A 236,708-nucleotide genomic window follows, 5' to 3' on the forward strand; every position below is an offset into this window, starting at 1 on the left:
ATCCCATTGTTACATTGCTATTTATTTATCTGGAATTGAACCCAAGACACCAGCATTATATGAACGGATTGTTCAAACGAAATTCAGACAGAAGCATAATCTTTTAAAAAACAAAAAATAACAGTTTTATAATCCTACCTCTAAACTACTTTGCTGAATGTTATGCGATTTGTTGTGAACTATGTATATAACAAGTGTGTGTGTGTGTGTGTGTGTGTGTGTGTGTGTGTGTGTGTGTGTGTGTGAACTAAATTAAAGCATTTTAGATTTAGTTCATTAAAAATATTTAATAATAAAAAAGGTTTTGCTAAATTCTAAGACTAAAAAATAAGGGCCCCAGATCCAAACCAAAAATTACTTTTATAAATAAATGAGCTTTATACTCTTATAAATTTCCTGTTTAAGGCCATACATACACTAGGAAATTCCTTGACAACTATGACGTACCGCAATCGATGTGTAAACGTGAAAATCGAAAGAAAATGCGACATCTATGAACGATAGCGTGCACTTCAGCGAAAAATTACGATCTTTTATTACTGGTATACAAATTTAGTTCTTGCCCTACAAAAAGCGTTTCTGCTTTCATAATAATAAGAATACGTCGAGCGAGCCGGTCGGTTCGCTCGCTCGATACGTACGGACGCGGCGCGGTGTGCATGTGAGCGTTGGATGTGGATGTGTGCGCGGCCGTCCGGCGTAGCTTTCTGTTCACTTATATAACGACATATATAAGCACGGTAAATAATATACACTGTGAATACCGAGCTATGTGCTGCCACCTAGCGGGCTTAGCTCTCAACGCGCCACAGACTACAGACTTTTCGGGTTCTTTGCTTCTATGAACAGTTATTTTGAATTTAGAATCGGAGTTGAAAGAAAACGTCAAAAACGTTTAGTTTTAATTTTAAAATATTTATAATGGGAATTGTTATTCTCGATTTATGCAAAATTTCTAATGTTAAAGCCTTGATCTAAAGCGCCGAATTGTATGTCAAGGCCTATATTCCCATAATACGGTGTCATATAATAAATTAAAAACCTAATAATTAAAAGAAATGAAAGCCCTAAAATTATAGTTTGATTAGACTTTCTTCACTGCGGAATAAAATTTAACTCCCAATGCTAGTGTAAAGTTTGCCAGCGAATGTTTAGAATTACTTTTTTCTAAGCAAATTGGTTTTAACCTAAATTAAACAAGTCGAAGTCTTTATTCTATGGCAGTACACGCAATGTCAAAAGTTGCGATCAAGGCAAGGTATTATTTAACGAGTCGCCAACACGAGCTTTCGACTCAAGACTTGCGGGAAAATTTCACAAGCAGCCATCCATGACACTTGCTCTACGCTCTCTGCGTCTTTCCCATCGTTTTTGAACGGAGCAACGCGGCCATTTTGAAATGTTTCCCGCCTCAGACATAACCTCATTATTTATTTAAACTGTTCGCCATTATTTTTAGCACGAATTTAGGTGTTTTTGGATATATTTTTTTAGTGTGACGTTCGTGTAGATATGTATTTTAAGACTTAGACATTTAAGAATAGGAATAATTTATTTAAAACCTTATTAATTAGTATATCACACGTAGATATTATAAATATGTATCTTTAAGTTACTCATAGCAAGCAACTTTTTATATTTTCGAATCATTTCAGAGTGAAGGAAGTTTAAAAAATCACACATATGTTACGAGTTTCTTGGTTACACCATGTGTTAAGTGTTGTTATAGGATGATAGTCATTAATTAAACGGAATAAGGTTTAAATTAGCGTGAAGAACGTTTAAATAGTTTTTAGATGTTGAGAACGGCTCGCGCGTCGCATGTCAATGACTCAACGTTGAAACTGCGCAATGAACACGAAAGAGAAAAAGCAAGGATTTCACGTGCCTGTTTAGTGGTTATAGTCACAAGCTCGAGTCCGCGGAAAGAAATTAAATAAAACTATCAGATATAAACGCGAATGTAAGGTATTTGGAATACTTTACATCAGTTGTAAAGATTTATTTAAATAACGTTTAAATTACGTAACAAATCCAATCAATTTTCTCGTAAATAATCGATTCATAGTGAATGCAAAATAAGCGTTGTTTATAGTACAGTTTTTCGATTGTATTTTCTTTACACGCGTGGCAAGGTAAAATGTGAATTCTAATAAATGTATTAATACTGAATGAGTAATATTTTACCTTTAATATAAAAAAAATGTTTTACTGACGTAAATAAATGCTATTTATAGACATCGTTCTATCAAAATGTTTGATTTTAAATTTAAAAAATGACAGTAGTTCATGTTTAATATAGGTAAAACTTGAAACAAGGGCATCGCAGGGGCTGGGGGGTGAAAGGGGAAGCGCTCCTAGAGAATCGATTAAAAATAAATAAATAATTAAGTTGTCAATAATTATGTTTATTGTATAATATGTTATAATAAATACTGTCATACTATATAATAAATAATACTTTTACAATTCTCTGTACCGTCTACTGTTTTATCGATTTTATAAAATAAGGATAATCGTGAGTTCTTCCTTTCGGGCAAAAAACAATTATGGCTGATAAGATATTTGTAGAAATTATAAGTAATTTAAAAAGTAGGCAAAACATTGTCCATTTATTAATGTATTGAAAATTTTAATTACAAATCAATTTGTAATTTTATTTATGTTTAATGATTTCATATGAGTCGGTTCCCATTTTGTATTTATTGTTATAATTTTAACTACTTAGAAATATTTTTATTCTCTCTTGTTAAAAAGAGAATAAAACCCATAAAAAACAATCAAACTTAAAATAAAATCCGTATAGCCTTGTGGATAAGCGTACAACAACCCAGAGGTCACGCGTTCGAATCCCGGCTGTTTAACAATACATAGATTGATTCTATGTGCGCAACTAACATTTGCTAAGGAAGTGAAGAATCTTGCCTAATAATTTAGTTTGCTTGCTTAATGCATAAATAAATACAGAAGCAGAACTGACATCATAGAGATACACATAACTGGACTTCATATATTAAAAACTAAAACGATTCCATTTTTTTGATACACAATAAATATGTATGTATATATGTATATACAATTATAGATACAAACAGGTCGTGGTAAAACAATATACTGTGACTGAATTATTACTTAAAATAATACTCACTGTATACGTATCAAAAAACCCCAAATAGTAAAAGATTGTATTAATTTATTTTCAACTCGAAACCGATAAGCACACATTCAATATCTATTTGAGACAAAACAACTACAGACTATTAAACCAAAGACAATTAATAGAACACGCTGAGATGAGTTCTAGATTCAAATATGGCGCCAAATTCGTTCATAGTTCACGAACACGTGCGTAGCATGCCTCCAGGCAATTAGGTCTAGTTTTAGCTCAATGGAACTTTTAATTTAAGTCGCCTTACCCAGTCAGTATACCGAAATAAAAGGCTGCTAAATATTCTTAATAATTGAATCTTCAAACGCCGTCTACACTATAAGCTACTATGATTTTTATAGACATTACTTACTTTCTTACACATTATAGGTAACATTATTTTTTCATTGTTATTCAATTATTGTATGTATAGGAAACATGTTTTTTATAGCGAAAAATATTCGTTAGTGGTACAAGATGACATTGCTCCATGACCAACTGGAATTACGTCACTAATTTACTAGTCTTGCCAGTGACTAAGAATTGAGTCTAACGAACACTTTGAAACCCCACGAAATAATATTAGTCGTGACACGAAGCTGGCTGAAAAAATCCTAAATAGTTATGTTACTACGAGTATAATGTGTATTGCTATAAGATAATAATGAATTATAATTCTTATTCGAGAAGAAATAAAGTTGAGAAGGAAAGTGTTATCATCCCTGCCATATTGTTATTCTTTTCCAACTCGCGAATAGCGCAAAGCAATATCTCAAACATACAAAAATACACTCTCAGTCCACGCCGCACAGTGACATTTCAGTGGTTATCAGTTACTGATAACAGCGAGTCGCGACAGCCATCTATCGAGGAACAACAAACGCGCTAGAGTCAAACGAAAACCTTAACTACCTAGATTAATGACAATTAATGCAGAATTGGCACAGGCCTCATGGCGAATAGGTCGAAAAAGAGGCGTTATTTCAAAATACTTATTTCGGAATTTCAGGAGCGAAATCAACTTCATAACAATTAACGATACGACCCCCGCCTCTAAATTCCTCGCCCCGAGCGTACCCGCTATACGTGGCAATACGACGCCTTCGCATAGATAGAATAGAGAGCGGTTTCGGAACGCACCGTACACGGGAGGGTGTGTGCGTGCCGCGCGATCGTGTGCGCCTGTACGTGAACACGCACACAGCCGCGTCGCCGGTGAGCGCTGTTCACCGCACTCTGTGAGCGCAAACAACCATCTATAAGGCCACGCTATAGCTGACAGAGGGACGGCCCGCGCCACAGGCCGTTACCTTTTACTTGGAATTAGTTTGTATGAAAATAACATTATTGTTATTTTTGCAGGTAATCAATTTGTGAAGACGTCATTTCAGTGTTAATTAATGTAGCGGCTATTTATGAAGTTGCTGGGTTTCTGTGATTTGCAATTAGGTAAAAAAAGTATTAACAAAAGTTTTCAGTTCAAAATCGATCGCGAACGTATGGTAAAAGATATATGTATTGAAAATATGTTTCTGAAATAGCATAGATTCTTTGTTTTTCATAATTTATTTGATTCATCAACATTACTTTGACATTACTTGTTAAACTCCCGTGCTACACAGATTAACAAAACAATAATTCAAATAATTAGAAGGGCAGTATGCACCTATATAAAAAAGGTGTATTTTTTAAATTGTACAGTTTTTACCAAATTATATGTTTAAAATATGGTTTTTAGGAGTTCAGTATTGAAATATTAGGTATTATCTGTTTTAATGCTTTGATTTTTATTTAGTATTAGTGATGATTTTACTATCGTTTTAATAACTTAACATGAAATATTTAATATATTAGACTTTTAATTGTAAAATGACCTTTACAAAACGCTGTATTTCATTAAATGAAAATAATGGATTACAATTTAACAAAAATATGCGATGTTTTAATTTTTAAGGTTTTTCTCTAATTCATTTTTCAATAACTATTCAATATCATTGCAAGGACTGCCTATCCCAAGGTTTATATTTTAAGTATAAATATATTTTAATAACTGTCCCCATTTCCTTAAAAAATGAAAAATAAAGTTCCCATATAAACTAAATGGCAAAACGGTGTAACGGCTCGAGGCGCGGAGCGGCCGGTATATTTCCGACATAATACCGCTGCGTCGAGCGATTACTACTATATATTCTATATACATTTAATAGCTATACAGGCGCGCATAGAACTGGCCGTACTTATGTGAGCGCTACGAAACAAACGTTTGCGTCGCTTGAGCGCTTGAAAATGCAGGACCGTCTAGCAGTACATTGGTTTGCAGCGCTTAAGCGCTAGAGAATGTTGGAGCCCGGCTTATTATTATCGTAGATTGGCGTCGGCGCAACTACACGGCGTTAGAAGGACGTTCCGTTTTAAATATCAGGTTTTATTATTATGAAGAGCGGCACAGCGGAGTGTGGACGAGGAGCGGCGGTTGCGTGCGATAACATTTGACATTCGTTATGAGCGGACGCGGGCTTTACGCACTGCTCAATGCCCATTGCGAGGCCGCGAACACTTAGGCTAAGAAGGGTTTATCGTTTTACTATGAAATCACATTCTTTACACAACAAAGCCGTCTCTTCTTCAGTTAAACTAGATTAAGACTTAAAAAATTGAATTACTCGTACCCTAATACGTGCGACACTACCAACCTAAATCTAAGCCTAAATACTATATTTATAGGACCAAGAAGTTCCATTTGCATTAACGAGCATAATTTTAACAATTGGTCCGACTAAGGAATTTTTTTGAATTTCGAACACACGACGAACGCAATTGTTTTCGTTTGACGTAAACAGCGGGACGATATTTTGGCGCAACGGGAAAGGAGTTTTGACCGCGGGATTTTGACAGTCGTATGATGGCAACACTGGACATTCCGCTAGCCGGGCAAAGAGGTCGCGTTGCGTCAGCGGCAATCGAAAGCCTCTAGCGTACCACACGCCCGTATTTATGACACCTAAATACAGGCTATACGAAATATTGTGTATGTAAAAATTATTGTAGAATATGCTGAGTATAAAAGACCGTGCACTGGTGATACGTAGTCAATCTTGGTTTGATTCTCGATAAAACAATTGCCACATGCCTATGACAAAGATGGTAATGTGTTTGTCCCCATTTGTCCCCATGCCCCACTATGGAGTTACGGATCTATGGAGTCTAGCTTGACAATGACAAAAATAGCTCCATTTAACAAATTACTTCATAGGCAGTTAATTAACAAGTTAGCGTTATCTAGTGTACTGTTTTTAAATAATTGAAAAACCCTCATATCCAAACTGTTTCAATCCGGTAACGAGTATTTTCTATTAATTGTAGAGATCTGTATACTTATTAGACACATTTTATAGTTAAGAAATACTCTTCACGCAAACAATTATTATCTAAGTAACAATTATTATAGTATTGATTGTACGTATTATGCAGTATTTATTAGTTCCCTGAAAAAAAAGGGTTATATAACATACCGTTGATTAACTAATTAATTACGAATATAAGTGAAATAAAAAAATCAACGCAGTTTCTGTCATTGCTACAATCATCAATACAAAACTGAAAATTCGAATTTCGAATGCCCGCCTAATGAGTCCAAAATTCAAGAAACTTAATACAATTGAAAAACGACTTTAATTATATAGATTCAAAGCTCAATTTAAAGTATCGAACATGTTGTACGCTAGCCGGAGTCAAAGAGCAGAGATACTGATAAACGAGGAAAACCGATACAGAGAATAGAAGTAATATGTGTATGCGATTATAGAGCTTAAAGCAAAACGATAAGAATCATAGTCGCATGCATATATTCTGGTGTATAACAAAAGAGTTCTGCACACCTGCAGACTCGTATTTTAAACTAATCGTAATTTTCGAAATTTTCTTTCTACAAGAACATATTAAAAATTAACTCTAAAAACAATCATAGGTTTTAGTCTTTAGAAGGTGGGGTAAGGGGCTTACTTCTTTATTAATGTCCAAGCCTTTAAAAAGCGATTTATGTTTGTTGTCCCAAAATCGAACCTAGGACTTATATGCATCCAAAACTCCGATAGCTATTGTTACAGTTTCCAAATTAATATTGTATTAACAATAATATAATCTTAATGAACGTTATCCCTTGATAAAAACTATATGTTTGTCAATATATTTTTTTTAATATAAACAGACAGGTATATAATTAAAGGCCGGCAACGCATCCACTAAAATGGGTGTCCATGGACTGCGACTGCGACTGCCCTTTTTGGGATTCCCATAGGCTCGTTTTGGTATAAAAAAAGGGTGCGTGTACTTATGTACGCGCGTAAGAAGTTTATAGTTCTTTGGCATTATTAAAAATAGTTTTTGATTGCAAATAATTAATTACAATTAAATGATAAAAGACTGGAAAAGGAGTCAATAAAGTTCAGTTTACATTTGAAAAATTAAATAAATAAATATTTATTATTATTCTCTTACATTAAGTGTAACATAAATTATATTATTATTCGAATGTTGTTTTTAAATTATGTCCAATGCCGTAGCATCTTCCGTGGGCAACTTCATTCTGTTAATTTTGTGTCACGGTGCGCGCGCATCGTAAAATTTCACTCTCATCAATTTTTCATAACGCGCCTAAAGAAGTATAACTTCAAAAATATACGCATAACTTACTAATTAAATTGTCTATATTTTAATGCTAGTTATTATACCAGACTAGTTAGCAAATAGATACATATTTACTGGTAGATTTAACATTGTATGTCTAAAGAATGTTACTTATAGCCCGATTATTTAACGACTGATTTCGGGAGGTAAAATACCTAGATTTGATATTGAGATTTGACTGCAGTATTTTATTATGAATTTAAAAGATTGTTAGGTATTTAAAAAATTACGAATTTTTCAGTTTTATGTATATAAATTTATCTAAATAACAATGTGTTATTAAAATTATATGTAGTAAATAACAGATACTAAATAATTAAAAACAACTTAAAATGATATTAATACTGATCAATCTGTATTTTTTTACAATAACAATCTTTGTTTATTATTTTTAATATTTCATACATTTTAAGCGCAATCGCTAACTATGGAAGAACATTGTGTTCACTGACTTCTCTTGTTTTTGGACCACCCAAGTATCGACACCAGCGTTGAATATTGAAAATACAGCGAAACACTCGCTCGTACGGTGAAGGAGAACATCGTAAGGAAGCTTGATCACCTAATATATTAGAAAAAACAAATGAATACTGGTCATACAGAAATCTGAGGCCCAGGCTCATTGGCTTATATCGAAATTGATATTCGGCATAATTGTCGCTATTGCAAGCTTACAAGGGCTGGACCGATAGGTAGACCAGGTAGTCCGTAAAAGTTGTAGAAAGGTTTAACAATAGTAGTTGCATTCGTCCAAATTTTAGAAGTGTAGTGTGTGTACACTTATACTATAAAAACTTTTCAATTTTGTGGCTTATATGAATTAATTATTTGTTATAAAAATTGTTTTTTTTACCCAAATAACAAGATGAGCCAAGATTATCATAAAAAAAAAATAGTTTAAAGTTTCATGTAAAATTAGTATGTATAAGATGTACCACATTTTATGTATTTTAATGTCATAAATAAAAACAATTCTTCTGGTAATTAATAAAAATATATGTATATGACAGTACACTGCGTGATTTCCACCGAATGGCGAAGCTCGCTTTGCGCATGATCGAGGCTGAATTTATAATGACGTTATTTTTATGTACAGTTTTAACTTTTAATATATTTAAATAAATGCTTAATGTGTTCTTCAACTAATTAGTATTGTTATTCTATGTCCAAAAAGGTTTTCAAGAAATTTAAAAAACAAATTTAAATCTATTGATGACAGAATAATATCGATTTTTTTATCTTCTGTGTTTTAAATATATCGCGTCATATAAAAGCCAATTCTCCGTTTTCCCGCGCAAACTTGTAGTACTGTGAACGAAAGGTGACCAAGTAGGTCCTATAACCAAAGAGGTTGTGTATCTCACACTACAATACTTAAATTATCATTGTTTTGGTAAAAAAATATCCGTTTTATTTAATATAAACTGAATTCTAAATTTAAAATATTTTGATGATGATGATATTAATTTATCCCTAATGGGAAAGGCTAAAATCTATTGAAGTATGAATGAAACTTTTAAAAAAATTTGAACACGTAGAAGTGCCCTGGATAGATCTAGATCTTTCGCAATTACAATTCTTACGGTGTTAAGCATTGTGAGGATATTCACATGTTTTAGGATAAAATTCAGAGTTGAGAATTAAGCTAAGTGTCGACTTTGACTCCCTTATACCCAAAAATTGGCAAAAAGTATCTATGCTTATAATTTTTTTTAATCAGAATACCCTTACATTTTGCAGTATTATTTATTTATTTATTTAGTTTACTAATTCTATAGAAAGTCAGAAAGCGCTATTATCCAAATAATATACTAATACCACACCTATCAATACAATATAAAAACAACTGCATCAATGATATTTACTGAATTAAATTGTTATAAGCTGGCAGCACTGCAATTTCACTTTCGCGATCTGCAGTAAAGAATGTAGCATGTTGCATCTTTAAAATTCATGCGTGTATAGTTTTGGTTGTTATGAACTAGAGGGCACTCTTTAGCTTAATATTCCTTTTTTAATATGCAATAACGTCAAGAAATATCTTATAGCCTTTATAAAAATTAAGTTTATTAAATTAATGTGTATTGAATTATTATGGCGTTTTAATGAAATGTTTGTGTCTAAATTGTATATGTTTATCATAAGGCTTCTGAAGGAGTAATTTATGCAAATGTAAGTTCAACTGTGGCGGCTTGAGTAAGCAAATAATTATAGTTCTAATTAGATATACCGAATTTTAATATGTTTTACGATATTAATATGTCTCTCAAATGAGTGACAGTCGATTCGGGGTAAATAACCTCCTTTGTTTTAAGTCAGAAAAAGTTTTTATATATAAACTTTTTAGACGAGAAACAATTTTTTAGACCATAGAGTTTAAGTACACAATTGTCAAACTTCCAGATCCTGCAATGCATACATTTTTAAGCAGTTAACACCATAACGATATTATTACAAGAATCATTTATAAGTATTTCTCTATTAAAAGTCCTATGTAGATGATATAATAATTGATATAGAAAAGAGAAAAAATATTTTCGCAGAACATAAGTGCTTCATTATAACGAGCATTTCATCGTCCGGCAAGTCAAAGGCGGTTGTAATTATCACCTTTTTTAAATCGATATCTGCTTAATAAACTAAATTCTATGGATTTAGAGGCGTCATTTTTTTATAGAACGGGGCAAAAGGCTCACATTGGAACTGCCAGAAACCACGTAAGTGCCGGCCTAATTTTTAAGGTACGCACTTGAAGAACCTTTAGACTCATCGGAAATACATACTTCAGTAGGCGGCTGGTTCTACATAGTCAAATCAGTAAAGACAAATCGCATGCATTAAAACCTATTACTTACTAACAAAGCATTGGTGGCCTAGTGGTGTTTACGTGCGGGGTCGTAGGTTCGATCCCCGGCACCAATGGACATTCTGCCTATGTGCGCACACTCGCTTGACCCAAAACAGTCGACGGTTTGTCAGAGAAGGTTGATCACCAACTTCAGATTAAAAATGATCATGGAACAGCTAGAGAAATTTAAGGACCAGATCTAAAAGATTGTAATTTGTAGCGCCATTGGTATAAATACTAACATAACGAATACACAATAATAAAAATATCGTCACTAAATAATAAACTTATCAACATACTATTTGCCTCAAATGACTATCTAATGTCTCTATCAGTCACATAATGAATAAATGAGAAAAAACATTCTTATATATATATATGACCCAATCTAGAAAAACGCTTAGACGGACGAAAAAGTTTATTCGTCGTAATTATTAGAAATTTTGTATTTTAATTCAGTTTTGGCGCATTTATATACACCAAAGAACTCCTGTGACTGTATGAATGTCATTACTAAGCCCTATGCAAGTCTCACTTTATGTTCTCTTCTTATAGACAATTCGTCGAAAGAATAATGAAGTTATAATAAGAACAGATTAGAAACAGTGATGAGAAAACTGTTCCATTTTTTTTAACATAACTAAAACTATAGGTTTACAACAAAAAAATATGATTTTTTAAACATAAATTATATATTAAACAAAAAATAATTATACTAAAGATATAGCCAAAGACGGAATACGTAGTATATACAAAAAGGTTCAAACGTAACGGAAAAATCAATAAAAATTATTAAATACATTTAAATAGTAAAACCCAATTCGGCTGTATTATGGGATAGTGTGAAGGTAAGGGTTTGTACGTGTGTATGTGAGGTGTGCTGATGCAGGTTATTTAGCGCAATGGATATTCTTAATACTCCTTTTCTACTCCTCATTTAAGACTGTATAGTCAATACCATACTGGTACTTCTCGAGTCGTTGCTATGCGTCAATCTATTTCCTAATATATGATCTGTGAGTTGTGACGTATTTATTTTCTATGTGATAAACGTTTTAGAGAATGAACAAAATACAACTATATACAGCATAGCTCGAACATGATATCCATGCCCTGCTTTCACACTGATTGTGTAAAACGACACTATGAAGAGTCAGCTTTTCAGCATCGACAGCCGCATCAGAAAATGTTCCGTATTCACAACGTTAGAAGGCGAAATTCCCTTGCACAATTATATACCTATGTTGCTATTCCACAGTGCTGATCACGCGAAATGGAGCCCCGTAGTGCGCACGCGCATGGCAACCTGCAAGCGCACCTTGCGCATAAAATAGCCACTCAATGATGCCGGCTGATTCCATGTTTTTGTGGCATTTCTACGCAGTTATAAACCACATATTAAAGATAGACTTGTTAATTTTGAATTGTGTTGGGTGATATAGATTTTAGATTTTCTATATGGTGACTAAGACTTTGCATCTGGTGATGTTTGTTTCCTTCTTTTTCTTTCTCTTTAGCGCTTAAAACTATCTATGTATCTCTTATTCTTTCCTTCTCAACATAAACACGAAGAATAAATGTTACGAAGCGTGTGTTTCACAGACAAACTAGAGGAGGCATTTTTAATCACTTAAAAGTATATTTAAAGAAAGTATCTGTGGCCAGTGCTATAACTAGTGGTACATAGGCCAGACATTTATTATCACTTGTATAGGCCGGTATAGGTTTTTAATTACGGTAGAATATTGTGTCGAAGCTGTTTTTTTTCGAAACTATTCCGGCTTGTATCATACAGTATACAAGCCGGAATATTATCCTCTTCTCCTCTTCTCTCTCTTTCTCTCTCTCTCACACTGTATGTATACACACACAATGCAGATTATAAATGGACAATACCTTTAGAACAAAGAATAGAATAATGAATAATTTTAATTTATTGCCTACCAATCAGTTTTTTGTTGTTGACAGTAAATTAGATATGTGTTACGTTCTGAGACACATTAACACAGATATGGACAACCACAGGAACATATTATGACATGAAACATGCATTTGTATACATTATAAAAACCAAAAAATATTTAACTTAAAATAATGAAATTTTTTTTTCACTAACGAAATAAAATATTATTAAAATCAGTAATTTAGAGTCCCTAGTATAAAACTAGTTTTTATATGGTACCGTGTGTGATGAATGATCGAGATTCTAGGACCCCAAAGTTCATACATGGTCATTGTTCAGTCACCTTCAGAAAAATGCACAGTCATGGGCGCAGAGGTAAATTTTCAACTTCAGATTCAATTACTTTATGACCTTAATTCTAGAGAAAGAAAGATATCTGTTTTTTTTAAATTTCGAACGTACACGCATAGTTCCTCTTACAGTAAAACCTTCTGGGAAGCGTTTTCTATGTGCATTGGAATTGTCTATGTTCAAAATTGTCCATGGTAGATTTCCATGACATAGGCTAAAATCAATATTGTCGTGTTGATTCCAAAGACTTTGCGCAATGCGGTGCAGTGGTCACACCGCACCATACTTATAGTAGGATGTGGGGTTGGTCTGGGATTCGAGTTCTATAAAATGATATTAGTATATTAAAAAAATCGAGAAAAAATATTTGTGTTTAAACTTTGACCTATGTTGATACTTTATTATAACAGGAGGTTTTTTATTCGTTAAAAACTATTTTTTTTAATGATAAAATTAATGTTTTATTTTTGATTTTTTATATCTCCAATTCCTATATTTTTGTGTGTTCTAATATGTAAAACTACTAACCCCTAAATTTAAGTTATTAAGTTGTAATTGCTAACATAGTTATGAAACATTGTTTTCCGAAATAAACAATTTTTATTATTTATTTAAGTACCAACTCTTTGACAGATATTATATATTTAATATTGCGAAGCCTTTGTTTATTTAGTTCAGTCTAGTTCTAATGCACTAATCGAAAGCGCTTGGTCATGGCGATAAGCACTGCATGTGTAAACGAAAGTAATTCATTTCGCGCCAAACCAGGCGTTTAATTTCCAATACATTATTTTATAATTTTCATTGTACTGACTTCACGACAGTTGCAAGTTTCCGCAATTTCCCTTTCATACAAATTCATAGCAAAAGTTACATTGCGCTGTAATCGAACAATCGTTTATCGCGCGAAATGCCGAGCGTGTAATGGATAGCACCGTCCAACCAATATTTCTTTGTTACGTTGTGGTTTGAGAAATTCTTTATCAGCTTAGTAAGGGGCGTCGGCAGGTATCCTAGTGGCGCGCTCTATTGAGAGGCAGGAGAACAGATAAATCTATGGACAAGGTGGTTCTGTCGATTACAATTATTGTTCAGTGTACATTGATGACTCTCTGTGTAGAATCGAGACGGTGGCATACGTGCCACGCAATGTATACAATGTTATAAATTTCTGTTGTTTATTTTTGTAACGGGGAATATCTAGCGCGGCCTAGCGGCCTTCTCCACCGCAACGCAAATCGTTGAAATCAAAACTTTCACGCTACGGGCCAGGGTGCTACGAGTTTGCTACAAACTTCCTGCTACGCGCCCTGCACTCGAAACTTTGTTTCAAAACGTTTGTTGTCATCTTATCTGACCTACGAAAAACTTTTTATCTACGCAATCGCTACGCGTATCGTAGCTTATTGCTTAAAATAAATGCATGTTCATTTCGACTAATGAACACAAAGTCAGATTTATAAGAGTAAAATTCTGTCTGTGGATAGTAGGGGAAAGTATAATATAATTTGTGAGTAAATTGCAATTGCATTACGCTTAACCTATAGATAAAAATACTCTCTCTAAAAAAAAATATTTCAAAAATAAGCGTGAAAACTTTCTTAAACATTTAATAGTCTCAATTTTATCGCTGCTAGAAGATTAATAAGTCAAGAAAGAACGAGTGATTTATACTAAAGAACGGAGTAAGTTTAATTTTGTTTTTCGTAGAAGCAAACTGCTGAGCGCAGGTGGGCCGCGCTGAGAACGAATCCAAATACTGTACGAAAGGCGAACTGGCGAAGCAGGTCGGGCTTCATCGGATACGAAACGTCGTAAACGCCACGCTATTCGCCGCGACCCTTCTAGCCTCAGTCTGCGCTCGGCCTCCGCACAGTTGATACGTGTTAGTGACGCCGTGCTGTGACATATTTGACAGTTGTTATCGTGTTCGTGTTATGTTTTCGTATCGGAACTATGGTCTATCCCCATGAAGATGTGGAGTGATTTCCAGGTAAGAATGTAGTTTAGACTCCTTTAGTAGTTATAGTGAAATTTCTATATTTTCGACAAGTTTTCACCAATTTTGTGTTGAAGTTATTTTGTGAAATATCAGACGTTGTCAATTTTTTATAAAGAATATACTGGTTCGAATCAGGAAAAATAACTATTTACTTTATCTGCAATTTTCCTGGCATTGCACAATTTCAAGTATGCAACACTGATATTTTTCATTAGCTTCTGTAATAAAACTAGTTAAAGATTCAATATTAATTGATTATAAAACTATCCAAATCTTCCTTTTAAAACGTGTTTAAAGTTGGAAAAAAAGCAAGTAGGTAGTCGGTAGTCATTATTTTAAGAATAAATTTAGCGTACCTTTCATTGTTAAGCGTTTAAAATCAAAATTTTCCATTGTCTTTCGTTTTGAAACTTTCTGATTTTTTATTTTATTTTGTTTGAAAAGTATCTTTCTTTGTCCCGCTACTAATATTATCACTATAACAGTTATACACAGTAACTGTGTTTGTGATAGCTTTAATGCTTAGTAAGTTATTAGAATACGAACGTTGAATGTATGACCAAGCGGATAAACACATTGTTCTAAATTCTTTGTTTCTCGTATAATTAAATTATATATAAACTATTTACATTTTACGTGCGATACGCGCCTTTTTTCGAATCTGACATCTTGCCGCGTTTCCGGCGACCTGTCAAACGTCATGTGATAAATAGAAGGGCGCATTCTGTAGTTTTAAATCAAAAGCGTTCGAATCTTGATAACTGCGCGACGCTCGAGGCGAGCGAGTAGTCATCAAGAAATATGTAAATGTTGCCGTTTCGCTCTAGCACGTAGCGCTGTCCCTGTCTGACGGGTGTTTTTGTGTCGGGGCGGGTTTTTTGTGTGCGCGGCCGAGGCTGCCGGCGCCCGACTCGACTCGACTCCACATTAATTATCGCAGAGTTGACTTGCCAGCGTGAACACTTTACTTTCTATATTGCTCCTTCGTTTTATAACGAAGAGTTTGAATTTATTTTTCGCAGTAGATTTGCGTCTTTGTTTTATTTATCAATTTATATCAACGATAATGGCATATTATCAAAGCAGATAGCGCGTACCTAACAAAGAAAAGTATATCATTTTGCATATATTAATAATTTTAAGCAAATTAAACGCAAATCATTTTAATTAATGAAACAAGAAATGATTAGAAATTTAAAATGTATAGGTTCGGTTTTCCCATGAGCACTGCGAGGGCGCGTTACCATGGCAACGTACTGGGACGCCCCGCCTACATTATGCTCTCTTCTCCAAGAAGAGAAACTGAAACACTATTAAGAAAAACTTTGCGTATTTCTTATCTACGCGATAACGTTATCAAGCTATCAGTTCCATGAACATTTCCACGGAGGTGAATTGCGTAACATAAATAAATTGTAATTTATTTTATAACATTTTTAAATCTATTTTATTATTGTTTCTCAATTGTCGTATTTATATTCTCTAAAACCGATATTGTAGAAATCAGTATTAAGGACCAATTGAACTAATATTGTTTATCTCTTAAGCCGCCGATTATAATTAATTTTACTATAAAGTATTGGACAGTAATATTGTGATAGTGAGATTCAGAAATCGAGTCTTACCTAAGTCTGACACCTGTATTTCAAAATCCAATACATTTTTGACGCACGCAGTTTATTGTTTTAGTACTATTTCATATTACAATTATGAAATAATGATTTAAAAATTTTAATTTAAGCTTTACCGTATCCAGTAAGAATGATACAACATTACTTTAAGCATTATAAGCACCAACACGTCATAACATTTCACAATTATTCAATGTAACAATCTTGCGTATAATACAGACTGACCAAATGCAGATTTTTAATCTGTGCAGTCCCAATACTTTACCTATAATATATCTGTGGCTCGTCACGGCGTATGTAGACTTTGAGGGGTGAAAGGGGGAAACTAGGAATGCAACTTGTTGCAGTTGTGACCTCACTGTGTCATTCATGTCACTTAACACATATTCGATACTTCAAGAGGATTTGGAGTGGAATTTATACCACACCTAAATCCTAAATGAAAACAGTTTAAAATTCGACAAAATAATCTTTTTATGGGAATATTAAGATAAACTACCACAAAGAAGTGTTGTAATATAAAAACTTGTAAATCGTTACATTTTTACAATTTTTATGTAATGTTGACGAAAAATAATTTTCGAATATATACAGCGATGTTACACGTGATTTTATTCTGGATGGAATTGAGCTTAGATGTGAACGGTAAAGATGCCAATTTAGATACTGAGATCAGTGCCATCTACCGCAAATGCTGGAACTAAATATCGTTAATTGCTGCCAGTCACATTTCTTTCAAAATATAAAGACTAAGCTATATAAATATTTTACTTAATAGTATATTAATAACCATATAACTAAAAAACGGCAAGTCAACTTCTAAAATTTTACGAATAGTTTCAGCTTTTGCTTCTGGATCTGAACTAAATCGCTGTGATTTAGCTCTAACATTACTTTTAGGAATATAAACCTCTTGTGGAATATTAATACTAAGCGCTAAGAATGTCAAAAAGATTCTGACATAAACGAGTCCAGTACGCGACAACTCTCGACTTAATCCATCTATCTAATGTTCGTACTTTACAGTTTAGAATCCCGCGCTTAACGAATAAATCACTTTTACTACATACAAATAATCATATCTCATTGAAACGTAATTGACACACGCACGTGTCGTAGTAAATAAACGATTGAATGAGTTTTCTTACCGGACATGCACACATTATGCAAACATGCTAATTATTCTGTCATATGGAATCGCTATTGTCCCAATTAAATGGGGCATTGACATGTGAATTATGACCGCACACCTGTTGAGAAACATCAGGTGTATAAGTATTTGTGTTGTATTGAATTACGCGAGCGTCTTTTGTTAGGCACGCGCCGAACCTGTCTGATGATAACCTAATTCATTGCGATTTTTTTTACGAAATAAAGTATAGTAATATTTATTTAATAAAGTAGGTACCACATCGTATATAATGTATTTTAAACAGTATAAATGGCAATATATCTATTTTAAAATACATGAAATTTACGGTTACTACTAAATAAAATTACTACAAATTTTAGTTTTTACTAGTTATTTAAAAATTATTTTTCTCAATAATGCGGATTAGGTATATTGATCAGCCCACTACCGTATATACCTATCAAGTTGAATAAGTAATGTTTATTCTGTTGTATTCACGAAAAATTAGAATCAGGTGCCTGAACTCCTAGGTTGGTTATTCGGACGGGATTTTGAAGATTCTGCTGAGTTTTTATTTAAAGTTCAGTAACTAATTTTACTCATGAAGTAGTTTAAAGGTAGTTTATATTATATGAACGCTGTCAAAAGACTTGTGAATCGTTGTGTATATGTAAATCAACACCAGCCCTGCGATTCTGTAACTCACTTTTCGAACTCACACAGCGGTTTTTGCATCGGCGGTCGCTCTCAAATCAGTCGTGAAGCAGTCATTTTATGATTTGGCATTCTGAAAAGGTGGGAGCTTGTAGTTTATTGTTTATCAGAATGCCGATGCAAAAACCGCTGTGTGAGTTCGAAAAGTGAGTTACAGAATCGCAGTGCTGCAACTTTGCCAAGTGCCAAGCTAAGCGGTTTATTTCGCACGCACCGCGACCCAATTACAAGTCTATAAAACAATATGATGTCGTTGAACTTCACTTTCGTGTGCCCATGTAAACATTGCAACTGTGTAAACACTCCCGTCCCAGACGCTCCGACGCCAATAATTTATGTAAATTCACGTCATGCTATAACAGTGACGTTTTTATTACATTTTTCTTATTTTGACGGTCAAGTTCAGAGCGGGGTGAAAGTTTAATAACCGTCATTAATTTGAACGCTCATTTATTTCTTTCCCGTATTTGGTTAACAGACTTCAGCGATCGAAAATACGCTACATGACCCCAACTCTATTTATAGTTAACGCCTTGTTTTAAAATAGATCTATTATTTATAACTCATTGTTTATAGTTCGTCTAATATTTGGTTTTGTTAGTGCAAATTTAAATTACCCCGTAATGGGCGTGACGTAAGAATGTGAATAAAACATTTCTATGTTGTCAATTACGTTTTACTACTAGCGTAAAATCATGTTTAGGTATAATTGTTGATAGCTTTATTAATGCCATTTCGTAACTATTAATCATTTATGAATGAATTGATGTTATACCGGTCAACGATATCGGCTATAAACGTCACTTTATAAGCACATAAATAATCATAATGACGTGTCGGAAGTTACCGGAACCACGTGCACAGATGTTATTATTATGTAACATTGTTTTGACATTCGACGACACATTTAGCGGACATTAAGTAGATCAATGAACTTGAGCCGTTTGTTACGCAACGATCGGCGTTTGAGTGTGATTTATGCACGGATTATCACGCGATACATTTCAATTTACGTTTCATTCATTGAGATAATGACCGTGTACCACTCATTTATATGCACCTCGTCACATCGATCTCATCTTAGACGTGCGGGCGTTAAGCCCATATCGAGAGTGAACCTGCATTACGTTTTGAAGTCACATACGTGCTGTCTTGTCGAATAACTTAGTATTAACTGGAAGTTTGCGTTCAAGACGAAGGGGTGAAGGGAGTACGTCTTCACCCATTGACGGTTGAAGCGAGCCGCGACACTTTCACTGCTCCGTTATTGCAGTTACTACGCGCCTACTGCACTGGGGCTGCGCCACCCCATGCTCTCCCCTAGCCACCCCGTGCAGGGCACGATAAATACAAGGGTGCCTTTGAAAATTTAGAAACTAACGTTATTCTATCTTCAATGGATTCCGTTGCCCGTCAAAAGAATGAAATTTTAACTGCTCTTTAGAATTCCTAACTGCCTTTAAAGGCCGATTTACATTATCTTAGTGTTTAGGAGAGTGCTTTAGGATAGTACTTTAGTTGAAACATGTAAACGCTACTTGCTTTAGTAAACGCTACGCTAAAGAACTTGCCTTTCAAGTTGTACTAAAGCACTCTCCTAAACACTAAGATAATGTAAATCGGCCATAACAGTTGTACTTGTACTGCATATACTCGTACCACTATAGTAACGTAGATGTTAGAGTTAAGATAACGCGAATGGTACGCAAAGACAATAGATAAATGATTGTAATGCTGTAATCAGTCTTGCGACGGACGCGTTTTAAGTCTAGACGGTCGGTCGTTAAGTGGGACAATGTCAATGGTGAGGGCTCGCCATTATTTGCGTAGACGTGTGGAGGAACGTAGTGACAAGTGTTCGGAAGTTTGTAAACATTGCCGGCCTTGTTCCCGGCCCGTTAGTCACGCACCGGTAATACTTCCACGATAATTACCATACACCGATTGTTTACTCATCTGTGCGAGATAATCGAACGCAAGTTACGTCAAATCTGTAACGCGTTCTATTATTTTTCGCGCGTATGTGTTGATTATGATGTAAAAAAATAACTTAAATTCCCAATTAAGCGTAAACTGTGTCTAGATAAAAATATATTTAGCAAAGAATACAGCGAGGAAATGCTGCCGGCAATAAAGGTACACTGCCACACACAAACTTTTAAATTTGTTTTAATGTACTATTAATTAATTTTTAATTATTATTATTAGTACTATGCAGGTTAAGAATATTATAAATATTGTATACGTATTTTTGCAAAGTGTTACTGATAGTACGGTATCGTAGTGAGCGTGAATTGGAAATATGGAGAAGGCATTTGTTTGCGAGGAAGTCCCTCGTCTATCGGCAGTGATTGATGGCCAATAGATAGTTCGACATTGAACCTGCACGGCCACTGTAAATATGTATAGCTCCAGTGACGTCACGCGCTCTGACGTAATCCTACGTCACGTACTTTTTGTTACATTGCATTCGCCTTATCTTTTATTGGCTTGCGCTACCTGTTGTATGAATTGTTTATTTGTGATCGGCGAAACGCGACTTTATCTTTGATATTGAAATAGATTTCATTATATTTAACGGTATTACACTATTGTGTATGTTATGAATGAAAACGTCGGTCCCAATCCCCGATGTGGGACCTGAATTTAATATAAAGCTTACCTTATTATAAGCGATTGATGTTACTTGAGTTGCTCTCGGGACTAATCTTCTAAGTGCGTAGCGTTTAGGTGGGTAGTTGTAGGAGCCGCCCACTTTGCTATTAAAAATTCATTCTTGTTCCAACGCTTGCTGTAATCAGTCGCGATTGATGTTGGATGTATGATATTCTACATTTAATTGTCAAGAAAGAAACCTAGGTATCAAGTATTTTTTTACGTAATTTCTACGTAATTAAAATTCTTATAGCAGATATAAATTGAAATATATTTATTCTATATAAATAAAAATTCTCGCAAAATATGTTGCAAGCGCTAGGCAAGGCAGACCAGTTCGAGTATATTTTTCTGGGGAATGTTTTTGTGGAGATAATAATTGGAAAAATTTAAAAAACAGTTTTTTTCTGTAATTTTAAACGCGAACAGTATATGGGAGAAAATGTTCCATATGTTGGTATGTAGCTACTAAATGTAGGCTAAAAAAAAAACAATAAGGCGAAACGAAGTTCACCGGGGCTGGTAGTTAACAAAATATTCTTTTCTCATAATGATACAAGTATGAAATAATTTTGTATACAGTGTTATTTGCAGTATACCAAAACGAAACCATTTGTAATCACCTACGGAGCACGAATAGATAGAATAAGAAAACATTTTTAATTGTAAATTACTATAATGCAGTGTGAGAGGGGGGGGGGGGTTCTCCTAGGGAGACCTGGCGCTCCACCCCGGCCCTTGATCTCGATACGGGCGTTACTATGGTAACTCGAATTTATCTCGAATGAAATTTATAATTAACAGTCGTACCTAATACAGTAACCCGTAATGTAACGTAGTGGTAACACAAGAACATAATGTCTTTCGTTAATAGAGACTGTAATAATTTCTTCTTTTATTACATATAGGTGTTTTACACTGCAGTATTTCCGAACCAATTTGACTTAGGGTCCTTCAAGAAAAGAGCGTACCAATTCTTAAAAGGACGGCAGCGCGCTTGCGAGCCTTCTGGCAGTGTGTGTCCATGGGCGGTGGTATAACTTAGCATCAAGTGAGAATCCTGACCGTTTGCCTCCTGTAACATAAAAAAAAATTACTTTCATCAAATACGTTTAAACTTCTTTATTTTTATTTTACTTTTGATGAATAAATTCAAAGACACATAAGAGATAGTAGCTCCTTAAGATAGTATGTTCCTTTTGACATATTGTGATGATTAAATAAATGATGACATTGACAGTTATTAAGTACACAAATAATGGCTTATAATATCTATTAACGTCACCTTTTCTATGCTATCACTATGTCATCTGTACCTAGGTACTCTTAAATCAAACATTTATTCATTTTCCTAAATGTTTTAATGACGAAACAAAACTAGCGAGGGCATTAAATCAAATTCGAGAAACAAGCAGTAGGGGTTGGTTGGCGTCAGCCCGCCTCCGCTCACGATCTTCCCCCCATCTAATCTCCTTTACCCCACCGGGGTCGTGACGTCACGTCGCATTGCTTTTTTGGCAATGAAAAAATAAAGCTTCTAGTCCCTCCCACACTTTGCAAATTAGAAAACCTTTGTAGTTGCACTAACATTGACAAGCTCTCTTTAAGTGCTAACGTCTAATCTAGGTCTCTGGCTGGTTAGTCTTAGAATTAGGACTCAGTCTTGTTCCACCTATTTTTTAGGTCTGGGCCTCAGATATCTGTAGATTTATGAGCCTCCTGTGCCTGACACACGCCGTCGACTTTTTGGGTCTAAGGCAAGCCGGTTTCCTCACGATGTTTTCCTTCACCGTTCGAGCGAATGTTAAATAGACAAAAAGTCCATTGGTGCATTGCGACCTCAGGGTTGAAGGCACTAGGCCAACACTGATGTTGTTAGGAAAATATAACAAGATAAAAAAACACAAAGCAATATACGAGTGGTTCAGTAATAAGTGTTAGATAATATGATTAATCTGCCCGAGGCAGAGATCAGCTGATCGCAGCGTGTCTTTCGTAACTGTTATTAATCTGTGGGCGGTCCTAACAGCTGGATTTGCCCTTTACATTCACGACCCATTAGATTAACTTAATTATTTGAGACACTTTAGTATTATCTAGACCGCGGCCATGAAAAGACGTGTTCTATATATTAGTTTTGATTATCACTGCGTTCCACCCGCATAACAATAAACCCGTATAACACATGATTAGGGGAATATGCTTCGTAATAGTAGAGTCAAGTAAAACCTGTGCGCGTGTTGGGTAAGAGAACGTGTCGAGAGAGGCCACTGTGTATCAGGCTAGTATTTCTTATGTTGCAATGTCGTTTGGTAAGACTCGGCCGCGAGTGAGCGGCGCGGGCGCGTACGCGTGTGTGACGTCATTAACTTTCACCATACTTTCGTCGGTGCGCGCTAAAAAACAGACGACTCCTATTAATACATGCGATGCGTTCGCTCTGTTGCGTTATTGTTTTCTAAATGAAAATGCTTTGATTGTTTCGAGTCGAATGAGCGATTATGATTTTTGATATTACGTGGGTATTGCCAAATGTTAGTAGCGGGTCAATGCTAACATTTTAAGCAAACTAAGTTGTTTCTGCAGCAGTAATAGAGCCATATTCTTGAATGCTTATTTGCGCGACAAGTAAAATCCATTTGTCGCTATCGCCTGTCTAATTAAGCTCTGTCATACTGTTCGAAGCCTCTATTATAGCTCCAAACTTAGGTGAAACATTTGGTAGAGATAATGCAAAGGATAATGTGTTTTATATTAAAGTTATAAGGTTGATATTAAAGGAATACAGTAATTTCAGTGTGACAATTACGGCCCGCCCTCGCGCCGCCGCAATCGATAGGCCTAGCGGGGGAGGGCGAGGGGCGAGCGCGCGGGGCGGGCGGTATCGGTGGTCATTACTTATGCAAAACAGTAACGGTACCACATCAGCACTATCGTCTATGGCTCAATGGGTTAAGACAAAGACAATAATGAGAATTAATAAAAAAAACAATTTTTAAATTTCGATGATGGTTTAAGTTCCAATACAATAAAATAGAAAATTTAAATGTTCTATTTTTGAATCCTGATTAAATTTTCAGCTAATACAAAGCTGTTTAAACGAACTGGCTATAAGTTTAAGCGGGAAAATGCGAGCGTATTTTCTCGTAGGAGGGGCAAATATATAACGCCAGCCCCTTCTCTACATAATGTATACTGGAAACTTGGAGTATTATCACAGACTTCAGTTCAACGGGCTCAGTTATCAGGGCCCACGTCTTTCGAAATTAATATTTTACTTTACGATACGAAAATTTTCTTTACCTTAAATTATATTTGTACGTATTTGTAAGGTTAAAAATTATAAATAAATTTTCTGATTAAACAAAAAAATAGACCAAAAATGATCTCCATCCCCAAGATAGGGTGTTTAGTTTAAATGAAAAGTTCTGATTATAGGCAAAACAATAATTTCGTTTAGCTATTTTATTTTCTGAAACTGACTTGGATTTGGAGCGTTCAAAATAAAAAAAATGTAATTCAATATTTTCTACTGAGTTACAACATATCTAGCGTAATACATAGTTAAAAATATTTAGGTTCAGTATATAATGTAACATTAAAGATATATTCATAATTAAATAAACAAAGCTGTAATACGAATGTCGCAAGCGTTATCAAGCTGTTATCAGACTTCAAGGTGACGGTCCGATGTAACTGATTGCTCGTCGCACCTATCACATTACTAAAAATCTGTATTAAAAATCTTAATATATATATTTCTTGTGTGCGTGTGTATGTGACTGAACTCCTCCTAAACGACTCGACCAATTTTGATGGAATTTTTTGTGTGTCTTCAAGGGGATCTGGGAATGGTTTAGATTCACAAATCAGCCCGCCAGATGTTAAGGGTAGTTCACTCCTAAATTTTTATTTTTTAGACAAAATTTTTAATTTCTATTTTTTTATGATACAGCATTAAAAAATACATACAACCCCTAACTTTCACCCCTCTACGATCAACCCCTATTTTTTTATTATAAATGATATACATGGCGAAACGACGTTTGCTGGATCAGCTAGTATTATTATAAATGTTTAATACACGTTGGAACAATATTGTTGACATTGATAGTAAAAAGTCGATAATGTTGTTGCGCGGGAATCGGTAATTATGTATATGGCCACGTGCTCGGTTGATGTTACCAAAGTTTCCCGATGCGGAGAAAAGTTTGACATGTGAGCTATACCTATAGTATGAAGTCCGTTCGTCCCAGCGTGACTCAACGGCGCCCTCGCGTCGCCCCGTCTACCCCCATGGACAATTTATACCCACCCTCAAGAACATTACCCTCGCTCCCAAACTCCACCTTGAGACGGTGAAATACGATCGAATTTGCAACACTCCGAATCACAAAGCGAAGGAGCAATTTTGCCGAAAACAAACCCTAACTCCAAAGGGATATAGTTTGTTATTTATGAGGCCATGTGACTCACGTGGTTCAAAGCACTGTCTTTGCGAACTAAGTGAGACTAAAAAATTGTGAATAACCTAGGTTAATTTTATATAGAATATCCCCAATTTCTATTTCTGATATCCAAAAGGTTTTTGCTAATTACTATTTCATTTCATAAACTTCAGAAAACGAATTGAGCAGCGCTTATTCAGGCTTTTCTATAATTCCCCAGTTGGCACGATGTTTCGTCTCGAGAGCGTGTGCTCTCTCATCTCCTTAATTCGTCCTTCGCCGCAGCCCCCTTAATTCTCCCTTCCAGCGAAGCCGCGAGGGAGGGTGCTCATTCTCTTGTTAACCGGAGTTGTCCCCCTTATTTATGCCGAGGGTGGCGGGCGCGGGGCGGCGTGGGAGCGGGGTGGCTCTATCGACGTACGCCGTATCTATGTGCTGGTGAATTAAGAGCGAAGTCTGCTTTCATTTTACTTTAAAGCTTCTACGCTCGTGTGCTCGCCTTTCAGCTGGGAGACTTTCGTGTGCTACCTTCGAGCCACTCTGAGCTTTAACAATGCGAAATAAGGTCGAGAACTCGGTGATTAAAACTACCTTCAGTCTTTTATAACTTCGGAGAGGGCGTGGAGGTAGGGTTTTTGTGAGTAGGACTTTTTTGACGTACGTTTTTATGTTTTATTCGGTTGGAATTCGCTAAGATAACGATGTCACACAGGCAAAAACTAAACTAATTTTGCAGGTGTTCTTAGAAAAAATTTGATGCATTTGAATTAATATTAAAAATGCAATTTCAATACAGTTTCCAGCTAATGGCATAAATAAGGCGAGTTAATAGTCCGGGCGGCGAAATTGCTTCAGTAAATTTTAGAGTCGGATAAAACTATTTTCTAAAGTTTGTTAGCGAAGTAGGGAGTGGAGGGGTGGTTAACTTTACGCATAACATCTTCAGAGAAAGTGAAATTTTGCGCAAGTTCGGAGTAATACAACTCAGCCGCACCCCACCGCCCTTTGAGGAGTCGTCGTCTTGTGGGGGCTGTGCGGTCTTAAAACAATTATATGTACTCGAATTTTTGTTTTTAATGTTTCTTATATTGCACTGTGTATCATAAGTGGGGCATATCTTGTTGTATGCTGAAATATTGTCTAAAAATGTTCGACTGGCGGTCTAATCCTTCGGAAAGGGGTTTGAATTAAAAGTTGTATGAAAAATCAGAAGAGCAAAGTACCCTGTGACGGTTGAACGACCTTTGTTAAGGTGTCGCTTTCGGGCAGGTTATTTAGTGCGGGCGGGCGGCAGGGCGGGCGGGGAGCTCGCCCGGGGACAGCCGGGTCGCCGGGCGACGCAACTGGGTCACTCCGGGCCCACCCACCAATTATGTACACGCTCGTTACCGGACACGCGTTTTTCAATCACATCCATATTTAATTGGGCATCACTGCCTGAAAATATCATGTAGCAGTGTATTTTACGAGAATATATAATCTGTGTTTTTTTTTATAGAACAGGGTGATACCGCCGTCCATGGACACTCTCAATGCCAGAGGGCTCGCGAGTGCGTCGCCGGCCTTTTAAGAATTAATACGCTCTTTTCTTGAAGGACCCTAAATCGAATTGGTAGTGTAGGTATAATATACAACATTGCAAATGTCGATTAGAACAACATCTATTTAATAAATAAGTTAGTCTTAACAATATTAAAAAACATGTCGAAACTTAAAGCCTACTTAGAAGTGTCTAGGAGGAAAAAGCTGCAAATTTGTGTTAAGCCTTTAGGCTAGAAGAGCGAAAGTAGGTGAGAAACAAGTACTTAAGCGCTTAGGGAGTTTGGCCGAGCTTTGCGATACACGGAAGTTCTTATATAACTTGTTGCATGGATGCATCGCAAACTTACGGCCCAGGAGTGTGGGGTATTCTTCAGAGTGAATGGGTGTTGTGACCGTTTACATATGGAGATAACACTATCCGCGCTATCACCCTGACCTTTTCAGACCCCTGTCAAATCGGCGGTCTGGATTTGTAAGTCGTTTTATGGCCAGACACAATTCTTGTCTTGACTTGTAAACAAATATTACTGTTTATAGTTTCAATGTTCTTGCTTCATTATTTAAATGGCTTTGATAGTTTATTCTGTAAGTATAACATACGGGTACTGGATCTACTGGTATTTAGTATTGATGAAAAACGTTTCCATGTGAGAACCACATAGTATTCAAGATATTGTACGGTCAAAACTAGACTAAAAATGTTTGGAAATTACCACAAAATAAAATCGTACGCCTAATCGTAAATAAAATAAAAAGCCAAACAAAAAACATAAACAAACCGAGAATCTAGTTATCTGTTTTAGGAAATAATCGATTGTGACGTAATTTTGTATGTAAAGCAGATGGACTGATAAGGATATGTGCGTGACGTCACGTGTAAATGGCGGGTGAGCATATCAAGTGCAACCTTGACATTGGGCATCGCCCTAAGCATCGATTGAACAAAACCATCTCCGTGAGCAAGCAATAATAGTCGGGCGATGAATGAACACATTAGCGAGCGGCGCGGGCGTCATTACGCGCCCCCATTAATCACTGCAACAATCGGCCGATATCTCGCTATTTACAAACGCGGGAGCACGTGTTCGCTCGTACTACGCAGAGTGTATTGACCCATTTAGATAGACTCGACCTTCGCGCGGCCATTGTGAGCGAAAAACATAAAAATAAGTTTTATTGCGGCGTCGTTATGCGTATCGCGGTCCCTCCCGTCACGCCCGACAGCTGATCGCTACGTGACATTTTTATTTTATTCTCTTCCGGGGATTCTCCGAGATGTGACGTCATTATCGGTCCGCTCACGCCCGCTTCCTGATTTATTATCTTAAATGAGCGTGAACCACTTCGCCCTGTGGCTTGCGGTGATTTATGTACTACGTACGCGACTCTAACAATGTCAGTGTCAACTGAAACCGCATTCAAGAGGTCCCATTCATGGAAATGTTTTGTTACACATGCTCAAGATTCATGAGGTTTAAATAGCTTGCGTACTCCCTTGGAACGGTGCAGCTACACACATGTAATTTATTTTAAAGTGCTGCGATTAATTCCAAAATATGTGATGGTTTAAATTCTTTTGAAATAACATTGCGGTCGTTTGATTCTCGTAGCATTTTTTTACCACTTTCAGGAGAATTAGTAACTATAAAACTTAGGTTAGTGAATAATATTTATGATACCAGAGACCTGGGTTTTTTATATAGATATTTTCACGTTGAACAGAACCTATTTGTTATAAATTAATGGAAGGATGTCGCTGTCAGCATCAAAATATCTATTTATTTTATAAAGATCGTGAAATACAACCGTAACTTCATGTCCGATATCCGAACATTTAATAGCTAATATCTCACACACCGAGCTACAGTAAGACGAAAGACAGTCAAGTATAAACGCCGATTTACATTATCTTAGTGTTTAGGAGAGTGCTTTAGGATAGTACTTTAGTTTAAAAATGTAAACGCTACTGGCTTTAGTAAACGCTACGCCAAAGAACTTGCCTTTCAAGTTGTACTAAAGCACTCTTCTAAACACTAATGATAATGTAAATCGGCCTTAAGGTAGGTAGAATACCGTGCCACAAGCGGTCCGACATTCCGAGCAAACAGCGGTTCGGAGAAGCGAATGCGTCATAATTACAAAAAACAAATTTTCCCTTTCATTGCATCAAGTGGCAAGTCGCTCATCATAATAAACGCATAACGCCACGTCTCGCACGCGCCTGTACTGTAAACAATGCATTTCGGGAATACCCCTGCTTTTTATGCCACATTCCTCTGGAATTCCTTTTGTTTGTTTCTTAACGGTTTGAAACTTTTTGTATCCGTCACATTGAAAATGTTTAACCTCGCCGCGAACTTTCGTAACGGTAATACAGCCCATTTCTCCGTACGGTTTTAATTTCAATACTCGAGTAACGTACAATTTCCATGGAATAAACTACTTACATCGTTTTCGAATTCAAGATGTCAAGATTTTTTTAAGAGCTATAATAGCAGTTTTATGTACAATTATTGCAGTTAAATGTCTGAACTAGATAACAAAAAATTATTATCAACAAAGCAAAGAAAATGATGGCTAAAGATAGCATTTTTCGAAACAAGAGTTATAAAATTCTAAACGGAGCAGCAGTGAAATAAAAAGCTCGAAGTAGAAGCTGCGCAAGCGACGGGCCACCAAACAGGATGTAAGACTGGTTGTGCGCACACAGGTCGAGCGCGTTCACATACGTGCACGCATACATACGTACGCGGCCTCGCTCGCTCACGGAAATGTGCGTGCCAGCGACTGGGCGAACTGCCTTGGTTTGCCAGTTTTGCGAATGCTATACCGTGCGACCCGAAAACACTTACTAAATCATGCGTTATATTTTATATATTAAGGCTATTTACGGTCAGTAAAATATTTTGAAATAAATTTTGATAAAAGTTCTGATTTATTAAAATCGTATTGATGATTCCTATGAGTAAAAATCAGCCTTAAAATATGATCCTAAGACGTTAAATAATCAATTATGTATTAAACAAATGAACACCAAAATAACAGAGGCGAGGTAATTTGTCAAAACTGAGAATTGCGATTGCAAGTCATCGTGATCGCGATATTAATCGGAAGCTCGGAAACAATCGAGTTCGAGTTAAGCACGTTTGACTCTATCCTATCTTGATCTAATCTTCAGCCACCTGTAAGCAAGGCGAGCAGCCCTTCAATGAATGGATAATAATCACGTACTCCATAGCTATTCTACAAAAGGAACGGGTCTCGTTAATCGGTCGTTCAATACAATTCGATATTGCGGATTAACACCTTCACGCTATGAATTTATGAATGGAGCAACAAAAAATACTATGTAGATCACTTGTAGTAAATCTTTGCGTTTTATTATCGTGTTTGTAGATTTATAATGGCGCGCAATAAAAACAAAAAACCATAAACTCTTTGTTTACATCTCTCGCTTAGTCTATTCACGATAGTTCACTTCAATGACTAATTAAACTAAAAGCTTTAATTAATTTCGGTATTCAAAAGGACAGTGACTACAAAAAATAGCGTTTGAATAATGTCAAATAAGTAGAAATGTTCTTGTATAGCCCCGCAGCTCGCTTTATACAGAGGCACCCCACGCTATCTACCCCATTTTATAGTCGTCTATAATACAGCGTTCGCTGGAGCGTAGGTAGCTAGCTATAGCGCTAGATATAAGCGGACGGCCGCTACGATGTTATTATGTTGCTTCTGTGTGCGTGCGTGCAGCGACGAGCGCACACAGCAACGGCTGTGCTCCCTCCGCCGCACTCCCCGCCCCTACATCGACCCTCGTCTGCTCGACGACATGGTTAAGCGAGCTCTGAGGCAATGCTGTGCCAGTATCTACTCCTCACAATGCCATAGAAAGTTCGTTTGACTCGCCCTGGTTGCTTGAATTTTCTGTACTCTTTAATTAAACCCAGATATGTAATATTTCGAACACCTATTGATGTACCAGGTATATTTCTTAGTTTTTAATACAAGAAAATATTCTTATTCTTAATTGGTATCTAGAATAAAATCCGCACAGCGCACGGCTAGGTTATAAAATGCAGTATGTGACATAAGCGATAAAATAAACGTCAGACGTTTTCAAGTTTCGAATGGATAGAGCAAGCGACGCGCTGAGCATCAGAAAAAGAACTTTACGACAAGATTAGAAAGAGCGTTCGGTGCGGCAACGTCGCGCGGCCACGTTCCATGCGAGCAGCGACCGGGCGCGGCGCGGCAACGTTTACTCGACGTCATTATACTAAATTTATTTTCATGAGCGCCAGCCAGCGCTGGCGACACCGCTATTTTACTCGTTCTCATACTAGTTGATTCGCTATTATGATGATACTAATGAAAATGTTTTTGTTTAGAGTACATGGATGCTTTTAATTTGAACTCTACATTAGTGAGTAGTGAGTATTCAAAGCGGGCATTGTAAAATGTATTTCAAAGCGATAAATAGTGTTGATAATATAATATAATTTCTTTGTACGTAGTTGACGTTTCTCGGTATTTCGGTATTGCCAAGTTGATGGGATATCGATAAACTAACGCGTCCTTTAGTATTTTGAGTTCCAGCTATATTTTGAAGTCGCTTTTATATCTGAGAGACCCTTGTTTAATTCGAACATCAGTTTTTGGGACCTTTAGTTATAATTATAAATAGTTATTAACATTATCTTATTTATTTATTATTTTGGAATGTCATCTTTTCTGACCCTTTTGTTTCAACAATTTTAAAAATGTCGGTTTTCTTTCAAATGAAATAGTTCAAATAATTACTTAAATATAATGAAAAATGGATTAGGTGTTCATAGAACACACAATGTGCAGTTATTAAAGAGTTATTTCGCATACTACGCGTTAGTCTAATTGAGACAGGTGCGAACGCATCTGCCGCTGGACGTTCGGTTTATTTTTTTCTACCCGAAGACTGCAATACGAAATAAATAATACAAATACTATTCTTGCGAATTATTAATTATGATTAAGTTAATTTAGGTCAAAAACGTATAGAATATAGATTTTTTTATATAAATTCATGATTATTACTATCTACAGTACAATCCCAGTTTTCTTACTTAGTTATAGATAGTTTCTTAGTACATATAATACACAGGGTAGGTAGGATGTAGTTAACTTTTACCAGTTAACGTTTAATGTCGCTGTTAAGAATAGTTTAAATTCGAACAACCCTTACTATTGAAATCGCGATAGAAATAACGTAACTAAGGGTGCTTGTTCGTCTTCGTAATGCTCGTTAAAATCTTTTGTAAAGAAACAATTTACGTTGGAGAATGCGAACGGCAGTTGTCTCGAACAAATCCCACAGTTGTATTCCTAAACACGAATATACCTGGGCTGATCCCTTCTGGGGTGCGCCCCGAGAGCATATTGCGCCCAAAAAAAGGGAAGGGTCGTCGTACAATAGAACGTAACTTCAGGTACCCAGAGTCCGTCACTAAGCTGCGTAGAAATATACTTTTAAATTATATTCTCAATTTGTTATTGTTTCCAAACATAAAGGAATTACTGTGCGATTTATCTACCGACTGCATACTTAATTATAGTCAATAATATTATTTCAACAATTAGGAAAATTTTATTGAGTGTTAACATGTGGATTTTGGTGCGTTACAGGGCTCGGGCGGCGGGTGCGGCGCCAAACGGCGAGCCGGATCCCCGTGCGAGGGCGGCGGCAAGGTCGCGCGCTGGGAAGACTCGATAGCGCGGCTGGAGGCCGTGGCCGCGGGTGCCGGCGGCGGAGAGTGCTGGCGCGGCGAAGACGAGGAGCGGCGCGCATGCCGCCGGCGCTGGTGCGGCGGCTGGTGTGGCGCGCACGACACTATCCGCGCCGAGAACGGCAAGTCCTACCTCGAGTTGGGCGGTGCGGCCGCGCGGGCTTGCTGCGACGGCCGGGCCGCAGGCCGATGCGCCTCGCGCCGTTGCTATCGCGAAAGACGCCTAAAGATGATGAACCTTTGCGCGCTGAAATTGGCGCGATTCCGTCAGACGGCGGATCCCTCTTTACGGCGCTCGGTGCTCGTGTGCAATACTTTGCGCGGCATCGAGCGGGAGATGGAACGCGAGAGCGCCGAGGAGGCGCCTTTCGAACCCGCGGGCGTTGCTGGTGGCGTGACACGCTGCGAGCTGCTGGGTGCGCGAGACCCGGCCGCCGGGCGCGCCACTCCCTTCCCTGCGTCGGCGCCGCCCGACCGAGACTCGGGCTACGGCGACGAGGAACAGCGCAGCATCGACTGGGGCTCCGTGCTGAGCCTGTCCTCCCGCTCTGCGCTCGACCCCCCCGAGGAGACGTGGCCCGACGACTGGGGCTGGAGCGAGGACAGTTTCGTGCGGCTACTGGTGCCGACGAGTTAGTGCAGTGCGCGCGGGCCCGACGCGCCCGCGCCCCCTTGAGCGCCTGTGATAGGGCGGCGGCCGTGCGGTGGCGAGCCGCGCCGAGCTGACCGCCAGCGCGGCGGCGCCCGCCCCGCGACATCTAGTCGGCGCCGCGCCGCCGCCCGGCGACGCGACGCAACGCAGTCAGTAGTTAGTATTATGTAATTCACTATGGGAAGGTGCTAGCTTCGGACGAGACGCGGGACTGTAGCGCGAGCCGTTATTTTTGATAAGTTTATTTCTTTAAGTGAATTCAGAACTGCGACCGAGTGACTTAGCCGAGGACATTTTGTGCTTTAGATCCGGACTCGTGTTAGAAATTTTGTTGAAATTATTGCGTACGATTAGATAAATGCTATATTTATTATGTTAGAAGAGATGATACGATTATTTGAGATTATTTCTGTCTTGATATTTTCTGTAACGTTGAGTCGACCGGCGTGACTATGGGTTGCGTTCTTTGGTCCCCCGTCTGTTGAATTGTGGACTTACTGAGTTCAATTACAGCTATTTATAGTTTCTTACCATACTACTAGTCCACACTTCATCGGAACGGGGTTCGGAGGGGGATGTCAGAATGTGTATGGACATGTGCCGCCATTCGGTATGAGCGTCATGACGCCAAGTGCTCTGCATCAGCTGACTGCAGATGTGAACAATTCAGAACAAACTGTAATTTATTAATCGATAAGTACTTAAGGAATCGATGGACTTTCATTATTTCCGCAACTGATATTTACGTGGCTAGTCGTCAATTATAAAGCCTTAATATAATGAAAGTATCACGACCACACTCGATTGGAATTTGTAAAATACTGTCATGGTTGTACTTAAATCCAGGAATTGCCAAAACTCTGTCCCAACTTACGGCCTTCTAATAGGTTTTACAAAACATTAACTTTTAAGTACATATTATTTTTATTGTGAATATAATTTTCACAACCCTAACTACAGTGACGTACAGTTCCTAATACTTATCGACTATTAGTGAAATTAATTTTCAATCCACAAGTTTCGTAGATTAGAGGGCCGTGCACAGGTCATGGGTTTTACTTGATTATAGACTACTTAATTAACATATTGAAGACACCGAATTATACCAGAGCCATTAGGGACGCTTTGTCGCACCTTATAATTTCACTTATATCTAGAAAAATAATATATCAAACCTATTTAGTATGGAAGGGGCATATAGCAGCTAACATTTTGACGTGTTCGTATAAAGATAAATCCTCCTTCAAGGCTCTGGTATAAGAAACAGCGACAACCCGTCGTTCCTACGAGAGATCTAGTCAAAATGGTGCTATACCATTAGAAGCCAAGTCTTCTATGGCGTGGTGATGAGGCATTCTCTTAGGAGCTTCGGGTTGGAAGCTCGCGTCAAATGGGCATTAGCAGTGGGCAGCAAAGCATTTTCCACATATCAAAGCTAAATTTAGATTGCCACAGGAATTTGTTCATCAGATACATTACTATTAAGTTCAAAAACGTTTTTCTAAGTAACCAATGCTGAGGAAATCCGCTTTCAGACTATCGATTTAATGAAAAATGTATAAATTAGGTAATTTTTGTATCAGATGCGAAATGATTTTGTGGCCCACGCGTTAATCTGTGTGTCATCAGGATTTGCGGTCGGATTTGCTGCGGGAACATCCAATTTAGTTCAGTCGATAATTATTTTTGTATTAGTTATCACTATGAACTGTTTTCTAACCATTCCTGCTGTCAAATGTGAGAGACACCATTGTGTTATGATATAGAGAAGTAATAACTAGATAGAGAATCATACAAACGCTATCGTTAACTCTTGGTGTCTGTCAACTGTCGGGAATGATTAGTCTTCAGAGAAATTTCATCCAAGTTTGTGGTCTTGACGGACCTCTGATGGCACACGCCCATCGCATACACGGAATTGCGACTACATGGACCAAACATACATAGCACGAAGTAATAGAACAAAGTACAAATTCAATAAAATAAGATGCATTAGTGCTCCGGCGCATGTTTGTCCACCGTTGTCAATTAATCTAATATTTGAATTGTGATTCGGTAGCTAATGAGAGAAAACTATCTTAAAATTAGTGTAAATATAAAATTTATGGAGATGGGCATTATACCGCGGTGATACGCGGTTGTAAATAAATTATGTAAATTAGTAATTATATCATTTATCAAATAACAGCTCCTGGTCCTTCGAATTCCGTTTTGTTTAAATTCAAACTTCAATCAACTATAAGAGCTAGCTCTTACAATTGATTGCATGCATTTGAACATATATTCCCTATGTCACAAATATTGCCAGTACTCAAATATATAGTTAGAATTCAAATGAGTTGTGAACTCGAGATGCACATATGTTTAACTGGTTTCCCTTACCTTCCTTAGATTTTCGTTCATATGTCCGTATGATTGGTTGTGATGGTTTACTTAAGTAAGTTAGAGAAATAATCTTTATCACCCTGTACTGATGAAGTGTCGCACACTCATTGATATTAAAACTGTAAGTACTTAATACGTAATTTTTTAATAAGGTGACACAAAATTCTAAACTGTATAAATCCGTATCGATGAATGTGCGATACGAATTACCCAATCTGAATGCTTGCAATCGTGTACAAATTCATTGACTGTCCTGTCATAGTGTACAGTGTGTAAAATATGCATCGAAATTTTGTGAACCCTTCTAGTAATTGTTGATTTAACTTCGGACGTCTAAGAATTTAATTCAATTTCATACTGGCATGAAGCAATTGTGTTGTGAAGACAGCAATAATTATTGTGCGAGTCATCCGTCTAGTCGAGGACATTTCAAAGAAACGTCCCCGGCGACATCATACGTAAACTTTGTAAAAATCGTGTAATTTTCTTAGTGTTTTCATTGCCATTCGTTACCAAATATGACAGGATTTATAACTTGTATAGAAAAATTCGTTAGGCGATAGCGAACTCGATTTCGGACACTCAGGCGCACATCGAATTGTTAACGTTCCTTAATAGAGTTCCGAAATTGTTTCTCTATAATCTAACGTAAAGATAATGTAATATATTGTTTAAGCTGTTGTGTCGGAAATAACAAGAACAGGAATAATTTTGTGAAACAATGGCACAAAGAATGAACATAAATATTATATATATTATAGAAACAGAAATGTGACTATAAGAGCAATTTTTATAATAAATATTTACTGTTGATGAATCACAGCCTTTTATTAACAATCCCAAACTCATTTTTTATTAATTTAGTTAGCCAAATCTGTCGGTTGAATACCATGAAGAGTGCGTTTGTGCTTCCACATATCTCCGGAACGCCTGAAAAGTTAAACAACTTCACATAACTAAAAGAGATAGAGGATCTATCTCTTAAAGAATATGAATAAAAGTGTTTGAACAAATTGTTCAAGATATAGTTGTTTTATGAGTTACATATTTAACAAGGATAATTTTATAAGATTCTATCTATAGGTGTGGTTATACAACAAATAGATGCACTGCTTTTAATAATATGTAATTCAGATTTTGACCTTTCAACATAAAGTAAAGCACATTTAATTTACCAGTCAGTACTTCAGTTCTGTTCAAAACAGTTCTTACCACCACTGCGAGGTTCTAGGTTCAATCCCGTAGGAATTGAGCAGAAGAAGTAATGCCGTGCACAAGAATCAAAGCTAAGTATAACATGAACATATTTTTTATTTGAAAAAAAAAAAAACAAAACTCGTAACTCTAACGGGATGACATTTCTGTTTCATTGTGATATACTATAGGCAGATTGTCTTTTGCCGGCAACGCACTTGCGAGCCTTCTGGCCATGTGAATGTCCATGGGCGGCGACTTAACATCAGATGAGCCTCCTACCCGTTTGCCTCCTATTACATAAAAAAACAAAAGGCAATTAGTAAGATCAGTATGCTTAACGAACCGAAACAATTATAGTTTCGCCGGGAATCAAACCAGGTTTTTGTGTAGTCATGTGCGTCATCCACTAAGAAAATAATTGTATTTAGAAACTAATTGATAAAGTTTTCATTATAATTATTATCTATAATACAACATTTTTTAATAAATAACTACATTACAAATAATCCTAATCGGAAATAATTTTTATCGCATTTAACGAACTTTCATTTAAATTATACATTGAAAAATCGTTTCTTGATTGTGTTGCTCTGCAGCCAAGCAAATACTGTGCAAACAAAACCTCTAGATAAAATAATACTTCGATATATCTACATACCAACCTAGAAGCTAATAGAATTTAGGTATTTACCTGAAAGCCGTCCCGCAGACATCGCATTCGTGAGGCTTCTGACCGGTGTGAATAAGTGTGTGCACGGTCCGAGCATAGGGTCGACGGAACGCCGCGCCGCATATGTCGCAAATGTATGGCCTAAAAATGGTTCCACAAGTCCATAAGATTCGGAAACTTATTGCTAAGTCTAATCCTGGTAAATTAGAAATAAATCAGTGGCGCTACAACCTCTTTAGGTCTTGGCCTCAGATTTCTAAATCTGTTTCATGATCATTTTTAAATCTAATAGGCAAGTAGGTGATCAGCCTCCAGTGCCTGATACATGCCGTCGACTTTTTGGGTCTAAGACATGTCGGTTTTCTCACGATGTTTTCCTTCACTATTCGAGCAAAGAAAGTCCTTTTGTGCACAGCCGGGGATCGAACTTACGACCTTAGGTATGAGAGTCGCACGCTGTAGCCACTAGGCCAACACTGCTCTGATCCCAGTCCACTGAATGTCAGTGTTGCTGGTGATAGCAACTTAAAGCTGAGTTGGCCCCATTTTTGATTAAAGTGATTGTGTTTGAATTTATTTTATATTAATTGTGTTCTATGATTAAATAAAGTTTTTTGTTTCTTTTTTCTTCTTTCATTTTGGAGTTTTAGGCTGCTTAGCCTAAGCGTAATGTTCTGGTCTCCAATCTGCGACTTTTACCTGACAGTGTCCTTTCTAAAGCTGGAAAAAATGGATTAGTGATACCACGGCATCGAAAAGTGGAATCAAATCGGGCCTCGTAACCCACCAGAGGAAAAATTACCTATTGAAGTCCAATGGGGAATCGAACGCGATACTTTATGAAACCGCTCAGCCTATATATATATTATATCACATTTGCGGAGTATATATTAGGTTGCCATGAATTTTTTTGAGATTTAATTCATTTATTAAAGGTTTAATTTCACTATATTCGCAAGCGATGACAGTTATTATTATCCCAGTCCGTATTCTTAAATGCGATTTACTTTAAGATAAGATTAACTTTTAGAATGCTGGCCTGAAAATTTTGTAGTTAAATTGAATTAATTAGATCGTAATACATCTGTAGTGTTTTTGAAGCTTCTAAAGACGCATCTTTCGCACAACTATGAGAGAAACTGAGTAGTTAAACTTATTACGTAACGTAAAAGTCGGTTTGGAATGAACTTTGGTATAGATTAGAGTTATTTTAACTAACTTCATGAAACACGAAGGGGAGGTTTACGTGTAATTTTTAAAAATGCTGACATCCAAATCAATTCAGCGATTTAGGCGTAAAAGCGTTACAAACTTTCTCATTTGGTAAGTGAAATTGCCTCCAGCGCTTATTTGGAGCAATGCGGTAAGCAGTTTTGGGGTTTGAGTCCCAGAGATGAAAAAGTTTTACACATAAATGAACTATCCTTGAAATATTATTTCGTAATAATATTTCAAGGATAGTTCATACTTTATTTTTGACTCGTGTCAAAAATAAAGTAAATTACTAGATTAGTTATTATTCAGAATTATTTTTATTGTGGTTAAATTATAATGAATAAACTCAAAATTCTCAATTATAATGAATAAATTCACCACTCAGAATAAATATCGCAATACAGCGAGGAAAATATACTGCCAGTGTACATTGCCACACGGATAAAACTTTTTAAATTTATTTTAATTTTCTTTTTATACATTATTTTTTTTATTTTTAGATTAATGAAATTGTAAATACTGTATATTTCATTGTTATGTTTAGGTTTTAATAAACATTTATTAAAATTATCTCTAAGTATCATATATTATATCTAATCCCAAAATATTAAAATTTAATGAAATCGCATATAATTATTTATGTAGGTAATTAAAACTACTATTATTTATTACGTACGATACAAAACAAAATTATGTTCCACATTCAAAAACTTTGTTTCGCGGTCTTCAAGTTGATGTACAGGTGGCGCCATCTCTGTCGTATTATAAGAACTAACTTAGGAATTTCCTTTGGTTTTACCGTAAGCATTCGGTAGAGGTACTTTTACAGGGACAGCGAGCGAACGAAGATAGAAAACGGGTTTTATATATTTTTAAAAATAAGTTTTTATGTTATAGGAGGAAATAAAAAAGTATGGGAAACATACTATACTAGAACATAATATTAGGAACTAGAGAACAAGATTTTTACTGGTTAGTTCTGGGTTTGATTACTGGAAAAACAATAATTTAGCTTTGTAGCTTTCTCTACTTTTCTTGTGTTTATGGGGTATCAACGCGGACAAGATATTGTTACGTAATAGTTGAATGGTAGTGAGTTAAAAAAAAGTTAAAAATAAGGAAAGGTTACTAAAATTGAAACCGGGCCGATTTAGATTAATTTTTTGTCTTGTATGGATTCAGTCTGCGATCCACCAGAACCTAGGTAATCTTATTTTTTTTAATAGAACAAGCGGCAAACGGGCAGGAGTTAACTGCTACTGCCGCCTATGGACACTCTCAATGCCAGGCTCGCGAGAGCGTTGCCGGTTTTTAAGAATTGGTACGCGGGTTTCTCGAAAGAACCTTAAGTCGTGTGGCCTTAAACTGACGCCAGTAGAAGGTGTTTCTTTAGTTAACACAGATGATAACATAACTTTGAATTATTTTTTGATAGTTTCACGATTAAGCGATCCAATTTAGGCTCAGTTACGCCTAAGGTGAAAACGTACTGGCTAGTTAATTCAATGCATATCTACCATTGACGAATCACGAAGCAGTTCAGTTTAGGTCATGGTAGGCCCTATGAAAAACTGTTTAGGGCAAATCTTTATAGCAATCGCTTTAAGCAGGTTTTATCCAGTTTAAAGAATTGCCAATTCAAAATGTATATTACGAGGGATATTTCCTGTAACTCACAGATAATATGCCACCTCACCGGTCACAGCTCTATATAAAACTGTCTGGTTCATGAACGCAGTCTAAATGAGGATTTCTATAAATTCGACCTGTAAATACCAGCTAGATACACAAAAGTGCATTGCTAGATTATTTTACGATATTTGTAGACAATAATTTAGTAATTCTAGCCTTTATAAAAGTTGAAATGGCTGGGGTCACGAGGTTCAAGATCGAGAGGCCGGCCTTGAGCTGGATGGGCAGATGATATTGGGATGATGGCTGGAAAGTTATGGAATTCCTCGGCGGCTTTTACCCGTGGACTACTACGTTTATTAGATATTTGTAGTGTAACTTCTTGCGTATGAGGGTAAAATTTTTATGGATGAAACGTCACGAAGATGTGCAGCGTTTTTGTCGAAGAAAAGGGAGAGAGTGATTGAGAGAGAGTGAGAAGGGCGAATTACCTTATAGAAATTCTATTTTTAAAATTTAAATTTCGTAAAGACAATTTATGAAATATTAGTAATACATATATATGTAATATTTTATGCAAAATAATTTATTAACATCCGAAATGACGAATTGTAAATTAAAATGCCACGTGTTTTTATTATCGAAGAAATATATTTAAAAAAAATCTATAATTTGTATTAATTTTCGACACTTTTAATATTTTAATGACAATTAAATTCATTAAATTCCTAACATATCTTCCTTTTTTCCTCCGTCTAAGTCTCGGAAATCTAAAATTTTAGATTTGTATAAATATGAACAAGACTTCAAAATTAGTTTGCCTAAGAAGTTTCACTTCTGACATGTGTACTTTGTACGCACGCACTTTTTTTTTTACTTAACATATGTACTGTTAATGTCTAGTGTTTTATGGATTTAAATAAAGGTTTATCATTAAAAGAAGTTTTATTTAACCTAATTTAATTTTAAAATTAACATCGATTCTACTAACAAAAAAATTACTATTTCCATTATGTAGACAAATTAAATGTCACACAGTTATAAACAAAACTAAGATGGCTTGTCTTAGTTGGCGGAATCTATGCACCTGTAATTAGCTTACCTCTGGTCAGTATGAATCCTGGCGTGTTCACGCAGGCGTGCAGCTGCAGTGAAGGTCTTAGGGCAGGCGTTGCAGGCGAATGGCCGCTCGCCCGTGTGCGTGCGTCGGTGGTCGTCGCGCTCCACCTGCGACCACCCTTACACTTAATATAATATAAACGTTATGACAAAAAGTCTAAACGAGTACACCTTATAACAAATAAATAATGTGTTTTAAGAAAAGTACTCTTTCTCATATGGTGTTTACGCTATGATGAAATGATCATTAATTAATTTATTAACTAGCTGATCCGGCAAACATCGTTTTGCCATGTATACCATTTATAATAAAAAATAGGGGTTGATCGTAGAGGGGTGAAAAATTAGGGGTTGTATGTTTTTTTAATGCTGTATCATAAAAAAATACAAATAAAATTTGTATCTAAAAATTAATAAAAAAATTAGGGGTGGACTACCCTTAACATTTAGGGGGATGAAAAGTAGATGTTGTCTGAATCTCAGTTATACATTGTTACACAGTGCATATTGCACCAAAATTTCATGAGAATCGGTCAAGCCGTTTCGGAGGAGTTTAACCACAGACACCGCGACACGAGAATTTTATGTATTAGATAAATCAAGACCAATTTATTTTATATGAATAAGGTATATGGTTTATATGAAACTTATTTGACGCGAATTTATTTTGTCGTCGTCGGCGAGAAAAAATTAATTCTTTAAAATTAATTAGTTATTAATTCATCTATCGCTTCCAATCCAAAAATTCGTAAGATTAATTAGATTAATTGCTATAGGTTATACCGCAATCAAACATAAACTTATGTTTACGGTTTTACCTTGCCAAAAAACTTGAAACAAAAAAAATATAAAAATGTATTTTATATATTTTTTTATTTCAATATCTGGGGCTGACACTGTACAAGGCCTGGGTGCTTTCTGGCATTCTGGCCGAGGCTGTTAAAGCTGAAGGTTTGGTTGCAGAGATTTGGTCGGTGCCGGGGTTCGCAGACTTAATATGGCGTAAGTGTAAGCTGTGTCATCATATAATTGGGTCTGCCTATATCTTATAGTGCAAAATATGTTTAAACAGCAAGTTAAAATGCAATCCTGTTGGCCTATATGAAATAAATAAATGTTTAAAGAACTATATTTCTCTTTAAAAAAATGTATTTCTTGTCACATGAGAAACTTAATATATACGAACGAGATACACGTCGCCATCAGACAGCCTAATTTTAAGGTAAAATAGGGTCATAAATAAGCAAAAATAAATAAAAATAAAAAAAATAGTCAAATAAGTATATTCATACTTTCACTGTGTGACTGACACAGTCACACAGTGAAAGTACTACTAGTACCCCTTATACTAATTCTAGAACTTTAGTCCTCATACTTAACAGGTAAAAGGAAGATTTGTGCTTTTGAGAAAACTGAGTTCCCCGCGCTAACTGCATGGGATAAACCAACGTGCATTGATAACAGTATAAATAACTCCTTTACAATGCATTTGCAAGAATTAAGGTTTTATGTTTCATTGTTTTATTCGTCATACAATTATCAAAATCACAGGCAAAAATCGGAAGTATATTCACTACCATACTATTAAATCGTAAATTTTTTTGTTTTTCACGATGTTTGATGGCTGCAACCATATTCACTGATTTAAGAAGGATAGGGATTTTATTATTACCAATATTATTATGTTGGGTAACTGTTTTCTTTGTGAGCAGTGTTGGCCTAGTGGCTTCAGCGTGCGACTCTCATCCCTGAGGTCGTAGGTTCGGTCCCCGGCTGTGCACCAATGGTCAGTGGACCTTCTTTCTATGTGCTCAACATTCGCTCGAAGGGTGAAGGCTCGCCTTAGACCCAAAAAGTTGACTGCGTGTGTCAGGCACAGGAGGCTGATCACCAACTTATTAGATTAACAAATGATCATGAAACAGATACAGGGCTGTGGCCCAGACGTAAAAAGGTTATAGGGCTACTGATTTTTTTTTTACCTGTTCACTTTAGCCCACGATCGATTCATGATCCTGGTACACTTTTGCCACTATCACGGATCATTAAGCCAAGTCTTATCTTGTAGAAAACTGCGGGTTATTCTTGCCGTATATATTACTTCTTTTGATGATATAAATATATTATCACTATTATTATTATAATTATTAGTGATCCTTTTAAGGTTCCAAACATGGTGAACATTATATATACTAAATAGTACTGTGTATGTGTATACTAACCTTAACTTTGAAAGCCTTAGGACATAGATCACATGGATAGGGCCGTTCTCCAGTGTGCATTCGCATATGGATCGCGAGGTGCCCTGACTGGTTGAAGCGACGCCCGCATATTTTGCAGGGGAAACCCTGGAAAAGGTATTTCTGATGTATGGAGTAAGTAAGACTTTTGTTAGTAATAATAATTAATATTTTAACTAAATCATTTAAATAAAATATAGTATTGGTTCCGCGTTGTTATTGTAGATTGTAGATTCTAAAGACAGTTGAGTAGTATTAGTAGTAGTACGATTTTTTAGATTATAAACAATACCAGCATAGTGTCTTCAGCGTGCGACTCTCATCCCTGAGGGCGTTGGTTCAAACCCCGCTTGTTCAATGGACTTTCTGACTAATCGCATTTAACATTCACGTACGGTGAAGGAAACGATCATGAGGAAACATACATTAGACCCAAAAAGTCGACGTTGTGACTTGTGTGAAGGCCCTACACACCTACTTGCTTATAAGAAAAAAACAAATGATCATGAAACAGATCGTAAATGAGAAGCAGACAAAAAAGGGTGTTGTGCCGTTGTTATCTTTCCTTTTTATGTTATAAGTATAGATAATTATTTATTTTAATAATTTCAAATATGGACCAGCAACGTGTGTTTAAGTGTTGTGTCCCTTTTTTTATCAGGCGTTATGTTTTTCATATATATTTGTACTTTTACTTACCAAGAAACACGATTGTGTGTATTATTTATATACCTGAATAAAAAAATCACCCAATAACTCGTGTATATACTGGTGTGACTGTAATTTATTTGAATTAAAATGTATCAAACGTCGACATTTACGCGGGGTGTTCAATATATAGTGATCATTCGATTCTCTTTGGAAAGAAAAAAAATACTGGCAGACATAGCCCAGACATTTAATAAAAAAATAATAATAAAAGCAATCTATTCACTTTTGTTATTTAAAAATAGAAGTCATTTGTTTGCGTGTCGGAACGTGGTCTTAAAAATGGATAAAATTTGTGGAGAGTGCTCGCTGAGAGAAAATTGAATTGCTCGGAAGTTAAGATTAGGATAATTAGTTATTTAACAAAATTGCTTTCTTAAAATAATAGTAATTCTAAAGCACCGCGAAGACAATAATGATATCGATGACAGGTTACTTTAGTTATTGCACGTGCAGCGGATTAGGCGGCTCGGGTTTTATTGGTAGCTGATTCTAGGTACGCGGTACCTGCTACTACAAACGGCTGCTTGAAAGAGCATGATAAGGGGTTCATGCTTCTTCATATTCTTCGGTTGTGCGATGATGTGCTGAGTTCAAGCAAGAAAGAAGTATATTATTCCACTAACGACGTATAAACAAAATAGCATTAATAAAAGTTACTTGCGCCATGCTCATGATCACTTTTTATTGAATACACCTAGTATGGACCTAGCAAGCAGTTGCATGGTAAACTGTTAATGTTTGGTGTATATCTATTATTTTAGATTTTTTTACTAATGTATAATGTGTTATAAGTATAGGAAAACTGAGGCGTAATAGAAGTTCACGCATGCATTCTAGTAGCAAGACCTCAAAAATGACAGCGCATCAACGACACATGCCACGAGCATAGAGTATTTATTGTGGAAGAAAAAATAACAATGGAAACTCCTTACAACATTTGATATTCTGTGTATAAAATATGTCATTGTAAAGTCGTTCGTAATTCAAATTTGATATCGACATAGGGAATTAACTCACGGGTTTGATAACTTTATGCATTTTCTTGTGGGTATGAAGAGCGCACATGCTGCCCAAAACTTTATCGCATTCTTCACAAACGTAAGCCATTAATGGAGTCCCTGGGGGTCGGTCTTCTCCCCTTTTGTGACGGTATAGCTCCCTGCAACCCATATTCTTGTAGGCTTAATAATCATTTTTATAATGCGGTAGGTATGGGTCACAAATAACCAAATTGTATGCGTGTTTATTTATTATGAAAATAGGTAGGTACAGATTATTACATTGGGTGGTCTACTTGAGGTTTAGTCTCATTATTATTGAAGCTAAAAATAAAAGATAAAAAATAGTTAAGTATTATTACCATTCAAAGTTATAAGGCGATTAATAATTTAAACGAATCTTAATAAATGGCGTTTATACGCACTCTTTTTCACAGTATAGATAGACGGAACTATAGATAGTTCTAAATTTTTTAATTTCTAGGCGAAGCTAGAACTGTACGGCACCTGGTAAGATGTACACAAGCAATATGTAAAGCAAAGCAATTTTCTTAATTTAGCCCAGACATATTTTTTAACCTAATGCATGCTTCAGTATTATTTATTTTATTTTACGATATAAAATATAGGGCCTAACGCTAATAAGCGATCTGTTCCAGTCAACCTTTATAATAGAAAACAAACATATAAAAATGATTTAAATGAATATTATGATTAATACGCAGTTGTGATAGATGTTTCAATGAAAGTACATATTCTAATTAAGCTACATACCTATTACCAAAGACTTTACTTTAATTGTTTGTGCTATTACAATTTTCTACAATTTCGTTTAGACGCATTTTTTTGCTTGCGATCCTTTTATCAAAATTCTTATATTCGGGAGTCATTAATTTTGGTTATTATTACCAGTAGAGAAGATTATAATACCTTGCAGTAGCAAAAAGTTGATTACAAGACCCACAATTCCACATTTTACTGTCCGAGCTGCGTTTATACGTGCGATGAGGACGTGTTTCTCGATGGCTGTCTTCGTGGTTCCTCAATTCGATTTCAGTGGGAAACTCCTGTCCGCAATATGTACAGGACAAGTCCAACGATTCGGGGGGTGTTTGTTCATTCTTAAAAAGAAATTATGTGAGTGCTATTATAAGTTAGGGCTGAAAAATCCGTTGACTAAAAATCCTTGAAAAGAAGTCCGTTACTCCCGAATAAACTTTTGTTAATCTCATAAAGAGATAATATATTTTAAACTTTATTTTCCAATAAAAACTTACCAATTCATTTTTGCGTGTACAAGTAAGTTTATGTCGATCGAGTGCTTCACCGTCAGCGAACAAATAGTTACACACATCGCACACGAACATGGCGTCAAGTTTTCGTGATCCCACGCACCCTTTGCCAAAAGCGTCAAGACAGCACAATTGTTCTAAAAGTTAAAATCTGTGTATAAGAAAATTTCCGAAAACGACTTCCATTACCATTTTAGAGTGATACCTTAGTTACTTTTTTGCTGTGAGAATAGAAAATGAATCACGTAACGATGGCGAGTTTCGTTTGATTGTGATTGGTCAACAGAATCTAGTACAATCACAGACGCTCGACTTAATCCGTTTGTCCAATTGCAATTAAACGAAACATATTCATAATCATTCCATATGAATATCAAACACATAGGTTCTACGTGTTATACGTATGACTCGTTTTGTAATTTTTCCGCAATTCTTACCATTGGGTTCGATTTCTAATGCCATCGATAATACTCGTTCACAAATGCAACAAACTAGCCACTCTGCGTCAAAATTCGTGATGCTGCTGGTATCTAACGAAACAAAATTAAATATGGGAATTTGTTTTTAATCAAAATTTAAATAGATTATTATTCCCGCCAAATCCCGCCATTAATAAGAATTTAGACAATCATATGTCAAATGACAATGACGTAAAATGAAGTCGATTCGTTATCTGTTACATATTAAGTAAATCTATAAACTACAGTCTTAAAGTTATTAACCCCGATACCGATAATAATACGAAAAGCGAGTCGAAAATATATAAAATTGGTAATCTAAGTTTTTTTGTATGTATGGAAATAAAAGTGGTACCTTGTAGTTCAGAATTTGTACAAGTAGTACCGGTTTCAGAAGCGGATAAATTAATTGAAGCATGCATTAGAATAGTATGATCTAAAAGATCGGCGTCAGTCGTAAATATGTCATGACAGATTACACATGAAAAAAGCGCTAAAATATCTGGGCCGTTATTCTTGTCATCCTAAAAGCATATTGCATAATATATGAATATGATTCAATAAATGGGTTTTTGTTTTATTGGAATTAATAGTTACCTCATTAGAATTTGAAGATGTTGGTGTAGGTATTAGAAACTGGTCTACTATATTTTCGTCCAATAATGTTGATTCATCATAAAATGAATTATGAATTGGTACGATACTAGCAATATTGATGTCATTTTGGCAATTCTGAGTATTAAGTTCAGTTATGGATTCAGTTCCAATAGAAAAATGCTGCCCTGAATCGTTACAACTTAAAAGTAAATTGTTTTTAACAGGGGATATTATCCCTTCAGTTACAGGTATAGAATTTTTTTCAATACTTTCGGTTCCATTTTCTATTATTTCATGAGTAAATAGAAGAGTATCAAATCGATCTTCTAAATCCAAAGTTTCCGTAAAGTCCCTGTACGAGAATTCTGAAGACTCGTACATTTTTGTTAGCTCTGAAAATTAAAAATAAAGTAATACATTTTTAAGACATAGTTTCGCCCTAGATTTTATAGCAGCATCATATAATATTATTTACTGCGCTTACTATATACACTTATCATAGAAACGGTTCTTCTATGATAAGTCATAGACTATTCCCCTTATTCATAAAAAATACAATCATCCTCGAATAATTACTGAATATTTCGAACTTGTCGCTCTAGTATCGTTTTGCTAATAAATAAATGCGACGAAATATTATAAGACCGTTATAAAGTTAAATATTAGAATGATACACTTTATACTGTGGTGTTTAGTTATCATGATGACTTTGATCTACTAACGTTTTGACGTTGACTTCTTACAAACAGATAATCATTCACCAACGACCAATCACCATTCCCTCATTCATGCATTTATATTTGTAAGGGTGTTTGTTTATGTTGCGGTGTTTTTGCAAAAGGCTGTTTTGATTAAATTCAGTGCTTTTTTATTGACATAACTTGCAAGATAATATCAAAATGAAAGTTGATGTGCCAGCTCCAAATGATAAATCAAAGATCCCTTTGCCGACCCTTTCTCAGATAAATGCTGATAGAATAACACTTGTACGTAGAGGTTATATTTTCATAAAATTTTTATTAATAAACACTGCACTAGATTATAAAGAATTATTTTAAATTTCCTACAAGTCAACTTTAAAAAACATACATATTGCATAACATCACGAAATTTTTCTGGAATTTTTCAACAGTATAATGGGAAAGACCAAATAAACATTTCTTTATTATAAAGTAACTGTATCATTTTAAAACTAAATAAATTGTAATTTAACACTCACAGACATTATGTTAAGATTTCGGAACTCCTAATTAATATACAATAGCCTCGAGTCGATAGCTTGAGTAGCATTTGTAATTCAAAAACTCTGGGATTTAAAAGAAATTGTTCTTAATCACATCCAAAAAATCTCTCACTCTCTGTATTTAAAAATATATTTGTTTTTTTATTATTAAGCTATTTTTAGTATAACGGGTAAAATGGGAAAAATCTCTTAATAATGAAGATAGCATTTTACTAACAAGAACTTTATTTTTAATGGGGAAGAAAGCTGTGTCTGTTTTTTCTTTACTTATTACTTAGGCCTCTACTCCTAAATAATTCAATTGTATGTTTACTGTATCTAAAGTCTAAACATATTCAATCTAATACTATGAATATAATAATCAACTAAAATCACTTCCCTTTTATACAATTGTAAAGCCAACTGGTATTTAATAATCCAAATCTATGTTACTCACCTAATTGATTTAAATCACTATGGTTGATATTTCAGCTTGCAACCCAATATTGGTCACCTCAACCTAAAGATAATCACTTGCCCTATGATGCTGCTATTGTGGAGTCCATATATCAAGCAGAGATCCTTGGATCAAAGTAAGTATCTTATAATTTTAAAATACATAAAAAAAATTTATCTTAATGTCTTAGCCCTCTTGAAATGGACAAAAGACTGTATTGGGTTCAGTGGCCTTATAGATTGAGTTCAATGACCCCATTTGTTTCAAAATACATTTATGACATGCTATTATTTTGATAAAAAAATAAAAATTATGAGCTTATAACTTTTTACTAATTAATAGTTTTATTTTTTACATCATATTAAAAATATAAATAACAATAGATTAAGATTATAAGTAATTGTATTGATTTTTTATAAGTTTATTTCTACCATCTTAGTCTATATTTATATATATTTTAAACTGTGTTTTCTCAGTTCTAACTATACTCTAGCTATTAGTATTAAACCATACCAATTAAAAGTTGGTGGTAATTGCCAAAGCTTTTGATTTATATAAGAGAAAAAACGTAATTAATAAAATCACGACACTTGAGTATTTTGTTTCGAGAGTTGCAATAATATTTTTTTAATTTAAGAACCTATTTTAATGTGTTATAATTGATGATTTTCAGTTTTTCTGTACGGCGTATAATGATGTTGGAATTTTCGCAATACCTCGAAAATTATTTTTGGCCACATTATGAGACGGGGAAGGCATCTCACGCTCATATGATGTCAATAATCGTAATGAATAATGAGAAGTTCCGTGAGAGGGTCCCAGCATGGCAGGTAAGTCATCTTTAGCTCTATTTAGAACAGATAGGCAAACTCTATCATGTTTCAAACTCAAACTCAAAATAACTTTATTCATATAGGTAAACAAGTACAATTATGAAGGTCAGAAAAGAAGTTAAATTAATTCTAAATTTACATATACTACCAGTTCGCAAGTCAAGGGTGTAGAGTGGGCAAGAAGAACTAGCAAGAAACTTTCCTCCACTCTTTTTAATTGCTGTAAAGTTTTGAAATTTTGTTAAAACATGTTGATTTAAACCCTCATTAAAATTTTATTTGTAATGCAATACTGAGTTTTTAATTTTTTTAGTCTTTCTCAGTTTTATGTTTATAACATATAAACTCAAGACTACTTGTACTGAGATATTATAGTAAATATCAATAAACGATTCTAGTGAAGCTAGAAACATAATGTATAGTTATTGAAGTCTTCATATGATTCTTATGGTCATGGTTTTGGTATTATTTTCATATTTATAGAATTATATTCTTTTACAGGCATTACTAAAGAAACCAGATGACTTTCCTGGCTTCTTTGAGCAAGTTCTTCATGCTAGTGTAGCGGAAGACCATTTAAGTAACAATATGAGGGAGCAGACAAATCTCCTACTCTTTTTGAACCATTGCTTTGGGAGTATGGAGGTGCAATTATGCAGAGATCAAGTGAAACGATTGGTGTCTCTTAGCATGTGGATTAGTTTGCAAGAAGGTGAGAATCAATAAGGCTAAAGCATAACATTTGTCCATCTGACACAAAAAAGCGGCACGGCCGTACTATTCTTTTCTTGAAGCAGCTCTGTCATTTTCGACCTCCTATAACTTTGTTGTGGATAAAATTAAAAGCCTGAATTTTCGATTGCCAAGGAAATAATATAAAAAGGAATGCTGTATAAACACCATACATTTTAAATTTCATTCAATTAGAACCAGTACATTAAGAATTATAACTAGTCAAATTTCTTAACTTTGTCACTCATTGACTCACCAATCATTAAAACTCTAAGGCACTTCTAGCAGACATAGAATCATTAAATTTAGAATACAATTAGTGTTTAGTGTATAAATCAAGGAAAACTAAAATATTTTGCTAATAGCTAATTACGTAGTAACTTAATACAGGAGATCCTTTAAGTAGGGACTGAATAAATTAACCAACTTAGTATAACATGGATCTCACAACTTTTTACGGTAGAAGAACTACGTTGCGAGACTTGGATTTTTACAAGTTATGTTTTTTGACGGCATTGACACAGAAGTATATGGACATTTTCAAAGTACAAAAGTTCTTTTTCAAGTACACTACATAAGTAGATTCATATTAATTAAATTTCTATTTTTTTAAGTAAATCAACATGTGTATGTATTAATGAGATTCATTATTCATTAACAAAGTATAGTAAACAACAAACCATTTTATTAAATATTAGAGGACCCGACAGACTGCATGATATTTTAGATTAGGATATTAAACCAAGTATGAAATGAAAGACAAATAATATAATAATTTCATTATTCTATACTTTGATATAACAATTCTTCTAAAAACAATTCGTTAAAATTGATAATGTTTGTTTCATTAAAGACAATATTTTTAGTTATTTTTGAAGTAAAACTTCTATAGGCGCATAGCATTTTTACGGATGAAACGCAATAATAATAATATTAGCGTCACGAAGATGTGCAGTGTTTTTGTCGAAGAAAAGGGAGAGAGCGATTGAGACCGATTGAGAGACAGTGAGAAAGGCGAATATACGAAATTCTATTTTTAAAATTATTATTTTGTAAAGCCGAATTTACATTACGAAACTAGTGTTATGCATGTTGGAATGAGTTTCATGAAAATAGTTGCAGCACGTGTGAAACTACTTTAACAAAAAATAATAGTGTCGTGAAATCAACAGTATCACCAACGACATGGCTCTGTCAACATCAAAGCTTCATTTTGCGATGCAGAACGTCGTGGTACAGATGTTAATATATAAAATTCGAATTTTATATTTTTATCAACTGACCAACGTTGGTTTGCCATTTTGGCGGTCATTTAGCTGCACGATGCACTCAAACACACACGTCTGCCCTGTGCAAATGCTTTCGCGACACTAGTTTCGTGTCGCGTTTTCATCGTGAAAGTAGTTGCGTGACATTCGTTTTACAAAAAATATGCGAATGGCACGAAATTTATCCAGTGTCGCGAAACCGATGCATGCATTATGAAACTGTAAATTTACACGTGAAATTGTTGATGAAATTTATGTCATAAAACTAATTCCGAGCCACTAGTTTCGTAATGTAAATTCGGCTTAAAGAGAATTTATGAAATACATATTAGTATTTTATATTTTATTCGTCGTTCAATAAATTATTTTGCAACAATTAAATATAGGTACTTATACAAAAACGTGATCTATTGGGGCAAACTTACCGTTTTACTGAAAATCGCGACGAACTCATTTTTTTGACCTTTGACATTGAATAAAAAAAAATCCATACTCGGGTATGATGGGGAACTTTTAAATTTTATTTATAACTAGCTGACCCGGCTAACTTCGTTCCGCCTTAGTCTAATAATATCATTGTTACTTTAGTTAAACTTATTTTAGGATTTCATTAAGGTAACAACATTAATACAACTTTTTTTGCAAATACAGAAATGTTTCATTGCTTGCCATTGCGAAAGAAGAATGGCAGTTTTACACACCTCTTCTCTCTAGCCCCAATATTGCGATACTGCATGTTAAAGCACCTCAAGATCGGAATTTGACGTAAAATGATGCGTAGTTTTGTCAACGGATGGCACCACATGCTGTTTGTATTCGTAAAATTAATTAATTAATTAATTGTTATTCGATAACTTATCCGATATTTTATTACTTATTCTGCTAATCGGAGCGGAGAAGAATCCACCAAAACGGAGATAAATAACATCGGTCCAGCCGATCCTGAGTTATAAGTGTTGTAACAAACACGACTTTCTTTTATATATATAGATTATGTTTTGAACAATTTTACTGGCTTTAGCTTGTTGGGACTTTATGTACCATTGAATGTCTAAATTGACCGGGCTATGAATTGTGTACTTTGTACGCACGCACTTTATCAGAATTTTTTTTTATCACATCTATTCCAAAATTACAGGCCGTCACCGTAGTTTTTTTTGGCCTAGTAATTCACAGTAATTTGAATTTAGAATGTGGATAATGATAATAAATGTTTCAATAACCAAAGAGTCTATATTCTAGTTTCCATATTCTATGAAAACTTTACTGGCTGTCAACAATAATTAGCGCGCAGACCGAATTTAAAAAAAGAAGTCTGCAAAAATAAAATCGCGCGAAACCCTTTCGTATATCACTAATCACATAAAACTTAAAAATTACTCTGTCTCAAGTAGCGATAAAGTATTTTATTGAATGTTAAAATATTGTTCCTGTTTGTATGATGATTCAGATTATTTAATTAACATTATAAGAAAAATGATTTATTAAATATTCCACAGGTCGATGAAATCAAGAGTTCAAAAACGTGCCAAAATGGCGGAAGTATTGGAGGGCCACACAGAAGAAGGACAAACCTGAACTTTTAGATAAGTTGAACTGGGAGAGGCGATACTTGCAGAAACTCATGATTAAATTTATGAGGACATTGGAAAGCATTCCTGAGGAGGGTGATGTTAACCCAGATAAAATAAGGTAATACAGTTATATTTTATATACATACAGAATTCATGTGTGATATTTACTAACAAGAATAAAACATTCAGTGGGCATATATGGATCATAAATTAACCTTCTGCTAGCTTTGTTTGGCGAGGTGATAATCATTGTTTATTCATTTTAGGCATTATTAGGCGTAAACGGCGGCGTAAATACTTTACCGTTATTACTATATTACCTTTAGTAATTTTTTAAGATCATTATAATAGATTTTTGTTTCTATTAACTCGAGACTAGAAATGTTTTTCCGGGAATTGAACCTGGAACCTCTATGAAGAAGAGAAGACCAAACTTTAACGACTAAGCTACGGAAGTAGTAATTTAAAACTTATATGCATGTAATGTTTATCAGATACTGCGAGCGATTCCTGGAGCTGATGATCGACCTTGAAGCATTATTACCAACACGGCGCTTCTTCAACACCGTCATGGACGATTGGGGTTGGGTGTGAGTCAAACGCACCTGAATTTGATGATACTGATTGTGCAGGAGTCTCGGGGACCCTTGATTGGAACACCTCCAAGTGATTTTAGCTTTAGGATAAGCGTCAAAGTATTTTAAATTTTTTTTTTAACTTATGTGAATTGTATTGAAATTTATAAACAATCCGCCATTATCTAACTACTTTTCTATTGGTTATAAGAGATGTGACATTCTCGATTTCTATTGGTTATAAGTGATGTGTCATTGTCGTTTTCTATTGGTTATAAGTGATGTGACATTTTCGGTAAATTAATCGGATCGATTATTTTCTCATTTGTTATTTTTAAAGTTGAACCTAATCGAATCGATTATTTCCTCATTTGTTAATTTTATAGTGGAACCTAATTTAAGCATTACTTGTCAAATGTACATACATTACATTAACTTCATGTTTTAATTAATGTATGGTTCCGAAAATTATTAAATTATTCAAAAAGTACCCAAAACCGAATCAGAGCACCCCACTATCCACGTGGTCTTGTCTGCCTTACCCCTAGAGTGTATATAAATAATCGGAGGCGCGGAGGAAGAGCAGCCCCCACTCGCTGTAACAAAGCACAGGCATTATGAAAGCTGTAGCGGCTGAGGCTGGTCGCCAGGGGCGAGGTTGAGCCGAGGTTGCGGAGGCTTGAATAAAATGCCTGTGCTTTGGTACGCAAGGGTGGAGGGGCTGCATTTCCCGTAGCGCCGGAGCTGTCCAAAAAAAAAAATATTATTTAGATTGGTTAGGTTAGAGTTGTTAGTATATGAATATTTGGTCGCCGAAGGCGACCAGGACGCCGAGAAGCCGAGGCTTGAATAAACAATTACTATTTAGATCGGAGCTGTCCATAAAAACAAATATTATTTAGATTGGTTAGGTTATATAAATATTAATATACTAACCGTATATTAATATTTTTTTTTAAATAACTGTTCAACTGAAACTCGAAATCGAATACAAAATCGGATTCAAAATCGAATACTAAAATCGATTTTCACTTTCACAGAATAGATTATTTTTCACATCCCTATTCATTTTATAAACGCAATCGGCCATTTCGAATGTGGATTTTGCCAGAACAGTGTGTGTTCACAGTGATCCAGTGCAAAATATCAGTTAAAAACCCGTAACTTTTTAGGTTTTTTTATTTTTGCGTGAATGTGCGTTATTTTATTAGCATTTTTATAAAACTTGGCTTTACATACATACTAGACACTGATTTCTTGCGATCATTTTCAGATTTCGTGTAAAATAGGTGAGAATTAAAAAAAAAAATTTTTTGGATTCCTAAGCGCAAAATTTGTGGGGGGTGATTACTACACCCCTCCCCCCACCTCAACCCCCGCAACCCCAAATTTGGGTACGTCTGTTTCACATCGTTACCTCTTTATTCAAGTGGGTAACCAAGTACACTTTTGAATTGTCAACTTAAATTAATTGTAAATTTACATTTACTACCAGTTCGCAAGTCAAGGGCGTAGAGCGGGTAAGAAGAACTGGCAAGAAACTTTCCGCCACTCTTTTTAATCGCCAAGTATTGTCATACAAATTGTTTGAACTGGAGCAAATCAATCCCAAGGATTAGGATCATTTAAGTATTCCTCAAATTTATAAAACGCTTTATTGATTAATTTCCGTTTAACGAGGGCTTTGAATTTATTTAGTGATAATACTCTAATTTCGCTTGGGAGTTTGTTGTAAAAACGAATACAATTTCCATATAAGGAGTGGTTTATCTTTTGGAGCCTGGTTGGTCGTACACTCAAATTAGTTCTATTTCGCGTATTATACTGGTGAAAGTCACTATTTGTTTTAAAATCGTTTATATTATTTTGGACATACAACAAGGCTTCAAGAATATATTGACCAGATAGTGTCAAAATATTTAATTCCTTAAACTTATTCCGTAGCGACTCCCTCGGAGAAACACAACAAATACCCCGAACAGCCCGCTTCTGCAGCACAAATATGGATTGGACCTCTGCAGCAGCACCCCACAGTAGAATACCGTACGACATAACGCTGTGAAAGTAGCTATGATCCACAATAGATTTATTAACTGTCATTGAAGTGTTTAACTGAGCGATGAAAGTCAATAAACACTTTAGTGGGGGTTATTTTACTAGAAGACAAATATCAGGAAACAAGTTTTGTCTCCTGTTTGATGTCAGCCATAACCTGAACAATGAATGCCTACGTATAACCCGCGGCACGTAAGTCTAGCGCTGGCCGATACGCGGAGGGGATTGCTGCGCATGTGTACTGTCGCGCGGGGGACAAAATGCGACTGGAGAGCCAATCGACACTCTTCATTCCGCTAGCCCCCCTCAGGTACCTTATTTTTTACTTCTGCGCAATAACGGTCAGCGCTAGACTTACGTGCCGCGGGTTATAGGTTAGGAAAAATCATATGTATGCAAATTTTCTGTAGAGGTATCATAATATATTCATTGAATTTGTAGAAAGTTTGTGTTTGAAAGACTTCTTACATTAATTAACTAGCAACTTAACACCATCATTTTAGAAGCAGATATAAAAGAAAACAAATTATTCAATATCATTTAATGTTTATTTTATTGTAGAGTATGTAACTCATTAACTACATTAGTAATAAAAATTATAACAAGACCATTATTAATGTGTTTGTATATAATGCATACATGTAGGTGTTTTGTATTTAGAGAGCAAAATGTTTCCAAAATTGTGATTTTTGGATGGATATTTTTACAAAATTCAGTCCGGCTGTCAAAACACGCACACGTAATAGTAGTCGCTCCAGACGAAAACTCAACAAAAATACAGAAAAACTAGGAAAAACGTAGTGTACTATCACAAAATAGGTTAAAAGTAATAGTGGCATTTCTTATAAATATAAAACATTGAGTGAAGTGACGCATTAAACATTAAGATCCTGTGTTAAACTCGTGAAACTTTGAAGGTTATTTGAGCCGACATAATACTTTGACAATCAATATTAGTTAAAGTGACACTATTGATATATACCAAATTGTTGCCATAATTAAAAAGTACAAGCTACCAACGACTAAGTTCCGATTCGTGATCGTAAAGAATGGATCATAATCTTATAGCACTTTTTGATGACATGAAGAGAGAAATGCAAAAACAATCGAATTTAATTATGCAAAAAATGGAGGAGAAACTAAACCCCTTAGTAAAAGCAATAACAGACTTGAAATCCGAAAACAAGAACCTACGCGAGAAAATTGATAATTTAGAGCGCGAAAACCGTAAAAATAATATTATAGCCTTTGGATTTAAAGAGGAAGAGATTTCAAAACAAAATCTAATAGAAATAGTCACTGAAACGATTCGATCAAAAATAAATATAGATATCGGCCATAACGACATCAATAATATATACCGCCTAGGAAAAAAGGGGGTAGATAACGAAAAACCAAGACCTGTTATCATCTCTCTTTTACATGCTTGGAAAAAAGAACAAATCATGAGAAATAAGAAAAAGCTGCCCGGAATCTATTTAAATGAAGACTATCCTAAAAATGTACTAACTAAAAGAAGGGAACTCCAACAACAGTTGATAGAAGAAAGACAGAAGGGAAAGTATGCAGTATTGAAATATGACAAACTCATCATACGGGATAGCATACAAACAAAAGAGAAACGCAAACGCGAGCGTTCTATGTCAATTTCACCACCAAAATACGCCCAAAAGAGCAATTTGCAACCCACAGCAACAACAAAAGCAAGCAGGTCAAACGCCTTTGACATGATGCGAGGAAGAAGTAACTCTCTCACCACCCCTACCCTCACATCAAAACAAACATAGGAACTCGACAGCCGGATAAACAAAGAACATAAAAATATAAGTAAAACATTTAGAAAAACATTCCCCAATCCGGCTGGTCCCCGTGGGGAATCAGACCAAAACCCTCTAGCAACAAACAAGAAACATACAAGAGTGTTGAAAATTGGAACTTACAACGTGAGAACTTTAGCATCAACAGAAAAATTGATAGAACTTGTGCACTCATTGAAAAGTATTCAAATAGATGTATTAGGATTAGCAGAAGTCAGAAAAATGGGATCTAATATAGAAGAACATCATGAACACATCCTCTGTTACATGGGAAACACACCTGGATTATATGGAGTTGGGTTTCTTATCAGTCGAAAACACAAAGCCAATATTATCGAGTTCACTGGTATATCTGAACGGGTAGCCCTGTTGCGCATGAAATTTGGAGAACACTGCATATCACTCATCCAAGTCTACGCACCAACCGAAGAAGCAGATGAAATTGAAATCAATAAATTCTATGAAGAACTTGAAAAAGCCCATGAAACACCTGACAAAAATGTATTGATTTTAGGAGATTTCAATGCTAAGATTGGTCAACCCAAACATAAAGAAAAACTTATACTAGGCAATTATGGTTATGGCAAGCGTAACCAGAGCGGTGAAAGACTAATCCAATATGCCTTTGAACACAAGCTCTGTATAATGAACACTTACTTTAAGAAAAAACTTAGTCGTAGATGGACCTGGATTTCGCCTAATGGACAAACAAAAAATGAAATAGATTTTATAATGAGTAATCACCCCAAGTGCATAATAAACATGGAAATTATAAATAAAATAGATTTTCCATCTGACCATCGATTAGTCAGAGCCTCTGTAATACTGACAACACCAACTTTATCAAGAAAGAAATTTGTAATGTTACCAAAATCTCCTGAAACCGACAATGAAAAATCAGAGTATTTGAAGAACCTAAGTGATAATATTAATTCCCGCCTTAAAGAGATATATAGTAATAATGATGTTCAAACTTACTATGACGCCCTAGAATTAATAATTAAACAAAGCCTAAAAATAGATAAAGACCACAAAACAAATAAAATAATTAGCAAATCTACTCAAAAACTAATAAATGAACGCTCAATTTTAATCAAACAAAAAATTAAAAACAAGGAAGATAAGATCAAACTTAAGAATTTATTCAAAGCAACAAATAAAGCCATAAGAAAAGATTATAAAAACCACAGAAAACATATTTTGGAAAAAAACCTAAAGCAATATCGAAGTACGAAGAGGGGGCTTAAGGAGCTAAACACACACAAAAATTGGATAACAAAACTAGAAAATGGACACAGAGAAATGAAAACTAGAAAAGGAATCATGGAGTGTGCTACTGAATTCTATAGAAACCTCTACGAACATCAGGATGACAGAGCAGTTGGCCCAACCACCAAGAATTCGGAGGAAATACTACAAGCCATTGATGAACAAGACGTACATAAATATATTTGCAAACTAAAACCTGACAAAAGTCCAGGACCTGACTATATAACTAATGAGGCCATAAAAATCGGAGCACCAATACTAACTAGTATCATAAAATTATTTAACATAGTGCTGGAACAAGGCTATGTCCCTACACAGTGGTGCCACTCAGACATTGTGTTACTATACAAAAAAGGAAACCCGTTGGATATTGCTAACTATAGACCAATTAGTTTGATACCCACCATCTATAAGCTATTCTCATCAGTCCTACTTAGTCGAATAACAACAACAATTGATAACAACCAACCAATGGAGCAGGCAGGATTTCGTTCAGGTTTCTCAACTGTGGACCACATCCATGCTTTAGAACAACTTATAGAGAAATATAAGGAATTCAATAGACCACTCTATATAGCTTTTGTGGACTATTCCAAAGCGTTCGACAGCATAACACACACATCTATATGGCAGACATTGGAAAAAAATAAAGTGGAAGATAGATATATACAAATCATTAAAGACCTATATTCTAAAAGCACAAGTAGAATAAAACTAGAAACGAAAGGTGCAGAGTTTCCCATTAGACGGGGCGTAAGACAGGGTGATCCTCTGTCCCCAAAACTATTTATAGCAGTCCTAGAAAGTGTCTTTCAAAATATTGATTGGGGAAGCAGGGGCATACCGTTAATAAATCAGCACCTAACACATCTCAGATTCGCAGATGACATAGCTGTTTTTAGTGACACTGCATCAGCGCTGGAAAAAATGCTGCAAATCCTGGATGTGGAAAGTATAAAAGTAGGTCTGAATATGAACCCCAACAAAACTAAAATCATGTCAAATAGCCTGCACAAACCTATAAAAGTAAATGACAAAATAATAGAGTATGTAGAGTCATATATCTATCTAGGGAAGCAGGTATCGTTTGACACCACCAACAATGACAAGGAAATTTGCAGGAGAATAAACATTACCTGGAACAGGTACTGGTCACATAAGGAGATTCTGAAAGGAAATTACAGTTCAGAATACAAAAAGATTGTAATGGACACTTGCCTACTACCATGCCTAACATATGCATGCCAAACATGGGTATTTGATAACAAAACCAAAAGTAAAGTAAGGACATGTCAGAGAGCAATGGAGCGCAGTATGCTAAAATTAAAAAGGATACACAAAATCAGACACGAAACAATAAGAGAAAGAACTAGAGTTACAGATGCCTTAAAGCATGCACTGAAGCTAAAATGGAAATGGGCAGGACATATATCTCGCTTGAAAGATGATAGATGGACACTTACAGCTACTAAATGGCTAGGTCCAAGGGGAAAAAGGAGAGTTGGCAGACCTCAGAAACGCTGGGTCGATGACATTGTCCATGTTGCCGGAAAAGAATGGATGATCAGAGGTCAGGACAGAGAGGACTGGAAGCGGCTAGAGGAGGCCTATACCCAAGATAGGGATCCATACCTAGGAAAATAAAACATGGTACTAATAATACTAACATTTATTTCAATATTAAATTACTAAATAATATTACATATACTGTATTACTAACCACATTAACACAAAATTTTTTAGTTTAGTTGTATTAGCATGTAATGAAAATGGTATGGAACGAAATAAAGGCTTTATTATTATTATTATTATTATTTTTACAAAATTCAAGATATTGTTTACAACACGATAATAATAAAAATATTTACTTAAATACAGTTAGTGATTTGTGCATTGTCCTGTGATCCTGTCATAATGATTGAAAAAAATACTAATAGAAATTAAGAAGCTTTTTCTTAATTTCTATTAGTATATGTCTTTAAACCCTAGATATGTTAGTATGGTGCTATTTTCATAGTGAGATTAACCAATAAAATAATTAAGTATCCATAATGAGCACTTTAAATTATCAACATTTTTGATATAAATGCTATTTGTCAATTTAAAATGATAATGACATGTAAATTTTTATTCTACTTTGTATATTTTTAATTCTACCATAGCTGCCAGGAATCACTCAAAAATAATACAATAAGGCATAAATTTTGAAGGAACAGCTCACACATCACAAAGTAACTACAACTTCTACTAACTTCTACTAACTTCTACTTTGTGTTAAACTTTATCTTAAACTAGTGAAGATTCAAAATTTCCTTTGACTTAAAACTATGAGAATCTGTTTTTTATGATTAGTGTGATTTAAAGTTAGCGATTTGAATATAAAGAATAGGCATTTATAAAAATGCTATGTTAATCACTAGGTCACAAAATTATACTTAAGTCTATAAACATAACTGATTCAGTAAAATGATCTTGTGTTAGTAGTCTATTGATACACATAAACTGTATGCACCATGAAACTATGGATCCTTAATAATATAATATAGATTTTGGTATTGGGCTAGGGAAGCAAAATAAACCTAATAATTTCCACCATTCATATGAGTAATTTCATCACCCCACTCCCCGGTAGGTACAGGCTGAGCATAAGAACAAATTTTCCTAAGTAAAAATGTTACATGAGACTGTCTTACCACACAAATGTAGAATATGAAGATGGCTTCCAATAAATTCACTACTATTTGTGAATACAGCAGCGCAGGGTTAAACCATGATAATAGTAGAATCAACCATGATACTGTCATTATTACAAACATATCCAAGAATAAATCGAAACTAAAAAAAAAATTAAATGAGTATTAAGCACTTACTAAATGTTATATTTGTGATTGATTATATGAAGATAAGAGCTGGGGTTACTCTAAACTTAGCCCATAACAGACAGAATTACACATTTAAGAAATCATTTTTTTTAAACATTTTGTTAGGCTATGTGAGTAAAATGTCACTTACCATCCTTTTAACTTGTAATGTATCCTTCCATAAATATTTATTCTCTTAATTACCTTCAATGTTGTGATATAGAAGAATAAATTGAATATTATGGTAAATGCAATTGGGGTAAAAAATATAGCTATACCAAGCCAGCCTAGAAACATGTTATATATTATTGTTTGTTTTGATTTTATAAATAAAACTTTAATTTTGCATTGCATTTCTGAACTTTACTTACCTATAGTTTCTTGTTCCACATCATCAAAAAGTATTGAAGATGAAAACTGTTTTATCATTTTTCTATATGGATTAGTTCCTGTATCCAAAAGAAAATGTGCACATATTGCCATCCCTGCAATTAGTGCTACACTTGACCAGATCACACTTGAATAGTAACAATATTTGCGCACATCTGTTACTCTTAGAAACACATTTCTTGATCTAAAGAATTTACAAAATATTTTAATGTGTGTAATAATTTATAGTCTTAACAAAAGTACATATACTTTTATTTTCATATTAAAAATACTTACTTGAATGTTTTCCATATATAAAAGCCAAAACTATTTAACCAGAAAAACGCTCCTAATAAGCTTATATATAAAATTATATCTGTAAGTAAAATGTAATATTTATAGGTGTGAAACTTTTAAACTTTTTTTATAAAAGTAATAGTTATACAATAGCTCACCTGTCACCATAAAACTGACATGATTACTTGATTCTGTAAATATTCTTACAAAATCTGCCGCTTGGCTCACAATAAGACAAACATTTATTGTAGATATGATATTCCCAGCCAAATCTCTTAGAGTTGGTAATACAAAATAAATTATAGCAACTGTCAAATACAAAATCATTGCTATAGCATGAAATATAGGGTTAAGTATCTTTTTCATTAAGAAATCAGAGTCCTTCCAATTTATTTTCACTACTGGAACACAAACAAGTGCATATTGACCTGTTGTATTGGAATTGGTTACTAAAATCTGTAACCCAAAATTAATGTTATTAAATATAGATATTTAATTTAAATGATAACTTACAATACTGTTGACAGCACACTTACCTTATCCATACAATATTTATTTTGATTATGAATGTATGACGATGGTTCTTTTGAATCAGGCATTGTATTGATGTCATGCAAGTTAAATATACTTATAACTAAAGGGTCATTTTTAATTAATTCTGAATTTACTTCATGATGTATTAAGTGCTTTAATTGTCCATCTGACAGGAGATTCAATCTGGAAATAATTATAATGAAAATCCAAAACATTTTATGATTGAATTTACAATAACTTTTTCTTTAAAAGTAAACATACTTGTCTTCAGATTTTCCTACGTAAAATATTGGTCTCAGTTCAGTTGTTTCACAATTTGGTACCCCATGTACAAATCTAAAATACTTAAGTTTAACGTCCTCTCCATTTTCAGTATTAAATATTGGATTCCAAAGAGTCCAAAGAAGTACTATACAGATACACAATACAAAAGGAACGTTTATACTAACTTTCATCGTATTTTTCCGCTAAACGACACACTGAGTCAACAGCAATTTCGTTTTCTTCAAAAAATTTGTTGATTTGTACAAAATTTTGTTGCTCAGACAAATCGTTTAGGTCTGTATCGCTAACTTCAGCATATGTGTATAGTACAATTGTAAACAGTACAAGGAATACCACGTTATAATGCATCATGTTTATTCATGCAACTTTAAAAAGTATAGTTTTATTCCACATCTGCATGCACTTTTATATCACAACTTTAAAGTTTATAGCAGACATCTTTAAGCATTATCACTATATTCCAGAAATGAATAAGTATTGATAATTAATTTATATTTTGTGCTCATGAGCTAAATATCGGAGTAAAAAGTTGCAATGCGTATGCGGTATGGCTTGATATTGATTCACTAATTCCGTTCAGATATTACTACACAGTACACACTCTCTCTAGAGGGGTGTGTTTAAGCCCGTTCGGGGCTTTGCCCCCTTCGGGTGGAGTGTTGTCTCGCGCCCTGCTAATACAGCGCGGTACGGGGTCGAGATTATATCTCTTGGTGGGGGCTGCAGCGCGCAAGCAGTGTTGCCAACTTAATTTTAACGAACCCACCAATTTTGCCGTCGCAACCCACCAGAAAACCACTAAAATCCACACTAACTAATAAAATAAATGTAAGTGTGTTTGTTTATTTATCCTTTTTTCACGCCGAAAGGAAATATAGGATCGATGTGATTTTTATGTCCGCAGATAGGAGGGGGTTAGGCAAGCAGCCGGGAAACACATGTTTTACTGAAGTAAACAGTAGTCTATGGACTATGTCACTCTTTACTTTAGATGGATAGCATACAGCTAGGATATATTTTTTGACAATAAAAGAACAATATTGTAAATTGAATTATAAAATTCGTTTATTTTCATTACAAAAAAACTTATAGAAGACATACAAAATCGTTAAAAATCATCTTCAGCAGAGTCGGATTCCTCTGCACCTTATGATTTTAAGTACATTTCTTTCGTTCCTATTTTCTGGACTACATAATTTGGCAAGATGTAATTATTGCAACACTTTCCTTCGCGTTTTAAACCTGCGCGGATTGTCATAATAGATGACAGTAGGTCTAGCTTCATTCGGTTTCTGTGATTTGTCTTCACGATATTCATAATGCTGAATAATCGCTCTACGCATTACAGTGCGGTAAAACTAATAAAGATATAGCAAACGTGGCTAAATCTTCAAATCGGTTTTCTCCTGCAATGTCTTCGAAATCCAGCACCTCGTACCAAAATTCCAGCCGCCACCAGCTGTACTTTCCACCACTTCCAGCCAGTCCTTTAATTGGGAGTCCCGTAACCAACAATCCCGGAACTTTTGCGTATATTGCGGTTTTGGCATTTTGTTTTAAAAATAAACTAAACATTTGCAAACAAACAAGGTCGCTCCGATGCATAGCATAACCAAAACTACTAAGTATCTGTGTTGTGTATTTCTATTTTTGTGCATGCATACGAAACGAACACATACAAATCTCATTAATTCAAATCAAATTTGACCCATTAGTCATACGAATAAAGCCCATAATCAAAATAATTTAAGAAATTGATAAACTTGTTTCGGGAAATTCCCGAAAATAACGAACGTAATTTTACAGAGTTGCCTACATAATGACAAAATATTCCTTTATAAGGTAAACGTTTTCGTCTTTTCCTGTAAAGTATCACTCGTGCTAGTGGTTAAATGTCGTAGCATACCACTGAATGAAACAAACTAAACCACTAGAAAAATCCACTAGCCACTAAAACCAAAATTCGCCCGCTAAAACGTATATCTAAACCACCAGATCTAGTGGAATATCCACTAAGTTGGCAACACTGCGCGCAAGGAGACGTTGGCCTCAACTCGCTGCGCGCGGCCGACGCGATGGGGTGATTCACTAATCACTTCACTTCACTTTATTTATAATGGCGACTTCTGTGATTTTTTTTTTTTAATAATTTTATGGCCTGGTAACGAGACCTTTAAGCCAAGTCTTATTTTCGGTCACAAAATTTCACTTATTTTCCTTCATTTAATTTCACATGTTATTCTTATTCCAACATTCCACTTGTTTTCTTAAATCTTAACTACGGTAGTTTTAACGTATTTATATAATGCACTAAAACACTTTTTGTTTTTGAGCAAATCACACAACTGGCGGCGGGAGGGATCACTAACTTCCATTATTTCACTTGCTAATAGTAGTCTATTAAGAATGAAAATTTGGTTTTTGGCATTTAAAAAAAATATGATTCATATCTGAGATCTCGTTAGTGCAGAAAGAGCAAACATTGTTATCTATAATATTAAGTTTAGCGAGGTGTGCGGGTGTAGTGTTATGACAAAAACGCAATCTGTTGATTGTGGTAACGAACTCACGACTAGCTGTATCCAACTCATAAACTTCATACCAGGGTCTTCTCAGTAAATTTTCTTGTATACTTCCATACCATTTTCCTTTAAGTTTTTGATCTTCTTTCCATAAATTTGCCCATATATCTTTTATTGAATTATTTATATTATAATAATAATCGGTCATAGGAACATGTACTTACCACATTTCTGACATTAAGAGTGTTATCCCTTCATATGCAGCTTTGTCTGCTATTTCATTACCAGTAATACCTTTATGTGAGGGTACCCACATAAAGGCAATAGTTACATCTTTCTTATACAACCGCAAGACAGTATCTTTAATTAAATAGAGAATATAATTGGTTTTAAAATTATTAAGAGTAGCATGCTTAAGACTATTTAAAAGACTCAAAGAGTCTGTCAAAATTAGAAAATATTTACAATTGTTTATAGAAGTAATTGATTTTAAAGCTGCAAAAACTGCATATGCCTCAGCTGTAAATATGGAGCAGTTTTTATCTAGAACAAAGCTTTGAGCAACATCTTTTTGGGAATCATATACCGCACTTCTCACAAAATCATTGCCTTTACTGCCGTCAGTATAGATAGTATAGTACTTGTTATTTTCTAAATCCAGTAAAGAAAGCCAGTAAGTCTGAATTATTTTCAATTGAATTTGATAAAATCGTAATAGGATGTGTGATACAACTGTATGAATGAGTGTAACACGACCAGTGAGAATGATTTTTGATGTTTGAATAATGAGATTGTATTTCTGTAAAGATCTGGCACAAAGTTGGAGATGTCCCTGTTAGAAGATCATTCGGTGAAGTGACAGGACCATCTATATTGATTGGGTGCGGTATTATCCTGTTTATAATTTGTAAATTATTTGATGATAATAGTTTCAGACAGTATCTTTCTGTAAGCATAAGTCGTCTCAATATCCTCAACCTTCTACTTAATGCAAAAAAGACAAAATGCCTTAAATTTTCTGCAAAAAATGCAAGGGTTATGGATACTAGACCAATTATAAACGACGAGGAATTGAATCTGGATGATACAACTGTATTTCTCGGAATCACCATGGATTCAAAACTTCAGTGGTCCCCTCATATTAACGGATTAGCGAAGAGACTTAGTTCTGCAGCCTACGCTGTTAAAAAAATTCGCTCACTAACTGATGTCGATACAGCTAGACTTGTTTATTTTAGTTACTTTCATAGCTTAATGACTTATGGCTTATTATTATGGGGTCATGCTGCTGATGTCGAAACTATTTTCATCCTGCAGAAGAGGGCTATTCGTGCAATCTATAATTTAAAATGTAGGGAATCTCTTAGAGATAAATTCAAGGAAATTAATATACTTACCTTTCCCTCGCAATATATTTATGAAAATATTATGTATGTATACAAAAATAGTGATAAGTTTACTAGAATAGAACATACGCACAATGTTAATACACGGAACAAACGCAGGCTGCAATTTCTCCGTACTAGACTATCTAAAGTTAGTAATTCTTTTTTGGGGAAAGGGATACTCTTCTTTAATAAAATCCCAGAGGCTCTTTTATCTCTGTCTTTCAATAAATTTAAGAAATGTATTGTATAGTACCCTTTGATGCAGTTCTAGGTCCATACAAGATATTGTTATGCCTAACATATAGTATTCTGTTATTAAGGAAATCATAAATCCATTTAGATAATTGTTCAGGTATACCAGAATTACTGAGTACTTTCACCAGTATGCCAGGATCCACACTGTCAAATGCACCTTGCACATCTAAAAATACACAAACTGTGTGTAACTTATTGTTTTTGGCATTTTTCAGGTCAGATATCAGAGAAATGAAGCTATCGGCACAGCTTCTTCCTTTACGGAAGCCATATTGTATGGAAATAAGAAAAGTGGTACCTTCAGAATTTGTACAAGTAGTACCGATTTCAGAAGCGGACAAATTAATTGAAGCATGCATTAGAATAGTATGATCTAAAAGATCGGCGTCAGTCGTAAATATATTGTCATGACAGATTACACATGAAAAAAGCGCTAAAATATCTGGGCCGTTATTCTTGTCATCCTAAAAGCATATTGCATAATATATGAATGTGATTCAATAAATGGGTTTTTGTTTTAATGGAATTAATAGTTACCTCATTAGAATTTGAAGATGTTGGTGTAGGTATCAGAAACTGGTCTACTATATTTTCGTCCAATAATGTTGATTCATCATAAAATGAATTATGAATTGGTACGATACTAGCAATATTGATGTCATTTTGGCAACTCTGAGTATTAAGTTCAGTTATGGATTCAGTTCCAATAGAAAAATGCTGCCCTGAATCGTTACAACTTAAAAGTAAATAGTTTTTAACAGGGGATATTATCCCTTCAGTTACAGGTATAGAATTTTTTTCAATACTTTCAGTTTCATTTTCTATTATTTCATGAGTAAATAGAAGGGTATCAGTATCAAATCGATCTTCTAAATCCAAAGTTTCCGTAAAGTCCCTGTACGAGAATTCTGGAGACTCATACATTTTTGTTAGCTCTGAAAATTAAAAATAAAGTAATACATTTTTACGACATAGTTTCGCCCTAGATTTCATAGCAGCATCATATAATATTATTTACTGCGCTTACACTTATACTTATCATAGAAACGGTTCTTCTATGATAAGTCGTAGACTGTTCCCCTTATTCATAAAAAATACAATCACCTCGAATAATTACTGAATATTTCGAACTTGTCGCTCTAGTATCGTTTTGCTAATTAATAAATGTGACGAAATATTATAAGACCGTTATAAAGTTCAATATTAGAATGATACACTTTATACTGTGGTGTTTAGTAATCATGATGACTTTGATCTACTAACGTTTTGACGTTGACTTCTTACAAACAGATAATCATTCACCAACGACCAATCAGCATTCCTTAAATCATGCATTTATATTTGTAAGGGTGTTTGTTTATGTCGCGGTGTTTTTGCAAAAGGCTGTTTTGATTAAATTCAGTGCTTTTTTATTGACATAACTTGCAAGATAATATCAAAATGAAAGTTGATGTGCCAGCTCCAAATGATAAATCAAAGATCCCTTTGCCGACCCTTTCTCAGATAAATGCTGATAGAATAACACTTGTAAGTAGAGGTTATATTTTCATAAAATTTTTATTAATAAACACTGCACTAGATTATAAAGAATTATTTTAAATTTCCTACAAGTCAACTTTAAAAAACAAACATATTGCATAAAATCACGTAATTTTTCTGGAATTTTTCAACAGTATAATGGAAAAGACCAAATAAACATTTCTTTATTATAAAGTAACTGTATCATTTTAAAACTAAATAAATTGTTATTTAACACTCACAGACACATCTGTTATGTTAAGATTTCGGAACTCCTAATTTATATACAATAGCCTCGAGTCGATAGCTCGAATAGCTTTTGTAATTCAAAATCTCTTGGATTTAAAAGAAATTGTTCTTAATCATATCCGAAAAATCTCTCACTCTCTGTATTTAAAAATATATTTGTTTTTATATTATTAAGCTATTTTTAGCATAACGGGTAAAATGGGAAAATCTCTTAATAATGAAGATAGCATTTTACTTTATTTTTAAAGGGGAAGAGAGCTGTGTCTGCTGTTTCTTTACTTATTACTTAGGCCTCTACTCCTAAATAATTCAATCTTATGTTTACTGTATCTAAAGTCTAAACATACTTATACTTGATGCATTCAATCTAAAACCATGAATATAATAATCAACTAAAATCACTTCCCTTTTATACAATTGTAAAGCCAACTGGTATTTAATAATCCAAATCTATGTTACTCACCTAATTGATTTAAATCACTATGGTTGATATTTCAGCTTGCAACCCAATATTGGTCACCTCAAACTAAAGATAATCACTTGCCCTATGATTCTGCTATTGTGGAGTCCATATATCAAGCAGAGATCCTTGGATCAAAGTAAGTATCTTATAATTTTAAAATACATATAATTTTTTTTATCTTAATGTCTTAGCCCTCTTGAAATGGACAAAAGACTGTATTGGGTTCAGTGGCCTTATAGATTGAGTTCAATGACCCCATTTGTTTCAAAATACATTTATGGCATGCTATTATTTTGATAAAAAAATAAAAAAATTATGAGCTTATAACTTTTTATTAATTAATAGTTAATATTAGTTTTATTTTTTACATCATATACCAAATATAAATAACAATAGAATAAGATATTAATAAGTAATTGTATTGATTTTTTTATAATTTTATTTCTACCATCTTAGTCTATATTTATATATATTTTAAACTGTGTTTTCTCAGTTCTAACTATACTCTAGCTATTAGTATTAAACCATACCAATTTAAAGTTGGTGGTAATTGCCAAAACTTTTGATTTATATAAGAGAAAAAACGTAATTAATAAAATCACGACACTTGAGTATTTTGTTTCGAGAGTTGCAATAATATTTTTTTAATTTAAGAACCTATTTTAATGTGTTATAATTGATGATTTTCAGTTTTTCTGTACGGCGTATAATGATGTTGGAATTTTCGCAATACCTCGAAAATTATTTGTGGCCACATTATGAGACGGGGAAGGCATCTCACGCTCATATGATGTCAATAATCGTAATGATTAATGAGAAGTTCCGTGAGAGGGTCCTAGCATGGCAGGTAAGTCATCTTTAGCTCTATTTAGAACAGATAGGCAAACTCTATCATGTTTCAAACTCAAACTCAAAATAACTTTATTCATATAGGTAAACAAGTACAATTATGAAGGTCAGAAAAGAAGTTAAATTAATTCTAAATTTACATATATGTACTACCAGTTCGCAAGTCAAGGGTGTAGAGTGGGCAAGAAGAACTGGCAAGAAACTTTCCTCCACTCTTTTTAATTGCTGTAAAGTTTTGAAATTTTGTTAAAACATGTTGATTTAAGGCTGATTCACGCTACACCGTGTCTCAACCGGGCCGTGCCCCGGCCGGGGCACGGCCGGGGCACGGCCTAACATTAATGATATACTTTTGTATGAAGTAATTCATGCCTGACCGTGGCTCGGCCGTGCCCGGCCGTGCCCCGGCCGGGGCACGGCGTTGTAATGTCGGTGGGTATTGTTTCCCGGCTCCGGCACGGTCCGGCCCCGGCACGTCGTAACATGAACGTAGGCGCCCGGGCACCCGCCGAGCAGTCAACGTCAAATCTTAGTGAGGTTAAAAATTTTTTTTTTTTTTTTTGACATAAACAGATATAGTCGTGCAAACACGTACGTGCGTACACCCAAACAGCCCGGTGTAACATGAACCACTGTCCCGGCCGGCGCACGGTGGACGTGTCCCGGCCGAGGCCCGGCCCGGTCGCGACACGGTGTACCGTGAATCATCCTTTAAACCCTCATTAAAATTTTATTTGTAATACAATACTGAGTTTTTAATTTTTTTAGTCTTTCTCAGTTTTATGTTTATAACATATAAACTCAAGACTACTTGTACTGAGATATTATAGTAAATATCAATAAACAATTCTAATGAAGCTAAAAACATAATGTATAGTTATTGAAGTCTTCATATGATTCTTATGGTCATGGTTTTGGTATATTTTTCATATTTATAGAATTATATTATTTTTAGGCATTACTAAAGAAACCAGATGACTTTCCTGGCTTCTTTGAGCAAGTTCTTCATGCTAGTGTAGCGGAAGACCATTTAAGTAACAATATGAGGGAGCAGACAAATCTCCCACTCTTTTTGAACCATTGCTTTGGGAGTATGGAGGTGCAATTATGCAGAGATCAAGTGAAACGATTGGTGTCTCTTAGCATGTGGATTAGTTTGCAAGAAGGTGAGAATCAATAAGGCTAAAGCATAACATTTGTCCATCTGACACAAAAAAGCGGCACGGCCGTACTATTCTTTTCTCGAAGCAGCTCTGTCATTTTCGACCTCCTATAAATTTGATGTGGATAAAATTAAAAGCCTGAATTTTCGATTGCCAAGGAAATAATATAAAAAGGAATGCTGTATAAACACCATATATTTTAAATTTCATTCAATTAGAATCAGTACATTAAGAATTATATCTAGTTAAATTCTTAACTTTGTCACTCATTGACTCACCAATCATTAAAACTCTAAGGCACTTCTAGCAGACATAGAATCTTCATATTTATTATCTTCACTTTTGTATGACATTCACTAGGAAAAGTAATAAAATCAATGCAACTTACAAGCTTAAAAATTCTGCCTTACAGGCTGTCGATGTTATTAGGGATCTTGGTGTTTTGCATGATAATAAGCTAATGTTTGATTTACATATAGATAGTATCGTACGGAAAGCAACCAAAATGCTTGGATTTATTTTAAGAACATCATCTAGTTTTACCCTAGTCAAGACATTGAAAATTCTATATTGTTCGTATGTTAGAAGCAACTTAGAGTATGCATCGCAAATTTGGAACCCTCAGTATGCTATTTACAATAATCGAATAGAAAATATTCAAAATAAATTTCTTAAACACTTGCAATTTCGCTGCCTGACTACAGAGCTCGGTGTAAACATTTTCACATGTTGCCATTATCTATACGACGGGATATTGCGGACACTATATACCTCATGAAAATTGCTACTGGTTCGGTCGATTGTACCGAGCTAGTATGCAAAATAAACCTTCGAACACATAGTAAGCCACTTAAAATCATGAACCTATTACATGTACCCAAAGTAAGTACAAATTATAGAGGGAACAACTTTATGGTTAGAGCGGCGAACAAATTTAATAACTTAAAGATTGACATCGATATGTTCGCTGAGAGTGTGGTGACAGCCAGGAAAGCTTTAACACAAAATTACTTCAACCAGGATATTTGAAATGCATTGAGATTTAGATTCTGTTTTTTTCTTTTTTGTTTAAACTAAAAAATATTTGGCATGTATAGTGTATACCTTCTTGTTGTTAAAAAAAAAAAAAAAACCATATGTGAAGATTTTTAATTGGCCCATAATGTTATATATATATATATATATCTATATCTATTTCTGTATTGTGCTGTGAATCTTCTGAATAAATAAATAAATATTTAGAATACAATTAGTGTTTAGTGTATAAATCAAGGAAACCCATTTATTTAAGTAGGGTCTGACAAACAGGTCATTAAGGTAGGGACTGAATAAATTAACCATCTTAATATTACATGGGTCTCACAACTTTTTACGGTAGAAGAACTACGTTGCAAGACTTGGATTTTTACAAGTTATATTTTTTGATGGCATTGTATTGACACAGAAGTATACGGACATTTTCAAAGTACAAAAGTTCTTTTTCAAGTACACTACATAAGTAGATTCATATTAATTAAATTTCTATTTTTTTAAGTAAATCAACATGTGTATGTATTAATGAGATTCATTATTCATTAACAAAGTATAGTAAACAACAAACCATTTTATTAAATATTAGAGGACCCGACAGACTGCATGATATTTTAGATTAGGATATTAAACCAAGTATGAAATGAAAGACAAATAATATAATAATTTCATTATTCTATACTTTGATATAACAATTCTTCTAAAAACAATTCGTTAAAATTGATAATGTTTGTTTCATTAAAAACAATATTTTTAGTTATTTTTGAAGTAAAACTTCTATAGGCGCATGAGGATAGCATTTTTACGGATGAAACGCAATAATAATAATATTAGCGTCACGAAGATGTGCAGTGTTTTTGTCGAAGAAAAGGGAGAGAGCGATTGAGACCGATTGAGAGACAGTGAGAAAGGCGAATATACGAAATTCTATTTTTAAAATTATTATTTTGTAAAGCCGAATTTACATTACGAAACTAGTGTTATGCATGTTGGAATGAGTTTCATGAAAATAGTTGCAGCACGTGTGAAACTACTTTAACAAAAAATAATAGTGTCGTGAAATCAACAGTATCACCAACGACATGGCTCTGTCAACATCAAAGCTTCATTTTGCGATGCAGAACGTCGTGGTACAGATGTTAATATATAAAATTCGAATTTTATATTTTTATCAACTGACCAACGTTGGTTTGCCATTTTGGCGGTCATTTAGCTGCACGATGCACTCAAACACACACGTCTGCCCTGTGCAAATGCTTTCGCGACACTAGTTTCGTGTCGCGTTTTCATCGTGAAAGTAGTTGCGTGACATTCGTTTTACAAAAAATATGCGAATGGCACGAAATTTATCCAGTGTCGCGAAACCGATGCATGCATTATGAAACTGTAAATTTACACGTGAAATTGTTGATGAAATTTATGTCATAAAACTAATTCCGAGCCACTAGTTTCGTAATGTAAATTCGGCTTAAAGAGAATTTATGAAATACATATTAGCATTTTATATTTTATTCGTCGTTCAATAAATTATTTTGCAACAATTAAATATAGGTACTTATACAAAAACGTGATCTATTGGGGCAAACTTACCGTTTTACTGAAAATCGCGACGAACTCATTTTTTTGACCTTTGACATTGAATAAAAAAAAATCCATACTCGGGTATGATGGGGAACTTTTAAATTTTATTTATAACTAGCTGACCCGGCTAACTTCGTTCCGCCTTAGTCTAATAATATCATTGTTACTTTAGTTAAACTTATTTTAGGATTTCATTAAGGTAACAACATTAATACAACTTTTTTTGCAAATACAGAAATGTTTCATTGCTTGCCATTGCGAAAGAAGAATGGCAGTTTTACACACCTCTTCTCTCTAGCCCCAATATTGCGATACTGCATGTTAAAGCACCTCAAGATCGGAATTTGACGTAAAATGATGCGTAGTTTTGTCAACGGATGGCACCACATGCTGTTTGTATTCGTAAAATTAATTAATTAATTAATTGTTATTCGATAACTTATCCGATATTTTATTACTTATTCTGCTAATCGGAGCGGAGAAGAATCCACCAAAACGGAGATAAATAACATCGGTCCAGCCGATCCTGAGTTATAAGTGTTGTAACAAACACGACTTTCTTTTATATATATAGATTATGTTTTGAACAATTTTACTGGCTTTAGCTTGTTGGGACTTTATGTACCATTGAATGTCTAAATTGACCGGGCTATGAATTGTGTACTTTGTACGCACGCACTTTATCAGAATTTTTTTTTTATCACATCTATTCCACAATTACAGGCCGTCACCGTAGTTTTTTTAGGCCTAGTTATTCACAGTAATTTGAATTTAGAATGTGGATAATGATAATAAATGTTTCAATAACCAAAGAGTCTATATTCTAGTTTCCATATTCTATGAAAACTTTACTGGCTGTCAACAATAATTAGCGCGCAGACCGAATTTAAAAAAAGAAGTCTGCAAAAATAAAATCGCGCGAAACCCTTTCGTATATCACTAATCACATAAAACTTAAAAATTACTCTGTCTCAAGTAGCGATAAAGTATTTTATTGAATGTTAAAATATTGTTCCTGTTTGTATGATGATTCAGATTATTTAATTAACATTATAAGAAAAATGATTTATTAAATATTCCACAGGTCGATGAAATCAAGAGTTCAAAAACGTGCCAAAATGGCGGAAGTATTGGAGGGCCACACAGAAGAAGGACAAACCTGAACTTTTAGATAAGTTGAACTGGGAGAGGCGATACTTGCAGAAACTCATGATTAAATTTATGAGGACATTGGAAAGCATTCCTGAGGAGGGTGATGTTAACCCAGATAAAATAAGGTAATACAGTTATATTTTATATACATACAGAATTCATGTGTGATATTTACTAACAAGAATAAAACATTCAGTGGGCATATATGGATCATAAATTAACCTTCTGCTAGCTTTGTTTGGCGAGTTGATAATCATTGTTTATTCATTTTAGGCATTATTAGGCGTAAACGGCGGCGTAAATACTTTACCGTTATTACTATATTACCTTTAGTAATTTTTTAAGATCATTATAATAGATTTTTGTTTCTATTAACTCGAGACTAGAAATGTTTTTCCGGGAATTGAACCTGGAACCTCTATGAAGAAGAGAAGACCAAACTTTAACGACTAAGCTACGGAAGTAGTAATTTAAAACTTATATGCATGTAATGTTTATCAGATACTGCGAGCGATTCCTGGAGCTGATGATCGACCTTGAAGCATTATTACCAACACGGCGCTTCTTCAACACCGTCATGGACGATTGGGGTTGGGTGTGAGTCAAACGCACCTGAATTTGATGATACTGATTGTGCAGGAGTCTCGGGGACCCTTGATTGGAACACCTCCAAGTGATTTTAGCTTTAGGATAAGCGTCAAAGTATTTTAAAAATTTTTTTTTAACTTATGTGAATTGTATTGAAATTTATAAACAATCCGCCATTATCTAACTACTTTTCTATTGGTTATAAGAGATGTGACATTCTCGATTTCTATTGGTTATAAGTGATGTGTCATTGTCGTTTTCTATTGGTTATGAGTGATGTGACATTTTCGGTAAATTAATCGGATCGATTATTTTCTCATTTGTTATTTTTAAAGTTGAACCTAATCGAATCGATTATTTCCTCATTTGTTAATTTTATAGTGGAACCTAATTTAAGCATTACTTGTCAAATGTACATACATTACATTAACTTCATGTTTTAATTAATGTATGGTTCCGAAAATTATTAAATTATTCAAAAAGTACCCAAAACCGAATCAGAGCATCCCACTATCCACGTGGTCTTGTCTGCCTTACCCCTAGAGTGTATATAAATAATCGGAGGCGCGGAGGAAGAGCAGCCCCCACCCGCTGTAACAAAGCACTGTAAAATGCCTGTGCTTTGGTACGCAAGGGTGGAGGGGCTGCATTTCCCGTAGCGCTGAGGCTTGAATAAACAATTACTATTTAGATCGGAGCTGTCCATAAAAACAAATATTATTTAGATTGGTTAGGTTATATAAATATTAATATACTAACCGTATATTAATATTTTTTTAAATAACTGTTCAACTGAAACTCGAAATCGAATACAAAATCGGATTTAAAATCGGATTCAAAATCGAATACTAAAATCGATTTTCACTTTCACAGAATAGATTATTTTTCACATCCCTATTCATTAATCATTTTATAAACGCAATCGGCCTGCGGCCATTTCGAATGTGGATTTTGCCAGAACAGTGTGTGTTCACAGTGATCCAGTGCAAAATATCAGTTAAAAAGCCGTAACTTTTTAGGTTTTTTTATTTTTGCGTGAATGTGCGTTATTTTATTAGCATTTTTATAAAACTTGGCTTTACATACATACTAGACACTGTTTTCTTGCGATCATTTTCAGATTTCGTGTAAAATAGGTGAGAATTAAAAAAAATTTTTTTTTGGATTCCTAAGCGCAAAATTTGTGGGGGGGGGTGATTACTACACCCCTCCTCACGCCCCGCAACTCCAAATTTGGGTACGTCTGTTTCACATCGTTACCTATAAAACGCTTTATTGATTAATTTCCGTTTAACGAGGGCTTTGAATTTATTTAGTGATAATACTCTAATTTCGCTTGGGAGTTTGTTGTAAAAACGAATACAATTTCCATATAAGGAGTGGTTTATCTTTTGGAGCCTGGTTGGTCGTACACTCAAATTAGTTCTATTTCGCGTATTATACTGGTGAAAGTCACCATTTGTTTTAAAATCGTTTATATTATTTTGGACATACAACAAGGCTTCAAGAATATATTGACCAGATAGTGTCAAAATATTTAATTCCTTAAACTTATTCCGTAGCGACTCCCTCGGAGAAACACAACAAATACCCCGAACAGCCCGCTTCTGCAGCACAAATATGGATTGGACCTCTGCAGCAGCACCCCACAGTAGAATACCGTACGACATAACGCTGTGAAAGTAGCTATGTAAGTCTGAAAGTCAATAAACACTTTAGTGGGGGTTATTTTACTAGAAGACAAATATCAGGAACCAAGTTTTGTCTCCTGTTTGATGTCAGCCATAACCTGAACAATACGTAGGTTAGGAAAAATCATATGTATGCAAATTTTCTGTAGAGGTATCATAATATTATATTCATTGAATTTGTAGAAAGTTTGTGTTTGAAAGACTTCTTACATTAATTAACTTGCTACTTAACACCATCATTTTATAGACCACAAGTCCATGAACAAAAAATACATGTGAAATGACCCAACCTGAATTACGCTCTGGAGTAAAATGTACGGCATCTTGTTTTTTTGTTTATTTATATTTGTTACATATAAAATAACAATAATCTTTGAAAATATTACTCCCCATATTACTCTAGGAGCATTTGAAAAGTCATCTAAATTTCGGAAATTTCATATATTTTTTATCATAATATTTTTATTTGTTACCATTTATAATGAACGGCTATAATGTACAACGGTAATATTTAGTAACATTATGTAAAAAAACAAGTTGCCGTACATTATTCTCTGATCTTACAGCAGTAAGAACTTGATAAATCCTGAAATTTCGATAAATATTTAATTACACAAATATTAACTATAATATTTGGACGGCATAATTATAAAACATGGACAATAATGTTAAACAACGACGTGTTAAATAATATTTTGAACATGTTGCCGTACATTTTACAATGACCTTAGGGTATATGGGTGTAGGGGTAGGGTTCCGACCCTTGGCTTTCAACCGCTCCGCTGGGAATATGTACGGCGTTTACGGGTTAAGTATCTGTATATGTGTCCAAAAGGAATCACACAAATGCCGTACAGTAATAAATGACCTATATTGCTTCTGCAACTGTCGTCGAATTAAAAATTTGCACCGACTTCCGGCACCATCACTTTTGTACGGCACTAGGTTTTTCGACATTTATTTTTAATCATCTATACACTTATAACAAAGCCGTACATTAATAATTAGTCGAAATTCCCCCATTGTACTTGAGAAAGTCCATTCACTCACGTACTCACATGTACCGCTCAGAAATGACGGCATAGTGCTCAGAGCTATTTTCAGATATAGTAACAGCCTTCTAAGCGTAATTCAGGTTGGGTCATTTCACAGGTATTTTTTGTTCATGGGCTTGTGGTTTATTAGAAGCAGATATAAAAGAAAACAAATTATTCAATATCATTTAATGTTTATTTTATTGTATACATACTCATTAACTACATTAGTAATAAAAATTATAACAAGACCATTATTAATGTGTTTGTATATAATGCATACATGTAGGTGTTTTGTATTTAGAGAGCAAAATGTTTCCAAAATTGTGATTTTTGGATGGATTTTTTAAAAAAATTCAAGATATTGTTTACAACACGATAATAATAAAAATATTTACTTAAATACAGTTAGTGATTTGTGCATTGTCCTGTGATCCTGTCATAATGATTGAAAAAAATACTAATAGAAATTAAGAAGCTTTTTCTTAATTTCTATTAGTATATGTCTTTAAACCCTAGATATGTTAGTATGGGGCTATTTTCATAGTGAGATTAACCAATAAAATAATTAAGTATCCATAATGAGCACTTTAAATTATCAACATTTTTGATATAAATGCTATTTGTCAATTTAAAATGACAATGACATGTAAATTTTTATTCTACTTTGTATATTCTTAATTCTACCATAGCTGCCATTGTATTATTATTTTTGAGTGATTCCACTCAAAAATAATACAATAAGGCATAAATTTTGAAGGAACAGCTCACACATCACAAAGTAACTAAAACTTCTACTAACTTCTACTTTGTGTTAAACTTTATCTTAAACTAGTGAAGATTCAAAATTTCCTTTGACTTAAAACTATGAGAATCTGTTTTTTATGATAAGTGTGATTTAAAGTTAGCGATTTGAATATAAAGAATAGGCATTTATAAAAATGCTATCTTAATCACTAGGTCACAAAATTATACTTAAGTCTATAAACATAACTGATCCAGTAAAATGATCTTGTGTTAGTAGTCTATTGATACACATAAACTGTATGCACCATGAAACTATGGATCCTTAATAATATAATATAGATTTTGGTATCGGGCTAGTAAAAGCAAAATAAACCTAATAATTTCCACCATTCATATGAGTCATTTCATCACCCCACTCCCCGGTAGGTACAGGCTGAGCATAAGAACAAATATTCCTAAGTAAAAATGTTACATGAGACTGTCTTACCACACAAATGTAGAATATGAAGATGGCTTCCAATAAATTCACTACTATTTGTGAATACAGCAGCGCAGGGTTAAACCATGATAATAGTAGAATCAACCATGATACTGTCATTATTACAAACATATCCAAGAATAAATCGAAACTAAAAAAAAAATTAAATGAGTATTAAGCACTTACTAAATGTTATATTTGTGATTGATTATATGTAGATAAGAGCTGGGGTTACTCTAAACTTAGCCCATAACAGACAGAATTACACATTTAAGAAATCATTTTTTTTAAACATTTTGTTAGGCTATGTGAGTAAAATGTCACTTACCATCCTTTTAACTTGTAATGTATCCTTCCATAAATATTTATTCTCTTAATTACCTTCAATGTTGTGATATAGAAGAATAAATTGAATATTATGGTAAATGCAACTGGGGTTAAAAATATAGCTATGCCAAGCCAGCCTAGAAACATGTTATATATTATTGTTTGTTTTGATTTTATAAATAAAACTTTAATTTTGCATTGCATTTCTGAACTTTACTTACCTATAGTTTCTTGTTCCACATCATCAACAAGTATTGAAGATGAAAACTGTTTTATCATTTTTCTATATGGATTAGTTCCTGTATCCAAAAGAAAATGTGCACATAATGCCATCCCTGCTATTAGTGCTACACTTGACCAGACCACACTTGAATAGTAACAATATTTGCGCACATCTGTTACTCTTAGAAAGACATTTCTTGATCTAAAGAATTTACAAAATATTTTAATGTGTGTAATAATTTATAGTCTTAACAAAAGTAGGTACATATACTTTTATTTTCATATTAAAAATACTTACTTGAATGTTTTCCATATATAAAAGCCAAAACTATTTAACCAGAAAAACGCTCCTAATAAGCTTATATATAAAATTATATCTGTAAGTAAAATGTAATATTTATAGGTGTGAAACTTTTAAACTTTTTTTATAAAAGTAATAGTTATACAATAGCTCACCTGTCACCATAAAACTGACATGATTACTTGATTCTGTAAATATTCTTACAAAATCTGCCGCTTGGCTCACAATAAGACAAACATTTATTGTAGATATGATATTCCCAGCCAAATCTCTTAGAGTTGGTAATACAAAATAAATTATAGCAACTGTCAAATACAAAATCATTGCTATAGCATGAAATATAGGGTTAAGTATCTTTTTCATTAAGAAATCAGAGTCCTTCCAATTTATTTTCACTACTGGAACACAAACAAGTGCATATTGACCTGTTGTATTGGAATTGGTTACTAAAATCTGTAACCCAAAATTAATGTTATTAAATATAGATATTTAATTTAAATGATAACTTACAATACTGTTGACAGCACACTTACCTTATCCATACAATATTTATTTTGATTATGAATGTATGACGATGGTTCTTTTGAATCAGGCATTGTATTGATGTCATGCAAGTTAAATATACTTATAACTAAAGGGTCATTTTTAATTAATTCTGAATTTACTTCATGATGTATTAAGTGCTTTAATTGTCCATCTGACAGGAGATTCAATCTGGAAATAATTATAATGAAAATCCAAAACATTTTATGATTGAATTTACAATAACTTTTTCTTTAAAAGTAAACATACTTGTCTTCAGATTTTCCTAAGTAAAATATTGGTCTCAGTTCAGTTGTTTCACAATTTGGTACCCCATGTACAAATCTAAAATACTTAAGTTTAACGTCCTCTCCATTTTCAGTATTAAATATTGGATTCCAAAGAGCTGCAAATCAAAAGCTTAGTAAACCTATTGGTATGTCCAAAGAAGTACTATACAGATACACAATACAATTGAAGGAACGTTTATACTAACTTTCATCGTATTTTTCCGCTAAACGACACACTGAGTCAACAGCAATTTCGTTTTCTTCAAAAAATTTGTTGATTTGTACAGAATTTTGTTGCTTAGACAAATCATTTAGGTCTGTATCGCTAACTTCAGCATATGTGTATAGTACAATTGTAAACAGTACAAGGAATACCACGTTATAATGCATCATGTTTATTCATGCAACTTTAAAAAGTATAGTTTTATTCCACATCTGCATGCACTTTTATATCACAACTTTAAAGTTTATAGCAGACATCTTTAAGCATTATCACCATATTCCAGAAATGAATAAGTATTGATAATTAATTTATATTTTGTGCTCATGAGCTAAATATCGGAGTAAAAAGTTGCAATGCGTATGCCGTATGCGGTATGGCTTGATATTGATTCACTAATTCCGTTCAGATATTACTACACACTCTCTCTAGAGGGGTGTGTTTAAGCCCGTTCGGGGCTATGCCCCCTTCGGGTGGAGTGTTGCCTCGCGCCCTGCTAATACAGCGCGGTACGGGGTCGAGATTATATCTCTTGGTGGGGGCTGCAGCGCGCAAGGAGACGTTGGCCTCAACTCGCTGCGCGCGGCCGATGGGGTGATTCACTAATCACTTCACTTCACTTTATAATGGCGTCTGGCGACTTCTGTGATTTTTTTTTTAAATAATTTTATGGCCTGGTAACGAGACCTTTAAGCCAAGTCTTATTTTCGGTCACTAAATTTCACTTATTTTCCTTCATTTAATTTCACATGTTATTCTTATTCCAACATTCCACTTGTTTTCTTAAATCTTAACTACGGTAGTTTTAACGTATTTATATAATGCACTATAACACTTTTTGTTTTTGAGCAAATCACACAACTGGCGGCGGGAGGGATCACTAACTTCCATTATTTCACTTGCTAATAGTAGTCTATTAAGAATGAAAATTTGGTTTTTGGCATTTAAAAAAAATATGATTCATATCTGAGATCTCGTTAGTGCAGAAAGAGCAAACATTGTTATCTATAATATTAAGTTTAGCGAGGTGTGCGGGTGTAGTGTTATGACAAAAACGCAATCTGTTGATTGTGGTAACGAACTCACGACTGTATCCAACTCATAAACTTCATACCAGGGTCTTCTCAGTAAATTTTCTTGTATACTTCCATACCATTTTCCTTTAAGTTCTTGATCTTCTTTCCATAAATTTGCCCATATATCTTTTATTGAATTATTTATATTATAATAATAATCGGTCATAGGAACATGTACTTACCACATTTCTGACATTAAGAGTGTTATCCCTTCATATGCAGCTTTGTCTGCTATTTCATTACCAGTAATACCTTTATGTGAGGGTACCCACATAAAGGCAATAGTTACATCTTTCTTATACAACCGCAAGACAGTATCTTTAATTAAATAGAGAATATAATTGGTTTTAAAATTATTAAGAGTAGCATGCTTAAGACTATTTAAAAGACTCAAAGAGTCTGTCAAAATTAGAAAATATTTACAATTGTTTATAGAAGTAATTGATTTTAAAGCTGCAAAAACTGCATATGCCTCAGCTGTAAATATGGAGCAGTTTTTATCTAGAACAAAGCTTTGAGCAACATCTTTTTGGGAATCATATACCGCACTTCTCACAAAATCATTGCCTTTACTGCCGTCAGTATAGATAGTATAGTACTTGTTATTTTCTAAATCCAGTAAAGAAAGCCAGTAAGTCTGAATTATTTTCAATTGAATTTGATAAAATCGTAATAGGATGTGTGATACAACTGTATGAATGAGTGTAACACGACCAGTGAGAATGATTTTTGATGTTTGAATAATGAGATTGTATTTCTGTAAAGATCTGGCACAAAGTTGGAGATGTCCCTGTCAGAAGATCATTCGGTGAAGTGACAGGACCATCTATATTGATTGGGTGCGGTATTATCCTGTTTATAATTTGTAAATTATTTGATGATAATAGTTTCAGACAGTATCTTTCTGTAAGCATAAGTCGTCTCAATATCCTCAACCTTCTACTTAATGCAAAAAAGACAAAATGCCTTAAATTTTCTGCAAAAAATGCAAGGGTTATGGATACTAGACCAATTATAAACGACGAGGAATTGAATCTGGATGATACAACTGTATTTCTCGGAATCACCATGGATTCAAAACTTCAGTGGTCCCCTCATATTAACGGATTAGCGAAGAGACTTAGTTCTGCAGCCTACGCTGTTAAAAAAATTCGCTCACTAACTGATGTCGATACAGCTAGACTTGTTTATTTTAGTTACTTTCATAGCTTAATGACTTATGGCTTATTATTATGGGGTCATGCTGCTGATGTCGAATCTATTTTCATCCTGCAGAAGAGGGCTATTCGTGCAATCTATAATTTAAAATGTAGGGAATCTCTTAGAGATAAATTCAAGGAAATTAATATACTTACCTTTCCCTCGCAATATATTTATGAAAATATTATGTATGTATACAAAAATAGTGATAAGTTTACTAGAATAGAACATACGCACAATGTTAATACACGGAACAAACGCAGGCTGCAATTTCTCCGTACTAGACTATCTAAAGTTAGTAATTCTTTTTTGGGGAAAGGGATACTCTTCTTTAATAAAATCCCAGAGGCTCTTTTATCTCTGTCTTTCAATAAATTTAAGAAATGTATTGTATAGTACCCTTTGATGCAGTTCTAGGTCCATACAAGATATTGTTATGCCTAACATATAGTATTCTGTTATTAAGGAAATCATAAATCCATTTAGATAATTGTTCAGGTATACCAGAATTACTGAGTACTTTCACCAGTATGCCAGGATCCACACTGTCAAATGCACCTTGCACATCTAAAAATACACAAACTGTGTGTAATTTATTGTTTTTGGCATTTTTCAGGTCAGATATCAGAGAAATGAAGCTATAGGCACAGCTTCTTCCTTTACGGAAGCCATATTGTATGGAAATAAGAAAAGTGGTACCTTCAGAATTTGTACAAGTAGTACCGATTTCAGAAGCGGACAAATTAATTGAAGCATGCATTAGAATAGTATGATCTAAAAGATCGGCGTCAGTCGTAAATATGTCATGACAGATTACACATGAAAAAAGCGCTAAAATATCTGGGCCGTTATTCTTGTCATCCTAAAAGCATATTGCATAATATATGAATGTGATTCAATAAATGGGTTTTTGTTTTAATGGAATTAATAGTTACCTCATTAGAATTTGAAGATGTTGGTGTAGGTATCAGAAACTGGTCTACTATATTTTCGTCCAATAATGTTGATTCATCATAAAATGAATTATGAATTGGTACGATACTAGCAATATTGATGTCATTTTGGCAACTCTGAGTATTAAGTTCAGTTATGGATTCAGTTCCAATAGAAAAATGCTGCCCTGAATCGTTACAACTTAAAAGTAAATAGTTTTTAACAGGGGATATTATCCCTTCAGTTACAGGTATAGAATTTTTTTCAATACTTTCAGTTTCATTTTCTATTATTTCATGAGTAAATAGAAGGGTATCAGTATCAAATCGATCTTCTAAATCCAAAGTTTCCGTAAAGTCCCTGTACGAGAATTCTGGAGACTCATACATTTTTGTTAGCTCTGAAAATTAAAAATAAAGTAATACATTTTTACGACATAGTTTCGCCCAAGATTTCATAGCAGCATCATATAATATTATTTACTGCGCTTACACTTATACTTATCATAGAAACGGTTCTTCTATGATAAGTCGTAGACTGTTCCCCTTATTCATAAAAAATACAATCACCTCGAATAATTACTGAATATTTCGAACTTGTCGCTCTAGTATCGTTTTGCTAATTAATAAATGTGACGAAATATTATAAGACCGTTATAAAGTTCAATATTAGAATGATACACTTTATACTGTGGTGTTTAGTAATCATGATGACTTTGATCTACTAACGTTTTGACGTTGACTTCTTACAAACAGATAATCATTCACCAACGACCAATCAGCATTCCTTCATTCATGCATTTATAATATTGATAATATTTTTAAGAGTCAGCAACGTGTAAGTGATGATGAGCGACGAAAAATTGCGGAAATTAAATTATCGGCCTTTATGGCAGAACATAAAATATCCCACATAGTGATGGACCATCTTGTTGATTTACTTCCAAAAATTTTCCCGGATTCTAAAATTGCAAGTAACATTAATCTTAAGCATACTAAATTACAAGCAGTAGTAAACAACGTCATCGGAGCTTCTGAAAGAGAATGTTTAGTAGCAGATTTGAAACGCGAAAAGTTTTCTATAATGGTAGATGAAAGTACCGATGTTGCCAGTGTGAAAACAATGTGTATTGTAGTCAAATATTATGATCGTAGTTCAGGGCGTATAGTAAGTCGATTCTGGGATCTTATTCAAATGTTTAATGATACTAATGCTGGACGGATTGGTGATTACTCAGCTACGGCTGAAAAATTATTTAATTCAATAATAAAATCATTTCAAGACGGAAATATACCTTTAGAAAATATGATCGGATTTGGATCAGATGGCTGTAATACTATGATGGGCTGTCGTAATTCAGTGTCCTCACGGTTTAGACAATTGTGCCCAGGTATTATTGTGCTAAAATGTCTATGCCATTCCTTACATTTATGTGCCTCAGACGCTTGTAAAGAATTGCCTCATGATGCAGAAAAACTGACTCGATTGATTTACAATTATTTCAAAAATAGTAACAAACGTCAAGCAGAGCTAAAAGAATTTCAAGTATTTACGGACACTAATATTCACAAAATTCTACGTCCAGCTCAAACGCGTTGGTTGTCGCTGTCCAGTGTTGTGAACAGAATCATGGAGCAATGGGATGCCTTGCGATTATATTATGACGATAAATGGCTAGAAGAACAGGATTGCCAAGACATTCACAATCTTTTGAATGATCCCATCATCAAGGCATATTTTTATTTTTTATGTTGGATGCTGCCAAAATTTACCCGCGTTAACGTATTCTTTCAAAGTGAAGATCCCGTTATTATTGAAGCCCATAACAAAATGACTGAGCTATACAGAGAACTGTTATCGTTATTCATAACTCCAAATTATATTAAAAACACCCCACTCGACGCAATTGACCCTACTAATAGTCAACATTACATACATCTGAAAGATATATACCTAGGATTGGGTGTTGCTAATCAAGTTGCTGTCCTAGGGCTACATGCGCATACCGAAGAAGTTACAGTGATGAAACAGAAATGCCTCAACTTTATCGTTAAAGCATGCGTGGGCATTCGGAAAAGATACAGTTTAAATGACCCAGTTTTGAGCTCAATCGCAAAGTTGAATCCTGATTCTTGCTTATCAGATAATAGAGAACAGTCTTTGTCTTCACTGTACCCAGTGTTACCAAGGCTGAAACCCCCAACTTTAAATGATCAACAGACGTTAGATGACGAATGGAGAAACTTGATTTTTATTGCGAATGATATACATTGGAATACAAGTCAACCAGCAGACTTATTTTGGCATCAGGTAAAATTTAATTATATAAGAACTCTATTTACATAATTTTGCACATATTTATGTTCACATTCATAAATTTGTTTTTATTTCAGTTATCTCAAATGAAAGATAGCAATGGAGACATTAAATTCCATTTGCTGCCTCGATTTATGCTGCAAGTATTATCTTTGCCTCACTCAAACGCTGAGTGCGAACGCAAGTTTAGTGAAATAAATAATATAAAAACCAAGCAGAGGAACTGTCTTATCACAAACACTATTAAAGGAAATATGTTAGCTCAGCAAGCCATTCGTCGAAATTCTGAAAACTGCGTCAAATTTAATCCCAGTAATGAAATGATTTTGAAGATGAATGCAAAAATTTATCAAAATCATGAGGAAATTATTTTAGAATAACTTACTTACTTATACTTATTTACAAATAAATTAATACAGCATCTTATTTTTCTTTTAATATTTAAGCAAACTTTTACTGTAATTTTACTGTAATCGAATTTGGAATCTGCTGTATTGTTTTAAGAAACTACTATATTTTTAGCTGGCAACACTGTAATTTTACTTTTGGGATCTGGAAGCACTGATTTATATTTTATATTTGTAAGGGTGTTTGTTTATGTTGCGGTGTTTTTGCAAAAGGCTGTTTTGATTAAATTCAGTGCTTTTTTATTGACATAACTTGCAAGATAATATCAAAATGAAAGTTGATGTGCCAGCTCCAAATGATAAATCAAAGATCCCTTTGCCGACCCTTTCTCAGATAAATGCTGATAGAATAACACTTGTAAGTAGAGGTTATATTTTCATAAATTTTGTATTAATAAACACTGCACTAGATTATAAAGAATTATTTTAAATTTCCTACAAGTCAACTTTAAAAAACATACATATTGCATAACATCACGAAATTTTTCTGGAATTTTTCAACAGTATAATGGGAAAGACCAAATAAACATTTCTTTATTATAAAGTAACTGTATCATTTTAAAACTAAATAAATTGTAATTTAACACTCACAGACACATCTGTTATGTTAAGATTTCGGAACTCCTAATTTATATACAATAGCCTCGAGTCGATAGCTCGAATAGCTTTTGTAATTCAAAATCTCTGGGATTTAAAAGAAATTGTTCTTAATCATATCCGAAAAATCTCTCACTCTCTGTATTTAAAAATATATTTGTTTTTATATTATTAAGCTATTTTTAGCATAACGGGTAAAATGGGAAAATCTCTTAATAATGAAGATAGCATTTTACTTTATTTTTAAAGGGGAAGAGAGCTGTGTCTGCTGTTTCTTTACTTATTACTTAGGCCTCTACTCCTAAATAATTCAATCTTATGTTTACTGTATCTAAAGTCTAAACATATACTTGATGCATTCAATCTAAAACCATGAATATAATAATCAACTAAAATCACTTCCCTTTTATACAATTGTAAAGCCAACTGGTATTTAATAATCCAAATCTATGTTACTCACCTAATTGATTTAAATCACTATGGTTGATATTTCAGCTTGCAACCCAATATTGGTCACCTCAAACTAAAGATAATCACTTGCCCTATGATGCTGCTATTGTGGAGTCCATATATCAAGCAGAGATCCTTGGATCAAAGTAAGTATCTTATAATTTTAAAATACATATAATTTATTTATCTTAATGTCTTAGCCCTCCTGAAATGGACAAAAGACTGTATTGGGTTCAGTGGCCTTATAGATTGAGTTCAATGACCCCATTTGTTTAAAAATGCATTTATGGCATGTTATTATTTTGATAAAAAAGTAAAAATTATGAGATTATAACTTTTTATTAATTAATAGTTAATATTAGTTTTAGTTTTTACATCATATTGAAAATATAAATAAGAATGTTTATTAAAGATATTAATAAGTAATTGTATTGATTTTCTTATAATTTTATTTCTACCATACTACTAGTCTATATTTATATATATTATAAACTAACTCCGTTTTTGAGTTCTAACTATACTCTAGCTATTAGTATTAAACCATACAAATTTAAAGTTGGTGGTAATTGCCAAAACTTTTGATTTATATAAGAGAAAAAACGTAATTAATAAAATCACGACACTTGAGTATTTTGTTTCGAGAGTTGCAATAATATTTTTTTAATTTAAGAACCTATTTTAATGTGTTATAATTGATGATTTTCAGTTTTTCTGTACGGCGTATAATGATGTTGGAATTTTCGCAATACCTCGAAAATTATTTGTGGCCACATTATGAGACGGGGAAGGCATCTCACGCTCATATGATGTCAATAATCGTAATGATTAATGAGAAGTTCCGTGAGAGGGTCCCAGCATGGCAGGTAAGTCATCTTTAGCTCTGTTTAGAAACCTAACATAATTGGAAATAGACAGGCAAACTCTATCATGTTTCAAACTCAAACTAAAAATAACTTTATTCATATAGGTAAACAAGTCCTCTTATGAAGGTCAGAAAGAAGTAAAATTAATTATAAATTTACATTTACTATCAGTTCGCAAGTCGAGGGCGTAGAGTGGGCAAGAAGAACTGGCAAAAAACGTTCCGCCTCTCTTTTTAATCGCTAAGTTTTCATTAAAATTCTATTTGTAATGCAATACTGAGTTTTTAATTTTTTTAGTCTACTCATATTATAACAGAAATATTTTTTATGTTTATAACAAATAAACTCAAGACTACTTGCACTGAGATATTATAGTAAATATCAATAAACAATTCTAGTGAAGCTAGAAACATTGATGATGACAAACATGATTCTTATGGTCATGGTTTTGGTATATTTTTCATATTTATAGAATTATATTATTTTTAGGCATTACTAAAGAAACCAGATGACTTTCCTGGCTTCTTTGAGCAAGTTCTTCATGCTAGTGTAGCGGAAGACCATTTAAGTAACAATATGAGGGAGCAGACAAATCTCCTACTCTTTTTGAACCATTGCTTTGGGAGTATGGAGGTGCAATTATGCAGAGATCAAGTGAAACGATTGGTGTCTCTTAGCATGTGGATTAGTTTGCAAGAAGGTGAGAATCAATAAGGCTAAAGCATAACATTTGTCCATCTGACACAAAAAAGCGGCACGGCCGTACTATTCTTTTCTCGAAGCAGCTCTGTCATTTTCGACCTCCTATAACTTTTTTTTTATGATTGGACAATTCACACCAATTGACCTAGTCCCATGCTAAGCTGGTGAAGCTTGTGTTATGGGTACTAGGCAACGGATATACATACATATTATACATAGATAGACCTAACACATATAAATACATATTTAAACACCCAAGACCTAAGCACAACACCAACTTTGTCTTAGCCGGGGATCGAACCCGGGACCCATGGATTCGCAGTCAGGGGTACTAACCACTAGACCAATGAGCCGTCAACTTTGTTGTGTTGTTGACTTTGTTGTGGATAAAATAAGAAGCCTGAATTTTCAGTTTCCAAGGACAAGACAATAAACACGGTATATTTTAAATTTCATTCAATTAGAACCAGTACATTAAGAATTATAACTAGTCAAATTTCTTAACTTTGTCACTCATTGACTCACCAATCATTAAAACTCTAAGGCACTTCTAGCAGTCATAGAATCATTAAATTTAGAATACAATTAGTGTTTAGTGTATTAATCAAGGAAAACTAAAATATTTTGCTAATAGCTAATTACGTAGTAACTTAATACAGGAGATCCTTTAAGTAGGGACTGAATAAATTAACCAACTTAGTATAACATGGATCTCACAACTTTTTACGGTAGAAGAACTACGTTGCGAGACTTGGATTTTTACAAGTTATGTATTTTGACGGCATTGTATTGACACAGAAGTATATGGACATTTTCAAAGTACAAAAGTTCTTTTTCAAGTACACTACATAAGTAGATTCATATTAATTAAATTTCTATTTTTTTAAGTAAATCAACATGTGTATGTATTAATGAGATTCATTATTCATTAACAAAGTATAGTAACCAATAAACCATTTTATTAAATATTAGAGGACCCGACAGACTGCATGATATTTTAGATTAGGATATTAAACCAAGTATGAAATGAAAGACAAATAATATAATAATTTCATTATTCTATACTTTGATCATTGATATACAAAAAACCCAAGATGCACAGTCTCATATAAAAGTAACGCTCGAAAGTGTCCCGAAACACTATTTCTGTCCATAACAGTATATGTTACAAGCATATATTATTGCAAAATCAACCTTACGCGAATTGCTTAAAGTTGTTATTACAACGCAGTGTATACGTACTTAAAGCAATAAAATTTTACGACCGACCGTGGTCGGTAGGACAAGGTATTGAGTGGAGTCGAACATGCCTTTTTCTTTACAACTATTTAACATAATTTTAAATTTATCCTACTTTTCGGGTGCTTTACAGCGTGCGTGGTCACGGTGACTGAAGACAAAAGGTGTTGGATGTTAAATAGTTGTAAATTTATAATAATACATAACTTTAATCAGGTTAAAAAGTTTTTTCTTTAAATTAAAAAAAAATATTAAATTGGCTACCTCCTGACCCACACTTTATATAGCGTAAATATATTTGTCAAAAACTACACACAAAAAAGTTCAAGAGTACATAAATTTATTTATAAAAAAAAACACAAATAACATCGACTCCACTTGTAGACGCGAGACTATTTGAAATGAGCGCACAATTTAGAATGTTGCGCTCATTTTTTGAGGACGTTTTTTTGACGTTGAGTGTGCATCTTGGGTTTTTTGTATATCAATGACTTTGATATAACAATTCTTCTAAAAACAATTCGTTAAAATTGATAATGTTTGTTTCATTAAAAACAATATTTTTAGTTATTTTTGAAGTAAAACTTCTATAGGCGCATGAGGATAGCATTTTTACGGATGAAACGCAATAATAATAATATTAGCGTCACGAAGATGTGCAACGTTTTTGTCGAAGAAAAGGGAGAGACAGTGAGAAAGGGCGAACGTAGTAATATACGTATTTTTTTTAAATTAATATTTTGTAAAGAGAATTTATGAAATATTAGTATTTTATATTTATATTTTTTAAAATATTTTATTCGTCATTTGAGATTTCAATAAATTATTTTGCAACAATAAAATATAGGTAGGTATATAAATACATGTAGTGATCATATACTGGCTTTTACCTTAGTAATAATTAATTTACAAAAAAGTTTCACTTCTGACTTGTGTACTTTATACGCTCGCACTTTTTTTATCAGTAATTTTTTTTATTACATCTATTCCAAAAGTACAGGCCGTCACCGTAGCATTTTTAGGCCCAGCTATTCACAGTAATTTGAATTTAGAATGTGGATAATGTTTCAATAACCAAAGAGTCTATATTCTAGTTTCCATATTCTATGTAAACTTTACTGGCTGTCAACAATAATTGGCGCGCAGACCAAATTTAAAAAAGAAGCCTCTGCAAAAATAAAATCGCGCGAAACCCTTCCGTATTTCACATAAAACTTAAAAATTACTCTGATTGAGTCAGAGTAATTAGCGATAAAGTATTATATTGATTGTTAAAATATTGTTCCTGTTTGATTGAAGATGATTCAGATGTTTATTTAATTTACGTTATAAGAAAAATGATTTATTAAATATTCCACAGGTCGACGAAATCAAGAGTTCAAAAACGTACCAAAATGGCGGAAGTATTGGAGGGCCATACAGAAAAAAGACAAACCTGAACTTTTAGATAAGTTGAACTGGGAGAGGCGATACTTGCAGAAACTCATGATTAAATTTATGAGGACATTGGAAAGCATTCCTGAGGAGGGTGATGTTAACCCAGATAAAATAAGGTAATACAGTTATATTTTATATACATACAGAATTCATGTGTGATATTTACTAACAAGAATAAAACATTCAGTGGGCATAATATGTGGATGATAATCATTGTTTATTATGGGTTATTCATTTTAGGCATTATTAACTTAGGTAAACGGCGGTAAAACTTAAATCCTTTACCTTTAGTAATTTTTTAAGATCATTCTAATAGCTTTTTGTTTCTACTAACTCGAGACTAGAATTGTTTTTCCGGGAATCGAACCTGGAACCTCTATGAAGAAGAGAAGACCAAATTTTAACGACTAAGCTACGGAAGTAGTAATTTAAAGCTTATATGCATGTAATGTTTATCAGATACTGCGAGCGATTCCTGGAGCTGATGATCGACCTTGAAGCATTATTACCAACGCGGCGCTTCTTCAACACCGTCATGGACGATTGTCACCTGGTGGTCAGATGTCAACTAGCAAAACTCGCTGAACGCCCGGAAGGACAGCTTTTCTCACAGGTAAGTTTTTAAAAACATATTTAATACATGCATTAATATTATTAGATTATTGTGTTTAATGGTAAACAGCAAGGTGTGTTTAAGGCAGTTTAAAATGCATTCAATTAATAATATATTTCTTAACTGACATTGAAATGTTTAACTGAGCGAATAAAGTCAATAAACACTTTAATGAGGGTTTTTTTACTAGAAGACAAATATCAGAAAACAAGTTTTGTCTCCTGTTTGATGTTAGCCATAACCTGAACAATTAATGCCTACATCTTCATATTATGAAAATCATATGTATGCTAATATAATTATTCTATTTAAATTTGTAGAAAATTTGTGTTTGAAAAACTTCTTACATTAATTAACTAGCAACTTAAAAAAGCTTTAGGATTAATTTTATAAGCAGATATAAAAGAAAACTCAATAATATTCAATATCATTTAATGTTTATTTTATTGTATAAATACTCATTAACTACATTAGTAATAAAAATTATAACAAGACCATTATTAATGTCTTTGCATATAGTGCATACATCTAGGCGTTTTGTCTTTAGAGAGCAAAATGTTTCCAAAATTGTGATTTTTGGACGGATGTTTTTACAAAATTCGAGATATTGTTTACAATACAATAATAATAAAAATATTTACTTAAATACAGTTAGTGATTTGTGCATTGTCCTGTGATCCTGTCATAATGATTAAAGCTTCTTAATTTCTATTAGTATATATCTTCTATCTAGATATGTTAGTATGGTGCTATTTTCATAGTGAGATTAACGAATAAAATAATTAAGTATCCTCAATGAGCACTTTAAATTATCACAATTTTTGATATAAATGCTATTTGTCAATTTAGTCTTAACATAATGTAAAATTCGTTTTACTTGCAAGGCATTTTTATTCTACTTTGTATATTCTTAATTCTACCATAGCTGCCAGGAATCACTCAAAAATAATACAATAAGGCACAAATTTTGATGGAAAAGCTCACACATCACAGAGTAACTACAACTTCTACTTTGAGTTTAACTTTATCTTAAACTAGTGAAGATTCAAAATTTCCTCTGACTTAAAACTATGAGAATCTGTTTTTTAGGATTAGAGTGATTTAAAGTTAGCAATTTGAATATAAAGAATAGGGATTTATAAAAATGCTATGTTAATCACTAGGTCACAAAATTATACTTAAGTCTATAAACATAACTGATCCAGTAAAATGATCTTGTGTTAGTAGTCTATTGATATACATTAACTGTATGCACCATGAAACTATGGAACCTCAATTATATAATATCGATTTTGGTATCGGGCTTGGAAAGCAAAATAAACCTAATAATTTCCACCATTCATATGAGTCATTTCATCGCCCCACTCACCGGTAGGTACAGGCTGAGCATAACAACAACTTTTTCTAAGTAAAAATGTTACATGAGACTGTCTTACCACACAAGTGTAGAATATGAAGATGGCTTGCAATAAATTCACTACTATATGTGCATACAGCAGCGCATCAAAGTTCAACCATGATAATAGTAGAAACAACCATGATATTGTCATTATTAGAAACATTTGCAAGAATAAATCAAAACTGAAAAAAAAAACAATTAAATGAGTATTAAGCACTTACTAAATGTTATATTTGATGTATTATGTGTAGATAAGAGCTCTCTAAACTTAGCCCATAGCAGACAGAATTACACATTGAAGAAATAAATTTTTTTTAAACATTTTGATAGGTTATGTGAGTAAAATGTCACTTACCATCCTTTTAACTTGTAATGTATCCTACCATAAATATTTATTCTCTTAATTACCTTCAATGTTGTGATATAAAAGAATAAATTGAATATTATGGTAAATGCAACTGGGGTAAAAAATATAGCTATGCCAAGCCAGCCTAGAAACATGTTATATATTATTGTTTGTTTTGATTTTAGAAATAAAACTTTAATTTTGAATTGCATTCACGAACTTTACTTACCTATAGTTTCTTGTTCCACATCATCAACAAGTATTGAAGATGAAAACTGTTTTTTCATTTTTCTATATGGATTAGTTCCTGTATCCAAAAGAAAATGTGCACATATTGCCATCCCTGCCATTAGTGCTACACTAGACCAGACCACACTTGAATAGTAACAATATTTGCGCACATCTGTTACTCTTAGGAACACATTTCTTGATCTGAAGAATTTACATAATATTTTAATGTGTGTAATAATTTATAGTCTTAACAAAAGTACATATTCTATTTTCAAATTAAAAACACTTACTTGAATGTTTTCCATATATAAAAGCCAAAACTATTTAACCAGAAGAAGGCTCCTAATAAGCTTATATATAAAATTATATCTGTAAGTAAAATGTAATATTTATAGGTGTGAAACTTTACTTAGTTTGAATTTTATGAAAGTAATAGTTATACAATAGCTCACCTGTCACCATAAAACTGACATGATTACTTAATTCCGTAAATATTCTTACAAAATCCGCCGCTTGGCTCACAATAAGACAAACATTTATTGTAGTTATGATATTTCCAGCCAAATCTCTTAGAGTTGGTAATACAAAATAAATTATAGCAACTGTCAAATACAAAATCATTGCTATAGCATGAAATATAGGGTTAAGTATCTTTTTCATTAAGAAATCAGAGTCCTTCCAATTTATTTTCACTACTGGAACACAAACAAGTGCATATTGACCTGTTGTATTAGAATTTGTAATTAAAATCTGTAACCCAAAATTAATGTTATTAAAATATAGATATTTAATTTTAATGATCACTTACAATACTGTTGACAGCAAACTTACCTTATCCATACAATATTTATTTTGATTATGAATGTATGACGATGGTTCTTTTGAATCAGGCATTGTAATGATGTCATGCAAGTTAAATGTACTTGTAACTAAAGGGTCATTTTTAATTGATTCTGAATTTACTTGATGATGTATTAAGTGCTTTAATCGTCCATCTGACAGGAGATTCAATCTGGAAATAATTATGATGAAAATCCAAAACATTTTATGATTAAATTTACAATAACTTTTTCTTTAAAAGTAAACTTACTTGTCTTCAGATTTTCCTAAGTCAAATATTGGTCTTAGTTCAGTTGTTTCACAATTTGGTACCCCATGTATAAATCTAAAATACTTAAGTTTAACTTCCTCTCCATTTTCAGTCTTAAATATTGGATTCCAAAGAGCTGCAAATCAAAAGCTTAGTAAACCTATTGGTATGTCCAAAGAAGTACTATACAGACACAATACAAAAGGAACGTTTATACTAACTTTCATTGTATTTTTCCGCTAAACGACACACTGAGTCAACAGCAATTTCGTTTTCTTCACAACATTTGTTGATTTGTACAGAATTTTGTTGCTCAGACAAATCATTTAGGTCTGTATCGCTAACTTCAGCATATGTGTATAGTACAATTGTAAACAGTACAAGGAATACCACGTTATAATGCATCATGTTTATTCATGCAGTTTTAAAAAGTATAGTTTTATTCCACATCTGAATGCACTTTTATATCACAACTTTAAAGTTTATAGCAGACATCTTTAAGAATTATCACCATATTCCAGAAATAAATAAGTATTGATAATTAATTTATATTTTCTGCTCATGAGCTAAATATCGGAGCAAAAAGTTAAACTTGCAATGCGTAAGGCTTGATTCATAGATTTCCGATTTGCAATTTGCATTTTAGATGTTTGATGTTTGAATTGTGAATGACAGTTATTTTATGTATCTTTTGACAATTTACTTAGAGTAGACGTCTTTGTCTTTGTCAAATGTCTGTATCGCTTGTTTAGCGTATTGGAAATACAGACTATAGTATTTTTTGTCTATAGTATCTTGAACATTTTTTCCCAAGAGGCATGATTTTTCTTGACATGGGCATTACATTCATTAATTCGAGAATTGAGATCTAAATAGGTGCCAAGTTCAATGATTCGATTCTTATATTTTATTATGGACATGGATTGAGTTTCAAACTTGGTTTTAATTGTATTTTATGAGCGGTTCAAGTATGTGAATATAATGGATTGGCCCATACCTTGCACAACCTAAAACACACACTGCCTTTTTTTGATACGAGGGTTCAATAATTTAATTTAAAGTATTACTAAACATTAGTGGGTATAGATAATACATCTAGCAAATAAACAATATTAAATAACTGTATTTTATTCAAATATACTTTATTTAACAAGCAAAACACGCGTTGTGCTAACCACATAACGCGACATAAAGTAAAGGTACATTATAATATTTATATTCTGTAGATTATACACCAAAAATAGTCAGATCATATTTTAAATTTAAATTTACAACAATTATGGCACGTACGTCTCTCATTTAAATGTAGGAAATCTTATGAGTATTACAAAGTAGTTCTATCAAGTACTAATACATAATTATTGTTATACATATTCTTAATTGATTTGTAAAAATATCATTGACAATTATTTTAATTATACGTACCTAACTAAAATTAATAAAAAATATATTTACATTTTATTAAACATAATAATTATAATATAGAGATTCTATTATAACGCGAATATATTATACAATTTTGAAAATAACTAATCAAATGTATGCAGCAATATAATATAATTTTGTATTAAGAGGTCTTTAAAATATTTTCAATTATATTTATGAAAATAGTTCTACTGAAATTATTCCACTGAAGAGCGCTTAGGTAAAATACCATATGTCTTCCTTCAATAAGTGATTTTGGTTGCATCTGTGCTCATTAAAAACCATTCTTGATAATACAAATAGATTTATATGATATATTTACAACGTATACAAAATATACCCTGCTTTACCATATTAATTAAGCCTGACTTCTACTGTATCATCTAGCATTTGCTCTTCATCAGCGTCATCATCTGGGCTTAATTTGTTAGCCAGTGGTCTGGTGATGAAGAGACAGAATCCCTCTTCGGCAAGTCCTCGCATTGCACGACGTCTTAGAATTACCAATATCAGAAATATCACGATACCTTGGAGGCAGTTGAAGGTGTCCATTATTTTCCTAGAAATATACATAGTTACAGAAGTCTTTTTATTAAATGTATACGGTCCAACCCCGTTAATTTATTCAGGCTTGTAGAACACTCTAGATATCACTATTAAATATTTCGTTTACTTTCTCTAACTAAATATCTTCGATATGCGTTCTAAGGGGCGGTTTTAGCTGTCTAAACAAATAGTCGTAAAGATTTACCTAAATAAATTTGATTAACACATATTCCTAAAAATGTACATTACATCAATGTATAAATAATTGTTGTAAAATATAATTAAAAAAAATACAATAAAACGTACCAAAGGATATGTTTCTCTCCATGTGCAAAACTAGCTATTTCAAATATCCAATTAATTCCCATTACAAGAAATAGTTTAAGCGATACAAGGAATCTGTAAGATAATAAAATTAAAGTAGGTTTAAATTAAAGAAATCTAGTACGAACTGAACGTTTCGACAAAACTTACTTGCGCTTAAGATAATTTAGTTTGTTAACCTCATATTTCTTATTGTGAGTCCATAAGGTGTAGGAGGATAGTATAAAAAGGACGACGTTAATAGCAATGAGGATCGCGACGGGGCCATAGAAGTAAAGCCAGGTTTCAGCGCGCCCTGAAATTTCAAAAACATTTTAAAGTCAAAGTCAAAATCGTTTATTCACATAGGTAACACAATGTACACTTATGAACGTCAAAAAAGTTTTTTTTAGTTTATTTTTAAATTAACGCAATGCAAACGTTATACAAACTACACTTATAATATCTGAAACACTTGCGACATAAAAGATGTTTTTATCTGACTGTTTCTCTATCTCCCATCGACAGTTACAGATTTTGATAAAGATTAAACACACAAGTCATTGGCAAATACTTCTTTTTTGACCTTGATCGCAATTATTTTATATATTTTGTCGCTAAACAAAATAAATATGTAAGAATGTATATGCGATTACAGTCGCAAAATTAAACGTAGGTACTACGAAGCTATAATACTATTAAAAAGTTGGAATTATTATTATTAGCTCTCACAAGACGGAACTGACAATTACGGCAGTGATAAACAAGAAAATCTTAGAAATAAGTAGGTAATTTGATAAATCTACGTGAATGTTGCCTACATCTAGGAATCTTAGTTATTTACCGTTAAACCAGCAGGAGCCTTCCCCTATACCGGGCTTGTAATGGTTTCCCTCGACGAAGTTCGTGGTTAGGGCTATCACAAGGAAAGCCAAGGTGCAACCCCAAGCATAACTGTTGTAGATAAAGCACTGCTTTCGTTCCGTCTTTTTCAGATATGTTGCATCCCTGAAGTAAGGAAAGGTATTAGTCCCTATTATTAACTTTTGAGTGTATGAAATCAATTTTAATCAAGACTTACTGTACTGTGCGATACATGTTGATGCTTATCACATTCATCCAGAAAAATGTTGCCATCATCCAAAAATAGACTAGGAAACCTGAAACAATATGTCAATCTACCATATAAACCAATTCAATCAGAAATATTCAAAGCTTATAACTTATAGGAGTATTGGCCTAATGGTTTCAGCGTGCAACTCTTATCCCTTAGGTTGTAGGTTCGATCCTCAATGCAACAATGGATTTCTGTCTATATAACATTCGCTCGAACGGTCAAAAAGCCGACATCGTGGGCACAGGAGGCTGATCCTACTTGCCTATTAGATTAACAAATGATCATGAAACCGATACAGATCTGAGGCCCAGAACTAAAAAGGTTGTAGTGCCACTGGTTTTTTATATAATTAACTTATGAAATACCTGCTACTGTGCACATGTCGCCCCTAAATCCAGGACTTATCTGCATAATGCCGAGTGATAGAAAACCAAGTGCCATACTCATGCACATACAGATGTAGCATATTCCTTGTAGGTCTCTGGAAACGTCAATAATTATATATCGGTTACTTTAACATATAATAATAATTTTATTTTTATATATGTTAAATTGTAGATTAATAATTTTAATTTCATATTATTCAAAAAATAACTTTACTACAAGGTACGTTTCGTTATCGACTGGTTTAAATTGTATATGAAAATGTTGGTTTCGATTGGAGCTATATAATTTATTTATTTACTATTCCTACACCTAGTTTACAACACAGTAATTTTATATTACACATTATCGAAAAGGAAATACACATACATAAACATAAAACACATAATTAATCAACTATTCTGTGTGTGGTTGATTGGCGGACATTTAAAATGCCTACTGACCTATTTTAAGAGAAATACTAATGAATAAAAGTTAGTGCTGGAAAGTAGTATATGATTCGACTTACCTGAGTTGTGGTAGGTAAATGTAAACTGCCGAAGTAGCAAGCAGGAATACAACTGACACCAGAGTGAGAATACCACTAGTCTCAATATCATTGGAGGGTTTTATCTCCTCATAACACATCACAGCAACTGGAATCGTGCCTAGCAGAGGTAAACTCTGATTTCTATACATTTGGCTCAGGCAGTAACTGAAATTATTAGATTATGTTCTAAATAGTTTTTCCAGTTGAATTTTTCGGAGTATTTGAGGTGGTCGATATCCACCATACAGAGTACTGATAAGTAAAAGAGGCGTCGATTTACTGAAAGATTCAGTAAAGCTGGGAAAAGGACTTACTTAAAACGAATGAGAAATCTAAATATGTGTGTGGCAAAAAGAACGCTTCATGTTTTGTTTTACAATATGGTCATTGAATAGAATAATCTGTGATCACTGACCGATCTGGATCATCTGTGAATGCGTATCCAGGAGAATCCATAGTAGACAAGCTGGTTCCATTCACAATAACATCTTTCAAAAGCATATGCCCCAAAGTGCAGTTCATATTGACTCGTGTAGTTCGGCAGTAACCGCCTGATCTCATTACAACGTTGTCCGGGCAGCATTGTTTTAAACCCAGGGTAATCCCACATCCCAATAATACGAAGAGGATGATGGTCTGAAATTATTAAATTATATGTAAGTTAATACAAATTATACAACATTTTTACGTTCTTAATGTGGGTAGGTATCTAATTTTAGTGTAGTACCCGCATTTTCCCAATGTGGGTTTGAAAGATTCTCTTGTATGAATGGCTCTTTTTATTTTGAAGTTTTGATGTTTTTTTAAAATCAAAAGATTTTAAAAAGAATAGTGTTTCACATTCAGTTTCTCTTTCAAATGGCAGTCTCTATAAAATACAGCCAAAGAATGAGAAATTACGCAACCATATAACCCACGTACAAAATACCTATTATACAAAATAATCGGTGATTTACTGCATTTTTAATCTAGAATAATAAACGTTTGTGGGGTCAGGGTCAAAGGAGCATATTAGTACTTTGATAACGGTATATCTTTCACTCGGTGTCCGGTTATTGAACTGTTCGTTATAGTAATTATTAATTTTGATAATAATTTTCATGTGAATAATTAAATCAAACCGGTTAGCCCTATTTTAATTATTTTTTTATAAATCAATAAAAAAAATAAACTGTTACCTACAATAGGTATTAACGTTTTTTAAATACAAACTCTAAAAATAATATTATATTATTACATACTATTCTTCTCGAAGTTTTATCTCGATGCTTAAATTTGACATACTTTGATAATAGCGTTGACACTCGTAACGAAGAATGTATAAAATTTTAACATGCGAATCAATTAGATTATTTACAGAATGCTTTACAGCTTTTATGGGGACAGTCAGAGACTATGTATATTATATTATTGAATGAATAGTACTCGCGCACCAAAGACCATGTAGAACGTGAACCTTATCACTTCTACACACTTATATTAAAGATAAAATGCTAGCGTATGTAAAATATGGCTTTTTTTTCTATTTGTCATTAAAACTATAAAGATTGAATTATATTTAATTGTAGCCCACCAAGATTTTAGACATGATTTAGTATTCATTGTTATACATTCATACTATATACAGCAGATACAACAAAATAATAATTTAAACAAAGCATCGTACACAATATTTTCTAAGGATTCATAATTTTCTGTATCTTATAATTGTTTAGTCACAGTAGTATGAAAGGTCACATATTGATAATGTGTCAAAATTCAGCATTGTATATAACAAATCTCTTTACGTATTTAACGTCTCTTATCGTAATTTTTTCAGATTCCGTTACACGTAATAAAACTTGACTCTGAATCATACAGAGCCAAGCTACCGATTTTAATGCGACGTTCAGCAATTCAGGTTCAAAAGATGGTTTCACTAATCTAATAAAGTCCTTCGACACGTCTACTCGATTAACTTAAAAAACATGGTATTATATGGGGTTTTCATTAATAGACTGATTTATAAGGATCCTGTCAAGTTTAATATGTAATAAGCTTCACATTGTATGAAACAGGCCTACAGTTTCTACCCCTTTTATATCTTCTAAGCTACTATCATTACTTTCTTCAACCTGCGACTGATTCCTTTGTCAATAATATTCTAAGTCGAGTTTTCTTCATAGACTCAAACGTAAATGAAGTAACAATAATATTAATTCGAGCAATACGTCTATTTATTCACAAATTAAGTTCACAAGCCGCTAATATTGTAAATGGGTCAAGGAGCAATCAGAGATCAGTAATGATATGTATAGAGGGTAATTCGATGACATTTTACGATGTCTTATTTAATTTTGATTAGTTATCGTAGTGCCAATTGTTAGCAATCAATGTTAAAACCGGTTTCTATTTGTAAAGTCTTCGAACTGTAGATTTATTGAAATGAGCTTTTCATTTATTTTTTATATTTCAAATATCGAACAGACCATAAATTTAATTTAAAAAGACAGTTCATTCTTTCGGTATATTGTCAATTATAAGATATTAAAGATGCACACCCGGGTCCCATTCGCAAGAACCATTTGTAATTGCTACGAGTCGTAGATTTATCTGTACAATGCCTTTCCCTATTACATTTCAAGTATCCAACCGTACATTTAAATTACTAAAATCTCAATAATGAAGAATGTTTGGTTTAAACAAAGATCACCCAATTAAGATGTTCGTAAGTACTTCTAAGACAATAAAGGCTTGTTATTTTTAAACAAATGTTTATTAATCTTTACGATTATGTGAGCGGGAAAAAACAATATATGAATTTCCTATGTAAAATGACAATTGTGCGTCAATCAGAGAAAAACATCGCTGATTAACTTGTTTGTTTAGTTAATTCTTCGAATACCCAAACATTGTATGTTTATAGCGAAGGGAAATCCTATGACTTGTTCTTAAATTGCGAATGGCCAATGGGCCAAAAACAAAAAATCCACTTTGGCCTTATAATATTTTCTTTTCTTGTGAAGGTGAGGCAGTCTCCACCATTAATACCAGCTTCTCAAGTCATGAATTCCACCTTTCGAATGCTTTAGACTCTAAAACTTCGTAAAACTGAGTGACTGCTTCACAAATTCGTATTTTAATAATTTAAACAATTACAATTTATAAATAATTAATAGATGGAATTAATAGAATACATTTTAATTATTTTTTCTGAAACAATCTATCAATACTACTATATTAAGGTCAGATATTGGAGCAGGGTGAGGGTAATTAATTAGCCTAGAAGCCTGTTATATGCTAGGAAAAGTAAATTGTAAAATGTTTTTGTATATTTAGTATCGCTGGGGATTTATACTTAGTGGTAATCTGACGCATGTCTCCAATCCTAGATTCGATTCCGATAAGAATTTTTCAAGTTGGTCGGTACAGAGCGGTCATTAGCAAATGTATGTTTGCGAGGTCATGGCACTTAAACAAAGATTTTGATTACCACGTTTGTTTACGATATAAAACTATCTCTTTCGGGTCTTAAATGATACTTGTTTTCGCAAATGGTAATATATTTCTTAAGTTCTTAAAAGTTTAGAAATTTTGTTAATTATCAACTAATATCTGACATAGATAAAACTAAAAAATAAATGAAATGCACAGACTAAATGAGTTTCCTTGTACATTATCCTATAAAGTATGCTCTCAAAATTATCTTTAATACAAGTAACCCTTGGCCTCAACAAGCGAAATCAGTATTACAACAATTTAGATGTGCTAATTGTATGGTTTTGATAAACATTTATCTTATATAAAATTAGTGGACAGCGGTAATTCTTAATTTTAATTCATCCATTGTTTTACCATTAAAAACCTGGATATCCATAGTTGCTCCTCTCACACTTTGAAATCGATTTTTAATTAAATTTATTAATTACATTTATCGCTTCGTATTGCCTATAAGTGCTTGTCACATTCAATATTGGATTTTATTTTTCTTGTACTAATGTGTCAGTGTGCCGAGCGTTGGCAAGCTTTTATAAATAAAAGTTGTATTATGTATATATATTTATAGTATTGTCGTAACGCCCCAATAAATATAATCCGTTCCCAATACAATGATTTACTTTTTCACATTGAAGTTTTTAATAATACTCGGCGTACAGGGCTGATGTTCAATATAAAATAATAAGTAACACATTTTCACTCTCATACGCACACACTACGTAGGTACGCACAGACACACCAATATTTATAATTATATTTTATTATATATTTGAGATTTGCTGTTGGCTACCTAAATATATAATATAATAATAAATTTACAAAAATATCGATGCATTTTTACAGTCGAAAATGCTGTAATTTTTTTATGGTTACGTGTTGAGCTTTGCGTGATGACGCAGCAAAAAGAATTATTGAATTTATACTTTTATTTACTTGAAAGCGCTTATGATTTCTTTTTGTATTGTCAAATTATCGAGAAAAGCGAAGCTATACTGATAGAAGATAGATAAAATTGTCTTGCGTGTATTTTCTCATACAACATAGTTTAATGTTAAATATACCTAAAACTAGCGTTAAGATAAAATATAGGTTTTAAGATTGCGTTTTAGTGACGAATATCATATCATTGGCGGTACTTTAAATAAAATCCGAGAAATGAAAGTTAAACATTATGTATAACAAAACGTTGTTTTGTCTAAATGTGGTTGCTTTACACTAACACGTGTTTTTTAATTACGTAGATAAAATGAAGTACATACATATATATATTATGTACTTTATGTTTTTCTCACTTGTGTGTCATATTCTTGCACATTTTAATGCTATTTAAATGTTGTGTTATAATTTGTCACCTTTTTTAATATATAAGATTTAGAATAAAGTGAAAAAGTAAATAGGTATATCCGGTATATATGATCACTAAAATAACTACGACTTTGGAATAAAGTTTAAACTTACAACAGTTTGATATCATTTCCCTTCGTGTAGAATTAAAATTGGTACCAGTATTTTATAATGTTCTATTTGTAGACGACCGGTTAAACATCCATATCTAGTTCCACCCTTATCAGCGAATGATAGACGTAAATATATTTGAATCAAAATTCGACTAAAACCGCGTGTTGATTTATTTAGAAAATGAGATATGAATCTTTTATCGAATACCTACTTGCATGTTTTAAAGGGAAACAAAGAAAATTGTTAAGATGCGACATCTAAAAATACATTTCTCGTCCAAATATAGCCTCAGTCGCAAATATTCTTATAAGTACTTGTCAGATGTGTACAATTTTAATATAAAGGTAAAATACAATTTTAAAATTAATCTACCTACATTTAAGTATAACGAACGTTTAGTTGCTGTAATTTTAAACAAATCACCGTTCTGGCATTACAGATAATATTTATGAAGCAGGTGGCACTTAATATTTAAAAACAGACGATTACTATGAGTGCATAATTATTACTAATTAATAGTTTATTTAAATAACATATAGTACACCGGCATTTTTCCAAATAACTCACCTTCATTTTTATGAATCACAACACTTTCGGAAGTTAAACACTATTTGTAATTCGATTTTTAAAATTGGACGCAGCATGTGACATGCGTGTGTTTTGTCCACTGTCAGTGGGCAGAATAAACAGGGTACCGGTCACCGGAGGAAAGATTGATAGTGAATGAAATGAAGTTACGGTGCAATAATGGTCACAGATGATGAAAATAGTGGATTAAGTACCTAGATAAGGGTATGACTTGTCGGCGTTTTGGAAAGTCTTATAAAGGGTCGTTGTAATCGCAAATCGCACTTCGTTGTACTATAATCGGCAATGATTTATTGATTATTTATTTTGTTAAAATATTGAAAGCCGTATTTTGATTTTTAATATTAAATATTTGTGCTCACTTAGATAAAAAACATATTAGCGGAGTTACAATCAATTGTTTAAATCCATATTAATACAAAAACATTTTTTAATAAAGGAATATAATCTGCTCTGCTTATTTGCCAGCGAAGGCAATAATAATTTAATAAATAATAAATTAAGACAATAACAAGTGCCGATTGAATTCCCTAATATTGTAATTTATTAAATACTTTTACGAATATTTCATAATTTCTGGATTCATATAACAAAGGGGCGTATGTATAAATTATTTGATTTCTTTGTCTTCATTTCCTTCATTATTGATTTGACCGCCATCTATGAACTCACTAACGCCAATAAATAATTTTCAGTTGTTTTACTTATTTACGTTAAATGTGGCTAGATGGCGCTGCAGTACATACTCAATTAATGAGTTTTGACTAGCGTGTATTTTTACATCTTTTTGTGCTCATATGGATTTTTTATGGAAGCTTAATTTAAGTAAATACAAATATCAGCTAATAGCTGATATTACTATTTAAAGACTTTTCACTAAAAATTTAATTGTTTTTTTTTCATTGAAATGATTACGGTGAGATTCAGAAACAAGACTTATGAACAGAACTAACAGAATTATGATTCCATGTCTAAGTCCCTATACATTTTTGACGTTCGGGAGTCAGACTTAGGGCTATTTCCTAAAGGGCCGTCAATGCACTCGCGAGCCATCTGGCGTTGAGAAGGTATCACTTAACATCAGGTGAGCCTCCTGCCCGTTCTCGATGTGCTCTATAAAAAAAGTCTCCGAATGTTAGGTCGAATTATGCACAAGTGCCTTGATACCTACAATTTTATTCCACATACCCAAAGTATGATTGTTTAATTACATGGTTATACTAACTGCTGTCTTGATTGTTTACATAGCCCTTATTGTATGGATTTCTTTAGAATATTTTACTTTAAAGTCAGAAGTTATTGAAACAATTATTACATAATTCTTTAATCTTCATGATTATTAAAGACTTTATTTTGAAAACCAAATTTTGACGCATTAATTTGTGTATTCCTAATAAACCATTATATCAAATAAACCAATTATTCATACAGGTTCATTCATAGTTAAGGAGGTCATAGGTCATAATTAAAATAAGATACAATGTTTTTTAACGTATAAAAGCAATTTGTCAAGAAACAACAATTGTTGGTCTTGGCCTTTGACATTTTGACGTCCAGGAGTCATTGGTAGCGCTAAGTCTCAACTGAGTCTTACCTTTTTCCTTCCATATGATCATATATTAATCGTGGTTTGAACTCCCTCATGCTTCGACTTTGAGTTGTAAGTCCTAGCCTCTAGGCTTAAGGTCGATTCACACATATCAGTGAGCCCACAGTTCCGGCACAGTACCGCATCAGTGATAATTATTCTTTCAAACATTCTCTATGGATGTATTCACACTTGTCAGTGTCAGTGCCGGCACCGGCCATCACGGACGTGATCGGCGACAACGATATTTTATCACGGATCACTGACGCCGCTGCATCGAAATAAAAAATATTATGCATTTTAAAATATTCAAAATACTTTCTTTCGTCTTTAATTAATTCTTTGTATAATGTCACGAATTCTCCTTCTGATTCTCTTAACTTCCATGCTTCATGTACCCATTTTCTTTTTTTTCCTCGATTCTCTTCTACTTCTTCGTCTAAAGCAATGGCTATCATAGCTAATTCTGTGTTATTGAAGAGTGCCATCAAAACAATCGACGTCAACGCTAGTCTGAAGGGAACGTCGTGCACGAAGACCCGCAGAGATCTGTACTGATATGTGTGAATTGAAGCACTGACGCACCACTGTAGCACGGATACGGAACTGTAACGGTACTGTGCCGGAACTGTGGCTTCACTGATATGTGTGAATCGACCTTTAAACTGCTTCTGTTATTATTATTGAACACGTAAAAAAGGAATAAATTAATAAACAAAAAAGCGTTAAAACGTTATTTTTATTATGAAATTATAAATCATTGTTTAATTAGAGCGACATTAAAATCACCATCGTTCTAGTCGATGATAATTAAAGAAAAACTATTATATAATAAATACTTAAGAATATTGAGGCTTTATTGATTAATATAAACTTATTATTATGTACATCCTAATTCATTGTTCAAGTACATGGCACGTAGAAAAAATGTAAACATTGATAATGTATAAAATGTTTTATAACATTTTTCCTTATTCTCAATTTTATCAGTTTTGTGTATTAGTTATCGTATCGACTAGGTATCTTTGAAACTCCTATTTATAAGTACAATTATTATTGAAAAAGTAAATTAATGTATATAATTAATAATCCATCCGAAATGCACCTGTTTCTTTGATAATTTCTATATCAACACGTAGGTGATTTGAGCCTTCCTGACACATGTCGTGGATTTTGACACATTCCAGTTTCCTCACGATGTTTTCATTCACAGTACGAGGTAGTCTTAGGTACGCACATAGACAGAAGGACGACCGGGGTAAGATTTCAGGGATAGTCGCACGCTGAAGTCTAGGCCAAATCAGCTACTGTTATATAAAGATAATTGAAATCAGTTTGAAACACAATTGTAACCTTTGAACAGTTTCGTGTCCTTGGTGATATAAAACGATTGACAATTTTTTTTATCAACAGCATCTCTTATTACAGACGCGACACGATCCGTAATCGCAATCAAACGAACGCTAATCTTTATTCAATTTCACCCGAATATCTCCTTGCAGCATAGCGCATTACAATTGGACAGAAAGAGAAGAACGTATGTTTACCAGTGTAGGCTTATTTGTATGAATAGATAAGCATGCTTGTGCATTAAAATACAACATTCAATTAAATGAAAATGATTTGATCTAACCAAATTGCTCGTTTTTAAATGCAATATTTGCAATATTTTAAGTTTAATTAATATTATTTATAGCTTCCATTGATTGAATATAAACAAATCTTATCTAAATACATTTACGAATATTAGTTGTAAGTTTTTAAGTATACAGTTTATAACGTAACCGTGTTAAAACTGTCCGGCCTGGTAAGTGAATTCGTGGTCCGGCCACGTATAGTATCTTAACAGACACAAAGCCTTTCAAGCAAAATTTCTTCAAATATTGTAATGTTTTTTATCGTCTAAAGGCACGTCAATGGTGTGTTGTACAACTTCTTCGGCGTCTTCTGCGATCGCCAGGTATCGCTCAACTAAACCGGAAACACAATCCAGGCAGCCTCTTTTGTATAGTGCCTTTAATACGCGCTTTCGTAGCACGACTAGTACGATGAATATTAAGACGCCTTGGGTGAGGTTAAATATGTCCAAGAGTGTCCTGTAACATAGAATTTTGTATCAGAATAATATTAGAATAATATCCGAGCCCTTACTATGTAACTTCCAATAGCCATTACATACCCCAATAATGAGTATAAAAATACCATGTGATCCCAAACTTGCATCATCAGCACTATGGATATTAAAAGAACAACATCTTATTTTACATAACATAAAATAACATTTATTACTAACGAAACACACACACAGAAACACAAAATAATAATAATAAAAAAATAGGAACGAAAAAAAAAGGAATAAAGTATATTTAAGTGTGTAATACGTGCTGTGGTAGTAACTGGCCCTGGCTCAGCATTATGCTGTGCTCCACAGCGCTGGTCATTCTGCCAGAGACCACAACAGTTAGTTTGGAAATGGAAAATCTAAGTATTTAATCGCCTTCCTAGAAGTTATAGATCACTGCCGTGTAATGCTTTTAGGAGGAAGGTGATTCAAATTTTTAAATGGGAGATGTACGTGGGAGATTAATTTAGACCATAAGTTATGACAACAATTATTAATGACTTAACTGTTCTTATTATTATGATATTATAATAATTAATATGACTTTTCCACGCCTATTTTTATAGTGCTAATTGATTTTTTAAAATAAGTAAACCATCTGAATGTACCACTTTGCAAAACAATTTATTATATTTATTTCTGCATACAAAAACGTGGGGATCAGTTTTACTATCGCTATTGGATGGTAACCACTTTGATATAGGGACCATTATCCTCCCTGATCAATGGGATTAAGTTCCAATATTGATGTTGCAATATATGTATCGCTAATAATAGCTCGGGGTCGCATGGCATAAAACCCTATTGGAAACTACGGAGTATGTACTCGGCGAGCGACTATAATCTAGTTTAAAAGTGTCTGTAAAATTGTTTTTGTAAAACGTAGTTTCAGATCGTTTACAAACAATGTGTTATTAAGAATTTAAATGCTATTGGAAACTGCGGATAACTCGGCGAGCGATTTTAATCTAATTTAATAAAAATATCTGTAAAATTGTTTTTGTAAAACTAAATTTCAGATGTTAAAACAATTCGTTATTAATAATGTGTTAAGAACTATAGTTTGGAGTCAAAATATTATTGCAAATTTTATTCGTTATAACGTTAAATTACGGAGACATGACGTAATATTTGCATAAATTATACAGTCAAAATTCAAGTTTAGTTACGTAGATTCAAATGAATAATTTTCACATATTTACAGCGAATTGAAGGCTGTTTATGTTGAAATTATTTCACTAACCAAATTATATGTGCTTCGAAGAAAGAACTAATCATTTCAAATATCCAGGGCAGACCCATTATAATAAACATCTTTAATGTCATTCTGAACCTGAAAGAAAAGAAATCATATTATATATCATCATTATAATAGTAACAAATCTTCGCCTTAGCTTAGTGGTTAACGAGGCAACTAAGGCCCTGGTTTCTATAAATCAAATATTTCAGTTTGGTATAAAAATAAGCTTATTATTGTGTCTTCTCCATTGCCCATTGAGTGCTTACGGGCTTTCATGAATGATTCTATACAAAGTTCCATCAAAATAGTTATTACATTTTAGTCGTCATCAAACTCACGTATTTTTAAAAGCAACTCTTATTTAATAATGCAGCACATAACGCATTGGCTTGTCAAAGTAGTGCGGAGTTGAGTCCCGCTGAATCAATAATTTAGTTTTAATTTATATACACTTTGACGTATATATTATATTTACTGTAAATTATTTTGATAAACAATACATACTTATAACGCAGTTCCTTGACGTGTGTTGATAAGAACGTGTTTCTCCACAAGTAAAATGACAAGTAGCAAAATATACCTATATTTAGTACCATGAGAATTGATAGTACACTATACATGTAGTACCATTGTTGCCTTTTATCTGGAATTATAAATAATAATAAAAAAATTTTTTGATTGTTAGCGTACGGGTAGCGTATAGAGAATATTATTTACGGTTCACGTTTCAAAATAAGAACGTTTTTAAATAAAATTAAAATAAGAATATGCAATTATGAATGAATTGATTGAACGACCAAAAGTAATAATATTAGCTCATTACCGTAAAACCAGCAAGTGTTGAGACCGATGCCTGGTTTTTGATGTTTTCCAGGATGGAAGTTGACAATGGCCATAGCTATTGTGATAAGCGCGGGTGTGCCAAACGCGTAAAGAGCGTACCAGGAAAAGGTGCGCCAGCCATAGTCGGGCACTGATGGACGTCTGCAATGACGTAACATCTGATAAATCTATGGCTCGTGGAACATTTTTAAGTGCTGAGTAAATGACAGGAATGAAAGACAATTCCATAAAAAATAAAAAATATTTTTTTTTGAAAATTGAATTATAATCTGCTTATAAAATTATGATTGATAGGAGATTCTTTGTAATACTTACTTGATTCGAAATAGAATCTGTATCGAGATAGAATTCATCCAGAAGAAACTTGATACCATAAAGTAATAGATCAGGAATCCTGGAACATTTGAAATCGCTGGTAAAAATGTTACAAAATATTTGTCACATTCATTCGTGAACACAATATATACGCATTTTACAATAACAATATTGGTACTCTTCGTATGCCGCCGTATTAGATAATTCGTGAATTTATATAACGTCACCATTTTGCATGCGTCGTAAATAATACGGCCGCGGCGTCTAGAAAATTTTTAAAACTTAACAGATATTAAAATATTGTTTTTACAAAAGTTATTATTCGGTATTTATAATACCTTAAGCGTTATTCGATTAAAAAATCCGTATGGCTAGCATTAATCCTGAACCGTGTACTGAGTTAAGGCCAATATCATTTTAGGTTACGCTTTGGTTTTAATTTTTGAAATTGGTTTTTCCGTAAAGCCGTACTCAATTAAAAGTTTTCTGATTGTCTTATCAGTTATGTAAGTGTGAAACGGTAAATGTATTATGAATTTCCTCTTTGCGCACACGCATAAAAATATTAACCGGTACTTATTACTTATAATTGTTTGGTCCAGACTATTTACATATGTATTTTATTTTATTGAATATATTTTCACGAAGGTACGCATAACGCAACGTCTTAAATAAGATTGTAGTATGACCTAGTGAAAAAGCAGAGTTGATCTAGTAGTTTTTTGTTAATTTCATTTTTATTATTTCTAAGACATTTTAAATAATCTAAGTGAACAAAAAAAAAACAAAGAACACTAAAGGGTTTAACCTTGAAAAAAGGCCAGACCCAGAGGTCGTTGGTTCGATCCCCGGCGTGGACAATGAACCTTCTACGCACACATATATCTGCATCAAACACTCGCTTGTACGGTGAAGGATAACATCGGGAAATCCGCCATTTTTCGAATCCTAAAATCGACGATGTGTGTCACAATCGCTGATCACCTACTTGTCCATCTAATAAAAATGATCAAAGAAACGGAAGAAGCCAAGTATATAGGGTTGTAGCGTCACTGGAGTATTATTATCGTATTTATAAAATTAACAATTTAATTACCTCGAGCTGCGCATAAATTCATATCGGAATATTCAGTGAGTTTCATTATACCCAAAATACTTAGTCCCAGCGATAAGCTCACGCAGAAACAAATTATGCTTTTGCCTTGTAGGTCTCTGAAAAAAAAAAATTAGCGAATTTGTTGCCGTTTTACCACAAAAATAACTGGTATTTAAAGATAAGTTTAGAGTGCCAGTTATTTTTGCTAATTATTAGTTATTAGCTAATTTATTAAGATAAAATTATGTAATTTTTTGTATACGCCTTAGTTGTGACTGCGTCGTATAATGTATTTTGTTCTTGGCCAAACCAAAATCGTTTTAGATGCGTAGGCTCACCTTGAAATCAAATCAATCACCAAGAAACAGACGCTCTACCTCAGGTCTACATAAAATACAGCATTGAATTGTTTTTGGATGCAGATAAAATTGTCCTTTGGACTGTCAACACAAACGGGTTCTTGACTGGTTTCACTATATTTGTTAATTTCTAGCGTGTTTTCGTAGATCAAGTATAAGGTATCTATCTCTGAGGCCCGGGTCAACTATTACGTTGTACCAAGGTCGGTTTCCATGATAATTTTTTAATAGTATCAGTTATCTGTGCGTAAAAAAAATTCGAGGCTATCTTTCTCTGTTCAGCTGTCTCTAAATAAGTATACAATTTTTTTTACTAAAGTTGTCTTCAACTCACGAATATAAACTCAAATTAAAAAAAAACTCAATTAAAAAAAGTATTATTTTTAAAGTGCTTTAAATATTATTATATTATTAACCCTTTTGTAGGCTTGTTTTGAATACAAAGTAAGAAGTCCAATTAATAATAAATAATTGCAAATATAAGAGATATTAAGCGCTTCCTAAAAATATTCACAGGTTGTGATAATTATTGTGTTTATTTTACTACATTAAAAAGTGACGCGTAGAATTGTGCTAGCCCGTGTGTGATTATTTTAATACATACTTGACTAACGGTTTCTTTATTAGTAAAACAATATGCTTGAAAATACAAGAAAATATGACATTCAAAAGAGACATTAAAGTATAGTTAAATATTAATTATTAGTACTCACCTTAGGATCGGTAATGCGCAGTAAATTATAGCGGTCAAGGCAAGAAAAATTGCCGAAACTATCATGCAGTAACTCAATACTAAGTCCGTCGTCGTATCTTCCTCTACTTCACAGAATAATAACAATTTTAACGTGCTATTTGTAGTTTCATTTGCGGCACAAAATCTGAAATTTTTATTGAAATCACTTTACATACCTATGAAGTTATTATTAGAATTCTAGGCCTTGTAGAGGATCTTTTAAATTTAAATCGAATGAATATTAAAATTCGTATTTACAATGAAAACTAAATCGATGATTATAATGATTATCATAATTTAATCGCAAACAAGAAGTTGAAGAGTGAAAACTCTTGAGAATAATTTCACCTCACACATAGGTGTATGATAATAGTCACGTGCTTGGTGACATAAAATTATATTATTTGTGAAAGGTGCATGTTGTATGGTATATAACGGTTAATACGTACGTTCCCGCGTCTTGTATGAAAGATTGATCTTCAATCAATAAGGTAGCCGATTCATCATTGTTCACTGTAAAGTTGTAATCCGCTTCAAATAATCTTACGGTTTTGTTACAATTCAACCGTATAGCCTTTTTACTCTCATTGACTGGATTTACACAGAATGCTTCATTTTCGTCTAAAATACCATCTTCTTCCAAACAGCAGTAGGTGTTTAGAGGATCACTTAGAACTAAATTAAAACACGCGAGAACACACAGTATTCGAAACATTTTAACACGTTCCGGACCAAGGTGAATGAACACAACCGTCTTCATCACCGGCGCTTGATTCACTAAAATAAGTTCGTATACGTGATCACGAAGTTGCGTTGCGTTGGCGGATTTTGGACTGTAGCACGTGGAAATAGCGGATGGTTTGGTAGAATTAAGTGGTTTCTATTATCGAGTGTAAACAAATGATTATAAAAGATTTGTATCGTGTTATTCGTGCTGTTTCATTCAGTTATTTTGACTATATTTGGTCCGGTTTAGTGCAACAGCCGGCTTTGCTAATGGTATTAATGGATTTACCTATGGTCATAGAGATAGTAGACGTGTTTATACTATTTTTATATATTTCAAAGTCGTTCAGCACGTTATTATTTAGTAATTACTTTGGAAGTGAAACATTCTTGTTCGGTTGCATGATCTACGTGCGTTTACGCCGGTTTTTCTATTCGAGTACATCTGGTATATGTGATGTTGTACACACAAAATTAAAATAGATTACTTATTAAAACTTTAACAAAATTTAAATTTAAGAACAGATTATTGGAAATAATTTTCATAAAAAATCCATACACAAATATATTTTTATATACCTTTTACATAGTTGTCATAACATACAGACATATTTATAGATAACCAAATATAAAAGGAGTCCTTGTTATGAAAGGACCGTTAACATTCCAATATTACAATACAGAATTACGATAAAGATAACAGGTTTTATTTAAACAAGTTGCCTTTTTAATACTCATTAGTTTTTATCTATAATTAACATTGCCAATGTTAGTAATTAGTATATCTTCATATAAAAATGCTAAAATATAAAAGATTTTTAATATTATATAGCGCTTGATAATTTAAAAACATATGTCAAACCAGATGGCTTGCGGTTTAGGTCATTTTAAACTAATATATTTTTGACGAAGTATTTGTATTACTACTTAAAATGTATGTTTCTATAGTTTCGCTTGGTAAAATCGTAATTTTCATACATATAATAAAAGGCAATCAACTTTTATATATTTATTAAAACTTAGATACATTACAAATAAAAAGAAGTAACATACATAGTATGTATGTTACTTCTTTTTATTTGTAATGTATCTAAGTTTACTATGTATGTTACTTCTTTGTATTTCATAGTTAGGAAGAGGCGGCTTTATCGGTAACAAGCGATCTTTTCCAGGAAACCCTAGTAAGAAAATAAATAAATACGAAAGGTAAAGTGCAAGAAGTCCTTGCACCAATTTCACAAAAATAAAAAACTAAAACAATAAAAATACAACACAAAAGAATAAGAAAATCACGATTGATACGAATAGCATATAGTTAGGTGGTTCTGTAGAAGACTTTTAAAAGAGGTTAGAGAAGTAGCCAATCGTATGGAATTGGGGAGCGTAATCTACAACAATCTACTACTTATGGCGGAGATCCTAAACGACGTGCTTAAAAACCAAGGGCTGTGAGATGGACTTTACAAAATGCATCTATCGGAGAAGCGTACCATTCATTTTAAGAGGGAGTTCTGGTATTGAAAAGAGCAGTGTTGGCCTAGTGGCTTCAGCGTGCGACTCTCATCCCTAAGGTTGTAGGTTCGATCCTCGGCTGTGCACCAATTGACTTTCTTTATATGTGCGCATTTAACATTCGCTCGTATGGTGAAGGAAAACATCCTGAGGAAACCTTAGACCCAAAAAGTCGAAGGCGTGCGTCAGGCACAGGAGGCTGATAACCTACTTGCCTATTAGATCAACAAATGATCATGAAACAGATACAGAAATCTGAGGCCCAGACCTAAAAAAGGTTGTAGCGCCACTGATTTCTTTTTCTGGTTTTGAAAAGGTTGAGTATAGAAGATAAAAGTAATGGTATAATGAAACATACGAACATATAAGCCGCGAAATTAGTATCTACTTGTCAGATAAGTGTATCTCCCGCTTCTCTTACATTTCTCTGTATCGAAAGTTTATTTTGTCGAATTATCTCAATTAATACCCGCTACGCAACGTATATTATAAAGTAGTGTGAAGCAGGAACTCTATACTATGTAATTATTATTAGATATTTTTAACTTATCATAGTTGGGTTTTCCCTTGATAAGCCACGAGTTTTGGTTCATTTGGTTAAATTTTTTACAGTTGTTGCAAATGTTAAAATTCTACGCGAGGTTCGAAATAAGTGACGAGACTGGAGATCCCATGACTGATAAGGACATGGCATTGCAGCATTACTCAAGGATAACATCGCTTCAGGTCAGTAATTTTGATCCCTTTTGAATCTTGTAAGTAGTCGTCACTCAAAAATTTCATGAGTAGAAGATGTGCAAGATTTTACCTTGCATCACTTTTTTAGGATCAAGGACTGTTTCGTCCAGTGCCCAATGGGAAATAGAACATTCTGTATCATACATACATAATAATTAATCCTTTTTATTTCCTATATTTTTACAAGTATGTATATGTGTGTATGTATATTTTGTACCATATTCTTGCAATAAATAAATTATTATGATTATGATTATTATTATTATTATTTTAATTATCGATGCATCGATACGCCTTTTTGCCGATACTATACCGATACTCTTATAGAAATATCGCTGATACCGATACCGATATCCACGCTTATCGAATTACAATGAAATAAGGTAAAATATATCAAGTTTGGTTAAAGTTTTAAATTTTTATTATAAAATATAAACAGTCACAAACTTTGAATAAGATTAAAGGTTTAGTTATTAAAATTAAAACTTAACAGTAATAATTAAAATAAAATAAAATAAATAACAGTTAATAATTAAAATTAACATTGATATGATTTTTGTAATTCTGTATTTTATTTAATTTGGTATTGAAAAAGTACTACGTGCGATACAAGTTAAAAGCCAACTAAAGTTTCTAGCGAAATGAAATACTCAGGGACAAAGCGGGTGAGATAGATAGATAGTCCGTGCCTCGTATTCAAAGTTTGTGACTGTTTATATTGTATTGCAACGCACTAGATCAAACAAGATGCCGTTTACGTTACTTTTTAAGCGCGAAATTTGAAAAGTATCGTATCGGCAATTAAAATATCACCGATACCGATATATCGGCAAACACACAGTATCGGTATCCGATGCGTCCCTAATTTTAGTTAATATTTTATTTCTTATTACATTGATTACAGAAAGCAGCATTTTCAAAGTTCCCTGATTTGCGACTTTTTGCCCTTGCCAATGTGGCAAGTGTGGACACGAGAGAATCCTTACAAAAGCATTTTGGAAACTTGAGGTAACATACTTCAATAATATTGTAAGTGTAGTAGTAGTAAGTAGACTAAGAACTAAAAAAAAGTATAATCAATATTACAATTAAGCTACAGTATCAATTACCACACGAAGCATTCTAATAATGATAGCAATTACAGATAAATAATGTCAAATCAATTCCGTCCAAGTGTACGTTTCACTTTCTTATTACTAAATTTATCGGTCAGATCCAATTTCGCAGTTTTTTATTTAAGTTAAAAGCAATAGTTTTATAATTTTTATCTTAATGTCTAAGAAACACAATGTAACTTTTCACGCCGTTTACAAAAAATCCAAATCAGTTAATTTATTCTTTATGTAAAATGGGCTAAATGTTAACAATACATGCTAATTACACTAATATGTTATAAATTATGTTAATAATAAATAGTTTCTTTGTAAAGAAAGTAGACATTCAAATTGATTAATTATAAAATACCCCACAATAAGCCATATAACGATAGTCATGCAAATATTATCTTAATAAAAACAGTTTAGTTATTTATAATTGTTGTCATAACTCCTATGACAAAAATGGTCTATATAATCTCCCACGCTATAAATGGACCTTGCGTTTAACGAAAAAATCACCAAATATCTAATACGAGTACAAGTCTGAACTGTCAATTAAAAAATAGTATACATATTTACAATGTAAAGTCGTTTAGACAGGCCGCTCTTATTTAAGCTTGAATACAATAGAACTTTACAAAATTGCCTAATGCATTCCAAAGCTATGGCAAATTAATAAAATACTTACCAGCTAAAATTGTACGTTGATGTATGAAGCTGGTTCATGTTTCAGTGATCGGGCATTACGCGCAATTGCAAATTATCTGAATCTCATACCACCCGAGGGCAGAGAGTCCGAGGCTGCTTGGCATCGTTTGGACAAACAATTCCTTCAGGAGTTATTGGTAAGTGCTTGTTCATATTTTGTTTTTAATATGCCATAGGTGGTGTCAGACTAGGCGCATGGTCAAAAAACTAGCCTGCCCTTTGGGAGAATCAGAAAAAGTGACATCAAGTGACAAAAATCAGAAAAACTTATTATAATTGTAAAAACTTTTTTGGTTTTCTAAAAAAGAATGTTTTTCAATTTCTTTTAAGTTTTTTAAATCGAAGTGGTTTTGTAACCTTCGTGTCTTGCATGAAATTCTGGCCGCGTAAGGAGTATTTAGGTCACCGCTCATCTTGGAAGCTGGTTTATCATGTGTTTTTATTTGGGTATCTTGAATATTTAAACAAAAGGTTATTGTGAGAATGTCGGTTCATATTTCTATGGGCTCAATAAATGTAGTAGGTAATGTGACTAACACATTTTAGTTAATGTATAAAAATTAAAATACAATTTGTAGTTTTTGTCATTATTGTTTATTAGCTAATTAGATATTATACACAGGCCTTTTTGGTCCCTTCTTTTTTGGGGGCATGTTAATTTTCAAAAGTTGTCCAAATTTTCAATGGCTTTTACGTAGAAAAGAACTTTTCAAAAATATCGAAAGTTTGCCATATAAACTGAAAAGAAACTATATTTTCGCAATTTCTGTTACTGTGTTAATTACCTGCTATATATATGTATATATAAAAATAATTTAAAACAATAAAAGACTAAAAAAATAAATATAAAATATTCGGTATTTTCTATAGATTTCCCGACATGAACGCCGTATATCACAATTGGAAGAGCTGAACTCTATGCCCCTATACCCCACGGAGGAAATAATATGGGACGAAAATGTCGTCCCAACTGAAATATACAGTGGCGAAAACTGTCTCGCACTGCCCAAACTGAATCTACAATTCCTCACTCTTCATGATTATTTATTAAGGAATTTTAACCTGTTCCGCTTGGAGAGTACATGTGAGTATTCATATTGTTCAATTACATATTATAGACTAAATTAATTATACATTACGCGCCTCTCCGCTTTAAGACAAATACATTACATATAAACGAAATTTGGCGTTGAGAGGGGTCTATAACAGGCAAAAAAGGCAATGGAAGAGTGTAGTGAAAATAATAATGTGAATTTGACTCAAGCAATTTAATTTTAAAAGAAATATTTGTATGTCATGTCACATGTGTTTCTGTCTTTTTTATATCTGCCAAATAATTACTAAATGTTGTAACAAACGCTACGGCTGAATATTTTTCAGGCCGCTAGTTAAACGGCGCCGTTTAGTTAAAGGCTAGGCTGTTAATTGAACGGCTAATTAAGCTAGTTGGCTGCGACATATATAACATATAGTGTATAACACCACCGCTATATGGAACCAGCTACCCGCCGAGGTATTTCCGAAGGTATTCCATACAAATTCATACAAGGTCAGCCACGCACTCGCGAGCTTCTGGCATTAAGGCTGTCCATGGAGGGCAATATCACTTAACATCAGGCCTCCTGCCGGTTTGCCCCCGGTTTTAAAAAATAATTACAATTGACAAGATGGTTACTTTTAATTTATTGACGTTATTTAAAATACGTACGTAATGTACGTTGGTAATTCTAAATTACGAAATGTTCTATTTGTCATACGTGTAACCATTTCAAGCACTGAAGGCAACCGTAATAAAAGCATTATTTTGGTATAAAATCTAATACTAGTAGTAGGTCGCGCATTTGATATGCGTTAAAGCGTATTTGTTTCTTTGTGCGCAACCTGCTCGTACGGATATGTATGCCTATGTAAGAACAATAGTAAAGAAAAGTGGATATATACTGAATAGATAATGGATGAATAATATAATAATACGTATTTAAAAGTAACTTGACAATAATGTCAGTTCAAACATGTGGTGTCGTTAAAACAATTGTTCAATAAAATACGCTCAAATTGTTTGTTAATTGTTACATAGTAATTCAACGGTTGATTGTAAATAAATTGGATTGAAACAAAGAGTTGTACCTCTAATAATTTCAAGAAGAATAAGTAGATTTGCAAATAAAAACTAAGGATTTTTATGTGATGATAACTACTCTGTAGTCTTTTTGATATTCGAAAGTAGCATTGGTGTGTAGGACTCGACCCACACTAGAATCTCCAATATTCAGAAACTGGGTGAGCAATACCCACTAACCGTTGGTCTAAACCGCGGTAAACTAATAAATTTACATAATATTGTATTTTTTATGTATGTGTAAAATAAATCAGTGGCGCTACAACCTCTTTAGGTTTGGGCCTCAGATTTCTGAATCTGTTTCATGATCATTTTATTATCTATTAGATTTATCTAATAGGCAAGTAGGTGGTCAGCCTCCAGTGCCTGACAGACGCCGTCGACTTTTTGTTTTTTACCGTTCGAGCGAATGTTAAATGCGCATACAGAAAGAAAGTCCTTTGGTGCACAGTCGTCGACCTCAGGGATGAGAGTCGCACGCTGAAGCCACTAGGCCAACACTGCTTCCTAAGTATATTTTCTTATATAATGCGCAGTCATTTCCGGTAACAGGTGGCCGCTCTTAATACAAAGGGTCCTCCGTCCTAGTACACTACCTCGTCCTCATTCGCAATCTAAATATCTTATTCCTTGTACCTTAACATAACATAAGTTGCATGTTTTAAACTTGAGTTACATCATGTTAAAGATCAGTCATAGACTTTTAGTAGTGTCATTGTATGAATAGTTAATTGTATGAATGGGCGATTAAGCTTATTCATTAATCGTACAATAATAGTAATGCATTTATAGTATCAAAGCGTAGCGCTTTGAAACATCGCAAATTGATATGTCTGTATTTAAATATGTAGTTTATATTCTCAGAACGATTACAAATAATGATATAATCCCTTTAGGTAAATATTTTACTTCCTCAATACATAAATGCCTATAAAGTGATAAGAATGTTTTAAAGCTTTTTTATTCGGTATAACGCATATACAAAATTCGATTTCGTGTGATTTTTGTAGTCGTTTTCTCGCGTCTTTTGTGATAAAATAAATGTGTAATACATTTATTTATTTAGAAACGTATGTTTAGTTAGTTACTAAATAAATAACTAAACTTACGTTTCTTTTCAAACAAACAAAGAATACCAAAAATAAATCAATAATTGTTTGCCTGTCCGTCTAGCCGCAAAAAGCTGCTAAATCGTAAACTAATTCGTCAAAAAGAAAGGGAATTTTCTTACAAGTTATTTATACATCTAATATTGTTTATAAAATGTGCGAGATTTGCTTGTGGCTCGTATACGGTCATTGAACTCGGGCATCAGCTGGCGCTACGACCTTATAAGGGTCTTGGTCTCATATTGCATCACATTCATGCGACTTTAAGGAAGAAAACTGTAGAAGGTTTACAATACGAAACGTAATCTTTTTAATTAGATGACCTGCCTTCTGTGATGCATGGCATTGATTTCTAGGTTTAAGATAACCTCGTGATGTTTGCCTTAATGTAGAATCTATTAGCCGTGATTTGAACGCAAGACCTCAGGGTTGAGTCGCTTTAGCCACTAGTACAACACTAGGCTTAATTTATCCATACTAATAATGTTACACCTTAATTTGTCACAATTGACGTCAAACAAAATTTATGTTTTTACTATTAATAAAATAGTCATGTGGTCAATTGTATCTTAATAAATTCTTGGTAAAAACTCATTCATTAAACGTTATGTTTCCTTACGTTCTATACGTCATAAGAAAACTTCCGACTATGGACCGGTCAAAATACAGTATTTCAGACTAATTATATTGATATTTAGTATTAACTATGACGCATGCACGTACCATACATGCATGAAATCTAAGATCGAGAGATGTATGTTGAAAAAAAGGGTGCGTGTACTTATGTACGCGCGTAAGAAGTTATACTTCTTTGGCATTATTAAAAATAGTTTTTGATTGCATGCAAATAATTAATTACAAATTAATAATCAAAGACTGGAAAAGGAGTCATTATAGTCATTAAAGTTCAGTTTACATTTGAAAAATTAAAAAAATAAATATTTATTATTATTCTCTTACATTAAGTGTAACATAAATTCTATTATTATTCGAATGTTGTTTTACATTATGTCCAAAGCCGTAGCATCTTCCGTTGGCAACTTCATTCTGTTAATTTTGTGTCACGGTGCGCGCGCATCGTAAAATTTCACTCTCATAAATTTTTCATAACGCGCCTAAAGAAGTATAACTTCAAAAATATCTTAGATTTAAAGGTAATAGCAACTACACTTTTAGCCTTTCTGTAATTTTATTAAGTTATTTTAAACATATAACATTTGTTTCAGATGAGATTCGTCAGGATATAGAGGATGCGGTCTATCGTTTAGCGCCGTGGTAATTATGTTTTAATTGATTATTTGTATTAACCGCCGTCAGATGTCATATTAATAGGGCCCTTCTCTTTCTTCAGTAAGGGATGAAACAGAGAGATATAACTGTCTCTTGCCACATTAGTTATATATTCAAGTACAATACACGATGGTTTAACTGTAATGAAATTTATTTAAATTATTATAATAAGAGATGTCTTAATTATTCAAAAATATTCTTACATCGGATTCTGGATCTTTGACCGCATTCGTTAGTTGGGGAATCTATCCAGCAATTTAACTGAAATTAGAATGAAAAAGAGACTCGCAAATAATTGTTCCATTTCGCTTTAGTGGGTATTGCCCGCTTGTTAAAAATACACGAAGTCGTCTAGTATATATATTTAGACTCGTTGTTAGGTTAATAATATATGTTACAAATTTTATATTAGTCGTAAATTTTCTAAACAAAGAATTAGTAATCGCTATTGTGATTTACATAATGTACCTCATAAACATTATGTGATTGGATATAAGATGACGTCAATTCGATACATGAGTTTTCGGTCACGTGGTCACTTCCCTAGTTTATAGATAACGGACTGGGCGTTTTGACATATTGCATAGCGTCCGGCAAATTAGTTCCCCACTTTCAGTAGGTGTATAGGCCTATTTAAGGTTATTCGTACTGAAAGTACACGCGCAAACTCCACTTCTGAATCTTACTGTTTCGAATCATTAGCCTCTCACAGATAACGTCCCGCCATGCTATGCTAACTGTACTGCTTTTTAATTCAATAGTTAACTAAACGAATCTACTAAGAGTAGAAGGTACTACGTCTGCCTCGATTTATCGTTATTTTCTTAATAATGTTTGATTCCAAAGTGCGCTAAGAAAGACTGAAAAACCTACAGTGTTGGTCTGTATTTGGCCTTCATTTCAATGTATGGTTCTTCTTTTTCTATGCAGGCGTGCAGAAGATGACAGCGTATACTTCGGCGGTTGGGCGAGGATGGCCCATCCGATACAGAGTTTTGCTGTGGTTGAAGTGGCCAAGCCGAACATCGGCGAGAAAGCACCTTCCAGGGTCCGGGCGGATCTCACTGTCACTCTTAGTGTTAGACGAGAAATCAAGCAAGAGTGGGAAAATTTAAGGAAACACGATGTCTGCTTCCTTGTTACTGTTAGACCTACTCAGAGTATAGGTAAGAATATTTAACCAATATCACTGTAAAGTTCTTGTTGTGCCACAACAATAATTGTGATTGGTCAATCAGGTGTAGTAATAACGTATCATTTTGTTTAATTGAAACATTGAACTCTACAAAATAATATATGGGTTAGCCCTCCTAATCGGATGCGTGTGAAATCTCTTAGTAAATTATGTGTCATGGCCTGACCATTAAAATTAATTACTACGCTTAATTAAACGCACATGGCGTGATTCACAAGTGGATTAATCGAAACCTATTTAAAATTGGTTCCTAACGATTTGTCTTATCTCCGGCCCCATCCATAAAGTACGTCACACGAATTTCAGGACTTTTGAACCCCTCCCCCCGTCCTTGTCACATTTTTATAATGCTAAATTATTAATAAATATAGATCAAGTTCGTAAATTTTTAAAATTTTTAATTCACATCCAAACTTTGCGTTTTAGTATTTTAAATTTTAACATGTGACGTCACAAAAGTATTGACCCCCCCCATGCCCCTTGTCACACTTCGGTGATACCCTCCCTCCCCATTAACGTGTGACGTACTTTACTGTTATTTGGTCGACGTCACAATATATAAGGCAAAATATTGCAATTTGTTTTGCACTAAGAGAGCGAAACTTATAATTCAGTCTGATGTTTTATTTCCTTCAATATAAAAGCTTGGCATTACGCCGAGTTTTTTTCGCTCGTTAAATTTGTTGGTAAAACCCATCACGCAATACCTGAAAGATCTGTCAGTTTTAATTTACCACTCGTTAGATCAATAATAAACTTCTGGTATAAAATTAGACCTCAGAAATCTTAATGAAGGTAATTTAATTACGAACTTTGCATAATGATGTAAAACCAATGGGGTTTTCATAGATTTTTGCTGCAACATAAACAGTTTTTAAAAAAAAATAATTAAAGTAATATTAAACCTGTTATATCTTAGTTTTGTAATATATAATATCCGGTATTGCGCTTCTCCTTAGAACGATTTTTGCCGGTATCCTTACAAGGCTTTTCTTTCCAGTATGAGCAAGTGTTAATAAGTAAGAAAGATAAATCCAAATCCAAATCGGCGTTCAATCGCTTAATGTCCGATTGAAAACTGCGTCCACATTGGTTTTTGTTTATTATAAATGTCACTAGAATGCCAAGCAAATAGAATCTAATACTCTGTGTCATTAAACATGTATGATATCATTTAATAACGAAACATTTACGAAGTTACGTTTATGGTAAATATATGATATCATTATCTGCGTAGATTACAATTATTGTTAGCCTTAGAAACATTAGTTTTAATTTTTTTAGAGTTTCGATGTAGGGTATGTAAATAATTTTACAATTTTTATTTAAAAAAAACTTTAGAGGTGTCAAGGGACACCCGGATGGAACGAAATTCCTTTCGATTAATTTATATGTTAATTGGTGTCATAACAGTATGATAGATTTTCTCGACACCAATCTTACGACGAAAAAAAAGCCAACATCACGAGGTGTTCCCAGGCGGTCACCCATCCAAGTACTGACCTCGCCCGACGTTGCTTAACTTCGGTGATCGGACGAGAACCGGTGTATTACAATAGCAAATAGCAAAAAAGTGTCGTGACAACTTTTCGTAACAATTTTTTCCGTCTAGCCCCCTTTCACAACGCGCGATAAGGAACTTTGTTCCAATAAATAAAAATTGTTTTGATCTTATTGTATTTTGTGTTTGTCAAGCATTTTTAATTTATAGCTGCGAAATTAGTTTGAGACAAGCTTGCACCAATTTTGGCCTATTTTACCAATTTTTTGTAAAGAAAGATTTCTAAACCATTTCGTCATTCTTTAATGCATTAAAAAAACCTCATATTTGCAACCTTTTGTTTAAAGTTTTCTATTAATTTTGGTCTAGTCTATTACGACTAATACATATACCATTAATGTAGGAACGAAATATGACTACAAAAAGAGTATGGTGGAGCAAGCGGGAATCGTGTACGTCCGCGGCTGTGAAGTTGAAGGTATGCTGGATGCATCAGGACGGGTCATCGAGGAGGGTCCGGAGCCGAGGCCGGAATTAGAAGGGGATTCCAGAACATTCCGTTTATTACTGGATCCTAACCAGTACAGGGTTGACCTCGACCGTGCGAGCAAGGGTCATGAGGTAAGTATCATAAAACATATGTTTTATTTACAGGACACGGGGCAAATGAGCTCATCTGTTGTTAAGTGATACCGCCGCTCATGGAGACTAATGCGTGGCCGGCCTTTTAAATTTGGTACGCTCTTTTCTTGAGGGACCCTTAGTCGAATTGGTTCGGTAACACTTCGACTGGTAGTAGGTTCCATGTAGAGGTGGTGCACGGCAAAAAGTTCCCTTAACAACGCTCAGTTGTGGAAGGACGTCGAAGTGTTATAGGTGGAATTTCTTTGCATTTACTGCCTTTGTCCTACTAATTATTTTTTATTACTTTTAAGTCCTCGGCTTGTATGAAGTAAGTAGGAAACCTAAGGTGACGCAACCCTTAGCCAATTTACTCTAAGCAAACTGCAATCTTATTTCCTAAAAAAAAAAAAAAAATACATAAGATATAGTTATCTTAAAGATAACATGTTTTTCTCTGTATTTGTTTACTTGAGCCTATAAAGATATTGTCTTTATAGGCTTTGTACTAGGAATTAAATAAAAAAAAAATCTTACACTATATATAGATTTAACAGAAAACTATTAAGTTGAAATTATGCTCCGATCATTCGAACAATGCTCTTTTACTCTTTAATCTGTAATAACGAGAAAAATGTTAATTACCCCAAGTTGCTTAATAATAAGTTCTAATTCTGAAATTTCCTAAGTTAAAAGTTCATATTTTCTAAACTGTTTCCTCTTATTCTTAACTCCTGTTATAATAGCGCTCTATTTTTAATTTTGGCAATGCCATGGCCATGGTGTTTTTCTTCGAATCGATATAACTGGTAAATATCTGCTTTTGTACGTTCTTTTGGTCACGTATGCGTACAAAATACACTTGTCAGAAGTGAAACTTCTTTGTAAATTAATTATTACTAAGATAAAAGCCCCAATAGATGATCATGTACCAGTATATGATCTCTCCATGTATTTGTAGATATATCTATATTCACACTGTATACGTGCTAAGGATAAAACAAATAAATAAAAAAATCTGCGTTTACTGCACAAGACGTAATGCGACAGAATTGCCATTTAAAGTTCTAATAACTACTAACTAATACATCAACCAATAGCGTGTATTTTTCTCGATCTCCCTTCCTCTCTTTCTCTCAATCTTTTTCTCTATATCTCTTCCACCTCTCGCTCCATGGCACTGTGCGTTATGCGACGTTCGCTCTATCTCACTCTCTCTCTCGATCTTTCTCACTTGCTTGCTCCCTACTCTCGCTCCATGGCTATTTGCTTCATGCTACGTTCGCTCTATCTCACTCTCTCTCAGTCGGTCTCAATCCCTCTCTCCCTTTTCTTCGACAAAAACGCTGCACATCTTCGTGACGCTAATATTATTATTATTGCGTTTCATCCGTAAAAATTTTACCCTCATGCGCCTCAAGAAGTTTCATTTCAATAAATGACAAAATTCTTGACCCACTTTGCAGAATAAACACTATATAATTTCTGTAAGATAGGTAATCCACTGTCATTAAAATGTTAGAAGTCGTTATTAGATTTTTATATTCAACATACGAGCGCGATCTTTCCTTTACCACGAAAAATAAAAAAAAAAAAATAAAAAAAAATCTAGTCAAGTATTTTGTCTATATTTAAGAACGGCGCGAAAAGTCCTTGGCGCGAAGAATGAAACTCGTCAAAAGCGCTAAATCTCGACTCAGAATCTCACCCGTGGTATCGACCTGTATCTACAGTTTCTATAGTAACGTACTAAAAATCTAAATACTTATTTCGACTTATGAGTCATGGTTCATTGTTACACTGTTCTCAATAGCTTAAGATGGTCACGAGTTACCTTATCTTGTTTGCTGTTTGAATTCGAACTTTAATACGAGGTAATACGGTCGAAGTTGTTTTGTTTAAAAAAAATGTAAAGTCATTATTACGAAATTTATGGTGATTGGTTTCATGAATTTTCTGAGAAACTAGAGTAAAAGTTAAACCTCTGTACCAAGATAACTTGTAATCGCGATTCGCGTCCAACTTTGCTATAATGTAATTAATTTCAAAATAAGAATTTGAAATTATTGAAGAACACACATAGACACATTTAGACGAATCAAGAACCTCCTCTTTATGTAGTGGGGGTGGAACTTGTTGCAAGCCTGTTTTAAGAATACTATCTATTATATATACTCGTATATGTTGTCTATAAAACCAATTTCAATATAAAACATATGTAAAAATAGAAGGCCTAAAAATCTACTATTTATCGACCATAATATGGACTTAATTTTGCACTATACTCTCACGGTTCCTGGGCCATCGGGGTGCTTTAAATAATAGAGGATTTTATTGTTACGATATCGTACGCGTATGGTTTATATATTATATAAACCATTCGCGTACGACAATATAATATAAGCGAAATAACGATATGTCAATTGCTATGTAACGAATGAATGCAATGTAACAGTTGAAGAGAGTGCCTACGTCTTGCTATACTCGGGGCGTAACTGCAATAATTTAGGAAATCGCTACGCTTATAAAACTAAGAAAGCCTGAGTGAACAAAATGTACAGCCTTGGCTTGTACAATACTGTTTAGGGTTGAGACTTGATCTGTGATGGATTTTGATCTCATATATAAAATTCGCAATATATTTTGAATATCCTTAGTTATTAATGTATAAGGAGTACATGGAGGTTCGCATCTGCCTGGTCCGAACTGAATTAACAAATTAATACTTACAAGGATAACTCTGGAGCTGTTAGCTTACGTATTGAAGAACTTCAGGTCGCACCTGGAAGGTCTGTAAAAAAACAAGCTTAATTTGGAAACATACCATTAAAAAGGCAAGCGAAAGCCGCGCTAAACCGTGCTTGCTTATAAATACCGGATAGTTATCCGTGTAATCCGTAGCATTATCTATATGTACTTCGATTTGTATGTAAGTATGTTTGTAACGAATTGGCTCAAAAAGTACTGGACCGATTTTAAAAATTCTTTTTATATTGGAATGTAACATTATCACTGATTAATATCCGCTATTTTAATTGCAAGAAAAAAATAAAGATATATATTCTAAACCTCAGTGAAATATTTTTAAAAATTACCCGTTGATGTCATTTATTCTGTTATCATTTTGTTTTTATCAAGTCCCGTACACAAAGGAAGCGACACACTATTGCTAAATACATCCCGGTTAAACAATCATTCTTTCCAATTTGACCTTACCTTAACAATTATCAATAAACGATCATATTAAAAATAATATACATAAACTCTCCATGCCCAGCTTCTAAAAACACCACACTAATTTCAGGATGTATACGAGACATTTAACATTGTGATGCGAAGAAAACCAAAAGAAAACAACTTCAAGGCAGTGCTGGAGACCATTCGTGAGCTCATGAACACGGAGTGTGTAGTACCAGATTGGCTTCATGACATCGTCTTGGGATATGGCGACCCTGGACAGGCCCACTATACCAGGTTAGTTATGTGGTATTTCTGAAAAAACTTTTAGCAGTATCAAAATAACATTTATTCGTGTATATAACACACTTCCCGACATTGAAAAGTATATAAAAAATAGTCTTAAATTCAATTTACAGCCGTGACGAACTGGCGAAAATAACTGGGAAACTCCACGAACTATTTTTGTACACAGTGTCCGAAGTAAACAAAAAGTTATGATTTGAGAAATTTTAAAAAACACTCAATACGCTCAACAAACAAGTATAAATAGCAGGTCTAATGCAAGGGCTCATCAGTACCAATCTAGTTGATATTATGAAAAAGATACAAGTTATAAAGAAAGATACAATGTAAATTTTTTCAAATTTTATTAAGATTTAGTAAAAAAAGTCAATTTGCTTATAAAAACGCAAAATAAATTATAACTGTGCAGGGGTTTAGTTTAAGGACCACCTGTATGACAATTTTTTGCAGCTGATGACCTCATCTATCCCCTAGTTGCGTTTGATCCACGACTTTTTACCCACCCGGTATACAACTATATGAAAACGAACGTCGTAGATTTTTTTGTTCAATAATTTTATCCTTTTTCTGTACAATACGTTAAGTAAGATAAATGACACCCCACGGCGCACTATGGAAAGTGGTAGAACAACGGCATATCAAAAATAGTTTTTGCTAATGTTGTTATTGACGCACTTTTAAAAGTTTATCGAATATTATAAGAGTGCAACATTATTATTATGTAGTAATTTTGCATGATTTTTATTTGGAATATATTTTTTTAATTCTGCAAAGTAAGTATGTATGTCAAAGATTGTCTATTTCAGATCTTTTCCCTTCAATCTTTTAATATTAATTTCTTTCAAAAATTTGCAGAAATAAATTTCTGTATGCAGATTTTAACACAAAAATAAAATAGTAGGTTTTATATTTATAAAAAAAAAATAACAGTAAGTGAGGGGAAAAGGAAAGTTTTTTAACTTCGTCGAGACTTTTGACAATTGCCGATGTCTCCCGGTAAATTTTTTTTTAATACAGTTGCTCAAAAAGTGGCGTATTGCAGGGACGTATAGCGTTCGGGATGTGGGCTATTACACACTCGTGCTTTTTCTTTACCTTTTCCGAACTAGTGCGTTTTCTTTCCCAACTGTCAAAATAATGTCTATTAAAAAGAAAAAAACAACCACGAAGTTTTTACTAAAAAAATCATAGAAGTTTTTATAATTCATGCAAATATTTCAAAAAAGAAGCTACTCATTTGTTTTAATATCAGATTTAATGATTTGATTCAATGAGTTTTAGGTTAGGTTTCATTTCATTTCATCTCATTAAATTTCATATCAATAAAAAAATTCTACTGAAGATTTGGCTGTATGGGCATAGTTCCCTTTGCCTACCCAGAATGGGTGAAGAAAAAAAAATCTCTGCTCATATTCTTTTACAGTTGGCGCCATTTTCCAAAAATGTTCTTTGCTAGTTTAGTTGTTTGTTATATTATATATTAAATACACATGAACAATCATACGAAATTAATAATAGTTTGTCTCAAACAGTAAATATGCAACCTAAAACTTCCCCAGTAAGTAAAAAAACTGTAATTTCGATGAATATGTGAATTATACCTTTTATAAGAAATAACTGATTAGTTAGTTGAGGTTATTGTGTTTTAATATTTTATTAAATTGCTTAATTTTTTCGCAACTGTATTAAAAATAGTCGTTCAGTACACGTGCGGAACCATCATTGCAACTTGTTCCGACTGTCAACCCTCACCTTCGGCTGCGCCTCGGCTCGGGTAGACATTTGTCGGAACTCTTTGCAATGACAGGCTTTCCGCACTCGTAATGAAATATACTATATTGTAGCGTCATCATCATTTATTAAAATCAGCCGCGGATACGTTTGATTTCGGAAAATATCACGAAAAGTATGATACAAATCAGGAAACAGAAAACCTCTATTTATTGTGGTTTCTAAAGTTAAACTATTTGATTCATTAATTTGCGGTTATTTATTGATAGCAGCGCGTTTTGCACATTAATATACATATTTTTTTTATAATTTATAATAATACATAACTTTAATGCGGTTAAAAAGCTTTTTCTTTAAATATACATATTTTTTCAGTATAAATTTTACAAAATTTGTATTTTTTAACTAAATATTTTATGAAATAAATATTAGTAATTAAACCTTTTAATTAATTTAATGTCGATAAGAAAATAAAATAAGAACCATTTCTTTATACTATTGTTTTTATCATTTATTTATACATACTTTATATAATCAAAGTAAAGCATATTTTTTTGAATCCCTATTTAATACCCAATGCGTGTGCAATTCAATCGTCTATCTTGACAAATAAAAATGTTATAGATTTTTGATATGAAACAGACCACGATTTTCCATAGTGAGGCGGCCCACGCCGAGTTCGAGTCTCGCACGAGACGTCCTTGACATAGTCGCGGGAAAAGCCCATTCCGGCCGAGCTACGCTCGCCAAAACAGCCTGAGATAATCTGTCAAGGCCCGTCAGGCCAACAGCGAGATTCAATTCAAGAAAAAGAAAAAAGTAAACTCGGAAACTGGGCAACTTAGACAAACTGGTCAAAGCGTAATATTGCGGATTAAAATGTATTTATTGTATTGGTTTACGCGAGTAATACACGTGTAAATAAAACTTATTGACGTTAATTAACTTCATGAAAAGCACACAAATTATCGATTGTTTGCCTTAAGAACGTCTTAAATATTGCATAATTGCAAATGTACATTTATGTCGTTATTGTCTACATCAACTGTGATGAATTATTGTGTCTACAATTCTTACTCACAGGATATCCTAATGTTTCCACGTCATTTTATGATGAATGCAAATAACATGACAACATCAGCGGAGAATTTCGTTGAATGATTTGAACAAGTAGAGAATGCATAGTGTGACATATTTTCTTAATTACTAAACCATTTCTTTTAAGTTTGTTTTATCACTCACCTCCACGTTTTTGAGTTCGATTTCCGAAGTTAAATGAAATCATTAATTTTCCCAAATGTTGAAGTGATGATTGTTATAAAAGCAGCAACCTGCTGCAATATTTAGTTGGCACGCAAATATATTAACATATATATATTAATAATTTTGATAACCTATTTGCCTTAAAAATTGATCAATTCAGCAGAATTGTGTCTGCCCTAATTTGACACTTACGGCATTGCTAATATAACTGAAATTTTACGAAATTGTGTACTAAATTTTTGAAGATATTTTACGATTTAATTATTATTGAATTTCCACTCCGATTTTTACGATAGAAGTTAATAAATACAATTAAAAAAAACATATTTGTTAATGGCGTTAAACACTTATATAAAATTCAGCGTGTAGGTATTTATTAATAATAATATTAATTAATTTATTGTGATTTTTTCATTCTTTGATTAAGAAAAAATATTTATATTGTATTATATTGAATGTATTTTAGGATGCCAAACGAGATTCCAACTCTGGACTTCAACGATACCTTCCTGGATATGGAGCACCTTAGGAACAGTTTCCCCGGCCACGAGATCAAGCTGAAAACTGACAATCCACAGAAACTGGTCAGGCCATTTAAGTAAGTATAACTATGACATAGACCAAATTTTACTTCTATAGTTTGTCTCCAATTCGTTTTAACAGCTCTATACAATATATTTTATAAAAATATATGATAAATTCCAACGATGCAAATCATTACAATGTACATTAATGCAAAAAAATAGCTCCTAAATTTGAATTCTATGCCAGTTCTTAAATCAAAATATTGTACGGACGAGAACTGGCACGACAGCATTATTTTTAATCGCTAAGTTTTTTGTTTATTCGTTCTCCCGTTTACTTCTATATGCTCAGACTCAGTGCTCCTCAAGATTTCCATACAAATTATTTCTGTATTACAATTAATATATAATTATCAATTGTAAAATTTGATAGGAGTGTAGAAGATTTCAGTTTACAAAAATGATAATTAATTTAATTCTTGACGTATATGTAATTGCTTCATTTATTGAGGAATATCCAGTAGAAACAAAATATGTAGTAATTTTAGTTGAAAGAAACGTAATCTTATAAAGTGACGAGCAACAAATATTTTTAGCAACAGTAAAAAGATATCGCCCAGTAGAAACAAAACAACGAATTGAAACATTGACAGTTACTATAAAACGACGAATGAAATCTTACAACGTAAAAGGCAAAATATTTTTTTGTTATATAAATAATGGTAATTTGTGTTCAAATTTTATGTTGGGTATAAAATTAACTCTCACTTAGACGAGGCGCTTTATATTGAGAAGAACTGTATCTGAGACGCATAGAAATACATAGTAATGGATAATTAAAGAAACTCAATGTTTTTTTTGTTACCATTATTAAATCTCTACAATAAATTTCGGAGTCGATACTTATTGCTATACTCCGGTATGTCAAAAAACGTATAGGATTTTGACTTTTATCTTATATCTTTGATTGAATCTTACCCAAAATCTTCACGTAAACGAAACGTACAATAACAGAGTATGTTATGAATCAAAACGTGTGTAACACCTAATAATAGGCCATCCGTTCATTCATATTTATTTGTACGCTCTTTATACGCTCACATATTATATTAACTTTTTAGAATAATGTAATATTTTATTGGTTTATATTGTTAAAATATATCAGGTAACTTTTAAAGAGTAGTAGGGCTACGGTCAGTCTTATCTAGCAATCCAGCCGAGTCTAGTAAGGAAAAGTGTAAGAAGTGCAAAATAATGAAGAATTTTTATTAAAAGGAGAACAAATTAGAGAGACAAAAGATATGTAAACAGATTCCATACTAGACTGGTATAACTGGATTTTAAAATTTGATTATTATAAGGATGTTATATTAGACTTATGCGGCCTGGCCTCATCACAAAATTGCTTTGTAGATTATTTATTTATTGAATCACATCACGTTACAGTCTAACGTTCTAAACTATATGACAATTATGACGGACATAATATGTATATAAAAAAATACTTTTCCAAAAAAAGAAAAAAAGTCTTAAACTTAATAATTACTTATTTAAAGATTAGGTTTATTTATATATAAGATAGTTCCCTAACAACGCTTTTTAAAGGGTTTTTTTCAGCTACAAAATAGTAACCATGGCAACAAAAATCTTTAGTCCGAGTTTCATAATGTCGATAACTACATGGATTTATTGAATTTAACTTGTTATAGAGTTACTTTCGACAACGTGTTACGTAAGCAGGAGCTTGGAGATAATGCTATGGATGAAGATGAAGAACGGAAGGTCATAGTTGTGGAACCGCACGTACAGCCCAAGAGAGGGCCTTACCTCTACAATGAGCCTAAGAAGTGAGTATGAACTTATTAAAAAATGAAAAGTTTATCCTCGTAGGTATTTAAATTATTTATTTGCAATCATTTAAACACACACACATGCTCTAGTAATGTATTCAGGACATCTTGTTACAATAATATTAAAATATATTTGCTCTATATGACCCGGCGAACTTCGTACCGTCTAACATACAATTATGAAACCCATTTTGTATTAGATTTTTTTCGATAAATTTCCAATAATAATAATAATTTTTTATTAATCAGACAAATACAGTCCATTGATTGATTAGTGAGTTAGTAACAATAGTTTCTTAAGATCTATGTTAGTAGAATTACGTAAAAGTAGAGTAAAAATTAAGAAAAAAGTAATTAAACAAAACTATTAGGAACAAAGCCCTGCGGAGATGTCGGAGCAGTGTCGTAAATAGGGGCACTCCATTCTCTCGACTATCATCCGTAAGATGTTGGTAATGGTTTTATAGTAAGTGCTATTCGGGACGGAGTCAAATACAACAAATCAACGAATTCTGAGTTTTTGTATAAACCCGACTTTGTTTTATATATTAAGATTAATGTCAAACTGAATTGGGACCTCCCATATCATACATTTTACTTAAAGGGAAGTCTCAACAACTGGTTACATTTAATGATTAGTATATGTAGTTTAAATAAATTATTTGCAATACAAACACACATTAAACAAAATTGCTTATTGCAAATACTTTACTTTGATGATTTGACTTGTGTCAAATATATATTGGATTTTGACATACGGAGACATAGTTAACCATTGGTATTTGGTGCCCCAGTACATGTATGTAATATACATTCAGACAATAAACAACACATACCCTATGTATTGTGTGTGAAAATTAAAGTTTTTTTTATTTAATTTAATTCGAATTTAAAACCTTTAGCACATATAGTATGTGATGTGTGAAATTTCTTTTTAAATTGGTTGGTTGAAGTTTAACAAGGACCTTAATAGGTTCTTTTTATTTGTCTAAAGTTCAATATGTTATATTAAATATTTTTGCTATCCTATAATAACGATGTTATCAGTTTTTAATTGTTTAGATCGATTTCAGTCAAATTCAAATACGTTTCGGTCCAATAGACCGTCTAAATTCTAACCTTGGCGTGCTTTATAGTTCGCCTACTCGCAAACAATCAAGGTCGTTTAAAACCGTAATAGAAAGCAGTATTATTCGTTTGGTTTGAAAAATGTTTGCTTTGCAGGCGTGAAATGTTTCACGGAGACATATTACACATCGGCATTTTTTCTGTCGACCGTTTCTCAGTTCGACTTCTGGTGAAACGATAATACTTGAAAGCATAACTGATACGTAATAACTATGAACGAATGTTTTTGCCCAACTGGTACCTGACATCACCCATACTGGTCTACTTTAATTTGCTTGTATCTTCTGATCTAAATCGACTTTTATATGTTAATTTTTTTTGGCTCCAATCTATCTCTTCCTTTCTCTAATAGCTGGTCTTCGCATAGTTCCAGGGGTTATAATTCCTCTTTCACTGTCACTGCCGGTCGGTAGTGGATAGCTTTGCCTTTTAGCCATGCTGACCTCGATTTGCATATTTTATTCATTGTTTAGAATATATAGTACCTCAGGGCGGTCTGGAAACAACTGTTTACATGATTGGTTTTTCATGTTTTATGATGTTAATAAAGTGTTTATTATATCTACAGAAACAATATACTGTTCACGCCAACACAAGTGGAGGCTATACGATCGGGAATGCAGCCTGGATTAACGTTGGTCGTCGGACCACCGGGAACAGGTAGGATACATAAATCACTTAAGTCATATAATAAATTGTACGTAAGTTATAGCTTACGCACGACGCACGAGTTTTACGATAGTTTTATCAAGTATACGTCAATTCGTTGTAAGTTTTTGACAGCTCGAATGCCTTTTGAATGATGTTTTTGTGCTTCTGTTTATTTGATACGTTAGCGGAGCGTTGCAAATTTTCATACAATTAAAATATTACTTTTATATAAAATACTCGATTACGTGACTTAATAAAACAAATATTTCGGCTATGGTTCGGATGAATTTATCGAGTTTGATATCTACTATTTAGAATCTGAGTGAGTAATACCCAAAATAAAAAAAATAAAAAAAATGGGTTTATTATGGAATTTAAGATACAGCTGTCACTTATTTCACGTCATTAAATTTGAATCGGTAGACATCCCTAGTCATCGGCAAAGAAGACAGAGGGTGTAGGCCGAGAGAAAAAGCCGGCGTAAAAAACTCTCAGTACTCTTTTAAAATAGCAAATCATCATACAAAATGACTATGGCAAACAACACTTATTTTAAAACAAATATCGCAGTTTAACTAGAAGTAGCCTGTCTAGCACTAGTCCCATGCTCTTTTAGCAACCAGATAATCGTTAACTTTATAGTAAGCCTTTTTACACAGCTTTTATTTAATACATCTCTTAAATTTATTAAAAGGAAGAGATAAAAGAGCCTCTTGGATTTTATTAAAGAAAAACTATTACGCCACTAAAACCTATTACGCTCAAATACAATATGTAAATTAACAAAATTATTAACACATTATCTATTCTGAATAGCAAGCAAATTTTAAACCACCTCATTACTATTCGGATGTATGCCGCATATTAAATAATATCAAGTAAATTGTCTTTTGTCTTCTATTTTTGTATCCCATTGTTTTATTATGATCTAATGTTTTCACGAGTTCCTTATATTAGTTACCAAATTCGGATGTCGTCTTTTTAACGAATATTTAGTCAGAATTGTCTTTACGCACGTTTAAATAAAAGGAACTCGCGTTTAATGATCGAGTGGTGCAACCGTGGTGGTCTTGGTCTGAGATTTATGAATCTGTTTCATGATCATTTTCATTTAAATAGGTGATAAACCTTTTGTGACACGCCTTTTTAAATCGAAGGCAATTCCTTACGATGTTTTCCTTCAACGTAGCGAGTGTTAAATCTGCACATAGAAAGCAAAGTCCATTGGTACTCAGCTTGTTTTCTTGCTTCTGGCTTGAGAGTCGCACTCTCAAGTCACTATGCCAATACTGCTAAATTGCAAACCCTTTGTTTATTATTCGTTATATTTTCTCCTTTTGGAATTGGGAAAAAATATATTGAATTAGAGTGACGTAAGCCAAAAAAATAAACGTTCGTTGCTTGCTTTAATGTAATTGAATGAATGAACCAAAAATACAAGCCAGAACAAGTATGGTTTGTGGTCTAAAAAGGATTTTAGTTTGAAAAATGCCTAAATAACTTACATTGTTATAACTTTCATTGTTCATTGTACGAATATCAGTATTTATTAATTAACCTTGAATTCTACCATTACAGCAACTTAACACTAATTCCATAGAAAAAAACCTTATAAGAAATAATGAATGCTCTTGTGAATCCGATCAGTGTTATACTGAATAGTCTTTACCTCAAGAAAGTGTTTGCAATGCACGCGTAAATGTAAATTCTTAGCAAGTTATTTCGCGCCCGCGGCAAGGAATTCAGACGAAGAATTGAAGCACAGTTCTAATGGGGGCTCTGAAGACAAATTTTCCGCGACCCAAATTGCCACATGGCCTGGCTGGTGATCCCCCAGTGTATCATAACTACGAGAGCAAGAGAGACGGAGAACAACGAAAGCGACAATTACGGACTATGGGGGCAGACCCCATTTGGAATAAAGAAATCCTTATGGTCTGCGCTTCTATCATACGTCTGAATTCGTTGCCCGCAGCACAGCCAGCAATAGTTGCCGTTTCTCATGCCTAGTGTTGTTTATCGGCAGCCCCAACCTCTCATATGAATTATGTACCCTTCGAAAGGATTTTAAACAGATATTAGTGACTCCCACCTTACCCACATAGCTGCTGTAGCCAACATAGAATATTTGGTATATAATAAATTTATCAACAGGTAAAACAGACGTGGCCGTACAAATAATATCTAACCTCTACCACAACTTCCCATGGCAACGGACGTTGGTAGTAACTCATAGTAACCAGGCTCTCAACCAGCTCTTCGAGAAGGTGGCAGAACTCGATGTTGATGAGAGACATCTACTGCGTCTTGGTCACGGTGAAGAGGAATTGCAGACTGATAAAGATTTCTCTAGGTAAGAAAGAAATATGTCGTGAGAGCACAACTTATGGTTTTACGCGCGATTTTTGATTCCTAATTCAATAGAAAAATATATCTACCATTTTTTTAGTTTTGAAAGCTTCTCTCACTTTGGCAGGCTGAACGCGCTATCTCAGGATAGCGCGTGGAGCTGGATCTCGAAAACTACAGGTTCAATTTGATTTTTTTTCGTGCTGCTAGTTCATTTATTATTACATATACTGTAGGTAAAGCATTATATATGATGCGGTGGTTTTTGAATCAATAAATACAATATAGTTCCTATATACTTATATATTACAACCTAGCGACCGAATTAAGGCACGAAAAATTGTAATAAAAATAAAGAAAATTGTCAAAATAAAAATGGTTGCAATACCTGAACTAGACATAGAGCAAGCTTATAACAACTCTCAGCCACACCCTCAAAAACAATGACTCACGTATACTTAAGGTCTTTGTTTTATCAGATTTAACATTAAGACTTAAAATTATTTTTACCTATACATAACATTCCTTTTGTTCTAAACATGCACCATATACGGAAGAGCTGTAATCTAGTCACCCACGACAGGAGCCTCCCTAATGTCGGCTATCGTCAGATAAATTTTGTCACAACTATACTTTGTATAAAGTTTACTATTATTAAATGTTTTTGTTTGGCTTGTAAAAAAATAAAATAAATCATTGGCGCTACAACCTGTTTAGGTCTGGGCCTCAGATTTCTGAATCTGTTTCATGATCATTTTTCAATCTAATAGGCAAGTAGGTGATCAGCCTCCAATGCCTGACACACGCCGTCGACTTTGGGTCTAAGACATGTCGGTTTCCTCACGATGTTTTTCGAATGTTAAATGCGCACATAGAAAGAAATTCCATTGGTGCACAGCCGGGGATTGAACCTACGACCTCAGGGATGAGTCGCTCGCTGAAGCCACTAGGCTAACACTGCTCTAACTTGTACTTCTTGTCTTGTTCAACTTGTACTTGCTTATAAATCTATTTCTCTAGCATTTAATGATACATGTGATTGTTCGATTGGTTTAATCAAACTTCTTCCAGGTACGGTCGTGTAAACTACGTCTTAGCGAAGCGATTGGAGCTCTTAGATCAAGTAGCTCGTCTCCAACGGACCCTGGAGGCTGGTAGCGAGGCTGGAGCCACATGTGAGCTTGCTCATCATTTCCACGTGTACCATGTGCGTCCACGCTGGCAAGCTTTTACGCGGGCTGTTAAACAGGTTCGTTTGTATATATCATGAATTATATAATGTTACTTTAATAGAAAAATTGTGACAATATTTTTGCATGGTCACAAAAACAGTTGTTAAAACTCACCATGCCACCTTTTTTGCAATTAAAGTATATTGGTTATACAAGAAGTAAAAATTACATAATATCAAAGTAAAGTACAATATAATTTTCTTTATTATATTTAAAATAAATTTTTTATTGCTTTTTGCACTTTGTATTAAGTTAGTATCTCGACTAAACAATTGTGACTAAAGAATTTACATCATGCGATACAAAGTATTTTCGTGTATATTCTTATAAAGTATAGAGTACAATTAAATACCAAACCTGAAATAACGTACAATATTTTAGTACGGGTGGCAAACAACCTCAGCTAAAAACCCTGTATGGCCTCAGATCGCACCTTTCTTTGATAATTTTTATTTCATAGACAATGTGGTAAATCTTCTGTCTGCCACATGTCATCGATTTTTGGAATTGAGATATACCGGTTTTCACGATGTTATCCTTCACTGTAAGAGTGTTAGATGCGCTAATAGGAAGTCCATTGTCCAAGGGGATCGAACTACCGACCTCACGAAACAGCATTTTACGATTTGGCATTCTGATAAATAATAAACTACAAGCTCCCTCCTTATCAGCTAACCGCTGTGAGAGTTCGAAAAGTGAGTTACAGAATCGCAAGGCTGCTTAAAAAAATAATTGAATACGGTTTTCTATTAGTACTATAAAATCGATCCTATGGTGAACTAAATTATACAAAATTCGGTGAACTGTATGCGTTAATGGCCACTTTACAGCTAATGAGAAGCTGATTCACTAAATCTAAACGTAGCAAAGTTTGCTATTTCTAGTACATTTCGACACTTAAGATTTACAGCTTTATTTTGATATTAACCATGTGTTAACAGACGAAAACCGTGGAAACCATTAGTAAAGACTTTCCGTTCCACGAATTCTTCGATGACGCCCCCAAACCACTGTTTCCGGGAAAATCTTATGAAGAGGATTTGGAAATGGCTGAGAGTTGCTACAGGTAACAGAAAATAACAAAAAACTAATTCATAGATCACAATTTATCACATTTGCTTTTAAAAAGATCGAACGAGGCAAAAGACGAAGACAATGAGGATATATTATCTTCTAATAATCAGCAAGAAAACTTATTTTGATAGAAAGTATTTTTTTTTAAGACTGTTAAGAGAATTTCTTTACAGTCGAGTTTCGCTTCCATGTTACATATCTTATTCTTATTTTATCTCTTTAAAAATTTGAGATTTTCAATAACATGAACGTTTAAGAGAAAATGGATAAAATTGCTTCGCTTTGTTGTTGTCTATTGTTTTGATATGCTCATTATTTAACTCAACCGATTTTGCCGAACTCTGAACAAAAATATAACGTACCTTGCATAGACAACCTAATCTGCCTTAGACGAATAAGTATCAATAAGCTAACATATACAATATAAAACCAACATAGATAATACTAAAGATATATCCAAACATGTATTACACAATATAATATTTACACAAATAAAAAAATCAATAAAAATTATTACGTATAAAATAATTAAGTAATACCTACTTCGGCTGTGTTGTGTGGTGGTGTGAAAGTGGGGGTGTGCTTTTTTAGAAACTTTGTTTATTTTATTAGTTAGAGTAGCGCGCACACCGTCACAAAAAGCCGACACTCTGACGTTGGCTAGAGTCAACATTATAGTTTTTTCTATTGTTAGTGTCATTTCTACAAACGTAGAATAACATTATTGAAAAGATTTTTATCTTGTTACGCCAAAGAAGTATAACTTCTAACGCGTGTACATAAGTACACACACTTTTTTTATGTACTTCGCTTTTATTTTAATGATTTATTTTTATACATGTGTCTTTCATCATTTCTCAAATTTCCTTTTCCAAAATCTTTAATAGGTACATAGACCACATTTTCGAAGAACTGGAAGAATTTCGTGCGTTCGAACTGCTTAGGTCTGGTCTCGATCGTTCCAAATACTTGTTGGTGAAGGAAGCCAAAATTATCGCCATGACGTGTACGCACGCCGCACTTAAACGATCCGAGCTGGTTCAGATTGGTAAGTTGGGGCATCTGGTTTATAACATTTAGGTATTTGTTTGTTCATAATGTAACATTAATATTTGTAAATGTTAACGTAAAATTGTAAAAACCGTTAGATTGTAATCTATCGGTTATCGGTATTCGGTAGATTGTACTACACTAACTTAGTTATCATTCAAACTTCTTTGGTCAATTACAGATTAATTTTACTTCCCAACAATTTCATATAACTACCGAATAATAATACGTTAAATTGCAAGCAGTATGTTGAGTTGACAATCTTTCGACAGTTTACAATCTCGCGAGATAGATTACAATCTAACGGTTTTTACAATTTTACGGTGACATAAATACAATCACATGTCATCGAATAGGTTCTTCTTGTGTCATGTATTTCTAGTACTTTGCAGTTGCAGTTCTTAATTATTTAAATAATTAATTAATTTAAGTGTTCTTTTAATAATTTGTATTTTATAAATGACTCTTTATTTCTACTACGAAGCAAAGAGAAACATTAATTAGTGGAAATAACTCTTCTACCAAAGCAGAAACGCTCACAAATTTACGTCAAAGAAACTTGTTTAAAAAAAAATTGACTCTTAATTATTTTACAATGTTCATGACGTAACACAGGTTTCAAATACGACAACATCCTAATGGAAGAATCTGCTCAAATCCTTGAGATTGAGACCTTCATACCGCTGCTGCTCCAAAACCCTCAGGATGGTAGATCGCGTCTCAAGCGCTGGATCATGATCGGTGATCATCACCAGCTGCCTCCAGTGGTGAAGAATATGGCCTTCCAGAAGTATTCTAATATGGAGCAGAGTCTCTTTACCAGAATGGTGCGTTTGGGTGTGCCATATGTGGAATTGGATGCACAGGGACGAGCAAGGCCTACGTAAGTTTAAAGATCTTATATTTAAAACGGTGAAAGAAAACATTGTGAGGTAATCAGAATGCCTTAGACCCAAAAATGGACGGCGTCTCTCAGACCCCTCTCTCTTGACGTCTAGGAAGGTACCCCTGACTGCGAATCCATGGGTCTCGGGTTCGATCCCCGGCTGAGACGAACATCGACGTGATGAGCATTTGGTGTTGTGTAGGTCTTGGGTGTTAAAATATGTATTTATATGTCTATCTATCTATAATATGTATGTATATCCGTTGCCTAGTACCCATAACACAAGCTTCACCAGCTTAGCATGGGACTAGGTCAATTGGTGTGAATTGTCTTTAAAAAAAAAAAGACCACCTTCTTGCCTATTACGAAAAGAAAAGGACGAAACAGACATAAATCCGAGTCCAAGACCCAGTTTTATTTACCTTTGTTAAAAAAAATTACGTAATTTTGGGTGAGAAAATTTTTCTCCTAAAAATCCATAATGATTTTAATTTTACTATCAAACTCCTGCAAAATGATTCGAATCTCATTATTTTTCGGGACATTGTAAACAATTTGCGGTCGATTAAATTGTAAGCTTATCAGTTTAAAATATAATTTATGTAACAATGTAGATTTACGAACGTCTCTAAAATCTAAATTAAGTTTTATTTGGATTCAGTTATTTTTTTTATTGCAATAATTTTAACTTTATGCCAGTTCCAAGTAAAATAATAAGTTATTCGGCTACTGCCGAACGAGGGAGAATAACTGGCTATATACACTGCCACCCTTTATTTGAATAATTATATATTATGATGTTTCCAAAATTGATTCGAATTATTTCTATGTAATGCCTTACATAAATATAACATAAACACTGTAAGCGTAACTAGGTTCTTTGATAACAGAAAGTTAAAAACGCTTTCCAAGCTAACAAAGTAATAATAAATACACAATTGCAGTATTTGCAACCTGTATCGTTGGCGATACCGCGCTCTTGGAGACTTGGGACACGTGTGTCGCCTGCCCGAGTACCGCGCGGCTAACGCTGGTTTGCGGTACGACTTCCAACTGATCAACGTGGAGGACTTCAATGGAGCGGGTGAAACTGAACCCAGCCCTTATTTCTACCAAGTGAGTAAAGCTACACCCATAAATGTACTTGCTCCGTGTTTTTTTTGTGTATTTGAATTTATGTGTAATGTGTGTGTGTAACCTAACGGATCCTTCAGCATTCGTACCCTAACACATAAATAGTGAATATTTGAAATAAGTACAGGATGTCTGCACCAAAGGACTAAGGTAACAGACGGAGCCCTACGTGTAGGACTCAAGGTTCAAGGCGATAGGATTATCTCAAAGCTATTGACCAGGCTCAGCTAGATATTAAAGGGCTTGAAGGAGTCTTCGCCACTGAGAGGAAGCGATAAATAAATAAGCCTGATAAATATTCAAATCATTGGATTTGAATAAATAAATAAATCATAATTAATAATTGGGTGTTTAAATATGTATTTATATGTGTTAGGTCTATCTATGTATAATATGTATGTATATCCGTTGCCAAGTACCCATAACACAAGCTTCACCAGCTAAGCATGGGACTAGGGCAATTGGTGTGAATTGTCCAATTAAAAAAATAAATAAAAAATAATAATAATTATTGTTGTATAAAACAACATCTTAAATACTACTTACACCTATTAAAACATATATAAAATTACTCTCGTGAGCTATTGGTGTATCGCGCACCTTCAGCTATTAAAATGGCGCCGTATCAGCAGTTGGTCAATGTTCATTTGAAATCTGAATACTCTTAATACCTGTCTATAAATCTTATATGGACATTAACCACATCTTCTGTTTCACCACAGAACTTGGCAGAAGCAGAGTACGTGGTAGCGGTGTTTATGTATATGAGGATCATTGGATGGCCAGCGGAGAAGATCTCTATCCTTACCACTTACAACGGACAGAAGCACCTTATCCGAGATGTCATTGATAAGAGATGCGCTGACAATCCACTTATTGGCAGACCTCATAAGGTAACGTTTTTGTACCAATTAGATTTTTTTTTTAAATGTAACAGGAGTTAAATGGGCAGGAGGCTCATCTGATGTGAAGTGATACCGCGCCCATGGACACTCACATTGCTAGAAGGCTCGCAAGTGCGTTGCCGACCTTTTAAGAATTGGTACGTTCTTTTCTTGAAGGACCCTAAGTATAATTGGTTTGGAAATACTTCAGTGGGCAGCTGGTTCCATATAGTGGTGGTGAACGGCAAATACTGTAATTAATATTGAATAATTAGTTAATTTGTAATTAACACTAATGCTTTAAGGAATATTATAGACCATAATATACACGAAACATTTATTTGTAGGTAACGACGGTGGATAAATATCAAGGTCAACAAAACGATATCGCCTTGATATCTCTGGTTCGTACTAAAGCCGTGGGTCACGTGCGCGATTTGAGACGTCTGATCGTCGCGGCGTCTCGTGCTCGACTGGGACTTTACGTGTTCGCACGCGCTAATCTCTTTAGGAATTGCTTCGAATTGCAACCTACCTTCAATCAGGTAATTATTATTTTTGTTTATTTTATTTTTAATTTTAGTTATTACGATAGTTTTGTGTTAATTTGTGAGTCGGAAAGTTATTCGAAAGATTCGAAAAATGTATATTTAAAAATAAATATTAAAGTTTGTGTTTGTGTATGTTAAAAGTTAATTGGTCAGCCAATTGATTTAGTTCTGGACACATTAGTTCATATTTATGAGTTAGAATTTTGAATACTTCCAAGACAACTTTAATACAATTCAGTCTATCACGTACCTGCGTCAACACTTCACTTTATAACGAAAATAAAACTTTTTATAATTCACATACAACTTGCATACAAAAATACAAGGTCGGTTTGAAAATCAAATGTAGCATATTTTAAATTCAAATGAGTAATTCTCTAGATACAGGTCCGAAACCTTTAAATAAAATACAATATTTTTTATTTTAATAGCCAACATCACAGACGGCCCTTTTACTTTTGTTGTACAAATTTTAAAGATATTGTTACAGGTTGTGACAGCACCACAGAAAAAATCGCTCATAGCCTTGGGGCTGATTGCAAATAACCGCAGAAAAAAAAAGAAAAGAAAAAAAAAAACATGTTGTGACACAATTAATTGTTTGACTTATAAAAATACATATTTTTTTTAAATTTTCAGCTAGTAGAGCGTCCGTTGGAACTCGAGTTGGTCCCGGGCGAGCGATACCCGGCTCAACGGAGCGCGCACGCAGTCACACCCGACGCGCTCGTTATGAGCATACGAGACATGCCGCATATGGCCCGATACGTATACGACCTATATATGAGCACTGCTGTACGACCTCAGGTGAGATATTTAATTACTAGTTGCGTTTCACCCACGTTAATTTGGTCGTGATGTTCCTTCTTAAAAAAGTGTTTATATTAGTAGCAAAAAGTTGATCTTTTCCCCTGTATGTATGATGTATCGAGTATTGGAAAGTATTTATGAATAAAACATAAAATAAATTGACAATTCGAGTCCGTAATTCCTGAGATCTCGAGATTTATCAGGAAATAATGTTTGCAGTTTTTGCAATATTTCTCATTGATGTTCCCCTCCTATTGAATCAAGCTGTTACACTGATAATGTATCTTTACATTGGTGAAATAATGTATAAAGTCGGTTAAGTAATTTATTATTTATAGTGATATGTATATCTGATATATGTAAGTTACATTGCAAAAAATCCAATATTTCCTTATTATATATCAGTGCTGGTTAATAAGTTTTAAAAACGATCTCTCCACGATCATGCATTGTTTAACGTTAAGTAGTGAATGTGGTAGGCTTATTTCTGCGTCTGTAAAAGTATTTTTCTTTATAGACTAATTTGAGACTGTTTGGGGAGCTCCACGGGCGTAATGAAATTAATAATAAAACACTACAAACGAATTAATAATACAGTCATTAACTCTTAAGTATATTAAACTAGATTAATAATATTAATTCTGGATTTTTTCTTTTTATCTATCAAAATTTCCATTCAAATTTACGAAAAATAATCATCAATTTTTCCGTTCTTTATCGATAAAGAAAATTTTCATCTTGCGTTTAACAGGCCGAGCGAGAATACAGTGCGCCGGGAACGCGTCGCGCTGCGCATACGCAGGAACCCACTCACCATGTGTCTGCGCATCCTGGGGGTGACTCTGACGACGAGACTTTCACTCCGTCAGAAATTGTTAATGAGATTGACGAAGCCACTGGATAGATTTCCCATCTTTGTTTTTTAAGTTTATTTTTTTAAACTGTAAATAAACTTTTTTGACTCATTTTTGTTTTTATATAATGCCATGCCCTATTGTAGTATTCTCTCAGAACAAATCACATTCTTATTAAAATTTCAATATCCAGATTTGGCTGTTATAGACAGGTTACCTTAAAGGTAATATAATTAGTTCAAGCAACACCTATTATACTATATTGTACACACAATATAACTCCCTAATAAACTAAATATTCTCTTATAAAAATCAGTCTTATTGAACTCTTTTCACTTATGTTTCTTCCTTTCTGTCAATTTTTTTACGCTATGATGAAAAGAGAAAAATTTTGCTTTTTGATCAAAGAGGGAATAATTTTATTTAATTTGTATAGAGTAATAGAATAAAAAAATCTATAGAGTGATAATAATTTATTTTGAATACAAAATATTATCGGTTAAATAAGGTAATTTGGTGCCCGTCGACAGGTTTGTTTATTGGCAAATTTTTTAGGCGCATTTTGTGGTAATCGCCTTTTACTCTATATGCGCGAAGGATGTGTACCATTGACACTTTCATCGTCATCATCGCGTAGACTTTACCTGCATACATAAAAGTTTAGTATAAATAATGTGGTTCTAATTCCATAAGGAAATTAGCTCAGATTAAAGCCATTGATTCGACGTTACCTGTTTATGCAGTGTCACAGACCTCAAGAAGTACAATGAGGCCGAGGGCGAGTTAAGTTTTTTGTTCGTGCAAGTTTAACACGAAGCCCAAGATTGCTTGGTCTCATTGGAATAAGAAAATTTGCGATAGAAGATAGAGTTAAGTAAGAAGCTAAATGAAGAGAATAGAACTTAGATGGAGGAATTAATGTAACTCGCCTCTGATCAAGACATATTAAGAAAACAAAAGTATTTTGTCAAAAGTATTTTTTTTTTAGATTCTTTTTGCCTTTGCTTGGTACTGATAGTTCGACGTGGTTTGTCTTAACTAACCCAAGCGCGAAAGGTACGTAAATTCGAATTTTTTTATCGAAAACGTAAGCCGTGACGAAGGAAACGAAACCAGGAACAAACATTGTTTATCTCATATCAAAATGGGTACTAAACCTTATAAAGAGTATTTTAATCCAAAAAAAAAATTATGGGCTCAAATCTTTTTTATTGATTTTTTGTCATAAGCTTTTTATAGTATTGACTATTGTGTGAGTAGTGTGGGTGAATAGGACGAAAGGGAATGTTTAGGTGGTTAGGCTATGTATACCGTATAATGAGAAGTGGTTTACAAGTACAATAAACAAGGCAACCGTTTATGGTAAGATCGGGTTACGTAGACATTGTCGTACATACCTGAACTAAAACCAGGAGGTACTAGAGAAGGGACAAATTAAACCCCTAACCGACGACGGCATGCATGGTGAATGTCATAAAGGTGGATGAAGCGTGAGAGGTATGTCGGGACCATAGCAAGTGGAAATCCCTGGTCTCTACCCCTTCGGGAAAAGGGCATGATAATATAAGTAAATAAACAAAATATTGTGCTCCCTTAAATTTTAAGCTTTTAGAGATGACGGTTTTCTCACCATATCTGTACATTGAGTACAAAGAAAGAACTGCCTTGCAATTCTGTAACTCACTTTTCTATCTCACACAGCCGCTGTGAAAACCGTTTCACAGCGGCGGTCGCGCTCAAATCAGTCATTTTATGATTTGGCACTCTAATAAGCTTGTAGTTTATTGTTTATAAGAATGCCAAATCGTAAAATGACTGCTGGTGCTTTGCCGGGATCTGATCTGTTCTGCCCAGGATTGATAATTGACGCTTCACGTAGGTTAACAATAGTAAATAATAGTTATAACGATAGTTATAGTAAATATTACCGACACAATTCCGTCTCCCGTGTCCAAATGCTGCAAAAGCGTTAGGATTCAGACTGCTGGTGTCCAGCCAACGCTCTGGTACGAATTGTTCTACGTCAGGTCCCCACGTGGGGTGATGCATGGCCCCGTACAGCCCTACGAAGCATAGGTGGCCTTTGCGTAGAACTGCATTCTCTAAAACATGGTATGAAAAATGAATAGCTATTGATTGTTTTATAAACACTATAGGTAGCGCACTTCAAAATTCCAGCTTTCCTATTACGAAAAATATTTAATTATTGAATTAAAAATAAATAAATATAGCTATATCTTTTTGAATATAAATAACTACAACTATTACAACATATCTAGTTATAATTTTTTTCAAATATGTATTTGCTTACTAAGTTGTAAATCTTCAGTAATAACTCTCGTAGTATACGGTACAACAGTACACAGCCGCATAGTCTCTTTAAGCACCATTTCAATGTACTTAAGTCGGGGTAAGTCGTCTTTGGTAACGTCTCGGTCGGAATCACCGAACACTTCGTTTATTCTGTAAGAGAAAAAATACTGCTAAATGATAAAAGAAAAGAATGTATCTACCAATTCTTATCAGAACAAATCAAAGTTAATTTTCTTTATTTTGTTTGTTTTAAGTTTGACTACCAAAACTATATCATAGTTTTTATATAAAACTAGCTGACCCGGCTAACTTCGTTCCGCCTAACTGTCTATTAATATCGTGTTGACTTTAGTTAAACTTAATACAGGATTTCATTATGGTAATAACATTAATACAACTTTTTTAGCAAATACAGAAATGTTTTATTGCTTGCCATTGCGAAAGAAGAATGACAGTTTTACACATTAGGCTTCTTCTCTCTAGCGCCAATATTGCGATACTACGAGTTAAAAGCACTTTCTGATATACAACATTTTTTGATGAGGTAACACATGTCTTTAATCAAGATCAAAGCCTGGTTATGCATCTCCTCATTCACCTCAAGATCGGAATTTCTTGAACTGATATGAATTCGATGTAAACTATGATGCGTAGTTTTGTTAACAGATGGCACCACATGGTGTTTTAATTCGTAAAATTAATGAATTTATTTAGTGTTATTCGATAACTTATTACCGATATTTTATTACTTATGCTGCTATTCGGAGCGGAGAAGAATCCACCAAAAAAGAGATAACTAACATCGGTCCAGCTGTTCTAGAGTTGTAAGTGTTGTAACAAACACGACTTTCTTTTATATATATAGATTGACACACGCTTCAAGCCAAATTAGAACAACTTTTTGAACGAAAAATTAAGTCAGGTATGTAAATGTGAGATTTTCGAAAAGAAAAATTAAATATTAAAATAAGCAAACTTCTTGTAAACAACTATTTACTCTTGATAACATTTTTCCTGTATTCTATTGTGTGTTCCTAGCAGCAGCAGGCAGTAGGAAAGTATTGCGGACGTGGTCTCAAAGCCGGCAAGAATCATAGTGTTCACTTCATCTCTTAAGTCTTGTGTGCTCAATTTGTCTAACTCAAGTAGTCTGTCTAAGAACGGCTTAAATTTCGTGTCTGAAATTAAAAAAAATACTGTTAAAGTGGCTTTGAAACATGGAATGTTTTTTGTTTAACGGTATGGGTCCTGATTTAATTAGTTTATTCAAAGTTACTATATAAGGTTCAAGAGGGTGAGAATATAAAACGAAACGGCGCGGATGGATCGTTCCGTTTCATTATGATTGGTCATCATCACAATACCCCAATATTAAATCCCAATAATAGTTTTTAGTCTCACCATCTAACCTGTTTTTGTACGGTGTCTTTAGTTTATAAAAAATATAGGTTATGTCTCTTTGATTGAAATAATATATGAAAGTCAAAAAAAAAGATTACTTACCAGATTTGTCATTTTGTTCCTTATCTTGCCTCTCTAGTTTCCTCCTTAAAACCTATAATTGTAATTATTTAATAACAACGTGAAACTTGGTTCCACTTCAAGAATTGTCTTAAACATTAATAATATTTTAAAGACTTTAACATTTTTGAGTCACCTAAACCCTGTGTGACTTCAAAATCCATGACGAATTCAAGTGATGGATGTTTGAGAAGATGTTTTAGACAGCGTTTCAGAAAATACGGACCCATTCATTAATATTGAAAACAATTATTGGGTGCTTATATATATTAGTTTGGAAAGCGAGATTCGCATTCAAACCAAAAACAAAAAGAAACTATCGAGCTTTATACTATAGTTAAAAAGATATGTAAATATATTATAAATATAAAATCAATAATCAATTAATTACGATATTTGTTAATTCGTGCGTAATTTTGACGTGATGTAGTTCCTCTTTCTTCATATTGGATATATTGTAGAAGCAGTCAAAATGGAGCAGGGGTTTCATCCCTCTCTTCGCTATTGTATCCAAAACACCACGGAAAGCCATTACACATTTTTTATTAAATTCATTCTGATCAGTGAGGTCTACTCCTGCAGTTGTTACTGTAAGACATATTATAATTATTTTAGTATTTTCTACGTAAAATGAAAGAAAGACAAGCAAAAGCACTAAAATTCTGAGTTAAGAGGCAAGCCTCTTATAAAGTTTTTGCGGTTTTAATAAAGATTTTATTTTGTGGAATGCACTACGTATTCCTGCCGCGGCACGACTGCTTGGAGCGGAGGGTTTTGTGGGACTCACAATCTGTCCATACACACTAAAACCCCACGACACCTCTAACACTCTTTCTAGAAGGGGCGCACTAACAGCGGACCCTTGTCCGCACCCAGACCACGGACCCATATCAACTTACAACATACAGTTTCCAAAGCATTCTTTTCTAAACACACGTGCTGATTAAATGAATCTTTCCCAGCATACTCCTGCAATTCCAGTACCAGCCGTCGACTTTGGGAATTGAATGTTTCGATGAAACCGTCGAGTACTTGCTGGTTGAAGGTCGGGTTTATTAGCTTGCGGTGTTCCTTCCATACTGAAACTGTTATTTAAAAATAACTTTAATATGTATATTGTAATCCTGTTATGGCTAATGCTCATTTATTATTGCCTAGTTTGTTCTAAATTTGCTGCATAACAATTACAGCCTTGTTTAAAGATAACATAAATTTTATTTAACAAAAAAAATTTGATGTATTATATTGTTTTGAATTAGCTGAAACTGTTTTTAATAAAACAGAAAAACAGTGGTAAATTCCGTTTGCTTTCTATTGTGAGTTTATGTTTATATTCAAGCTTGGATTTTATCTCTACTCGTCTACTTGTCTCATTTAGAATTGACAAGAAACAGTTAGTTTTTATGTATTTGACCAAATAGAAAATAAAACGTCTTACACATCTACCGTTAGTTTAGTCATCAGTACGATTTACAACCCTTGTCGAAATTTTACCTTATCTTTTTCTTAATATTCCTAAAAATATTAATAACAAGATAACGTAAGACTCAAAATCGACATTCACCGCTAAGGAAGTTTGTGATATATTTGAGATTCATAGATCGCTCTTAGTTTCCAGTTTGAATCTTATTCTATGACAATGTACTAAACGTGAGAGACAAGTACCTGGTCCGAATATCAGTCCGTTTCCGACAAAAGTTTTCGCAAATTTCTTTGCGATACCTGCCCGATGCATACACGAAGTCAATACTGTGTTGCAGTCGTCGGGATCTGTGATGACTGAAATTTATAAAACTTTTATCAAATCAAATCATTTTGTACACTTTAGGTAAAAAAGATCCATTTTGGTTGGTAAGTACAACGTAAAATCTCATTTCAGTACCTTCAAGAACAAATATTTAAAGAAGTAAATAGGTAGATAATTAAGTAGCCGTCGCATGTCTTCCAGACCTGACAGACGTATGCGCTCATAATTATAATAAATATTAGAAATTTGGATCATTATAGCCACCGAATCTACGAGCCCTTTATACGGGTGTACTCAACGAACCATTATTTGTGGCGGAACAGTGCACACATCACCGAGCCCATGCAGACTTTATGATGCTACCAATTTAAATAAGAAAGCAACTGTAAAGTCATCCGGTGGCAATTTGTATAATTGATTTTTACTTCATACATAATTTAATAATCATGTCGCTGAACCTAAATTATTACAATGTGCACTCCGTACTAATATTTTTAAATTAATATGTAATATATACAGTCATTCTCAATAACTTTCATCATTATTAAAATAAATATATTTTTTATACTAACCGCAACTAAATAGACAATAATTAAGTTCTGAACAAATAATATAACGTAGTTTGTATACTTACTGTAAAAAGGTATGGGACCAAAATAGATTAAAACTATATCACCGTTATCAAAGGAAAATTTCACAATTTTTTTTATGTTTTCCCATGCTTCTGAAAAGCAAAGTTAAAAAACTTATTAATTAGAAAGACGAATTGAAAAAATATTAATAAGCGCGCTATGTGTTCGGAACATGGCAATTAGATGGTAAGATCGATTCGGTTGAGACGCTAACCATACGGTACGAATATACAGTAATTATCTTCTTTTATTTTTATTTAGTCACGTCCATAACTTCTGAATATCGTGTTGGAGCTTTGCGGATAGCACGATGTAGGAATATAACTTCAGGCATCGAAGTCTCATAATGTCGGTAATAGGAAAGGCACTTTTCTTGGCTATCCACAGTCGAGCTGGAGGCAAATATCCTTCAGGTGGGGGGCAAAGTAGGTGTTGGTTATTGTAAGGGAATTTGCGGCGTAAAATTCAAGCCATTGTTCTTTTACCGTTTCTGTTACCTAGGCCATATTTTCCGTTATTGTTATTGTCTCCCATGACAATAGTAATGTCATTTTAGGAAGTATCGTCTAGCTACTTGTAGAATTCATCAATTTCTTCCTCTGATGAGCCTGCGGTTGAAGCATATACAAGTGCGATGTTTGTCAAGCGAAGACTATCCAGGGAGTATTTCTTTTGCTGGTGATCTATAATATTGTGCTTTCCGGGCTTACTTACTTACCCTTATATTACAGTACAATTTACGTTAATTATATTTTGCGCCAAGTCTCGACTTTTATACTTACCCTAACATGACTACCGTAGACGCTTACTCATCAACAGACATAGCAGTGTTTATTTATTGTTTATTCGTTGTACCCTTCGTTAAAGTAATACAGTACAATTTACATAATTAAATAAAAAGGATCGAAAGCGATCCGACCGATCTCTTCCGGGCAACCATTGCTTTTCTCAGACATATTTTCACGGGACTAGGATATTAATGACAAAGTATTGTATTATAATAATTGTATATTTCCAAATTGGTCCAGTATTTAACAAAAGTTTGTTTATCGCGGCAAAATGAAAAGCAGAAGGTATCCAAATGAAATGCATGAAATAGATAATTTAAGTACAAATTATTTTATACTAAACATTATAATAACGATTAAATATATCATTAAAATTTAAAGAAATACTTACTTTCAGTGTCACCAGAAAATAAAGAAACATTTCCCAGCAATGGTATACCACCAGGATAAATTGGAAACTTTCCTGGATACAAACGTACCCTTGTGTACAAATATAGACAACATAATGCCACAAAAAATAAAATCCACATTATATGTTCGTTGTAGATGCAATAAAAACAATTAAAAATTAATAACATTTCCTTTTATAGTATGCTCATTACAATTCTGTCGATACACTCATTATAATATTAGGGACCGATTCAGGCAACTTAAAAAAAGGAGGTTCTCAATATTCAGGTCTGATAAGCTATGTTCCTAATACCTACCAAACCATCTCGGGTGTAATCGGTGTATTTGCCCTATGACTATCAAAACTGCTGAGAAGAACAACACTCAAATGTGTTCTTCGTTGCTGGACGTCGACTATTATAGCTTAAAATAAACCAGATACTTATATCTAGCGAAAATCTATCTATCCAATCTATTGTTTTATATAAATCTTTAGTTTTAAATAAAGTGTTGTTTGATGATTTGATATTTTAAAATAGTACCGAGAGGTTTTTACGCCGGCTTTTTCTCTCCTACACCCTCTGTCTTTGCCGATGAGTAGGGATGCCTGCCTTTTCAAATTTTATGACGTGGAATAGGTGATACCTGTATCTTATATACCATAATAAACATATTTTATTTTTTATTTCATCAAAAAGACGTGAAGATGAAAAAGAGCGCAGCATTTTTTTTAAAGCCGTCAACGCGCTCATGGCCCGTCTGGAAATATTGTGGCAATAGGTGACGTTTCACTTAAGAATTGGAGAGTTTATCTCCTGTTCTAATATAAAATATACAAAACACCGGTGAACTACCGGTGTTTTTTTATCGTAAAACGAACTTCTACAGAACCTAGTCAAAAGTTGACACAAGCCCTTTACCTCGAGACATTATTAAAGAAAACAGTAGAACTAATTATAATATAAAAATTAAATAAGGTTAATTATGTACTTAAGTCATTGTTAAAAAATTTAACTTTATAAATTGATACACCAACCTGTATAAAGTGTTTAACATATTTACAAAAAAATAACAATTATGAAGAGTTAAATCGTCTTACACTATTATTGCGCAACTTTTCTCTTTCTCTATGTGTCGAATTTTATTAACGCTGTGCTAGAAAGGGACAAACAATCCCACTAGTTACCAGCCTTCTCAATATGCTGAGCAAGCTGTACGAGAAGGTAGTCAAAAAGCGTCTCCTAGACTTCGCCCGAGAACAGGGGGCTGTTTTTAACAGGCCGAGCGAGAGAAAACAGTGCGCCGGGAACGCGCCGCGCTGCGCATACGCAGGCACCACTCACCATGTGTCTGGCCTCCTGCCGCCTGCGGGTGACTCTGACAACGAGACATTCACTCCGACAGAGAGACGTGTTACTGAGATTGACGAAGACGACCGTTTCCCATCTTTGTTATAAAGTTTATTTTTTAAATTTTAAATAAACTTTTTTGAATCATTTTTGTTTTTATATAATGCCATCCTGTGTAGTAGTAGTCTTTTAGGACAAATCACCTTCCTATTAAAACAATGTCCACATTTGGCTGTCTAAAACCTTAAAAGGTCACTAAGTTGGTTCAAGCAACACCTTTTATACTATGTTGTACACACACTATTACTGCCTTTTACACGAAATATTCACTTATAAAAAGCAGTCTGATTGAACTCTTTTCACTTATGTTTCTTCTATTTCTGTCAAATTGTGTTTACACTACGATGAAAAGAGATACATTTTGCTTTTTGAGCAAAGAGAGAATAATTTTATTTTATTTCTATAGAGTATTAGAATAAAAAATTCTATAGAGCAATAATAATTTATTTTGAATACAAAATATTATCGGTTTAATAAGGTAATTTGGTGTCCGTCGACAGGTTTATTTATTCCCAAATTTCTTATGCGCATTCGGTGGTAATCGCCGCTTACTCTATATGCACGAAGGATGTGTACCATTGTCACTTTCATCGTCATCATCGCGTAGACTTTACCTGCATACATAAAAGTTTAGTATAAATAATGTGGTTCTAATTTCATAAGGCAATGAGAGCAAAATAAAGCCATCTATTCAACTTTACCTTTTTGCAGTGTCACAGACCTCAAGAGGCCGATAGCGTGTTAAGTAAGTTACATATGAAAGCCCAAGAATGCTTGGTCTCATTGGAAAAAGAAAATTTGCGATAGAAGGTGGAAATAAGTAAGAAGCTTATTGAACAGGAGATGTAACTTAATGAAAAGAAGAGGAATTAATGCGACTCGCCTCTGATCAAGCCATATTAAGAAACAAAGAAAGTATTGTCAATAGGCTGATCGTCGAGTGACAAGTCAATTTGTATCATTATTCTTGTTTTAGATTTTTTTGCCTTTCGGTTCAAAGATACTTTATTTCTCAAAGAATTACATTCACTTAGCGAGAAAATTTAGAGTAAGTTAGTTATGTACATCGTGTTATGAAATTATTTGAAAATACACTATATAAAATAAAAATATTAGTTCTAACAATATGTACCATATTTGTTACAAAAGTGCAGGTAGGTCGCATCGATTTTACAACATGTTACAAGACGCTCGTTCGCAGACATAAGTAAATGCTACAATAGCTTCTTGATGTTTTGTAAATACATTAATAATTATTCCATTAATTCATATTAAACTTTTACGATTGTTACAGACACAGATATAGAATATGGTTGTTTATATTTTTGTTATTTTATAGGTATGTTGTTAATTATATGTTCTTTTAAAAGTTTTTTAAATTTGTAAAAAGGTTTTATTTCTTTTAATCTGGGTGGCAATGTATTAAATATTTGTGCGCCTTGATACATAATATTAAGTTTTCCGTAATTAGTCCTTGGTTGTATTAAACATAATGTATCAATATTTCGTAATGGATATTTTGTATCTGATTTTTGTGTAAAGGATAGATTTATATGAATTAATTTGTTAATAATTTTGTATATTAAAATTGAGGTATTGTAAACGTATGTCTGGTTTATACTCATAAATTTGGTATCACTGTATAGTTTTTCAGTTGGAGTCAAATAATCGTAATAGAATAATGTCTTCAATAATTTATTTTGCATAATTTGTATTTTATAACGATTTGTAGGCGCTGCAGTGCCCCATAGTTCGATTAAGTAGTCTATATGTGGCTTTACCATAATATTATATATAATGAGTCGGACTGACTTTGGGAAGCAACGCACACTGCCACGCAGCACGCCAAGAATAGAAGATAATTTGGATTTAATTATGTCAATGTGCGGCTTCCAAGTTAAACGACTATCCAATACAACACCAAGATATTTTTGAGTATTTGTTCTAATGATATTACATCCATTAATAGTAAGAGGTACAAAATCGTATATTTTCTTATTTTTTGCCGCAAAAATTATATAATTTGTTTTTTCTGTATTGATAGTGAGTAAATTAGTTTCTAACCAATCACTTAGGCAGTTTAAATCAATTTGTGCATCTTTCACGATTGTATCTATATTACTACCATAGTAAAACAAACTTGTGTCATCTGCATACAACGTAACATCACCCTTTAACCCTAAGTTGCTAATGTCATTAATATAAATCAAAAATAAAAGTGGCCCCAGTATAGATCCTTGGGGCACACCACAATTTATTGGAGTAGCATCACTCATAAACGTTCCTATCTTAACTATTTGCTGGCGGTTCTCAAGGTAAGAGCTAAATACTTTTAATGCTGTTCCTGTTACGCCAATATCGTTAAGTTTTTTTAAGAGAAGTTCATGAGAGACGGTATCAAAGGCTTTTTTAAGATCAACAAATATGCCTAATGCTATTTGTTTTTTATCTAACTTAAGTTTAATTTTTGTTGTTAGGTCTATTGTAGCAGATAACGTATTCGATTTAGGTCTGAATCCGTATTGTTTTTTGTATAATAAATTTATTGAAGCTAGGTAGTCATTAAGACGCAAGTGTAATATCTTTTCAAAAATTTTTGATAACACTGGTAGGACTGATATTGGTCGATAATTACCAGGATCAGTACGATTGCCTGACTTATAAATCGGAGTAACCTTGGCTACTTTAAGGCTGTCTGGAAATATACCATTACTTAAACATTGGTTAATGCAACTCGTTAGGTTGTTGACAACCAGGTTTTTAACACACTTTAGTGCTTTCGTACTTATGCCATCAATACCTATGGATGTGTTGCTATTTAAATTGCTAATAATTTTAAGGATTTCATCCGTGGTAGTCGATATTTCTGATAGAAATGTTTGAGACTTTGTTTTAGAGAGAGAAGTAATTATGTTTGTAGTGGTATTTGCAGGTTTTGAGATTTTTGAGGTTAGAATTTGCCCGATAGTAGAAAAATATGAGTTAAAACATTTACAGATCTCTATTGGATTAGTTATTGCAGTTGAATTTATTTCTAATTTGGTAGGCATACTGGTATCTTTTACTTTATTATTTGCTATACTATTTAGGAGATTAAACATTTTGGTTGGTTTTTTTATACAGTTTTGAAAAGCCTTTTGATAGTAAGTACTTTTAGCTGTTTGTATGGTTTGGGAAACTTTGTTTCTTTTGTTTATAAATTGTTCCTTTATTTCTATATTATTTGGTTGGGATTTACATTGCTTCCATAAAATATTTCGTTCGTTTATGGCTTTAATTATATTTTTATTTACCCAATCAGTTTTTGGTGGATTTATAATTTTGATTTTTCGAATTTTGCTGTCTTTAATGTTATTAATTATTAATTTTTCTATGTGATTATAGTCTAAAATACATTTTGAAACATCGTGCTCAACTAGCTTAAAAAGTTTTTCATAGTTGAGAGCTTCATAATAAACCTTCTGCTTTGTTTCTGGCGAGTATTGCTTTAATTCTAGATATATCTGCTTATGGTCCGACATTGCTGATTCAATAATAGCTAAGTTGAAATTATGTTCTTTTATGTTGGTGGATACGTGGTCTATTATTGTTTTGGTTGATGATGTTTCACGAGTGGAGTAGGATGAGTCCACTCGATTAAGAATTGCATATCCATTTTCATTAATCGTCTCTGTGTAATTTACTGTGGCATGATCTTTTTTGAGCAATAAATCAATATTGTAGTCTCCAAATACTATAGCTCTTTTTCTCTTTTCTAATTGAAGTGAATACTCATCAAGGAATTGATTAATTTTTGAGCGATCAGGCTTATAGACTAGTCCAACATCCAGGTTATATTTATTGATATGTATCCATAAGTAGTGTATATTCGCGATACAACAGTCCTCTATTAGACTATGGCTTAGATTGTTATGTATAAAAATTGAGACTCCACCACCTGTAGTGTTTGTTCTAAAGTTATAGTGATGTATATATCCAGGTAAAATTAGTCTTTTTGCTTGTTCATCACTTTTGACCCATGTTTCTGTTATTACAATAATGTGAATCATATGTCTAAATGAGTTTAGGATACATTTCAGTTCATCAAACTTTCCTTGACCCACAATACTTCGAGCATTTAAGTAGAGGAATTTTAGTGAACTTTCCGTTGAATATATTTCTTTGTATGTGTTTGCAAGTTGGTAGTAAATTGTATTACTTTTTATTCTATCTGTATGTACTTGGCCATTCAGTCTTCCGACGCCGTCGCCATAATTTTGGCCAATATCCCCTGCGGTGACCGGCCATATTGGGGGATATGGAGGGACCGAAGGGTCCATTAGTGGTTGCTATTCGCAACTGAGGGAATCTTGGCATTGAGAGGAAGCCTGGCGTTTAATTAAATTTGGTTGTTGGATAACGTAATTTTTTATGTTGTAAACCTTGCTTTTCTTCGATGGCTGGTTAACAGTCTCATTTCTTTTATCGTTGGTTCTCGACGATTCAGGAGATTCTGATGGAGTTCTCTTATTTTTATCCGTTCTTGGTTTTAAGATTTGTTGGTTTCGGTTGTTCAACCAGACTATTTTGTCATATTTAAGGATTGCCAATCTCCCTTGTTCTCTTTCCCTGTTAACTTCAATTTGTAATTGTTTTCGTGTATTAAGAACATCTGGAGGGAAGTCTTCTTTTATGTAGTATGGGGTAGAATCCAATTTTTTCTTATTTTTTTGGATATCAACTTTGAGTCCAACTGTAGAAAGCGTCAGGACTATTGGTCTGATTTTTTCTGTTCTTTTACCAAGCCTCCTAACACATTCAACGCCATTGTGATCACATTTGATTTTTAAAGTATTGTTTATTAAATCAAGAACTCTGTTTTGTAAATCGCAATAGGTTTTTTCATTTTCTTCCACTCCAAAAAAGAGCAGATTTTTCCTCCTAATTGTTCTTTCTAACTGGTTAATTTTTATAAGTTGTTGTTCCAATTTTCCTTCCAAAACTTCATTTTTGGTTTCTAGCTGTTTAAATTTTTCATTTATACTACGGTTGATAGTTTCTTTTATATCCTCTTTCATTTCCTGCATATCAGTTTTTTGCTGATTGATTGCTTCTTGCATTGCCTCTAAAATACTTTTTATTTCCTCCATATTTTATTTATTGTTATTATTTATTTTTCTAAATACTTATCTTTGTATTTTATCAGTAATTAATTACAAAAAAAAAGAAAAAAGAAAAAGAGGATCAAGACACTGATTTGAACTCGAGATTACTTGCATGAGGCAACGATTTCCGCAATCGGCTAACTGGTTAAGTATGTAACGCTTCGAAACATTGGTATAGATGCTGTTTTCTAGTGACGTTTGTCGCGAATGACTAATACATCCTCTGTTAGTCATGTAGGTATAGGTTTTCACTACTGACAAAAAATCCACAACACAATAGTGTCACAAGTCACTATAGTCACAATAATACACTTCCGAAATCACACATTTATAGAAAATATAGTCATTTTGAACGAAGTAAGTCGCGTATAAATTTATAAATTATTGTTCTGTTCACAGTTTATTTTAAGTCTTTTTTGACGGATTTTGCACTAAACTATGTATGTCCTCGTTACCTTGTGTTAGTATGTAACTTTTAAACACATATTTGAACTTTATTTTCCACAAATAATATTTTTAAAAGTAATAGAAATACGGAACTTGTGTTGACACGCGCAACCCGCACTACCCACTTTGCTTGCTTGATAGAGTCTGGCTAATGAAAGTTGATACTGAAAAAGCGCGGCAGATTTAAAAAATATTAGCATGGCAGCCCTAAAGTAAAAAGGAAAGTTGGAACAACTCACTTTGATACTTTGACATTCATTTTTATTTTACTAGTGGATGCTTGCAATTTTTAGGCTTATAGGTTTTGTGGACATAAGTTTCATCTAAATAGATTATTGGCTTGCCTTCTGCACGTTTCGATGCAATGGTACGCAAAAAGCGATGTCTCCATGCAGCTATATCATATCGTTCAATTAATAATGAACGTTCATTTTGTTTTTCTTAAATTCATAACCGTTGGCTAATAATCTCAAGACTCTCTATAAAAGAACAATAACATTATCTAAAGTAACTAAAACTAATATGTACTTATTTAAAATAAAAAAATATCAAGACATTTTGACCGAACTTTAGTGTTGTCATATAAAAAGTTTGCAAAAAAATCCAGTATCTACTTTCGTTAGCCAGACTCTAGTTCCAGGTGGTTTGTATTAACTACCCCAAGTGCAAAAGGTACGTATGTAGTAATAAACATTGTTTACTGAAACTCATAAGGAGTATTTTAATCCAAAAAGTCCCTAATGCCCTCAAATTGCATCATTCTCATTGATTTTTTGTCATAAGGTTTTTATACTATAGACTATTGTGTGCATTTAAATTTAAAGGTATAGAGCAGAGGATGATATAACAAGGAAACGAAAGGGAATGTTCAGGTGGTTTGGCCATGTGTAATGTATGAATGAGAAGTGGTTTACAAGTACGATAAACAAGGCAACCGTTTATATTATAAAGATATTACCATGCCTTGTTCATGCAAGATATTACGTAGACATTGTCGTACATACCTGAACCAAAACCAGGAGGTACTAGAGAAGGGGCTAGTTAAACACATAATTGACGACGGCATGCATGGTGAATGTCATGAAGGTGGATGAAGCGTGTGAGGTATGTCAGGACCATAGCAAGTGGAGATCCCTGGTCTCTACCCCTTCGGGAAAAGGGCATGATAATATAAGTTAGTAAACAGACTATTGTGCTCCCGTCAATTTTAAGCTTTTAGAGATGACGGCTTTCGCACCATATTGTACATTGAGCACAAAGATATAATTAGAGCTTTGCCGGGATCTGAACGCATGGTCCCAGGATTGATAATTGACGCTTCACGTATACTAGTAAACAGTAGTAATATCAATAGTTATAGTAAATATTACCGACACAATTCCGTCTACCGTATCCGAAAGCCCCAAAAGCGTTGGGATTCAGACCGCTGGTATCCAGCCAACGCTCTGGTATGAATTCTTCTACATCAGGTCCCCATGTGGGGTGATGCATGGCCCCATACAGCGCTACAAAGCACAGGTGGCCTTTGCGTAGAACCGCGTTCTCTAAAACATAGTATGAAAAATTAATTGCTATTAATTGTTTTATTAATACTATTGCTCACTAAAAAATTCTGACTTTCCTATTACGAGGAATATTTAATTAATAAATAAAAAAAGTCATATCTTTTTAAATGTAAATGACCAAAAGCCACTACTACTACAACGTTTCTAGTTATCGATTTTTTAAATATGTGATTGCTTACTAAGTTGTACATCTTCAGTAATAACTCTCGTACTATACGGTACACCAGGACACAGCCGCATAGTCTCTTTAAGTACCATTTCAATGTACTTAAGTCGGGGTAAGTCGTCTTTGGTAACGTCTCGGTTGGAATCACCGAACACTTCGTTTATTCTTTAAGATAAAAGAGAATGTTAATGATTAAAGAAAATATGTACATACCGCTAAACCAATTCTTATCAGAACAAATCAAAGTTTATTTCCTTTACTGTGAGTACTGCCAAAACTATATTAATTTTTATATAGTATACATAATAGAATTGCGGTTCAATCCAAATAAAAGAAGTCCAGTAACTAATTGTTTAATTTTCGAAAATAATTATTCAATCCTGACCCAGATAGAAATTTTTTTTTAGGAAAAAATATGGATACTTCGATTCTATTAATCGAAGTACCATGTATTACTAGTTGATATTGTAACTTTGTACTTTCGATCTTGGTTTATTATTAGTATTAAACAAAAAACATCATGTAAACAACTTACTCTTGGTAACATTTTTCCTGTACATTGGTGTATGTTCCGAGCAGCACCAGACAGTAGGAAAGTATTGCGGAGGTGGTCTCAAAGCCGGCCAGAATCATACTGTTCGTTTCATCTTTTAAGTCTTGTGTACTCAATTTGTCCGATGACTCCAGTAGTCTTTCTAAGAACGGCTTAAATTTCGTGTCTAAAATCAAAATTTTGCTAAATTCAATTACTAAATTTTGCTTTCAATCCCCATTTCCACAGAACATTGAAATTTAATCTAAACATTTCTATGAATAAGACAAGTCCAGATTGAACATGGACTATTTTTTGTTTAAAAGTTAGATTTCTAATTTAATTTGTTAATGCAAAGTTTAATATAAAAGTTTTATTATGATTGGTCATCATCATAACCATGCGTTGAGGCGACGTATGTGACATTTCTTCCGATTTTGCCATCACAATAGTGGTATTTATTCTCACCACCCACCCTGTCATCGAACCTGTTTTTGTAGGATTATTTTTATTTAACAAATAGATTCCGTTTCTTTTCATTTAAATAATATTTGTGATTTTGTAGTTTTATGTTGCCTAAGCCAAAACTATTACGAAAAAGGGACTTACTAGATTTTCCATCTTGTTCCTTATCTTGGCTCTCTATTTTTCTCTTTAAAACCTGTAAGTTGCAATGTATTTTAATAGTAATTATTTCATAATATGAGTCATGTGAAAAAGGTTCTTTTAAAAAAAAATTATGACTTAAACATTTTCTCATCTTTAAAAGAATTTATCATTTTTGGGTCACCTTATCGTCCTTCAATTTCAAGTATGACATATTCAAGTGTCCAAGGTGTTTTAGACTTTTACAGAAAATGCGAAAATTATTGTTTTGTACTGTTACTGTTGATTATTGTACTTCTATATATTAGTTTAGAAAGAGCGTTTGAGTTTCGCATTCAAACCAAAAAGAAACTTTTGAGATATATTAATAATAATATTATATATATATATATATATAATATATATATATATATAATAATATATATAATATATATTATATATATATATATATATATATATATAATATTATTATTAATTATAATCAATTACTTACAGTATTTGTTAATTCGTGCGTAATTTTGACGTGTTGGAGTTCCTCTTTCTTCATGTCGGATATATTGTATAAGCAGTCAAAATAGAGCAATGGGTTCATCGCTCTCTTCGCCAGTAAGTTCATAATATCACCGAAAGCCATCAAACATTTATTATTAAATTCATTCTGATCATAGAGGTCTACTCCTGCTGTTGTAACTGTAAGAATTCATATTCTAAATTATGTTCGTATTTTCTACGTAAAATTAAAGAAAGACAAGCAAAAATACTAAAATACTTAGGTTAGTTGTTTATGTTTTTTCGTGGTATAAGAGATTTTTTTTGTGGAATAAATTACGTATACCCCCGTGGCACGACTGCTTGGGGCGAAGAGTTATGTGGTACTCGCGCTCTGTGCATACCCACGTCTCCATCAACCCTCGTTCTAGACGGGGCGTGGTAACAGGGGAGACTTGTCCGCGACCAGGCCTTAACTTACAACAAATAGTTTCCATAGCATTCTTTTCTAAACACAAGTGCTGATCAAATGGATCTTTGCCAGCGTTCTCCTTCCATTCCTGCACGAGCCGCCGACTTTGCAAGTTGAATATTTCCATGAAACCGTCCAGTACTTGCTGGTTGAAGGTCGGGTTTATTAGCTTGCGGTGTTCCTTCCATACTGAAACTGTTATATAAAAATAATTTTAATATGTATATTGTAATCCTGTTATGGCTAATGCTCATTTATTTATTATTAACAAGTTTGTTCTAAATATGCTGCATAAAGATAACATAGCATAAATTTTATTTAACAAAAAAAATTGATGTATTCTAATCTTGTTTAGAATTAGCTGAAACTGTGAAGCTCCCGTTGCTTTCTATTTATAGTTATTTTTGGTTTATATGTAAGCTTGGATTTTATCTCTACTCGTCTACTTGTCTATTTAGAATTAAGAAGTTATAGAAATCCAAGACTAAGGATTGTATCGCCCCACTGTTTTTAATGTTTGATTGGTCCTAGCGTTTCAAATAGAAAATTAAACGTCTCGTCTAACACGTCAATGTCAAACGTATCTACCGTTAGTTAAATCATCAGCTCCATTACAACCCTCGTCAGAATTCGAAATACATATTCCTAAAAATATTAACAAAAAGGTATGTACTTGATAGTTACAAGATTCGCTCTTAGTTTTGACTTTTAATCTCACTCTATGACATTCTACTATGGATGAGAGAGAAGTACCTGGACTGAATAGCAGACCATTTCCGACAAAAGTTTTCGCTAATTTCTTTGCGATACCTGACCGGTGCATACTCGAAGTCAATACTGTGTTGCAGTCGTCGGGATCTGTGATAACTGAAATTTATAAAACTCTTATCAAATCAAATAATTTTATACAGTTGAGATAACATAAATCCATTTTGGTAAGTAAAACTTAAAGATTTCGACACGTTAAATCGTTAAAATAAGTAGGTATTTTACGAACCTTTTATCGTTAATGTTCTAATGTTTAATTATAATCGATATATTTATACTTTAGACTAGAATCAATACCATATTTGTACCCTTTAAACGGACAGATTTTTATTTTTTTAAACATAACCGATTTTAATAATTGTAGATTATAAGTATTACAAGAAAACAGGCAAAGTATTTAAATTTTATTAACGCAGTCACAAGCCAATCTGCTGATGATGGTTGGTTGATTTAATATATAAAATATAGATTCATTTGATGAGTGTGAGAATTTGCTTTGCGCCTTTACTTGTCACTCATGATCACTAATTGCAGTGGCGAACGTTCTTTTTCAACATTAAAACGTATTAAAAACGAATAAAGGAACACGATGGGCCAAGAACGTCTTAATCATCTCACTTTGTTGATAATAGAGCATGATTTGCTTAAAGAAGTCGATATTAAAAGTGTTATCTCTAAATTTGGCCATATTAAATCCAGAAAAAAATATTTGTAACAGTTTTGTTTTTTTTAATACCCTAAACTTGAGAACCTAAAGTAAACCGAAGGCCCCTTGACAGAATTTGCTACAGGCCCCGCGCTGGCTTAATCCGGCACTGGTTCTAAACAAATAATATAACGTAGTTTGTATACTTACTATAAAAAGGTATGGGACCAAAATAGATTAAAACTATATCACCGTTTTCAAAAGAAAATTTGAATATTTTCTTTATGGTTTCCCATACTTCTGAAAAGGTAAAATTTTAATATTATAATAATGGTAAACTTATTATTAAGAAAATCGAATTGAAAAATATTGTTTTAATAACCGCGCTATGTGTTCGGAACATGGCAATTAGATGGTGAGATTCCAGGTCGATACGCTAACCATACGGTTCGAATATACAGTAATTATCTTCTTTTCTTTTCCTTTAGTCGCGTCCTTCATTACAGAAGATTCCGTTTATTCGGCAAGCCTTAGGCCTGTAAGGACCTCAACATGGTCGATCCAGTGAGTAGAGGATCGTTGCCGGGGTCTCGTGCCTTCCACTCTACCGGTCACCACAATATTATCCAAGTTATCGGGACTTTGTGTACTAATGTGTACAAATGTGTATATATTTTCTTATTTACAATTATTCTTATTTTTAACTTTTAATTTAATTTTATTTATTATACAGCGTTACACACGATCTTCATTACTCATCTTCATTATTTATTTTATTTTATTAGAGGCGCAAACTAGCTGCTGTGATCTCTGGCAGAATGACCAGCGCTGTGGAACTTTTTGCTCCTCTGCATAATGCTGAGCCAGGGCCAATTACAACCACAGTACACACACATTGCACACTGGAAGCGAACTGAATGGCAAAAAGGAATTTTTTAATTTTTATTGTTTTTGATGTCTTTTTTTTTTCTTTAAGTATTGTTATTTTGTGTGTTTATGTGTGTGTGTTTTCGTTTTTAATAAATGTTATGTCTATGTCTATGTCTACTAGGATCAGGATCCTTTGGACTGAAGAAAGGCAGGATGTCACTTGTAGTAGTCTAATAATTGTAAAATTCCTCATTTTCGCTGTGCATGCTGACTGCATTCCCTGGAAACCCGCCGTTAGCACCGCATTTCAAGGGTATCTATTTTCCTCCTCGGATGCAGGCGAGCCCGTGGTAACCGAGTTGCATGCCTTTAAATGTTTCCATTCTTATTTTAAACCTCAGCACCACCAATTTCTAGAGAAAATAGTGCAGTGGGTTCTGTACACCAGTTTAGGTTTCATTTTAAATTTGGGTTAAGCTACTTCATCTGCCCTGACCCCGTATCTCCTGTCGGGTTGTCTCACTGCAGTGGCAGGTCACCGATGTGTGCGTGGAAGTGGAGTTGGTTTGGAGAGCCTATTTTACAGATTTCATCCCCTTTACGATTTAACACAAGTTTGTTCAATCGTGACAAAATGAAAAACAGAAGGTATCCAAACGAAATGCATGAAATAGATAATTTAATTAGAAATTATTTTATATAAAAAAATCAGTGGCGTTACAACCTCTTTAGGTCTGGGCCTCAGATTTCTGAATATGTTTCATGATCATTTTTAAATCTAATAGAAATTATATTATATTAGTAGATATTATAATATAAACGTATAAATTTAAAGAAAGACTTACTTTCCGTGTCACCAGAAAATAATATAGAAACATTTCCCAGGAATGGTATACCACCGGGATAAACTGGAAATTTTCCCGGATAAAAATGTACCCATGTGTACAAATATAGACAACATAATGCCGCGATAAACAAAATCCACATTATATGACCGTTATAGATTCGAGAAAAACGATGAAATAATACAATTTAGTTTAATAGCATGCTCATTACAAATCAGTCGATATACTAATTATAATATTAGGGACCAATTCACAGCAACTTAAAAAGCAGTAGGTTCTCAATATTCCGGTCAGATTGGCTACATTTATCAAACCTCCAAACCACCTCGGTTGTACTCGGTGTATATGTCTAGGCCACTGTCAAAATTGGTGATAAGAACAACACTCAAATATGTTCTTCGTTTGACTATGATTGGTTGAAGTAAAACCTTGCTTAGGATAATAGAACCAACCACTAACCAGATAGATCAAGTGAAAGGCCTAGCGGCCGCAAAACTTTACATCGCAATAATAGAGGACCTGGACGCATAGCGAGGAATATTTTTATAAGGCCGTCAACGCGCTCGTGACCGGTCTTGCATTGTAAGTGTCCTTAGGTCACTTAACAATAGGAGTCTTGTGCTCGTTTGCCTAATGTTCTAATATAAAATATGCAAGAAATCACGGGAGTTCTTTATTCGTAAAACGAACTTCTACAGAACCCAGACAAAAGAAACAAGCCGAGGTAACGTTCTACTGTTTTATTTGCTTATAATTAAGGTTAATTATGTACTAAGGTCATTGTTAATTAATTCTTTATGTTTATATTACAGTTTTCTTATTTGAGATAGTTGTGATCCAACCTATACTTACAAAATTCAGCATACATGCTGAGTTTCAATGAAATAATATATATAGATATATTCAAATTTAACATATTCAAACGAGTATGTTTAAAACCGGGTCGAAACTTTTCCTATACCCTCTGTCTTCTTTGCCGATGAGTAGGGATGCCTACAAATTCAAATTTAATGACGTGGAATAAGTGATACATGTATCTTATGTTCCATAATAATCATATTTTATTTATTTTTTTATTTTAACTTTTTTGTCCTAATTCTAGTAACGTTTTAGGAAATTACTGTTAAAAAATTTTTTTGTCTGTTACATTTCGAGTTGGTCCCTGGCGAGCGATAGCGCAGTAATGGTCCTTGTTAAATACTACTTTTATTACCTAATACTACTTACTTAATTATATTACTGTTATTTTCGTATGCTGTCTTGAGTTCTTAATTCCCGAGATAGATCTCGAGATAACGTGAAGAAAAAAAGCTTTATATTAGGTATGCTAAGGTATCAATTTAGCCGTTATTGCATCACTTCTCGTCGATGTTCCTCTATTCATCCAGCCCATGTTACTCGCTAATAATGTTGCTTTCAATTAATTAAAGAAATTGTAAGGGGCCATAGGCATGCAGGAACCCAATCGCCATGTGTCTGCACATCCTGGTGGTGACTCTGATGATTAGACCTTCACTTCGACAGAAATGCTAGTAAAATTGACGAAGCCACTGGATAATCGGCTTCCCATCTTTGTTTTTTTTGTTTTTATATATTGGCAACCCTCGTAGTATTAGTACTTCAGGGCAAATCGTATATTATAGAGACAATGTAACTCCCTAATAAACAAAATATTCATATGTAATACCACAAGAGCTTCAAAATTATCGGGTATTTCCCGATAGGTTCGTTGCAAACAAATATAGTCGTCATGACGACTATATTAATTGTTTGCAACGAACCTTGAGGGAAATACCAGATAATTTTGAAGCTCGAGTGGTATTCGGGGGATTATTTTTCCGACCCAAATGTCGGCCAATAGAATTGCACCATGAGACGAAATGTACAGTTAACAAATAAGAATTTCATAATGAATAAAACAACTACTTAATACTTTTCTTGAAGCAACGACCAGAGAAAATTTTCACAAAAAATTTCAGTATAATACCATGTAGGTTGTACCACGTGACGTCGAATGGTGCAATTCTATTGGCCGATATTTGGGTCGGAAAAATAATCCCTTATAAAAAAACAGTCTAATTAATCTCTTCCCTAATGTTTCCTCTCTTTCTGTCAATTGTGTTTACGCTATGAAGAAAAGTGATACATTTTGGCTTTGTTATTGATTGATAATTTAAAAGATTTGCAAATTCTATAGAGTTGTAGAATAAAAAAAATATATAATAGTGGTAGTAATTTATTTTACATACAAAATATTATCGGTTATATAAGGTAATTTGGTGTCCGTCGACAGGTTTGTTTATTCCCATATTTTTTATGCGCATTCGGTTGTACTCGCCGCTTACTCTATATGCGCGAAGGATGTGTACCATTGACACTTTCATCATCATCATTGCGTAGACTTTACCTGCATACATAATAGTTTAGTATAAATAATGTGGTTCTACCACTAATACTGGCCATTGGTACGTGAAATCTAAAAGTAATGTGTCAAGATATTGTGTTGAAAACATATGCCGTCCTCCTTGGGTGAGCTTCGTAGGAAACGGAACCACGATCAAACATTGTTTATCTCATATCAAAATGTATTCTGAACCTTAAACAACCTTTTTAATCCAAAAAGTCCATAGAGGCCTCAAATGACATATTTTTCATAAATTTTATTGTGACATAAGTTTGAGCAATGTGGGTTGCATTACGTGCATGAGCACGTAGTGGATATGAAAGGATTTTTTTTAAACCTTATATTGTCTTAACTAACACACTAGGTAATCAAATTGCACTAGGCAAATTCCCTTCATCCCTGAAAATTGCTAACGTAGCTCCACTTTTTTCGTCTGGTCATAAAACCCATTAATTACCGACTGATATCTGTGTTACCAGTATTGTGCATCCTTGAAAAGGTTTTACGCAATTAAATTAAATTTTATGTAGAATCAATTAATTTCCTTTCATCATCAGCTACGGTGGATCTAGGTTCAAAAATAAAACTTAAATATTAGATCCTTGGTCTCAGCCTACCTCTTCGGGAAAAGAGCGTGATAATACAAATAAAAGAAGAGACTATTATGCTGGCACCCTTAAATTTTGAGTTTTTAGACATGACGGTTTTCTTACCATTTCTGTACATTGAGCACAAAGGAAGAATTAGTGTATTGCTCGGATCTGAACGCATGGTCCCAGGATTAATAATTGTAAACAGTAGTAATAACGATAGTTGTAGTAAATATTACCGACGCAATTCCGTCTCCCGTGTCCAAATGCTGCAAAAGCGTTAGGATTCAGACCGCTGGTGTCCAGCCAACGCTCTGGTACGAATTGTTCTACGTCAGGTCCCCACGTGGGGTGATGCATGGCCCCGTATAGCCCTACAAAGCATAGGTGGCCTTTGCGCAGAACTGCATTCTCTAAAAAATTAATAGCTATTGATTGTTTTATAAACACTATTGCGCACTACAAAATTCCAGCTTTCCTATTACGAAGAATATTTAATTAATGAATTAAAAATAAATAAATAAAGTCATATCTATTTAAATGTAAAAAACGACAAGCCACTTCTATTACAACGTTTCTAGTAATATGTCTTTGCTTACTAAGTTGTACATCTTCAGTAATAACTCTCGTAGTATACGGTACGACAGGACACAGCCGCATAGTCTCTTTAAGCACCATTTCAATGTACTTAAGTCGGGGTAAGTCGTCTTTGGTAACGTCTCGGTCTGAATCACCAAACACTTCGTTTATTCTTTAAGAGAAAAATACTGCTAATTGATAAAAGAAAAGTATGTACCTAACGCTAAACCAATTCTTATCAGAACAAATCAAAGTTTATTTCTTTTACTGTAAGTTTGGATACTGTCTAAACTATATCATAATTTCTAAATAAAATTGAAAGGACACCACGCGCTTCAAGCCAAATTAGAACAACTTTTTGAACGATAAATTAAGTCAGGTTAGTAAATGTTCGATTTTTGAAAAGAATAATTAAATATTAAACTAAGAAAACTTCTTGTGAACAACTATTTACTCTTGGTAACATTTTTCCTGTATATTATTGTGTGTTCCTAGCAGTAGCAGGCAGTAGGAAAGTGTTCCGGACGTGGACTCAAAGCCGGTCAGAATCATACTGTTCGTTTCATCTTTTAAGTCTTGTGTACTCAATTTGTCCGATGACTCTAGAAGTCTGTCTAAGAACGGCTTAAATTTCGTGTCTAAAATCAAAAACATTTAGTGTTACTTTAACTTAGCTAGGCTAGGCTTTGAATTGTCTTACTCGTACAGAACATTAAAACATGGACTGTTTCTTGTTTAACAGTAGAAGTAGAATGCTAATTCAATTATTTTATTCAAAGATTCTATATAAGGTTCAAGAGAATGAAAATATAAAACGAAACTTCTATTGTGATTGGTCATCATCACAATCAAACCAATATATAATCCCATTAATAGTTTTTATTCTCACCACTTCATATTATCTAGGTATTATTATATTTAATTGTCATTGATCCTGTTTTAAATAATATTTGAAAGTCGGATTTTGTAGTTTTATCTTGCATAACTACGAAATGCCAAAAATGGACTTACCAGATTTGTTATTTTGTTCCTTATCTTGGCTCTCTCTTTTCCTCCTTAAAACCTATAATTGTAATTATTTAATAATATCGTGAAAAATGGTTTAGTCTTAAACATTTATAAGCTTTAAACCACCTCACCTAACCTAACCTAACCAGACGCGTGTGACGCCTTCAAATTCAAGAAAGATGAATTCAAGTGTCTGGATGCGTTTAAGAAACTACGAATCCACTATTATTGAAAACAATTATTATGTGAGTTATGTAACATAACGTTGGTGAAGTTACATATACATATTCCTTTATAAAAAAAACAGTTAGGTAATGAAAAGGGCAAGCGAAACGTTAACGATCTTACACTTGTAGCCAATAGTAGGTTTTTCATAGATTAATAAATTGTAATATAATATAATATTCTTGTTTCCGTGCAATAGGTTGACATCATTTATATTCTTCATTAGTAACATTTGTGTCATTTAGTTTTAAGAACCCGTAAATAAGTCAAGATAAAGTTTTTTGTCAGTTCTTGGTCGGGGCTCTTGTTTAAAACGATTAAAGATAGTTAAAAAACCTAAGCTATTTGCGGGCCACCCCACTCGGAAATCCCGTGATCTACGCAGCCCGAATATGGTGTTCCATTTATTTGAACATCCCTCCAACAACCGCCATCGAACTTAACTGAATTAGTTTGGGAAGCAACATCCGAATTTAAACGAAACAAAAAAAGAAATTATATAAGGAAAGATGCCATGCCCACGTCCTGTTTCTGCGGAAGTCCAACAGGAAAAGACTTACATCTTCAACGAATATCAATAATCAATTACTTACAATATTTGTTAATTCGTGCGTAATTTTGACGTGTTGTAGTTCTTCTTTCTTCGTATTTGATATATTATAGAAGCATTCAAAATGGAGCAGCGGGTTCATCCCTCTCTTCGCTAGTGCATTGAAAACACCACGGAAAGCCGTCAAACATTTTTTATTAAATTCATTCTGATCAGTTAGGTCTACTCCTGCAGTTGTTACTGTAAGAAATCATATTATTTTAGTATTTTCTGCGTAAAATGGAAGAAAAACAAGCAAAAGCACTAAAATTCTGAGTTAGAATGCAAGCCTTTTATAAAGTCCATGTTTTTGCGGTTTGAATAAAGATTTTATTTTGTGGAATGCACTACGTATTTCTTCCGCGGCACGACTGCTTGGAGTGGAGGGTTTTGTGGGACTCACAATCTGTCCATACACACTAAAACCCCACGACGCCACTAACACTCTTTCTAGAAGGGGCGCACTAACAGCGGACCCTTGTCCGCGCCCAGACCACGAACCCATATCAACTTACAACATACAGTTTCCAAAGCATTCTTTTCTAAACACACGTGCTGATTAAATGAATCTTTGCCAGCGGACTCCTGCAATTCCTGCACCAGCCGTCGACTCTGAGAATTGAATGTTTCGATGAAACCGTCCAGTACTTGCTGGTTGAAGGTCGGGTTTATTAGCTTGCGGTGTTCCTTCCATACTGAAACTGTTATATAAAAATAATTTTAATATGTTTATTATAATTCTGTAATGGCATATGGTCATTTATTTATTATTACCTAGTTTGTTCTTAATTTGCTGCATAAAAATTATAGCCTTGTTTAAAGATAACATAATTTTTTTTTAACAAAAAAATTGATGCATTCTAATCTTGTTTAGAATTAGCTGAAACTGTTAAACTCCCATTGCTTTCTATAGTGCGTTTCTGTTTATATTCAAGCTTGGATTTATTCTCTACTCAGTTAGTTTAGTTATCAGCAACATTTACAACCCTGTTTGTCGAATTTTAGTCTTATAATTTTGTCTAACTTTAGTCTTAGAATTTTGTCGAAATTTTAGGTACTTTATCATTTTAATAAGTTAATAGGTATTCCTAAATAATAATAAAAAGATAACGTTAGATTCAAAATCGACATTCACCACTAAGGAAGTTTTTAATAGATTCGAGATTCATAGTTCGCTCTTAGATTGCAGTTTTTCATTTTAAGACATCTACTACGGATGAGAGACAAGTACCTGGACCAAATAGCAGGCCGTTGCCGATGAAAGTTTTCGCAAATTTCTTTGCGGCACCCGACCGGTGCATACACGAAGACAATACTGCGTAGCAGTCGTCGGGATCTGTGATTACTGAAATTTTTATAACTTTTATGAAATCAAATCTTTTATTACACTTATATACTTACTTATCTAAATAACAAAGATTTTGGTTGGTAAGTACAACGTAAAAACTGATTTTAGTACCTTGAACAACAAGTATTTAAAAAGATAAATAAATAGATAGATAATTAAGCAGCCGTACGAATTGATAATTATAATAAATATTAGAATTTTAGACATTCGTGTTAAAATACCGGGAAATTAAAATTAATTTTATGCATGATATTAGCCACCGGATATCTGGACTCTATAGCCTGGTGTACTCAACGGACCGTCAGTTTGTGGCAGTGCAGTGCGCACCAGCCCATGCAGAATTTAATATGTTTTGATTTTAAATGAGAAATACGACCGACATATACGCGTGACGGTCGATCGAGCACTGTAACAGATGAAGCTATTTTAATTATTGTATGCCTGATGCGAGAATCAACCGTGAAGTGGAGTTTTGAAGTCCATATTGTAATTTTAAAAACTATCAGGTCATAGCAACTTGAACTAAATTGAATAATTATTTTTTATTCCATACATAATTAAATACATCGCTGTACATAAATTATTGCAATGTGGGCTCAGTACTAATGTTTTTAAATTATTCTGTATATATATTATGTTTGTTGTATGTCCTCACTTCACTTTCAATAATTGATTAACAATTGATATTGAACAAAACATATTTTTTTTTTTAACTAACCGAAACCAAAAACACTTAGGTATACTTACTGTAAAAAGGTATGGGACCAAAATAGATTAAAACTATATCACCGTTTTCAAAAGAAAATTTGAATATTTTCTTTATGGTTTCCCATACTTCTGAAAAGGTAAAATTTTAATATTATAATATCTAACGAACTTATGTATTTACAAAATTTATGTTTAATAAGTGCGCATGTTTAATGTGTGCGGAAAATGGCAATTAGATTTAGATGTTGAGATACCAGGTGGAGAAGCTAATCATAGGGTTTGAATATACAGTAAATATCTTCCTTTATTTTCCTTTAGTCACGTCCATCAGAAGACTGAAAATCGTTTGGTGCTTTGCGGATTGCACGTTGCAGGAATAGGTATCAAAGTATCATGTTGATGTTTTTGTCAGACAGATTTTCACGGGACAAGCAAATGACAAATTGTTGTCTTATAGTAATTGAATATTTCCAATTTCAATTGAACTTGAACTCACGTCGGATTTCGTCTTGAACTCACGTCACTTTTAGGAAAAAAGTGTGTCTTGTTTTTTTTCACAAAAGTTTGATTATCGCGGCAAAATGAAAAGCAGAAGGTGTCCAAATGAAATGCATGAAATAGATAATTTAACTACAAATTATTTTATACTAAATATTAACAAATATAAACGTTTAAATTTAAAGAAAGACTTACTTTCAGAGCCACCAGAAAGTATAGAAACATTTCCCAGCAATGGTATAACACCAGGATAAACTGGAAATTTTCCCGGATACAAACGCACCCATGTATACAAATATAGACAACATAATGCCGCGATAAACAAAATCCACATTATATGACCGTTATAGATTCGAGAAAAACGATGAAATAATACAATTTAGTTTAAAAGCATGCTCATTACAATTCAGTCGATATACTAATTATAATATTAGGGACCAATTCACAGCAACTTAAAAAGCAGTAGGTTCTCAATATTCCGGTCAGATTGGCTACATTTATCAAACCTCCAAACCACCGGTTGTACTCGTATATGGCCACTGTCAAAATTGGTGATAAGAACAACACTCAAATATGTTCTTCGTTTGACTATGATTGGTTGAAGTAAAACCTTGCTTAGGATAATAGAACCAACCAGATAGATAAAGTGAAAAGGGTAGCGGCCGCAAAACTTTACACCGCAATAATAGAGGACCTGGACGCATAGCGAGGAATATTTTTATAAGGCCGTCAACGCGCTCGTGACCGGTCTTGCATTGTAAGTGTCCTTAGGTCACTTAACAATAGGAGTCTTGTGCTCGTTTGCCTAATGTTCTAATATAAAATATGCAAGAAGTCACGGGAGTTTTTATTCGTAAAACGAACTTCTACAGAACCCAGACAAAAGAAACAAGCCGAGGTAACGTTCTACTGTTTTATTTGCTTATAATTAAGGTTAATTATGTACTAAGGTCATTGTTAATTAATTCTTTCTTTGAGATAGTTGTGATCCAACCTATACGTACAAAATTCAGCATACATGCTGAGTTTCAATGAAATATTATATATAGATATATTCAAATTTAACATATTCAAACGAGTATGTTTAAAACCGGGTCGAAACTTTTCCTATACCCTCTGTCTTCTTTGCCGATGAGTAGGGATGCCTACAAATTCAAATTTAATGACGTGGAATAAGTGATACATGTATCTTATGTTCCATAATAAACATATTTTTTTATTTTTTTTATTTTAACTTTTTTGTCCTAATTCTAGTAACGTTTTAGGAAATTACTGTTAAAAACATTTTTTGTCTGTTACATTTCGAGTTGGTCCCTGGCGAGCGATAGCGCAGTAATGTTCCTTGTTAAATACTACTTTTATTACCTAATACTACTTACTTAATTATATTACTATTACTTAATACTAATTTTTGTAATTTCTTTTATTCAATATATTATTTTCGTAAGCTGTCTCGAGCTTATCAATGAAATAAACTGGTATTTATGAAAGAATATAACGAATTTCTCAATTTGAGTTCTTAATTCCCGAGATAGATCTCGAGATAACGCGAAGAAAAAAAGCTTTATAGGTATGCTAAGGTATCAATTTAGCCGTTATTGCATAACTTCTCGTCGATGTTCCTCTATTCATCCAGCCCATGTTACTCGCTAATAATGTTGCTTTAAATTAATGAAAGAAATTGTAAGGGGCCATAGGCATGCAGGAACCCAATCGCCATGTGTCTGCACATCCTGGTGGTGAATCTGATGATAAGACCTTCACTTCGACAGAAATGCTAATGAAATTGACGAAGCCACTGGATAGACGGCTTCCCATATTAATTGTTTTTGGAACGAAGTTCCTTATCGCGCGTTGTGAAAGGGGGCTAGACGGAAAAAATTCTTACGAAAAGTTGTCACGACACTTTTTTGCTATTTGCTATTGTAATACACCGGTTCTCGTCCGATCACCGAAGTTAAGCGACGTCGGGCGAGGTCAGTACTTGGATGGGTGACCGCCTGAGAACACCTCGTGATGTTGGCTTTTTTTTTCTCTAATCTATCATACTGTTATGATACCAATTAACATATAAATTAATCGAAAGGAATTTCGTTCCATCCGGGTGTCCCTTGACACCTCTAAAGTTTTTTTTGTTTTTGTTTTTATATATTGGCAACCTCCGTAGTATTAGTACTTTAGGGCAAATCGTATACATATTATAGAGACAATGTAACACCCTAATGAACAAAATATTCCCTTATAAAAAAAACAGTCTAATTAAACTATTCACTAATGTTTCCTCTCTTTCTGTCAAATTGTGTTTACGCTATGAAGAAAAGTGATACATTTTGGCTTTGTTATTGATTGAGAATTTAAAAGATTTGCAAATTCTATAGAGTTGTAGAATAAAAAAATTATATAAAAGTGGTAGTAATTTATTTAAAATACTAAATACTATCGGTTAAATAAGGTAATTTGGTGTCCGTCGACAGGTTTGTTTATTCCCATATTTTTTATGCGCATTCGGTGGTAATCGCCTCTTACTCTATACGCGCGAAGGATGTGTACCATTGACACTTTCATCATCATCATTGCGTAGACTTTACCTGCATACATAATAGTTTACTATAAATAATATGGTTCTACCACTCATACTGGCCATTGGTACGTGAAATCTAAAAGTAATGTGTCAAGATATTGTGTTGAAAACATATGCCGTCCTCCTTGGGTGAACTTCGAAGGAAACGGAACCACGATCAAATATTGTTTATCTCATATCAAAATGTATTCTGAACCTTAAACAACCTTTTTAATCCAAAAAGTCCATAAAAGCCTCAAATGGCATCTTTTTCATAAATTTTATTGTGACATAAGTTTGAGCAATGTGGGTTAAGAGAACACTTAGTGGATATGAAAGGATTTTTTTTTAAACCTTATATTGTCTTAACTAACACACTAGGTAACCAAATTGCACTCGGCAAGTTCCCTTCATCCCTGAAAATTGCTAAAGTAGCTCCACTTTTTTCGTCTGGTCATAAAACCCGTTAATAATTACCGACTAATATCTGTGTTACCAGAATTGTGCATCCTTGAAAAGGTTTTACGCAAGCAATTTAATTTTATGTAGAATCAATTAATTTCCTTTCATCAAAACAGTCTGGCTTTAGAACCAAGCTAAACATGAGCTACGCTGGATCTAGGTTCAAAAATAAAACTTAATATTAGATCCTTGGTCTCAGCCTACCACTTCACGAAAAGACTATTATGCGGGCACCCTTAAATTTTGAGTTTTTAGACATGACGGTTTTACCATTTCTGTACATTGAACACAAAGGAAGAATTAGTGTATTGCCGGGATCTGAACGCACCATGCGTTTTCCCTTAGTTATAGTAAATATTACCGACACAATTCCGTCTCCCGTGACCAAATGCTGCAAAAGCGTTAGGATTTAGACCGCTGGTGTCCAGCCAACGCTCTGGTACGAATTCTTCTACGTCAGGTCCCCACGTGGGGTGATGCATGGCCCCGTACAGCCCTACAAAGCATAGGTGGCCTTTGCGCAGAACTGCATTCTCTAAAACATAGTATGAAAAATTAATTGCTATTGATTGTTTTATGAACACTATTGCGCACTACAAAATTCTGACTTTCCTATTACGAAGAATATTTAATTAATGAATTAAAAATAAATAAATAAAGTCATATCTATTTAAATGTAAAAAACGACAAGCCACTTCTATTACAACGTTTCTAGTAATATGTCTTTGCTTACTAAGTTGTACATCTTCAGTAATAACTCTCGTAGTATACGGTACGACAGGACACAGCCGCATAGTCTCTTTAAGTACCATTTCAATGTACTTAAGTCGGGGTAAGTCGTCTTTGGTAACTTCTCGGTCTGAATCACCGAACACTTCGTTTATTCTTTAAGAGAAAAATACTGCTAATTGATAAAATAAAAGTATGTACCTACCGCTAAACCAATTCTTATCAGAACAAAGCAAAGTTTATTTCTTTTACTGTAAGTTTGGATACTGTCTAAACTATATCATAACTTCTAAATGAAATTGAAAGGACACCACGCGCTTCAAGCCAAATTAGAACAACTTTTTGAACGATAAATTAAGTCAGGTTAGTAAATGTTCGATTTTCGAAAAGAATAATTAAATATTAAACTAAGAAAACTTCTTGTGAACAACTATTTACTCTTGGTAACATTTTTCCTGTATTCTATTGTGTGTTCCTAGCAGCAGCAGGCAGTAGGAAAGTGTTCCGGACGTGGACTCAAAGCCGGTCAGAATCATACTGTTCGTTTCATCTTTTAAGTCTTGTGTACTCAATTTGTCCGATGACTCTAGAAGTCTGTCTAAGAACGGCTTAAATTTCGTGTCTGAAATAAAAAAAAATACTGTAAAAGTGGCTCTGAGTGGCCTTACTTCTACAGAACATTGGAACATGGACTGTTTCTTGTTTAACAGTAGTAGTAGAATGCTAATTCAATTATTTTATTCAAAGTTTCTATATAAGGTTCAAGAGAATGAAAATATAAAACGAAACTTCTATTGTGATTGGTCATCATCACAATCAAACCAATATATAATCCCATTAATAGTTTTTATTCTCACCACTTCATATTATCTAGGTATTATTAAAATTATTTGTCATTGAACCGTTGTTATAATATTTGAAAGTCCGATTTTGTAGTTTTATCTTGCATAACTATAAAATGCCATAAATGTACTTACCAGATTTGTTATTTTGTTCCTTATCTTGGCTCTCTCTTTTCCTCCTTAAAACCTATAATTGTAATTATTTAATAATATCGTGAAAAATGTTTTAGTCTTACACATTTATAAGCTTTAAACCACCTAACCTAACCTAACCAGATGTGGGTGACGCCTTCAAATTCAAGAAAGACGAATTCAAATGTCTGGATGCGTTTAAGAAACTACGAATCAACTATTATTGAAAACAATTATTGTGTGAGTTATGTAACATAGCGTTGGTGTAGTTACATATACATATTCCTTTATAAAAAAACAGTTAGGTAATAAAAAGGGCAAGCGAAACGTTAACGATTACACTTGTAGCCAATAATTAGTAAAACGTCAGTTTTGATAGTGATAAAAGAGTCCGTAGGTTTTTCATAGATTAATAAATTGTAATATAATATAATATTCTTGTTTACGTGCTGATAGGTTGACATTATTTATATTCTTTATAGGTAACATATGTGTCACTTAGTTTTAAAAACCCGTAAATAAGTCAAGTTAAAGTTTTTTGTCAGTTTGGTCTGGGCTCTTGTTTAAAACGATTAAAGATAGTTGAAAAACCTAAGCGATTTGCTTTGGAGATCCCGTGATCTACGCAGCCCGAATATGGTGTTCCATTTATTTGAACATCCCTCCAACAACCGCCGTCGAACTTAACTGAATTAGTTTGGGAAGCAACATTCGAATTTAAACGAAAAAAAAAGAATCTCTTGAGCTTTATAATATCAGTAAAGATGCCATGCCCACGCCCTGTTTCTGCGGAAGTCCACCAGGAAAAGACTTACATCTTCAACGAATATCAATAATCAATTACTTACAATATTTGTTAATTCGTGCGTAATTTTGACGTGTTGTAGTTCTTCTTTCTTCGTATTTGAAATATTGTAGAAGCATTCAAAATGGAGCAGCGGGTTCATCCCTCTCTTCGCTAGAGCATTGAAAACACCACGGAAAGCCATCAAACATTTTTTATTAAATTCATTCTGATCAGTAAGGTCTACTCCTGCAGTTGTTACTGTAAGAAATCATACTATTTTAGTATTTTCTACGTAAAATGGAAGAAAAACAAGCAAAAGCACTAAAATTCTAAGTTAGAATGCAAGCCTTTTATCAAGTCCATATTTTTGCGGTTTGAATAAAGATTTTATTTTGTGGAATGCACTACGTATTCCTTCCGCGGCACGACTGCTTGGAGTGGAGGGTTTTGTGGAACTCACAATCTGTCCATACACACTAAAACCCCACGACACCACTAACACTCTTTCTAGAAGGGGCGCACTAACAGCGGACCCTTGTTCGCGCCCAGACCACGAACCCATATCAACTTACAACATACAGTTTCCAAAGCATTCTTTTCTAAACACACGAGCTGATTAAATGAATCTTTGCCTGCGTACTCCTGCAATTCCAGCACCAGCCGTCGACTCTGAGAATTGAATGTTTCGATGAAACCATCCAGTACTTGCTGGTTGAAGGTCGGGTTTATTAGCTTGCGGTGTTCCTTCCATACTGAAACTGTTATATAAAAATAATTTTAATATGTTTATTATAATTCTGTAATGGCATATGGTCATTTATTTATTATTACTTAATTTGTTCTTAATTTGCTGCATAAAAATTATAGCCTTGTTTAAAGTTAACATAAATTTTTTTTAACAAAAAAATTGATGCATTCTAATCTTGTTTAGAATTAGCTGAAACTTTTAAACTCCCATTGCTTTCTATAGTGCGGTTCTGTTTATATTCAAGCTTGGATTTATTCTCTACTCAGTTAGTTTAGTTATCAGCAACATTTACAACCCTGTTTGTCGAATTTTAGTCTTATAATTTTGTCTAACTTTAGTCTTAGAATTTTGGCGAAATTTTAGGTACTTTATCATTTTAATAAGTTAATAGGTATTCCTAAAAAATATGAATAAAAAGATAACGTTAGACTCAAAATTGACATTCACCACTAAGGAAGTTTTTGATAGATTCGAGATTCATAAGTCGCTCTTAGATTGCAGTTTTTCATTTTAAGACATCTACTACGGGTGAGAGACAAATACCTGGACCAAATAGCAGGCCGTTGCCGATGAAAGTTTTCGCAAATTTCTTTGCGGCACCTGACCGGTGCATACACGAAGACAATACTGCGTAGCAGTCGTCGGGATCTGTGATTACTGAAATTTTTATAACTTTTATGAAATCAAATCTTTTGGATAACAAAGATTTTGGTTGGTAAGTATAACGTAAAAACTGATTTTAGTACCTTGAACAACAAGTATTTAAAAAGATACATAAATAGATAGATAATTAAGCAGCCGTACGAACTGATAATTATAATAAATATTAGAATTTTAGACGTGTTAAAATACTGGGAAATAAAAATTAATTTTATGCATGATATTAGCCACCGGATACCTGGACTCTATAGCCTGGTGTACTCAACGAACCGTCAGTTTGTGGCAGTGCAGTGCGCACCAGCCCATGCAGAATTTAATATGTTTTGATTTTAAATGAGAAATACGACCGACATATACGCGTGACGGTCGATCGAGCACTGTAACAGATGAAGCTATTTTAATTTTTGTATGCCTGATGCGAGAATCAACCGTGAAGTGGAGTTTTGAAGTCCATATTGTAATTTTAAAGACTATCAGGTCATGGCAACTTGAACTAAATTGAATAATTATTTTTTATTCCATACATAATTAAATACATTGCTGTACATAAATTATTGCAATGTGGGCTCGGTACTAATGTTTTTAAATTATTCTGTATATATATGTTTGTTGTATGTCCTCACTTCACTTTCAATAACTCTCATCATTGATAAACAATTGATATTGAACAAAACATATTTTTTTTTATAAACTAACCGAAACCAAAAAAACTTATACTTACTGTAAAAAGGTATGGGACCAAAATAGATTAAAACTATATCACCGTTTTCAAAGGAAAATTTGAATATTTTCTTTATGGTTTCCCATACTTCTGAAAAGGTAAAATTTTAATATTATAATATCTAACGAACTTATTATGTATGTACAAATTTATGTTTAAAAAGTGCGCATGTTTAATGTGTGCGGAAAATGGCAATTAGATTTAGATGTTAAGATACCAGGTGGAGAAGCTAATCATAGGGTTTGAATATACAGTAAATATCTTCCTTTATTTTCCTTTAGTCACGTCCATCAGAAGACTGAAAATCGTGTTGCTGCTTGCGGATTGCACGTTGCAGGAATAGGTATCGAAGTACCATGTTATTTTTTTCTTAGACAGATTTTCACGGGACAAGCAAATGACAAATTGTTGTCTTATAATAATTGAATATTTCCAATTTCAATTGAACTTGAACTCACGTCGGATTTCGTCTTGAACTCACGTCACTTTTAGGATTTAACAAAAGTTTGATTATCGCGGCAAAATGAAAAGCAGAAGGTGTCCAAATGAAATGCATGAAATAGTTAATTTAACTACAAATTATTTTATACTAAATATTAACAAGAAATATAAACGTTTAAATTTAAAGAAAGACTTACTTTCAGAGCCACCAGAAAGTATAGAAACATTTCCCAGCAATGGTATAACACCAGGATAAACTGGAAATTTTCCCGGATACAAACGCACCCATGTATACAAATATAGACAACATAATGCCGCGATAAACAAAATCCACATTATATGACCGTTATAGATTCGAGAAAAACGATGAAATAATACAATTTAGTTTAAAAGCATGCTCATTACAATTCAGTCGATATACTAATTATAATATTAGGGACCAATTCACAGCAACTTAAAAAGCAGCAGATTCTCAATATTCCGGTCAGATTGGCTACATTTATCAAACCTCCAAACCACCTCGGTTGTACTCGGTGTATATGGCCACTATCAAAATTGGTGATAAGAACAACACTCAAATATGTTCTTCGTTTGACTATGATTGGTTGAAGTAAAACCTTGCTTAGGATAATAGAACCAACCAGATAGATCAAGTGAAAGGCGTAGCGGCCGCAAAACTTTACACCGCAATAATAGAGGACCTGGACGCATAGCGAAGAATATTTTTATAAGGCCGTCAACGCGCTCGTGACCCGTCTAGCATTGTAAATGTCCTTAGGTCACTTAACAATAGGAGTCTTGTGCCCGTTTGCCTCCTGTTCTGATATAAAATATGCAATAAGTCAAGGGAGTTTTTTATTCGTACAACGAATTTCTACAGAACCTAGAGAAAAGAAACAAGCCGAGGTAACGTTGTACTGTTTTATTTGCTTATAATTAAGGTTAATTATGTCCTAATGTCATTGTTAAATTAACTTTTTAAGTATTAAGGTGATGGGGGCAAAGTGCGCCATACTTTTTTCATAGTTGACTTTGGTGCAATATTACTTGTGCTTAAGTTCACGAGTGACACTAAATCATGGTACCATAAGGATCTGTGATGTTTTGCAACAACAACTAATGTCGTGTCATTAGAATCTGATGGCAAATTAATGAAGTTTAGCATAAAATTTGAAAACAGTCTGACCCGGTGCACTTTGCCGACAAATCGGGGAAGTGCGCGAAAAACAGCCCTATATCATTTTAAGAAAACAAGCAACAAAACGCATGCCATTTTTTTTTCACAGCCACATTCTAGAAGAATCTATGTATTTAAAACCAAATTTCGGCTAAATGCGCCATACAATCTTAAGTCAGAGGCTATGAACCTTTTTTCTAAATATTGATTTAGGGCCAGTTTTTTGATCCGTAGTAAAAAATGGTTTTACCAAACAAAACAAACAACCGGTTGGACAAAAATCTACATCATCCCAGGTTTCTAATGGCGGATGACATTGCCTAAATATTTTTAACATTCATTAACACATTCTCATATAATATTATCGTTTTCTTCATCGTCTCATTAATTAAAGTATCTCAATATGTTTAAATTCATCATTAGATAGTAATAAACGTATTTATCATAGTTTGATTTCTGTGACAAACAGCTGTTACTATATAAATTACCAGCGGCCATCTTTTTAACCCTCCGATACTGAGTAGTTAACTTTTTTGACTAATGGTCAGATATTTTACCATTGGATGCTCTTACCACGGATCAAAAAACGCATTTTGCTGATATTTAACTAGAGGAAAGTGACCAAATATGGGATAGTATCCCTAATATGGAATACCCCTATTTCTCCCAAATGCAAACTCACATACGCAATAAACAATGATTTTCTGTCTCCTTTTACTCCCGTTTACGCGTACAAGTTGTAGCATGTCAGTTGAGCAAGTACTTTCGTCATTGTGACAGTTTTTTGTTTTGTCGCTACCGCATAACTTTCTAAGGTATGTTAAAAATACGTATTTTTCGTAAAGCAAGTGCATAGAGTATTGATTTTATAGCTTTTAGAGACCGTTTAGACGTTCTTTTGTATGTTTTAGCGGTATTAGATGATATTACTTTCTTAAATATAAAAATCTGAATAACAGTTTGAAATCGTTGGAAAATCCAAATATGGACAGATCACAGTATCCAATTATGGACTATTCCATAATTGGTTCTCTAAAGTATCAGCTGACATGATGATTTTGTTAATTATATATTTTTTTAATGTTTTACCAAAATGGCGGGCGTCAACTCAAAAACGAAGCGAAAAGAATGGATTCAGAGCATATGGCGGAAGTAATAAAATTAGTTAGAGAGAAACAAATGGGTTATTTAAAAGCTGGAAAATACTTTGATGTGTCAAGATCTACTTTGTTTTGATTATGTCAGAAAAACGAATTTTCTCCAGGAGAAGCCGCAGCTACTACACTTGGAAAGAAAACTGTTGTGTTGGCAAAAAACAAGAATTAAAAACAGAATGAGAAAATATCAAAAGGAAAATAACCAAAAGAGAAGACCAAGCCTAATTCAGATGGTGAGGAGGTGATGCTATTTGATACTGACAGTGAACCCGATGCCTTGATAGGATATACAGCTCCAGAATCTGAAGATTCGGAGTGTATTTTCTGTGGTGTGCTGTTTTCGAATGATACTCATGGGGAAACATGGATCAAGTCTCTTATGTGTGGACTCTGGGCATGTAATGATTGCGCTGTGCCAGAGTTTGATACCTGGATTTGTGATTTTTGTAAAAAAAATGTGTACCTTTCTTTATTATACCAAGTTTCCAAAGAGTCTCGTGTATTTTAAGGTTAATTTTTGATAGTGTTTATAGTATTCCATATTTGGGGTACCTATTCCATATTTAGGTACCTAAATCGTTTTTTAGTTTCTTAAATTTTTTCTTACCTTAAACTAATCAATAAAACCTAAACTTATTACAAACTAAAGTACAAATATATGATTGTTAATAATTACCACAAAAAGTTTTTTATTTATAACACTTGTGGAAATTATGCCTAAAAATCAAAATGGTATTCCATATTTGGTCACTCTCCTCTAATAGTAACGATTTTTTACCAATAGTTGAGTTAACCACGGATCAAAAAACCGGCCCATAATCGAGTGTCAAGTATATTTTTCTTTTATTTACGATGGGAATACCATGGTTTGGAACTACTTATTTGGTATCAGTATTATAAAGGGACTGAAATAAGAAGTTAGTCATTGAAACTAGTTATTAAGTGTAATATTTATTATAAATTCTTAACAAAATTGTAGTTTATTGTTTATCAGAATGCCAAATCATAAAATGACTGCTTCACGACTGATTTGAGCGCGACCGCCGCTGTGAAAACCGCTGTGTGAGTTCAAAAAGTGAGTTACAGAATCGCAAGGCTGGTGTCATGTTTTGCTTTGTATCTTATATTTATCCGTTTAACTTTTTGTGGATATATCCAATGTGTTAATTTTGATATATTTTTTTTATTTTATAGAGATGTATCTGTTTTGCTACCTAAATAAATAAAAAAACTTTAGAGGTGTCAAGGGACACCCGGATGGAACGAAATTCCTTTCGATTAATTTATATGTTAATTGGTATCATAACAGTATGATAGATTTTCTCGACACCAATCTTACGACGAAAAAAAAAAGCCAACATCACGAGGTGTTCTCAGGCGGTCACCCATCCAAGTACTAACCTCGCCCGACGTTGCTTAACTTCGTGATCGGACAAGAACCGGTGTATTACAATAGCAAATAGCAAAAAAGTGTCATGACAACTTTTCGTAAGAATTTTTTCCGTTTAGCCCCCTTTCACAACGCGCGATAAGGAACTTCGTTCCAATAAAAAATAATATTGATTATTATAAAGTAAAGCAAAACCTTGCTAGGAAATGAAACCAACCAGATAGATCAAGTGAAAGTCTTAGAGTCCTCAAAACTTTACACCGCAATAATAGATGCGCTGAACACAAAGCCAACTCTCCAAAGGATTCCTTGCTGTTGATCGCGATGCTCAGAGAAGAACTACCGACCTAAGAGTGACATACACTCATGGCCCGTCTGGAAAAGTGTGTCCATAGGTGACGTATCACTTAACAATAGTTGAATTTGTTCTAATATAAAATATCCAATAAAAACTAACTTCTACAGAACCTAGTCAAAAGTTGATACTAGGAGTGGTAACGTGTGCTAAGAAAATAGTAGATTTAATTATAATATAAAATATAAATAAGGTTTATTATATACTAAAGTCATTGTTAAATAATTTCACTTTATAAATTTATATACATATCTACACTAATATTATAAAGAGGAAAACTTTGTTTGTTTATTTGTTTGTTTGTTTGATTGTAATGAATAGGCTCATAAACTACTGGACCGATTTTAAAAATTCTTTCACCATTCGAAAGCTACATTATCCACGAGTAATATAGGCTATATTTAATTTTGAACAAAAATAGGGTTCCGTAAGATATTAGGGTTTTTCGGATACAAGGTGTAAAAAATCAACCAAAAAAGTTACTTATTTTGCGTACCCTGCCTAAACTATTAAAGAAAGAACCATAAAATGTTCTAAGTAATTGTAGATCTTATAAATATCTACAAAAAAGTCCGCGACACACTATACCTATCTATGTCGAGTGAGGCACAATAACCATAAATGATAAACATGGCAAAACGACGTTTGCCGGATCAGCTAGTCATTTATAAGGTGAACAAAATTTTTACAAAAAAAGTAACAATTATGAAGAGTTAAAATTGTCTTTTTCTGAAAAAGTAATATTATAAAATGAGAATATAGCAGTATCATTGCACAACTTTCTCTTTCTCTCTCTGTCCAATTTTATTAACGCTGTGATAAAAAGAGACAGATGATTGCGTTTGTAACAACGCTATTAATTTTTATTAATGTAGGGACTACTTACTATAAATTCTTAAATTTCGTCTAGGATTCACTTATATTGTTCGCCCGACATCAAGCGATCAACGAATTTCACAAAAAACAATGAAATTCACTTCGGTACAGAGTTAGGGAAGTTGGTCATTTGTAGATCTTTAAAATAGGCCTTTGCAGACTGTAGATAATCTCCACATACTTTAATTTAAAAAAAAATACTGGACCGGACCGACCATATTTGCAGGTAAAGTCTAAACAGTGAATGAATGCACTATTTGTATTCAATGAAAATTTGAAAACGTATCTCAACGGCGGTTAAGGCTGTTCTAAACCCTAATAAGTATATTGTAGCTGCGAAAATATAAACAATTTTTGGCACATCCGCGCATTTTAACGACATATTTTATTAATCTTTAATTTTGTGTCATTATCTGTGCCACATCAATGCTCATGTATCAAGTTTTGATGTACCAGTAAAATATAAGGAAAGCGACAAGCAAATGTCTAGAAAAGTATAATTAGCATTACGTAACTAAAATCAAGTTATAATTGAAACATAACCTTTAAATGCATTGTGTTTATTCGTAATATTGTTAATAAAAGGAAACAAAAAAATTAGTCGTAATTTTGCAAGTCATATGAATTCAAAATTTTATTTTGTGTTATTCAAATCCCAAAACAAGTAATTATTCTTTTGAAACACCATTTATACCATTTATAGTGGTAGTACTGGTCTTAGGCGGCCCCTAGACCTACAATAACATTGTACAATATATTTAATTGTGCAATGAGATTGAATTGCGTTTTGAATCCAAACGGTCAATTATATTGCACAATAATAAGAACTGTGCAAATTGTGCAATGTTTTCTTGGTCAGGCGGAGAATAGTTTGATCTCGAACAACATGTCCACACAAGATTTAGCTGCAGCTGTAGTGTTATTGCTTGTGGCTAAGCGTAAACGTAAACGAACACGTCGTTGGTCGAAAGATTGGTACACGAAAAGGCCAAAATACACTCACGAAAATCTCTTAAAAGACTTGATGTTAACTGAGTTAATGAAAATTTTGTACGACTGGACTTGGAACAGTTTCAAGTGGTACCAGAATTGGTCACGCCATTAATTGAGAAAAAAATACAAACATGAGGAAAGCAATACCACATTTTCAACAGCTTTCAATAACATTACGTGTTATTATTATTGAACACGTTGTAAAAAAGGAATAAATTAATAAACAAAAAAGCGTTAAAACGTTATTTTTATTATGAAATTATAAATCATTGCGTCATCATATAAATAATTAGAGCGACATTAAAATCATCATCGTTCTATTTTAAATGAATTACATAATTCGATTTTTAGTCGATGGTGATTAAAGAAAAACTATTTTATAATAAATACTTAATAATATTGAGGTTTTATTGAATAATATAAACTTATTATTATGTACATCCTAATGGATTTATCAATTACATGGCACGTTGAAAAAATTAAAACATTAATGACATATACAATTTTATCAGTTTTGTGTATTAGTTATCGTATCGACTAGGTATCTTTGAAACTCCTATTTATAAGTACAATTATTATTGAAAAAGAAAATTAATGTATATAATTAATAATCCATCCGAAATGCATCCGTTTCTTTGATAATTTTTATATTAACACGTAGGGGATTTGAGCCTTCCTGACACATGTCTGTATTATTGGATTTGACACATTCCGGTTTCCTCACGATGTTTTCAATCACAGTACGAGGTAGTGTTAGATACGCACATAGACAGAAGGACGACCGGGGTTAGATTTCAGAGATAAGAGTCGCACGCTGAAGTCTAGGCCAAATCTGCTACTGTTAGATATAAAGATAATTGAAATCAGTTTGAAACACAATTGTAACCTTTGAACAGTTTCGTGTCCTTGGTGATATAAAACGATACACAAAATTATTTAGTCAAGCGCATCTCTTATTACAGACGCGACACGATCCGTAATCGCAATCAAACGATCGCTAATATTTATACAATTTCACCCGACTATCTCCTTGCAGCATAGCGCATTACAATTGGACAGAAAGAGACTAACGTATATACGTACGTTTACCAGTGTAGGCTTATTTTTATGAATAACATAAGCATGCTAGTACGAGTACATAAAAATTATATATGAAATACAACACATATGTAAGACATACACAATTTTATTTGAATTAATAACGATTTTTGCAATATTTTATAATTTTAAAGTTTAATTAATATTATTTGCTGCCATTGATTGAATATAAACAAATCTTAAATACATTTAAGAATATTAGTTGTAAGTTTTTAAGCATACAGTTTATAACGTAACCGTGTTAAAACTGTCCGGCCTGGTAAGTGAATTCCCGGACCACTTATAGTATCTTAACAGACACAAAGCCTTTCAAGCAAAAGTTCATCAAATATTGTAATGTTTTTTATCGTCTATTTATTACAAGTATGTACTTATAATAATTATAAGTTAATATTATTAGTATGTAATATATAAATAATATTAACTCTAATTCATTATGTATTTTATTGCCTATAATATTAAGCTATAATAATTATAAGTTACTTAATATACTTAATTATATACTGCTGCGGTTCTGTAGCTAGTAATGAAGCAAAATAGGTTTGTATGAGCTGCTGTCTATATCCTACTCTTGTTCTTGTATTTTATTTGTATTTAATTATAATAATTATAAGTTAATATTATAGGCAATAAAACACATAATGAATTAGTAATATACTTAATTATATACTGCTGCGGTTCTGTAGCTAGTAATGAAGCAAAATAGGTTTGTATGAGCTGCTGTCTATACATACTCTTGTTCATTGGCAGTTTAAGATCATTCCCAATTTCAGTAACAATCCAGAGCACTGTTCCCTTCGATAGGGGGTAACAGTGACAAAAATCTACATCATGCCAGGTTTCTAATGGCGGATGGCGTTGCCTCAATATTTTTGGTCACTCATTAACACATTCTCATATAATATTATCGTTTTCTTCATCGTCTCATTAATTAAAGTATCTCAATATGTTTAAATTCATCATTAGATAGTAATAAACGTATTTATCATAGTTTGATTTCTGTGACAAACAGCTGTTACTATATAAATTACCAGCGGCCATCTTGTTAACCCTCCGATACTGAGTAGTTAACTTTTTTGACTAATGGTTAGATATTTTACCATTGGATGCTCTTACCACGGATCAAAAAACGCATTTTGCTGATATTTAACTAATAGTAAGGATTTTTAACGAATAGTTGAGTTAACTACGGATCAAAAAACCGGCCCTAAAGGCACGTCAATGGTGTGTTGTACAACTTCTTCGTCGTCTTCTGCGACCGCCAGGTATCGCTCAACTAAACCGGAAACGCAATCCAGGCAGCCTCTTTTGTATAGAGCCTTTAATACACGCTTTCGTAGCACGACTAGTACGATGAATATTAGGAGGCCTTGGAGGAAGTTAAATATGTCTAAGAGTGTCCTGTAACAGAAAATTTTGTATCAGAATAATATCCGAGCCCGTACTCTATAACTTCCAATAGTGTTACATGTCCCAATAATGAGTACAAAAGTAACTTGTGACCCCAAACTTGCATCATCAGCACTATGGATATTAAAAGAACAACATCTTGCTTAACATAACATAAAATAAAATTAATTACTAACGAAACACACACAGAAACACAAAATAATAATAATAATCAAAAAGAAAATTATGGAAAGAAAAATAAGGAGTAATGTGTGCGTGCTGTGGTAGTAACTGGCCCTGGCTCTGCATTATGCTGAGGAGCAGACGTGTTCCATAGCGCTGGTCATTCTGCCAGAGACCACAACAGTTAGTTTTGAAATAGAAAATCTGACTATTTAATCGCCTTCCTAGAAGTTATAGATCACTACCGTGTAAAGCTTTCAGGGTAAAGGAGATTAAATTTTTAAAGGCAACGTATTTTTATAGCGTGGGAGAATATTTAGACCATAAGTTTTGAAAACAATTATAAATAACTTAACTGTTCTAAATCATTACGACATTATGATAATTAATATATACTTTTCCATGCCTTTTTATAATTAATCTATTTGAATGTACTTTGCAAATAAACGTTTTATTATAATTATTATTGTATACAAAAACGTGGGGATCAGGTTTACTATCGCTATTGGAGGGTGTTTAACCACTTTGGTATAGGGACTATGTACCTTCCTGATCCCATTATAAAGTAATTGTTTGCCAATATTGATGTTACAATATTTGTATCGCTAATGCTAGCTATGGATCGCGTGGTATAGAAACTACGGAGTATCTACTCGGCGAGCGACTATAATCTAGTTTGATACAAGTGTCTGTAAAGCGGGCCATAGACGGACCGCATGTTGCAGTCCAGACCGACTGCAATATGCGGTTTGCTCAGGAACTGCTCGAGCGGTCCGTTTATTGCGAATATGAATTTAGTATGGAAACTGCAGATCGCCGTGCGGCGACCGCTTAGAGCAGTCGGTTCGGACTGCAACATGCGGTCCGTCTATGGCCCGCTTAAAACTAAGTTTTTGTGAAACTTAGTTTCAGATCTGGTACTGTGTATATATTTTACCGTATATACAAACAATGTGTTATTAAGAATTTGAACGCTATTGGAAACTGCGGAGAACTCGGCGAGCGATTTTACTCCAATTTAATAAAAATAACTGTAAAATTGTTTTTGTAAAACTAAATTCCAGATGTCAAAACAGTTCATTATTAAAAATGTGATAAGAACTATAGTGGAGTCAAAATATTATACCAAATTTTATTCATTATTATTCTAAATTACTGAGAAATTACGTAATATTTGCATAAATTATACAGAAAAAATACAAGTTTAGTTACGTAGATTCAAATGAATAATTTTCACATATTTACGGCGATATTTTTTGACTAATGGTTAGATAAAAATAATCGCATGGAATGCAAATGGGCTTTTTAAACACCAAAGAGAACTCCATATAATTCTAAAACATGAAAACATTGACATCTGCTTGGTATCGGAAACACATTTTACCAGGGAGTCATACATTCAACTTAACGGATATAAAACCTACCATGCCCTTCACCCAAGCAATAAATCCAGTGGGGGAAGTACAGTTATAATAAAGGACAGTTTAAAACACCATGAGGTCTTCAAATACGAAAAATCGCATATTCAGGCTGTTGCTGTGAGCCTATCAATGAAGCGGTTTCCATTAACAATATCATCTATCTACTGCCCACCAAGACATGCACTTAAGTACGACCAGTACAAAACCCTGCTAGAAAGTCTTGGAAATAGATTTGTGTTGGGAGGAGACTTCAATGCAAAACATACCTACTGGGGATCAAGACTCATATCGACTAAAGGAAAAGAACTGTTTAATGCAATGAAAGATTTGCGATGTGATGCAATTTCGACAGGAAAGCCTACATACTGGCCAACAGACAAGAATAAAATACCAGATCTTATAGATTTCTTCATATTTAGAGAAGTATCACCAAATAGAGGAAGCCTATGATATGAACTCTGATCACTCACCAATCTTACTCACGATTGGCGAAGACCCTATAAAGCGAAAACTGAATCCATCTCTCGTCAACCCACATACGGACTGGGACAGCTTCAAAATTAATCTTGAGAATATGGTAGACCTAAGAGTACCTTTAAAGACTGAGGAACAAATAGAATTAGAAGTAAATAAATTTACAAAGAACATCCAGCAAGCTGCTTGGAGCAATACTCCAAAATTTAAGAAAAAAGTATCTACAAAACAACTACTTCCCAGAAGAGATTAAAAATCTGATAAAGACAAAACGAGCTCAAAGAAAAAGGTGGCATTCCACAAGATGTCCTGAAGACAAAAAACGTCTGAATAACCTCACTAAACAACTGAGGAGGGAGATTACAAAACATAAAGATACTTCAATAAAGAGATACCTAAACCAATTAACTTCTGATGGTTCCACCAATTACTCCATCTGGAAAGCGATAAAAAATATCAAAAAACCTACTACACATATTCCTCCCTTGCAAGAGTCTGATGGGAATTGGGCTGCAAGTAACATACAAAAAGTTAGGAGGTTTGCTGAACATCTAGAAAATATATTTCAAATCGATGAAGAAGATTTACTTGACTTCGGGGAAATATCGCCAGAAGAGCTAAACATCCGGCTAGTCACACCAAAAGAAGTTTTCAGTGAAATTAAACGTTTGACTAAAAAAAAGGCGCCAGGTTTTGATTTAATTACGGGTGAGGTATTACAGCACCTTCCTCGTAAAGCCGTAGTTAAAATGACAACCTTAATTAATGCCTCATTTCGACTTCAATATGTTCCCAATATGTGGAAAGTTGCAGAAGTTATAATGATTCCCAAGCCAGGAAAACCACCACACGAAGTAACGTCTTACAGACCAATCTCACTGTTACCTGTTATAGCGAAACTATTTGAGAAACTATTTCTCAAACGTCTTAACCCTATTATTGCCAAAAAGCAGCTCATACCGGATTACCAATTTGGTTTCAGAGAAAAACATTCTACCATAGAGCAGGTTCATAGACTTACAAATAATATAGAAAAAGCACTAGAAGAACAAAAAGTCTGCTCCACGGTCTTTCTGGATGTAGCTCAGGCATTTGACAAAGTGTGGCACCGAGGACTTGTTTATAAATTAAAGAAACTACTGCCTCGTCAATTTTCAAATATCCTTGAGTCATACTTAACACAAAGAATGTTTAGGGTACGACAAGAAGATGATTATTCAGAACTGAAAGAAATAAAAGCTGGGGTGCCGCAAGGGAGTGTATTAGGTCCGGTCCTGTATCTTTTATACACATGCGATATTCCTGAATTAGAAGATAACGTAATCGCTACCTTTGCCGATGATACTGCTATCATGTCTACGGCAGATACTGAAAAGGAAGCGGTAGTAAAACTACAAAAAGCCATAAATACTGTTGCCATGTGGACCAAAAAATGGCGGATACGATTAAATCAGTCTAAATCAGTTCACATAAACTTTACCAACAAAACATCAAATTACCAGCCAGTATATATTGATAGCGTCAAAGTGACGTTCCAAAATTCAGCTAAGTACCTAGGTATGACGCTGGATACCAAACTCCGATGGAAGGTCCATGTTAAAAAGAAGCGTGAAGAGTTGGATCTCCGTTACACTAAATTGTACTGGTTGCTCGGAAGGCATTCCGCGCTATCAGTTCAAAATAAATTATTGATTTACAAACAAGTCCTGACACCTGTATGGACTTATGGTTGCCAGCTGTGGGGCTGTACCAGTAATAGTAACATCCAAGTAATCCAACGATTCCAAAACAAAGTGCTCAGGGGAATAGTCAATGCTCCCTGGTATATTCGCAATAACGACCTCCATCGGGACCTTAATGTAGAGGACGTCGCCACAGTAATAAAAAAGACTGCCGGAGCCCACGAACATAGGCTCCACCATCACGTGAATGTCGAGGCTATTCAACTCCTTGACACCACGGGCCTAGTGAGAAGATTGAAAAGGACAAAACCGTTTGAGCTAGTGAATTAGTGTTAGTGCACGTTAGTATTAAGTGCTAAACAGTGATTGAAAAAAAATAGAACACAATAACAAAGTGTCTTCCCTTTAATAGAGACTGTAAGTAGTGTTATTGGACACTTTCTTATGTTAAATATCCTTTGTAATAAATTAGGTTAGACTTAAATTACTTATTAGTCTTAAGTTAGGCTAGATTGTAATGTTCCATGATGTCTTAGTAAAGACACATGTATATAAAAAAATTTACGGCGAATTGAAGGCTGTTTATGTTGAAATTATTTCACTAACCAAATTATATGTGCTTCGAAGAAAGAACTAATCATTTCAAACATCCAGGGCAGACCCATTATAATAAACATCTTTAATGTCATTCTGAACCTGAAAGAAAAGAAATCATATTATATATCATCATTATAATAGTAACAAATCTTCGCCTTAGCTTAGTGGTTAACGAGGCAACTAAGGCCCTGGTTTCTATAAATCAAATATTTCAGTTTGGTATAAAAATAAGCTTATTAATTGTGTCTTCTCCATTGCCCATTGAGTGCTTACGGGCTTTCATGAATGATTCTATACAAAGTTCCACCAAAATAGTTATTACATTTTGGTCGGCATCAAACTCACGTATTTTTAAAAGCAACTCTTATTTAATAATGCAGCACATAACGCATTGGCTTGTCAAAGTAGTGCGGAGTTGAGTCTCGCTGAATCAATAATTTAGTTTTAATTTATATACACTTTGACGTATATATTATATTTACTGTAAATTATTTTGATAAACAATACATACTTATAACGCAGTTCCTTGACGTGTGTTGATAAGAACGTGTTTCTCCACAAGTAAAATGACAAGTAGAAAAATATACCTATATTTAGTACCATGAGAATTGATAGTACACTATACATGTAGTACCATTGTTGCCATTTATCTGGAATAAAATTTTTTTTTTAGTTTATATGTCATGAAAATGTATTTTTTTTATTGTTAGCGTACAGGTGGTGTAGAGAGAATATTGTTTACGGTCCAATATTCAAATTAAGAACATTTTTAAATAAAATTAAAATAATAATATGCAAATATGAATGAATTGATTGAACGACCAAAAATAATAATATTAGCCTCTTACCGTAAAACCAGCAAGTGAGGAGACCGATGCCTGGTTTTTGATGTTTTCCAGGATGGAAGTTGACAATGGCCATAGCTATTGTGATAAGCGCGGGTGTGCCAAACGCGTAAAGAGCGTACCACGAAAAGGTGCGCCAGCCATAGTCTGGCACTGATGGACGTCTGCAATGACGTAACATCTCATAAATCTATGGCTCGTGGAACATTTTTAAGTGCTGAGTAAATGACAGGAATGAAAGGCAATTCCATAAAAAAAAAGAATTATTTTTTTTAATTTAAAATAGAATTATAAACTGCTTATAAAATTATGATTAATAATACTTACTTGATTCGAAATAGAATCTGTATCGAGATAGAATTCATCCAGAAGAAACTTGATACCATAAAGTAATAGATCAGGAATCCTGGAACATTTGAAATCGCTGGTAAAAATGTTACAAAACATTTGTCACATTCATTCGTGAACACAATATATACGCATTTTACAATAACAATATTGGTACTCTTCGTATGCCGCCGTATTAGATAATTCGTGAATTTATATAACGTCACCATTTTGCATGCGTAGACAACGCGTCGTAAATAATACGGCCGCGGCGTCTAGAAAAAATTTAAAACTTAAGAGATATTAAAATGATTTTTTTTACAAAAGTTATTATTCGGTATATAATACCTTAACACGTTCGTTGCATTACGAGATCTATCAGATCTCTTGCAGGACTTTTGTATTGTGCGTTGAACATAATCGTGTTTTTTCACTCCTTGCGGGAGGATGTAACTTGTAAAGTTCTTTAAGGATGACCAGGACAAATATACATATTTGCTTCCTACTTAAAGCTGAATTCAAGGACTTTAAAAAATAAATTAGAGATGGATTAGGTCCCTAACGCACAGTACTGTAATTGTTTTAATTCCTTGCGTTAGGAGATATGTCGGTACTCGTGAAATCGTACGCCTCGTAGACGCAAGAGATGGAGGATGGGATTTTTAGTGTTGTCCTAGAATCGACATTCGGGAAGTCGCGGGCACGTTTTGGAAATAACACTCGCGTATATACCAGCGTGTTGATTATTTTTGTATGATAAAAAAGTGTAAAAAATCTATTTTATTGGTGAGGTTTCTAACAAAAAATCAACGCCGGATTATACTGCTGCATCGTCCAGTAAAATATTTGTTTTGGAAAATGTTCAAATTTGCCCCCCATTGACTAATAATGACAGTGATTCTGATTATGAAATATTTAACGATAAACCTTTTTCGTTGGAGCACACGCAGTTAAACAGCACTGACGCGTCTAAAAAAACTAAACGAATTGTTACCATTTGCGCGTAATGTGCAAGCAATCAATGTGCTTACCATGTTTTAATAAAAAACACTTTGCATAATTAATAAAACTTTTAGAATCGATAACTGAGATATAATTTTATTCCCATCACTACTTACTACACATATTGAACTATCTTCGGGTGCGGTACGAGATACAATCGATATCTAATTTTTTTTTGGTATTTGTAGTTTATTCAAATGTCGTAAATGCGTGCGAACCTAGCAAAATATAAAGCAATTAGCTATCTTTCACCCACAAAAAATTCAAAATATATGTCATTGTTTTTTTGGAAGATATAAATTATTTTTAAAAGTGTATTTTTAGGAGACTGATTAGGTCTCAAACGCACCAGATGATAGGCTTGTTACGAGATCTTTTAGGTCTCCAACGCACCAGCTGAAAGTTCTTCAAAAAAGATGGCGCAGTGAACGTGTTAAGCGTTATTCGATTAAAAAATCCGTATGGCTAGCATTAATCCTGAACCGTGTACTGAGTTAAGGCCAATATCATTTTAGGTTACGCTTTGGTTTTAATGTTTGAAATTGGTTTTTCCGTAAAGCCGTACTCAATTAAAAGTTTTCTGATTGTCTTATCAGTTACGTAAGTATGAAACGGTAAATGTGATATATTACGAATTTCCTCTTTGCGCACACGCATAAATATATTAACCGGTACACATTACTTATAATTGTTTAGTCCAGACTATAACGAAGGTACGCATAACGCAACGTCTTGAATATGATTGTAATATGACCAAGTGAAAAAGCAGAGTTGATCTAGTTAGTGGCTTTTTGTTTAAATTTAATTTTTATTATTTCTAAGATATTTTAAATAAACTAAGTGTACAAAAACACCAAAAGAACACTAAAGGGTTTAACCTTGAAAAAACTCCAGACCCTGAGATCGTTGGTTCGATCCCCGGCGTGGACAATGAACTTTCTATGTGTGCATCAAACACTCGCTCGTTCGGTGAAGGATAACATCGGGAAAACCGCCATATTTCGAATCCAATAATCGACGATGTGTGTCTGAAAGGCTGATCACCTACTTGTCTATGAAATAAAACTGATGAAAGAAACGGACGCAATCTGAAGCCAAGTATATAGGGTTGTAGCGTCACTGGAGTATTATTATCGTATTTATAAAATTAACAATTTAATTACCTCGAGCTGCGCATAAATTCATATCGGAATATTCAGTGAGTTTCATTATACCCAAAATACTTAGTCCCAGCGATAAGCTCACGCAGAAACAAATTATGCTTTTGCCTTGTAGATCTCTGAAAAAATATATATTAGCGAATTTATTTACGTTTTACCACAAAAATATTAGTTTAAAATGCCAGTTATTTTTGCTAATTATTAGTTTTTAGCTAATTTATTAAGATAAAATTATGTAAATTTCTGATACGCCTAAGTTATAGGCTCACCTTGAAATCACCAAGAAAAAACAGACGCTCTACCTCATGAATACATAAAATTCAACATTGAATTGTTTTCGGATTCAGATATCCTTTGGACTATCAACACAAACAAGTTTCGTGTTTTCGTAGATCAAGTATAAAGTATCTATTTCTGAGGCCCGGGTCAACGTTACTATTACGTTATACCAAGGTCGGCTTCCACGATATTTTTTAATAGTATCAGTTATCTGTGTGTAAAAGATTTCGAGACTATCTTCCTCTGTTCAGCTACCTCTAAATAGGTATACTACAATAATACAATTTATTTAGGTATTCAACTCACGAAAACACTCTAATTAAAAAAAATGTCTATTAAAAAAAGGGTCATTTATATAGTGCTTATGGTCGGCCTTGTATTCAGCCATTTTGTAAGCTTGTTTTGAATACAAAGTAAGTTGTCCATAGAAACATTCATCGTTTTATCTAAACAATTGCAAATATAAGCGCTTGCTAAAAATATTCACAGGTTGTGAAAATCGTCCGTATTCATGATATTATTTGACAATTTATTTGTAGAACAATATGCTTAAAAAAAATCAAGCTTACAAAAAAAACCAAACAAATGTATCTCATTAAAGTAATAGTTAAATATTAATTATTAGTACTCACCTTAGGATCGGTAATGCGCAGTAAATTATAGCGGTCAAGGCAAGAAAAATTGCCGAAACTATCATGCAGTAACTCAATACTAAGTTCGTCGTCGTCTCTTCCTCTACTTCACAAAATAATAACAATTTTAACGTGCTATTTGTAGTTTCATTTGCGACACAAAATCTGAAATTTTTTAGTAACATCATACATCACATACGAATTTATTGTTTGATTTTTTGGCCTTTTAGAGTATCTTTTAAATTTTAATCGAATAAATATTAACATTCGTATTTACAAGAAGACTAAATCGATAATTATAATGATTATTATAATTAAATCTTGTTTGCCGTCGAAGAGTAAAAACTGAGAACAAGTTCACCTCACACATAGGTGTATGATAATACTCACGTGCTTGGTGACATAAAATTCTATTATTCGTGAAAGGTGTATGTTGTATGATATATAAGTATATAACGGTAAATACGTACGTTCCCGCTTCGTGTAAGAAAGGTTGATCTTCCACAAATACGGTAGCCGATTCATTATTGTTTACTGTAAAATTGAAATCCGTTTCAAAAATTCTTGCGGAACCTATGTTACAATTCAACCATATATCTTTTTTACTCTCATTGACTGGATTTACACAGAATGCTTCAATTTCGTCTAAAATACCATCTTCTTCCAAACAGCAGTGGGTGTTTAGAGGATCACTTAGAACTAAATTAAAACACACGAGAACACACAGTATTCGAATCATTTTAACACGTTCCGGACCAAGGTGAATGAACACGACCGACTTCAGCACCGGCGCTTGATTCACTAAAATAAGTTCATATACGTGATCACGACGTTGCGTCGCGTTGGTGGATTTTGGACTGTAGCACGTGGAAATAGCGGATGGTTTGGTAGAATTAAGTGGTTTCTATTATCGAGTGTAAACAAATGATTATAAAAGATTTGTACCGTGCTGTTTCATTCACTTATTTTGACTTTATTTGGTCCGGTTTAGACTTTAGTGTTGTTTCATGATTTGCTATTTTAAGAGCTGGCTTTTTTTTATTCATGCCGATGAGTAGGGATATCTACCGTTACAAATTTAATGACGTGGAATAAGTGATACCTGTATCTTATGTTGTCAGTACATCTGGTACATGTGATGTTGTATGTACAAAATTAAAATAGATCAAACAATCGTTCATATTGCTTTTTAAACTTTAACAAAATTCAAATTTAAGCACAGATTATTGGACATAATTTTTATAAAATATCCAAAAACAAATGTATTTGTATATACCTAGTCAAGTAGTGGGTCCGCGAAAAAAGGGTTTTTAAAAACTTAAAGTTAAAATGAATACAACCGGTCCGATTTGAGGTCCGTTTAATACTGTATATTACAAGCGTTCTATTATATTTATATCCTATTCTTACAGGCCTACGTGACCGTTCTGCTGACACATTGTTCTCACGCTCTACAAGGAAACGTTACTTAGTAAGAACTAAGAGTGGTTCGTAAATCATGTAACAGCATTTCGGCTATTGAAATATAAAGGATCTTTGTACTACTATGTTGCAATGGTTTTGTTTATATAAAATATAATTATGGTGGTGACACACGAGGTTATATAACTCCTCCCTCCTTAAGAGCGAAATTATCAGGGGATTGCACATGCAAATTCTGATTATTTCGCCACTGCAACATATTAATAATCTTATTTTTTATAAAAAACACAACAATTAGCAAAATACAATAAAAGAGTGCCTTAACTAATGCTTTTCACTTTCACTGAATTGCCCATTTCACTATCACTATCTCTGTTAAGTTGTTACAGCATGTAAGACGTGTTGCCGGTCACTGAGCTCCATTCCTTGTAAGTTTACTGGATTCTGATTTTCCTTAGAGTTCACTGTTGACTGTAACTCCAGCAGCTTAATGGATGGGATACGTTCTGATGACATATTTTCTGTATATGAACGCTGATGATGTAATTGGATGTCATTGATGTTGAGATCGCAGGGTTAATCTATAGTAATGATATATTATGTTCCCGTTATAGAGTTTCGGCTTATCTCATTTTTGCAATTATTTTGAATAATGATTTGATTACTATTATTGTACCTTTACCTCTTCTATAATTACTGTATTCTGGTCACAGTTGGATGGGTTTTCCTTGAAGGTCATCAGCTCCTCAATGCATGTCGTTTCAGGATACGGTTTCCTGTTTTCTTGTGTGCAGAGATAATAAATTTTCCTCAGAGACTTGTTTGCAAGGCTGTATAAGCGGTAAGTATGTTACACCTTTCACCAGGATATAGGGATATTTAGGAATGATTATTAAGGTTAGGTTTTTAGGGTCATGAAAGATAGGTAAGGGATACATTTTATTATAACTATAAGTTGAATTGGTTATTAAAGCTACCTCTAATACAAAAGTTATTTTCCTGTCTATCATGTATGATCTAACATTAATCGTATCTTCTAATTTAACTAAATTATCCCAAGTGGGTGGATACATAAGATTTTCTGACTGTGATATATAAATTAAAATCTGTAATAAATGTGTAAAACATTGGTTTTGGTGAAAGCCAAAGCAATTTCTAATTCGCTTATTTTTTATATAAAGCGTTCTAAAATTACTTACAAAAAGATTATATAAACTTAAAACATATGTAGAGTATACTGCATTATTTTCTTTAGTACTTATGTCTTTTAACATTTTTTTTCTACACGTTTTAGTCTTTCGTCCATAATTTTTGAGTTATTGTGTAATATTTCTGATGATTTAATGAGTCCATCTAACATTTTGGAAACAACTGTTAAACGCTTGTTTGTTGAAATTTTGTTGATTACCTAATTGATTAATTTACTGTTCATATCGTTGAGCATCTTCCTGATCTAAGTTTCCAGTTATCATTTTAATAATAGAGCCTAGAGGGTTCAATTTTCCTCTTCGTACTCGGTGTGAAGGCATTATTTGCCTAATCTTTTCAGTAGTTATTCTTTCCAAATACTCTACTTGTTCCCTTATTCCTCAAAAATCTTTAAACTAAGGCTTATCATCACTTACTATCTTACTAAAATTACTATATTTCCTTTTGTTTTATTCTAATTCCATCAGTAGGCCATTTAAATCTAATACCTTAAAAATAAGACAGTTATCCCGTTGGATGAAGGCTGTTCCCTGTCTTACGGATCCCTGGATTGTTTTCAAACTTTTGAAGTTGAAGGCCCAAGCTGGGGCTCGTGAGTGTCATCATGATCACTAAGCACCACATTTGAAGGTCGTTTTATGTTTTTAATTTTTACCTTTTTGTGTTTACCTCTAATTGTAATAGGGATGGTGTTTCTTTCAAGTTTTCCTGTAACTATGGCCTTTTCAAAACAAGGTTTGTCCTTACTTCTGCGAGTGTTTAATAATTTTGTGAAAATTGTTTTCCCTTCTGGCAACGGGACGTCGGATTCGCCACCGCGTTTTTCTCTAGAGTTTCCCTTAAACGTTAACATTTTATCAGATATGATTTTGTATAAAACTTTTATTCTTTTGGTGTGATCTTTAATTAATTTTTGCAAGTATCGTTTCTCGAAGTCTATATTGAATGCGTTTTTAGAATCTACATGGCCAAACACTACTTCAAACGGTGTTAAAGTTGTTACAGTATGAATCGCATTATAATATGCCATGATGAGTGATATAATAGATGCGGCGTCGGTGCATTGTTGTTCGTATTTTGTCAGTCTGTAAATTTCAATTAAGGGGGAATGAAAACGTTCAACTATTCCCATTGAATTAGGGTTCCTAGGCGTGCCGATATGTATTTGGATTTTATAGAGTGACATCATTTCTTTCAATAAATCGTTGTTGAATTCAGGACCAGGGTCGCAGCTTATTTTCTTAGGTATGCCGTAAAATGAAAAGTATTTTATTAGTGCGCGGATAACGTCAGGTGTGTCTTTACTAGGAATTTCAATTGCCTGTCCAAGTTTGCTAAAAGCGTCAACTAAGGTGAGGTATGTTTTTCCTTCGATACTAAATATATCTATAAATAATTCCTGGAAAGGGGCATGTTGCTTTTGAGTTAACTGTAAATATGGTTTCAAAGGCTTTCGGTCATATTTCATATGTTTACAGGCTTCACAAGAATTAATTACTGCTGATATAGTTTCTTTCATGTTATTCCAAAAGAAGTGTCGCCTGATGCGAGTAAAAGTTTCTTGAATACCTCTGTGACAGGTTTTTCCGAGATGAAATTTCAAAATAACGGCTTTCTGTTCATTTTCATCGTCAATAAAAACGATTCTTTCCGTACACTCATAAAATTGAATTGATACACCTTTAAAAAGCCTAATTACCATGTTGCTGAATTGTTTGCGATGTTCCGTATTTCCGAAATATATAATATATTTCTTTTTGGGTTTTATGTATTCTTTCAGGAATTGTTTGATTAAATAATTACACAATTACTCAATAATTATAGCTCACAGAATTTGATGTGCATCTAAACTTATACTTACTTTAGGGGTTGCAGAATTTCATGCACTAACCTACTTACTTCTATGTTTCTTTAATTTACTTATTACAATTTACGTTTATATGAATTTAACTCTAACAAAGTCTTAAAACTATCGTTAAGATGAGAGATGTCGATCTCAAAATAACAAAAGAAAAGTGGAGAGGGCTGGATTTGAAAGGTGAAAAGGTGACTTACCAGTACATCGCTGCCTCAACACTCGCACAAAATACCCTTAACGCTTTTGGATTTTCGTTCTTGACAAATTTATTTGTTCTTTTGAATAGCCGTTTTTAGCAATCGCGACGTAGTTTCCCCTTTTTAGGTAAGCAGAATTTGATGCTCGAACCGATAATTGAGAAGTACGTGCAGCTAGAGCGACTATCCTGTCCTCAGCGCCAGTCAAGTAGTGGGTCCGCGAAAAAAGGGTTTTTAAAAACTTAAAGTTAAAATGAATACAACCGGTCCGATTTGAGGTCCGTTTAATACTGTATATTACAAGCGTTCTATTATATTTATATCCTATTCTTACAGGCCTACGTGACCGTTCTGCTGACACATTGTTCTCACGCTCTACAAGGAAACGTTACTTAGTAAGAACTAAGAGTGGTTCGTAAATCATGTAACAGCATTTCGGCTATTGAAATATAAAGGATCTTTGTACTACTATGTTGCAATGGTTTTGTTTATATAAAATATAATTATGGTGGTGACACACGAGGTTATATAACTACCTTATACATAGTTGTCATAACATATTTATAGATAACCAAATATAAATGTAGTTGTTGTTATGAAGGGACCGTTAATATTACAATACTACAGTACAGAACTACGATAAAGATAGATAGATATTATAAAGATAGATTTAATACTCATTAGTTTTGATATATAATTAACATTGCCAAGGTTAGTATATCTTCATATAAAAATGCTAAAATATAAAAGATTTTTAATATTATATAGGGCTTCATAATTTAAAAACATATGTCAAACCAGATGGCTTGCGGTTTAGGTTATTTTTAAACTAATATACGATCGTTTATTTGACGAAGTATTTGTTTAACAATTGAAACAAAAAAAGTATTACTACTTAAAATGTATGTTTCTATAGTTTCGCTTGGTGTACAATCGTAATTTTTATACATACAATAAAAAGTAATCAACTTTTATAATATACAGTCAAACCTGGATAAGTGAGAACTGGATAAGTGAGAAAACTCTATAAGTGAGAGTAATAACCGGGGTCCGGGACCCGTCATTTTAAGCTCCCAAAACCTCTATTAGCGAGAAACAGAAACCTCTGTAAGATAGAGTCGTTTTTCCCTCATGCACCTCCGTAAGTGAGACTGCTACTTATGTTTACCTCTATAAGCGACAGTCGGGCTTTATTTATTTATATTATGTATTTTAAATGCGTTGGAGACGGTCCCCATCAGTACTTTGAAAACGCGGCGCGGCGGTTGTTGATCAAGCAATATTCGACAAAATTTATGAGTAAGAGATAAACATTCAAAATACAAAAACAGAAACCCAAACGAAATTGACGGTATATTTTAGTGTAAATTAGTTCTAAATAAAATAAAATATATATGTACATAATATGTTGTGCACATTATGCACATAATTTTATCATATTACATATTTACTACATTCGTACTTGCTCCTCCTTACCTCTATAAGAGAGAAACGCTACCCATGTACCTGCATTAGCGAGAAACTCGGGTTAGTGAGAAACCTCTATAAGCGAGAATGAGATTGTTCTCCCTTGAACTCTCGCTTATCCAGGTTTGACTGTACTAACAAACTCGGCGAACTTCGTTTCGCCACCAGATGGCTTCGTTTTATGTAACATTTCGTTTGGTGATCCCGCTTTTCTGTTGAAATTTTTCCTGAATTTTCTTTGCTATAAACCTCACGGACCCGAGAGCTTTCCAACGAATGCAAAACCGTGGAAATCGGTTCGTGCGTTCTGGAGTTATAGCGTCAGGAAGGAAAACCCGAACTTATTTTTATATAGTAGATTAAAGCTTAGATGCCTTACAAATAAAAAGAGTAACATACATAATAAGCAATGCAAGGGGCGGCTTTATCGGTTACAAGCGATCTCTTCCACGAAACCCTTGTAAGAAAATAAATAAATACTAAGGGTAAAGTGCAAGAAGTGGCTGTGAGATAGACTTTACAAAATGCTTCCTTCGGAGAAGCGTACCATTCAGTTTAAGAGGGAGTTCTGGTATTGAAAAGAGCAGTGTTTGCCTAGTGGCTTCAGCCTGCGACTCTCAGCCCTGAGATCGTAGGTTCGATCCTCAGCTGTGCACCAATGTGCTCTTTCTATGTGCGCATTTAACATTCGCTTGTACGGTGAAGGAAAACATCCTGAGGAAACCGGCATATCATAGACCCAAAAAGTCGACGGCGTGCGTCAGGTACAGGAGGATGATCACCTACTTGCCTATTAGATCAACAAATGATCATGAAACAGATACAGAAATCTTAGGCCCAGACCTAAAAAAGGTTGTAGCGCCACTGATTTCTTTTTCTGGTATTGAAAACGTTTGAGTATAAAAGATGAAAGTAATGGTATAATGCTAAATTAGTATCTACTTGTCAGATAAGTGTATCTGACAAGTAGATACTAATTATCTCAATTAATACCAGCTACGCTACGTATATTATAAAGTAGTGTGATGCAGGAACTCTATACTATGTAATTATTATTAGATATATTTGAACTTATCATAGTTGGATTTTCCACTTGATAAGCGACGAGTTTTGGTTTATTTGGTTAAATTTTTTACAGTTGTTGCAAATGTTAAAATTCTACGCGAGGTTCGAAATAAGTGACGAGACTGGAGATCCCATGACTGATAAGGACATGGCATTGCAGCATTACTCAAGGATAACATCGCTTCAGGTCAGTAGTTTTGATCCCTTTTGAATCTTAAGTAAGTAGTCTTCACTCAAAAACTTCATTAGTAGAAGATGTACACGATTTTTACCTTGCATCACTTAGGATCAAGGACTGTTTCATGCGGTGCCCAATGAGGAATAGGACATTCTGTATCATACATACATAATAATAAATCCTTTTTATTTCCTATATTTTTACAGGTATGTAATTTTAATTTAATAATTTTTTTGACGTGATAACGTCTTTAAAATCGTTTTAGTCGGGTGACATGTACAGAAACTTGTGTCACACCAAAACCTCACGAGCGCGATCGCAGGTATAACGAGAGAGAGACGGACCGATCTCCCGTCTCATCTCGAGCGCTGCCAGTCATTCCGTGAATGTATGAAGAAAAATGTATATCATAGTCGAATAAGTAAACTTGTCATTTTACACCCGAAATTTATCATCAAAAGTGTGAATAAAACGATAGATGTAATTTAAAATTTGAAAAAATTGTTATCTTCATTAATTCCTTACTTCCCAAAAACTTATATTATCACCAATAAGACGTTATCACGTAAACATCTCGATCGTAAACCTACTTTACAAACAACCAATATTTTTTTTTAAATAATTTTTACTACATATTATAAGTTTTTAATTTATATCATACAGGCCTCTTTAAATAATAATTATCGTAATATCATAATAAAAACCGTTAAGTTATTTATAATTGTTGTCGTAAACCCTATATCAAAAACGGTCTAAATACTCTCTGGATCTGGACTGGCTTTAAACAAAATATTACGAAATCTACTATATAAAAATAAGTCAGAATAAATAATTCCTGACGCTATAACTCCAGAACGCACGAACCGATTTCCACGGTTTTGCATTCGTTGGAAAGGTCTCGGGCTCCGTGAGGTTTATAGCAAAGAATTCAGGAAAAATTTCAACAGAAAAGCGGGATCACCAAACGAAATGTTACATAAAACGAAGCCATCAGTGGCGAAACGGAGTTCGCCGAGTTTGCTAGTATATCATATAAGTCTGAACAGTCAAGTAAAAAATAGTACTTAATATTTACAATGTAAAGTCGTTTTAAAAAGCAGCTCTTATTTTAGCTTGTTTAGAATACATGCTTCTTAATACATATTTTGTTTTTAATAGGTAGTGTCAGACTAAGCGCATGGTCAAAAAACTAGCCTGCCCTTTGGGAGAATCAGAAAAACGTATTATAATTGTAAAAACGTCTCTATTTTGGTTTTCTAAGAAGAATTTTACTCAATATATTTTAAGTTTTTATATCAAATTGGTTTTGTAACCTTCGTGTCTTGCAAGAAGTTCTGGTCGCGTAAGGAGTATTTAGGTCACTGCTACATCTTGGAAGCTGGTTTATCTTGTGTTTTTATTTGTGTATCTTGAACATTTAAACAATAGGTTTTTGTGAGAATGTCGGTTCATATTTCTATGGGCTCACTAAATGTAAAAGGTAATGTGACTAACACATTTTAGTTCGGTAGTTGGGACGACATTTTCAGTGTCGCACTGCCCAAACTGAATCTACAATTCCTCACTCTCCATGATTATTTATTAAGGAATTTTAACCGTTTCCGGTTGGAGAGTACATGTAAGTACTCACATATTGAGCAATTACACATTATATACTATATTAATTATACATTACGCACCTCTCGGATTTAAGAGAAATACATTACATATTAACGAAATTTGGCGTTGAGAGAGGTCTATAATAGGCGAAAAATGCCTTAAATAACATATAGTATATAACACCAGCTATGTGGAACCAGCTACCCAAGGTATTTCCGACAGAAAAGAGCATACCAATTCATACACGGTCGGCAACGCACTCGCGAGCTTCTGGCATTGAGACTGTCTATGGATGGCGATATCACTTAACATCAGGTAAGTCTCCTGCCGGTTTGCCCTCTGTTTCCGCTAACAGGTCGCCTCTGTCAATGCAACGGGTCCCAGTACACTACTTCGCCCTCATTCTGAACTTTAATAGCTTATTTTTTGTACCTTAACGTATGTTGCATGTATAGAGTTTCATCATATCAAAGATGAGTCATAGATTTTTAGATGTGTCATTGAATATTTAATTGTATGAATGGGCGAAAGCGATACGGCCGCCAATTGCCCTCCTTTTCATTTAATAATGTCAACTGTGTTATATTTGTGTATGCAAGGAAGTGTTAATAGATAAAATAAAAACACAAAAAATACCAACCATTAATCAATAATTGTACTAGATATTTAATATATAAGACACTGATCTTTCGAATTCTTCGCGATTTTAACGGATTCAACAGTACTTATCCGGAGCTGCCCTACGATTCTGTAACTCACTTTTCAAACTCACACAGCGGTTTTCGCATCGGCGGTCGCTCTAAAATCAGGCGTGAAGCAGTTATTTTATGATATGCCATTCTGATAAACAATAAACTACAAGCACCCTCCTTATTAGAATGCCAAATCGTAAAATGGCTGCTTCACGACTGATTTGAACGCGACCGCGGCTGCGAAAACCGCTGTGCGAGTTCGAAAAGTGAGTTACAGAATCGCAAGGCTGTAGTGTAATGAAAGCATTGTTAAGTGCTTATCTCGAACCTAATCCACTATTTTGCTGGTATTTCGTTTGTGCTTAACAAAACTGTTTGGTTTTTTTTTACTTGTATCTACTTTAATTGTATTTTTTTTGTAACACTATACTTTTAGCCTTTGTGTAATTCTATTATGTTATTTTAAACATATTCGTATATTTGTTTCAGATGAGATTCGGCAGGATATAGAAGATGCGGTTTATCGTTTGGCACCGTGGTAATTATATGTTTTAATTGATTATTTGTATTAATCGCCATCAGATGGCTTATTAATTGGGGCATTCTCTTCAAATTATGATAAGGGATGAAACAGACAGAAATTATAGTTACAGGTTGATTTAACACGTTGATTTAACTGGAATGATATTTATTTTAATTATTATTATAAGAGATAATATCTTAATTATTCAAAAATATTCTTACATCGGATTCTGGATCTTTGACCGCATTCGTTAGTTGGGGAATCTATCCAGCAATTTAACTGAAATTAGAATGAAAAAAAGACTCGCTAATAATTGTTCCATTTCGCTTTAGTGGGAATTGCCCGCTTGTTAAAAATACACGAGGTCGTGTCGTAAATATTTAGGCTCGTCGCTAGGTTAATAATATATGTTAGAATTGTAAGTCGTAAATTTTCTAAACAAAGAATTAGTAATCGCTATTGTGATTTACATAATGTACCTCATAAACATAAATGACGTCAATTCGATGCCAAAAAACAAAAACAGTTTTCGGTCACGTGGTCACTTCCCTAGTTTATAGATAAAGCCCCAGTACATTTTGACATATTATTGCATAGCGTCCGACAAATAAGATCCCACTTTCAGTAGGTTTAGAGGCCGCGCGAACACCTCGCAAAAATCTACAAATTTACGTGCCGAGAATATAGCAACTAATTAAACCAAGTTCTACTCTTCTGAATCTTACTGTTTCGTTAAAATCATTAGCCTCTCACAGATAAAGTCCCGCCATGCTATGCTAACTGTACCGTCCGCTTTAAGACCGCTTTTTAATTCAAAAACAGTTAACTAAACGAATCTCATACGGCCAAAATTAATAATGTATCCTCAATCTATGATTATAACCAATCTTGTACTGATTCATATCTAAAGACCGATCTCCAATCTGCATGCCAATAAACATTTCTGCTATCCGATTGTTTATTTGACAAAAGATTGACAGCAATCTTTTGCGTGATCCTTGCCTCTCGACCGCGTTTCGTTCAATGCAATATGTTGTGTTCAAGCATACCAAAAGTTCGTGTTTTTGGAACGAAATAAAATAAGTAAGACTTAGGGTCTGTTATACAATGTATGGATAAAGTAGCAATTAGCTATGCAACGTTTTGTTTGTTTTTTTGTTACGAACAAATAAAGTTACAAAATTCTATAGAAAAACATAGAACCTTAACCTTTTTGCTGGTCATTTAATATTACTTGTAACGAAACGGGCTGTCATTTTCATATGGTATTATTGTTTGTTAGGTTATTGAGTATTTTAGTACATATTATTACAAATATAAATTTTCTCTGAGTAGTTTGTGTATGTTGTTTTTGTGATTCGAGGTTGGTTCTTTAACTTAAAAAAATGTCTACGCAAAAACGTGAAAGAAGCGTCAATTTCAGCCGGGAAGACGTTGACCTTCTAACTTCGCTTGTTGCTGACCATAAAAATATATTAGAAAATAAAAAGAGTGACTCAGTCACCTGGCAGGAGAAAGAGCAGTGCTGGAAGACGCTGGAGGCGCTGTTTAATAGCACAAGTGGGGTAAACTTTCGCAGTGCTAAAGCTTAAAGAGGGCTACAAGAAAAAAGTCTGCCTTGATACATGCTGAAACATATCGTACAGGAGGTGGCCCTAGTGCTGCTACTCCTCTTACCCCCGAGGAAAAAGTCAAAGACATGATATTGTTGTCTGTCGAAGGAAATGAAAGTCAATTGAAAGGAAGAGCTTCTAAATAAGAGAAAGCAATGGGCATTTAAAGATGAAGAAAGAGAGCATAAAAGAGAATTCTGAGCCATAGAAAAAAATATATTGTTAAATAAATTAGAAAAATAATAGATTTTGTGCCTGGAGCGAGGATGTATTGTATTAAAAATTTGTATTTTTATTTAAATAAAAGCATTGAATTTTTATTTAATTTATCTCAAAAATGTTGTAATTTATAAAATATTATAGTAATAAAGCAAAATAATCACTTATAAGATTACTTCGCAAACTTGCATTTCCCACGTTGTCAATTGCGCTTTGATCAATATCATCAGCTTGTTCATCTACTTGTTGCAGTAGTTCAAAATGTTCATCTCGCATATCAATAGCAATATTGTGCAACACTGCACATGCCACTATCACGGCTTGTACACGAGATACTTGAAGTAAAACCTTTTTTGACAAACCGATTTTGGGGAACCGATTTTTTCCAAACACCATATTATGTCCTTTCCACCACATTTCTGCTTCGTATTTGAGATTCGTTATAAAGATGTTCTGCTGGAGTCTTGAGGTTTTGCAGTGGAGTTAGTAGGTACTATCTATAGTAACAAATATTTTTGGTTGTAGCTAATATTTAAATTTTTTTTACAAAAGTTGATGAAAAGATGAAACCTGCAAGAAGTCATATATGATAGACATCACTTTGTGTAAAAGTGTCTCCAAAGCTTCTTTTGTTAACCTAAATCTAAATGTGAATTCGGCTTCATTCAGGCTCTGGATATAATAAATTCTTGTCTTCTTATGTCTTCTCACAGAAGTACGTTGTCTTCTTCCAGCTTCAGAATAACTATCCCAATCGGATAATTGCATTTAAACTTCCAAATCACTATCACTAGAACTGGAAGATGACGAAGATGAATAAATTTTCCCAATGAATATTAAGTTAGGTCGCAATCCCAAACCCAAATCATACCAGTTTCACCGATAGCAATCCGAGATTGATTTGGCCAATCGAAGCTACAGTCAAAATGGACAGATAGGTTGTTGGCATGAGTAAACATTCATTTTCATACAGAGGGCAATCTTCAATCTCTTATCCGCTCTCTGAACGATTGGTTGAATAATTAGATAGGTATCTCAGTCCATGTATTGAATATTGGCATGCTTTTCTTTAGAAATGGATTGAATTGTCAGTCTATGACAGCTAAAATTGGATTGATATTGCATATTGGTTTTGGCCGTAGTAGAAGGTCTGCCTCGATTTATCATCTGTCTTAATAATGTTTGATTCCAAAGTGCGCTAAGAAATACTGAAAAACGTACAGTGTTGGTATGTATTTGGATGTATGGTTCTTTTTTTTCTATGCAGGCGTGCAGAAGCTGACAGCATACTTCGGCGGTTGGGCGAGGATGGCCCATCCGATACAGAGCTTTGCTGTGGTTGAAGTGGCCAAGCTGAGTATCGGAACTCTTAGTCACTCTTAAACGAGAAATCGAGCAAGAGTGGGAAAATTAAAGGAAACACGATGTCTGCTTCCTTGTTACTGTTAGACCTACTCGGAGTATAGGTAAGAATATTTATCCAATATCACTGTAAAGTTCTTGTTGTGCTGCAACGTGTACGATTGTGATTGGTCAATCGGGTGTTATAATAACGTGTTAACCAATCACAGGCGGACGGAGCGTACAATAGTTTTGTTTTGCATTCCCTTAGCACGATCTTTATGATACTCTTGTGACGTATACGTCAATACCAACTTGTCCTTTGACAGAACGCATCCGAATTCAATATTTTAGTTTATTTAGTTACTACACGAATTCTATTCGCACTACTATTGTTCGTGTGTAATTTTAATTGAAAGTTCGGAGCGCTCAATTTTCCATGCAAACATTATTTATTTCTGTTCATTACTGTCCAGTAACAACTATTTTATAGCCAAGGGTCGTACATTCGAATCCCGGCTGTGCACCAATGGACTTTTCTTTCTATGTGCGTATTTCACACTCGCTCACACTCGTGAACATCGAGAGAAAGCATTTAGCCTCAAAAAGTCAACGATGTGTGTCAGACGAAGAAGGCTGATAGCGTACTTGTCAAGTGTTTTAGCGCTATTGTTTTTGTTATTATTCGGTTATTAGTGCGAGGAAGATTATTTTGATAACATTTTTAGTTGTTTAATTGAATGCATTGCTTGACCTATATCATACTAATTCTAAATATAATATATATTATATGGGTAAGCCCTCCTAATCGGTTGCGTGTGAAATCTCTTAGTAAATTGTCATGACGTGACCATATGCTTAATGAATACTACGCTTAATTAAACGCACAAGACGTGATTCACAAGGTCATTAAGCGAAACCTATTTAAAATAGATTCCTAACGATTTGTCTTATCTCCTTATGTGTCTTATAGCCTGGTACTTTGGCCGACGTCACGATGTAATATGAGGCAAAATATTGCAATTTGTTTTGCACGTAGATAGCGAAACCTGTAATTTAGTCTGAAGTTTTATTTCCTTCAATATAAAAGCTTGGCATTGCGCCGAGTTTTTTCACTCGTTAAATGTGTTGGTAAAACCCATCACGCAATACACGAAAGATCTGTCAGTTTTAATTTACCACTCGTTAGATCAATAATAAACGTCTGGTATAAAATTAGACCTCAGAAATCTTAATGAAGCTAATTTAATTACGAACTTTGCATAATGATGAACCAATGGGTTTTTCATAGATTTTTGCTACAGCATAAAGTACAGTTTTTGTTTTCAAATTAATTAAAGTAATGTCACACCTGTTATAATAATATCTTATCGAAGTGTTATAGGTGGAATTTCTTTGCATTTTCTGTCTTTGTCCCATAACCCATAACTAATTATTTTTGTCTTATAAATATTAATTTTTATTACTTTCAGATCTTCGGCTTGTGATCATGTCAGTAGCAAACCTGAGGTGACGCAATCCTCAGCCAATTTACTCTAAGCAAACTGCATACTAATTTCCTGAAAAAAGCAATAAATAAGTAAACACAGATGAAGATACAGATATCCTAAAGCTAACACGTTTTTCTCTGTATTTGTTTCAGTATTCCTAGTGCAAAGCCTAAGGAATTAAATTTAAAATAATCGTACACTATGGATTTAACAGAAAACTCATGTAACTCATGTAATAAATGTAGTTGAAATTATGCTCCGATCATTGGAACAATACTCTTTTACTCTTTAGTCTGTAATAACGAGAAAAATGGTAATTACCCAAAGTTGCTTAAGAATCAGTTCTAATTCTGAAATTTCCTAAGTTATCTTATTTTTTATACTGTTTCCTCATATTTTAAACTCCTGTTATAATAGCGCTCTATTTTAATTTTTGGCAATGGCCTTGGTGTTTTTCTTCGAATCGATATAACTGGTAAATATCTGCTTTGGTACGTTCTTTTGGTCACGTATGCGTATAATATGTTAATATACAGTAGCTTATCATTTTAAGTAAATTTCTATTATATATTCTATTGATATAGTATAATAATTTTAATTCCTTCGTCTTTCGTCTAAAATCTATTTGTCTGGTATATACAAAAAATAAATGACAAAATTCTGAAATACAAATGTACCACCTCCCCCACTTTGCACAAGTTTAAACACCTAGCTATAATTTCCGTCAGATAGTTCCACTGTCATTAAAATGTTAGAAGTCGTTTTTAGATTTTTATATTCAACATACATCCGCGAACATTCCTTTACCACGAAAAATCTAGGCAAGTATTTTGTCCATATTTAAGAACTGTTTGGATTCCTTGCTGTTAATCACGATGCTCAGAGAAGAACTAACAACCTAAGAGTGACATACACTCATGGCCCGTCTGGAAATATATGTCCATAGTGACGTATTCAATAAGTTCACCGGTGTTTTTTAATCGTAAACAAACTTCTACAGAATCTAGTCAAATGTTGATACTTGTAACGTTAGCAAAGAAAATAGGAGAATTAATTATAATATAAAATATAAATAAGGTTAATTATGTACTAAAGTCATCCTTAAATAATTGAACTTTATGAATTGTTTTAAATATGTACCTACAACATTTTTACAAAAAAAAAAGGTAACAATAATAATTATGAAGAGTTAAAATTGTCTTTTTCTGAAAAAGTAATATTATAAAATGAGAATATATCAGTATTATTGCACAACTTTCTCTTTCTCTTTCTGTCCAATTTTATTAAGGCTGAATTTAGTCTCACGCCGACCGCACGCGCACCGTCGGCGCTGATGGTCGAGATATATGAACTTCTAGGAAGCGTTTTTGAATGACGCGTAGCTATCAGCGCGCACGGTGGTCAGCGCTGATGGCTGCGCGGCCGTACGCGTCGCGCGTCGGCGCCGCGTAGCTGTCAGCGCTGACGATCGCTAGAGCTGGTCTAAGATCCCGCTATACAACGACCTTCACCGAGATGCTTATTTAATGAAACTTATTTTATATATAATTTAATATGTCAATAAATATAATCCATATGGGTTGCCTAGCAAATTTCAGTCCAGAGTATTTTTAATTAATTTAAAAAAAAAATATTTTTTTAAACATTTCACCGGTATGATTATTAGATAAATTCTATACCAATCGAAAGTATGAAGCCCATAGAATATGCAAAAGTTAGGTTGTTTTTAATCAATTAATTATTTATGTGTATATTTTTTATGTGACACTAAAGTATATATACATCTTTAGTATAAAAGAAGGTTATAGTGATACATATATAATACTACCCTGATTAAAAATATTGATTGAAAAAAGTTCAAAAAATTTACTACATGCTAATTATAAAAAAATTTTTTTTTTTTAATATTAATTAAAAATACTCTGGACTGAAATTTGCTAGGCAACCCATATGGATTATATTTATTGACATATTAAATTAAATATAAAATAAGTTTCATTAAATAAGCATCTCGGTGAAGGTCGTTGTATAGCGGGATCTTATACTAAGCGCCTCTGCTTTCAGTGAGCGTTGTAGTGTCGAACGGAGTGGACGTCGTCAGCGTGTACAGTCATGGCAAATCGCGAAGTGGATACAGGTCGAGTTATCGACGAGGTACGCCTGAGGAAGAAATTGTGGGATGCATCCGATCCACTCTACAAAAATAAAGATGCAAGAAACAAAGCCTGGGAGGACATTGTCGACACATTGTTCGAAAATATTTCATATATATCATAAACATGAAGTCTTCGTCGTCGCCAGTTTTTATTTTTTTGAGATAGGTAGTACAAAGCAGCAATAACTTATACACTACGCATTTTGGTCATCGTCTGTACAGTAAGGCGGTCAGTACGATACTGAAACGAGCCATGCTGAGCCTCTGCGCTGATGAACTACGCGCTGGTCTATGAGCGCTGACGGTGAGCGTGAGACTAAATTCAGCCTTAGGCTGTGATAAAAAGAGACAGATGATTGCATTTGTAAGAACTTAAACGAACTTTTGTAAGAACGTATAAATTCTTAAATTTCGTCGAAAATTCTTAAGATTCGCTTATATGGTTTGCCCAACATCAAGCAAGCAAACGAACAATGTCAAAATTCACTTTGGTACAGCCCTTCGATTCTGTAACTCACTTCACGAACTCACACAGCGGTTTTCGCATCGGCGGTCGCTCTCAAATCAGTCGTGAAGCAGTCATTTTATGATTTGGCATTCTGAAAAGGTGGGAGCCTGTACTTTATTGTTTATCAGAATGCCAAATCATAAAATTACTGCTTCACGACTGATTTGAGAGCGACCGCCGATGCGAAAACCGCTGTGTGAGTTCGTGAAGTGAGTTACAGAATCGCAGGGCTGAGCTAGGGAAGTAGGTCTTTTGTAGATCTTTAAAATAGACCTTTGCAGATTGTAAATAATCTCCACACACTTTAATTAAGCAAATATATTACTTTATGAACTATTAAGCCGTGCCTGAAGGATGTAACTGTAATCAGCAGTATTTGTATTCAATGAAAATTTGAAAACGTATCTCAACGGCGGTCAATGCTGTTTCAAATCCTAATAAATATATTGTAGGGTAGAAGCTACTAAAATTTAAACGTTTTCATTTTTTGGCACATCCGCGCATTCTAACGTTATATTTTATTAATCTAGGACAGGATAGGTTGACATACAATTTTTAATTATAGCGTGAACGGACTGATATCCGATAGGACTAGCGACGCGAAAAGATACTTTACATAACTGCTTAAGTACTTTACATCGCAGGAAAAAAACTATTAATCAATAATTAAATTATAATATTAACCACATAATATTATCGGTGATTTATGGAAATGTGATGTCCATCCGCTGGTTTATTGATACCCTGATTTTTGACCCGCATTTGATGGTATTGTCCGCTGACCCGGTATGCCCGAAGAATGTGCACCAGAGTCACCTTCATCGTCATCATCGCATACACTTTACCTGGAAATAATAAGAAGATAGTAAGTTTCGATGTAGGAAAATATTTTTAAATAGACACAGATTTAAAAAAAAAAATAAGCTTACGTCTTTTTAACATAGTATGTTGCGAATAGGTATCGAATTCGAAACAGTGTTAATATAACTGAAGTTTATATATCTTAGCTTAGTTATGCGAACAGCATTAGAAAAATTTCAAGTTAAGAAAAGACTTTAATTAAGAAAGCGTCCTTGATATAGCTATGAAAATTAATTATTCAGAGGTTCCTTTTAAATATATGTAGATGTTTGCTAGTCATTTAATTAAATTGATAACAGACTGTAAATATGTTTGACAATCTTCATAATACGACCAATTTCAAACGCGAATTCAATAGTTAAGAATATATTGAAATTTACCAATACAATTCCTCCTCCCGTAGCCGAAAACTCCATAGGCATTGGGATTTTGTGGTAGGCGGGTGGGGTCCAGCCAGCGGTCGGGTGAGAATTCGTTGACATCCTTACCCCACATGGGGTGATTCAAAACACCATACAGCGACACAACGCACAGATGACCTTTGCGAAGGACTGCGTTTTCTAAACATTGTAGGTATTATTTTTATTTAAAAACTACAAAGAACACTAAGCCTGCATTATCGATGAGGGGAATAATATACCTTACGTATATAATTACGTAAATAAAGATATTTTTCTTTACTATATTACGTTTAACTTTCCACTATTACTACTTCTTTACGCCTATGATAATAATTGTTAATAATGTCAATCCATAGATCAAAGAGTTAAAAATCCATTGAGTACTTTTGAATATGCTCTTAAATTTTCTATATTACAAATAAATTCATTTTCAAGTAGACTGTCAAAGCATTAAATATATACCTAAAATAATAAACATAATTATTGGATAAAAATATGTACTTATCAAAATTTATATTTTGTAGTATGTAACATTATTATTTTTTATACATAAACTATAATGGTTCAAACTTTATCATAAACTTTATAATATATAAAATGCTGCCTGTAATGAAAAATGATCAAGGAAGTGCACAAATCACAAGTCCAAGACTTGTAGAAACTCTATTTTTATAAACAAATATTTGTATAAATGATACATACTAAGCTGCATGTCTTCAGTAATAATCCTCCCGGTCATGGGAACGACAGGACACAACCTCATTGTCTCTTTGAGAACGGCTTCGAGATACTTTAGTTGTGATAAGTCTTCTTTTGTCACGTCCCGGTCTAATTCACCCAGGACTTCGTTGATCCTACGTGTCAAACATTTATAAAATTCGATGAGAAATGTAATGATACTGGCAGACTTATTTGCTAAGAAGAATCCTTTAGGCGCTATTAAATAACATATTGTGTTGCTCCAAATCGCCCAACGCTTTCTAGATATGATAGTTAATATATTATAAGCTAATAATTCATAGTAATAATAATTCTATAATGAAATACAATAATTAAGTAGCGATTTTCTCTTCTATTTATTCAATGACAACCTTAACTATGGCTGTCGTTTCACCCCTATATTTATTGGAACTCTCTTTAATATTTAACGTTTAAGTTACTTAAATCATTTAGTAAAGTTCTCCATAGATCGAATTAAAAAGACTAATGGAACTATTCGCGAATTCGATGTTGCTGTTGCATCCATCTTTACATATAAATATAATTATTTTCGAGGCGCTAAACCCAAATTTTTATTAAATTATTTAAAATAATTACCGAATAACTGCGGCTACAGCGCCACGACATAAAAAAAACTACTCACTCTTTTAGACATTTCTCTTGTACATCAGGGTATGTCCCAATTAGCAATAGGCAGAAAAGCAGCACTCCCGAGCTGGTTTCGAAGCCAGTGAGGATGATATTATTCATTTCCTCTCGAATGTCCTGTTCACTCAGTTTGCTCGTGAGTTCTAGCAAACGGTGTAGGAACGGCTTGAACATTGAATCTGGAATTCGTATATCAGTTAATGGTAAATGTTACTTATGAAACCCCATTTATAAATTTATCTGATCAGTCTGATCTTTAGTTAGGTTAGGTTTTACCGCGAATCTAACATCTAGAAGAAGGAAGGTAATTTAATACGAAAAATAAATATAGTTTAAAAAAACTAAAAAACACGCTTTTAAAGCACATCAAACTAAAAAGTGAAAAATAATTCCTAATTTAGGCTGAAAATGGTAATGAACAAAAAATACTGGTATTATTGTGTAAAATTTTTATTATTTTATTGTTAATTTATATTTAGTAATTATTTTTCACTTTTTAGTTTGATGTGCTTTAAAAGCGTGTTTTCTAGTTTTTTTTATAGTTAAAAAAAACTAGAAAATTTTATATTAGAAACTTTATTTTCCACTTTTAAGTCCTAGCAGCAATACGTGTTGTCTCAATTTAACCGTATTGCTTTGTGGACTTAAAAAAAATTCATTGTTTTTTCGAGATAAACCTATGAAATGATTATATTGTCGCTGATTATTTATAAGTGTAGAAAGTTTGAATTAAATCTGTCCGTTTAAAGTGGGTCAAAATCGAGTCCGAAGGAGTCGGTTACTTACATTCATACAGGTAAAGCTAATATAAAGCGTGTAAAAACTTATAAACGATAAAATAAGGAACTGAAATTTTGCGAACATCCGATTTTATATTTTATACTAGCCGTTTTGCGCCCGCTTTGCTGGACGAATTAAAATAAATTTTATGTTTCATTATTTTATTTTTTTTCATATTTTTATTATTCTTCTTTTTAACTTCCCGCTAAGAAAATTGAAATATTTCGTAAATCGAGTTTTTGACAGATGTTGACGTTTTCACGTTCTAGGAAGTCCGTATGCATAAATTTTCATAAAAGTAAAACAGCAATAAAAAAATGAAGGAACGTTGGAATTAAAAAAATTAATAGCCATAAACCATCTAAGAAAAATTTCGCATCGAATGGTGGTAGTTTTATGTCGATACGATCAGTGGTTTAAGCGTGAAAGGGCCTCAAACGAACACCATTTTCTTTTTATATATATATATAGATTACGTGTCCCTCACCAAAGCCTGCTTTATCGCCATTAAAACATAAGTACCTACTTCCTCTGTATTTAATTAAAATGTCAAAGTTATACTTACCAGAATTATTATTATCAATTTCTTTGTATCCTTCTCTTTTTCGTTTTAACACCTGTAAAAAAGTATGTCTTCATAAAATTTAATCAGTTAAACAATGTTTTGTCTCTTGGCCTTTTTGGGCAATATATTAATGGAAATTTCGAAAATATGATAAAATTTTAAAATCCTTACATAATTTTGGTCAAACTTATTCAAACAACGTTTTTTAAACAAAATTAATAAAACTAAATCTTATAGCGATATAATATTTTTTGACTTTACGTAATAAGGTGACTAAAGCTACGGTTTCCTAGAAAAGCGGTGCCCTTATCTAACGGCCGTAATGTAACGTTGAGTGACGTCACCCATACGTTGTCTATAAATAACATCGGAGTAGGTTTTCTAAAGAACGTTGAGTGTCACCGTAACGTCAAATAGCGGTGCTGTCATTTGCATGACGGTCGTCATAGCGGTGATAAACAGTAGTTCAACGTTTTTCGCGTGTAGCGGTGCGCATATTTAATTAATACAATGACTTGGACGAGCGAAAATGATGAAAAATTAATTGATTTTGTTAAAAGTCATGAAGCTTTGTACAATATCAAATCCAAAGAGTACAGACAAGCTCAGATGAAGCAAAATTTGTGGAACGAAGTTGAATTAACACTTTAAAAATACGGTCGCACTACTTTCTAGGAAACCACAGCTTGGCCACCGTAAAGATGGCCGTTAGTTAACGGCACCGCTTTTCTAGGAAACCGTAGATTTAGGGAACAAATTCTTTAAAAACGATTCAGTAATATTTGAGATTTAGCCTACTTAAATACATGTGAAAATTATATCGTTAATTTGTATTACTATTAAATAAAATACGCGATTTATTTAATTCTAAAATAAATTTATATATGAATAGTTTTCTTACCAGATTAGTCAAATCGTGTGTTATTTTTATATTACGGTTTTCGACTTTCTTTAAATTGGACATATTGTATATACAGTTGATGTAAAGCAACGGGTTCCTGCCCCTGTCCATCAAGCTGCTGAGTATCGTGCGGTAGGCCATTAAACACTCTTCGTTGAACTCATTCTGGTCAGTGATGTCGATTCCCGCTGTTGTCACTGAAAATTCAAGGTGATATTAAAGCAATTTTTACACTGTTTATTTTGTAATACTTATACCGTAACACATGTGAACCGTGAACTAAAAAAAAGTGCGTGTTTTGCCGGCCATACACACTACGGTCTACCGGAGAGGTCCACCTGTGCAGGTATGCCTGCGCAGGTAGACCGGAATGTGTGTGGGAATAGACCTGTGCAGGTTTTTGAACCTGCGCAGGCGACCGGCGCAAGGTCGAAAATCGATTCTTTCTAGCGACACCGTATGGTGTACCTGTGCGTGTGTGCGTGTACTCCGGTCGCCTGCGCAGGTTGTTAAGATAGTAATCGGTTAAAAAGTAATAATAATACATAGTTCAAATTTCAATTCATTTAATAAATTAACATGACTATATGTTTTCCTTTTCAATAACCAATGTTTACACCACATTCTTCGCTTGTTTTTCGTATAATTTTTCTTCAAAATTAAAGCAAGACCTAGCAACGCCAGCGTGTCATTGTCCACATTCGATGTCATCGCAAAGAGAACTGAAGACCGCTCCGATACACCGGAACGTCCCCATACACGCTACCATTATTCGGCTGACCTGCGCAGGCATACCTGCACAGATTACCTCTCCGGTAGACCGTAGTGTGTATGGCCGGCATTACCATTATCATTATTTTTTAAAACATCGTATCTTTAATTACACTGTGTTTTCGCGGAAAAAGGTTACGAGAGAAGTGGATAAAACAACCTCATCGAACAGATTGCGACGGCAGATTATAGGTGTCGCTACAACACGATGATAGAAAGCAGTTGCATTACCATTTTAATGTAAACGTTACCTTTTACCTTATTTATTGCCAGTCTAATTATAATAGCAATATATTCATAAATTCAATGCAGTAGGTATTGCATTTGGTTATCTATGTATAAATTAAAAGTACTCCGTCGTTAATGCAACATTTAAAAGTATATAACGATTTTTTTTACAGCTTTTAAGCGCTTAATGTACAATAACCTTACAACAAACAGTTTCCAATGTATTCTTCTCCAAGCAAAGTTGATGATCAAATGGCCCCGTGCCAGCGTAGCTCTTCCAGCGCTCCACCAGGCGTCGGCTTTGCGAATTGAAGATGACGATAAAACTGTCCAGGACTTGCTGATTGAAGGTCGGGTTTATAAGTTTGCGGTGCTCCTTCCACACTGAAACTACATTAGTCACGTGAAATACTGTATTTAAACACTATAAGTTTTCGCCTAAAACCTTTTAAGTCTGGGATATAAATATTTTTTGTGATTAATTGAGTTCTAGGCCAACACTACCTTTTTTATGATGAATAGTGAAATATGTATATATTTCATACATGCATTTCCATTTACCCACACGAAAATAATTCTTATAGAAAACATGTCGCTTATCGAGATTTTGGGACATAAACTTGTCATTGCCTTTACCTTCATTTAATATTTTAATTTTATAATTTTACAAATATCTGTCGAATTTAGAGCATTGCCATTAAAACAATCGTTTTTAACATTGAGCGCCGTTTGCGTGTGCATCTGTTGTTTTACGCAATTAAGAATCATTATTACGTATGTTTAATTTTGTGCACTTTGGTTTTATAATATCTAGGGTTACGGTACCTCTAGTATTTAAATGTTGATTTATTGTTACTACGTAGCTTATTATTATCGAATTGCCTGAATACTTTTTATCGCAAAATATATTTGCTATATTTATCCATTTTAATAAATATTAATGAATTCGATCTACAACCCTATATGGGTCTTGGATGTAGATTCATGTTACAATAAGGTTCGGTTTTTTTTAATAATTTATATGATCATAAAACGAAGAAAAACATAAGAAAATCTGCACGTCTTAAAGAGAAAAATCAACGTGTGTCAGGCATAGACTATCTATCAGTGTATGAAGAATAAATATACCATTGTGCCCCATATACCATTGTGGGCGGAACGTTGCCTCGATTACGATTTATCGTGATACTATTTCAAAGTTCTATTGTAGAGACGAAATAATTACCTGGACCGACGAGTAGACCATTCCCGAGGAACTCTTTTGAAAATTTCTTCATAATCCCGGGACGATGCAGGCTAGAGCTCATCACTTTGCTGCAGTCATCGGGATCAGATATTACTGGAAGGTTAGAGTACTATGTTTTACAAAAACATAAAGCTAAACACGTTTTAGTTTTTAAAGCTAAGTAGAGTACAGCTATTGACACATACAAAATTTACCCATTTTATGAAGATGTGGGTTACCCAATACACATATCGCAAACATCTACTTTAACCGAAGATGTATGGGTGCGTTGGCGGCTTATAAAAGCGAGTGTAAAATGAAGTTTAAGTATTAAACATTCTAGTTATAATTTAGTACCTAAAGTAAGTTATAGTAAAATGTTCCCTTTGCTTCATACCGCATTGCTAAAAAGAGAAGAATATAAAACTTCGATTGAGTTATGTAGGTATTTCAATAAGCGTTCCTTCTTGTGAAACAAAGTGAATGGATTTGATTTTATCTACTCAATAACAAGTCGCGAGACAATGTAATTTGTTTGGTCATACATCGCATATGATTCAATAATAACGACGATATAGAATTTTTATTAATAATCGCATGAAAGAGCGTGAGTTTTTCATTCCCATACAATTTTTTATTACGATAAAAGCCCCTGTTGCTGACATTGCTTCTGAATTAAATAAAAATTTCACATATAAGGTGTTTTTCCGAAAGTGATGCTTGGCTTCAGCCCTGCGATTCTGTAACTCACACAGCGGTTTTCGCATCGGCGGTCGCTCTGAAATCAGTCGTGAAGCATTCTGATAAACAATAAATTACAAGCTCCCTTTTCAGAATGCCAAATCATAAAATGATTGCTTCACGACTGATTTGAGAGCGACCGCCGATGCGAAAACCGCTATGTGAGTTTGAAAAGTGAGTTACAGAATCGCATGGCAGCTTCTGTATATTTAATTGGATTTTTAAATACGTGAGTCTTACGGTATCCCTCTATAGACATTCTATATGTTTATAACTTACCATAAATTGGTATAATGCCAAGGTAGAACAAAACCACGTCACCGTTTTCAGTTGAAAATTTAGACACTTTCTTAATTTTCTCCCATACCTCTGAAAATTGTAATCAAAGTCAAAGTCAAAGTCAAATCGTTTATTTCAATTAGACCATCTAAAATGGCACTTTTGTACGTCAAAAAAAAATATATAAAGATGATTCTAGTTGCCCCTTCCAAAAGGTAGTTTCGTGTGGAGAAGAATGGGCAAGAACTCCACACTTACTCTTTTAAAATAGGTTTACAATATTTTGTTACATTTGTTAAATAATTATATGTGAAGACAATGTACTCTTAGAATAAACTACTATACTAAAAAAGTTAGTATACATGTTCCTCACATATTTACAAATATCGAAACCGTAGAATATTAACATTAAAGAGTAATAAAAATATTAAAAAAACACAACAAAACAGTGTGTGAGATACAAAAAAAAAAATTAGCATTACTTATATAAATTTAAAAAAAAATTTGAAAAAGGTTTCAGGATTTATATTGTGTGAAAGTGGTTTCGTAAATCGACTATATATCGAATAACTGAAATATATGATTCGTTTTACTATTGGAGTGCAAACTTTAATAAAATTTGTAATTAATTGTCAAAGTTGAGTGTGACCAAAGATGGTAATTGCACCTCACTTCTGGGTCGTATGCTTGGGTCCCGTAAAGAAAATGAAGAATGTGACCCTAAGCTGGTTAAATATTTGTAAATTTATTAAATCCATTAAGTATTTAAAGACATACCCATTTAAACATAGATACGTAAATGCAACCAAAATCTTTGTCTGGTCTTAGTTTTTGTTAGTTAGAATACAAGTAACATTAAGTGTTTTTGCTGCTTCATGCTGGATAAGAAGATTTCCTTGTGTTATTTTGAAGTAGATTTAAAACCTACCAGTGAAAATATTTATAATTTTATATTACATAAGAAATCATTATAGTATTAACAGGACGCTTCAGTGTGCGAATTTCATCCCTGAGGTCGTAGTTTAGATCCCCGCCAGTGCAGTGTATCTGGACAGAAACACAGAAAGTCCATTCGCTGGACACTGGAGTACGGTTAAGGAAATCATCGTGAGGAAAACGGGATGACTTGGACCAAAAAATCATCGTCGTGTGTCAGGCCTATTAGAAAAACCAGAAACAGAAATCTAAGACCTAAAAGGTTGTAACACCAAAGTTTATAGTATTAAAAAAATATTGTAGTAAGTATGAACGATAAATCTAGAATTTAAATAATCTTACCTATAGTGCTACCCCAAAATAGTGATATATTACCGAGTAAGGGTAATCTACCTGGATAGACCGGCAGATTACCCGGATACATCCGCAACCACAGATACACATACAAACAGAATATCGCCGCTATAACCAGCAACCACATTTTTGAACCGCGCTTCCTAACGCGAAAGAAGGCACTGAAGAAAATAATGCACTATGATTATATATTTAAATAATAGAGATCCGTAATAATATTCTCCTAATTAATTGAAAGTAAATTATTTAACAAATAACGTGTGTTGTGGCGAAGAAAACAGCACGAAATGTTTTAACATTTTGTTATTTTTAATTGAAGGACATATTCCATATTAAAACATTTTATAATTGCAATGAGAATGTTTGATTCTGAGATCTGAGACGATTAATATTGTTGTTTAAATTCATGCACTTAATTACTATTTTATTAGTGTAACACGTATTAATCATAGTTTTAATTGTTTTAACCAAACAGCGAATGATCCTGCCAAGTTAGTTTGTTTTTTAAAGGGCAAACAGGGTCATCTGATGAAATAAGCGAAAATGTATTGCGTCCTATACGCATGAGTGCGTCCTTGATATATTTCTACTACTATTGACTATTGACCTAGTATGTTTGATGGTATGAGGTTTCGGTACAAATCTCAGGTGAGGTGAGGTGGTATTAACACCGTGGAAGAGCTGCCCTGCGATTCTGTAACTCACTTTTCGAAGGTGTCCACCGAAGGTTTTAAGGTCTCTCCTTGTAGTTTATTGTTTATCAGAATGCCAAATCGTAAAATGACTGCTTTACGACTGATTTGAGCGCGACCGCCGCTGTGAAAACCGCTGTGTGAGTTCGAAAAGTGAGTTACAGAATCGCAAGGCTGTACTTTAATCTCAACGTAGTGGCTCCCAAGAGCTAGTCTCGTCAGAACTTTATTTTATGTCAAGTTTATATTTTTTTTGCAAGTTAGGAATTTGTTTTAAAACCCCCGTTCCTCGGATGAAAACGTAGTGGTCGGTCTTGCACCTACTATCGTGTTGATACTCGAGCTGTGTCGAGAAAGGAAGCATAATATTAAATATGGGTTATGGAAGAGTGCTCATCACGACATATATTCGCTATGTAATTCTTGCACACAAATGCCCGTAAACATTTTCAGACGGTAAAAAGTATCTCAGATAGAAATTGCACTTATTCAAATATTTTAAAGGACACGACGATATGAAGAGTACCTACCTATTATTGTAAATATGTGTCGCTAGAGTTAAGCGACAAACTCTGAGATATAGACATACTCAGTAACTAACAATTATATTTTAAACATTTTTGTTTACATTATGCAGTCCGAAGTAAATGAGAAATAAAAAATTTAGTTTTTTATAGTTTCCTAAGTTAAGATTAAAAAGGCGTAAGTTTTATATCAAAGTTTATATAATTAAATCGTTTACTCACTCAAGTGTAATAATTTTTCAGGTTAAAGGTACTTATTCACATGAACAATTCTATAACGAGCCATGGTTTTAAATATGATACATATTTGGTTTTGGACATACATATTTGGTTTTGCTTAACCAGTTTTAAAGAAGGTTCTTTTTTTTCATTTATTATTGAACGGATTTTTTTAGTAGTTATACATCAAAATAATGAATAGATGGTTGAAATTTTTTAGCTAAGTTAAAGATTTTCCCAAAAATTATAACTTCGATTACGCACTAAAAGCCGCTGCGAATAATAGAAATGTGATATCAATGTATAGGTTTATTTACCAGATTATTTACACGTGTAAGTTCTGGAATACATTGAAGGTTAATGGTATACTTTGACCTACATGTTTTAATCATTGTTTTAGCAAACCACATTATCTACTAATATTCCCTTGTACCTACGATCCTCAAGGATGTGTTACGATTATAAATAGCTTGACTTACGGCATTTTTTGACTATATTAGATTATTTAAAATATGTTTTTAATTATTTGGAGGCCTCTAACTTAGTCATTCTTTTCGTTAAGACAGAATTTATTGTTGTATTTACGGTTTTTGTTAGAACATTAAAAATAAGTAGGTATAAATTGAGGTGGCTACGTAACACATATAGATATACTAGCCGTTTCGCGCCCGCTTTGCTGGACGAATTAAAATAAATTTTATGTTTCATTATTTTATTTTATTTTCATATTTTTATTATTCTTCTTTTTAACTTCCCGCTAAGAAAATTGAAATATTTCGAAAATCGAGTTTTTAACAGATGTTGACGTTTAGAGGTTCTAGGAAGCCTCTTTTGTTTTTATTAGCGGGAAAAATTTTCATAAAAGTAAAACAGAAATAAAAAAATGAAGGAACGTTGGAATTAAAAAAATAATAGCATCGAATAGTGGTAGTTTCATGTCGATACGATCAGTGGTTTAAGCGTGAAAGAGCCTCAAACGAACACCATTTTCTTTTTATATATATAAGATATATCGCCGGCTCCGGAGAATAAAATGATAAATGCAAAATCACAACTTTACAGGAAAATTAAAAAACCGTTTTAATAAGATTACTTCTTTTGGGTCCTAGGTAGGAACTTGGGAGTTAGCTTAAATGATAGCTAATTTTTAGTGTTATCTCTATACTCAGTTGAAATTTTAAAAGATTCCACTGAACTTGAGATATTTAGAAAATAAAACATTAGCCTAAATTTAACAATAACATGTGTTGCTAACATGCACTTATCATTTTTTTCTCAATTAAACTTCATTCATACGAATATTGTAATATAGTCCTGTCATGCTATTCTACGATATACGAACTCTCCAGCATTGTCGATAATCTAATATTATCATCTTATTCGCGTTATTATTCACATAATGAATTTACGATATGAGTAAATTAGACGTATTTAAATTAAACTACTAAATTATAATCAACTGTTATTTATTTTGGGACCAACATTTAAAGCCAACAAAGATGATGACAAAAATAATACTTTTCAAGAAAACAAAACATAACCAAACAAACATAACATAAAGTCACTCTCAAATAAATCAGTCTATAATCAATCTATCTATCTCCATACTCAAATCTTCATAATTAAGTGGCATCTTCGAGTAAACATTCAAAATCACAAAACCTAATATTCCAAATAAAATATAAGCGAAATCTAAGTAATTTCTTTCCAAAAGTATATTATAATTAAAAAAAAGTCTTCTTATTAGTTGCTCAATATTTAAAAAAATTAGTCTTCATCAGCACAGTTATCGGTTGGTGCTTCTGCCTCATCATTAAATTTAAGAGATTCATAGAAACCATGATAGTAGCTTGGTATGTCATTTGTTTTACAAAGACTTATGAGATCAGAATGTAGGGCTTTACGTATAGTATTGGCAGAGTCGCCGTGTATACAATTTTTAATTCAGGACTGTCATTAAATATTGGGTGTATTGGAAGCATGTCTGTGTCACCCCGTTTGGATCTCTGTTGGCGTTCCACGTTGAGCTTAGAATACTCAGCGTCAAAATCATATTTAAACCGCAAGATGAATGGTTCTCAACTGGTTACTTTGATTTCCATTATTTTCGACCACTTTATTTTCTTACCTTCATCATCTTTACCCCAGTGTTTGTCCTCGAGTACCTAATTCTTTTAATAATCTAATCTTAAGAAACTATTGTTACTAACTCACTAATCAATCAATGGACTGTATTTGTCTGATGAATAAAATTATTATTATTATTATGTCGTAGAAGTCACTTTGTAACATTTCTTTAATAATGTTTACTTTGGCACAGGGTAATTATTGCGTACATTTGATCTGGAGTATACACAACTTGGTTTTTCGGCTTACGTTCTACGTATAGTAGAATGCATCGAATCGCCCTCACTCTGGCCATGACCAGTCAGTGCCGTATGAACTGTCTGATTTGATATACACAAAGTGCTTGCAAAAAAGGTCCTACATACTTGAACTTTCTCTTTCTGTAAATCAAAATAGTATTTGACTGTTTGGGTGCGATTATTCTTTCGATCTAACTTGATTCTTTTGACCTTCTCAACTGTTGCCATTGCCACTCATGATCTCCTAATTTATAATACTGCTGCATAATGTCTTCTCTCTGGCTCAATGTAAATTTTTCTTCACATTTTCTTCACATAAGTGCTTTTGTCATAGACGCGGTAGGTATTATTTACTAGAATAATAAGATAAAAGCTGATATTGTGCGTAATTATGAAAAATATTTTGCTAAAGCAATGTTATCGTATATTGTTACATCCAAAAAAATCGTTGAATAAAATAATATCTTTTTCTAACTTTTTAAATAAACAAAAGAAAAATCTGAAAAAAAATGGTAAGATGTATTAGCACCTCAGGATCTCAATTTTGCAATAATAATAAAACTATGATAATAGCAACTATCATTTTGTTCTCCGGAGCCGTCGATATAAGTATGTAATGTACCTATATTATAATGACGGGAAATTATATGGAACAGATAAAGCCTTTGAGATTATGCCAAATGTTCATCCCTGCAGCACGCTGTATTTTATACTTAAATAAGTATTTACTGCGAGACGTTAAATTTTTTTCGTTCTAATTGTTTTTGTTAGTTTAGGTTTCAAGGTAAAACACAAGAACAAAGTGCAGTCTTACTGCATGGTTAATTTTTAATAATGTTAATTTAAAAAATAAGTTTATTAATCGCTGTAACGTGTGAAAAAAGAATAAAAATGAATAATACTTGAAGTTAGTCCATCGGCTGTAATATAAATCACTCATTCACCTAACAAGGCGCCATCTATTACGTCAATATAAATAATTTCAGTAAAATATTTAACCAACTTACCAATTGCACATTTATTTTTATAAAAACCAAAATTACGGAAAAAGTTTACGTACAGTTAAATACACTTTAGATTTAATACGGCTTAACCGTGCTTAAGACGCGTGAAATGGCCCTTATGATATGATAATTAAGATAATTACTGACTATTGAGGTTAATTGGGAGTCAAAAATAAAACATCTTTATAATTTATAAAAAAAACTTTATTCTCTTATCTAGAAATTTGATCTAAATAAGTGAAAAGGCAGTTACTAATTAAATTAAATGAATTGCTTTCATTAAATACTTAAATAGTCGAGCTGCGGAAACAATATTTAACATAATTAAGTTTTTACTTTTATTTTATGGAAAAATCAATATACATAGGTAATAAAAGAGTCGCAACTTTAGTATGACTTGAAATTTGGAGGTGAACAACAAGGAAATAGCTGACCACAAAACTATATTTTTTTATCAGTGGTTAAGTGTTTAACATATGATTTAAGTTAACGTAGAAAAACATGGTGAAAGGAAAAATATAAAATTATGGGCTAGTTCTCAATAATCGAAGGACAATTAGTGTTTGAAATTGTAATCTCTGTAATATTAAGAAAAAATATAAAACCTATTTATATTTTTTCTTAATATTATTTATTTAGCTATGAGAAGTTAATATTTATTATTTACGTTCAATTAACTGTACTAAGTTTTAAAACAGTAAGTATTTGTTTGTAGGGATTTA

General features: G+C 33.5%; 14 protein-coding genes and 2 long non-coding RNA genes across 32 annotated transcripts; 5 read left to right on the forward strand and 11 right to left on the reverse strand.

Annotated features, from left to right (window-relative positions):
* Nucleotides 1-604: 604 nt before the first annotated feature.
* Nucleotides 605-36,676, forward strand: LOC125054878. 2 transcript variants are annotated; one of them, XM_047657023.1, is made up of 3 exons: nt 605-740; nt 14,647-14,929; nt 32,722-36,676. In XM_047657023.1, exons 2-3 carry the CDS (start codon nt 14,906-14,908, stop codon nt 33,457-33,459), a joined length of 762 nt encoding a protein of 253 aa, XP_047512979.1. In that variant the 5' UTR covers nt 605-740; nt 14,647-14,905; the 3' UTR covers nt 33,460-36,676. The 2 variants fall into 2 exon arrangements, with proteins under 2 accessions (XP_047512979.1, XP_047512980.1); XM_047657024.1 differs by lacking the exon at nt 605-740 and having other exon boundaries at nt 14,576-14,929.
* LOC125054873 (zinc finger protein 239-like) lies at nt 36,669-70,635 on the reverse strand. Of its 6 annotated transcripts, none has more exons than XM_047657012.1 (10): nt 70,532-70,635; nt 68,839-69,236; nt 47,371-47,463; nt 46,919-47,070; nt 46,572-46,762; nt 45,661-45,802; nt 43,915-44,040; nt 41,676-41,800; nt 37,748-37,867; nt 36,669-36,789 (listed from the first exon to the last, which is right to left on the reverse strand). In XM_047657012.1, the coding sequence occupies exons 3-10, from the start codon at nt 47,393-47,395 to the stop codon at nt 36,720-36,722; spliced, it is 951 nt and encodes a 316-aa protein (XP_047512968.1). In that variant the 5' UTR covers nt 47,396-47,463; nt 68,839-69,236; nt 70,532-70,635; the 3' UTR covers nt 36,669-36,719. The 6 variants fall into 6 exon arrangements, with proteins under 6 accessions (XP_047512968.1, XP_047512970.1, XP_047512965.1 ...); XM_047657014.1 differs by lacking the exon at nt 70,532-70,635 and adding an exon at nt 69,329-69,543; XM_047657009.1 differs by lacking the exons at nt 68,839-69,236; nt 70,532-70,635 and adding exons at nt 47,747-47,915; nt 47,989-48,395.
* LOC125054879 (RNA helicase aquarius-like) lies at nt 48,752-57,148 on the forward strand. 2 transcript variants are annotated; one of them, XR_007117786.1, is made up of 7 exons: nt 48,756-48,974; nt 49,703-49,803; nt 50,341-50,497; nt 51,002-51,212; nt 54,000-54,192; nt 54,569-54,769; nt 56,594-57,148. XR_007117786.1 is itself a non-coding variant. In XM_047657025.1 (6 exons), exons 1-5 carry the CDS (start codon nt 48,888-48,890, stop codon nt 54,005-54,007), a joined length of 564 nt encoding a protein of 187 aa, XP_047512981.1. In that variant the 5' UTR covers nt 48,752-48,887; the 3' UTR covers nt 54,008-54,192; nt 54,569-54,779. The 2 variants fall into 2 exon arrangements, 1 of the variants encoding a protein (XP_047512981.1); XM_047657025.1 differs by lacking the exon at nt 56,594-57,148 and having other exon boundaries at nt 48,752-48,974; nt 54,569-54,779.
* LOC125054874 (probable G-protein coupled receptor Mth-like 5) lies at nt 60,760-98,265 on the reverse strand. Of its 4 annotated transcripts, none has more exons than XM_047657020.1 (8): nt 97,846-98,263; nt 97,625-97,760; nt 97,366-97,546; nt 96,987-97,284; nt 96,825-96,903; nt 81,392-81,594; nt 62,803-62,938; nt 60,760-62,625 (listed from the first exon to the last, which is right to left on the reverse strand). In XM_047657020.1, exons 1-8 carry the CDS (start codon nt 98,030-98,032, stop codon nt 62,370-62,372), a joined length of 1,476 nt encoding a protein of 491 aa, XP_047512976.1. In that variant the 5' UTR covers nt 98,033-98,263; the 3' UTR covers nt 60,760-62,369. The 4 variants fall into 4 exon arrangements, with proteins under 4 accessions (XP_047512976.1, XP_047512975.1, XP_047512974.1 ...); XM_047657019.1 differs by lacking the exons at nt 96,825-96,903; nt 96,987-97,284; nt 97,366-97,546; nt 97,625-97,760; nt 97,846-98,263 and adding exons at nt 81,691-81,769; nt 81,849-82,146; nt 82,227-82,407; nt 82,486-82,621; nt 82,712-83,041; XM_047657018.1 differs by lacking the exons at nt 60,760-62,625; nt 62,803-62,938; nt 96,825-96,903; ... (2 more) ...; nt 97,625-97,760; nt 97,846-98,263 and adding exons at nt 79,955-80,994; nt 81,172-81,307; nt 81,691-81,769; ... (2 more) ...; nt 82,486-82,621; nt 82,712-83,042.
* Nucleotides 69,603-77,019, forward strand: LOC125054880 (RNA helicase aquarius-like). The gene is made up of 6 exons (XM_047657026.1): nt 69,603-69,828; nt 70,567-70,667; nt 71,222-71,378; nt 72,336-72,546; nt 76,238-76,430; nt 76,807-77,019. Exons 1-5 carry the CDS (start codon nt 69,742-69,744, stop codon nt 76,243-76,245), a joined length of 564 nt encoding a protein of 187 aa, XP_047512982.1. The 5' UTR covers nt 69,603-69,741; the 3' UTR covers nt 76,246-76,430; nt 76,807-77,019.
* LOC125054881 lies at nt 85,303-89,908 on the reverse strand. Of its 2 annotated transcripts, none has more exons than XR_007117787.1 (3): nt 89,715-89,908; nt 85,937-86,334; nt 85,303-85,568 (listed from the first exon to the last, which is right to left on the reverse strand). It is a non-coding gene; the product is annotated as an uncharacterized LOC125054881 (long non-coding RNA). The 2 variants fall into 2 exon arrangements; XR_007117788.1 differs by lacking the exon at nt 85,303-85,568 and adding an exon at nt 85,736-85,863 and having other exon boundaries at nt 89,715-89,861.
* On the forward strand, nt 88,821-149,928 carry LOC125054872 (RNA helicase aquarius). Its single transcript, XM_047657008.1, has 27 exons — nt 88,821-89,015; nt 89,750-89,850; nt 90,411-90,567; nt 91,057-91,267; nt 93,869-94,061; nt 94,405-94,558; nt 118,598-118,711; nt 119,628-119,731; nt 120,554-120,665; nt 121,399-121,612; nt 124,983-125,031; nt 125,977-126,212; nt 128,146-128,363; nt 131,668-131,837; nt 135,307-135,438; nt 137,074-137,211; nt 138,911-139,002; nt 141,148-141,346; nt 142,414-142,591; nt 143,516-143,640; nt 144,536-144,696; nt 145,314-145,581; nt 146,529-146,700; nt 147,441-147,611; nt 147,950-148,147; nt 148,793-148,960; nt 149,715-149,928. Exons 1-27 carry the CDS (start codon nt 88,929-88,931, stop codon nt 149,865-149,867), a joined length of 4,275 nt encoding a protein of 1,424 aa, XP_047512964.1. The 5' UTR covers nt 88,821-88,928; the 3' UTR covers nt 149,868-149,928.
* LOC125054877 (G-protein coupled receptor Mth-like) lies at nt 99,167-107,596 on the reverse strand. The gene is made up of 9 exons (XM_047657022.1): nt 107,431-107,596; nt 102,344-102,564; nt 101,908-102,093; nt 101,381-101,496; nt 100,980-101,058; nt 100,743-100,906; nt 100,070-100,214; nt 99,902-99,994; nt 99,167-99,608 (listed from the first exon to the last, which is right to left on the reverse strand). Exons 1-9 carry the CDS (start codon nt 107,434-107,436, stop codon nt 99,404-99,406), a joined length of 1,215 nt encoding a protein of 404 aa, XP_047512978.1. The 5' UTR covers nt 107,437-107,596; the 3' UTR covers nt 99,167-99,403.
* Nucleotides 110,296-116,534, reverse strand: LOC125054876 (probable G-protein coupled receptor Mth-like 4). Its single transcript, XM_047657021.1, has 8 exons — nt 116,197-116,534; nt 115,728-115,892; nt 114,656-114,771; nt 113,560-113,638; nt 113,225-113,385; nt 112,906-113,044; nt 112,405-112,494; nt 110,296-111,135 (listed from the first exon to the last, which is right to left on the reverse strand). Exons 1-8 carry the CDS (start codon nt 116,505-116,507, stop codon nt 110,916-110,918), a joined length of 1,281 nt encoding a protein of 426 aa, XP_047512977.1. The 5' UTR covers nt 116,508-116,534; the 3' UTR covers nt 110,296-110,915.
* A 349-nt stretch (nt 149,929-150,277) lies between the features above and the next one.
* Nucleotides 150,278-153,363, reverse strand: LOC125054639 (cytochrome P450 4V2-like; the record flags this gene model as incomplete). The annotated part of the gene is made up of 4 exons (XM_047656646.1): nt 150,278-150,461; nt 151,746-151,919; nt 152,129-152,280; nt 153,128-153,363. Coding segments are annotated over 4 exons (714 nt in total), but the record flags the coding sequence as incomplete, so codon positions are not given.
* Nucleotides 153,364-153,625: 262 nt separating this feature from the next.
* On the reverse strand, nt 153,626-157,354 carry LOC125054640 (cytochrome P450 4C1-like). Its single transcript, XM_047656648.1, has 6 exons — nt 157,210-157,354; nt 156,033-156,122; nt 155,317-155,430; nt 154,551-154,736; nt 154,043-154,239; nt 153,626-153,685 (listed from the first exon to the last, which is right to left on the reverse strand). Exons 1-6 carry the CDS (start codon nt 157,346-157,348, stop codon nt 153,626-153,628), a joined length of 786 nt encoding a protein of 261 aa, XP_047512604.1. The 5' UTR covers nt 157,349-157,354.
* Nucleotides 157,355-159,045: 1,691 nt separating this feature from the next.
* LOC125054648 (cytochrome P450 4V2-like) lies at nt 159,046-179,600 on the reverse strand. 4 transcript variants are annotated; one of them, XM_047656660.1, is made up of 10 exons: nt 179,312-179,600; nt 178,658-178,747; nt 177,794-177,907; nt 177,078-177,263; nt 176,567-176,763; nt 167,081-167,132; nt 166,475-166,658; nt 165,953-166,104; nt 165,579-165,752; nt 159,046-159,231 (listed from the first exon to the last, which is right to left on the reverse strand). In XM_047656660.1, exons 1-10 carry the CDS (start codon nt 179,448-179,450, stop codon nt 159,080-159,082), a joined length of 1,440 nt encoding a protein of 479 aa, XP_047512616.1. In that variant the 5' UTR covers nt 179,451-179,600; the 3' UTR covers nt 159,046-159,079. The 4 variants fall into 4 exon arrangements, with proteins under 4 accessions (XP_047512616.1, XP_047512614.1, XP_047512615.1 ...); XM_047656658.1 differs by lacking the exons at nt 176,567-176,763; nt 177,078-177,263; nt 177,794-177,907; nt 178,658-178,747; nt 179,312-179,600 and adding exons at nt 167,571-167,767; nt 168,048-168,233; nt 168,792-168,905; nt 169,663-169,752; nt 171,168-171,354; XM_047656659.1 differs by lacking the exons at nt 159,046-159,231; nt 165,579-165,752; nt 165,953-166,104; nt 166,475-166,658; nt 167,081-167,132 and adding exons at nt 173,388-173,574; nt 174,401-174,574; nt 174,761-174,912; nt 175,195-175,378; nt 175,752-175,803 and having other exon boundaries at nt 179,312-179,588.
* Nucleotides 179,601-181,517: 1,917 nt separating this feature from the next.
* On the reverse strand, nt 181,518-187,610 carry LOC125054650 (cytochrome P450 4V2-like). Of its 3 annotated transcripts, XM_047656662.1 has the most exons (10): nt 187,396-187,607; nt 186,758-186,847; nt 185,920-186,033; nt 185,201-185,386; nt 184,690-184,886; nt 183,845-183,896; nt 183,306-183,489; nt 182,872-183,023; nt 182,500-182,673; nt 181,518-181,704 (listed from the first exon to the last, which is right to left on the reverse strand). In XM_047656662.1, exons 1-10 carry the CDS (start codon nt 187,532-187,534, stop codon nt 181,553-181,555), a joined length of 1,440 nt encoding a protein of 479 aa, XP_047512618.1. In that variant the 5' UTR covers nt 187,535-187,607; the 3' UTR covers nt 181,518-181,552. The 3 variants fall into 3 exon arrangements, with proteins under 3 accessions (XP_047512618.1, XP_047512619.1, XP_047512622.1); XM_047656663.1 differs by lacking the exon at nt 186,758-186,847 and having other exon boundaries at nt 187,396-187,610; XM_047656666.1 differs by lacking the exons at nt 186,758-186,847; nt 187,396-187,607 and adding an exon at nt 186,123-186,212.
* Nucleotides 187,611-193,376: 5,766 nt separating this feature from the next.
* On the reverse strand, nt 193,377-205,051 carry LOC125054567 (G-protein coupled receptor Mth2-like). Its single transcript, XM_047656541.1, has 9 exons — nt 204,706-205,051; nt 204,236-204,400; nt 203,328-203,443; nt 201,163-201,241; nt 200,839-200,999; nt 200,502-200,640; nt 200,000-200,089; nt 195,452-195,645; nt 193,377-194,594 (listed from the first exon to the last, which is right to left on the reverse strand). Exons 1-9 carry the CDS (start codon nt 204,972-204,974, stop codon nt 194,569-194,571), a joined length of 1,239 nt encoding a protein of 412 aa, XP_047512497.1. The 5' UTR covers nt 204,975-205,051; the 3' UTR covers nt 193,377-194,568.
* Nucleotides 205,052-211,184: 6,133 nt separating this feature from the next.
* LOC125054602 lies at nt 211,185-219,197 on the forward strand. Its single transcript, XR_007117733.1, has 4 exons — nt 211,185-211,640; nt 214,412-214,460; nt 217,545-217,743; nt 219,091-219,197. It is a non-coding gene; the product is annotated as an uncharacterized LOC125054602 (long non-coding RNA).
* Nucleotides 219,198-222,426: 3,229 nt separating this feature from the next.
* On the reverse strand, nt 222,427-231,473 carry LOC125054859 (cytochrome P450 4C1-like). The gene is made up of 10 exons (XM_047656994.1): nt 231,170-231,473; nt 229,892-229,981; nt 228,872-228,985; nt 227,851-228,036; nt 226,648-226,844; nt 225,747-225,798; nt 224,397-224,580; nt 223,736-223,887; nt 223,013-223,192; nt 222,427-222,616 (listed from the first exon to the last, which is right to left on the reverse strand). Exons 1-10 carry the CDS (start codon nt 231,306-231,308, stop codon nt 222,465-222,467), a joined length of 1,446 nt encoding a protein of 481 aa, XP_047512950.1. The 5' UTR covers nt 231,309-231,473; the 3' UTR covers nt 222,427-222,464.
* Nucleotides 231,474-236,708: the final 5,235 nt, after the last annotated feature.

Source organism: Pieris napi, chromosome 12, assembly GCF_905475465.1.
Source record: "Pieris napi chromosome 12, ilPieNapi1.2, whole genome shotgun sequence".
Classification (NCBI taxonomy): domain Eukaryota; kingdom Metazoa; phylum Arthropoda; class Insecta; order Lepidoptera; family Pieridae; genus Pieris; species Pieris napi.

Bases quoted from the DNA above. Each gene is read 5' to 3' on its own strand.
- LOC125054878 (XM_047657023.1), top strand. From the start codon at position 14,906: ATGAAGATGTGGAGTGATTTCCAG. The intron at 14,930-32,721 runs GTAAGAATGTAG...GGTGCGTTACAG, and splicing joins AGATGTGGAGTGATTTCCAG to GGCTCGGGCGGCGGGTGCGG.
- LOC125054873 (XM_047657009.1), bottom strand. From the start codon at position 48,369: ATGTACGAGTCTTCAGAATTCTCGTACAGGGACTTTACGGAAACTTTG. The intron at 46,763-46,918 runs GTAAGTTTTTAT...TTTCTTTTTAAG, and splicing joins GTACACGCAAAAATGAATTG to AATGAACAAACACCCCCCGA. The intron at 36,790-37,747 runs GTAAATACCTAA...TTAACTTTTCAG, and splicing joins GTCTGCGGGACGGCTTTCAG to GCGTTCCGGAGATATGTGGA.
- LOC125054879 (XM_047657025.1), top strand. From the start codon at position 48,888: ATGAAAGTTGATGTGCCAGCTCCAAATGATAAATCAAAGATCCCTTTG. The intron at 49,804-50,340 runs GTAAGTATCTTA...GATGATTTTCAG, and splicing joins GCAGAGATCCTTGGATCAAA to TTTTTCTGTACGGCGTATAA. The intron at 50,498-51,001 runs GTAAGTCATCTT...ATTCTTTTACAG, and splicing joins AGAGGGTCCCAGCATGGCAG to GCATTACTAAAGAAACCAGA.
- LOC125054880 (XM_047657026.1), top strand. From the start codon at position 69,742: ATGAAAGTTGATGTGCCAGCTCCAAATGATAAATCAAAGATCCCTTTG. The intron at 69,829-70,566 runs GTAAGTAGAGGT...TTGATATTTCAG, and splicing joins ATGCTGATAGAATAACACTT to CTTGCAACCCAATATTGGTC. The intron at 70,668-71,221 runs GTAAGTATCTTA...GATGATTTTCAG, and splicing joins GCAGAGATCCTTGGATCAAA to TTTTTCTGTACGGCGTATAA.
- LOC125054872 (XM_047657008.1), top strand. From the start codon at position 88,929: ATGAAAGTTGATGTGCCAGCTCCAAATGATAAATCAAAGATCCCTTTG. The intron at 91,268-93,868 runs GTGAGAATCAAT...AATATTCCACAG, and splicing joins GTGGATTAGTTTGCAAGAAG to GTCGACGAAATCAAGAGTTC. The intron at 148,961-149,714 runs GTGAGATATTTA...TGCGTTTAACAG, and splicing joins GCACTGCTGTACGACCTCAG to GCCGAGCGAGAATACAGTGC.
- LOC125054874 (XM_047657017.1), bottom strand. From the start codon at position 98,032: ATGATGCATTATAACGTGGTATTCCTTGTACTGTTTACAATTGTACTA. The intron at 97,547-97,624 runs GTAAGTTTACTT...AATTATTTCCAG, and splicing joins TTAGGAAAATCTGAAGACAA to ATTGAATCTCCTGTCAGATG. The intron at 96,736-96,824 runs GTAAGTGTTTTT...TAAATTCTTCAG, and splicing joins TATATATGGAAAACATTCAA to ATCAAGAAATGTGTTCCTAA.
- LOC125054877 (XM_047657022.1), bottom strand. The intron at 101,059-101,380 runs GTATTTCATAAG...ATATTGTTTCAG, and splicing joins CGACATGTGCACAGTAGCAG to GTTTCCTAGTCTATTTTTGG. The intron at 100,215-100,742 runs GTAAATAACTAA...TTGAAATTTCAG, and splicing joins AGGCTCCTGCTGGTTTAACG to GGCGCGCTGAAACCTGGCTT.
- LOC125054876 (XM_047657021.1), bottom strand. From the start codon at position 116,507: ATGAAGACGGTTGTGTTCATTCACCTTGGTCCGGAACGTGTTAAAATG. The intron at 113,386-113,559 runs GTAAGTATTACA...ACGTCATTGCAG, and splicing joins CAGATTCTATTTCGAATCAA to ACGTCCATCAGTGCCCGACT. The intron at 112,495-112,905 runs GTATGTATTGTT...CTTTTCTTTCAG, and splicing joins GTCAAGGAACTGCGTTATAA to GTTCAGAATGACATTAAAGA.
- LOC125054640 (XM_047656648.1), bottom strand. From the start codon at position 157,348: ATGTGGATTTTATTTTTTGTGGCATTATGTTGTCTATATTTGTACACA. The intron at 155,431-156,032 runs GTAAGTATACAA...TATAAATTTCAG, and splicing joins TGGTCCCATACCTTTTTACA to TCATCACAGATCCCGACGAC. The intron at 153,686-154,042 runs GTAATTAATTGA...TTACAATTATAG, and splicing joins CGCACGAATTAACAAATATC to GTTTTAAGGAGGAAACTAGA.
- LOC125054648 (XM_047656658.1), bottom strand. From the start codon at position 171,309: ATGTGGATTTTGTTTATCGCGGCATTATGTTGTCTATATTTGTACACA. The intron at 167,133-167,570 runs GTAAGTAATTGA...TGCAACTTACAG, and splicing joins CGCACGAATTAACAAATACT to GTTTTAAAGAGAAAAATAGA. The intron at 166,105-166,474 runs GTAAGTTGTTTA...TTTATCTTAAAG, and splicing joins CAGGAAAAATGTTACCAAGA to AATAAACGAAGTGTTCGGTG.
- LOC125054650 (XM_047656662.1), bottom strand. From the start codon at position 187,534: ATGTGGATTTTGTTTATCGCGGCATTATGTTGTCTATATTTGTATACA. The intron at 186,034-186,757 runs GTAAGTATAAGT...TAAAAATTTCAG, and splicing joins TGGTCCCATACCTTTTTACA to TAATCACAGATCCCGACGAC. The intron at 183,024-183,305 runs GTAAATAGTTGT...TTTCTCTTAAAG, and splicing joins CAGGAAAAATGTTACCAAGA to AATAAACGAAGTGTTCGGTG.
- LOC125054567 (XM_047656541.1), bottom strand. From the start codon at position 204,974: ATGATTCGAATACTGTGTGTTCTCGTGTGTTTTAATTTAGTTCTAAGT. The intron at 200,090-200,501 runs GTATGTATTGTT...CTTTTCTTTCAG, and splicing joins GTCAAGGAACTGCGTTATAA to GTTCAGAATGACATTAAAGA. The intron at 195,646-199,999 runs GTTAGTGAAATA...TTTCTGTTACAG, and splicing joins TTCGAAGCACATATAATTTG to GACACTCTTAGACATATTTA.
- LOC125054859 (XM_047656994.1), bottom strand. From the start codon at position 231,308: ATGTGGTTGCTGGTTATAGCGGCGATATTCTGTTTGTATGTGTATCTG. The intron at 228,037-228,871 runs GTAATTATTTCG...TGACTAATGTAG, and splicing joins TGGTCTACTCGTCGGTCCAG to TTTCAGTGTGGAAGGAGCAC. The intron at 224,581-225,746 runs GTAAGTATAACT...TACGAATTCCAG, and splicing joins AATTGATAATAATAATTCTG to ATTCAATGTTCAAGCCGTTC.